Raw genomic sequence first — 288,358 nt, 5'->3', positions numbered from 1 at the left:
TATATGGAACTGTTGTAGAGGGAAGAATGAGTCCTTCCACAATCAGTGGTGTTTGTTTTCATCCCAGATAGAAAATGTGTCCCGGACTCCGTAAGTATATCTCCAACATTCAGTTGTGCTCCTAGTAGTGCTGATTGCTGTCCACATTCATTTGCTTCAAGACTTGTTAATCTATTTATTTATTTATTTATTACATTTTTGTACCTCCCAATAGCCGAAGCTCTCTGGCAGTTTCATTTTGAGGTGTTTTGGTGTACAAATACATCCAATTCTATGATAGCAAATGGAATGTTTTTACTTGACTCTTTTCACTACCAGTAAAAATACATGCACTGCCCAAAATGAATGAATAAGAGGAATATTTCCATGTATTTTAAGAAATATTTTAAGAAATAAGAATCATATTTCTTTACAAAAATCAATGTAATGTCCTTTGTCTGCATCTGCCTAATCTTTCTCATAGAAACCCATTAGGGGAAGAATGTTTTCACGTATGAAGAAGTAAATGTAAGAACCATCTAACCTGATAGGATTTTAAAAAAACAGTGTCATGGCACAGTATATAATATTTTAGAAAGTCCCCCTACCACTCACCTTGTGATTTCCCTATGTTCCAGGGATTCTGCCAAGAGACAGAATGACTCAGACTCTTGACTCATCTCTTCTGATCAGTGCTATCCTCAAAATCACTCACTGTGCTAGATGAGATTAGGAAGAACATTTACTCTACTTCATTATCATTAGAAATGAGGTGGTGCCCAAAGTTTGCCTTGAAATGGATGAATCAACATGGATTGAACAACAATGTCATCAGGTTGCTTTGCCTTTTACTTTGAGGGCTGGGGAAGCAAATGTTTCAGTTTGAAGAAAACACAACTTCATTTGGCTACTGGTCAACCCAAAAGTGTTGGACTGGGAGTTGGGAGATCTGTGTTCTAGTCCCCAATCAGCCATGGAAACTCTTGGGGACTTTGGGCCAGTCAGACTGTCAGCCCAACCTACCTCACAGGGTTGTTGTTGTGAGGATAAAATGTAGAGGAGGACTATGTACGCTGCCTTGGGTTCCTTAGAGGGAAAAAGGCAGGATATAAATGCAATAAACAAATAAAATATAAAGTGGCAAACACAATGGATGGTCACAGCCAACTAAGGGTTGCTGGAACCCTGAACTGGCTGGAGTTTTTAAATACTTTAGGGGTGGGATTTAAATCAAACTATTCAGTGGTTGCTTGCCAAGTCTCCGATCTTGACATTGACTTCCCATGCATTTGCTTTCCTGATTTACATCACCAGTTAAATTGTTGGAGACTCCACAACTTCTGATATCAATTCTACAACTCTTCTTATTTTGATAATGCCTTTGTTTGTAATTTGTAAATCTACTTTTCTCCAGGTTGAAGATGTGGAATACTGACATCAAAATAAGTTCATTTCCCTCATGCTGGTTATGACTCATTCTTAGGTACAGGGTAGCTAAATCACTAGTGTGACTCAGCGTCATCACCAAAATGCTGCTGTGCATAAGATTGCAGCCTCAGTGTGAATTCCTGTTACACATTCTTTTTGGCTGTAATTGCTATGTTCTTTGGGATAACTTCCACAAAGTACAATGACGATACTTTTGTTAAGCCAGGGATGCCTTATAATAATAATTAGCATTTTTTATTAGTTAAATACCTGTGTGTGTGTATGCATGCATCTAAACAGAGATGTCCTTTGTATTGCAGTTTGCATTGCAATGACACCTAGAGGGATGATACATGGCACTGCACTTTCTGTACACAGATACATCATGTGTCTCATCCCTCTCCACCACACACACCATGAAATACATCTCAGTGAGCGTTGGGCTAGTCATTGTGAGGTGAATGACAAGTTTTGCCTTCAAAATAGCAATGTCCCCAAATGCAGTGCTTTATTTTTTCCCATAGGTGGTTACAGCAGACATTCACTTATATGGAACTAAATATAAATACTGGGAGAACCATTTGGGGAGTTGCTAAATCTGACCCTTTACGTTGGTGACACAAAGGCCTACAGTGAGGACCATGTCCCAGATTGTAGCCTGTTTACTTTGTCCCTTGAGAAGCAAAGGGAACTGGTTCAGACACAATCTATATACCTTTGCCTCAGGTTGTATTTGTACAATGGGATGCCTTTCATACATATAACCAGTGATTTTTTTAAAAAAATAATAAAGCAAAATAAGTTCTTATGAACTTATGTTCTTTTGTCAGCCTCTCAGAGGGCTTTGACTATCAGGCAGTACAGAAATGTAATAAATAAATAACAAATTTATTCAGTCTACTGCAGTTTTTGGTTTGGTGTATAGATGGTTTGGTTTGGTGTGTATACAGCAGTACAGAACTTCAAGCTTGGCGTTGGATCAAGTGCTGCCATTCTGCCAGCGGAAAGGAACCCACTGGTGGATTGGATTTTCCCTCTTTATTGCAACCCTTTTGCAATCCCAGATCTGTTCAAGGATTCAGAAAAACTCTGGAGCATATTTGGGGGACTGCAGGAAAAGGAGAGGATGGGGGAGACCTGTTGCATGAGAGGACCTTTGTCCATGCAACATTGGATCCAAGCGGAGGTCTTCAATGTGGCAGAGCTGGGACTAAGCCAAAGTGGCCAACCACACAACCAGCACGGTCTGTATCCCCACCACAGAAGATGACTCTGGGCTCAAAAATTTGAACAGATGAGTGCCCGAAAGTGGGATATCACTGACTACTTTTCCTACTACTATGAAAAAGCCATTGATTGCATGAGAGATTTTAACGAACAGCTTTTCTACATGAGGCTGCTATGTATCACCTTTTGGTATCATCGCAGAATTGAGATTCGAACTCTGCACAAAGACCTTCTCCGTCTCTGCTTTTCCAGTACATGGCCTCTAGGTGACCCAGTGGTATAGTGGAATAAGACGATTACACAAATAGGAAAATACCCTTTCTTCTGCTTTCAGAAATAATTCTCCATTTTCCCTACTCTAAAAAATAAATGGGGAAGTGCGCTGGAAAAACAGAAGCAAAAAAACCCATAAGCAACCATGAGTAAGGAATCAAGAATGAATAATAAATGCCTCATATAGAAAAGCTCTAAGAGATAAGATTCTCCCTTTGTCTGTCTAGGCAGGGATGGTTGGGGTGGAGTTGGCTGGAGGAGAGTGTCAGCAGTGGTTTTGACTGCTCTTGCAAGCAACTCTGTACACAACCAAAATAACCCACTGTGACTGCCACACTGCATGATAATCCATGATGGGTTAAATAACCCACTCTACAGATGGTGGGTTATCAAAGTGAGTTATTTTGACCAAATAAGTCATCGTCAAAAAACCTCCCAACAGATGACATGATAACCCATGATGGGTTAAGTCAACATGACTTATTTAACCCATCATGGATTATGGTGACATCCAAACCCAATCTTAGTCTTCCCATTTGCAGTGACTCTGACCAAAATACATATCAGGATGAAATTATGAAGCATTATGCCCCATTTTGGGATTCTCTTTAGTCAGAAAGGGAAGCTGCAAAATGCATATAGGAACATGAGTGATGAGGGTCCTTGGATGCAAAAAACAGTTAATTGGGTAAGATATGTATGGTTAGATCCTTTGCCCCTGTACCTTAAGGAGGAGCAAATATTTCTTCCCTGGCCCAAAGCCAGTAGCCAACTAATTATGTCACCCTTATTGCTTCATGATGTAAATTAACTTTGTTTACATCTGCATATAAAATTGTGAATATAGCAACTTTGATTTTTGTTATCTTTTTTATAACCTATCATTCAGCCAGAGAGTGGAATGGGAGAAAATCATAGGTAGAGATGCTTTGCATTGGTTGTGCAAATAGTTATGTATGCATTCATGTTTGTTCTATTAATGTGATCCATTATTTTAATGGGTCCAGCTTGCTCAGGGAAAATTGCTGGTACAGTGATGTTATAGCCTGGCTTTTAGCCAAAAGGTTTCTTCTCTCTCATCACAAGAACTGCATTTTTTTTAATGTTGTCATGACAGAGGGCAAGCCTTTTAAAAGCTGAACCTTTATTACAGAACTCCAGGAAGCTGGTACTTCTGAAATTCTGTTTGCAAAATGACAGATATAATAGCAAGTAAAGGTTATTATAACAAGTAAAATCTCCATTAACCTACACTGACCAGTTCTTAAATTTTCCTAAAGATTCCCCATAAAAGCTCATGAAACTATCTTCGTTTCCTCTCATAGAGCTTAGGTAGTTGGAAGTGCTGTTCATTTTCATTTCTGTCCATTCTAGTTCCTTAGCTGTTCTGTTTTACTAGGACCCTCATCCCACTTTGGAGGCTGATTTGGGGCTTCCAAATCAGCCCCAAACTGCCCTGGCCTGCTTCAGCCCCAATCCGACCTGCTTCAGATTCAGATCTGAAGCAAGATAAGTGGGTCAGGTGTTACGGGTTCCCAGGCACCCACCAAGCAGCTGCTTGATGGGCGCCCAGGAAAGCCAGGAGTGATGCCAACCGGGAGTCTGCTGCACTCTATCCCCAAATCTGGTGAATCACTGCTTCTGCCCACCGAGTTGTGCAAGCTGCCAGGACTTACCAGACCTGTCAGCTTCTGGCAGCCACCCATCTTCCATGACAGACACCATTTTAAAGGGAGATGGAAGCTTTGTATTGTTGCAGATGTATTATTATTTATTGCATTTATATACCACCCCATAGCCGAAGCTCTCTGGGGGGTTCGCATAAGATAAAACATTTAAAAATATACAAAAATGAAAAACCACAAAAACATGCAAAATTCACATACATTTAAAACCACTATATCAACTAATGTTGTGCACAATGGTGGCTGTAAAGGGCCATTTCCGGAAATTAGATCTACCCACTTCGGCCAAAACCGGTCCCAATCCGGACTATTTTGGTTCAGGATTTGGATCTGTAACCAAAGCAGTGCACATCCCTATGTTTTACCTTCAGTTGTAATGCAAGATTATGATTGTGAGGGAATGGGGTAAGAACAAACATGCACACAGGGCATAGTGTTTTAACAATGGAAGTTCTTTCCCTACCTCTGTCCTTCAATCACCTCCAGGCATGTTACAAGTGACACACTCTTAAAAAAAGCTATTTGCACTAGCCCGCTGTATGAAATAACTTAAAATTTACTAGACAAAGCAAAAGCTAGCATAGTCAGAAAGCAAGCCTACCTTCAGTATTTTCTTTTTCATTGCCTATTACATTAACACTACAAACATAAATAGCTGCAAAAAATAAGTATGTGGGAGTTGGCAACTGCGGGAGTGGAGACCAATCGTAGTTCTTGAGGAAGCACATTCCATAGTTTTGGAGCAACACAGGTGAAAGCTCTTTCACATGTGCCCCTCAAATGGACCTTAGTGGGTAGTGTGCCCTCAAGAAGTCCTCTCCTGTAGATCCTAGGTTAATGGCAAGGCAGCTGGTTCCTTAGATAGCTAAGTCATTTAAGGCTTTAAGGTTAAAAACAAGACCTTGAATTGGCAACCAGTACAGGTCTTTAGGACAGGTGTAATATAGAGGGCTACATTACCATTACCAGTCACACAGTTCAGGCCTTTAGCCAAAGTGGTTTGGAATAGTGTACAGGTACCCATCTACTGTAAAAGTATGTCTGAGATGCCTGAAGCATTGAGAGGTTTTCTAGCATGTTGGTCCCTGGCCACTGTGTTGGCCACTGCGTGACCAGAGTGCTGGACGAGATGGACCCTTGGTCTGATCCAGCATGGCTCTTCTTATGTTCTTATGTACCTCCAAAGCAATGGAAAAACAGCCTCTCCAAGCTCGCATAGTTTGAATTGACTGAAGGAGGAAACAACCACTTTGATATAGGTTAGGACAGACGGCCTTGACTAAAAGGCAGCAGCAGAAAGAAGACAAATACTAGAGCAGGTTTATTAGCTTGTTGATAGCCGTTTGGAGCTTTTCTAGGAGAATGAGTTTGAGAAGTACAGATAGTTCTTGCCTGGCACAAGAGCCACCCCTATCCCAGTTGCTGGACACCTCTCATGTGTAGTTATCTGTCAGGCCACTCTCTATTCTCTGCTCTCATAAATGAACTCCTTTTCTCTCCTTGTACATGTTGGAACTCCTTCTATGGTATACAGTGTATTTTGGTTCTCCCTTTTTTTTTTTTTTTGGTATCTGGGACAGGATTTATTCCATTTGATTAAGGAAGCAATTGTTATATCTGTCATGTACACGACAATATCTCACCATTTTCCCCATGTTCCTGGCCCCTAGAACCTCACACTTTGAGCTACTGCCACAACATTTGCATTCAGTGTCGTCTTGCTGCACAGATAAGGTATGGATGAGGTTGCAATGTCATGCCTAACTTTGGCTTAAGGTTTGGAGTCACAGTACTAGGAAAATGCAGATGAAATCGTTGAAGTAATGAAGTAAAAAATAAAAACATTTCCATTCTGGCTAGTTGTTCTCCTAAACAGTGTCTTCGTCCTGAAAAGGAGGGGAAATGAAGGAATTGTGTTTAAACAATTCTTTTGTTATTATCAAAGCTTACATGCGACATATCTATAATAAAAGCAGAATAGCTGCACATTTTAAAAATCAAAGCATTGTTTAGTAAGCCATCATTTGATCTATGCTAAACCCAGTATAATTTTCTGTTTAGATTTATGCATTCCATCGAATAATGAAAACACTGTAAAAAGGACATTTTGGAAAACCATGTTTTTTCTGTTTTATTGACAATGTGTTAAAAACAACAGCCCTGAATCCAAGTTTTTGAATGTAACAGATTAGTTGGGGATAATCTTTTCATGTACAAAAGAGAGAAAACTAATGAACTTATCAGGTTATTTGACACCCAAATTGGGCTTTTCCAGAGGAGGGTTTTCTCCTGACAGGAACACTTTGGCCCTGTTAAGAAGACACCTTAAACCATGGCTTTAACCACGGTGAATAAGGCTATTTGCTAAGCCCATGGTTTAAGGCGTCTTCTGAAGACAGCCTGTCTTTCTGGCTTAACTACTGAGGTTAAAGTCATGGTTTAAGTTGTCTTCTGAACGGGGCGGGATAAATCTAAAACTGTGCAAGTGGACATTAGCTAGAGTGACTTTCTTCTCTCCTTCCCCTGGCAGCCCTCCACAGCATTCTAAAATCTGCTCTGGGTTTTTTTCCAGCCCTCTGGAGCAGATTTTGAAGGTGTGTGTGTGGGGATTAACTCCCCCTCCCCAATTCTGGTGATGAATGGTAGCATTGGATCCAAGCCTATGTTTGTGCAGAATCCAGATGTCATTCTCAAAATTAATGCAACTGTGTTTTCCCCTATGAAGAATAGTAAAGTCTTCAAACAAAGCCAGTGGCCAAGATTGTGCAGTTTTTCAAGGGGTAAAAGCAAGTAGCCCTGGGCAAGCAATGAGGACGGAAGTGAGATGCTCTACTGGAGAGAACAGACTAATTTTCTTAATCCACTGTCCCTTTAATTAATCTGTGTGTACTCCATTCCTGGAGAAGCAGAGCACACATACATTGCCTCACTGTTTTCAAGCAGTGAAGATAGTACTTTGATGATAGAATTTTGATTTGATGCATGAGAACAATCAGGAGAGATAAGAAACAGATGAGTAAACACATGGGTTCTGAGAAAAACCCACAAGCCAGAGGCCAATTTTTCTGTCTTAACACATTAGTTTGTGTCATATTACTATGACATGCAGATAAGCAGGTTACTAAATTTAGCACAGAAAGACAGTCTTTCTGTGTATTGAACTGGTGTTTTATTTATGATTAAAAGCTGAAATTATCCACAATTTTAAATGAAATAGTTGTGGAAAAAAGATATTTAGAATATTTGGTTATAATATTACATCATGCTGATCACTATCACAAATTTGTTGCTTCTAGTTTTATAGATAAATATATACTCTTACCTAGGGAAAAAGGAACAAATGCTTCATTCTTGAGAAACTGTCCAGAACTGTCCAAAAACCTCTCGGGACAAAACATTTCCGGGTTACTCCAGTACTTTTCATCAAAATGTACTGAATACAGATTTGTAATTACTGTAGTGCCTTGAGGGATAGAATAGCCTCGCACTACTGTATCCTTGGAAGTTGCATGGAAAATACCTAGAGGAGCTATATTACAGAACCTTAAAATTTCATGCAGCACTGCCTCTGTGTATGGCATTTTACATTTATCTTCTAGGCAGGGTGTTTTGTTTGGCCCAATGACTAAATCAATTTCTTTATGAACTTGCCCTGTCAAGAAAAAAAGGGTTTAGTTTTATTAAGCAATGGTCAATTGTTTGGTCAAAAGATGTAGACATAGCATTTATTCTTAACAAGTACAGAGCTCCTCCCCGATTTGATCTCAACTTTGGGTTCTGCATAGAACAACAAAGTATCTGTTGCTCTCTCTAGCACTTGCAAATCCCCTCCACTATACATAATACACACACACACACACACACACACACACACAGAGAGAGAGAGAGAGAGAGAGAGAGATCACAGTTCATGCATCTGGGGAAATGGGCTCAAATTCACTGAAGCATAAAGATTAATTTATTGAAGCATGGTGCCATGGAACTCTTTGCTACTGACTCACACAACCACCCCTTTGGATTTAGTCTGATCAATCTATGAAGGCATTCAATACCAAGCCACTTAGTGTGGGAGAAATAACTTATGGATAATAAATCTAATTAAGGAGACCTCCTGTTATCTTGTCAGGTTCCTACTTCGTGTCTATATCTGAGTCCATACAGATGTGTTTATTGGTGTGTGTTTTTTGATCCTGAGACTCAGTCATTTTACATTCAACATAATTACTTTATAAATAGATGATCATAGAGTATATTTTAAATGTTTATTAAAAGAAGCAAGGGTATTTAAATAATTATAGAAAGAAATTGATACCACAGTATTTTTGACAAAGGTTACAACAGGGAAAAGAAGAAGACAAAGCACAGTGCATATTTTACCAATACAGATTTCTAAAAGTGGAGAATACTCCTTGCTGGGAGCCTACCTTTACTTTTCTAATTTTTCAATTGAATGTGATATGTAATGTGATTCGCTACTGTGCTCTTTTAATCCTGCTTCTTCATATTTATTCATATTTGATGCTTTGTTTACTATAGAATTTCTATCAAAATGTCCTAACTTGTTCTTTGTGGTTCTGATCTTTCTGGGGCATGAACCTTACTGCGCAAGAAATTTTCTTGTAATGTTCCCTGTTCCCTAGGTCAAGCTTCCTGCAAGTAACAAGTCAAAAGCGAACTTTGGTTCAGGCAGCCATTTTTGCTATGCCTGTTTGATACATCTGATATGACAATTGCCTTAAAAGTGCCTGCACTACAAGTTATTCCTGGATGTATTGTGTATCCAGTCACATACACCGCTCCCTTCCTCTGGTCCAACCCTGATATTAGGTGACCATGGCACCACATCTGCTGTTGAAGCTGTCCCCACAACCGAATTGTGGGGACATTATTCCAAATTTCAGCAGCAAACTGCCACAGAGAGTTAGAAGTGATAAATTTAGCTTGAAAACAAATTTAGTTTTAATCACTTTTAACCTTTGTCACTTGAGGCTCAGGTGGCCTCGGTGGCACGGAGTGCTTTCTACCAACTTCGGTTGGTGGCCCAGCTACGCCCCTATCTGGACAGGGATAACCTAGCTTCAGTTGTCCATACTCTGGTAACTTCCAAATTAGATTACTGCAATGCCCTCTACATGGGGCTGCCTTTGAAGACTGCAGCTTGTGCAAAATGCGGCGGCCAGATTGATAGCTGGAACAGGGAGGTTTGAGCATGTAACACTGATTCTGGCCCGCTTGCATTGGCTGCCTATATGTTTCCGAGCCCAATTCAAGGTGCTGGTCTTAACCTATAAAGCCCTACATGGCTTGGGACCACAATACCTGATGGAACGCCTCTCCCGACATGAACCTACCCGTACACTGCGCTCAACATCTAAGGTCCTCCTCCGAGTGCCTACTCCAAGGGAAGCTCGGAGGATGGCAACAAGGGAGAGGGCCTTTTCAGTGGTGGCCCCCCAACTGTGGAATGATCTCCCCGATGAGGCTCGCCTGGCGCCAACATTGTTATCTTTTCGGCGCCAGGTCAAGACTTTTCTCTTCTCCCAGGCATTTTTAACAGCATTTTAACAGCATTTAACAACGTTAAGTTTGTTTTTAATGGACCCCACAATTGTTGTTTTTAAATGGATACTGTTGTTTTTATACTGTTTTTATGTGTGTGTGTGTGTGTGTGTGTGTGTGTGTGTGTGTGTGTGTTTAAATTGTATACTTTTAATGTTTACTATTTTTAAATGTTGTAAACCGCCCAGAGAGCTTCGGCTGTGGGGCGGTATATAAATGTAATTAAATAAATAAATAAATAAATAAACCCTCCATAGATATTGAAAATTACTTTATCCTCTATGTGACTCCATAGCAGTGGCATGCTATAAACATTATTCACAGACCCGAGCAACGCTGGGCATATCAGCTAGTAAACTATATTCAGATGTTTCAAACAAGTTCAGTCCCACAAAAAAGGCTCATTAGCAAGTAATTATGATGTGAATTGTAATTCCTTCCTTGAGCATATAAGCCCAATGCATCAGCATACTCTCCCTGCCAAATCTACTACTGCTACCTCATCGTATAAGCTGTAGGAGAAAGAAAACACCCCAAATCTTTAAAGAGTAACCAAAATCTGAATATGAGTATAAATTGTACCAAGTGATTCAACAGAAAAATCATATCATCAGTACTGATCAAGTTTAGAATGGACACCACAGAGGCCTGGCTCAGAAAATACATCCTTAGTCATAAAGGCAAAATTCTCATGGCAATGGCATAACACTTACCTTGCATATTAGGATAAAGAGCCATGAACAACACAGCCCATCTTAGAACATTTGTTGTTGTTTCTGTTCCAGCAATTATGAGTTCTCCAACAGAGAAAATTAAGTTTTCCATTGAAAATGTAGATTCTGGTTCATTTTTATTTCTATCCATCTCATCTAAATATGCATCTATGAAATGTCGAGGTGACTGAGGTTTCCTATTCTGGGAGAAACGCTGAATAAGACAGAGTAGAAACTCATAAACTTCAGCTGCATTTTTAAAGAGCTGTTGATGTTTTCCAAAGGGCAAGACACCAATCCATGGAAAAGCATTATACAAAAATGCAGATGCACTAGCAGCCAATTCAATGTTTTCACTAAATATTTCTATCATATGCTGAAATTCGGTATCTTCATAGGTGAATCGGTCTCCAAAAATAATTAAGTTAGAAATATTTGAAACTGCATTTGTTATCAAATATTTCAGATCAAAAGGCTTGCCTTTATAGGTATCAACAGCCTCAAGGAAAATCATTGATTCTTCTGATATTTTACTTTCAAAGGACTTTTGACCAAATCCAAAAATCCGAAAACTGGTTACAGCTAATTTGCGATGCTCTGTCCAACCTTTGCCATATCTTGAGTTCAATAAACCTGAAATAAATAAATATCAACATGTTTAAGCCAGGATTTTACTTTCTTTTTTTAACTTTCTCTTTCATCTGTGTGACTTATCTATGCTTAGCAGGTATATACATAATTATGCATATTGGGGTTGGATCAAGTGCTGGTCAATTACTAGCAGAATGGATTTCCCTATTCCTATGTAGGTCCTCCATGCACTTCCTAAATCTGCTCCAGAAGGTTGGGTAGCAGATTTGAAGGACATGCTACAGGGAGGATGGGGAAGTCCTGCTTGCTGCATGAGCAAAAGTCCACCCACATGATGTTGGATCCAACTCATAGCTCAGAAAAACCACAGTACAATTCTAGAGATAATAACTTCAAAATTATGTCCTAGGTTTTTAAATGCATATGCACTACTCTTGCTTAAAATCCAATTCAGATACTGTGTTTATTTCTCTGAAGTTTCAGGGCAGATTCTCACTGAGTCAGTTTCCTTGTAGAGAGAGAAAATACTTAAAATTTACAGAATTTTTGTAGTTCTTGTATTTATAGAAAGCCAAGTAGAGGGGAAAGACAGGCAAGCTAGGCTATGATACTAAGAAGACCACAACTAGTTCTGTAATCCAAGTGTTTTTTTTACAACTTGTGTTTATTAAACTGCAATCCATCGCACCCCCCAGCTCACCCCCACAAGGCAAGTTGCTTTTAAAACACAGTGGACTTGCAAAAGCAGCTTATGATAGGCATGGGAGTATGCCATTCAGAGAGAGAAAAAGTCAAAGTCCCAATAATCTACTAGGAGGAGGGCTTTCTCCGCTGTGGCACCCAGGTTGTGGAATGAGCTCCCCAGAGAGGTCCGCCTGGTGCCTACACTGTACTCTTTTCATTGCCAGCTGAAGACCTTTTTATTATCTCAGTATTTTAACACTTAATTTTAACTTAAATTGAAATTTTACTGTTCTAACTCTGTATTTTAATCTTTTATCAATTTTGCTGCGTGGTTTTATCCTGGTTGTGCTTTTTATACTGTATTTTGTATTTGTGTTTTTAACCTGTTGGTTGTTTTATTATGGTTTTAATTTTTGTGAACCACCCAGCGAGCTTCGGCTATTGGGCAGTATAAAAAGGTAATAAATAAATAATAAATAGTCATGTCTAAAGTACCTCTTTGGGTCTCTGCCCTTGCTTTTAAAGCAGCATCAATCCCTAAGGAAAACAGCAGACTCTTGCAGCTCCCCCAACCAGCTGGCTTCTTGCCACTTAGCTCCAAAAGCTGTTTCTCTTTGTTGGGCCATATTCAAACTGAGAAGTTGTTTTATTAAGCTCCAACTCAATGACATGGGATGGGACAAATTCTAGTAACTTCAAGTAACCGACAACCTCAAAAGCCATTATCCAGGATCTTATTGTACATTAAGAACGACCATGCTATAAAAATACTTATGGGTACGAGTCTAAGGAGTGTGATGCTTTAATTTGTAAATAAACAAGGCTACTATAAGTCTCAAGTGCTTTTGCCCAAAAGCATGCACAGTTCTAAATGTGTGTACTCAAAAGTAAGTCCTAACTTGTTGTATTTGTATTGTATTTCTTTATTTACAGTCAACAGACCAATATCCTAACTTGTTTAATGGTGTTTATTCCCTAGTAAGTGTTTAGGATTGCAGCCTAAATTGTGAAGTGCAGTCTCAGCACTTTTCACTAACTGTTGAAGTGACAATCACTAAGCAATATGGGCTATTGACCAGGGTACATTTCAGAATCCAAAGATGCTCTTAATTTTTAAAGGGTGTATTTTCAGCTCTTAACATTGTGCTTACATGTTGATAATGTACATTGATGGTGCTATATAAATAAATAATAACAATAATAACTATGTAATGATTTCCAAACAGAACTGCCATAGCTTCACATTACCACCAGAAGGTGCTCCTCTGGCATAAAAGCATTCTTTAGCTGCATTTCTGATCAACCAGCTTAGTCTGCATGGTAAGCTACACATTAGATGCAACTCATAAGCCATCCATAGATTGCATTTTGAGTGATAGAGAACAAATGTTTTCATTATTTCCTTGCCAATTGTTTCTGTTCAACATTCCCTCTATTTCTCACATGAGGTTGCAGATGCCTGTTAACAAGGGTGCCATACAAACTTGGAAACACCAGTTTTGATGTGACTAGCGCCTTGTCAACTACAACAACTACTAAATAAAGCTTTATAAAATAGATTTAGCTTTAAAACTAATGATGGAATTCCTCTTCAACCTGACTAAAGAAATGTATAATAAAATAAACAGCACGAGGTATCAGTGTGCTCCAGATTCTACACTCAGACCTTGAGAAAATAAGGCCTTAATACTTAAGGATTATCCCAGGCAAATGGAGGGGTCATCCCTGCCTGGTCCTGGGATCCCCTGTGTGTCATTTAGATGCACACAGGTATGATCCCTGGACAATCCCGGGATATAGGCCTGGTCTAGCCATGGCCTAGGCTATGTCTGGCAAGTTCAGGCATCCTTAGATTTCTTCTAGTAAAAAGAATGAGAGTGAATGTGTTTACGTTTTGTTTAATCATGGCCCACTGAAGTTTTCAGATATGGTGAGAAAATGACAATGAAACTGCAGCTGAACTACTGAAGTAAGAATTTCTAAGCAATTACAATCTGCGAATTCTTAGATGGTTCTTTTGCAAAAGTTGCTAACAATGTAGGCAGCAAAACTACAATAGTGTGTAAAGCAAGGATTCCCAATGCAATGTCAGTGGGTACTTCCAGTGGGGTGCCTGTGGGCATCCACAATTTTTTTGTATTTTTATTCCATTTTTAAAAAATATATGTACACGGATTTGTATGAAATGCATACAGCTTTCTAGCAATTATACATGGGCTGCAACAAAAACATACTAAATATGCCACCTGTTCAAATAGTGAAAGCATTGTAAGGCCCTCCACCTATTGCATTATAGATGAGTGTTTCTCCTTCCAATGTTGTAATATCAGTCTTTTAGCTGTCAAAAGGGTACAGCCAATCTATTTATGCTGACCATTTGTTAATTTCCATGAAGCAGGCAAATAATTTAAAAGAGTGTGTATAATAGTGAATATTAAAGACCGTTCCATATTAGAATGACTGGTTGTTGAAAACTTGCTCTGTTCCTTCACTTAGGGAGGAGGAGGAAGAGGAGGATGAGAGGATGCATTGAATGTCAAATCCCGAGCCATATTTCCTCCATTGTGAGAAACCATTTGTAGCTGGTGGAAGTACACACACACACACAGTTAATTTTCTTCTTCTTTCCTTTTTTGCCTCCTTTTACATGTTTTCTGCTTGTACATACTTCAGAGTTTCCCTGGAACTACAGATATTTCCCCCTGCTGTGGGTGGTGCTATTTCAGCTACATAAGCAATGGCACCCTACCCTGAAGATCGGAAATAGAGCGGGTGATCAGAAATATAAGCATGAAATGCATAGCAATTTAAAATCCAAGTGGCAGCTGAGGAAGTTCAAATTCAGCATGAAGCTCTTACAGTCATTGGAAGGCTTCAAAAGATGGTGTTTCCAATAGTACATATCAACTGGCAGGTTAAAGTTTGAATTTGCCATCCTGGCCCTTTGTAACAGAGCATGAGAAATTTTGCAGGGCATGTCAGAAAGTATAGAGCATGAATGAAAATTGTTTCAATATTACTTCTTTAAAGAAATAAATTACGCAAGTGAGTTACAGACATATTTAAAGCAAATATAGAATGCAATAAGCTGCTAGACACCTTAAACCATGGCTTTAACCATGGCGGTTAAGCCAGAAAGCCAGGCCATGTTCACGAGACACCTTAAACCATGGCTTTAACCACAGTGAATAAGGCCTTTTGCATTATTCACCATGGTTAAAGCTGTGGTTTAAGGTGTCTTCTGAACACAGCCTGGCTTTCTGGCTTAACCACCATGGTTAAAGCCATGGTTTAAGGTGTCTTCTGAACAGGGCCACTGTAAAAAAAAACAAAGCATCCATAACAACAGCACATACCTCCCATTTTTGTCAGCTTTTTGAACAAAGGAAGAGATGGCCTGTCTGCAAAAACCTCACTTTGCTGAACAAGGCATTCTTTCACTGCATCGTAGCCATTCAGTACAATGCTGGATATGCCTCCAAGATCAAGACTAAATATCTGTTAAAACAAGAAAAAAAGATATTGGATGTCGCTTTCAAAAATAAGTCTAAAATAAAGGAAATATGATTTCATAGAAGGAGCCTATAAGGAAGGGGCCTATAAGGCCATTGTAGGTATACAATAGAATAATATCCATGCTATACATACAAGTTATTCTCCAACTGCTAGGTAAGCAGCACGCATTATAATTAGGCAGAAAGATTTCTATTCTACAACAATTACTGTGCCTTCATTCATAGATATTTCACAAGAATATGTATGAACATTGTAGCACAATCATGGAACAATATATCCACCCCAGTCCTGTGTGTTGGCCAGAATTACTGCCACCACACAGTGAGTTTTCTACTTGTCACTTCCTAGAAGGAACTGTGAATACTTGAACTGTGACAGGAGATGCACAAATGTAATTGGCAATATGGTTGTGGCAGGTGGAAAATTTGTCATGTATTAAGTATTCCTTCCTGAGTAGAAAATGAAAGAAGCCTAGCAGCTGAAGTTATCTTTCTTACTATAAGGTTTCTTATCAACAACCTGTCACCATCTTTGACAGACTGGTCTGAAAAACTCTGCTATGAGACCATGACCAGCTGCACCCTAACACAAAATTATATATTAGATATGACTGGGAAACTAGTAGAATTCACTGTACTCTTAGCAATGGATTTTCTTGCTATTTCCTAAAGAGTTACACTGAGGCTCACTCCTCCCACACAGTAAGCATTGGTATCTAGGAGCATGATTTGACCGGAAAACTACTAGGTGAACTAGAATATCTCACAGGCAAGTAATCAACAATTTGTACTGAATAATTTTGCAAATCAATGCCCACACTTTCTTTGTTGTCTCAGAAGAAATGTCAGCAGTGGACTAAATGCATTTCTGTAAGTGTTCTAGTTTACTGGTTCACTGCATTACTTTCATGTAATGTATTTAGTTAACTTTTTTATTATTCATGCACTCCCATTTTTCATTTCATAGCCTAATTACTCAGCATGGAGTAAGAGAGTGATACCGTGTGGCCAGTTATCAAACAGCTAGATTTACAATGGCTTTCTGAAGAACAGAAATGACAACACATGCTGGAGTTTCCGTTGACCATTATTTTGTTGTCTCTTATGTAGATTTGTAAAGATACAATTATTGTTTTGACTATTTTGATATCTGACTATTTGAGCTGTAAAGCTAACTGTGTGTTCTCACTCACTGTATTCACACAGCATGATATGTCTCTGTGTGTATATGTATATAATCCAGTGGTAATTCTGTAATTATATTTTGATTTAAAATAGCATTATTGAGCCTTACGAAGTGATTATATTAGCCCTGTAACCCACTTTCGTGGACCTTTTTGTTCTGGTTTCAAATCAATTCAGATGTAACAGGGACATAAGTCTCAGGATTATGCGCTGACTTCTTCTCTTTCATGCATCTCAGCAGGACACTGAAAGTTTCTGCTTTCAAGTTGAAGCTAATCACAGTTCCCCATCATGTCTGATTCATTTAAACTGTACTTAGCAAGAACAAGACAGGATATAAAACCACATTTAAACCTGGCTTGTTCTCACTAACCAGAGTTTAAACAGACCACAATTCCCAAGGTTTGGACATTATGGGGAGGTGTGGTTCATTTAACCCTGAAGGCAGAAGCTTTCAGTCTCTTCCTGTGGTGCATAGAAGGAGGAGAGGAAAACATGAACCCTGGACACAAATCTGGCATGCATTTCCCAAAATTTACCCACATTTGCAACAAAGTTATCTATAAATGAAGACACATATTATTACAAGAGTCCTTACATAAAAAAATAGATGGGCTAAAAAAACCAAACTATCTTAATAATGAGAAAGAAAACAGACTTTTATCACACACATACGCTACACCAACCTTCCCTAACTCAGTGCTTTCCAGATGTGTTGGACTACAACTCTCATAATTCCCAGCCAGCATGGGCCAAGCTGCTTGGAGATAGTAGGGGAACTATAGCCTAACACATCTGCAGAGCACCAGGTTGGGGAAGGCTCGTCTATGAAGATTCATGTTCAACTACTTGGGGTCTGTCTTCATGGTTTTTTTCCTGTGGCTTGGCTGCATTGGGAGGTCCTTTGCGACACATGACGTCATGGCCAGTGCGCTTCCAACCAGCTGCTTCCTCCTGGTAAAGCTGCAGTATCAGTCCTTTTACTCCATTCTTTTGAGTTAAAGCAGTTCCCAGGCACTTGATTTGAAATGTGCCCCACATTAAATCCTGAGCATGCCTGCGACCTGGCTGCGACCCCCCTTTTCCTACATTCCAACTGAGAGATGTCAACACACTTCCTGTGTTAATTTCCAGAACTTTGTTAATTTGCTTCTCTGATGTATTGTTAGCTCCAGAGCTGTGCAGCTCCAGTCTTGGAAACTACATTAATTGGGTTCTCTGATGTAGTGTTAGGGCTGGTGCAATACTTTTTGGGGTGGGGCTTATTTGTGCTGTAAGGGTGCTCTCATGGAGAGCAGTATTGTGGGTTAGTTACTATCCATTCCCATTCATTAAACTGTAGTGGCAGGGGAAGCCTGGGCAGGGGCGAATAACAAGCCTCTCTCCTTGAAGACATTGGTTCTACTCCGCACCCCTTCTCAACCTGGAAATATGTCTTGTTAGCACTGAAAAGCCAGGTTTTAGGGACAGCTGGCTCTGCCATGTAACAATAATGGAGCAGAGCCGATTTCAGCATACTGTGGAGAATAACAACAATGCGCATTCCTCCTGTGCTTGGGAAGACAAAGCCTTGGTCAGATCTAGGTCTAGTTCAGATGCAGTTTTCAGGAACCAACAGTTAAACTAATTTCAAAAAATGAAGGGAGAAAGTTGTGTTTTTTTCCTTTTTAAGTTTGTTTATATGATTGAAGTGGTACCTAACAAAGAAGAACAGACAATTTTACTTCAAATGACAGTCCATTTAAGTGTGGCTACTAAATTGGAATGGCCTAGTGAACACATTTTCCTATTCATATGAAGAGTTACTATCTTGGAGATGTACATTATGAATCGTCATAATGCCATAGCAGCCTGACCATACTCCTAGTTATGTGGCTTCCCCTGCATTAGAAAACAGCCAAGGTTTCTAGGAGTGCAAGGTATTACACAGACACACACACATACACACACCTTTTTCTGTAGTGCATGTAGCAGGGGGCCTGTAGGATAATGGACAGTTTACATCCTTACTGATTTATCCATTTGGCATCTCTTGATGCATTTTTATTTGTTGTACTGTTTTTAGTCAAGATTTGTTGGCTGCCTTGGGGGTTATTTTTGAAGACAAAAAGGTGGAATTCTGATGATGGAATAGTAAGTATCTAAGGTGTCAGGTTTGGGGTGGTTAACCTAACACAACTGTACAATAACTTTTTCAAAGTGAACCCCATTCACTTCATTTGGACTTACTCCCAAGTAGGTATGCTCAGGATTACATCTGAGCCCTCCCAGTTGTGGAAAAAAGCTAGAGGAAAGGCAACAAAGATACTTTGTGGTCAGAACATCCCACACTTTTATCACTTACAATGCAAGCCTTATATAACACTTTTATTTGGAAAAAGTATTTTATCATTCCTATTAAGGTTACCCTCACATCAGCTCTGAGGCCTACAGTGCAATCCCGTGACGAAGGAAGTGAGGCAGGTAGCTACTAGGAGGAGGGCTTTCTCTGCTGTGGCACCCCGCTTGTGGAACGAGCTCCCCAGAGAGGTTCGCTTGGCACCTACATTATTTTCTTTCTGTTGCCAGCTGAAGACCTTTTTATTTTCTCAGTATTTTAACACCTAATTTAACTTAAATTTAAACTTTGCTGTTTTAATCTCATATTTTAACCTATATTAATTTTTGCTGTGTGGTTATGCTTTTTACATTGTATTTTGTATGTGTGTGTTAAATTTGTTGGTTGTTTTTATGCTCTTCATGGTTTTAATTTTTGTGAAGCGCCCAGAGAGCTTTGGCTATTGGGTGGTATAAATATGTAATAAATAAATAAATAAAATATACATACCGATTCAGAACTAAGTCCCATTGAGTCAATGGAGCTTACTTTCAGATAAATGAGCAAAGATTTACACCCATTTATGGGACTTATTTCTGAGTATATACATATAGAATCACACCCACAGAGCCTTGGGCAGAAGTAGTAGAACTTGACCCCAGATCCAAGTACAAAATGAAGACAGTAAAAAAAATTAATTTCAAGCCTAAAGTTAACAGCAGCAGTCTTGTGATTTAACGGGGTCTTATGACTCGGAGTCTGCAAAACACTAAGGGAGGGATGGCTAAAGACCAGGAGCAGCCACTTTTGCTTCAGGGTCTGGGGAGTATATCTTGAACAGAGTACATAGACCAGGGAGGGATCTACACAACTGCTTTTAAAGCGCTTTAAAGCACTTTGAAAACGTTTTGAAAACTGTATATGCAGTGTATCCTGGGCCCCAACAGTTGTCAAAACTGTTATAAAGCGCTTTAAAGCAGTAGTGTAGATCCCAGCTTTTTCCGACCTGCTATCCTCCATATGTGTTGGACTACAGCTCCCATCATCATTATCCATCATGTCTGGGCCCAATGGGAGTTGTAGTCCAACGCATATGGAGGGTAGGGCTCTAGATTGGGGAAGGCTGGCGTACGTAGAGCGCCTTTCCCCACCTTGCAGATGTACTGGACTACTACTCCCAGCATTCCCCAGCCAGCATAGCTGGCTGAGGGATGCTGGAAGTTGAAGTCCAACTCATCTGGTGGGCACCAGGTTGGGGAAGGCTGACACGGAGTTTCGCTCCACCTCAGGCTCTTCCTTCCCCTCCCGCCTCAGCGCCTCCCAGGTGCTGAAATACCTGTCCGTAGAGCTGGCTCTGCTTCTTCATGTAGACATGAGGCTGCTCCGAGGCCAGGGAGTGAATGTTGCCGATGAGAGGCAGCCCTGCTGGGCCAGGAGGGAACCCGATCGGCCGCCTCTGCTTCAGCAGCTGCCTCACTACCAGCGACAGCAGCAGGAAAACGGCCGCCGCGCCCGCCGCGCCCACCAACTGACCCTCAGACCACCACATCCCTCACCCTCTGACGGCCAACTCCCAGCGCCCCGGCGAACCGACGCCAGCCCTGTCACAACATCTCCCTATGGGTTGCTGCGGCTCCTAATAGGGCGCCGGAGGCGTTTGTCAAGCGGTGGAGAGCCTGATTGGACGATTCTTCGCGCCGAGCGCCGCTCTTGGCCCGCCTCCTCGTCCTCATACGCCTCTAAGCTATGCTGCTACAAGTCCAGGAGCTGGGCTTAGTCGCCGGGAGTTCCAGGGATACTTCGGAGGGAGGCTTTTTCCAGGCCCAGTTCTTGCCGTCACTCTACCTCAAGTGATACTTACTTCCGGACAAGGTTGCTCAATAAGCAACGAAGCTACTTATATAACAGAGACACCGGTGTTGCAGCAAATTGATTTGAATAGGGATGGAGAAAGCCAAGCCCAGTCACTTGCAGAGGTGCTAGTTTGAAACTCTCGTTAGTTTGTTTGTTTCTTTAAAATTATATTTAGGCCATTAAGCACAAATTCCTCTCAAGGCTGTGTACAGGATTTTTTAAATAACTCATAAAAGTATATAAATAGGCAATAAATAAAATGTTATAAAACAGATTACACCAATAAAATTTGCAGCACACATTATGGGTAGGCCAGCAGGTTATTGAAGTCTTGGGAGTTCCAGTCAAATGTTAATAATTTCATCTCTTTTGACATTTGATGTGCCCCTAATCTCTTTTAAGTATGGAAGAAAAGTGCAAACACATCACTGTCCCATCCTCAAAGTAAGGCTTAAAGTACAATGCACGAAAAACATTTTTAAAATAATGGGGCTACCTCATAGTTTTGTAGTATTTCTTGTTGCTAAAGCTGGTTCTTGCTCTTTGTTTGGCGTGTATTTTATTATGTGTCTTTGTGTGGACATATAAAGAATTGAGGCCACAGGAAGCACTAGTATGCATTATGGCCATCACATGTGGACCATTTTAAATTACACCATGTTGCTGTTGCCAATAGGTGGTAAGTCATTTGCCTGTAATGGATCACCACATGGATCATGGTTGCTACAAGGATCATGGTTGCTACTTCCTTCTGGCTGAGTCCAAACCGATAACACTGATGTGTCCATGGCCTGGGACACTTGGAAATAAGAATCTGCATTCATACAAAGTGTAGAAAATATAGAACAGCCTTCCCCAACCTGATGAACTCCAGATGTTTTTGACATCAGCCCCAGCCAGCATGGTAAATGGTCAGGAATGCTGAGAGTTACAGTCCAAAACATCTGGTAGGCATTAGGTTGGAGAAAGCTGATATAGAGCTTATTTCCACAACATTACAAACATTTGAAATAGGAAACCATGGGCTGGTTCACACATGTATATGCGTATCATCAGATGAGTGTTTTATTGCACGCTCATTACTGGCCACTCAGTTTTTCGTGGGTCCTTCTGACATGCCGTCCACTTCCTGCATGTCTCCTGTTCCTTCTGGTCTTTTTTCTACCACAAAATAAGACCCAGTAAATCTGTGGTATTTGGTGGGGGGTGGTTTGAGGTGAAACTTGCTGCCATTTCCTGCTGTGTGCAGGAAAAGCTGCAAGATAAAAATACCCACTGAATGGGTCATGTGGGCATTGCTGCTTCCTCTTTCTTCCTGTGTAAAGAAAGAGGAAGTTGTTCATTGCTATTGTGGGACAGCAGCAGGAGGCCAGTGACCGTAGGGAAATGCGATTCCCCACCCCGATGATGCTATATGTCTCACTTATTTATGTCTCACTGGTTTACCAGTATATGCTTGATCATTGGCAGCAGAAGGTGTGAATGGACTCTACTGAAAAGCATTGCTTGAATCTTAAGATAAGTGAAGGTGCCTGTGTCTGACTTTGAGCAGTTGTGCCATCACTCAGCAGCTTCCATTATGTTGTTCAGGAGCCCCTACCCACCTTCTGGAGAGGCTTTTCAGGGGGTGCAGGGGGTTGGAGGGAACCGAAAACTTTCCTTCCATTAACTTCCTTTCAAGCCACTGTACTTGAGTCAATGTGAAAGTTCTGCCTATGGAGTTCTATGATGAACCATTCACACATAATGATTATCACTTGATGTTGCAGCCATCAAATGGCAGTGTACATATGTGAGCAATCACACCGCAACTAACATAAGACCTGGACCCTTTTGAGAAGTTACAGTCACATGGAGAAAACCATCCAATTCATATGATAGAACATAAAACAGCTCACCCACTCTTTCATCAAATGTGATATTTAGCTTTACTTTTGTAAGACATTATCTCCGCAGTCTTGAAATATTTGTGCTCAGCAACCTTCCCCAACCCAGTGCCTTCCAGATGTGGGCTTAGATGTCATCAATATGTGAATGACATCTAGCTTTATCTCTCCTTTTCATCAAATCCAGGTGAGGTACAGCAGTGGCTGTTCTGAATCAGTGCCTGGGCACAATAATGGACTGGATGAGAGCCAATAAAGTGAGACAAGATGGAGGTACTGTTAGTAGGTGGTTTGTCTGCCCAGCTAAGTGATGTTCAAACTGTTGTGGAAGGGGTTGCACTTTCCCTAAAGGATCAGGTTCATACTTTGGGGGTGCTGTTGGATCCAGAACTGTCCCTCGATGCACAGGTGGACATGGATCAGCTTTTATCAGCAGAGATAGTCTAGCTATTGTTATCCATGTGCTGATAACCTCTTGTCTGGATTATGGCAATGCCTTATAAGTGGGCCTGCCTTTGAAATGGTCTGGAAACTTCAGCTGGTCTAAAATAGGGCAGCAAGATTGTTAATAGGGGCAGGCCAACACAATCATATTATGCCAGTACTTTTCCATCTCCACTGGCTGCCAGTCCAGGTCGGATTCAAAGTGCTGGTATTAACATTCAAAGCCATAAATGGCTTGGAGTCAGGTTACCTAATCATCGCCACCCATATGTATCAGCCTGGACCCTAAGATCAACTACAGCAGTCCATCTCTGGGAACTCCTGTCAAAGGAAGTCAAGTGGGTAGCTACCAATAAGAGGGCCTTTTCTGCTGTGGTACCCCGATTGTGAATGAGCTTTCCAGAGAGGCTTGCTTGGCACCTACAATAGTGCTTTTTTTGGTGCCAGGTGAAAAACTTTTTATTTTCCCAGGCATTTTAGTCCTTTAGTTCTGTTGTTTTAAATCTATTATTGTATTTTAAATCTCTGCATTGTTGCTAGGTTTTATTTTATTTTGATTTGGTTTTTATTTTTATTTTATACTGTAGTTTCATTTTTATAATGTATTTTATGCTGTATATTTTGTGGGTTTAATTGTTGTGAACCACTCAGAGAGCATTGGTTATTGGGCAGTATAGAAATGTAATAAATAAATGTTTTAGACTTCAACTCCCATTAGCCCCAACTAACATGGCCAGTCATCAGGGATGATAGGAATTGTAGTCCAAATCTTCTGGAGGGCACCAGGTTGGGGAAGGCTGGTGTACAAGTATGGACTACAAGGATATTTTCACAAAATGTGCTTTAGTGCATTAGTTTAGTGCAGTCATACACTTCTTCAGCTACGGGGTGGTATCGAAATGTAATTATAAATAAATAAAATGTTACACAAACCTACAAATGAAATATATATGTTACCTATTCAATGGGTAAAGTGAGAAACATCTTCTCCTTGTCCCGTTCAAGGAAAAACATGTTAAACAAGCATGCTAATTTTCATTCAAGTTATGAGAAACTATTTCATAAGAGTTTACGCAGATGAGGTTCCAAGTAGATTTTATCTGGAAGCTTAAATACATCATGTGGATACTATCAGAAATAACTTAATTAAAAGTTCTTGGTGGCTATTACTGCAAGAACATCTGTAGTTGCCAAAATCTTGGTATTATCTTTCCTTTTGCTCATACTTCCTTTTTATTACATTTTGGCTTCGAGATGTTGTGGAAATGGACTTTGGATGCAGAGTAATAATCTTCACCTCTGCTTTGTAGATGTTCAGGGGTCAACTTCTTAAGATTATCATTAACTCCTTCCATGCAATTGTCTGCTTCTTCCTCTAACATATATTGAGATAAACATTTCCTAGGGCAGTACATGTAGTCTAGACGTGCTTATGAATAAAGCAATAGTTAGGAGTATACTCTGACTCCTTGCAGAAGTGTATCATCAGCATTAGTAGTAGTGGTATTTGTTTACTTGTATGGTACATCAAAAAGCACTACTGGTTCTTTTCCCAAAGAATGAGTAGCCTAAACCTGGGCAAGTTTCTGGAGAGATCCTTTGGTGTTCCAAACATGTCACATTGCTTCCCCCTTGAGCAACATCGAGGGCACTTGGCTCAAAAGTCACATATTTCTACCTCATTCAGTCAGCTCTGACCCTTTTCTCTGTGATAACAGTAGATGTCTTTAAAATTGCATCCCTGTGATGTAGGGATTAACAAATGGACAGCAAAAGTGGATATTGAGAGCCCTTACACTTGTCAATTGACTTTATTTTATTTATTTATTTATTTATTTATTTATTTATTGCATTTTTATACCGCTCAATAGCCGAAGCTCTCTGGGTGGTTCACAAAAATTAAAACCGTAATAAAACAACCAACAGGTTAAAAGCACAAATACAAAATACAGTATAAAAAGCACAACCAGGATAAAAACCACGCAGCAAAATTGATATAAAATTAAAATACAGAGTTAAAACAGTAAATTTAAATTTAAGTTAAAATTAAGTGTTAAAATACTGAGAAAATAAAAAGGTCTTCAGCTGGCGACGAAAGGAGTACAGTGTAGGTGCCAGGCAGACCTCTCTGGGGAGCTCATTCCACAACCGGGACTTTCTGCTTCAAGATTGGAAGGATGAGAAGTAGGGTCCCATGGCAAGTGACCCTAATGAGAAAAGCAGACTAAGATGGGTGGGAATTTTATATATATATATATATATATATATATATATATATGCACATTTACAAACAATTTCAACAAGGAAAAAAGATAGGAGACAACAGAAGAAACCAATGTGGCTCCACAAAAAGCTTAGAGATGATCTGAAAACAAAAAAGGATACATATAGGAAGTGGAAGGAAGGCCAGGCTACAAAAGAAGAGTACAGACAGGTAGCACAGAAGTGCAGGAATGGTGTCAGGAAAGCTAAAGCTGAGAATGAGCTGAGACTAGCAAGGGATGCTAAAGCCAACAAAAAAGCTTTCTTTGGGTACGTGCATAGTAAAAGACAGAGGAAAGAAATGGTGGTTCAACTACTCAATGAGGATGGCAAATTGACAAAAAAATGACAAAGAAAAGGCCAAAGTGCTCAATTCCTACTTTGGCTCAGTCTTCTCCAAAAAGTGGGTCTATGACTACCCCCCCCCCCACACACACACCTGTAAAAAATTAAGTACAAGCTGAAGGGACAGGATTGCAGATTCAGATTGATAAATAAATGGTCAAAGAACACCCATTGTCTTTGAATGAATTCAAATCTCCAGGGCCCAATGAACTGCATCCTAAAGGAGCTGGCAAAAGAACTCTTAGAACCACTGTCTATTATCTTTGCAAAATCATGGAAGAAGGATGAAGTGCTGGATGCCTGGAGGAGGGCTAATGTTGTCCCTATCATCAAAAAGGGCAAAAAAGAGGAACCTGGGAACAGAGCCAGTGCCAGACTATTTTGCGCCCTAGGCAAGGTGAGCTACTTGCACAACGCCCCGCCCCCAAATTGCCAACTTCAATTGAGCTGTTCAAGAAGAGTTTCTGAGCTATTATATTTTCCTTTTATTATGTTTTTTCTTAAAACAGCTAATTTGTATAAAACTGACCCTTAAAGGTCAGTACTGCACCGGCCCTGCCTGGGAACTACAGACCAATTAGTCTGACATCAGTCCCTAGGAAATTTTTGGAGCAGATTATAAAGAAGTCAATTGGTAAGCACCTTAAAAACAATGCAGTGATGATTACTAGAAGCCAGCATGGATTTGTCAAGAACAAATCCTGCCAGACTAATTTGATCTCATTCTTTGATCTGGTAACCTCCCTTGTGGACTGTGGGAATGCTGTGGACATAATATATCTTGACTTCAGCAAAGCTTTTGACAAAGTGCCCCTTGACATTCCGATTATCAGGCCACAGCTAGACCTAAGGTTTATCCTGGGATCATCCAGGGTTCACCCCTGCCTGAGTACTGGATGCCCTGTGTGTCACCTAGATGAACAGGTTTGACCCCTGGATGATCCAGGGATAAATCTTAGGTCTAGCTATGGCCTCAAACTAGCTAAAAGTGGGCTAGATGGAACAACTATTACGTGGATCCCCAGTTGGCTACAGAATCAGATTCAAAGAGTACTTATCAATGGTACCTTCTCAAACTGGGGGGAGGTAACAAGCAGGGTACCGCAAGACTCAGACCTAGGCCTGGTGCTTGTCAACATTTTTATTAATGATTTGGATGAGGAGGTGAAGGGAATGCTTATCAAATTTGCAGTTGACACAAAATTGGGTAGGATAGTTAATACCCTGGAAGACAGAAACAAAGTTCAAAGTGATCTTGATAGGCTGGAGCGCTGGGCTGAAAACAACAATGAAATTTAATAGGGATAAATGCTAAGTTCTACACCTAGGGAAAAAAAACCAAATGCACAGTTACAAGATAGGGGATACTTGGCTCAGCAATACTGCAAGCAAAAAGGACGTTGGAATTGTTGTAGATAACAAGTTGAATATGATCCAACAATGTGATGTGGCTGCAAAAAAAGCAAATTCTATTTTGGGATGCATAAATAGAAGTACAGCTTCCAGATTGCATGAGGTATTGGTTCCCCTTTATTTAGCACTGGTTAGGCCTCATCTTGAGTACTGCGTCCAGTTCTGGGCACCACACTTCAAGAAGGATGCAGACGAGCTGGAGGGGGCTCAGAGGAGGGCAATGAGGATGATCTGGGGTCTGGAAACAAAGCCCTATGAGTAGAGACTGAAAGAACTGGGCATATTTATTTATTTATTTATTTCATTTCATTTCATTTCATTTTTATACCGCCCAGTAGCCTTGAGAAGAGAAGACTGAGGGGAGACATGATAGCATTCTTCAAATACTTGAAAGGTTGTCACACAGAGGAGGGCCAGGATCTCTTCTCAATGATTCCAGAGTGCAGGACATGGAATAATGGGCTCAAGTTATAGGAAGTCCAATTCCAGCTGTGCATTAGGAAAAACTTCCTGACTTTTAGAGCAGTACAGCAATGGAACCAATTACCTTGGGAGGTTGTGGGCTTTCCTACACTAGAGGCATTCAAGAGGCCGCTGGGCAGCCATCCGTCAGGTATGCTTTAAAGTGGCTTCCTGCATTGAGGAGGGGGTTGGATTGATGGCCTTATTGGCCCCTTCCAACTTTACTATTCTATGATTCTATGATGACCCACTACATTTCATTCAGTGGACTGAAGATCTCACTGCTCTTGCTACGATGGAATGTATCTCCTGCAGCCATCAATCTTGCACCGATGCTTATGTCTAAATATAGAGTGCTTATATTATTTGAAATGGAAATGTTAAATCCTCCCCTCTTTTGCTTTTGTTATTTTTATTGTTGTGTTTGTGAAAAGAAAAGAAAAAAGTGCAGTTCTTTTTCTCTTGTAGCCCCTTTTTTGTGGAAAGCTCTGATAGTTCAGATTTCCTCTGTGCAGTCTCTCCTGCAGTTTACGAAGTGTCACCAAAATATGTGTTTCAGCTCCTGGTTGTATTAAGGCATGTCTATACTTTGAGTAGTGGAACCAGCATGGAAACAAGTTTTGTTCCTATGTACATGCTTCATTCCAGGATGTAATTCACGGAAAACCAGTATTTGGGACACGTGCTGCCTGTCCCAGCTGGTCCTACCATTAGGCAGAGTGAGGCAGTGACCTCAGATGGCAGATTCTGGGATGGGGAGGGGCAGCAAGGTGATGGTGGGCAGAGCTGTATACGTAGCACACAGCCTTTTATGTGCTCCCTACGCTGCCCTCAGGTGCAGTAGAAGCAGACAGCATAGAAGTCAATTTCAATTGCCAATATACATGGAAGGGGGTGTTGGGAGGTGCCCTCTTGTCACTTGTGTTAGGCAGCACAACATCTCTGGTCAGCCCTGCATGCGCTGCTTCGCTAGAGTCTTGTGATGTCATGAGCTCCCTCCTCCTCCTGAATTCTAAAGCAGGGGTCAGGCCAAATGGACCATGTACATTGTACCATGGACCATGTACATCAGCACCATGTACATTGATGGTGCTATATAAATAATAATAAATGGAGCCGTGCAGAAGTTTAAGGTGGGCCCCCAAGTTGGGCTGTCCGCAAGCTGGATGACATCATTGGGTGTGGTGATGTTTCCCTCCCACATCCTAAAGCTTCCCAGTGGACAGATCTTGAATACAGGATTGTGCATTTAAAGAGGTGAATAGCGCCTCCCCCATCCCAAAATTGCATGTGGTGAAGTGCAGAACAGGACAACTCTATCAATGTGTAATGCACAGATCAGTACATCTGCCAAGAGTACAGCAAATGAAGAAGTGGTCCTTACTCCACAGGAGAAAAACAGCAAATCCTCTTTAAAAATTACATTTGTATGGGTAGTAACCAGTGGCGTGCTTACACCCCTGCCAATTCTGTTGTGCAAATGGGACCCACTGAATAGTTTAAATTTTATAGAGTGCCTAATTACTTTAGGTGCTTAACAAACAGTAACCGGTTTTGAAGAGAAACATGAAAGATGTGATCTTTTTTGGCATTGTGATGGGCATTTTCTGACATACAGATCTATCACATAGACAGCAGCTTCTCAATCTGTAATTTCACTTTTGTATTCTCACATTTCACTAAAAGCACATTTTGTGGAGCCTGGGGTGAAAGGACAATTAGGGGATGACAGGATGAACTACATGGAGCAGAATGCCAACCTGCGGGGTGTGTGTGTGTGTGTTGGTTGTCTAGATGAGTGCTTCCCCCCACTCCGCGATAGCTTTGGAGTGGCAGCAGGTGATCTACATGATGCAGCCGCCACTCTGAAGCAATCCAGAGGCAAAGCCCCAAAGCTCAGTTCTAAAAAAGTCAGACATTTGCCCTGACTTTTTTTTAGCTTGGAGCAAGGCTCTGCGCCTCTGCGGACCCTTGTTAATGTTTTAAGATAAATAAGTAAAGGGGGCTTGGATATTCTGTGAGGGAGGGAGCACCCCCTTCCCCCCTTGTTTCCCCCATTCAGCTGTAAATGCAATCCTTTGCATTTACAGCTTTAAAGAAAGATAAAAAAGTAAACAATTTTTTAAACAAACAAACAAACCCTAACCGTGGAAGAGGGGGCAAGGATGCTGCCAGGCGCCCTGGAACTGCTGCATCTGTGCTCAGGTGGGCGGGTGTGGCAGTGACAGCACCTACCAGAAAGCCCACAACTGCTCTCTTTCCACTGTAGACCATTGGAAGGTGCACCAATGCGGCAGCGGGCCGCCTCGGGCCGCCCCACACTGCAGACCCTACGTTGTCAAGATGAGGGCCAGGTAAGTAAGGCTGGAGGAATTATGAGACAAAAGTTTAGACCAGGGATTAGAGCAGACAAAGTAGGAAAAGGAACAGAGGGAAAAGTTCTGAAATTTGTATTGAATGCAAAAAGGAACAGGAAGCCAATAGAGAGAATTGAGGAAAAGTTTTGCAAAGTGAGGACCAAAAGTGTGGTGTATGAAAGAATAGGTAGAAAGAATAGGTGCATTATGCAGTTTAAGGGGATTATATGGTGCACATTGTACAAAATGCTGAAGAAGTTATTTCTCTAATCTGGCCGTAATATTTCTCCTAGCTGATTTCAGGATGGTTCATGACAGGCAGAGAGAACATCCTTTTATTAATGTGGCAATATATACTGTGGCTATATGAAAATTGAGGGAGGAAGGGGAAGAGGATTCAATGAATTTTGCTCATCTGAATTGCTCAGCTTAAATTTCATAACTAGGGAAGCCCCTTTTCATCAGAAATAAAAAAGAAGATGGAAAATGATGCTAAGAGCTGACTCAGTTCACCCAAACACATTGCTTAGTTTACTATTATTGTTTCATAACAGCCAATTTCCACATTTTACTTCTTTTTTCCCAGCCTAAAGAAGATTCTGGGGAACCTGAAAGCTTGATCACTACTTGTTACATTTTTGTTGGTTCTAATACAAATTATGGCACTATTGTTACTTTTAGTTTGATTCTAATGGTCCAGTATGGCTATCTTTAAATTTTGTACATTTATAGATAGTTACTATCCAGAGAGAGATAGAGCACTTCTGCTAATGAGAGGTATAGAAATGTAATAAATAATCCATTGCTTAACAGATGCCATAATAGTTAACCTATTTCGCCAGAAAAGCATTTTTGTTTTCTTGTGAGCCACAGGTCCCTAACCTTAGAAGCATTTGACTGAATAAAACCTGATATGGTAGTAAAAAAACAGTAAAAACAGCAATAGCAGCAAACATTCTAAAAAATAACAAACACCAGTATACAAGGAAAGCCTACCACATACAACTGCAGCTACAATCCAATTTAATAAAATACAATCGGGGAAGGCCAGAGTAAATTAATAGGTTTTCAGGGCCTTCCTAAAACTAAAGCCTCCAGTGATGTGACCTGGTAGTCGTGAAATGGCCACTCAATCCAGAGGCATGGGGCCACTGTAGAAAAGGCCCTCTCTTGTGTTGTTACCCCACTCTCAGGTGGGCAAATGAGAAGGGCCTCTCTTGCTGATCTTAAAGTACAGGCAGTCTAATATAAGTGAAGATGGTCTTTCAAGTAATTTGGTCCCAACCCGTTTAAGGCTTTAAAGGTCAAAACCAGCACTTTAAATTGATCTTGGAAACACACCGATAACTAGTGCAGCTGGCACAGTATAAGGGTTATATAATCAGATCACCTCATCCCCACCAACACTCAGGTGACCCAATTCTGCACCAGCTGAAGTTTCTGTACTATCTTCAAAGGCAGGCCCACGCACAGTGCATTACTGTAATCCAGCCTGGTCCATCCTCTCCAGATAGGGCTGCAGCTGGTGTCCCAGCCTAAGCTGGCAAAATGCACTCCTGGAAACTGTAGTCACATGAGATTCCCCAGTTAGTACAAAGCTCAGGACTCCCAGACTACATACTTGGTTTTTTAGGGGAAGTGCACTGCAGCCTCATTTAAAATGTTGTAAACCTTGATCCAGTGTACCTCTGTCCTGTCTGGATTAATTTTCAGCTTGTTCATGCTCAGCCAACCCAAAACAGCCTCCAGACACTGGTTCACAAGTTCAACCACTTCCCTAGGATATGTAGATAGAAATGAGAGGTACAGCTGAGTAACATCCAGATACTTATGACACTTCAGCTCAAACCTCCTGATGACTTCCACCAGTAATTTCATATAGATGTTAAAAAGTGTTAGAGACAGGATGGAACCTTATAGCACCCCATGGAATAATGGTAACAGTTATGGAGTGGAACAAAATTCCCCCAGCATCACTTTCTCAGACTGCACTTCCAAGAAGGAATAGAACCACTTTAAAACCATGCATCCCAATCCCAATCTGGATAAACGATCCAGAAGAATACCATGGTTGATGGTATCCAAAGCCACTGAAAGGTCTAGAAGAGCCAACAGGGCTGCACTCCCCCTAACCATTCCCCAGGGGAAGTCATCAACAAGGCTACTTCTGACCTATAACCAGGACTGAAACTGGAGTGCAATGAATCTAAGTAATCAGAATCATCCAACACTGCTTGGAGTTGTGAGGCCACCATATACTTCAGCACCTTGCTCAAGGATGGCAAATTGACATAGGGCAGTAGTTATCCGAAATCACAGGATCTAGGTTTGGTTTCTTCAACAAGGGTGCCATCACTACTTCTTTCAAAGCTGTGGGAACCTCACTATCCCTCAAGGGTTGACCACCACCGGAGTCCAAGCAGCCAGCTCAACTCTGGCCGATTTCACAAACCAGATGAACAAAGGTCTAGAGCAGTTTATCAATTACTCAAAGGATTTTTCAAGTATAAATAAGAGATGTTTGCAACTCTAGACGCTAAATAAGAAACAGATGTTGATAACTGCATATGGAAGTGGAGTTTTCAGTGAACAAAATGGTGGTTCACAATACTAAGCAACCTGATGAACAAGGAAACATGTTTTCTTTAATAAATAAAACAATCAAAAGTAACCAACATTTTACACTTAGAAACCATCAATCTATATCCATCTTATAATCATTATGGCTGGACAAAGGAAAAAGATGCTACACAAACACACATGAGCTGGGAATGTGTGGCTCTCCAGATGTTGGTAGACTGCAACACCCATCAGCTCTACCCAGCATAGCAATGGTGAAGGGTGATGAGAGTTGCAGTCCAACAACATCTGGAGGGTCAAACATTGCCCATCCTTGATCTACACCTTCAGTGAAGCTTGTCTGACAATATTTCCTTCATCTCCAGTGGTTCATAGAACCAGGACTACTTCACATATTACTTTTGTACTGTTATATATATAAAAACACAATGTATGAATATTTCAAGTACATGTGTATCATACAGGTGGACTCATCAAAATTTTGTGATTGGCTAAAGATCACTAATGAACGTACTCTAATTGACAAATGTAAGATGCCTTGATTTAAGATGGCAAATGGCTCCTGCACAGTCCAATCCTATTAGGTTTATTCAGAAGTAAGCTCCACTTGACGTAAGCTGTTACTCAGAGTGTCCACTGGATTACTCCCAAGTAAGTGCACTTAGGTTGCAATCCTATACACACTTACATTTGAGTAAGTCCCACTGAATTCACTGAAGCTACTTCTGAGTAGACACATGGAGGATTGCACCATTAGATTGAAAGACATCAATGGATTATTTAATTTAGGGTTATTATTAAGGAAATATCCTAAAATAAGATATACCTAAAATCCAAGCTTAATCAATAAAGATGTATCTACAATTTCCTCAGATATCTTCCCAATAATAGTGATGATGCTTCTGATCTTTGTGTAAAAAGAGAGATGAAGAAAGACATCATGTTGCAAACAAAGTGAGGGAAATATTTTATTCTCATACATTCTGACTTTCTGGGAAATAACTTTACAAAATATATCTTTTAGGAAGGGTTTGCTATTCCTTGCTCCCATTAATCTGGTAAGAGGGAGAAGAAACTCCCCAAAGATCCTCACTCTCTTCCCGTTAGAACTGTTAGGCAGTGGACATTTCTAGCAGCTCTGGATTATGCCTCAGTTGCATCTTGGTTTAATGAGTGTTTTGCAGATTCTTTCACAACATTATTTCAACAACAAGTAGACACGTTGTTCTACTGCTTTGCCCATACTTCCCTTAAACTATTAATATAAAAGCACAGCCAACTTTCCCGAAAGGTTGGTTACTGAAAATTCGACACTTTCATCCTCCTGCGATTACTGCAGCTTTCTGACATGATCTCAGTGCTTCTAAGAGATTCAGGAGGAAATCTGACTGAAAGTAAGTCCCATTGGATTCAATGGGGTTTACTTCTGAGTAGGCATGTATAGAAGTGCACTGTCACTGAGGTCTCTGGGTTAATTTCTGATCACTTTGTTATATTGGTGTAGTATACCTGATATTTATTATTTATTTATTTATTGCATTTTTATATTGGGCTGCTAGACATTGCAAATGTCTAGCAGCCCAATAGGGAAACATTGATATATATATATATATATATATATATATATATATATATCTATCTATATATCAGGTACGTTGAGCGACATTATTCACTTTCAATCTACTGTACAGGAAGAACCTGGAAAAAAAAAATATCACTGTGTGTGGAGGAGTTGGTTTATGGGTTGCTCCAATAAAACCAGTGGACGTTTAGCCACGATTCTTAAAAGACTAGGAATTGTATCATGGGGCTTTAAACAGAAGACTTTGTTGATCAAGACCAGACAATGCTGGAGAGGAAAATTTCCTGGGATTTTACTCTGGCTGTATGCTCTCGAACCAGTAGAGGCTGGTGGCTCTGATTTCGGTGGGATGTTCATCCACTCTGGGTTTCAGTCAGAACCAGCCAGAACTCTAAAGGAGCTATCCAAAGTGCTGAAACCGACCCACAAAATAGGTTCAACAACTTGAATAGTTCCTTTAGGTTTCTGGCTAAACCCCAGAATGGATCCACAGCCCCACCGAAATCGGAGCCAACAGCCTCCACTGCCTCGATCTATCACTTCACTCGCCCTAGAAAATGCCAAGCGGTGTAAGGGTTGAGAAGGACATATTTCACTTTACCAGCTCAGTCCAATCCAAGACATCACCACCACGTATTTTCTTTTGCCAGGACCAGCCCGGCAGCTCTGTTTGTTGAGAGTAGGCTGGGCAGCTTTAGTTGTTGTTTTTCCTGCTTGGGTTCCTTTGTCTAACACCTGCTTGAACCGAAGAAATTCCGCAGATGAAATAGTAGAAAATCTCAAACTGGTGAATGCCTGTTTGTCACGCTGGTTTTAAAGGCGCAGCAACCTCTCCAAGAAAGAAAAGAGAGCGAGGTGAAAACTGTAATTATTCAGCTTTTACAATATCATCTGGTTTGTTTTGCAGCTACGAAGTTCCATAGTCTGTTGGTCCTTCCAAGCATGTCACACAAATGGCCAATAGTTTGGGAGGCGGGAAGGCGGGGACAAAAAACAATCGATCTCTAAATGCAAAAATGATTTGGCCTTATAAAGCTTAGGTTCCTGACTGTTCAGATGCAGCCCAATCCTATGCATGTAAACCTCCTTGCTGTCAAGAAAGAAAGTGTGCATAGGATTGTAGCCTTAAGTAGTCATCTAAATGAGGTGCGAGGGGGGGATCCTATGTACACTTACTCAGAAGTAACTGATACAGAGTCCAATAGGATTTAGTCTCAAGTGCATTTACAATTTCAACCCTAGATAACCTCCTGCGGCAATCCATATATGACAGAGAATTCTGGTTGCATCTGATAGGATCACTCCAGAGCAAATACAGGTGGTGAACTGGACCCTCATAGTGCAATTGTACCCATGGCTAGTGAAAAGAAATCCCATTGAGTTCAGCGGGGTTACTCCCAGGAACTTGGGTACAAATTGCAGCCTTATTCTCCAAATTAACCGCAGTACATGACGCTATTCCACTAGAAGCAAGAAACTATTTAGGTCGCAATCCTATGCATGTTTAGACAGAAATAACTCATACACAACTCTCTACATGAACCCCAGGGATCATGGCTGGGTGAGGCATGCTGGGAGTTGTAGGAATTATTTCTGGCAACGAAGCATAGGAGTGAGCCTTTAGCTAACGATTTCGGCTCACTTTAGGCTCCCGTGAAGACCATTGGGCGCCCGCTTCATTGGACACACTGTAATGAAGGAAATATTCAAATTCATCCCAGGGTTGATGTAACGAAAATTTTATTTTTCAGTCTTAGGTCTAAACCAGTCTTCTTCAACTGGGTGCCCTCCAGATGTGTTAGAACGGGAGTTCTTCCAAGGCTGGGAAGAATGGGGTGTTCAGTCCAACAAATCGGAGGGAACCAGGCTGAGGGAGGTTGTTCTAAACCTTAAACCTCTAAACCGTTTAAAATTCTATTTGAATTTCCATCTGCTTTTCAACTGTGAATGAATGAATAAATAAATAAATAAATAAATAAAATTTCCCTAATCCTAGAGTTTCACATATGTATTTATTTATGATGGCATTTTATTACTTAAATAAGTATATATAGGGGCATGTGCTCAGCCCTTCCATTTACCTAGGTAGCATTTCAACGCAGTTCATTGACATTCTGTCTGGAAAGCTGCAGAGCTGGTTGGCTGGGCCACGTTTTTACAGCCGCCGCCGTTCCCTTCCGTCTTCTCCAACCGTTCATTGGCTCGGCTGTATCAACCTCTGGGGAAAAGCGGGGGACGGGGACGGGAGGAGCTCTTTCGTCATTACGCGGCTGGGACTCGTCCACCTGCTCGAGTTTAGGAAGAGGAGGAAAGAAAGAGGGTTAACGTTTCCCCTCTCTAATGGTACCCCGGGACAATCACTGGACCCCACAGTCTTTGCTGCCAGCGTATCTGCCCGTCGGCTTTCTCCCCACAAACAGAAACGTTTCTGAAAGGGTAGAAAGCGCCAGTGGAGGCTGGTGGATCCCTTCAGTGGGGTTATGAATCCGCTCTTGGTTTCAGTCAGAACCAGTCTAAAGGTGCTGAGCCCCAGGACGTGGATAGGGCCCAGACCCTTGGCTAGCTTCTTTAGAATTCTGAGTGAAACCAGACCGGATTCACAGCCCCACTGACATCGGAGCCACCAGCCTCCACGGATCGAGACGTTTATGAAAGGGCAGAGAAAGCTGTTCCAGAGAGCCCAGCAGGAGCTTCTCTGGGGAGTAATAGACACCGGCTCTTTCAGCTTCAGCAAAGGCAATCAACCTGAGGTATATTTATTTTTGGCCGCCGAGAGGACATTTTCTCTAAAGCCACCTGCCTCCCCTCCCAATGCGCCCCCAGCCCCTAGTCCCTGAACATCGCCAGACGCACGTTGAGAGACAGAGGTCAAAACTGGCCACGGGGATAATGGGGAACCCTCTCCCAGACTTCCTTTCCAGCGCTTGTTCGTTCTCTCTCTCTCTCTCTCTCTCTCTCTCTCTCTCTCTCTGAGAGGCGGCGGCGGCGGCGAACTACTGGCCAATTACACGCTGGGCTTGTAACAGCAGCAGCCCCGCTCCGCGTCGTCGCGTCGTCTCCATCACCACCGCGTGTCGCTCGCAAAGTCCATATGAAGCCCAGCCTTCTCTTCCTGCCAAAGGAAAAGGGATAATCTAGGGATCCTCCTCCTTATCGTGCAATGGAAGAGGAAAGCGAGAGAAGGAGGCAGGAGAGGAGGGAGGGGGAACCCACCACTTAATTCAACAGTGAAGATGTCTAATGAAACATGTTGGGCTCGTGGTGCAAATGGAAAAAAAGACGGGGGTGGGGGTGCGTGCGTGTGTAGTGACAGAACCTGTTGACAGTCCGGAATCGAGAGGTTTCCTGACAAAGCCCCCTCGAGAAAAGACGCCCGCCCGCCCCCTCCACGAGGCTTTCCCGGGCCTTCCCCGCCTCGCCAACGCGCGTGTCTCCCGGCCCCCCTCCTTCGAGGCGAAGAGTCTGTGCGTGGCATGTTATGTCTCGTTCGGCCAACAAATCCAAACATCCTGGATGGAGCAGGTGTCCGAGCGCCAGACACGACTCGGCAGCTGCTAGACAATGACTAAGAGTCCCTTGAAGAGTGATTGATTGGCCCCTCGTGTCGCTCTCCTCCTCCTCCTCCACCGGCGGCGGCCGCTTCTCCACCTCCGCTGCGGACGCTGCTCTTTTCGCTCCAAGTACCCGGCCAGCCTGCCAGCCAGCCAGCCAGCCGGGGGCTTAGCGAAGCAGCTGGAGTTCTGCCGGGCGGAACGTGACCACTTCAACCCAGGAACAGAAAGGGGCGGCGGGATCGGGGAGGCGCGGGCGGGCGCAAGCCTGTGCAGAACTCCTGCCGCGGAGGCGGAGACCGAGAGGGATGGTCCCAGCGGGGCCCTGGCCGAGGTCATTCCCCACGAAGGCAATCGACCACGGCCGCTGGGGGGCTTGGCACCCAGGGCCTGGATCAGCCTGGAGAGCGGGCGCGCAACAGCCAGGTGCCCTTCTCCAGTCCTCCTCGGCCTGGCCTGCGCGGCCTGGGGATGCCCCCCTCCATTTCCTGAGGGCGGTGGGGAGGACGGACACATTGCCCTCGTGTGACTTCCCAGGCTGCACCGGCAACGTTATCTCTCCGCACTCATCGCTTCTCTGAGTCGGAGCTGCATTAAGCACATCCGATCGGAAAATGTGGGTGGCGGGGAATGAACGAATGAATGACTGCTTTTATGTCCCGCCTTTTTCCTCTTGCAAGGAAAGGCAAGGCGGCGTACAGGATTAACTTCCTTTCCATTTTATCCTCGCAACAACCCTGTGAAGTAGGTTAATTAGGCTGAGGACCAATGACGCCCCCCCCCCCCACCCCCAGTGAGATTCATGGATGAACTCGAGTCTCCTGAGTCCCAGTCAAACGCTCTGACAGCTACACCACACAGGCCCAAAATGCCATTCAAAAAGGCGGAGGATGATCAACATCTTTCCGCTAGAAACAAATAAGGACAGCAACGCATATTTAAACAACAAAAAGAAACCCCTTGTTGTGGAAGTAGCGGTCCCACAGAATCTTTGCTTTGGGGGCACCATCGGAGTAAACAGATGAAGATGTATCGAAGAATGCAGTGGAGGCTGATGGCTCGTATTTCAGTGGGGCCGTGAATACATTCTGGATTTCAGTCAGAACTGCCCAAGGTGCTGAACCCGTTTTGGGGCTAGGGTTCAGCACCTTGGATAGCGCCTTTAGAGTTCGGACTGCGTCTGATCGAAACCCAGAGCGGATTTACTGCCCCACTGAACTAGAAGCCACCAGTCTCCACTGGAAAAATTACTGCAAGAAAACTTTTCTTGACACATCGGCTCTTGTTAAACAGCCTTCCCCCTTCTGGTGCCCTTCAGGTGTGTGGGACTACAACTGCTACAACCCCCGTCCCCACCCCAGCCAGCAGAGGGGAAGTTGCAATCCCACAGATTTGAAGTGCGCCAGGTTGGGAAAGGCAGGTATCAACCTCGAGTCACTTCCTTTCCGCCCTACCGGGCAGACACCGTTCCTCCAATCCCCCCCCCCCCGCTCGCCTCTGTTATTTCCTCGCTTCCATGTCTCTAGACAAGCAGGCTCACGGGTAGAAAATGAGGTGGACATTCCTCCTTGCTTCCATTGGACACATCGGACCACATCATTCGAGACTTTCCTGGTGTTCTTCTCCCAAGATTTTTCCAGGTGCAACAGGAGCGTCTCTTCCAGATTGAGGCGCATCTCTCTGGGGTGAAGGAGGATCGGGCTTTGAACTGATCTCTCCCCATGGATTGAATTCCCATTGATCGAATTGACCTATGTGGATAACCCCCTCTCTGTGGTTTTCTTGGATTTGTTAAAAAGCCACAGGATGCCAAATAGCGGGGGGTGGGGGGTGGGGGGAGAGGCGTCGCGGTCCTTCCCTGCCTCTGCAAGGGTTAACCGTGACGCGGATTGAAGGCAACACATACAATCCCATGTATTGACCTGGAGTTGGTGTTTGGTTGGATTTCAGTCGATCCCTCCCTTTTGCACGCCTGATTCTCCAATAGCCACCTCGATCTAACTCCAGAGCCCAAACTAAAGTTACCAGACTTTTGCATTGGAAAGGAAAAATAACCCCAAACCAAAAGAGCACATCTTGCAAATGTGGTCGTGTCCCAGGAATATGTACACGGGCAACACGAGCCAATAGATGCTTACTCGGAAGTAAACGCTTGCTGAAGTCTTATCCCCAAGTAAATGTGTATAGCATGGTGGCAACCTTTAAAAAGGATTTGTAGGCTCTTGACGGTGTTATGTGAAGCACATTTAAAGACGGGGCAAATGACATGTACAATGTGAGGCTGTTGTAATCCTTAATGTACATTCCCTAGTGAGTCCCATTGCACCCCATACTTAAAGAGATTGCACATCGAGGCTGCAATCCTATGCACACTAGCGGCACTTACTTCCGAGTAAATGCACCTAGGGTTGGGCTGCGCGTCAAATATAACGTGTTGAATAATAAGGAATGTGGACTGTAATGTGTTTTTCCACCTCAGAGAAACGCCCGGCTGGCTTAGGGGGAAGGAAGGGGACCGTCCTCATCTCACTCACGAAAGCCAACTTTGTAATAAATGTAAAGAGAAGAATTCTCTACACATCCTGTAGCACCGCGTTGGTCATTGTTCTATGCAAAGTTGAAAAAAGATCTCTGCCAACCGACGTCCCTTTTCTGCAATGCAGCATTTTTTGCAGTAGATGTCGCCTCTAATAAGTAAATAAACTGCCCTTTGAGTTTGCTCATTAAAAAATATATGGTGTATCTTAGGGGTGGGTGGGTGAGGGAGTATGGGGTAGCCTAGATATTATTAATGACTCGGGACATTTCCCTTACATTTCATTAATCGTCTGATGTGCCCTCCCCTCGCTTCTGGCTTTCTTCCCCCCCCCGTCCCCCCCCCCCCGGCCAATGACCTCAATGCAAATAAGCTTATCAGATGTGCTTAAATGACTGGCAATTTTTTTGTGAATGGAATACTCAGTGACTGGAGAATGACGTAATTCGGGAGTCGGGGTTTCGTGGTCAATCGTGGATTGGGTTTATAGTGATAAGCGAGGTGCTGATTGGTTGGCGAGTGTTCATCGAACGCCTACACACTTTTATCCTGGCGGTAGATATAAAAGGGGGTCGTTGGGCATTGAAGACCATCACGATTTGGAAACGCACACCGAGGAAACCTCCACTACGTTTTACTCTTCCTTATTGAGCTTTGCATTAGAAGGTAAGAGCTTTCGCTTTTTCTCAATTTATCAGACCGATCTAGTGAGTGTGGTGAGCCTTTCCCAGGGTCGGAAAACGTGCAAGCCTGGTGGTGTTCTCCTATGCAGGTCTACTCTGAACTAACCCCTTCTCTGAATTTAATGGGACTTACTCCCAGGTAAGTGTGTATAGATAAGACCGTAGCCTTAAAGCTATGGGTGTCTTGAATCCTTAGGCTACAAATTTAAGGATGTCAAGTTGATGGTAGTTCTTGTGATATCTTCATCTTGCCTTCCCTGGAGTGTGTGTGTGTGTGTGTGTGTGTGTGTGTGTGTGTGTGTAAGAATGAATATTTCTAGATACTAGGGAAGAATATAGTTTGACAAGGATCTTTCACGTACTTTGGGAAAAGGCATAAATGCCACAAGAATAGCAGATAGTCTGGGAGAATAGTTTAAAGAAAGCTTTTGCACACCTGCATGTTCTATTTCGGATAAGGCACCCTCCCTCCATTCCCATGGACTAGAGGCTGGACCGTCTAATTTCGATACACGCCTGCTTTTCTAATCACATCCATTAAACAAGGATAACACAAAATTTACATACCGGTAGTTGTAATCGGGAAACTTATTTTCGTGTAATTGGAAATGCTCCTTAAAGCCAACAGTGTATTATTATTATTTTCAAAGACTCTAGCTCTGTTGCAGAAAACAGGGAGGGGGGGGGATCCCGTGACATCTTAAATTACTTTTTTGCAGCATGAGCTTCCATAGGAAAGAGGCTACTTAGTCAGGTGCATGAACTGAAGGGGTTGGACACACACAGATGATAGGGGTGGGGACTGTTTTACAAGAGCAAGTCTTAGGAACTCTTCCTGATAGGAGAGAGAGAGAGAGAGAGAGAGAGAGAGAGGTCATGATATATAATAAATTAGTTTTCTTAGATACCACATGCCTTGAATATGGAAGTATGTGAGGGACAACCTTTATTTTCTGGATTTTATTTTCCAGAAATAACATTTTATTTCCATGCCCATAATAGGCTATTCATTTAAATAAATGGGGGATGTTTACATGTTTGCCGGATAACTTTACAAATGATCATTTGTTTCAGCATAATATTCTAAATGACCGACCTTACTTTTCAATTTAAAACGAAATGTATAGATTTCCTAGCCATTGATCTTTTATTCTTTTAAGATAATAAATATCCAGCCTTTTCGTTTTCCTTGGGACTAAACACGCTGAATGTGATAGAGTTTTTCAGTATTACATGAATGTTAGATATGCTTTCATGATTCCATTGGTCACCATCTGTTGACTCAATTGATCTGAATGTCTACAGTCCGATAAGAACTCTGCAAAAGTCCCCGAGGACACTGGGGATCTGCAACGTCTTTCTAAACATCTCCAAAACAAGATCAACGAGCCTAACCAAATGAAAAGCGTCCCCCTTTTACGCCTAGGAAATAATAACATCCTTTGCAGCCTGACCCAATGCATGTTCATTGAGAACCCTATCCCTCTGCGTTCAATGGGGCTTCTACACAAGTAGCTGTCTCTTTGAACTCAGTTTTTCTACACAAAAAACTGTCTCTTTGAACTCAGCGGGGCTTACTCTCGGGTAAGCGTGTCCAGGATCGCAGCGTCCGGATTGGATCAGGAAGAGCCGCAAGGCGTGGGGAAATAGCCACTCTTTTAACGCGAGCCTTTCTTGCAGAGAGTCCGTCATGGCCATGCTGAAGATCTCCTCTTTTCTTGCTGTCTATGCCTTGGTGATATGCCAGATGGAAAGCTACCAGGCAGTCCCCCTAAGGTAAAGAGCCAGCAAACCGCGGAGGAGTCTGCAACCGTTTGGGGACATTGGGATGTGTCATGCCTGACGATCTAACGAGATGGGAAGTGAATTAGGGCGCAATCCGATGCATGTTCAGGCAGAAAAAAAGAGAGCCCTACAACTCCCAGCATTCCCCAGGGAATGCAGGGAGTTGTAGGATTCTTTTTCTCTCTAAACATGCATTGGATTGCGCTCTTACTAACTAATAAATAAATTATTTATTTGAATGTTTTAGCTAGGGAGTGCTTGGTGAGGATGGGACGGTCATGTTTGCCTACTTAGGCAAGGTGACTTAACTAACAATTTTGAGGGTGATTAAAATACAATGGATTTCCTCTCATCTCGCCTCCACGATGTAGAGAAACGGGGATTCTAATCCGAGTTCGTGAGGGTGAATGCCGAAAGAGTGGGGAGACTAATTCTGCTAACAGTGTGTGTATGTGTGAGGGGGAATCATAGGGGAAAATCCCAAGCGTGCAATGCTGTGACGTCCCCTACCACAGCAGATAAACTAGTGTTTGAAATGCCCCCTCCCCTTTTATTGCCCCCTCCTTCCCTATCCTACAGGTGAAGCTGGTGGCTCCGATTTCGGGGGGCTGTGAATCCAGAAGCAGCCAGAACTCTAAAGGAGCTGTCCAATCTAGTTTGGGGCTAGGGTTCAGCACTTTGGATAGCTCCTGTAGCGTCCTGGCTGGTTCTGACTGAAACCCAGAATAGATGAACAGCCCCTCGGAATCAGAGCCACCAACTTCCACTGAGTGACGCTCTTCTTGCACGCCGCTGTCTCCACATAGACCTGGCTTAGAGCCCGCCGGCACAGATCGAGGGACCCTCAGCGACTATGAAGCTCGGAGGTTATTAAAGGCGTTGGTGAACGGGTACGCCCAGATGGCGGCGGAAGAGCTGGAACAGGCGAGCGAAGGAAACAGGTAAGGAGGCCTACAGGTCGATGGCTTGGTTGGAGGGGGAAGAAGAAGAGCAAGGCGCGGAGTTGGGGGGGGGGGCATCTTCTCTGCCTGCGAGCGATTTGCCCAGCAGAGCAGCCGCCCCGCGGTTGGGCAGCCGGGCGTCTCTTTCCTCTCCCGGATGATCTTGGCCAGCTTGGCCGATATAGACACGACGCTACTGTCCTGGCCCCGCGTTCTGACCACTGTACCTGATGGCCATCGAGCGGGTTTTCTGATTGTCTGGGGGGGGGGTTGTTTCTGTTTTTGGTTAATTTACTACTGAGTTACTTTTCTTTAAAAAAAGAAAAGGAAAGGAAAAAAAAGGCTTTGAAGTTGAAAGAGAGGGGGTTAAAGTGGGACTTGCAAGAGGTATGTCCAACTTTTCTTCCCTTCCCGTCCTGTACGTAAACCAACGTGCAGGGCCGTCGTTCAGTTCCTCCTTCTGTGGCGATAGTGCATGGTGATGCGGGGAGAAGGAGGCATGAGAGAAGAGGCCGGGTGCCCCGGCAGGACAGGAGCCAAGCGGGCCTCCGTTCCCAATTGCACGCAGCGCCCCCTTCCCTTTCCAGGCCGAGGCTTGCAATTGCAACTGCACTTGTAATGAACTCCTCTCCCCAAAGCATGAGCACGAATGCCAGGCTCAGCAGTGCTGCATGCCCGGATGACATCGAACTGCCCCTCCCCTCGCCCCGCCTGCTGGGTTGGCCACCGACCCGCATCCCAAAAAACAAACAAACAACAACAACAACAACACCCAATCGGTTTGCTTGAACAGCCCAACTCCCCACTTCCGTCCTCTCCAGCCCGGTTTTCCTTCGGATTGCCTTGCATGGATGGTTTTCTCATTGCGTCGAGATTGTCTTGCTTTCCTGTTTGGATAGACAGGCGGTGATTTGGGTTTCCTCTGTGTCGGGGAAGGGCGGGGGGTCGGAATTGGGGTGGGAGAAGGCATGGGGGCGCATGGTTTGCTGTTACTTTCTCCGGCATGTTTTTTCCCCCCCGCTGCAGCTTGGATAGACCCATTTCCAAACGCTGTGCCAATCTGAGCACTTGTGTGCTGGGAAAACTGTCTCAAGAATTACACAAATTGCAAACTTACCCTCGTACTGACGTCGGGGCTGGAACGCCTGGCAAGAAGAGGAATGTGCTGAATGACCTGGGAAATGAACGCTATGCAAACTACGAGGAAGCCCTCGGAAACAACTAGATTGGCTCAGATTTCCTTTTTCCCTCTCTTAATTCCACCCCTCCTCCTTACCTTCTCTTTTGCATGTGGATCTAACCTTGATTGCTAACTTTGCTATGTTCTGTTGAATCTATTTTTGAGCGAGAAGGCTTAATTGGATCAACTTCAAGTTAGGAAATTAAGGGTGCAATCCTGCAGGTATAGATGGAACAAAGTCCTCACACTTTGGGAGTCTGAGGACTTTCTTCCTTCTATATGTGCATAGGATTATGCCTTAAGGTACGTAACACACATACACATAAGGGGTTGGGGGGGCAGGGACTGGGGAAAAGCATATACCAAATTAAAATTAATAATAAGTAGCATTGCCTTGAAATTTCAATTGATTTTCTTAGATGTTTATTTTACAAATAATAATATTTTGATTTCTGGCTACTCATTGTAAAAACGAATGAATAAATGTTTCTTTCATGCCTGACCATGCAACTGTTCAATAAACCTATTTTTCTACAAGGATCAGGTCTATTTTCTAATTATGAATGACTTTAATCAGTTGTTTTTAATATGGGTTTTGTAAGCTTGGTTTTTCACCACAGAATAGAAGTAATAGCTGCTCAGGGCAGGATGAATAAATAGGGCGACAAGTTTACTCCAACGTAGTTAGTGGGAAAGTTCACATTGACTTTAATAGTATAAACTTTTCACATCTGTTCAGTCACCCATCTTTGTGGAAATACAGTATATAGTTTATAAATATTAGAAATGTTATCCAGTTTCAAAAGCTATATTGTGATTGAATTCATCAGGTAAGAAATTAAATATTTTATTTCTATGTTATTGTTCTTTGAACAAACTTATGTGAAGTGAAGGAATAATTTATATTGATTGAATTAGCTGGAATAGACTAGGATCAACTTGTATGTCTATTGTGACAACATTTTACAGACAATCTGGATATTCAAGGTGTGTCTGTTTTGTAATTTAATTGCCCACCAAACTCCCCCCACCTCATATTGGGTGAAATCCACATGAAGTTAAGCATTGGTATGGGAGTTTTTTGTTATCTGTTGACAGCAATGGGGCTAAAGTACTTGATTTGTGGCAGATAAGAACATAAAGAAAGTCTGACTGGCTCAAATCAACTTGCCCAGCATTCTGTTTCTCATGGTAGCCAACCAGATGCTTGTGGGAAGCCCAGTCATGGGATATTAGGGCAATAGCCCTAGCTACTGATAGCCTACTAGCTGGTATGGCATGCTGGCTCTGAGACTGAAGGTAATATAGAGCCATCATGATTATCCAATGATGAGTCTTTTGCCCACACTGCAGGACTAGTAGCCTTACTTGCTTCATAGGAAATACCATTGAAATAAGGAATGAACAGTTTATCCTACTTTTTAAATGCACTTATCTGCCCATGGGTCTTGTTTTGTAACAGGACCACTGAATTCCAAAGCATTACTTTTCAGTAAGTTGTTTGTTTGTTAGAAATATGGGGGGAAGCCTAGAGCAAATTTCTTCAATTGCATTTTGCCACTTAAACAATAGAACTCCCTTATTTGAAGCCCAAGCAAACAAAATATGCAAATCCTTTAAGTATAGATATAGGCCAAGGGCTCACAGTATTATTATCTTAGACATTTTCCAGGGTTCTATGAATAATGCTGTGAAATCAGAACTCCTTCTCTAAGATCTTAAGTATTTTTTTCTTTTCTTTTTTGGAAAAGCAGTGTATCAGCACAGAAGAGGTCATGTAACACAGCAACCTGTGTGACCCAACGCTTGGCAGATTTCCTGAGTCGGTCAGGAGGAGTGGGCAAGGATGACTTTGTACCCACTGATGTTGGATCAAAAGGTTTTGGCAGACGAAGAAGAAATGTTCAAATGTAATCTGCTGAATGACCCCTGGAATATGGTAAATGAACAATAGGTCTTAATTGGCAATTTCAGTGTTACTAATTCTGGAATTCATTGAATTTGGCAAACTAGATCTCCAATCGACTGAGTAGAATCAGGATTTCACCTTTAAGGAACTACCCTCCCCTATAATTTAGAAATTCAGGTGGATATTATTTAATGTTTAAACCTTAATATTGACTAGTATTTCCATTGTACAATTAGATTCTTGTTCACTTGATGCATATACCCAGGCTAACAGTAGTATCCTATGTATTCTTATTCAGAAGTAAGTCCCACAGCATTCAGTTAGCGTACTCCCTTGTAAAGGTGTCTAGAATTGGAAGAAAAATGGTCCACATACAAGAATTGCAATTCATTGGAAAAGAAATTAATACTGCCACAAACCTGAAGGAACTGTGTTTTGATTTATGAATTTGTAAGTTATTCATCTTAACCTGTAATATAGGCATTCTGTGGTTTCATTGTGCTACTTGAAATAAGTTTGATCTATTCTCATCTTGATTTCTATTGCCTTTTAATAATTTGCAAATAATTTGCAAATGGCCTGTAGAGTTTCATGTGTAGGGTAACAGTTTTTGGAGCATTCAACCCACTGTGCGGCTGCTGTAAAGAAGGCAGACTCCATGTTAGGATTATTAGAAAAAGAATTGAGAATAAAACTGCCAGTATCATACTGCCATTATACAAATCTATGGTGCGACCACACTGAGAATACTGCAGTGACGGCCACCAAGTTAGATGGCTGTAAAAGTGGGTTGGATAAATTCCTGGAGGAGAAGGCTATCAATGGCTACTAGCCCTGATGGCTATATGCTACTTACAATATCAGAGGCAGTAAGACTGTGTGCACCAGTTGCTGGGGAACATAGGTGGGAGGGTACTGTTGCACCATGTCTTGCTTGTGAGTCCCTGGTCAACAGCTGGTTGGCCACTGTGGGAACAGAATGCTGGACTAGATGGACCCTTGGTCTGACCCAGCAAGGCTCTTATGTTCTTAGGCTGGTGGGACTCCATGCTCTTGTTTTATTTCCCTTTCTCTCTGCCCAGGAGGAGGCGCTACAGGCTCACTTCCCATTCACCATATCTCCTGCTGCCTCCTAGAGCCATCCTCACAGTACCTAATGGTTCTACCTGCCTAAACCCCACTGGGAGTGTAGATGGCACTGCTGCATAGAAGGGGATCTTTGTTTCTCCTAGGCTGCTTCAAACTTTTTCAAGATGATACTACTCAAGAGGAGTATTCTTCTAGGCTTGTGTTCTTCTCCTTACCCCCACCCAAAAGCCATTTGATTCCCCTTTGAATCAAATGGTCCTTGATTAGTCCCCCAGGCCTGAAGAAGAGCTCAGACATGACAGAAATGGATCATCTTGCTTTAATAGATATATATCTAGGTTGTCTGAGTTTCTCATTTCCTCCCACTCTGAACATTTAAATTGCAAGATAGAAAAATGCATTTTTTTTACTCATTTTAAAGCTGAAAACAATCTAGCCATGCTTATCATAACTGCCCAATTACATTAATGATGATTGAGTAAAGGCTGCTTAAAACAAATTGTTTGTGTGTAATAAAGTCAGATATCCATTATCTGAAGCATAGGTGAGGTTGTTTTGAGGGGAAGGGAGGGAAACCTTAGTTCAAATACCTTAATATTTTAACCCAAGGGTGGGCAGAAATGTTTTGTACTTCAACGCCCATAAACTCTTGCCACCACCATGGCCAATGGTCAGGAATGCTGAGAGCTGAAGTCCAAAACATCTGTCCACTCCTGTAACCTGACTCATCATTACCCAATGGAAATAGCTATCCCAATTATCCAGTCTCCCGATTTACTCAACAGATTATCTCTAGGCCATATGGTTAACTGGGGGAGCTTATCCTATTGATACTGATTTCAGAGTAATGCCCTGGTAATTACAAATAAAAGTTTTCATTGACTAAGGTTTATAACCTCTGATTTGGTTTCTTTCAGATTGCCATGAACTGAGCAGCAAACACTTTTTAATTTCTCTTGAAAGCAACTTTCTTCCATAAATCAAGATGGCTGAATAAAAGACTCATTTTTGCATCCTTCTAATATTGAAGACTTTTTCTTTTAAAATTAAATTAAAGCACTTCAGTTATATATAATATATATATCAAGATAATTATTCAAATGAAATTATTGTATATTCTTTTTATATGCAGTTCTATTTCAAATAAAATATGAAGCATCTATTTATTTATTTACTTATTTACCTTCTAGCATATCTGTGAAATATGACCCATGCTATTTACCTTGGCAAGACTGCCAAATCTCGGGGATTACACTAAACTGCTGCCTATCAAGGTATATGTGTAAGATATGGTGTGCTGTGCCTTGATGTAAAACATTTAACTGACATGATTGTACAGTATGTGTAAAAGATACTTACAATATTGTATCATTTGTGAATTTATGCAAGATTAAAAAAGTATTTTAGATACACATGGATTGAGAAAATGATCTTTCATTTAAACATTTTTTTAATTGCTAGATTTATTATGCAGCTTTTCTGAAACACCTGGCAGAAGCCACTGTTGGATACCAATTTCAAGAGAGCTTTGATAAATTCCAATGTGGAATTTCATTTGAGGTGATAGATATGCCAAAAACAGAAAGTCAGTGCTCCATCGCTGGGGGATTTATGGGTTTATGGGTTTATTGGATTTATGGGGAGGCTTCCCGGGATGCACTCCTGCCAGTGTTATTGACATGTGCTAGTGGAAACCATCCCATGTACAATGGAAACTTGTCCCACTAACAAGTGCTATTGATGTTAGGAACATACGAAGCTGCCTTATATTGAGTCAGACCATTGTTCCATGTAGCCTGGTATTCTTGACCATTACTGAAAGTGGCTTTCCAGAGCATGTCCTCTACCACTGAGCCACTGTTCTAGCTAATACAGTGTAAATAGTGCTAGGAGCTGGACACAGTTGGATCCTTCCCATAGCCATGGGCTGCACAACATCATTATTGGCACCAGCTCTATCCATGCTAGAAAGTTCCATTAGGTACCATCCTAACCACATTTGCTCTTATGGATTCATAGAAAGAGGCCAGATGGGAGTGTTTCACTGGTCAGAGGCTATAGCCACCTTAGACTGTGATCCTATACACACTAACCTGGGAGTAAGCTTCACTGAAGCCAATGGCATTTACTTTTGAGGCAACATGTTCAGGATTGCAGCATTAAGCAGTTTAGGAAACTAATTAAAGTTGCAGGGCAATTTAGCTAAGATACCTTGGATTTAATTCAAAAGGATATAAAAACGTGGGTTTAGACCAAAGGTCCATCTTATCCAGTGTCCTGCTTTCCACAATGGCCAACCAGATGACTTTGGGTGGCCTACATGGAGGCAAGAACCCTCTCCTGCTGTAGTTTTCTAGCCACTAGTATTTGGAGGCTTACTGCTCTGAAGCTGGAGATTATATTTATTTATTTATTTATTACATTTCTATACCGCCCAATAGTCGGAGCTCTCTGGGCGGTTCACAAAAATTAAAAACATTCAAAGTATAAAACAACAGTTTTATACAATAATATAAAACACAATATAAAAACTCAACCAGATATAGTCATCATGACAAGTAGTAGCCAATGATAGACTTTTCCTTAATGAACCCTCTAATCTCCATCTACACTTGTGGTCATCACTGCATCATGTGGCAAGTTCCATACATTAATTGTGCACTATGGGAAGAAGTTCTTCCCGTTCCTCTTCTGAGTTTACTGACAGTTTCCTCCTAACATCATATTCTTTGCTCTTAGAATCAAAATTCTAAGTAAGAATTAGAATTAGCAGTCCTTCTAGACATTTTATTGCAAGCAAAATGGGATCCTTTCCATTTTTATTTTTTTTTAAGAAAAAGCGATCTGCTGGACCTCTTCACAGGAATACTCACCTCCCCTGCAAAAAGACTTCCTGCCCTGGCTGGTGTGAGCCAGGAGGGTTTTGAAGTGGAATTGTCTACCATTTCACTCTGCCCCAAACCCCAATTTAGGACTGCCCCGTTACTTGATTGACAACTATATGTATATATTGCCTTAGACCAATGAACTCAAAATATTGCGGTGTGTGTTCCAGTCATGTCCTCTTCAAGGATACTCTATTTTATATCTCTGCTTTTCTTTCCCCCACAACCCAACTGTTTCCATTCTCAAATCCCATTGGGCTCTTTTAGGGTAATTTTCTGAGTTAGGTATTCTCTCTGCCCCTTTGTCAAAATGAAACAACTGCTATGTAATCGGGACCTTAATCTTACACTAAGGACTCAGATGGTAAGATGCTACATGTTCAATATTATTTTACAGAGTGGAGGCTTGGGCACTTAAGAAAAACAGTTTGAGCAAAATCAAATCTTTTGAAATGTGGATATAACAACGTATATTGAAGATACCATGGACTGACTGAATAACAAACGAGAATGTACTACATAGAGTAAATAAACCAACAAAATTAATAAATACCATCAAAAGAAAAAAAATGCAATATCTTGGTCATATTATTCTCCAACTTATTATACAGGGGAAAATTAAAGGGAAAAGATTAGTGGGAAGAAGACAAATATGACTAAAGAACTTGTGGAAATGGTATAGCGGTACCTCTATGCAATTATTTAGAACAGTGGCATTAAAAACAAAAATAGCTGTAATGATAGCTAACCTCTGATATGAGACAGCATCCCTAAGAATATATATGCATCTAGCTGTGTTCTTTTCACACTAGCAGGCATGAAAGAGGCCTGTAGCTGCTATAATTCACCTGAGCATGTCAAAACGTTTTTTTAACTCATCATTTTAAAAAATCAGTTATAATTTACACTAAAGCACAATGATGTTAAAATGTAGAAGAAAAGAAACCAAAATCAACATCTTGATCAAATGGCACCAACCAGTATGTCTAGAAAAGTAGTTTGTTGATTTATTTACAAATTGTTGTTTAAATATATAATTAATTTCATTTAAGTGGTATTGTGAAAACATTTTTATATATTTTAAAAATACATAGTGAAAAAGTTGAACTGAAAACAATGGCTTAAAATAGGGTGACCATATGAAAAGGAGGACAGGGCTCCAGTATCTTTAATGGTTGTATAGAAAGGGGAACTTCAGCAGGTGTCATTTGTATACATGCAGCACCTGGTGAAATTCCCTCCGTCATTACAGCACATAAAGGTGCAGCAGCCCTGCCCTGATTTGTATTGGGTCACTCTAGTATAGCTACTGCAGCTTTAACTGTTGTGATGAAGAGGGAATTTCATCAGGTGCTGCACACATACAAATAATGCCTGCTGAAATTCCCTTTTCAATACAACTATAAAAGATACAGGAGCCTTTCACTGAAGCTTAACAAGAATTTAGGTCTAAAATGGCCTTGATTAGAAAGAAAGTTGATGGTGTGGTGAGATATAGGCCATGGCTAGCCCAGGCCTATATTCCGGGATTGTCCCCGTGCATCCAAATGACACACAGGGGATCCTGGGAGCAGGCAGGAATGACCCCTCCATTTGCCTGGGATAATCCTTGGGTCTAGCTAAGGCCATAGATGCATGATCACCTGCTCCATAAACTACTGTGCTTGGCAAAACCATTAAAACACACACACACACACACACACACACACACACACACACACACACACACACACACTTATGTGAACCATCCAGAGAGCTTCAGCTATGGGGCAGTATACAAATGCAATAAATAAATAAATAAATAAGGTCATCCACACCTCCCAGGGACACTACTGTTCTATTCCCCCCCCCCAAGTTCTTATTTCTGACCTGGGGGGGGACACACACACTGAAAATGCAGGAAGATGTTCCTCAATAAATGTCTAGCATGGAAAGACTCTGAAAGAAAGAATATTCTGTTCCTTACTATAGCCCAAGCTACATGAGGAATTTATTGTGGTGCTACTGTGCCTCACACATAAATGTGACAAATTGTTACTCCCAATTTTGTATTAGTTCCAGGTTTTCTTGCTGTAGAAAATACACTTTTGCAAAGTCCTTTTGTGACAGATTTTCACCTAACTGCAACTTCCCTGTGCTTTGGGACTCAGTGTGTCCTAAACCTGAGGAGTAGCTTCAGTGCTGAGGGTGGGCCGGCAGGAATGGGTTAGCTCCTCTCATGGAGGAGAAGAGTTAACCCATTCCTGTAAGCTTCATCTTCCACTGACCAAGATCATGGTTTTGGCTTCTTTAAATAGTGCTTGCTAAGGTGTAATTGCAAAGGAGCTGTGCGTCTGTGAATGACACACACACACACACACACACACACTTCTGCTGGTTTCTCTCTTACGCTCCCCCCCCCCCCCCCTTGCCCAATGTACTGAATAAGGGACGGAGCAATGCTGCTTCACCTCCCACTGCCTTTGGAAAAAAAGATGTTTGGAATGTCTTTTCAAACCTTCCCAACTCTCTCCTTTGTCCTTTTTATTTCTTTGCCTCAAGGAACAACTAGCTAAAAATACGCCAATATACATGTCTGCTCAGAAGTAAATCACATTCTCTTCAATAAGGCTTACTCCTGAGAAAGTCAGCATATTGCTTTTGGGATGGCACGATCACACTTGCACCTAAGCTTAATGGATGTAAAAACGAAAAGAAAAAGGAAGGAAGCTGCTTTTTTAAACTGCTCCTGTGTTGAAAGGCTCCTCCGTAGGCTGACCATATGAAAAGGATGACAGGGCTCCTGTATCGTTAACAATTGCATAGAAAAGGAAATTTCAGCAGGTGTCATTTGTATATATGGAGAACCTGGTGAAATTCCCTCTTCATCACAACAGTTAAAGGTGCAGGAGCTATACTAGAGTGACCAGATTTAAAAGAGGGAAGGGCACCTGCAGCTTTATCTGTTGTGATGAAGAAGAAATTTCACCAGATTCCCCTTATATACAAATGACACCTGCTGAAATTCCCTTTTCTATGCAACTGTTAAAGATACAGGAGCCCTGTCCTCCTTTTCATATGGTCACCCTAGCCATGAAAATGATTTCATCTGTTGAAATTATGACAAGGCCTCACAAGTCCTTCAAAAGAGAAGAAGCTGATTCGTATATTGGAATAAAAAGGCCATTGCCTTGAGGTTTTGTCTTTCGTCTACGTTCCTTCTCCTTTATGTTGGAGCATTGATTGAACTTTCTCCCAGCCTTGTAATTTTAGTCAATAAACAAAAAGATCGAGGTCAGTGAGGAGAAATAAAGAATTATAATAATTAGAAAAGATAAGACTACATAACTCCCCGTTTGTTTGTTTTTCTAGCTAAATGGTATTTCTGAATAGCAGACATAAGATAGGGTGACCATATGAAAAGGAGGACAGGGCTCCTGTATCTTTAACAGTTGCACAGAAAAGGGAATTTCAGCAGGTGTCATTTGTATGCACGTCACACCTGGTGAAATTTCTTCTTCATCACAACAGTTAAAGCTGCAGGAGCTATACTGTGACCAGATTTAAAAGAGGACAGGGCACCTGCAGCTTTAACTGTTGTGATGAAGAGGAAATTTCACCAGATTCTCCAGATATACAAATGACACCTGCTGAAATTCCCTTTTCAATACATCTGTTAAAGATACAGGAGCCCTGTCCTCCTTTTCATATGATCATCCTACATAAGAAGAGCCCTTCTGGATCATTCCAAAGGCCTGTCCAGTGTCCTGATGGATGTTGTAGTCCAACACATCTGGAGGGCACTAGGTTGGGGAAGACAGGTATAGTCAGTACTGCGATAGATGGTCTGACATGGTATAAGGCAACTTCCTGTGTTCCTTTATAGTGAAAGATGGCTGGTACTTCCTCTTGTATGTACTGTGTCCTCCACTCCTTTCTTACTGCCCAATGGTAAATACTGGGGGAAGCTAACATCTTTTATGCAACATGATGCTATTTACATAATCAACTGAAAGGCTCACCTTCATCCATTTGGTCCAATAATTCTCATTATTTCTGTCTCTTTGCTTATCTCTTAGACGAGGAATTGAACTTATCTTTGTGAAAGCTTCTATAGCCTTCCGCATAAGGACTGAGCAGGGCTAATGTTATCGCTTCTGTCACAGAACCTTGCCAAAAGCAGAATTTAGCAGACAGCAGTAAATTTTAGCATTAGTTATTGCATTCACCCCGTCATGTATAATTAGCTGAGGAAATGTCTGCATGAAGTGGATAATTTTGAAAACTAGTTAGATAATGTAAGGCTATGTATACTTTTATTCTTGCCTGGATGAGTATAGATAATTATCGTGGTCATAAAGTGAAAATTGCACCCCACTGAATTGAATGGAAATGCTGCCATTGCTTTAATGGGGTCAGGAATTCATTCATAGTATGGCAGATATTTGTTGAGGATTTTTTTTACTGGCCCAGATTTCAGTAGTATCCGTTCTGAAAACATGTCTTTTTCGACTTGTGCAGACATTACCTGAACATGTGGAGGGAAGAGGGACTGTAATTGTATCGCTGGCTCCACTCTGACTGTCACATGTGGCAGGGGTTGGCAACTTGGGGCCCTCCAGATGTTTTCATCTACAACTTCCATCTTCTTCACCATTGGTTAGGGTGGCTGATAGGAGTTTTAGGCCAAAACATCTGGAGGGCCACAAGTTGCCCACCATGGATGTACAGGATGGAATGTTAAAGCTGCAGGAGCACTACTTCTTGACCAGATACTTCTTAGTAGGGGTGTGCACGGACCCCCCACTCCGCTTCACTTTAAGATCCGCCATTTTCGGATCGGCCCGCTCCGCCCCGCCCCCACTCCGCCTGTGCCCACTCTGCTCCGCTCGGAGGTCCGGATCCAGATCAGAGCTCCGGTCCCCCCCCAAAGGGGGGGTTACCGGGCCCTGCCGCCATTGCTGCCCATGCGGCGACGGCGGCAGAGCCCGGTAAGGGACCAAGGGGGAGGGGGCCTTACCTGCCTCTGTCCGCGGTTCGTCGCCAAGTGCGGCCCAGACTTCCTGCTGGAACCACGGGCTCAATTGGAGACGCTGACGGACCGCGGACGGAGGCAGGTAAGGGAGAGGAGGGCGGGGGGCGTTACCGGGCCCTGCTGCTGTCGCCGCATGGGCGACAGCGACAGCGGCAGGGCCCGGTAAACCCCACTTACCTTTCCGGCGGAGCTCCGGATCGAGGCGAAGGATCCGCCTTCACCTCGATCCTCTTCGCCACGCTCCGCCGGCCCCCCAATCCTCTTCGCCTCCGCCTTAAGGGCAGGCGAAGCCCCCCGCTCCGCTACTGCTTCTCCGGTCCGATTAGAAGCGGAGCACATCCCTACTTCTTAGCAAGGTGCTCCTTGCATAAAAATGACACCTGCTGAAATTCCTTTTTCTATACAACTGTTAAAGATACAGGAGCCCTATCCTCCTTTTCATATGGTCACCCTAGCCCTGAGCCTTCCAGCCAGACCCCTGATGTACATGTGCTTCCTGGCCGGGCCTTGTTCCAAATGCCACATTTAGCATGACTTCTGCAAAGAGGAACCTCCAGAAATACAGTCATGTGTACCAGGTAGGCTCTCCATGCTATCAGGAATCATGCAGGATTCCCAATCATAAGAACATAAGAAGAGTCATGCGGGATCAGACCAGGGTCCATCAAGTCCAGGACTCTGTTCACAGAATGTCCAACCAGCTGCCCATGGGAAACCCACAAGAGGGACATGGGTGCAACAGCATCCTCCTGCTCATGTTCCCAGCAACTGATGTACATGAAACTGGAGGCTCCATTGCGACTGCAGATTGCAGTTCTGTATCGCCCCCCAGGCTCGTCCTCAAAATTTATCTCTGATTGATTCGTGGCTGTCCTTTTTCCTCTCTGATAACTGTCCTACTCTTATTTTGGGTGATTTCAATATTCATGTGGATGACCCTCAAGACGCTGCAGCTCTACGATTTCACTCATTATCTTCCTCTTATGATCTTAAGCTTTGGTCTGATGTACCCACACATTCCCTTGGACACTGTCTGGATCTTGTTCTCACTCGGAATTGCTCTGTTTTGGACTTTTCTACTGCTCACTTTCCGTTGTCAGATCATCACCTAGTTTCTTTCAATATTACTCATAATCCTCCTCCTTCACGTCCCACTTCTTGCTCTTGTCGTGACTTGCAATCTATCAATTATGAGGCTTTTTCTCAGTCTCTAGCCTCCTCTCTTCCTTCTGTCTTTTCGGCTGTCTCCTTGGACTCAGCTGTCTCCTTCTTTAATTCCTCCTTATCTTCAACTCTTGATACTCTTGCCCCATCTACAACTCGGATAGTTCGCCCTTCTCAACCCCAACCGTGGCTCACCTCTTTCCTCCGCTACCTTCGGTCTTGTTCCCGGGCAGCTGAACGTCTTTGGCGTAGGACCAGGGACTGGGCGGACTTTGTCCATTACAAATTTGTACTCTCCTCTTTATCTTCTGCCATTTCATTGGCCAAACAGCAGTATTACTCAACGTTGATCCAGTCAAATGCTACGCATCCTCAGCGGCTCTTTGCGTCCTTCAATTCTCTCCTGAAGCCTAATCCACCATCTCTCCCCGCCTCTCTGTCTGCTAATAACTTTGCCTCTTTTTTCAATGCTAAAATCCAAACTATTCGCTCTGATCTGGCCAGCTCTGCTCCTCTTCCAGTTCCTGTTCCTCATCTGTCAGTTCCTCCTGCAAATTTCTCTGCGTTTCCTTCGGTCTCAGCTGATGAACTGTCTACAATACTGCGCTCTTCGAAGCCCTCCACTTGTTCTCATGATCCAATTCCCTCTCGTGTCTTTATTAACCTTATCCCTGCTATCCTCCCTTCCTTGCTTCATATTATTAATTTTTCTCTGTCCTCTGGTTCATTTCCTTCTGCTTTTAAACATGCTACAGTCTCTCCTATTCTCAAGAAACCTACTCTTGATAGGCTATCTCTGTCTAACTACCGACCTGTCTCTTTGTTGCCGTTTGTTTCAAAGATCCTGGAGCGTGTGGTCTACTCTCGTTGTCTTGATTTTCTTTCTAGTAACTCTGCTCTGGATCCTTTTCAATCTGGATTCTGTCCTTTGCATTCCACTGAAACAGCCCTTACTAAGATTACCAATGATCTTCTTACTGCCAAGTCTAAAGGCCTTTATTCCATTCTTATTCTCCTTGATCTAACTGCAGCCTTTGACACGGTTGATCATGATCTTCTTTTAGATTCCCTTCATGACCTTGGATTTTGTGGCTCTGTCTATAACTGGTTTGCCTCCTACCTAGCGGGTCGCTCTTTCAGCGTGTTGGCTAATGGCAGCTCGTCTTCTTCTTTTTCCCTTTCTGTAGGGGTTCCGCAAGGCTCGGTGCTTGGTCCGCTGTTGTTTTCTTTATACATGTTGCCCTTGGGTAATCTTATTCAATCTCATGGCCTCCAATATCATCTGTATGCCGATGATACACAATTATATCTTTCTTCTCCGGATCTTTCTCCTGATGTTCACGATCGTATCTCGGCATGTCTCTCAGATATCTCAGCTTGGTTGCTTCATCGTCGTTTGAAACTTAATATGGCAAAGACTGAATTGCTTGTTTTTCCTCCTAAACCTTCTCCTCATCTCTCATTCTCTCTTACTGTCAATGATGTTACACTTATTCCAGTCAAGGAAGCTCATAGTCTTGGCTTTATATTTGATTCCTCGCTCTCCTTTATTCCTCATATTGAGGCAGTAGCTAAATCCTGTCATTTTTTCCTGTATAATATTGCCAGGATTCGATCATTTTTGTCTGTCTCTTCTGCCAAGACTCTTGTTCATGCATTGGTTATTTCTCAGTTGGACTACTGCAACCTTCTTCTCACTGGCCTTCCTTCTTCTCACATCAGTCCGTTGGTTTCTGTTCACCACTCTGCTGCTAAGATCATCTTCTTGGCTCGCCGCTCTGACCATGTTACTCCACTGCTGAAATCTCTTCATTGGCTTCCAATTCACTTCAGAATCCAATATAAACTTCTCCTGTTGACCTACAAAGCTTTTCACTGTCTAGCTCCTTCCTATCTCTCCTCTCTCATCTCACACTATTGCCCCGCTCGTGCTCTTCGCTCCTCTGATGCCATGTTTCTCGCCTGCCCAAGGACCTCCACTTCCCTTGCTCGGCTTCGTCCATTTTCTTCTGCTGCCCCTTATGCCTGGAACGCTCTTCCAGAACATTTGAGAACTACAAGTTCAACCGCAGCTTTTAAAGCTCAGCTAAAAACTTTTCTTTTTCCTAAAGCTTTTAAAACTTGATTTTGTTCTGACTTTATACTGTTAGTTTTACCCTACCCAGTGCCTGTTTACCCTACCCTGTGCCTGTTTGCATTCTCTTCCCCTCCTTATTGTTTTATTATGATTTTATTAGAATGTAAGCCTATGCGGCAGGGTCTTGCTATTTACTGTTTTACTCTGTACAGCACCATGTACATTGATGGTGCTATATAAATAAATAATAATAATAATAATAATATAGCCATCAGGACTAGTAGCCATTGATAGCCTTCTCCTCCAGGAATTTGTCTAACCCCCTTTTTAAAGCCATCCAAATTGGTGGATATCAGTATTTCTTGTGGAAACAAATTCCATAGTTTAACTATGCACTGTGTGAAGAAATACTTCATCTTATCTGTTCTGAATCTCCACTCAATCAGCTTCATGGGAAGTCCCAAGTTCTAGTATTATGAGAGAGGGGGAAATGTCTCCTATCCACTTTCTCCACACCATGCATAACTTTGTATAGCTCTATCATTTCTCCCCTTATTTGCCTCCCCCCCTAACAAATAGTCTCAGCGCTTTTCCTCGTAGAGGGTCACTCCTGCTTCTTGATCGTTTTAGTTGCACTTTTCTCATTTTTTCCAACTCCACAATACCTTTGTTTTACGTGTGGTGACCATAACTGTGCACAGTATTCCAAGTGCAGTTGCATCATAATTTTTTATAAGGGCAGTATGATATTGGCAGTTCTATCATCAGTCCTTCAATTAGGTACATACGGCTGTGCACATAGGCTCCCCTAAATGTATGGATACCAGAGTGAAGCCTGGAGGTGTGAGGCTATGAGGCAGGGGGGACACACAATCCCACTTCCCCTACCCAGCAGTGGATTTATACACGGAAAGGGAATCTTCTGGACATTATTACAGATATTCTGAACACTTCTATGTGCTTCTTTCAAATATTTCTTTTAAATGATGGTCCAAGCAGCAATTTTATTCTATCATAGCATATTTGGATTCCTTCTATATGATAAAAGAGAAACTGTTTTTGTCAGTTTGCAACCATTAAGCATTTTGAATCAAGGGCATTCTTACACTCATTTAATCTTTTGTGCTGCTTGATTCATTCTCTGTGCTTATCTTTAACTTTTGTAACCAAATCTACAGGCAAATTGTATTGTTTATATCTCTTTCCAGATTGATTGTAATTGACATTTAATTGTTATCTTGTCCTTTTAATGTCAAAAAGACATTTGCTTCTTATCGGTCTTGAAACTTTTTGGAGTAATTTGGATCCTAATATAATTGGACAAAGTGTTCTGATGTCTCTATAGCTTCCCAGTCATTACAAAATGCAAAACCTTTATAAATATATACAACACTTTAACTTTAAAAGAAGTGGAGCGATAGTACTGTTCTTATTGTGGCTTACTCTTAATAGTGCAGGTATGATTAAAAACCAATACAGATCCAGTGAAGGTTCATTCATTCATTGGAGAGAAAGGGAAAAATGCTGTAGAGAGCCAAATATGTAAAACAAGAAGAAGAAATGAAAAGGATAATAAGTGAAAAGGATAGAGATAGTATTTTAAATAAAATATGTAAGTATGTAAATAACATAAAGGTATAAAAGTGCCACTCTGTTTGGACATAGTATGCATCTGTAAAATGTCTTGAATATATGAGACACTCAAATCATATGTAATCAGAAAGCTAAGACATCATATCTTTAGTTATCATAGTATCGAAAGAGATAATAGCTTGCATACACATCACATACTTCTTTTCCTCCCACGTCACACTTTTTCTTTACTTTGTGGGAAACCAGTCCATATAGCTATGTCAGAATTATGCCTTAATGGAGACAATTCATTTGTCCAAACTAAAGAGAAGCAAGGCTCAATGATGAAATCAAGACATTTTCTCAGTTGAGACAATTGCTTCAAAAAGATTCAAAGGATTACAATCCTATGCACATTTATCTGGGACTAAACCCCACTGAAAACAATGGAGATTGTAGATTGTTCTGTGTATCATTCTTCCTCTGACACGAGAAATATTCGCTCACATTTGAGCTCACATTTTCTGCAAGACATACAGTCAATGGTGTTTCCTGGGAGAACACATTTACACTGCAGTGCATTGGGTGTATGATATGCTATTTGTGTATTTGGTGTATTTTACAGGTATCTTGCTATGTTTTACAGGTACATCTACTATCCCTCAATAGAATTATGCTGGTTGCTTTAGCGGTACTCTGTATTGGTTTTTCAGTTTGCAGTATTCTCTTTTCAGTTTTGTTTATGATTCAGGCCAACATCAAAGCTTCTTAACAGTTGTAAGCTTTAAAAACAATACTGCAAATGTGAGATAAAGCTAATTAATTTTTTTATTAGATGACATGATATAATCTGACATTGCTAACTACCTTGACTCCCCCTCTCTTGTATGTATGTAATGGGTAGGGTATATATACATAAATAAATAAAATATTTTCCCCTAAGAGTGTTTACATACTATAGAGAAAGATGGAACATATCTCATCAGATTATCCTCTGTACACATTGTGAGGAGGTAACAATTTCCTGAGAGGACAGTACCACATCAATTAATGTGTTTGAATTTAGCTCTCATGCATTCATCCTATTTTATTTATTACATTTATAGACTGCCTTCCCTCCAGGGAGCTCAAAGAAGCATACATTGTGCCCCCCTCACAACAACCCTCTGAGGTAGGAAAGGCTGAGTTATAGTGAGTGACCCAAGGTTGTTCAGTGAGCTTTGAAAGCAGATGTCAAAGGGGATTTGCCTTTGCAAAGAATTCTTTAGTGTTGGTAACCCACAGTGGGATTTATCAAGGGCATCATTGGGGGTACACTGTGAGAAGTTGGGGGCCTATATGCAGCTGCTCTAATCACTCCACTCCACTGACTCTCTCCTATATTACATGGAGGGAGAGTGAGGACAGCGCCCTGCTCTGTATCTCTATAGACAATGCAGACTGTATAGACAGTAATTACTTGGGAGTGAAAAATATTTAGCAGCAGACTGGATATGAGTGAGAAATGCAGCTTCTTAAAGCTAGAGGGCATAGGAGACATAGAATGCCTGAGCGCAGCATTTGGTGAAGCAAGAGATGGCTGTTTAGAGTCATTTTCAGATCTTATACAATATGCCATTCATGCTGTAACACAATAGTTCGGAGGTTTTATATCCTTTTCCAGAGAACCATGCACTGAAACATTTTCCTTGGAAGAAAAAAAAAAGTGAGATGTAGATGCAATAAACAAACAAACAAACAAACAAATCAGTATTTTCCAAAATGTTAGTTTGATTTTCACAGGCAATGGACAAAATTTAACAGCAGCAGCAGCAGCAGCAACAATAATAATGCTTTGATGCACTAGAATACAACAGAGATTCTGAAATACAACTGGAAGCGAATAGCGATTCATCATTTGGCCAGTGAATGGGGACAAATAGAGAAAGGGGATACAAATCCCTCCTTGTGCCTCTCTGCAGCCCCAACATTGATCTATTTGAGCTAGAACACATCCCTACAAAGCCCTGCCCCCTTTGTGTGGGTTGTCTCAATGGGAGGAACTTGTATAGGGGACCCAGTGTGGCTGCACTTGTTCTATCTATTCTGTTCAGTCATTAACAGAAGCACAGGGATGAAATGTGGGGGAGGAGGTTTGCAAGCTGGAGGACAGCAGTCAGCAGTCCATCGACTTTTTAATATAAAAGTTAGGAAATGTCAAATTGCAAATCATCTAAAATTTCAAACTAATTGGCCCTGTTCACACAACACACTAAACCATAATTTTTGTGAACCGCCCAGAGAGCTTCGGCTATTGGGCGGTATAAAAATGTAATAAATAAATAAATAAATAAATGATGGTGAAGCATTTTGAGCTAAATAGGCTTAGTGTGTCGTGTGAACCATAACTTAATGATCCTGTTCAGACAACACACTAAACCACGGTGGTTAAGCATTTTGAGCTAAACATTATTGGTTAGTGTGTTATATGAACCATGACTTAACATGTCATGTGAAACATTTCCAGCCATAGTGGTTACATAACCATGGTTTAAACATGCTCACTAACCATTTGCTGCAAAAGGGTTAACGGGCTAACCATGGCTTAGCATGTTGTCTGAACAGGCCCAATGTTAGGGTGACCATATGAAAAGGAGGACAGGGCTCCTGTATCTTTAACAGTGGCATAGAAAAGGGAATTTCAGCAGGTGTGATTTGTATATATGGGGAACCTGGTGAAATTCCCTCTCCATCACAACAGTTAAAGCTGCAGGAGCTATACTAGAGTGACCAGATTTAAAAGAGGGCAGGGCACCTGCAGCTTTAAGTGGTGTGAATTTCATCAGTGGAGGGAATTTCATCAGGTTCGCCATATATACAAATGACTCCTGCTGAAATTCCCTTTTCAATACAACTGTTAAAGATACAAGAGCCCTGTCCTCCTTTTCATATGGTCACCCTACCCAGTGTGTCGTGTGAACCATTCCTAACCATGGGGGCTACATATCCACTTTGATCACACTTACTAACCACTTGCTGCAAAAGGGTTAGTGGCCTAACTATGGCTTAGTGTGTCATTTGAATGGGCCCGTAGTCTATTCAGTGGAGGATGGTGGCTCCAATGTCAGTGGGGCAGTAAATTCGCTCTGGGTTTCAATCAGAAACAGTCAGATCTTTCAACGAGCTTCACACCTTGGATTGCTCCTTTAGAGGTCTGACTGAAATGTGGAGTGGATTCATATTTGTGATTTTGATATGACACACAGACAAGAGCTGTGCGTGAGTGGCCTCTCAAAATTCTCTACCCTATTTGTGGGCAGAGAAATGGGGGGTGGGGATTTCATCGAATTTCTCCAGGTAGGCATCAGTAATCAGCTTCTTTCTACTTTTCCTATCGGTTTTTGGTTTTTCTGCACTGCCACTGCAAGTGGCAACAACATGTGTTGGCAGCCTAGGCCCCATTTTGCATCCTCCACAATACCTCATATACCTAACATTATTCCAGGACATGGCAGGGGGTGGGGGAAGACAATATAGCCACCACATAAAAAAATAACAGTTAAGAAAATTTGGAGAAAATTCTGCAAAATGTCCTTTTATTTTTAGGGCTAAGAAGAGAAAAATCTCCAGACTTTTCTGAGAAATTTTGGCTCATCTCTAGTTGTCATTCTTCAGGGTCCAGCATCTCCCATAGGATCTTCCAAATGTTACATTTCTCAGGTGTGATTGTGGACACATCTTGCCCCCAATGCAGGTGCTGGCAACACTGCCCCTTCCCTAAAAGCCCTGAAGCTGGTGTGAAGTGGTAGTGGTGGGGCGCGTCTTGCATCCAACTCCAGTGTGGAGCTAACGCTGTGCCAAAATCTGTCCTCCAATTTCCTGAAAGTCTTCCCGCCCCCAATGAAAGAGGCTTCCATTTTTCTGCCTCATTCTGAGGGCATTTTATAATTTATTTTGAATGTGTATCAGTGGTGTTTTTGACCGTACATAATCACTATGAAGTGGCTGATGGTACCGACTGTATTTTTCTTTCTATTAGACATCTCACCATTACTCTACAGTCTCCCAGACTGCCTGTACTTCCTGATCTGAAAAGGCTCAGTGGGAGGAATAAATTCATGATGTTTTCCCCTGGGTGGGAAGTGTGAAAAGCCAAGGAGGCTATAGGCTGTCAGAGAGATGATTGTACAATGGGAGACAGGACAACTATGCACACTCCTCAGCCATCTCATAAGTAAGGTAAGCACAAGAACCCTGAACCAAACCCATGAGAATTTCTCTTGAATTTCTTCTCCTTTGAATTTATTTTCAAAAGCAAATTCTTTTCTAAAATTGAAGGAGAATGGTTGAAAAATATGTGGGAGAATTTTTTGGCACAGTACTAACACAAACAATGCATGGATGGCAGAAACTCAACCGGTTAGTGTCTCCCTGGTGTGGAGAATCAATGTGGAGTGGAGGTTCACCTGCTGAATTTCTTTCTAGACCACAGGCAGAACTTTGGTTCTAATCTTGCGAGCGCTTATTCATTGAACATTCCCTAGTTGTAGCAAAGACATGATTTCAAAACACTTGTTTATGTGAGAAAATGAATGAAGGACTAAGGCTATCAGGTGGATTTAATGCGCGATGTTCACAGTAAATAATGGCAGACTAAACAGTCTATCATTTTAGTGAGTAATTCATTTGCTACTAAATTATGCAATAGTGGCTATGAAATAAATTCTAGAAAATGCTCTTGAAGGCTATAGTAATCCAACACAAATATTCTGATTACATTATATAATCTGTACCTTTTCCCAAGCGCACTTACATGAAGCAATTATTAGATTGTATGCTGGCCGGGCTTGTCTTCCATTTTATTTATTGGACAGTGCTTTGCTTGAAAATCACTTCAGAAATAATGTATTATTAATAATACATAAATAGTAGGGCTGTCAGTGATTTAAAGATATCATAGCTGACCAGGTGTATTTGTTTTATTTGATTGGCCAATTAATTAATCTATTTGTTTTATATTCATCCAAAAGGAATGGGGCACAGCTGTATAACAGAAGACATCATCTTTAAAAGGCCTTCCTCATATGTGTGTGAGAAGGATAAGTAGCTCTTCTAAAATGATGTTGGCTATCTACAGTCTTTGCAAATTATTGCATTAAAAATAATAAACTTTTTTTTTTAAATGGCACTTGATTAATTAGGGGCACCTCTTTAGTCAATTACATTTTTCACTGATTAGTCAATGAATTGGTTAAATGACACATCCTGAATAAATAATCATGATTCAGTTTTAAGGGCAATCTAGAAATGTAATAAGGGACAAAACACAATGGCTATACTTGGATACCATGGTTTACTGCAGACAGAACAACTTTACCTGGGCTTGTGTGTTTTCCATTTCTTCTTCCCCTCTAGTAGAGCCTCAAGGAGGTGTTTGGAAGATATTGTTGTGGATTTCAGTTACCCACAGTTTAGAGTTTTGTCTGAACCCTAAATTGTAGTTAACCTTAACTACATAGTTAACCATGGTTTTGCGTTGACTTTTTCCAAACAAATCATAGTTAAGGTTGACCATAGTTTGTCAGCTTTGGATGACATGACATGCTGCCTTTAATAAAAGCTTATGAGTTCCTCCCTGTGGTTGAACTGAAGAAGAGAAGAGAAGGGAGGGGAGGGGTGTGTATTCCTGAAGGGAGGTTCACTCATTCCTGTCATGTTTTATTTTGACAGGATTGAACTGCAGCAAGGTTCTACCTCTGGAGTTTGGAAACTTTGCCTTCGTTTTTTGATACACTGCTGTTTAGTGTAAACTGTGACTGATAATAACAATGGCTTATTAAAACCATTATTTGTAGTTGGCTTATTTTAAACAAGCCGTAGTTAAGATTAGCTACAGTTTTGTTGTGTTTAGATGACACAACAATCTGTGGTTAATCAAAAACCGAAGGGAAAGCTTCTCAACTCTTCCTTGTGGTGCACCAGAAAAGGAGTGGGGAGCTTGGAAGGAGGCCAGGCTCATTCCTGTTATGCTAAACAATGATTTCTCATGATGTCCAATCCATGTAATGGATTTCCAGCTGGCAAAGGGTAGTAGCGGATGATGGACTTTGGTAAGGTTCAGCATCCTCACATGTGTCAAAAGATGTGTCCTGCCACCTTAATTAGGTGAGGATTATTCATTACAATGTGGAGATAGATGTGCATCCAGAAGCAATTTTTCACCCTCATTAGCTGGCTATATGTGTATCTCCCTTGATAGGAATGATCAATGATCTTTGACACTAATAACTGATTTACATCAAACTTGGTATCAGGTTTTTTTAAGTACCTTTGACTTCCCAAAACTGCAACAGTTTAAAATTGCATGGAAGGTTCATTCATAGAATGGAAAGTGTGCTCCTCTCTTAACAACAGTCACACCGCCACCATCTTGGAATTAAAATGTTTTTATTGCACAGCTCAAAAAGTATATCCGAACAATTTCTCCAAGGTAAGAGGAAAACGTGGCTTCTGAAATCTGGCAAAAGCACCCCAGTACTACACAAATAATGGGTTTGCTGACGGAGACAGACCCTTCATAACAAGTTTGTAAGGATTTTCATCTATTTGGTGAAGGGTAGGAGATTGAAACCAGTGATGTAAAAATTGCCTAGGCATTTGAGGCCATTTAAACTTTTCTCATGGGCCAGGATCTTTTTCTTTTTTTTTGTAACAAGTTTTGTGAGTTCATTTGTTTGTGGTATTTTTGCTGTTTCTGATTGATTGTAATTTTCATTTGCAAGATATTGTATATTTTATCTTTGTATGTTGATTTCAGTGTCATTGCCAAATATTAGCATAGAATGAACATTTATATAACTGGTATTCCACACCCCTTGTTTGAATCTAAGCAGCTCATTAAATCCTTGTAATTTGAGTATATAATATGATATATATTGGGGGTCCCCAACTTTTTTTTTAAGTTGGTGGGCCCTTTGGAATTTTGAAAGAATGCCACTGGTGCTCTCACAAAATGGCTGCTTCGGGGCTTGCTTAGGTACAAAATACTTATTTCCCAGGTGGCAAAGTGGCAATGCTTAAAGAAAAGTAACTTGCTCAAGAACAGAAGTAGAAAGCAGAGGTGTTGTCCGAGCTACAAAAACATGCTTTTGAACCTAAATAAAGATGGTGCTTGAGGGAAGCCCTTTACTTTGCGACATGCTAACCTCCCAGTTAAATAAAATAAAATCTAAAGAATTTTTTTAAAAAAAAATCAAAAGGGGCAGGGTGCCTGGTGAGCACTAAGAGAGTATTATTCTAGTCTATTCTTGCACAGACCCTTGGATCTATGAACAATATGAATATGTACCCCAGTAGATGCCCTTAAAATGATCCTATTCACAAATAAGGATCTATTCAAGCCTTTTCTCACCATGAAGTATGACTGATGTCCTCAGAGTTATCCTGAGAATAATTACAGGGTCTAAGAAATGTAGTATGCATTCTTCCTTTGAGCAGGACAGACGGACCCTGAAACCTTAATATTCTGTACAACATTCATACTGAGGCCCATGTCTAGACTTATGAAAAGGCCTTGAAGGCATCATCAGTGTCTCAGACAAGTAAATACGAACATGATCACTACCAACATTGTCTTCCTTTTACAAATTGAAGGGAGAGACTGAAAGGCAGTTCAGTTATGCTATAGCCAGTTCCTCTCCAATTATTGCAGTATAATACTTCAAACTGTACAACAGACATTGTACTAGCTAGGGAAAAAAAACCTGAACAGTAGAATCCCTGTTAGTGGATTCGTCTTTGGGCGTGAAATGTCTCTATAGAGCTCATGAAACAGGGGGGTGTAAAGTGTAGAGGTACAGTAGCACCTTTGGGAAGCAGAAGGATCTTGATAGGGGAAGCATAGGCAAGTGAGATTCTAGTGTACAAATAAGCCATAACTTTAAAGCAGATCAGTTGCTTCTCATGGATGGAAGGAAAGGGTGTGTGAATGCATGCAAATAATTTTTAAAAATATACTGCCTGTGCAATACTGAGAACAAGCTCAGAAAATGCTTGAGTGGCAGTCAAAGTAGGGCCCAATCCTATACATGTTAACTCAGGAGTAAATCCCATTTAGATCAATGGGGTTTACTCCCAAGTAAGTGAATGCAGAACTTCAACCTTTATCTAGTGATGTTCGTGACCTGGATTTACTGCAATTCTCACACAGGGAGAATATATAGTACGACCAGCTGCAAAGGAAGACAGAACTCCTATATGTTTAGTCTACAATCCTACACCATGGATGGAAACCAACTGGTCTGTGGCTTCCCCTCCCACACAGCAGTTGGCCTTTAAACTCCAGCAGAAGCTTTTAAAAAACTAAGTTCAGCATGGAAGGGCACATTTTAGGTCTGTTTGCACATTGAGAAAGACCTGGAGAGATTCTTGAGAGAGAGATACCTTCCTATTCTGTTTTAATGAATCTAAGGACTGGTGAGATTCATTAAAACAGAACCTTCATAAGGACCTTCATGTTCTATCTAGAGTTAGTGTTTCTTTAAATGAAATTCTGGGAAATGTTTTGATCCAGGAAAAGAACAGCCGTTTGCAGGAAAGCCAAGAAAGGGGAGGAGGAAGAGAATAATAATAAATCCAAGTGGTTGCAAAAGGGACTGCAATGGTTTTTTATTCAGCCAGGCTACTTGGAGAAAAGATACCTAGGTGGTTTGTTCTTCAGAACTGTAACGAAGTTAAAATCTGTAAGTAGAGAGATCTTTTCTTAAAAAAAAGATGATGAAATTTTAAGCTGAATAATATTCTCTATTTTTGTTAGGTTCTTGTACTGAATTCTTTTGCGTCTGCAAAATAGAGTGACTTCAGCCAAAACCTGTAATTTACTAGACTAACATCCTGTAGAGAGATAGTTTAGTTTTTAAGGGACGATTACTAAGCTAAGAAAAGAAAATGCTGTTCAATGCATTTATATTGGCACATCTAATTATATATAGCATTCATTCCCTCCCCCCACCCCGAGACTGGGCTTTGTACTTAAAAAAAAATTACCATTGGGTGTGCCTGTCTGCATTTAACGTTGGAAGCAGAGAACTTCCACATGTGGTATCATTTACTTGTTTCAAAAGTAGCAAAAACAAATGTATTTTGGAATGTGCTTGGAAAGAAATCCTGTTTCAGATAAAGAAACTGAGATATACCTTTGCAGTGCTGAGTGCCTCTCTGGTTTCAAAGGGCTTCATTGCATAAATATTTTTTGTGGCCTTTTCTACATGGTTTCCCATTATCTTATTTCCTTGAACATCAGGCAAAATATGGGCAGGGAAATAGGAGGGCAAAAAGAATGTTTGTATGTGTGAGAAACTGTTGATGGAAAAAGCTAGATATGAAATAGGGTTCCTTTAATGTGGATCTGCCCTCCCACCCAGCACCCATCCCTTCCAGGATATTTTTCCCACTGATACCTGTCCTTTGTCATTGCAAACTATGGCAGCATTCCAGCAAAAGTCTGTCTTTTCATGTGGTGCGTAAGGAGCCGGTTGTAATGTGAGCAATGGGGGCTTAGCAATGGGGATATTCCTAGAGGGGGTTAAGGAGCAGCATAAGTACTTCCTGCATATAGCTTGTTGTGACAAGTGCTATGGGTTGGTTGGCACTGCAAGCAAAGCATTTAGTGAATAGGCAAGGATGGTGTTTAGATTTGTATTTAAAGAGCTCTCTCCCCAGCACCTCTGTCTAAAATGACCCTCCTCTGCTCAGAGTGATTCGAGTGTTCCCTGTTTTTCAAGGGACAGCTCTTTGTAACAGCCCCAACCCAACCCCAGGCAAAACAGTGGTGAACATTCTGCATTGCTTTGCTTAGGCAGCTGATTTGAATAATTGCACTCAAGCAAACAGGGTATGGGGTACCAGTGGGGAGCCTATTCTCTCCCTGCATTCCCCTCAGCAATTTTCCTGGTAGCAGCAGTTTAAGCTGGGAATCACCTCTGCCATTGAATCTGAGTTGGGGCAGAATTCAGGGCTTCTAACGCTCACCTCTCATTTGTGGTGAGTATTAGAAAGGCACAGAAGTTCGTTTTGGGGCTTGAGCCCAGCACACTTATACTGACTAACATCTCTGTTGTCTTGGGAAGGAAATTGGCACAGAGGCTAAATATAAACAATTACTAAAGATAATTGTGTTTATTTAGTTTTCAGGAGTTCATTCTCTTACTTGGACACACAGAAGTGATTCCATTAAAACAACTACTGATTTCTTGAACATATATTAGCAAGAAAATGAGACTATGAGGACAATCAGAGAAGAGATGGGCAGACAGGCAAGATGATGGCCACCACATTACATTTTGGTCCCTTCCAGTGATGAGACGTGGGCTGGTTCACACTTAAGCCTCATAATTAGGGAATTAATCTACACAGCCATTTATTTATTTATTTATTTATTACATTTCTATACCGCCCAATAGCCGGAGCTCTTTGGGCAGTTCACAAAAATTAAAAACATTCAAAGTATAAAACAACAGTGTAAAACCATAATATAAAATACAATATAAAAGCTCAACCAGATAAAAACAGCAGCAATGCAAAATTACAAATTTAAAACACCAAGTTAAAATTTATTTATAGACTGTTAAAATCCTGGGAGAATAAAAAGGTTTTCAGCTGGCGACGAAAGGAAAACAATGTAGGCGCCAAGCGAACCTCTCTGGGGAGCTCGTTCCACAGCCGGGGTGCCACAGCAGAGAAGGCCCTCCTCCTGGTAGCCACCTGCCTCACTTCCTTTGGCAGGGGCTCACGGAGAAGGACCCCTGAGGATGACCTTAGGGTCCGGGCAGGTACATATGGGAGGAAGCGTTCCTTCAGATAACCTGGCCCCAAGCTGTTTAGGGCTTTAAATGTTAATACCAGCACTTTGAATCGGGCCCGGACCTGGACTGGCAGCCAATGAAGCTGGAAAAGGACTGGCGTAATGTGGTCTTGTCGGCCAGTCCCTGTTAGTAAACGTGCTGCCCTGTTTTGTTCCAGTTGAAGTTTCCGGACCGTTTTCAAAGGCAGCCCCACGTATAACGCATTGCAGTAATCCAAACGAGAGGTTATCAGAGCATGGATAACTGTAGCTAGGCTATCTCTGTCCAGATAAGGCCCTGCTGGTATATCAGCCTAAGCTGGTAAAAGGTGCTCTTTGCCACTGAGTTCACCTGTGCCTCAAGTGACAGTTCTGGATCCAAGAGCACCCCCAAACTATGGACCCGATCCTTTAGGGGGAGTGCAACCCCGTCCAGGACAGGGTAAACATCACCTCGCCGGACAGATGAACCACCCGCTAACAGTACCTCCGTCTTGTCTGGATTGAGTTTCAGTTTATTAGCCCTCATCCAGTCCATTACCGTGCCCAGGCACTGGTTCAGAACAGCCACTGCCTCATCTGGGTTTGATGAAAAGGAAAGGTAGAGCTGGGTATCGTCCGCATATTGATGACACCTCAGTCCACATCTCCGGATAACCTCCCCCAGTGGCTTCATGTATATGCTAAACAGCATAGGGGATAGGATAGAGCCCTGTGGAACCCCATGGCTTAGGAGCCACGGCACAGACCAATAATCCCCCAGCACCACCTTCTGGAATCGGCCATCCAAGTAGGAGCGGAACCACTGCAACGCAGTACCTCCAACTCCCAGCTCGGACAACCTATCCAGAAGGATACCATGGTTGATGGTATCGAAAGCCGCTGAGAGGTCCAGGAGAACCAACAGGGTCGCACTCCCCCTGTCTCTCTCCCGACAGAGGTCATCCCACAGGGCGACCAAGGCAGTTTCTGTTCCAAAACCAGGCCTGAAAACCGATTGAAATGGATCTAGATAATCCGTTTCATTCAAGAGTGCCTGGAGTTGTCCTGCAACCACCCACTCAAGCACCTTGCCCAGGAAGGGGTATTAGCCACCAGCCTGTAGTTGTTAACATCCTCCGGGTCCAGATTAGCCTTCATCAGGAGTGGTCTAATTACCGCCTCTTTTAAAGAGGCCGGCACCACTCCCTTTCTCAAGGAGGCATTTACAGCCTCCTGGATCCAGCCGGCGATCCCCTCCTTATTTGATGTAATGAGCCAAGAGGGGCAAGGGTCAAGCACACAGGTGGTCGACCGGACTTGGCGAAGCACCTTGTCCACATCCTTTTACCAACAGAAAGGGGCTGGGCAGCCTAGGCTTAAGAGTGCTTAGTACTCTCACCTGTGACCTGCTTGTTATGGCTGTACTTTATGTAAAGAGAGAATTGCTGCTACCACACATGATCAGAAAAGCTTTGGCTGCTGCGCAGGTGTGGTGCTGTTGGGGAAAAGGGAGGGGCACCTGATTCGCACAAGTCTTACATCCTGAAAAAGTAGTTGGGGAGAGATCATGTAAACTGAGTATCCACATGGACTTTCTGCATCACCATCTACATGGATGGAAAGAGGATGAGGAACTCCTCCACCATGTGAAGGCTCTCACTGCCTAGTGTATGATTGAGTAGAGCTATTCATTGACAGTTTACCACAGGACAGAATTGGCCCCAAGCTGAGATGTCAGGGGCCACATGATAGCAGTAGACAGGGCAGTAAACAGGGATGTGACACTGCCCAATGTGGGTGGAGCCACTGCTGCATCCCCTGCCTCACATTTTCACAGATAAACATTCATACACACAGATACATATCCCATCCACACAGAAACATACTCTATTGACACACAGACAAACATACACCATCCACATCCCCCCTCTCTCTAACACACACACACTTCCCAATACCCTTCCATGAAGATCACCTGAGTGGGGGGCATTTTTCCTGCCCAGCACTGAGAGAGGCTCAGCATCGAGCAGGTAAAAGGCTCATGTCTGATCTGCTGCAGGTCAAAGATAAGCATTTTCCCCTGCCCCAGTGTTGAGAGAGGAGCCTTGTGGGGACTGTACATCAGGGGTTAGCAATCCAGTGCCCTCCAAATGTTTTGTACTACAATGCCCATAATTCTTGATGATTGGCTAATACTGACTAGGACTTATGGGAGTTGTCCAAAGTATCTGGAGGGCACCAGGTTGCCTACTTCTGGGGTTCATGCTCCTCCACCTCTTAAAGGTGAAGTGTGAGATGGCCCAAGCAAACATTTCTCAGTGCCAAAAGGATATGACGAGATACCTAAGCACTGCTTACATCTCTAAATTGTATAATATCTTCCACATCTCTCTGTTTTTACATAAAAAAATGAGTAAATAAGAACATCAGCAATGTTCTCCTCATGTTAGAATTCTCTTCAATATTGGGCTTTGAAGTCTATTGAAGGACAGCTGTGTCCCAGTCATACTAAATAACATTTGAGTTTCTTGCCTTGTTACCCTAAAAAGTTTGTACTTGGCAGGTATTGGTTCTTCTCACAATTAGGTTAGGGGGACTATCGGGGGATGAGGGTGCTTTCATTCCAGTGGATCCTAGAGTGCCTCTCCAGCAGAATGCCCTGGATCAGGCCATGCAGCTGGGAGAAACATTTCTGGCAGGTACTACTACTTATACCCTTGATCTCCACGTTTCTCAAGTCCAAAAATGAATTGCAAGAGTTGAATCTCAGATTCTGTGGCCCGTTAGTTCTATTCAAAGTCCCCTTCCTCCAAAAGTACCTTATATGTATAAAGAAAATATACGGTTTAATCTAATGTCATGTCAGTAGAAGTCCATTAGCATGGAGGCATTTTCGCCTTTTCTTCTGCCCCTACAGCTTCTGTTCTGCCCAAATATCTGTCCCAGGCATGTGGGGGTTGGGTGTGGTGGTGGAATTATCCCTTCTTCATTCTGTGGAGAGAAGTGGTTCCATCAGTGGAATGACAACATTGCACACAAGCCACACTTTCTTTATAGAAGGAAAATATACAACTTTTTGATGATGTATAATTTTCGAAAGACAGAGATCATAGGAGATAAAGCAAACAGAGGCATAATTCTGAAGAAAACACACCTGTAGCAGGTGTGTGTGTGAATGTGTGTATATATTTGCTCAAACATCATTTTAAAATAATCAAACCCCAAAGATATACTAGACAATATTTCAACATTTATTAACAAGCTGCATTTACAGATATTTTCTAGTATATGCCATCTGGCATTTTAACTTGGGTGTCAGCTCCTTCAGTTCTGTTTGCATTTGGAAATAAATGCATCCTTCGTTATCTTGCTCTTTAAATGTATTCAGTTCCTTTTCTCTGGGCTTGTTTAACCTTACCAGAGCCTTTAATTACATTTCTCCTCCTCTAACTGACCACCATAAAAATTCAAGCCCATGCCACAAATCTGTTAAAAAAAATGTTTCCACTGCAATGGAAGACAAAAATAGAATAATTCCATGTCTTTTTTGGATGAATGCCTAGCTGAAACTATGCAGTGTTTGACTGACAGGAAGATGTAGTCCTTGCTGAAAGCATTTTTTTTGAAAAAAAAATACACTGCATTTAGCCTTTAAGAATATTCACACAAGTGGGTGAAGAAGGGATTTACACTGGTTAGACTCTGTTTTTGCCTGTTGCTTTCATCTCATGCTCTGTGACTTATCACTCGACCACCGTATTTTGTTGGCTTCCCCATATTCATGGAGCACACCATCGTATAAATGGGTGAGTATTTACTCGTTTGGTTTTGAGTGATGCGGCTCCTTCGGCTCCTTAAAAGTTTTTTTGTTTAATATACAGCTGGATAGCATAGAAAAACTCCATGCGTAGTTTTGGCAGTAAAACCACCATTTTAGAACAAAATAGTTGTCTTAAAACGGTGTCTTTCCTATGTTCTTGGGCTATTTTAGCAATAACACTTCTTTATATCCAGCTCAACAGCAGAAATCAGTTGAAAGCTGTTTTATAAAAAGTTGTGAGCGTTTGTTCCCCAGAGTCTTCCACTTTGCGGTTACTCTGTGTACTCTCAGCATCTGACTAGGCTTTGGTGACAGCAGCAGATGTATCCATAAGAAGCCTAACAAAGCTAACTGGTAAATTAGGAAAACAAAGCAAGCAAGGAAGCAAAAAAATCTCCCACCTGCATTTCCTGGTTAGCTATAGAATGAAAAGCTGAATAAAAGAATATTGCAGGAGAGTCATAATTTTCAAACTCATCTGTGAGATTACATACATATTCTCTAGGATTTAATACCAATCTTTCTGGTTAATTTACTTAATTTTAATCAATACGTTAATACATTTTAACAATCTTGTCAAAATATTGTTGAGCACCATGTTCTCTCTCTCTCTCTCTCTCTCTCTCTCTCTCTCTCTCTCTCTCTCTCTCTCTCTCTTACTATTGGCATAGAATCTACATCATGTAAACTGGAACATGGTATTCAATGTGCTATAAACTGTCAGAAGATTTCTTAAAGCCTTTGTAGTGTGTTTTCTCTACATTGTGTTTCTGATAGCCTAAACGTTTAATATCTGTTTATTTCTACATTTGTTTCAGTGTAACTTTACTGGCAAGGGGTTCAAAAACACACCCTGAAGTTGTATATGTGGAGTATTCTAGATGTTGTCAACTAACATTTTACGTCTTCTAAAGAAAAGATGGGGGGAAATCTTCAAAAGAACCCAAAGTATAGCATTGATTATTGTTATTAAACTAGGAGGGGGAAAGTGACAATAATAAATGCAATCCTAGCCATATTAATTGAGATTGCACCCCCTTCTTGCAGTATGGCTATCACAAAACGTGAGCATTAAGAAAAAAATAAGCTATTGGGCTTTTCTGCACAAGGCTGTTAATCATTGTATCCACTTTTGGTTTTGTCGTAGAATAGAAATCCAAGCTCTACACGTAGAGCTTTTTCTTTCCTGCTTTTCCATTACATAACCTCTAGGTGGTGCTATAGCAGAATAGCGGAAATTAGGGATGTGCTCTGCTCCGATTAGAATCGGAGAATCAGAAGCGAATTGGCCTGCTTCGCCTTGCCCAGAGGCGGAGTAGAAGCGGACCGGGGACCCGTAGAAGCATGGCGAAGAGAAGCGCCCATACATGGAACGCTTCTCTTTTTGCGGCGCGATCCGATCGCCATTTTGAAAAATTTTGCCCATAGGATTGCATTGCGGAAAAGAATAGGGTATAACTGTATTGTTTTTAAAGCTATCTTTCTGAAACTTCTTGTGCTTATAGAGTCGTGGCTGGGGGTCATTTTGAGCCTACTCTCAGCTCTCTGTGTGCTGCAGTTCACTTGCTAGAATTTTTTGAAAAATATATGTTAAAAAACCGGGAAAAGGTACCTTTTCGAAGGGCTGAGGGGCAGAGTCAACTCCCGGTCATGATCACATGATCCCAAAGTTGGAGGAGGGGATAGGCAAAACGGGTAACTTGGGATCCTGAGAAACTTCTCTTTCTTAGTCTGAACGGACTTTTCCCAGTGTTTTTTATAACAGTAGCCCCACCAAATGCACAAACACAACCTGAAATCATATACTAAACAAATAAATAACAGATAGGAAATACAGCACTGCTACCCATCCTAACCTTGGGGAACAACTGAATAGATGTGGTGCAAGGGGATGAGGTCCCCTAGGGCATGTGGACGTGCCCAGTGCACATTCCTGTCCTTGGAGGGCCATCAGAGCCCTCCAAAGGTTAACCCGTGGAGAGAATGCCTATCATGAGTTGAAGTGAAAGTTTGCTTCTTAAAGACTGTTCCCTAGACAGGGACAGTCAAATTGGCAATGATGATTCCCCCTCCCCCTGGGCACGTCCACTCCCCTCTTACTGGTAAAAGACAGGTATAGCCTTTTTAAAAAAATTCTTCTGTTGTTTATTCAGCAACACTGCTGCTTTTAATTCCACCCCTCCTTTGTTTATTTATTTATTTATTCCATTTCATATGCATTACTGGCTTTGAAACTATCCTTGGCTCACTTCCTTATGCCCCCAGAAATGTCTGCTGCCTGCCTGCCTTTCCTCCCTCCTCCCCTGCCTGCCTCGCAGGGATGGTTTGTGTGTGTCTTGCTTTGACTCAGGGGAGAAGTCCTTCCTGCGCTCACTTAGAGTTTTGGAAGTTCCAAATCAATTTTTCAAGTGTGGAAGAAGATTCATATTTAGGTTTATCTCTACTCCCCAATTCATGGCATGTTGGGATTTCCTTTGAAATGGCCCCATTGAGCTGTCTGCAGCTTTAAATCCCTGAGATACTGAGATACTGGGAATTCATAAATTCCCCAAAAATCAGGGGATGATGGGATTGGCTTGAGTCTCGGCATGCATGCATATCCCTGGATAATCTATCATGGTGGAGAGTTTGAGGTTTCTAACATGAAAATTGACGGAGATATTGAAAGGGGTGTGAATTGGGGTGAGTTAAAAGGTTAGAGCCCCGCCAAAAATCAGGGGATGATGGGATTGGCTTGAGTCTTGCCATGAATGTGGCTCTAGATGGCATCTGTGGGGGGTGCCCACTTCAATTTTTTTTATCTGTCAAAACGTTGGAGAACAGCCCATGTCTGCAAATGGGGTGTCCGATTTTCATAAATTCTCCGAAAATCAGGGGATGATGGGATTGGCTTGAGTCTCAGCATGCCTGTGTATCCCTGGATAATCTATCATGGTGGTGAGTTTGAGGTTTCTAACGTGAAAATTGACAGAGATATCGAAAGGGTTGTGAATTGGGGTGAGTTAAAAGGTTAGAGCCCCGTCAATAATCAGGGGATGATGGGATTGGCTTGAGTCTTGCCATGAATGTGGCTCTAGATGGCATCTGTGGGGGTGCCCACTTCAATTTTTTTTATCTGTCAAAATGTCGGAGAACACCCCATGTTTGCAAATGGGGTGTCCGATTTTCATAAATTCCCCAAAAATCAGGGGATGATGGGATTGGCTTGAGTCTCAGCATGCATGTGTATACTTCCATGAGGTGTCATGGTGCCAAACGTGAGGTTTCTAACTTTAACAGAAAAAAAGTTATATACTTTTTTGGCTTTCAATGCAAGCCTATGGGGGGAAAAAGCAGAGCTCCGATCCGGAGCTCCGCAGTGGAGCGGACTATAGGCGGAGCGGGGCGGAGCGAAGCGGCCCGATCCGCAAATTGCGGATCTGGAAGAGAAGTGGATCGGGCGGACCGTGCACACCCCTAGTGCAAATACACAAGTATGAAACTACTTTTCCTTTCACTTTCAGTGATAATACCTCATTTTCTCTGCTTTAAATTCCCTTCCCCCAGAAAGTGGTCTTAAAAAACAGAATCAAAATTGAGAGATTACAACATTGCCTAAAGAACCTATAAACAGCTATGGATAAGGAATAACAAGGTCATAATAAATGCCTTGTGTAGAAAAGCTCAAGATCTACTAATACCCATACCCAAGCCTCTCATAGAGAATGTAGGTGGATCTGAAAGTGACAGTGCTATGCCAGATAACTGTGGCTGTGCAGCCTATTGACATGACTGAATATACCTCCCCCTATGTCCCTGGAGTACAAAGAGGAGGGAACAGAAAAAAGCAAGCACACAGACAATGCGGCAGGGCCTGGGGGTGCATAATATAGCTACTTTGCTGAAGCTATGCAGGTCTGAGTTTGAATGGGAGACCACTAGTGAACTTCATATATGTTGTCTAGAGTTTTATGATAGAAGAAAGGTAGGCAAATGTACCAAATAACTAAATAAAGCCTGCTGAAATTAGTATCACATTCCAAATGCCATGCTATTAGCACAGGGTATCACTTTTAATTTTTTAGAAATAAAAACCCAACAACTGTCCAGGGCTGGTTCTAGAAAATGCCCCTGCCCCCAGCTGATGAGACCTTTGATGATTGCAGTAATTCATCTTTAAAATCATATTTGTTTGTCCATTTCAGAGCTTTGATGTACGATTTGCATGCATGATTTGCCCTGGACATATAAAATGTTAAATTTATACACAGGGATTGGATCATTGTTACTAACACACCTTCCATTGGTTGAGTGGCCATTGATATTGTACCTTCCCCCATAAATAAAGTGTACTAACAACTTTGAATATTAATGAATCACTGGCCGCCCAGGTTTGTGTTGCCAGCTTTAAAAGTGAAGATGAACTGTGTAAACTCTCTGTTTCAGCTGTTACATGGATAACTGAGTTGCTAGCCCATGACAGGTGTCCATGGCAGGCCGGATGTGGCCCCCAGGCCTGAGGTGCTGCAGCCTTAGGCTAGAGGCTGGTGTGGGCAGGAAAATGTACTCCCCCTCCACCAATAGTTGTAATGACTACAGGCCCTTCTCTTCTTCTAAAGACTTAAGGTGCCATCCTATAGCCATTAGCTTCTGAAACTGGGGGCTTATGCCCATCCAATACAGAGCTGGAGGAGTGGCAGAGGTGATCTTTGTCTCCATGCTCCTCCTGCTTTGAATTTTATCTAGATGGGTGTTTTCGCTGATCCAGCTGAGGTGTCCAGGGGCATGAGGCTGGGGGAGGCTGGGGAAAACACATATCCCTTTTAAAACTTGATTTTGTTCTACTGTTAGTTTTACCCTACCCAGTGCCTGTTTACCCTACCCTGTGCCTGTTTGCATTCTCTTCCCCTCCTTATTGTTTTATTATGATTTTATTAGATTGTAAGCCTATGCGGCAGGGTCTTGCTATTTACTGTTTTACTCTGTACAGCACCATGTACATTGATGGTGCTATATAAATAAATAAATAAATAATAATAATAATCCCTATTTCCCCAGTCTCCCCCCCTTTCTGTCCCCTCCGAGGTCACCTTTGCAGCCTTCGAGAGGAGGCTGCCACAATTCCTTCTGTACTGCTTGCAAAGGTTTGGGGAGGGGGCAGCAAGCTTGGACTCCTGGGTCCAACATTGGAGCACTGTCTCCAACCTCAGATCCAGGAATCCAATGTATGCCCACCCCCAAAAAACCCACTATGTGTAGGGCCATAGGATTATCCTCCCCAAGGAGTAAACAGGGCAGGTATTTGGATAGGATGTTTATAGGTGGGAATACAAATATGTGAGAGCACAGAATATGAAAAGCATGTGAATGGGATGGGTGAGCAGTGTCAGTGTGTGTGTGTGTGTGTGTGTGTGTGTGTGTAAGAGAGAGAGAGAAAGAGGGGGGGTGGTTGAATGGGTATGTGTAAAAATGAGGAATGAGCATGGAGAAAAAACATATTCTGCCACATCTGTAGTTTTTTGTGGGGCTCTCTTTGTAATACCTACAGTGGTGCTATATCTTTCCAATTCTTTATCCTTTAGCCAAGTTTAACTGCAAACCAGATGGCCAGAGAAGTCTGCATGTGGGCCACATATAACTACCACACCTCTCAGAATCCCTAGCAGAGAAGAGGTTGGCTGGAGAGTGACCACATCTGGCTGGCTAAATGAGTATCACCCTTTAAAAAGCCTTTATCTTACCCATATCACAATTTGTTGCTGTAATAAATTTGGGGAGATTCTTGGGTGGTGGCAATTAGGTTTAGGGGAAAGTACCATGTAAGACCTGTCAAATCTCTGCAAGAGGGAGAAAGGTGGGATATAATAAATATGTAAATAATTTTAGTAAATGTTTAGTCAGTCACTAACTTAGAGTCTAACAAAATGACTCATTGCAAGGTAGAAACATATTTATTTTTTTAAAAAAAGACTTGCTACTGTTCCTGACTTGCAGCTGTGAAACATATCTCACTTTTTATGCCATTTATTACCTTGGTAAATCAGAATAGCAAAGTGAAATTCGGCTGTAGCTTTTTAGGACTCCTGGCCATAGCTATTGTGGATATAATTTGAGAGCTAAAATCGACAATATCTCTGACAATATATCCTAGAAGCTGTTCTCTTTAATACACTTTGAAAAATACCACATTTTAAAATTATGCTAAAGGAGTGTGTGGCATTAATCTTGCCATTTTGGTTTATTTCTTTATGCTTTTTACCAATTAAGAATGAATGGTACTAACCAACCCGCTTCACTATAAAATTTGAATGCTGGAATATAACGATATTGTCTATGCTTGCTGTGTTTCCTAAACCATCATAGCTCTTGTTTGCATCTATTGTGAGTGCATAATTTGATTTGTTACTAGACAGCTCAAGTTTTAATGAGAAACTATTACTATATTGTTTTGGAGTGTCTAGAAAGTAGGTTGTTAATAGAAATGAATCATGATTTAAAATCTTAATATGACAGTCATTTTTTTTTAAAAAAAATCCACAATAGAGCCTTTTGGTGTTGAATTGTGCAGAAGGTTGGGAAGAGGATGAGTGGGGGTGGTAACAAAAGTGGAATTGACATTTGAGCATATTTGAAATTGTATGAAAACATTCCATTGTATGTTTCCATGACTACATATAGTAACCTGTACAATAACAGGCTATGTGCATGGATACAGTCTGTCCTCTGTTCAGAGAAACCCTTTTTTCTTATAATTACAGGAAGAAACAAAGGGAAACTCATAAATGAGAGAGGTCTTTGAGACCTTGACCCTATTTTCTAGCTTAGCAAAGGATTACTCAGATTACTCAGGGGTAAGGAACATGTGGTCCCCCAGATGTTGTTGGACTCCAATTTTCATCAGCCCACACTAGCAAGTTACATGGTTAGGCATGATGGGAGTTGAGAGTCCATCAATATTCAGCACAATCCATTACATGCCTACTCATGATCAAGTCCTATTGACTTCTAGCTAAGTAGGAATAGGACTGGGATTTGTGTGATGGAAGGCAATAAATCTCCTGTCCAGCACACAAATGATACTATGGATGAGCTGGGGCCTCCACTGAAGCTCACACAGAAGCTCGATGAAAAATTTCTTCCCTACCTCTGAGGGAGAGAAATCATACTAAATGGGCCTCCGCATGACCAAGGCACGTGTATGAGCTGTCATATCTTTTCTTTTCAACTTGTTCAAAAACGATCTGAAATTAGGAGTGAGTGTTGGGTTATTGTGCCAGAACTTTTCTCTCTCTGGAACTCTGTTTGTGCTCAGAAACAAACACACATTACGCAGGTCTTATACAGCAGAGCTGGTTTATTTTTTTCAGGCTTCTGTGCAGTTCAATTCAGATCAGTTCAGATCAGCACACTGAGGCATACACAGAGAGCAGTGATTAGAGAGCAGTGATCAGTAAGCAGTGATCAGTTCCATTTTACACAAGTGAGAAACTATATACAGATCTACACAATTCTTATCTACATTACATACAGCTGTGATGAGGCTAACTTAGAATCTTGGCAAGGTTCCCAGAACAGCCTCTATCTCAAGGTAATTGCCCACAGATAGACTTTCTCTGTTTAACCCTGAGATAGCCATACACACACAATTTTAATGACTAAGCAAGTATTTCTTTTCATATACTTAACAGTCCTCCTCTTGTGCATGTTGTTTAAATTGTGTTACAATCTGAGACTTAGCTTTAAAAGCATCTCTTTGTGTTTTATTATTGATATTGGTTTTGTGAATAAATCAGCTAACATCATTTCAGATGGACAATATTCAAGCTTAATCTAGCTTTTCTGAATTATATTTTTCATATGAGAATAACGAACATCTACATGTTTAGTTCTTGGTTTATACTTTTCAGATGTAGCTATACTAATACATGCTTGATTATTTTCAAATATGGTTACTGGTGTCTCAATTTCTAATTTTAGATCAGCAAATAATTGTTTATATTACTCAATCTCATTACAAGCTAGAGATAAACTGATATATTCTGCTTCTGCACTAGAGGTTGTTATATAATTTTGTTTTTTTGTATATTAATCAATCAAGGATTGATTGTAAAAGAATGCTGCTCTATTGGTAGACTTTTTATCAATTGCGTTAGCCTAGTCAGCATCTGCATAAACACAGAAATTTCTATCTTTGTGTGTAGATATTTCTAATTTGTGATTGATTGTATTTTTTAGATATCTCAATACACGTTTTATAGCTGTCCAATCAGTTACAGAAGGTTTTGTCATTTTTCTGCTTAAAAGATTTACAGCAAATGTAATATCTGGTCTACTTAGGTTTGCTAGATAAAGTAAACTTCTAATCACACTCTGATATTTCTGTATGTCTTCTATTTCAGTATTGTCTGTCTGATTTTGAAAATCAGTGACCATAGGAGTGGCAACAATTTTACAATTCTCTATGCTGTGTTCTTCTAGCAGTTTTTTAATTTTGCCACTTTGTTCAATCAGAAATGACTCTGTGTTAGAATCTTTTGAAATTTGTATTCTTAAATAACTTTTCATTGAACCAAGGTCTTTTAACTCAAAATGTCTTTGCAGCTGGTTTACAAATGTGTTTTTCTGTTCTTCTTCATTAAAAACCAGTAACAAATCATCTACATAAATCAGCAAATACACTACATTTGAACTATCTTGTTTTGTGTACAAACAATGATCAGCTTTGTTTTGTTTAAAACCCATTTTGATCAATACATTGTCTAGTTTCTTATTCTAACACTTTGCTGCTTGCTTCAAACCATATATGGATTTTTTTAATTTACAAACTAACTTTGGATTTTTAACAAAACTTTTTGGTTGAGTCATGTAAATTTTTTCTGTTAAATCTCTATATAAGAAAGCTGTTTTGATGTCAAAATGAAATACATTCAATTGTTTTTCTGCTGCAATTTTTAACAAAAGTTTTATACTTGAGTATTTTGTTGTAGGTGCATAAACTTTTTTAAAATCTATTAGATATTTTTGAGCAAATCTTTTTGCTACCAATCTTGCTCTGTAACGTTCTACCTGTCTTTTTTCATTTTGTTTTATTTTGAATACCCATTTACAGGTAATGGCTTTACGACCTTTAGGTAAAGGTACTAGCTCTCACGTTTTATTTTTTTCTATTGCTCTGATTTCTTCTGACATTGCTCTATGCCAGCCCTGAGCTTCTGTAGGTTCTATTTCTTGAATTTCTTCAAATGAGGTAGGTTCATAGGCTATTAGTAAAGCTCTATGAGAAACCTGTTTGTTTTGGTATTCATCTGAATAACGAATTGGAGCTTTGCATTCTCTTTCTGATCGTCTTGGCATAGTTACAGGCATAGTTTCTTCTTTTATAGTTTCTTCTCCCTCTCTCTCTTGCTGAGATTGTTCAGGAATTTCTTCTGTTTCTATAGCTTTCTGTTCTATAGGCAAACTTACATACTGTTTTGTTTCTTGCATTTGTTCATGAAAAACTACATCTCTGTTCACAATTACACTTTTGTGATATGGAGACTACAAACGATAGCTTTTTGTTTGTGTATCATATCTTAACAGTTTACATTCCAAACCTCTTTGAGCTAGCTTTCCTGGTCTGTTTTCTTTCTGAATATGAGCAAAACATTTACTTCTAAAAACCCTTATATGTGACACTCTAGGTTTTCTTTTGTAAAACATTTCATATGGGGTTTTTTCATGTACAGAGTGGTAAAGCCTGTTTAATAAATAATTTGAGGTGGACAAAGCTTCTGCTCAAAACAGATTAGACAATCCTGACTCTTTCAATAGAACTCTTAACATGTTCTGCAAGGTTCTGTTTTTCTTTTTTGCAACTCCATTTTGAAATGGTGAATATGGAGCAGTAAGGTCATGTTGTATACTTTCATCACTGAGGAATTTTTTAAATTGGTTGCTAAGAAATTCACTTCCCCGGTCCGTTCTTAGATTAGCTATAGGTTCTTTAAATCTATTTTTACTCTACTTAACAAACGCTTTAAACTTTCCAAAAGTTTCACTCTTCTGTTTTAACACATATACAAATCTAAATCTACTGTAATCATCAACAATAGACAAGAAAAATCTGTTTCCTCTTTGACTTGTCTCAAAAGGACCTGCAAGATTTGCATGAATTAATTCAAAAATTTTTGTTGTTGTTCTTTGACTATGTTTTGGAATGTTTGACTTATGACACTTGGTTTCACTGCATACATTACATTCTACATAGTTAGAACATGGTTTGATTTTCACCCCTTCACACAATTCTGGAATCTTAGAAATTGTTTTATAGTTAGCGTGACCAAACCTTTTATGAGTTAAATGGATGCACTCTTGGTGTGGTTTGCAATTGGCTATTGTTTTTGTTGTGACTTTGCTGGCTACAACTTCATTTTCTGTACAAGTATTAATCACATACAAAGATTCTTTCATTATTCTCTGCACACACACTTTGTTTCCTTGTTTTATAGTACAATTTTCTTCAGTAAAACAAACTTCATATCTTATTTCTGTTAACTGAAACACACTTAGAAGGTTTGTTTCTAATTCTGGTACATATAAAACACTTTGTAGTTCAACTCCTAGACAATCAAAATATACATTATTCACACTACAAATCTGGATTTTTGTTCTATTTGCAAGGGTAACACACTTTTGCTCTGAAGTAGAAGTTTCTAAGGTTATAAATGAAAGTTTGTCTTTTGCCATACTTATTGAAGCTCCAGAGTCCAAAAACCAAGGATTCATTGTCTCTTTGACTCTTGCTAGAAGACACTTCTTTGTTGATTCAGCTTCATTCATGTTGTTCTCTTCTCTCTACTTTGTTGTTGACTGCTTTTTCTTCTTGTTGTTGCAATCTCGCCGTAAATGTTCCGTGGAACCACAATTAAAGCATTTTTTTGCCTTTAATGCAGCCACCACATCAGAAGATTTATGGCTTTGTTGAAATTCAGCCACAGGATGTTTAAAACTCTGTTGTTTTGAAGCTTGTCTTCTTTCATAGGTTTCCAGTAGTTTTCTAGCTACATACTCGAGGGTTAAATTTTTCTCTTCTTGACTTTCCATCATGGTGACAACTGCGTCGTACGATGAATCAAGACTTGACAAAATCACATAGACTTGGTGTATAGTTGTAAACTCCATCCTTCGTGCCCTGAGTTGATTGAAGATTTCTCTCATGCTTTTCAAATGGTTTGACATAGACTCCCCTGGTTTCAGCTTCATTCCATACAGCTTCCGGGTTAGAATTATTTTACTGCCCGCTGTTTCTCTTTGATATACAGCTTGTAGCGCATTCTAGCACTCTTTTGATGTAATCAAAAACTGAATGAAGGAAATTTGAGAGTCTTCTACAGCTAATGCAATAACTGCCATTGCTTTTGCATCGTCTTTAAACCATTTAGCATTCTGTGGATCTGCTCTATCTGGTGGATCCTCTGTGACTACATACCACAGTTCAGCCTGAATCAGATACATTTGCATTTTGTAAGACCATAATGCATAGTTAGAGTCATTCAGCTTTTCTAACAATTGATGCAAACCAGACATATTAGCTCCTGCCATTTCCTCTGCTTTAGGAATTGGTATCTCACCGTCCTCCTGCTCAGAGTCCTCCTCAGAGTCAGCCAACTGAGATTTTTCTTCACTTTGCAGCACTGGCTTTAGCTTGATGTCTTCCTCCATCAACAGTCTTCTTTTTTTAGCAGACTCCTGGTTCTGGTTCTGATACTGCACCATTCCCATCAAGTTCTGGTTCTTCTGCCTGGGTTAGGCTGGCGTAGGCTGGTCTAGGCTGGCGTAGGCTGCCTGGACTGGACTGGGCCCATAACCTTTGTTGGGTTATTGTGCCAGAACTTTTCTCTCTCTGGAACTCTGTTTGTGCTCAGAAACAAACACACATCACGCAGGTCTTACACAGCAGAGCTGGTTTATTTTTTTCAGGCTTCTGTGCAGTTCAATTCAGATCAGTTCAGATCAGCACACTGAGGCATACACAGAGAGCAGTGATCAGAGAGCAGTGATCAGTAAGCAGTGATCAGTTCCATTTTACACAAGTGAGAAACTATATACAGATCTACACAATTCTTATCTACATTACATACAGCTGTGATGAGGCTAACTTAGAATCTTGGCAAGGTTCCCAGAACAGCCTCTATCTCAAGGTAATTGCCCACAGATAGACTTTCTCTGTTTAACCCTGAGATAGCCATACACACACAATTTTAATAACTAAACAAGTATTTCTTTTCATATACTTAACAGTGAGCAGTGAAGTGGCTATGTTTGGTGATGACAGCAAGCAAAAGCGGATTGTAATTAGGGGTGTGCACGGACCCCCCGCTCCGCTTCACTTCCAGATCCGTGATTTGCGGATTGGGCCGCTTCGCTCCGCCCCCGCTCCGCCCATGCCCGCTCCGCTCCGCTGCGGAGCTCCAGATCCGGATCGGAGCTCCGTTTTCCCCCCCCATAGGCTTGCATTAAGCTAAAAAAGTATACAACTTTTTTTCTGTGAAAGTTAGAAACCTCATGTTTGGCACCATGACACCTCATGGAGGTATACACATGCACGCCAAGACTCAAGGCAATCCCATCATCCCCTGAATTTTGGGGAATTTATGAAAATCAGGCACCCCGTTCACACCCCTTTCGATAGCTCCGTCAATTTGCACATTAAAAACCTCAAACTCGCCACCATGATAGCTTATCCAGGGACACACACGCACGCCCAGACTCAAGGCAGTCCCATCATCCCCTGATTTTTGGGGAATTTATGAAAATCCAACACCCCATTCACACCCCTTTTGATAGCTCCGTCAATTTGCACGTTAAAAACCTCAAACTCACCACCATGATAGCTTATCCAGGGACACACACGCACACCTAGACTCAAGGCAGTCCCATCATCCCCTGATTTTTGGGGAATTTATGAAAATCCAACACCCCATTCACACCCCTTTCGATAGCTCCGTCAATTTGCATGTTAAAAACCTCAAACTCGCCACCATGATAGCTTATCCAGGGATGCACACGCACGCCAAGACTCAAGGCAGTCCCATCATCCCCTGATTTTTGGCGGGGCTTAAACCTGCAGACATCTCAATGGGGGCATTTCAAAGGAAATCCCAACATGCCATGAATTGGGGAGTAGAGATAAACCTATATGAATCTTCTTCCACACTTGAAAAATGGGTTTGGAACTTCCAAAACTCCAAGTGAGAGCAGGAAGGACTTCTCCCCTGAGTCAAAGCCAGACACACACAACATCCCTGCGAGGCGGGCAGGGGAGGAGAGAGGGAAGGCAGGCAGGCAGCAGACATTTCTGGGGGCATAAGGAAGTGAGCCATGAATAAGCCAGTAATGCATATAAAATGGAATAAATAAATAAATAAACAAAGGAGGGGTGGAATTAAAAGCAGCAGTGTTGCTGAATAAACAACAAGAAGAACTTTTAAAAAAAGGCTATATCTGTCTTTTACCAGCAATAGGGGGACGTGTCCAGGGGAGGGGGAAGCAGCTGCCAGTTCAACTCATGAAAGCCATTGCTTCACCATGAGAGCTGAGGAGCAGAGCTCTCACTTCAACTCATGATAAGCATTGCTGCACCGGGTTACTCTCTTTGGAGGGCTCTAATTGCCCTCCAAGTACAGGAGAGAGTGGGGGCACGTCCACATGGGATGCCTCAGGGGAGCTCATCACCTTGCACCACATCTTTTCAGTTGTTCCCCAAAGTTAGGGTGGGTAGCAGTGCTGTGTTTCTATCTCTTATTATTGGCTTAGTATATGATTTCAGGTTGTGTTTGTGCATTTGGTGGGGCTACTGTTTTAAAAAACACTGGGAAAAGTCCGTTCAGACTAAGAAAGAGAAGATCCCAGAATCCAAAGTTACCCGTTTTGCCTATCCCGTCCTCCAACTTTGGGATCATGTGATCATGACTGGGAGTTGACTCTGCCCCTCAGCCCTTCGGAAAAGGTATTTTCCCGCCGTTTTTTTAAAAAATTCTTGCACACGAACCGCAGCACGCAGAGAGCTGAGAGTAGTCTCAAAATGACCCCCATCCACGACTCTCCAAGCACAAGAATTTTCAGAAAGATAGCTTCAAAAACAACACAGTTATCCCCCTTTCTTTTCCGCAATGCAATCCTATGGGCGAAATGTTTCAAGATGGCGATCGGATCGGACCGCGGAAACCGGAGCGCTCCGAAAATGTGCGCTTCTCTTCGCCTTGCTTCTAGGGGTCCGCGGTCCGCTTCTACTCCGCCTCTGGGCAAGGTGGAGCAGGCCAATTCGCTCCTGCTTCTGCGCTTCTAATCGGAGCGGAGCACATGCCTAATTGTAATGATCTCCAAAAGGATCTCTCCAAGTTGGGAGAGTGGGCATCCAAATGGCAGATGCGGTTCAATGTAAGCAAGTGCAAAGTGATGTACGTTGGGACAAAAACTCCCAACTTCAAGTATAACCTGATGAGATCTGAGCTGGCGGTTACTGACCAAGAATGAGATCTTGGGAAAATGTCAACCCATTGTGTAGCCGCTGTAAAGAAGGCAAACTCCATATTAGGCATAATTAGAAAAAGAATTAAGAATAAAAACTGTCAGTATCATATTGCCTTAATACAAATCCATGGTGCAACCTCATTTAGAATATTGTGTGCATTTTTGGTCACCACACCTAAAAAAAAAAAGATATTGTAGAGCTGGAAAAAGTGCAGAAAAGGGCAACAAAATTGATGAAGGGCCTGGAACCTCTCTCCTATGAAGGAAGGTTACAATAGCTGGGATTATTTAACTTGGAAAAAAGGAGGCTGAGACTGATAGAGGTGTACAAAATAGTGCATGGTGTGGAGTCATTTTTCTCCCTCTTCCATAATACTAGAACCCTGGGTCATGCCTTGATGGTGATTGGTAGGAGATTGAGGACAGATTAAATGAATTACTTCTTCACCCAGCACCTATTTAAATTATGTAATTCATTACCACAGGATGTAGTGATGTCCACCAATTTGGATGGCTTTAAAAGGGGGTTGGATAAATTCCTGGAGGAGAAGGCTATCAATGGCTACTAGTCCTGATGACTAGGTGGTTCCTCCAGTGTCAGAGGCAGAAAGCCTGTATATACTAGTTGTTGGGGAACATGGATGGGAGGGTGCTTGTGCTGTATCCTGCTTGTGGTTCCCTGGTCAACAGCTGATTGGCCACTGTGTGAACAGAGTGCTGGACTACATGAACCATTGGTCTGATCCAGCATGGCTCTTCTTAAGTTTTTATATCATCTGTGTGGTGCATACACTGAGTGGAATGCACTCCTCCTCACCAAGTGAAGGCCTCAGGTAACCTATGAACTGGGACTAAGGTTTCTTTGCAGGTTGGTGCCATTGGATAAATACTTTTGCCTGAACCATTTTTGGAGATGGGTAGGCAGGAGGGTGTCCGGCGAACAAAATCAAAGAGAGGTGACAAATGATAACATTCTAGTGTAACCCTTGGGTCGGTACCCAGGGCCGGGTTCTATGTCTAGGGGTTGTTTGTTTTTCCCTTAAGGTTAGCTCAGGCTCAAGCCCCCACCCAGGAAACCTGGGACACCAATTTAGAGATGTCTGAGTAGCAACCTCACCCACACATCTGAGGTATAAGTACTGGTATTTATTCAGTTTGACAAAAAGCAACAAAAATAGAACATGGGAGACAACCTTTTGATTAACACATTTCCCTCCCAAGGTCTAGATAGGCCGATGGAAGCCTGTGTCCTTTAGCCTTATTCACAAGCCCAGGAGACAGTGAATGAATAGGGATCCTCCAGGCATGCAATAAGGTGGATGGTAGGTGGCAGCAACCGGAACTGGGGTGCGCCCCAAAGAGAACTGATTCAGCAGCATCAGGAACTGGGGTGCGCTGCAAAGAGAACTGATTCAGTAGGCCCAAACCAGGAACTGGGGTGCGCTGCAAAAGAGAGCTGATTCAGCAGGCCCAAACCAGGAACCACCTCCAACACTAACCATGTCAAAGTTCAGCTCCTCCTTCTGCAGCCAGAGACTGTTGCATGCACAACACTATATGCAAATGAGCTCCTTCATGTTAGGGCATGTTTTCCCTGCTCCCCCCCACCGGGTGGCGTGTACTCATTTCTCTACTGCTTTAGACTAGGGTAGACTTCCAGATGGTTTGTCCTACAGTCGTAGGATTCCTGACCATTGGCCACGATAGCTGAGGATGCTGGTGCCCTCCAAAAGACCCAAACATTAGGATGGCACCAGCTTGGGGAAGGTTGTTCTGTCTAAACATGCATAGGATGGTGCCCTAAGGCCATTTCTCTCTAGTATCAGATTCCCCCTCCCCCTGGGTGCTAGTGGGTGGCACTGTGAAGCCTAGCAGAAAGGGAATCGAAGGAGGAGTAGGGCAGGAGGGGGCTGGTGGACAAGCAGTAGATCTGGGCTGCCGCAGATGGAAGTGTGTCTTCCACAGCTCCTACTCATACTGCTCAGGCCACAGCCCCTTACACTTGAGCTTTGGCTATTGGGCAGTATAAAAACGTAATAAATAAAATAAATAAAAATAAATAAACGGTAGGGGAAACAGCAAGGCACGTGGGAAGAATACATTGCAGTGATGTGTGATGTCATGTTGCATATCATGATGCCATATGGCAGTTTCCAAGATGCCCTTTGTTGACATGCATGCACAACTTTTCATATAGACACTACGACATCTCAGAACTGTGATGAACTTACGTTTCTTTTTTGGTACATTCACCCATCACTACTTCTTTAAACATGCTGCTGATAAATCCCATTCAGAAATTAGAGAATGGCAAATCCACAATGTGTGATCTTGCAGAAGCTCTTTCTAGGCTTTCTAATATGGTGTCCATTGGTGACCCAGGTACACCACCTTACCTTTGGGTTCAAGAGAGTGGTTTTGTTTTTCGGAGCTCAATTCCACCTCTGCCTTGTATTTAAGTTCTTGAGGAAGTTACTCTTCTTTTAGTCTCACCATATCTTCCTGGATATGAATGTTTAGTGGCTGGTCATGTTCACTATGGCAACCATTTTATGAATGGACAAGCCACACCTCCACGACAGCCATTTTGTGGAAGTGCCCATGACACTGTCAAAATTTCAAAGGTGCCCACCAACCCAAAAGGGTTGGAGACCACGATACAGTTTGTGATGTATGCATTCTGAAGATGAGCACATAATTAATCTATACAAGTTTTAAACAGCTAATGCACTGGGAAAAGAATCAATATGAAACAGCAATATTTTCTTTGGCAAGGCTAGCAAACAAAAAGACTTTAATAAACACTAGTGTTCTCTCTCTCTCTCTCTTTCCTGTCTGTCTTCATTTAATTCCTTAGTTTCTCTGACCTGCACCTTTTGTGACTTGCTTACCGGAATTCTCCAGGGAGGATCAGTATCAGGTCTAATAAGCTTGCTGTTACTTTACACCAAGCGGAAAGTAAATGTTTCATCTGTTAAATTGGCAAATCCAAAATGTTTTTCTATCCTCCTCGTTATTCTTCTAGAGGAAAACTGTGTTTTTATATTTGCTTTGATGTGACTGAGAGCAGATAAAATGGATTCAAAGCCACGGATGTAAGTGTCTTGAATGAAGACTGTCTTATGTAAGCCTTTTCTCGTTCTTTATTTAGCCATTTGTACTGAAATATGATCAGATGAACACTGCATGGTCCGGTTGCAATGTAGGTTGTAGGCTGTAAAATTCTTAAAGCTATAAGACCTTGGTTATGGCACGAAAGATGCTTCCTGTGAACAGGACTCCAGTGGGGAAAATAGAAAGTTGTGAACTGTGCAAGAAGGTTTAACTCCAGATTGTTTGTTAGGTTGGAGATCAATTCTTCTCTTAATGCTTTGTTTTTAATGGATGTTAGTGCCGGCAGACATGTAACTAATATTTAGTGGTTTCTGTTTTGCTTTCTCTTTGTTTCTTCATTTTTCTTAACGTTCTCTTCCCACTGGAGACATTTGATGAAATGCTCCCACCATTTTCTCTGCCCATAAACAGGGTGGACACAGATCTAACAAAAATGAATTTATGAGTTGTACAAAATTTGAAAAGCACCACTCTGGTAACAAAATATATTAATTTTCCTGGAGGCATAAAAGACACCAGAGAATATACAGAATCAATGCAAAGTATTATGTTTGATGTTCAGTCTTTCCATCAGAGAAATCTCTGATTTTCTTGAATGGTGGGTTATAATCTTTTGCTTCTCTTCAGTTTTTCCACTCTTAAAAATATTTATTAAATAAAAACGGTCTCAAAGTCTTTACAGTATTTTTTGTAGTGGCCAGTCCATCCTGAATTCTTTCATTCTCCAATGTGGTCCAGTTTAAGAATCCTCTATTCCAGGGCTGTGGAATTAAATTATTGAGGAGGCCAGATGACCCCACCCATCCCTTTGTGGGCTGATGTCCTTTGGTTCCTGACTGATATGCCAGATGGATGATCCATCTGATGCATTGGCTGGGGTGGCTTTGCTGGACCCACACTTTTCCCCATTGGATTGACCATGTGGTTCCTTCACAATGGGAGTCCAAGCCTCTGCAAACTGAATGGGGAGCTCCATAGGTGAGATTAGGTCCACATATTAGAGGTCCCCCACTCTTGATCTAGTCCAACTCCCTAAATGTGTCCTAATCAGTATCCAGATCTCTTCTCTAACAATTTTGGCATCCCAATTTATTTGAATTGAATGGATTTATTTATGTATGCCACCCTTTAGCCAGTGTGGTGGAGTGGCTAAAGTGTTGGACTGGGAGTCAGGAGATCCGGGTTATAGTCCCCACTCAGCCATGGAAACCTACTGGATGACTTTGGGCCAGTCACAGACTCTCAGCCCAACCTACCTCACAGGGTGGTTGTTGTGAGGATAAAATGGAGAGGAAGAGGAGGAGGATTATGTACGCCGCCTTGGGTTCCTTGGAGGAAAAAAGGTGGGATATAAATGCAATAAATAAATATGTAAAATAAATAAATAATGATATCAATTTCGATACCAGTTACCATATCAACATATATTTTTAAGTGGTTTAGAGATAATTAACAATGTTCTCTGGTCAGTTAATAAACAATTTAAATATATAAAACAGAATAAAATCAGTCATAATACGAATGAACAAACTAAATAAATAAAGCCAGCAATGGCAAAACATTAACATAGTGATGTTAAAAGACTGAAAATCATAAAATGATTTTAAAATGCCTTGTGTGTGTGTGGGGGGGGGGAAGTATTAATCTGCAACATATTCACATGTGCTGAGAGGCAGTGTTTGCTACCAAACTAGCCAAATAGGCCTGATTTGGGAGACATTGTAGACATAGTAGGAATGCAGTCCAGCCCAGACAGTCTGTCTATCTATGAATGAGTGGGATGATTCTCTGAAGCCAGGAAATAGAAAATTGCCTGGTATCTATCAGGCCAACGGTCCATCTAGGGATGGGGAGATGTTTTTGGCCTGAAGGCCACGCTGTGTGTGTGGCAATTAGGGGTGTTCAAAGTGGTTCTTTTAAGCCACGAAATTTGAGCCATAGCAACGATGAGGCAATTCTCTGCCCTAATTTCAGAGTGGCTCCCCTTGCTCTGCCCCGTTGGATTACCCATCAGAGAACCACCTACTTTCGGATAACCGCTGTAGTCAATGGAAATTAATCAAATGCTTACATCTGTGTAATTTTTACAGATAAAGAGATGAAACTTAGCATGGTGGTAGCTCTTGAGGAGGGCATTAGCCACGCCCATAAATCTGATCCATTCATGCTTTCATTTTTAGGAATTTTAAAATCACCCCCTCAAACCATTATCTCCCTTAAACACACACACACATGTACGTTAATACACCACTGTGCATTTATGGAGGGAGCTTTTATTCTTTATTTTGCTGATGCAGAGCTCCACTGCTGCTGGTGGAAGTTTCTACTCCAGCCTTCTCCAACTTGGTGCCCTCCAGAGCTATTGGACAGACCCCCCCTTTGCTGTACTGGAAACCCAGCCAGCCAATAGGAGTAATAGTTTATCTGAAATAAGATCCTATGAGAATGTGGATGGTTGACATCTATGAGTCAAAGCAGAAGCATGCTCCCTCTCTCCCTGCCCTCCTCACATCCAGAATCAGCAGCCAGTTAGTGTTTCCCACTCCCACAAACACTGTGATTGGTGGAGAACATGGTCAAGGACAGCGGTGTGGCAATTCCTAATTGGTTAGCCACAGATGTACCAATATCAAAGCTACCCCTCACCCCACTTAGCGTCTTCCAAATATGGAGATATTCAATTCACACACACACACACACACACACACACACACACACACACACACACACACAGACAGCATTGACGCCTGAAAAACAGTTGGATAATTTCAGAGATGTTAGAAGCTCTGATTGGGTACATCTCCGCTCTGATATTAATCGATGGGTTTGGAAGTGGCCAATCTCCACTCTGAAAGATCAAATGCTCTGTGGATGTTCATTTTTACCAGATAATTCCACAACAGAGAGCACACCCCTAGTGGCAGTTGTCAGTGGCTGCATGTATTTGTAATGGATGAAGCCATCCATCTCCATCTCTCTCTCTCTCTCTCTCTCTCTCTCTCTCTCTCTCTCTCTCTCACACACACACACACACACACACACACACACACACACACACACACACGATATTAGAGAAATGTGCAGTGCATTTAACTAAGTTTGGATTTTTATGAAACCTCAGCTGTGACTCTTCTCCTTGCTGCACTTAGACTTGAGAAAAAACCTTCCATTGGCTTTACTTGCAAAAAGAATCAGGTTTCCTAAAATCCAGAGTACACTCAGCTTTTGCTTCCTTGGGATGCCCACTAGTTATCCTGGATATATACAACCAGACATTGTGTCTTGAGCAAAAATAATGAAAGCATTCCAGTGTAATGGGTTAAAGTAACGTGGCATGTTTCTGTGCCCTTTTCTTTCAACAATAAAACCTTTTTTGGTTAAAACAATCATAATATAAGGGAGTGCTGTCCTGGATAAGAGCTAAATTTAGTTCTAACCAGAGGAATCCAATTTACTCTTGGCTACTTAGGAAGTCAAGTTATCTGTGGAACACTTTAGTAAATTTGATTCAATTATATTCTGTTGATTTGGCAATTAACTGTATCTAGATGGAAGGCTTCATGCGATGACTTCACTTCATACAAAATGAGTCAGCATAACTCTAGTCCTCATGGCTTCTGCAATAATTGCCAGTTATGAAAGTGGATAATTTCATAACATGCATGTCAGCCTCTGCAAGATAGCATATTCAATACATTCCATACACATCTAGTTTTTCCAGAAAACATTTGCTTTTTGGGCATCTTTTAAGCAGCTACATTTCAGAAAATTCCTCAAAAGGATTCACGTAATGTCTTCCACAATCATGTTTGCCCAATGTGACACTATGGCATCTTGCCAGGAACTGCTTGTTAGCTATTATCTTGCCTCTCTGTTCTAGGAACATAAGAAACTGCCTTATGCAGAGTCAGACCATTGGTCTAGCTAACCAAGTATTGTCAACACTGACTGGCAGTAGCTCTCCGGTGTTTCAGGCAGGATTCTTTCATAGCTCTACCTGAAGATGCCAAGGATTGAACCTAGGATGTCAAGCAGGTGCTCAGCCACTGAGCTACAGCCCCTTCTCATCACCCTGGGACAGTGTTTTCCAACCTGATGCCCCTCATTGGGTTTTGGATTACAATGCTTCATAGGGAGTGCAGCATAACTGGAGGGCGCCAGGCTGGAAAAGGCCGCACTGGGAACTAGTGAAAAGCTAGCAGATGGGATAGTTGAAATGGCCTTAATATTTTTGTGATGGATTCCTCAAAATTCGTTTCCCAGGCTTCCTATAATAATGCAACAAAGTGTGAATTGGTGCTTAGAAACCTGACTTAAGGGTGGCTTTGGGAGTTGCACAGGAGCACCAACAGAAGATGCACCAGGGACAGAGGAAACACACATTTTACATTTCTGCTTCCTATGTTATGACTGAAACTGAAGGGATACGTGCATATTCTCCCCTGTGGGGAGAAAGTCTCAATATTCTTTCATGGGTACTTGTTGCCATGTTAAATCAAGGGTGCCATGTTACATCACACTTTATCCATAAAAGAAATTCCACAGCTACATCTCTGTTTACCATGTGGTGAAGTAGGGGTAAGGATCCAGAGCCATCCATGGAAGACCGGCATGGATTTTGTTACAGGCTGTGAGGTTTCCATATCACCACTCAGGCATTGTTGGTATGCCCCATGAAATAGACTGTAGCACAAGTCCAGGCAGCATACAACCCTTAGAGTTCAGAACAACCAATCAGCAATCCAGTCAAGTGGCAGTGTAGTGTACAATATATTGTGTTACATTTTGACATGGAAGCTTAATGGGATCAAAGGAATGTTTATCTGACCAAGAAACTTGGACAACTGAAGTACACATAATGTGTTGATCTTGAATAAGTATGATTATACCTTATGTCTTTTTATAGTCCGGGGGCAAAATCTCAGAAGTGTATTTGTATTTGGATGATTTCTTTATATTTCATGTGTGTTTTCAACAAAACATGAATGATGACAATGTGGCTTCATTTATCAATTTTTAAGATAAGAAGTAGCATACAGAAAGTCCTGCATTATATTTTACCTTTTTTCTTACCTCCTTATTCAACCCCCCTGTAAATACATGTTGAAAGTGTCTGTGTGTGTGTGTGTGTGTGTGTATTTGTATCTCTAGCTCTTCATCTGCACTACTGTCTGCAGTGATGTAATGACACCTTTTGAAGTGCAGGTGTTCATCCTGACAGTCTCCATAGCCACACCCCAAAGGGAAGTCCAAAAAGTATTGGTCCATGTGAACAAACCAGTTCTGGCAGTTTTCATCTCCACCAGGAGCAGGTCGTTTGTGAAGCTGATGGGTCTTAATTGCCCATTCAAGACCAAACCAACCACAAAATACAGGGAGTATATTGTTACTGGGAAAATTCATCAACCCCCTCAGTTACTGTGAGGTCAGCAGCTCAGCTCAGCCGGAATAGGGAATTCTGAGGGGGTTGGCAGATTACTTTAGTGTCCCCTGCTAATAGAAAGAGTGAGCTGTGGCTCCACTACCCTACTGTATATCACAAATGGGGCAGATTTGGAGAGAACTGGGAGACAGCGAGAGGTCTTAGCCCTCACTATGGCTTCCCTCCAGATTACCCCTTGCTACAAGCTGCTTTTGACTTGGGAATTTCCGCTTGGTGTGTGCAGCATGTTATTAGGCCCTTTAGGACCAAGTCTAAAAATGTTTATAACCTTGCATGGCTTTATGTAATCTATTCCTTGAACATGCTTGGCCCTTCCATAAGGCAGACTGAGGTGACCACCTCAGGGAGCTCATTTTGGGTATCATGAAATTCGTTGTTATTGTATTTTACTACAGGGAGAGGGATATGTACTTGTGCGATTTTCTACCAAAATAACTTAGACCAGCCTTGGATACAATACGCAATGATTTAGGGAGGGAGGCTTTATCTCTGGCAACAAAATGTCTCACTCTGGCTCTGGCCTTGAATGTTGAGAGAAGGTTCAATTGGTAGTAGATTTTCTCTGAAACCCATTTCGCTTGCATGAGGGTATTGTTTCTATAAGAGAGGCCTTCAAGATCTTGTTTCTTCTAATCTGAAATTATTTCCCTTTAAACTTCAATCTCTTGTTAGTGATAGAAGGTAGTGATAATAATTTTGTTATTACCTTTGGGTACAATTTGAACTGGCACTTAAAAGCCACTGTGTAGCAAAATAATTGCATCCAGAGTGAAAACAATGTAACTATTAGCCCGTTAATTGCTGTAATATTCAGCAAAGGTAGACTTCAGCCAAAAGTGTGTTTGAAAATAGAAATGTTGGATTAATTTTAATCTGTTTTTGTGGGAAACAAATGAAGCTATTATTATGGTATGAATGAAATTGTTTCCTTTGGAAATTGTTTTGCATTATAGTAGATCTGAGCACTCATTTATGTAATTGCATAACGGAGAAGGCTCTAGGAGTAGCACCCTAATTTTAAATGCCTTGAAACTGGAGACATGAGTGGGGTTTTGCTAAAATCAATTTTACATTCATCTAGCACTAAAGGGGAACTGAAATAAGTGAGAAGAAGACATCCCACTCCTTTATTAAAGCTAATATGATATTTGAGAAAGCGAATATGTGTTCTGGGCTTTTGCTTTTTTGTTTTGTTTTTAAACCCGATTTTTAACAATGCAAAATATGAATAGCAAAATCTTCTATCTAGGAAATTCTATTAAAAGGTGACTTTACTCTGCCTCAGGCTTTCCTGGTTAGACACCCATCCACCTAGATAATTCAGCATGTTTTTCCTTTCTCACACTTTCCATTTCCAAACATAGGAATTCTCCAGATGGAACTCAGAATCTCATTAATGGACTCCCATTTGGTAAGTGGCATTAGGCGTGATTTAACAACAACAGCAACATATCAGTCAGGAATCAAGAGAAGAACATAAAGCAAAGAAGTGACCCTATGCGTATTTAGGTAGAGAAAGGTCCTCTAGGTATGCTGGGCTGGCTGGGGAATGTTGGGAGTTGTAGGACTTTTTCTCTCCAAACGTACAGAGGATTGCATCCTAGGAAAAGCCATGCTGGATCAGACAAAAAAGATCCATCTAGTCCAGCATTTTGATCACACAAAGGCCTACCAGTTGAACACAGAATAAAATTTGGGCCATGTTCGCATGATTGCTTGCATCATGTTAATTTCAGTGCACCAGGTGGAATTTTGAATGTTGGGGCAGGAGGGGCAAACACTGTTTAGCCATACACCTCTGGTGTTAGACCTGGGTCCCAAATAAGCCCACTTATGAGGTACCCAGAAAGCCACGCCCCTTCCCCAGTTCCACCCACTTTCCACCAACCGTCTGGTGTTTCCCTCATTTCTGTTCATTCCCCCCAACCCATTCTAAAAGACTGAAATGCTTTTCCTGGTGAGAGAACCGCTCCAGGTTTCAGTCAGAACCAGTTAGAATTCAAACTGTGAATTACCTTGAATAGCTCCTTTAGAGTTCTGACTGGTTTCTGACAGAAAAAAAATAAGACGAGCCATGCTGGATAAGCCCAAGGTCCGTCTAGTCCAGCATTCTATTCACACAGTGGCCAACTAGCTTGTGACCAGGAACCCACAAGCAGGACATGAGTGCAACAGCAGCTTCCCACCCATGTTCCCCAGCAACTGTGTACATAGGCTTTCTGCCTCTGTTATTGGAATAACATATACATAATAGCCAAATTCTTCTCAAGGGATTTATCTTACTCCCCTTTAAAGCCATCCAAACTGATGGCCATCACTATGTCTTGTGGTAGTGAATTCCAACTATGTACTGTGTGAAGACTTGCTTCCTTTTATCTATCCTGAATCAGCTTCCTGGGATGACCTGAGTTCTAGTATTATGAGAAAATCCACTTTCTCCACACCATGTGTAATTTTGTACATCTCTATCAGGCCTCCCTTACCATTTTCCCAAGCTTAACAGTCCCAGCTGATGCTCCAGCCCCTTGGTCATTTTAGTTGCCCCTTTCTGCACTTTTCCCAGCTCTACAATATCTTTTTTTTTTAGGTGTGGTGACCAAAAGTGTACACAATATTCCAAGTGCGATCACACCATAGATTTGTATAAGGGCAGAATGATGTTGGCAGTTTTCTTCTCAATTTCTTTTCTAATTATGCCTAACATGGAATTTGCCTTTTTTACAGCAGCCTCACACTGGGTTGATATTTTCATCAAGCTGTCCACCACAACCCCAAGATCTCATTCTTGGTTGGTCACTGCCAGCACAGGTCTCATCAGGTTATACTTGAAGTTGGGATTTTTTGTCCCAACGTGCATCACTTTGCACTTGCTTACATTGAATCGCATCTGCCATTTGGATGCCCACTCTCCCAACTTGGAGAGATCCTTTTGCAGCTCCTCACAATCCCTTTTTGTTTTAACTACCTTAAATTATTTAATGTCATTGGCAAACTTGGCCACTTGACTGCTCACTCCTGATTCCAGATCATTTATGAACAAGCTGAATAGCATTGGTGCCAGTATGGATCCCCGTGGGTTCCCAGTATTTCTATCCCTCCATTGGGAGATTTTACTATTTCTCCCTATTCTCTGCTTTCTGTTCTTTAACTAGTTACTGATCCAGAAGAGGACCTCTCCTCTTATTCTCATCATAGTGTGAAAGACTGAGTGACTTCTGTGGTTGCTCAATCTGCTGTCCAGGTGCTAAATCTTGAGAGGCAACTTCAAGGCCCTCCTCTCCCACCTTAGGGTTATTTATATTTATGCCTTCAAATAGAGTTCTGGCCTCTGTAAAGTAGGACACATGGCCAACCCTGAAATGAAAGCTTATTTTAGGGAGAAAATCCCCATGGAGACTAAATTTATGTTTATTTGTAGCAAGATCATGATGATGATGAGTACAATACTACCTTGATTTAAGATTGTGGTAGCCTTTTATGATTGCCCTTTCAATCTGCAGTGTGACTTCATGACATTTGTGAAGAATAAACTTTCAAACAGATGGCACCTTAAGGCAGAAGGAGACTCATCCCTGCCTTTCCATTAGGTCATGAGTTTGCTCTTTAATTTTGTGAGCTGTAAGAAAATTGCACATGGTGCTTAGAATACCAAACAGGGTATTTCACCATCTTTTGATGTTCAACATGCTATTTTTCCAACTAATTTATTGGTAGGGGACACTTGGAACATTCATGGATGGATTTGGATGTGGGAAACCTGGAACAAAAAAGAAAATGCACAGGGGTTTGCAAATGTCTGTGCTGTGTGCCAACACATTCAGAAAGGGATGTACAAAAGTCACATCTATCTTTCTGAGAAGCTGCCTGGGAAAAAGATGACTCTGTGAACCTATTGTAGATTTATACATTTTCTTTATGTGTAGGGATTTTAAATCAAATAGATTTTATAAGAGATGACAAAAATGTCAGGATGATTTTTCAGGCTGAGCAGTGAGAGGGTATGTGAATGATGTGAGGGGTCTTTAGCATCTAAACATCCTAGGGATTCCCACAAAGCTGGTGGATGAAAAGAGGTACTATGGAGAGGAGAGGTAGCAGGTGTTGTGGAGTTTTGGCAGTCATGGTGAAAAAATCCCACTGCAAACAAACAGGACCAAATGACATGAGACTATATCAGGAATAGACAATCGTTTGGGGTTTCATGGGCACATATGGCAAATTGAGAAATTGTCCTCAGTGGTACCACAAAATGGCTGCCATGGGAGTGTTGGCAAAGGACAACTAACCTGCCCCAAAGACTGAGTACAAGGCAGAGGTGGGATCTTCACCCCAGCACACTAAATAACTTCTTTGAACCCATGGTCTGAAGAGGAACACCTCTTATATCTGTGGAGACGTTCCATGTAACCCAGAATGCTGGAAAATCAGGGTTCTTCATTGCATGAAGTACTTCCTTATATCTGTCTTGAATCTCCCACCAAACAGCTTCATGGGATGACATCTTGCTTTAGTATTATGACAGAGGGAACAATATGTCTCCCTACCCACTTTCACCATACCATGCATAATTTTGTACACCGCTGTCACTCTTTTTCTCAGCTAAATAATCTCAGAAGTTGTATCCTTTCTTCATAGGGTAGTTGTTCCAGCCCCTTGGTCATTTCAGCTGGCCATGTGTCCACGATTTGAAGATGTCCTCTATTTGAAGTTCATTTTAAAGATAAAGAACCATAAGACAGGAGAACAAGAGGGGCCTTGAAATTGCCCATCACAGATTAGCAGGTGGAGATCAGACTGAGCATGCAGCCACACAGGCCATGGTGGGCACAGTCCTCTCCACTATGGCGAAATGTTGTTTTTTAATTAAAATTGTTGCCATTATTTCCAAATTTTAATCTGTATGTATAGGTTAGCATGTGCAAATGTTATTCAAATCTATATCCTCTTCTGTCATCGTTTTGGGTGATGCATTTCCTCTTTTTGGGCAATATGTATGTGGCCACCATAAGCTTTGAATTAGTTTTCTCATCCACTCTTGAATATAATGTAGAACATTGCTGATAGCCTATTATACCCAATCCCTACTAGGTGTCATGTATAGCACTACTGCTCCTGTATTGGGAGTAGGTGAGGCAGTTAATCAATCAGAAACAGATTCAGACTCAGAAGAAACCTTGGCACTGTAAATAAACTTTTGTAAATATTCCATTTTGAAGATTGCCTGGTTCTACCTTTGCCTTCTTTTTACTCCCCAGAAGACACCGAGCCAGACACCAGGCAGTTAGAGCCAGTGGGGGAGGAGGTTCACACAAGAGAAGCTCCAGCTGGTAACCTGCCCCCTCCAGAGTCTATCTCTTCAAGGCCAAATTCTATGCTTTCATGGGACAGGGAGTCAACTTCCCGGGGGGGGGGTGAGCATTTAGAAACCTTACTTGATGCTAGGAATCGCTGGAAACTAAAACGTTCAGCAAGGTTAGCAGCAAAGAGACAGTCGGACAGATTGCATGAGAAATCGTCCACGCATCAACCACCTTGAAGTTATGAACGTTTGAAAAGACTTTTCTTTGAATGGACTATTGTCTTACTTAGTTTGCATAGTTTTTGCTTAAGGGGGAGTTTCACAGAAGGCGCCTAGTTTGTGTTACAGAAGTGTTTATTGCTTGCAATAAAGCTTTGTAAATTGCCTAGCACTTTGCCTCATTCGTCTCCCAGAGAAAGCTGGAGCAGCTACAGTGCATGATACTAGGAGCATCATCAGATGAGTATTTTATTGCACACTCATTACTGCCCACTCATGGTTTTTCGTGGGTCCTTTTGATGATGACGTCTGCCTCCTGCTCCTTTTGGTCTTCTTTCTGCAATGAATAAGACCCCGGTAAATCTGGGTTTTTTGGGGGGAAGCGAAATGTGCCACCATTTTCTGCTGTGTGCAAAAAAAGCAGTGTGATGAAAACATCCATTGAATGGGCCTTTTGGCTATTGTTTACTTCTTCTTTCTTCCCCTGTGTGAAAAAAGAGGGAGTATCATGGGACAGAAGCAGGGGAAAAGTGACGGTAAGGAAATGCGATTCTTAGACAGACTCAGTGGTTGAGATACTAATTGTCTTTCAGCTTTTCTATCTGCATTAACATTCTTGTTAGCTCCAGAGTCACAAAATCATGGTTAAGGGCACAATCCTATGCATGTTTAGACAGAAAGAAGTCCCACAACTACCAGCATTCCCCAGACAGCATGGCTGGTTTGGGGAATGCTGGTAGTTGTAGGATTTTTTTTTCTGTCTAAGCATGCACAGGATTGGGCCTTAAATCCCTTAAAATCAGGAGATACACTTGTCAAACAACTGTGTTCTAATCTCAATAACCAGAAGGCAAAAGCATTTGGTGGTATGTTGAAATATTTTTAGGCAGACTTAGGTTGTTTTAAACTACCAAACATCAGCTTATTCAGTCAGTTTCCTTCATTTTTACCATGACTTTCTAGTAAACATGGCTTGTTTAAAAAGTGTTGATTTTCCAGGCTTGGACTAATTGAGATTTGTATTGATGTAGTGGAACTAGCATTTATTTATTTATTTATTTATTTATTTATTTATTTATTTATTTCATTTTTATACTGCCCAACAGCCGAAGCTCTCTGGGTGGTATTTACAACATAGAAATAAATATTTCACAGGAAGTTGGTGTTTGTGTAATTAAATACGTGGAATTCACCTTTCTTTAGTTTTGTTAGTTGTGTTGCAAAGGAATACATCCCAATTTTTAAATTGACGAATCTATGCTACAATACAAATTCATGTATCCATTCCAAATATACAGTTCTCAGCTGCTCTATGCTATAATTTTTGGAGTCTTAAGCCCTGACGTCTTGCACTCTGATTTAATATTCCAGCCTTTGATCAGAGATTTTCCCCCTGTCTGATCAAGTGTGTACTATCAGTCTGCGTGGCAGAATAATTGCTTAGATTTGTCCGTCTGGCTCCTATGAACTATGGATTTAAACCGGACCTTGGTCTGGGACATAACTGGTTGTTTTCTGACACAAGCATGTTTTGCATTAGCGCTTCAGATTGTTTAAAATGAAAAACTTAAAATGATTTCATGTCAATAGCTCAGCTATTTTTAGATTAGATTCAATTATTACTGACTGCATGCACATCTCTTAATTAACCTTGTGTTCTTGGTATAGTAAGTCATAAAAATTCTACGTATGCTTGCAAATTTATGATAACTTACCTATAATATAATATGGGACCAGATTTTCATTTAATGCATGTCAAAGCAGTGGAGAAATGTTGATGTACACTGGCTGATGATCTTGCCTGTATGTGTTAGTCCTAATAAGGAGGATAAAGCACGTTACTTCCCACAGCTATTTTGCAGAAATGCGTATTCTCTGGGGGGTGGGTGGGGGTGGAATCCAGTTCGCTGGATGGTTGTTTTTTCCCCCCATTTTTAGGCTGGGATGCACTGCTTCAACAGTAGCAGCATGAACTAATCTGTTGTTGCATTGAATTTGATGTGCCACATCTGGATATTGCGCTAGTTTCTGAACCTTTCCTAATGAGACACAGTAAAGAATATTTTTATATTCATGATAAACTGGTTGCTTGGGTTTTTGCATGCATGCACCCATACTTACACTTAGTCACCCATCTATTGATTCTTGTGCTATGACTTTGCTAGTAGAGACTCGTGGCTCCTATTTCAGTGGGGCAGTGAATGCGCCCTGGGTTTCAGTCAGAACTGTAAATGACCTAACTATCTCCCAAAAGAGTTCAGGATGTTGGATAGCTCCTTTAGAGTTCTGGCTGGTTCTGACTAAAACCCAGAACAGATTCACTGCTTCATCAAAATAGGAGCCACCAGCCTCCACTATCCTTTGGAGCCTCGCCACTCATTCACGAGACTGTATGTTGCTCCCAGCCTGCCATTACATCAGCAACTAGCTTTAACCCATTTTAGTATTCTATTATGTATGCTGTCAGATTGCAAGAGGGAAAGTCCTTAAGAGGTAACAGGCAGAAGTGAGATTTGGAGCTATTTCTCTGAGCTTATGGCAGCCTTGCCCAATGTGGTGGACTACTTTGGACTACAACTCCCATCAGCCCCAGCCAACATGGCCCATGGCCAGAGATGGTCAGATCTGTGGTCTAAAAACATTTGTTTGGTGAAGATTGGTTCGAGCCGTTTCATGTCTCAGAATAACTATCCAGCTACAATGTGAGATTTGTCAGTATAATTGTAAATGCCAAGCCAGATGGTGGAAAAACGAAAGTCCTGATGTACAGGATAGACCATAGAGACCTGTCAGCATCCTTGGCACAGGAACACCCATAGGGTTTATGGACCTGGGCAAGGTATGATGTTGGGGGCCCTACCATTACTCCTTCAAGGACCCATGCATGTGTGGAGCTTAGATGAGCAATGGGACAGGACTGGGATCAATGTGCTAATGTGTTTTTTGTTTTGTTTTTTTGAGAGTGGCAAAGATTACAGAAACTATGTATGTAATGTGGTCAAACACCATGTATTTAAAAATAATATTTTTTGTCCTCTACCTTCATGACCTCTACCTTCATGACCAGAGCCAGTGTCAAGGGGCAGCATGGTTGGGCACTTGCTGAGGCCCACACTCCAGAGGGGACCCACTGACAAGACCCCCTGGAGTTGCACCTGCTTGTTCACCTGCCTCTTGCCCTGGCCCAGACAATGGTGCTGGTTAGAAGGATGAGCACCAGATGCTTCTGCCTACTTGCTCATTGGATCTCTCTACCTCTTAAGTAAGCAAGTGGTAGCAATGATGAGAAAGGGGTTGAGTAGCAAAAGCAGCTTGTGACAATGGCAGTGAGAAGGTAGACTGACTAAGGCAGGAGGCTCATTGAGGGTGTCTTGTCCAAGGGCCCTGAAAATCCTGGAGCCAATACTGCATATTGTGGAGTAATCTAGACACCTCTTTGACCTTAGTAGGCTTCTTGATTTCGTTCGGCCCTACACCTTAGTAAACAAGATCAAAATGCTAAGCTATCCTCAGGATCCTACATGGCATTTGGGAAGGACTTGGATGTTCTGTATGGGTTGGACACAGGGCCGGCCCTACAATTAGGCAGAGTGAGGCAACTGCCTGAAGCAAAAGATGCTGGAGGAGAGAGCTGTCCTTCACACATCCTACTCTGGGCCCTCTAAGCTAGGCTGCTATCCTCAGGTACAGTGGAATATGTGGGGCCATTGAAGCAAGATTCAACTGCCACTCTGGTCAGTTTCTGTATATGAAATGGGAACATGCAACAAAGGCTGGATCTACACTACTGCTTTATAACGATTTATAACTGTCTTGACAACTGTTGGGGCCCAGGACACATTCCATATGCTTCCTTTACCTCAGGCAAACAGGCGACAGCCCTTTGTCAGTCCTTCAGATAGGCCACCTGTGATGTGGAAAGAGGGCTTGAATAAATTCACCGGACATTTGAAGTCCTGGCCTGCACCTCCCAAGGACAAGTTTTTCTTTACCAATGAGCATCCATAAAACAAGCACGTAGCATTAAAAAGTCCAACGGGCTTTTCAAACCACAACTGAGAGAGATGTTCTGAACAACGTAAAGGGAAATACACAAACAAAGCAGAGCAAAATGCCTAGTGAATTATTCATTGCTAATTGTTTTTGATCTTCTGTCCCAATGCCACCAATGCCTATTGTTGAAGATGGAAAGAAAGAACTAACATTCACAGCAGGGTGTCATTTTAAAAGGTTTCCTGTCTTGCTCCATGGAGAGAGGAAGCAACAAGCATCTCCCTTAAAATGGATCCTTGTGGTTTCACAATGAGCAAGAGGCTTCGTGGGAGCGGGGCAGTTCTGGGCTTTTCCCCTTGTCCATGTGGCAGCACTGCTCTTGTTCCAGACACGTTCCTGGTTAGATGGCAGCCTTGAAATTGCTCATCAACAGTTGGCACCTAGACTGCAGACTCACAGGTCACCTGGACAGAGTTTTCCCCACTATAGTGAGATATATTGTATTTCAGTGTAAATTATCATAATTATTTTAAAATTTGAATCTAAACATATGAAATAGCATATGCAAAATTTATGCAAATCTATACCCTCCTCTGTCCTCTTTTTGGTGAGGCATTTCCATTTGGGGGATGCATAAGCAGCCTCCTTATCTGACACCCACTCCTAATGGAGCTTATTCCTGAGACATCTATGTGTTTTACAATGTAAGCAATGCATGTCCCTGAAGGGGGTGGGGAGAAGCAGGGCTGGGGCGTATGATGGCGAGCAGGAAACCAGCATGATGGGAAAGGGTGATCCTGGCCTCTTCTGTAAAAAAATTTAACCCTCCCACCTGCCCACACTCATGGTTGCAGTAATGGTAAAAGCACTTGCACAAATACTGCTGTGGGAGGAACACTCCATATGAATTCTCTGTCATGTCTACTTTGGCCTTCATTTGGGCTGCGTGTGTACATGGGGCCTCAGAGAAAGAGTTGTTTTTGCCCATAACTGATATTGCAAAACTACACTGTGCTCAAAAAGTGTTTAGGCTCATTAACTGCTAAGATGGCCACTTATGCGTGAAAGAAAGAAAGAGGGGAAATGTGTTACCAAGAAAGAGGACAAACGAGACCACATATTTGCATGGAATTTACACATGCTAATGTATATGTATAGATGCAAATTTAGAAGGAATTATAATTTAAATAGAAATCCAATACATCTCACCATAGTGGCCAGTTGACCTGTGTACCTGCTCTGCCTGCTATCCAGGTGCTAATTGTTGATGAGCAACTTCCAGGCCCAGCTCTTCCTTTGGATGGTTCTTTATCTTTAAACCAGACTTGGACTTAGCAGCCCTTCACGTAAGCAGGGGTTGGCAACTTGTACACCTCCAGATGTTTTCACCTACAGCACCCATCAACTTCAGATGTTTTGGCCTACAACTCCCAGTAGCCCTATAGTAAGGGATGATGGGGAGTTGTAGGCCAAAACATCTGGAGGACCACAAGTTGCCCACTCAAGCATACAGTGTTGGTAATGAATGGAAGTTCCTTTGCAGATGTACCATTCATGGAATTTTTTATTCTGTCTCTTCCCAAAGTTCAAGACAAAAATGAATTTGTATAATAAAACAAACAAACAAATAAATAAATACAATTATAAATCATATAGTATTATATATTTTTTTGATGCTTAAGTACAGCATACATAACTGTCACTCTGTTTCCCAAACTGTTTGTACACTGCGAGGAACTTTTTCAAAGAGGCATTCAACTCTGTTAAACTGAGCAGGAGTACAAATATTGGAAAGTGTCAGTTGTAGTGTCACTTCCGCTTTTTCATACCATTGTCACACACACACACAAACACACACACACGGGTGTGTGTGTGTGTGTGTTTTCTGCAGACACACTCCTCCACTGTCATCTGTTTTCTGTGAGTGAGGAGTCCAAGGAATCTGTGGTTATCTCTCTGAATCATGAGCAAATGACAGAAGCAGCAAAACAGAGCACACCCAAAGGAGTTCCAATTTCTTGTTCCAGGATTCCACTGTATTTTCTCTTCTCTGTGGGCTGATCCTGCTGAGATGCTGAAAATGTCTTATGAGATGTCAGTTATACTCAAACCCCAATTATTTGAATGCCGTAGGCACTGCTTCTCTCCTTCCACTTGAACGTTGAGTGTTGTCAGAGTTTTGTTCTGGGGTTTGTTTGTTAGTGAGTGTTCGTGTGTTGGCCTTTTTCTTCACAGTATTTCTCTCTCTTTATTTTAGCAATATCATTGCAAATTACCCCAGGCATTGCATCCATGCAGATTATTTGGATTAATTACCTTGTATAGAAAGCGCATATGTTGCACATTCACGTTCTTTTATTTTCATTTTTCAATGCAGCTGTTTTAAGTTTATGGAGAAATTGAATGGAAAAAGCGTCAAATTTTTAACATGGCTGTAAAAGTCATTTTTACTCCAAGGAAAGTGCAATTAGCATAGCTAGGTTGTTTTTGATTCTCTGTTTTTGAAACAATAGGTGCTCAAATAGAGTTTGTAACAAGCAGAAGACATTGATAAATGATGTATAATTGTGCCGGGAAAACTATGTGGCTCTGCTCTACCCTGTCACCGTTTGTCTGTTATATCTGTCTAATCTATTTCTCCACTCCTTATTTCTATTGTAAACTTTTCTCACAGCATACATAATTGAAGAAGGAATCTACAGGTTGGATGCCAGATATCGCATGAAATGAATTTTTCAGAAGGCCTTTGTTATTAGCATAACCTGTGTGGATTAAAGGTTGAAAACAGCTTCTGTGTAACTCTGTAATATCAATGAACATATGTTTGCCTTTGCAATGCTGGGAAGGAAACGATGCCGACGTAAATGAGGATAGCAAATGATGTCTTTTCGTGCGATCTGCTGTTTCCATTATATTCTCCGAATTCAACCCCTGCCCCCATTATGCATCATGCAAAAAGAACTGGAGAAAGTTTTAGCAAAAGTGAGATATGCAGGGCTTCTTCTTTGGACATAACTGTTTCCCACCTCCCTTCACAGTTTGTACTTAAGTGTAAGAAAAAGCAAGCAGACAACATGCATGTAATTCTTTTGTATGGTACTATAGAAGTATTGCATATGTCAGTTGCCAACGTGTCAGTTTGCCCACATGCAACAACAATGGGTATGTATGCAAAGGTCACATGATGAGCTCCACTGAAGTACTAGTTGTGTAGAGAAATCACCATGTTTGAGGCAGCCCACAGTACATCCTTAATGACAGAGAGAAGGTACTGGATGTAAAGTGTTGCCATTGTGTAGATAACAATCTTCAGACCAAAGCTGCATGAACTTTGCAGGATTGCTACATAAGAAATTCCAAATTGCTTTGTGTGATCAAAGTAATGAGTCAGGTGATTTAGGCTTGAAGGAGTTTCCATACAGAGTAGAGTTTTGCTTTGAATGCATTTCAACCAGCAGGTCATTCCAGCTGAATAACATTTGCGTATGCTAATCTAGACTGAAAGCAACTATAATTTAAATTGTGGTGGGGAGGGAACACATTATTGCAGGTATTGTTGGACTACTACTCCCATCAGCTATAGCCAGTAGTAAGGTATGATGAGATTGTAGTCCAAAAACATCTAAAGGGCCACATATCCCCCATCCCTGGTTTAAATGGAAATGCCGTTCAACTTGTCATAGAAGGGAAGACTGTGACCAGGTGACCTATGTGCCTGCTTAGGCTGCTGTCCAGATGATAACGGTTGATAGGTATCTTCGAGACCCCTGCTGCTCTCCCTCCAAATGGTTCTTTATCTTTAAACCAGACTGGACTGTACAGGCCTACACATAAAGGTCATCTTCAAATAGAGGACTGTCTGCTGTAAAGTAGGATTCATGGCCACCCTATAAGACAGCAATTTCTCAGCTGCACCCCTGCATTAATAAACTTCATTTGGGGTTTCCTTACCCCCAACATGAATGTGCCAAACCTGTTGAATCATAACCATGGCCCAGTACTCTTTTGAGATGATCACATCCCATTTAATCATTTCCTGTTTAGTAACTCTTATTTGGAGAATTCCTGTTTTCATGACTGGCTTTCAAATGTTGAGTAAGAATTGCATTTTAAAAATGTGCGCACTTGTGAATATAGTTAGATAGATAGTTTATCTTGATTACTTTTCCCTTTTTTTCAAATATTATGTCACTACAAAGGTTCTCCATTTTACCAGAAAACGTAATTGCTGTCAAAGCCTCCCTGTACACGCAAACTTGCATTCCTCTTTTCTGGAGCGGACAGGATGTTCCTACTTTAATGGTTTCTTAAGGTCTGGAACAGCCTTGCCCAATCCATTATGGCGAGCAAATGCTTCCCATCATGAAAAATTACATTAGTAAGAACTTTACTCATTCTGAATAAATTGATCAGTAGAATTATATCCTTTGGCTGTGAAGACTCTTTTTCAACAGCTGTGCTGGTGTGGTGCTAAGATCTTATGCCAAAAATGCTTACATGCACAGTTCTTTCCAGTAATAGCCTCTTAGCAGCTGACTATATGCTCTTTTACCTACTGGCTTTATTTCTTTCTACATGCCAGCCAGGCATGCAAAAAAGAAAAGAAAAGAAGCTTCTTAATTATAATGTATCATAATACATTATTATTTGCATTAATATTTATTAATACAATATAATATATATCATAATATACATCTCCAGCTGGACAATCCAGTGGTACTGTGAAACCTTTTCCTATGACTCTTAATAGAAACATAAGACATTTAGCAGGTCAGAGTATCTGAAGCAGCAGCAAGAGCGTCACTAGCTAAATTTCTTCATAATGCATGTGTTAAAAATCATAGGAATAAATTGGCAACTCTATTTTTTGGAGTTGATTCTGAAATGGGATATTTACAAATGTAACCCCCCCCCCCAAAAAAAAACCCAAAAAGTGAATAAGAAAGTTTAGCTCCTGATCTGATATAATTTCCTTTAAAGACTCATAACCATTTCCTAAGCTTGATGCGAAATTAGACAAGTACACGGAGCAATTTAATGTAAGGAAGTGGTTTCCTTGGAAACGGTAACCACACGAAGGCTTTCATAACTTCCTTCCCTTCTTTGTAATGATTGTTTGGACAACAACCACTGATACCAAAAAATTGTACTTGAATTCGTGGATGTGGGCACAAGATGGAGAGAGGCGGCTGTACTCTCCAATGAAAGTGGGGAGGGAGCAAGTGGTTTCTAGGGTGTTGCCTAAAATGCCTGAATCGTGAAGATTGTGTCATGAGAGCTAAATCCCTTTGTATGTTTGAAAGGAAGTAACCAACCTTCATGAAACTTGGTACAGGATTAGTTCCTAAAACTCTTGACTTTCTGCATTACTGGCTTTCAAATGTTAAGTAATGAATGGGGATAAAATAGGCTTGGTTCAGACCTAGTGCCAAATTCTGGTTTGCCTCAGCTGAACATGCCATGGCCTGCACATCTACTTCCTACAGAACTGCTTAGCAACTGTGAAAAGGAAGCTGGGAGAAACAGTTTTATGTAACTCTTAATCCCTTTTAAAAAAGCACAGTGATTGGAAAGCTCCTGGTAAGTGTGCCCTCAGATTAGTAGGTGGACCTGTCAGTCACTCAGCCTCACTCCATCCCTCCCACTTCTCCCCCACTCTCTGTGTTGATAGAAAAAAAATGAAACCTAAGGATGGCTTTTTTAGATTTTAGTTTTGCAGACAGACTTTGGGCCTTTCTGACGCCTGGTGGACAAATAAAGGGGAATTCCCCATCTTCAGATGGGGAATTTTCTCCCACAATTTACTTTTTCTTCCTGTTTTGGATTCTTTGGGGGATTTAAATGGGGTCTTTATACAGCTGGTTTTTCTTTTTATTCATAACACTATATGCCATTTACAAGGGTGGGTGGAGCCTGGCAGGATGTTATTGGTTGTCCACCCCTCTGGCATGGCCCCTCCCCTCTCTTGGCATGACATGAAACACTTCCTCACAAGTTTAGATGTCTGCGTCTTTGGAGATCCCCCCTCCGCCATACAAGTCAGTATTGTCCCTGTAAAAGCAACAGTAACACTTTTCTTGTTTATATATTTATATTTATTGCATTTGTATACCACTCCATAGCCAAAGCTCTCTGGGTGGTTCACATAAGATAAAAATACCATACAAAATTAAAAACCACAAAACATACAATATACACATACATTTAAAACATACATTTGTGTATACACTGGGAGGGGATTTAGAGCTTCATCCCATGCACCTGCTTCCCTCGGATTATCCCCGTAGCGCTAAGCTTTCGCGGTCGTTGTTTTTGCTACCGGGCGACAGCGATCCTTTGCATACCAGGAAGTGAGTTTAAGGGGGGAAATTGTAAAAAAATCATTAAAAAATCAATGAATGACCCAATTCAATTCAAATTTGGTATGCTTAAAGCTCTCCCTAATGTCTATTACGGTGCCAATTTTGGTGTCTTTATCGTTAAAGCTTACGCAGATGTAAGCATTTCTTTAAAATCCTGCTCCTGCGCCCCAGCGGTGGCTCGGAAGATACGTTCAAAATGTAGGGGCTAAATATGGTGAATTTTTTTGCTTTATTGCACAATTAAGGCAGGATGTATGGGAGTACTTCACAATCAAAGCAGATTATAAGGTGGAAAACTTCTGAGTCCTTTGCATGCAATTTGCAGTGATTGCACAGTATAATGCTGCTGTGATAAAGCTCTCAGTGGAAGTGGGTGACACTTCTCTCCTGTGTGTGTGCACATGGGGATTGAATAGAAAGCGCTAAAGGTTTTCAAAGCAGCATGTGCAGAGCAGCCCCCATCCCACTGCTAAGCGCTGATTCTTCGCAACTGCAGAAGTCCGCATCTTCAGATGTCCGACTCCCCACAACCTCAGTGCGAATCAGTATTGTCCCTGTAACACTTTTCTCATTTGAGTATACACTGGGAGAGGGGATGAAATGGAAATGGGTCGCACGTGCTCACGTCCCTTGCAACCACCACCTCCCTCACCACTGCCCATCTGCTCGGGCATTCCTGAAATACAGAGCCAAGCAGGAGTGAAATGGTGGAAGAGGGGTGGAGTCACAGGAGGAGACACTCCCAGCCGATCTTGACGTCTACGCTGCACCGCCCAACACCCGGCCACACAAAGTAGGACATAGAGCGATGGAAGGATTGCACAGGGAGACAATGGCGGTTTCATCGCATGACCACAAAAAATACTGCATTTTCCCCATAGCGAAATAACATGCCAAAAGGGGCGGGCAGAGACAACAACTGCATGGTGCCAGGTAAAGCCTGTGGGAAAATCAGTGACCAAACCATGATGTTCACACGAAAACTCGCCTGTCTGAGGATGCTCAAAGCCTTATGCAGAGTCCAGCTTTGGCTCTGGTCACTTTGAATTGAAGCCCACTTCATCTTGGGAAACACCAGAAACAGTTTGAAGGGACCGGATTCAGCTTGGGCATTGGGCTTTAGCCAGATCCACGGTAGAGTAAGCACATCCCTACTCTATAGCACCTTCCTAATTCATTTGATTTACTTGATCAACATCCTTTTGCCAACTGCCCTCAAACCCCACCCTCCTTTAGACTTTTCCTGCGCCTTCTCCCATCAGCTTTGCATGTTTAGCTGAAGGATAGTACAAAGTCTCCTAACCTTCCTCATTCCATAGTTTCACTCATTTATCAGCCTTTCCCTGACTGAAAGGTTTTTGTAACAAAACAAAACAAAACACCCTGGCTAGTAGGGGTGTGCACGGACCCCCCGCTCCGCTTCTCTTCCAGATCTGTGATTTGCGGATTGGGCCGCTCTGCTCCGCCCCCGCTCCGCCCATGTCCGCTCCGCTGCGGAGCTCCGGATCCGGATCGGAGCTCCGTTTCCCCCCCCATAGGCTTGCATTGAAAGCTAAAAAAGTATACAGCTTTTTTTCTGTTAAAGTTAGAAACCTCAAGTTTGGCACCATGACACCTCATGGACGTATACCCACGCACATCAAGTTTCAAGCCAATCCCAACATTCCCTGATTTTTGGGGAATTTTTGAAAATCGGGCACCCCATTCACACCCCTTTCAATAGCTCCGTCAATTTGCATGTTAGAAACCTCAAACTTGGCACCATGATAGCTCATCCAGGGATACACATGTACGCCAAGACTCAAGGCAATCCCATCATCCCCTGATTTTTGGCAGGGCTCTAACCTTTTAACTCACCCCAAATCAAGTCCCATTTTACAACTATGTCAATTTGCACGTCAGAAACCTCACCTTCGGTACCATGACAGCTAATCCATGTTTTACCCGATTTTCCCAAAAATTCTAGCAAGCGAACTGCAGCACGCAGAGAGCTGAGAGTAGGCTCAAAATGACCCCCAGCCACGACTCTCTAAGCATACGAACTTTCAGAAAGATAGCTTTAAAAACAACACAGTTATCTCCTATTCTTTTCCACAATGCAATCCTATGGGCGAAATTTTTCAAAATGGCGATCGGATCGTGCCGCGAAAAGAGAAGCACTCCGCGTATGGGCGCTTCTCTTCGCCGTGCTTCTACGGGTCCCCGGTCCGCTTCTACTCCGCCTCTGGGCAAGGCGGAGCAGGCCAATTCGCTTCTGATTCTCCGCTTCTAATCGGAGCGTGCCCCCTCTGAATATTCTGGTTTTAAAAAAAGTCTTTATAGAACTGATGGCAGCCTCCAGATTGGGTGGTGATGTCTTTGAGCTGCTGACGACTGATGCTTTATGTTTTATGTATCAGGAAGGGTCTTTGATGGACACTCTTCAAGAAAAATAAAATGAGAAACAAAATGTGCCTAGTTGTACTAGGCACATTGCTGCCTATGAAGAAGCCTCTGCTGGCATTTTGTAGGCTGCGCTCCAGTCTCAATATGTAGTTGGGGTAGAGGTGCAGAGGACAGTAAGTCTCTGAAGTACAATTTCTTCAGGAAGGAAGTGTGACTTACATTTTGGTCTCCTCTGCGTTCCATTGATTTGCATTTTATTAGCATTCATGCATAGCAAGAACCAGTCACTCAGCAAATTAGAGTGAGAATCTCAGTAGAGACTCAGTAGAGAATCTCTGTGTAGTCATAGGAAGCTTGCCTCTTTTTTTTATTGACTTCTCTGCTGAGGAACAATTGCTCAACGTCTTCTGAAAACCAAACATTAAATGAATCTTCTGCAAAGATGAAAAAAGTGGTCAATATGGGGTTCCATTATTTTTCTGTTCTGTCTTTTGTTTTAATTGCTAGGAAAAGATGTGTCATTTTTGTCTTCTTTGGGTGTGTGTGAGTGATGCACAGGGAGGTGGTGATTTTCAGCAGGAAGCTGCTGTGGGCCTTTGCTCAGTATCAGGAGCAGGTTCAGGCCCTTGTGGCTCTTTTTTCTTTAAAATCAAAGTGGTCAGCTTAAGGACCCTTTTTCAACATATAATTTGGCCCACACACTTGCTTGTTTGTGTACTTGCAGTTTTACCTTCAACCAACTTGCAGTGTTATTATGATGCAGCAGTTCATGTGCCTTATTGTGCACACCTATTTGCTGACTTGTTGACTCAGAATTGTAGGTTGTTTTACAGATATGGGGGAGTATCTAACGTTAGTCTTATATAGAATAGACCCATTGATTGGGTTCAGATGACACTATGGCCATTTCTACACCAGCCCAAAAATGCAGGGGGAATGAGCAAGGGTTTTCCCAGGGATAAATAATCCGTGGGAAAATCAGATTCTTCCCACGTTCTCGGAAGGTGTGGCTGCCCACCCCAGGTTCTTCCCTCCTCTCCGTGACTAGCGGGGAGCAGTAGAGGGAAGGAAACGGGCCGGGAGGAATCAGGGGTAGGGTGGGGGAATGGGGGCAGGGCGCTTTTTTTTTTTAAAAAAACCTCACTTTTTGTTGGAGTACACGTGCGCCCAGCTCCTTTAAAAGTTTTTTTTTTTTAAAAAAAATGGTGGGCACAACAGCCTCCTTCCTCCTGGGATGTCACACCTGCATGTGGACTAAGGGGAGGATCTCATGATCAGGATATCATGTGATCGTCCCCCTCCCTCCCTCTACACCAAAATGGCCTACAACACTATAGGTTAAATAATCCATGGTAGGTTATTTAACCCACCATGGGTTATCATGTTCTGTGGTGGGATTTTTTTTTAATCCACAGTGATTTATTGTGCAATGTGCAGAGTAGGTTATTTAAACCACTGTTGGTTATTGCGTTGTGTGAAGGGCACTGTTGGTTATTTTTGTTGGCTACAGAGTTGCTAGACAAGAGCGGTCAAAGTGGTGGCTGCCACTTTATTCGAGCTGGCAGAACTCTATTTTAGGCAGTAAGGGATGATGGCATACAAGTGGGAAGACTGAGAAGAGGGAGGGTGGAGGGGGAGTTAGTCTACACACTATAGATTAATAATCCACTCACAGTTGCTTATACCCAACTCACAATTGGTTATTTTGCTGAATGTTTGGGGAGTACCCGCAAAATAGCCAACTGTGTTGACTATTAACCCAATGTTGACTATTGTGGTGTCTGAATGTGACCATTGAAATGAATGAGGGTTAACCTAAGTCTAGACTAGTATAACTCCCATTCATTTCAGTGGGTGTACTCTACGTGGGATTAACATTGGATACTACCCATTAAGTTATGAAGCACTGCATAATTTTAAAGAAAGACAGGGCCATTATTATGCTGTTTCTGGGGGTGGGGTGGGGGAACTGCATTGTAGAAAAGATAACTGACTGGCATAGGGCAACAAACTATGTCAGTGGCAAAGATGGGATAGAGTATAACATACATGGCAACCAGAGGAAGACTGACCAAAACAGCACATGTAAAACATGACCATGCAAAAATGGCAACCACACTAATGGTAACCTTGTGAGGACCTTAAATTAATTCATAAATACGTACATACACAAACACTCATATATACAATGCACTAACTAGAATTCTTAAGGCTGCTTTACACATTACATTTTTATAGATATGTGCAGAGCGTTTTACATGGCCCTGTAAAATTGTACAAGACCAGGAAGATTACACTTTTATTGTTGAAAATATTATCAAACGCAATGGAGGCCTATGCAGACTGCCACAAGCATTCACAACTCTAGTGTCATGGAACTGGCAACTCTTCTGCAATTGGCTTTCCTTCCTTTTCTCAGAATTCCTCTTGATTTCTGTTAAAGGGGCAGTAACAATCAATAAAGGCACTATTTTAAGGCAGACTTAAGACACTGTAAACTTTTCACAGTGGTGCATCTGAGTTACAGTTATCAAACAGGTACATGCTTAAGGGAGTCAGGTTTGTTCGAGGGTCTTTGTCTCAAGGAATATCCTATGGCAAATATCTTTACCAATTTGTGACAGAGAAAGCAGCTCCTAGGATTCTATTTTATTTTTTTTTGACCAATCAAATAAGGCATTTTTTATTTCCCAGTTGTCCTCAATCTCTGTCTTCTTACTAATATAAGCTAAATAAGTTGATAACTGTTAAGGGTTTTAAACTAATGATATGTGTATGTGTGCTGGTCTGAATTTCATTCACCTCCTTCCCGATAGTTTTTCCTATACAGCGCTCCAAACACAGTCATTGATGTGAAAATGCTACTCGACGAAGAGTGATTTTCTAATTTGGTGCAAAGCCAATATCATTTTTTTCTGGCAGGTAGCTTGATGTAAAAATGTACGCTGAAGGGAGTTTTAGAAAATCATCAAATATCAGAAAGCTAACAGTGAGCCACTTCCTACTGAGCTAAAGAAAGGTCAGCAGATATTGGATATGTTTAGTCTGATGATGGTAAAGAGAACAAGGAAGATATTGTATGAAGAAGCTGAGAAGAAGTGGCTGGAGGAAAATCGTCCATTCCACAAAGGTCTAGTAAAGTTGCTCTTGAAACAAAAGCGTTTACTTGTTAAACTTCTTTAAAAAGTGTGTGGTGGTGGTGGTGGGGCAGGTAGCTAGATCCTTAGCAAATGTAAATGATAGATCTGCTTAAATCAGCAATGCGGGAGTGGGCAACCTTGTGCCTTCCAGATGTTTTTGGGCTACAAGCCCCACAAACCCCAGCCCTCATGGCCAAGGATTTTATTTATTTATTTATTTATTTATTTATTTATTTATTTATTTATTTCATTTATATACCACCCCATAGCCAAAGCTCTCTGGGTGGTTTACAGAAGTTAAAAACAGTGAACATTAAAAACAAATATACAAAATTTACAACCATCAAAAGCATAAAAACAACAATATTCTTTTAAAACAACTATTTTGGGGGTCAGTTAAAAACAAACAAATGCAGTACATGTTGTTGTAGTCCAAAGGGGAGTTGTAGTCCAAAATATCTGGAGGTTCACTAGGTGGCTTATCCCTGCAGTAGAGCATCAAAATGACTGCACCATTGAGAATGTGCCCCCAGACTGGAGATTGACTGTGAAGGGAGGAAGTGGGTTGCCTGTGCTCCCAGCTAGAGATGTGAAGGCCCGGAAAAAACCCAGAAAAAACTGGAGGGGGGGGGGGGAAAGGGTCTTTTCCATTTTTTTCTGAAGCCTCTTTTGGTTTTTATCCGAAAAATTTGAAAAATTGGAAAAAAATGAAGAAAAAATGGATTACAGGATGTTTTATTTTAGCATGTTGAATAAAATGTTTAAGACAAGGTGTTCAGATATTTACTTCTCCAAATGATTTCTAAAAACTGTACAGTATCAGATTATTACAATGTCTGTGCACCAAGGACAAGCAAGTCCTAGGTTGCAAACTGAGACTTCACTTCCATGGAAGCAGAGACTGAAACTAATACTGATAGCTATAGGTCAGAAAATGAGTCTGATTAAATTTCATGCATATTCATTGAATCTTGCCCCCCCCCCACATTTTTCTCAGTTCTTTTTATGGGAATGGGGGCTTTATGTCTTGACACTGACACTTGACACTTAAGTTTCAGTCTCTGCTTCCGTGGAAGTGCAGTCTCAGTTTGCAACCTAGGACTTGCTTGTCCTTGGTGCACAGACATTGTAATAATCTGATACTGTACAGTTTTAATAAATCATTTGGAGAAGTAAATATCTGAACACCTTGTCTTAAACATTTTATTCAACATGCTAAAATAAAACATCCTGTATTCCGTTTTTTCTTCATTTTTTTCAATTTTTCGGAAAAAACCCAAAAAAGGCTTTGGAAAAAAGAAAAAAACCGTCCCCCCCCCCAATTTTTTCCAGTTTTTCCCCTGCCTTCACATCTCTATGTGGGAGATAGATTCCACCTCCTCGTTGTTACAGGGGCAGTATCTATCTGATAGTGGAACTTTCCCAAATCTGCCCTCCATTACCCTAGAAGGCATAGCATTAAGCCTTGCTAGGGAGAATGCCCTCCTATATTTGGGTAAAGATAACCAGCTTAAATACAGAGGTACACTGTTTTGGTCATGATCCTGTAGCCCCAAGGCATACGGGGAACATGGGCCCTGTGCAGCTTGCTCTAGCTCCTGAGTATCAATATCCAGGAGTATTTGCTTAATGATCCTTTTGGTGCTGCCCAGGTCCAGGGATAACAGATGGTCATGGGAGAGCCCTATGGTGGTAAGTTTTAGCTGAACTGCTTTCACCCATGGAGATTTGTAAGAGTCCGTCCAGATCATTCAGTCCAACTAAGCCTTGCTATGATCTCCGAACTAGAGATAACAGGTGGTGGTGGTGGTATGTCTATATGCAACTTTAGCCAGGCCGAATGGAGTCTTACAGGCAGTTAGAGCCTAAAAAGAAAATAGGGGTTCTTGACACTGAGTCCTGGCTTCTTCAGAGTCATGTGGATTCCTCAGATGTGTAAACCAGTTTTTGACTTTTTTGGGGGGGGGGGATTTGTGCAAATTTACACTTGTGCTAATGCGCATTAGCACAAAATTCTGGTAAAAATAAAATAAAATCCTATTCCATCAATGAGCAGACTATGGAATGAAAGATGTCTGATAATCCACAAAGCAGAGATGGAACAGATTTAACCAAGTCCGTCCATCCCTAGTTTTCTCTAACAGAATTCTCAGCACCCTCTCCAAATGTACAATTCCCAGGATCCTTTGGGGGGGGACCACAATAGTTAAACTAATATAAAACTACTATATATTGGACTAGGAGTGACAATAGTCACATTGGTATTTAGAATATCATTTTGTACTGTAGATATATGCTGGACTTGGTTGGCTCCAGATTTGTCATATACAGACGATGCCCACTGAAATCAAAGGGACTTTAGTAATGATTAGCTTAAGTCCTATTGATTTCAGCAGATGGTCTCTAAAAATGACTAAGGCTGGAGCCAATCCTATGTGTTGGATTTTGAAGCTTTTATTTAAGCCAGTGGGACATTACCCACCAAGAAGGATTGTAGGGTGCTCCATTGCTTCATCATTTTCTTGATTTGTATTTTATTTATTTATTTATTACATTTCTAGACCCCCCAACAGCGAAAGCTGTTTGGGTGGTTTAGAGATGCCTTGCAGCCCCCTTGAAAGCATATTGTGACCCACTGGTTATCTGCAGGCCACAGTTTAAAGAATTGCTGTCTTTAATGAATTATAACCTCATGCTCAGAGCCTTCCCTACCTTGATCCAATGGCGTTGCAGAACCATCTTTGATCTTTCATTTGTGAGCCAAAGAAAACCGATCATTTCCCCTGGGATCCCTTGATTTTTCATTTGGCGTGCATTACGATGTTTTAAAATGTGCTCATGGTGAAGTAATTGCTTGCGAAAGCCGTGAAAGTCCTTTCTATTTTGCAAGCCATGTTGCGGGCTGCGTGGACGGACACTGTGTGGTTAGAATTAAATTGCAAATGAACGGAACCTCGAACACTTCAGCTTCTTGCACACTATTTCTTATGGTAATTGGATGCTGACAGCCACACGTGGGAGCATATTTATTTACTCTCCAGCTGTAGATTAAACAATTGATTCTGTAAGATTAAAATGCCCCACCTGCATACTGGCACACTTCTATTTTTTGCTATGTCAAACAATATAAAATGAACACAGCACTTCTCTCTCTATCTAATTGAATAATTTACTGTAAATAGCTGTCATTTACTTTCAGAGGAGGAGGGTATCATTAGCCAAATGGATGTGAGTAAGTCATGGCTTTAATGCGTTTGAGTGTCTAAAATGGAATCATCTTAATAGGACCATCAATACAGCAAGCTGAATAAAGCCCATAAGCACTTAAGGCTTCAAGTCCCCTTTCTTGTAAATTACATATTCAGTCTGCAGAAAGGGAAAAAAGAATCAAGAATTTGTATAAAATATTGCATCCCCCCCCCCAGTTTGGTTTTTAATGAATATAATAATACAATTTATAGGTGTAGCTTGTTTCGGATCCCCCTCGTTTAATTATCTACCCCTCCCTGGAGTGCCTGCAAGCAATGCTTGTGCTGACTAATATTGGCTGAATCCTCTGGGGGAAAAGTAGAGATGAGCAGGTAATAAAATAGCCTGGACATCTGGCCTTGCTAATTGACCAATTTCAGCCTGCATTTGTATATGGCAGAGAGAGGCGGCCTTGTATTAGTCAATTTACTTACCTTTCAAAATGGTAAGCTCTGTTAAAGACCAACGAAACTTCTGCTTAAAAGTTTGCTTTCGTGTGTGTGTGTGTGTGTGTGTGTGTGTGTGTGTTGTTGTTGTTGTTTTAAAGAAGCTTCCTATTTATTTTATTTATTTAGAGTATTTTTATCCTGCACCTCAGCAAAAAAGGGTCCCAGAGTGGCTTACAATTGATCAGTAAAGAAGACAGTCCCTGCCTTCAGGCTTTGTAAAAATTCTAAAAAAAGACATGAAACACAAGGAAAAGGAGCTGGGGAGGGAAGAGGGAGAAAAGAAAAAGAAATTAAGGAAACTGTTCAGGCTGGTGGGAAGACCCTGCTCCCCCCACTCATCTCCCAATGGAGGGGCAGACCAACAGCTCCATCTTCTTCCCCACAGGGTCATGATGACCGTTAGCCCTGTTCAGTGTGTGTGTGTGTGTGCAAATGAAGCAGGCTCTGATAGTCTCCGCCTGCTCCTGTCTCCCTCGCTTCTTCTTCCCCACAGAGTCAAGATGACAGTATTTATCACTTCCTTTAGAGGTAGACATGAAGTACTTAAAGGGAAAAGTAATGTGAATTGGTCTCCAGTCGGGCACATAATATCCAAAGGCTTCCTTTTGGTCTTCATAGAGCTGTGGTGCTGCAGGGGAAGCTCTTTATGGAGAATGCTTTTGAGCCTGTTTGAATTCAATGGACATGTCCAAGCAATCACAGATGGCATTAACTAGGTCATTGGAACATCAGAAACTGCCTCACACTGGTTCAGGTCATTAGTATTGTCGACACTGATTGGCAGTCTGCTGAAGAATGCAGAGGTTGGATTCACAGTAATCCGATCTCATTGCAGATTTCCTGACATCCCTACCTCCAGGTGTGTCAGAGTGCAACTCCCATCATCCACATCCAACATGGCCATTTGGAGAAGGGCAAGTTTATACCTTCCACCTCCTACAAGATGAGTTAATGCCCATGTGTCTGTTATAAGAGTAGAACTTTGTATCAGCCCTGCAAAGACAGTTTACATATTACCCTGCCTGCTCCTGTGTACCTGTGCTAGTCATTTGTGGCCACCTCCGCATCCTCACAGAAGAAACACACACTCTTCTTTCAGTTTACAAAAGTTTCCCTTTCCAGTCACCCAGAGATGATCAGATGAATAGCTGTTTAGAATCCTGTTTAGAAACCATTTTTGATTCATCCCATTTTTTTAAAAAAACTGTTTTTATCAAATTCATTATCATTGTTCTTTTACTTGAGGGGTAGAAGTGTATTCTAAATATTTGAGTCATTGGACAAATAGTAGCTGAGCAACAGATTGCTAGATATATACCTATTTTTTAAAAATGAGATCTTAATGAGTAAATGGATCATATTTGAAGAACTCAATCTAAATCTAAGGTGAATCTTAAAATCAGCCAATGGATATTTGGAGCAAGATTGTGAGCACTGGTTAACATTTACCCACAGCATGACTTTAAGGCCATCTCCTATCACCCAAGTTGCCAGGGCTGGATCAAGTTATTTTGCTGCCTGAGGCAGATGTCCCCCCCCCCCCCCACACAACTTCCACTCCAAATACAGAAACCAGCTGGGCTAGCACTTGAACCTTACTTCAATGCTGGCAACAGGATATGTTCCTACGTCACACCAATGGGAAACAGGTTGGTTTAGAGGGTGCAGGACAGGCTGTTAGGCACACCCAGCTTTGTCCTCAAAGAGAGTAGAATGGCTGGGTGACTACTACTGCTGCCCCCAGCATCTGCCGCCTGAGGCAGTTGCCTCACACTGCCTAATGAGGTAGCCAGCCCTGTAAGTTGCCATTGGACCAATGCTTTATAGATTTATTTAAACCTTTCTCAAATTCTCTTTTCTGCACCTTGTCCTGAACAGTGCTGGGATTTACTGGCTGGTGGGATAGCAAATATGGTCTGTCTGTATTTTGACATTTTGTTTTTAGAATGTATAAAACTGATTTGCTCTTGCATTAGCAGAGGATTGTTCTCCAGTATGCTCCAATTCAGTGGGGCTTGCCCAGGAGAGCTTCCTGGCAGTTTGCCCAGGAGAGCTTCCTGGCAGTTAGCATCTCTATGGCAGAATAGTTTAAAAGAGATTGGTGTTGTGGGTTAAATATGGCCACATTGATAATAAAAATGCTACACAAGTGTTGGTTTATGATTTGGAATGGTGGTTAGAGAACTGTGTCTACTAAATCTTTGGTACTGGATAGTTTTGAAGGAAAGAAGGCAGTGCATACTAAGGTGTGAAGCTTGGGTAGTGGGGCAGAATAGAGGAACATAATGGGTTCCTTCTGGACACCCTTCCTGGCTTAGAGCTAGGTGGCAACTGTTTGGTGGCTGTCCTTCTTTGCAAGTGATCAGAAATTGGGGCTGAGAATTCTCAGCTTGATCACTTGGTCTGTGGAAAAAATTCTGGTGCCAAAATCTTGACTGGGTTCACAGGGCTGAGATCACGTGCATTTCCCCCCTGTTGCTGCTGTTTTTAAGTGCTATTTTTATATTTTATTAGTTGCTTTGAGCGACTCCTTTTTTGGAGGGAAAAAGCAGGAGATGCATTTCCATATAAATAAATAATAAATGGTGGGACATCATGGTAAACCAAGTGATAATGATGGGAATGAGGTGCAGCAAGGCTTGGACTCGCACACTTGGATCAGCACAGCTATGAGGAGGAGACTGGAAGCTTTTGCTCCCATTTGTGATTAACTGTAGCTTGTTGTTTGGTTTGAACCCAACATACTGTGGCTAGACTTAATAATGGCTGGTTTGAAACCTGCCAGCCTCAAATCATGGGTTATAAAAGTAGCTTGTTTCAATAAATCATAGTTAAGGTTAAGAACAGTTTAGGATTCATATGTAACACTAAACTGTAGTTAATAAAAAATGGAAGCAAACGCTTCCAAGCTCCTTGCATTGTTATGAGTGAAATTAGTTTCTCTAAAAGGATTTCTTGCATACAGGAATCTTTGGCATGGCATTGTCTTGGCTTCTGTTTTTGTGAAGGTGAGCCCGTACATCTCTGCATGTGCTCTAGGATCCATGTGCTCTAGGATCTCTCTCAATGTTGCAGAGGATGCTTGGGCAAATAACCTAGATCTCACATGTGATCTGAGACTTACCTTCCAATCTGTACACCACTGCTAGAAGTTCTGGAGTGCACCTCCCAGCTTCAGTGGCTCTCTTAAAAGCATGGTTGCCCTAGCTGACTGCCTGTGGTGCTTGTGCAGTCAGGCTGGACCCAGATGTGGTTTAGCCTGCTGCTGCTGCTGCTGTTGATATTGTTATTCATTTCATTTCTGTACTGTGTCCAGTACCACCAAAGCTGTCTGGGCAGTTCACAACAATTCACAACAACTACAAACCACAACATTATAATAAAATGTATCTACATTTTTATGTACAAAATTTAAAACAATTTAAACAGCTAAAATCAAGTTCAATGAACAATTTCAATAATACAACTGTACAAGAAAGCTGATATAAATGCCCCATCACATGCCATTAAATGCCTGGAAATAGAAGGCAGCTGGTCAAGAGTGGGGGATATTCGCTGTGTGCCAGAGACCCAGGGGGTGCTCTGCTGCCAAACCCCACGGTATCGCTGGTGCAGTAATCTTCATGAAGGGAGGCAATGCAGGCTTGCCAGCAGCCATTAAGCTTGCCGGGCTTGCCCCCTGCCTTCTGCCTGGGTGGACAACAACCAATCAGGGCTTGCCCCCTGCCTTCTGCCTGGGTGGACAGCAATCAATCAGGGGTGGCCATCAGCCTGGCCACACCTACGACACAACTCCGGAGAGAGGATGAATGGCAGGTGCACTGTGCTCGCCTCGCTCCAGAGAAAAAATTTGGGAAAAATCTAAATGCATGGAAGGACCCAGGGTGGCAGTGAGGTGGCTGCTGTGTCACATAATTGATGCAGTGCCATCCTGGGGCTTTCCATGCATTTAGACAGCCCCCAAGCTGTGATCTTTAGGCCTTCCCCTGTTCAATCACTGAATGTCACAAAGTATCCAGGTCCTCTTTGTTTACTGGCTTTTGCCAATTTATGTGTTACCATCACATCAGGAACATATAAAAGAGCCAATTGTTCAGTTGTTTGGATAATGCTGTTATTTCCTGCACCAGTGAGGCATTCTGTTGGAGCTCTTAAAGCATCTATGAGACAAACTAAATGTTACTTTAATTGTACAGCATGTTGCTGAGGATTTGCTTTTACTTACCCTTGTTTAAGCACATGCAAACCCCTCTTGGAATCAGGACAAGTATGCACCAGGAAGGAAGGATTGAACCTTCCCCCATTTGCTTTCTGAAATTCCACCTCCTTGCAAAGGTGTGTTGAAAGAAAGAAAGAAAGAAAGCTCTATTGACACCAATGAATACTTTCTTTTGTATTTTGTTTTCTTTTGTTGTTTTCTTTTGGGGGAGATTGGAGGAAGCAAATTGGGGGTGGGCATAATACTCCCAGTCCAGATTGGGGCCATACATGTTTACACCAGAGCAAAGAAAAGGTCAACCCTTAGCTACGTACTATGCAATTAGTGTAATATAAAGTTGGCTTAGTCATCCAGATCAACCTTACAATACGATTGTTTTAGATGTTACCTATACTACCTAGGACCCCAACCCTAAGGAAGTTTTACTGGCAGTTACCACTCCACAGAAGTAACATGTAAATCTGAAAGAGCATTTTAAAACTTCCAGTCTTCCACTGTGTCATGTGAGGAAATATTGAATGGCTGTATCATACATGGATGATATCCATGGTCCTGATGCCAATGTGCAGAAATAGCTGCACGTGAGGATTTCCTCCCAGAAATACCATGTACCTAAATGCAAGTTTCCACTCCCACACAGTATGTATTTGCACACATAGATCCGGAAGGGAAATATGCATGAATACTACTCTGAAGAAGGCTAAACAGAGGCCTTCACTCCCAGGATTCACTCTAAGAACTGGGCAATGTTCCCTGTAGTTTATTGTCACTTGTTGCTTAAAGCGTTGTCTTTTAAATTCAAATCTCCAGATGAATTTAATTTGTCCTTTAAAACTCTTGAGATTCTGCTTACAAACTCTTCTTGCGTTGATTGGATGAGTCATGAAACAAAACCTCCTCTCTTGAAGTTCTACCATGAGTAATGCTTACTATTTTCTTATGTTCTCCGGACATTTTAATTAAAGGAAGAATCCTGTTCTTTTCTGCTGTCTTAATGGACAGTTAGGTGGCTGAGTATTCCAACTGATTTATATTTATCATTGCAGTACAGATGCAATCTACTTTCCTAGCAAGCCATCATCCCCCACCCCTTGGAATCAATAAAATACTATGCAATTTCATTGCACAAAGAACACCAACAATTTGGGGTCCATTGATCTAATCCTAATATTAAAACACACAAAAAAATTAAATGCTAGATCTTAGTCATCCTTCTTCAGAGGAAGTCTGGTGATTGCTTTGATGTGACTAGAAGTCAAACTGGAGTAGTTATTTCAGCTACTTGGAACAAAATGATGTTTGCCTTTGGATGGGTAGCATGGCATGAAGTGACTGTAGGTTGGAATTGTTCTTGTGTAACTAGATGGCCCAAGTTCCTAAAGCTGCAATCTTGTCCACACAGAAAGGAAATCCCTCAGCTTTACTGCGCCTTTTTCTTCTGGAATCTTTGTGCTTTAATGATGGGCAAAATACATGCACTCCTGACCTGTCCCCCTGTTTTGGCCAGTTCCCTCCTGTATGTTTCATTGATACCACCAGCAGATGGCACTGTTTTAGTGTGCGATTTAGGTTTATTACCTAAATAATTTCAAGGCTTGACTTCTGCAATGCGCTCTACATAGGGCTACCTTGGTGCCTAGTCCGGAAACTTCAACTAGTTCAAAATATGGCATCCAGACTGGTTACCGGTACACCTAGGGGTGACCACATTACACCAGTTTTAAAATCTCTTCACTGGTTGCCAATTAGTTCCTGGGCAAAGTATAAAGTGTTGGTTATCACCATAGGATAAAATAATAATAATAACAACAACAACAACAACAACAACAACAACAACATAGTTTGGGTCCAGGCTACCTGCGGGATCATCTTCTCCATCTGTTGTACAATCTACCCCGCACACTCAGGTCCTATTGGAAGAATTTACTCCAGTCAACAAAAACAAGGCTGACAACTATTACTCAGAGGGCCTTTTCCTCTGCCGCTCCCAGATTACGGAATGACCTGCCGGGAGAAATTCGTCAACTTAACAGTCTTCCGGATTTTAAGAAAGCTATAAAGACTGATCTCTTCTGGCAGGCCTACCCAGTTGAATTTTAAGATGCCTTTTAATAATGTGCTGCCTTTTAATAATGTATTAGTTTTAAATGTTTTAAATATATGTATTTTATGGCATTTGCATTTATGTTGTACCCACCTCGACCCGGAGGGAGAGGCGGGAAATAAATAAATATATAAATTATTATTATTATTATTATTATTATTATTATTATTTTCAGTGAATTTTAAAATGGCAGATTACCCCTTGAAAACAAGGGGAGAGGCAGCATTGTGAAAAAGCCCATGAACTTCTGTGAGTGAACAATCATGAGTGCATGAGAATTCCTTGTGCAGAGACGTTCTTACTTTGGATTAAGCCCCGTTGAATGCAATAAAACTTGCTTCAGAGTGAAAATGCACAGGATTGGGCTGTTAAGGAATAATCTTCAGCAGGCTGAACTGAAAACAAGTTTCACTGAGATTGAAGGGAATTTCAGATGAACAAATAGAATTAGGAACTGGGTGTGATCTGGAGAAGGGACTTGGCTATAGTGGACTGTAGCTGCTCCAGCAACTGTTCAGTATCCTTTGAAAAGGAAATGGGGACAAATAACCCTGTGATCTGGTATCCAAAGGATTCTTGTTTGGTGCACTTCTTCCTTTGCCCATTTTTTGCCTATTCTCCTTTGTGGCCCACAAAAAGGAGGAATTGATGGACTGAAGTTTGACTAGGCTGTGCCATATGCTGTTATGTGTTGCAGGATCATTTGTAAAAAGCCTGTGTTCTGTGAGTGCTGTTTTGCCAGTTAATATGATTTGCCAAGTTAGGGGGTTGCAGTATTGCCCTAGTCTAGTGCGTATGGTGCCTAGTCCTGTCAATCTGAGTAGGATCACAGATTTATCCTCTGTAGACAACAATTTGATGTACAATTAAAGCATATGCGGTAGGATGAGAGAATTGCACACACCCCGCTAGCCAAGTGAGCAGTATATAGTGGGGAGAGACGCTATGTATCTACAACTTGTACACATTTAGGTTCTCTGTAGTAACACTATTCAACGTGTGGAAGTCAATCAAAGGGGGCCATCATGAACAGGATCATGCTCTCCAGGGCCCGGTGAAGTGATTAGCGTAGGCGATAGGGATACATGAAGGCTGGAATTGGTGTTTGAATGGTGTAGTAATATTTTTTACAACATTGGCCCTAGTGGGACAGTGTTCATTTGGGCTTTGCTTCAGACAGCAAAGTATTTTGGACTGGAACTGATGCTCCATCCTCCCTATGGGTTGACTGCTTGTGGAATTGCCATCTGCACAGGGCATTTGTGTTGCCTCTTTCCCACATGGCCTTCCTCATGCTTCCTATGCAAAGGCAGGCATGGAACAGCTGCTGCTGTACAGCCAGTGAGGAGTTGCCTCACTGGTAGAACATCCTGGGAGTTTTGCATGCCCTGGAGCAAGATTCGTATTTGTAATATTTTCTGCTGCCACCATCTTTCCACCCAACTCATCTTCCTGCCTCACACAAAATATGATGGGATCAGGTACGTAGAAAATGCAGGGGCACACCAGCACTTGTTTCCCCTTCGAAATAACATCTATTCTAGTTATTTTTGCTTGCTTCCGTTCCATTACTTTGTCTAGGAGCTGCTTCATTCCTTATTACAGCTCCCTGTCAGCCCTCTGGTAGCTAACTGCATGAAGTATTTATTTATTTATTTAAAACATTTGTATCCCACCCTATATCATTAAGATCTCAGGGTGGCATACAGATAAAAGCATACAGTATAAAACAATAAATATGCACAGTTAAAAACAAATTGAACCATGAACCAAGTTAAAACAATATATAATTTAAAAGCAGTAAAAGCAGTTAAAACAGTTAAGTGGTGCTGTCATGGAGTGACTCCTGGAGAGGCTTTCTCTATCACCAGAGTGAACAAGTCCTAAAATGTCCAAGGATCACCTGTGCAAATGAAATTCTGAAGTCTTTAGGCCAGATGTTTTTCACTTTAGTTGTGCCATGTTAAGACATGCCAAAGAGAGTGCGTAGCATGTTCTACCTCTATTTCTTGATTTCACTTTAGGGATATGAAAAACAGGAAACCTTTCTAAGCCACTAAACAGTTATACAGAAAATGGTCAAGATGTAAACCTATAATGCTTTATGGTTAATCCCAATTCAGTACTTCTGCTTTTTGTGTTCTGCCTGCTGCTGCTGAATGACAAATGTGGTTTCTTTCCTAGATATTTTGCAGCCCCCCCAAAAGATGGGCTAGTGCAGGGGTGCAGAACCTCTGGCTTGAGGCCAAATTTGGTTCTCCAGTGGTCTCAGTCCAGCTCCTGGGGTTCCTGAGATGGCCACACTTCCTTCCCTGGCCCCGCCCCTTTCACCCAACACTGATTATTCAGTCGATTCCCAGCTTTTGTGAAGTTTCCCCCCTCCCCTATTCTAAATGGTTTAAACTCCTCTTCTAAGGCTTAGTTTTTGGCAGTAAGAGCTTTAAGCTACAACATGTTGGTGTTTTTCATTTTTTTGTTTAAAAAAAGATTTAGCCTCTTCCCTTTGCCTTTGGTCCCACCCATCACTGGAATGCACCCCCTGAAAGCTTCTCTGAAATGGAATTCAGCCCTCGAGCTGAAAGAGGTTCTGTACCCCTAGACTCATATGGTGTCACAGAGCTTTCCCCAAACTGGTGCCCTCCAGATGTGTTAGATCACAACTCCCAGCATCCTGCAGCCGGTATGGACCTTGGCCATGCAGGCTGAGGATGATGGGAGTAAGTCCAATATATCTGGAAGGTGCCAGGTTGAGGAAAGCTGGTGCAATGGATACAGCATCAGGCTGGGTGGAAAAAGAGTCATGATGAAATTGCTCTCCAGCCATGAAACTCTGCTCATCAGCCAATCCCTCAGCCTAGGCAAAGGGTAACTAAGGCTGCAGTCCTATATCTACATACCTGGGAGCCAGCCCCATTGAATTCAATGGGTCTTATTTTTGAGTAGATACATATAGTCTCTGCTGTAAAGCACTATGCACACTAAAAGCAAAACAAACCTAACAACAACAGAATGAGAGGGCATTGAATTTTATATTCTTTTTTTCCAAGTGGGGACTAGTGATAAATATCAGTTTCAGGAGACTTTGCAATTCAGGCCAAAATATGGTATGTAGAGATGTCTGTAAAAAACAAACAAAAAACAGTTGATATTGAGAGGACTGATTCTTTTCTCACATTGGTGCTGTTTTGTTTTTATTTTTCCTCCTATACCCATTCCTTTTAATGTTCTGGTACCTTTTTACTGGAATTTCATTCTGCCAATATCTTCACTGTTTCACCCCAAGGATCTTCAGAACAGACTTAAAACTTACTTTTTCTCTCATGCTTTTTCTCAGCCATTTCTTTCCCTGCACCAACATACCCTTTGTCTCTGTGCTTAAACATAAGGCCTCAAACTTTAATTGGGAGGCTGATTAGCTAAAGCAGCCATATCGAATGTGGTGTCCTCCCAAATGTTTTGGACTACAATCCCCATCATCCCTCACCATTGGCCATGCTGGATAGGGATGGTGGGAGTTGGTCCTAAACATCTGGGGGATACCACATTGGGGAAGGCTGGGCTAAAACTTTATAACTCTGTATGGAACTCAGGGCCTTGCTAGACGATGCCGGATAAGCCGGCAGGGAGGCGGGGCGACGGCGGCTAACTTTAGCGCGCGCTGCCCCGCCTCCTACACGCATGACGCGCAGGGACGATGGAAGCCCTGCAGCGTCAGCCATTTTTTTTTAACTGTTATAGGGGCCACGTGCGGCCCGAAGACTCCGGACAAGGTAAGGTTTTTTTTTACAAAAATAAAGCCCCCCCCGCTCTCCCTGCCCCTGATTCCCCCGTCTGCTCGCTTGTCCTCCCCCTCTTGCAATTCCCGATCCCGTCCCCGATCTTTTCCCCCCCTTGCCATTTCCGATCTTCTCCCCACCCCTCTTGCCATCCCTGATGCCGTGACTGGCTTTTCCCCCACCCCTCTTGCCATCCCCGATGCCGTGACTGGCTTTCTCCCCCTCTTGCCATCCCCGATGCCATGCCCGGCTTTCTCCCCGCCCCCTCCTGGCAGGTCCGGCCTTCTCCCTGCCGCTCTCTCCCCCCCGAGATCCCCCCCTGCCCGATGGGCACAGCGCTTGTATAAGCGCTGTGCCCAGTCCGTGGCTTTTCCCAGCTACTCGCGAGTAAGCGAGTAGCTGCAAAAAGCCACAGACCCTGCTAGACGTTCCACAGCCCCGGCCTCAGGCCGGGGCTGCGGAAAAGGTGCGCCATAAGCAACTTCGCTAGGGGAAGCTTCAGTGCAGCCTGACCCCGGATTCCCCTGTGCGTCATCTGGACGCACAGCAGGGAAACCGGGCCTCACACGCGCTAAGGCCTCGTCTAGCAAGGCCCTCAGTCTGGGTTCACTTATATCTCTGACAATTATGAGGTAGATATAAAAAAATGGCCACATGTCTTTAAATTGTAAACAAGTAAAAGGAAAGCCCAGAGCATTTAATCTTGAATATAGCTTTCTTTGATTCTTGTGCTCTCTTACCTTTCCCACTTCCTTTTGAAACCTGAAATGGCATTCTTGCTTATGTATGTGGGGTGGCATCTTATTTGCTTGATAGTTAATTTGGGAGGGTATTTTAGTTCAGATGGCTACTGCAATAGGGAATGAAAAAAGAAAACGTCTTTCCTTCTAACGATTAATGGCATCTTTTGTAATCTTTGGTATCTCAAGATGACATTTACACTGAGGCTTTTGGTAATGTGCAAATTTTAAAATTTAATCAGTTAAAAGGTGGATGGTTAATCAACTAAACATTTTTCAATCTGTTTGACAGCCTCCCTTGAAAGTGACGGAAGTACAGGCAGCTCCTAGGAGTGTATCTGGAAGAATTGGTGGGGAATCATTATCAAGAGATTAAAAGGGGGCAGCTGCGTTGGTCTGTAATATGAAACCGAAAAGCAGTGGCACTTTAAAGCCTAATGGTCTTTTATTATTAAGGCTTCAGTGCTCCCACTTTGTCACATGCAGGAATGGATAGAAACAACGTGGAAAAGTCAGTTACGACCAGATAGAAAGCAAATATCCCATTTCAATTTAAAGAAACATCTACAATTTTAAAGAAGAGGGTTTTCAAGTTATATAGCAGTGACTACTTCCCCATAAGAACTGACCTAATGTTTCTAATCCAAAATATGTTTAGGAGATACAAAACGAGAATGGTGGTTGCATATGATTAAGAAATCTCCTAAAGAATGCAGAAAAGAGATTTCTTTTAATTATGTAACCACAATTCTCTTTTTGTATCTCCTAAATTCATTTTGGATAAGAAATATGAGGTAGGTTCTTATAAAGAACACACACACACACACACACACACACACACACACACACACACACCTGTTGGTGAAGAGAGATGTCATTTTCCCTTTCTAGTGGAAGTGGAAGAAGGTTTTAATCTCTCACTGCTCTAACCTCAGTTCCTTGTTGAAACTGCCCTGAAGTTGTCATTACATCTGGTTCCCCGCATGTAGCTCCTTTGTATTCATCTCAGACGCTTCAGCAGCTAGTGAACGTCTGTGACATTTCTCACCTAATGTATTTGTCTTTTCCTTATTAATGTACAATGACTACCATTTGGTTGTCTTTTATTTTGTTCACACTGAGCGGAAAGAGCATGGGAAAATAAAAACAAAGGTCCCTGGACGATTATTTCAGAATAAAAACTTCCTGTTGACTCTCTTGTGAGATATATTTTTACAGAGACTTTTCCATGTGTCTGTCTTGCTGTATTATGTTTTTCGAGGGCATGGATGCCTTCCTATTAGTCCAAAGCTGGCTCTGAAATGTTCAGGTTAATGTCAAAACAGTAATCCAGTTTAATCAATTGTGAGATGAGAAATATTGGTGGCAGCTTGCAAATAAGGTGAAATACCACCATTGTTTACCAAGCTGTACTTTGAGACGCTTCCAATACATGCAAGCTGTGCACTGAATTAAAGTAATATTTCTCACCTCTTTAGAAAAAGAGAAAGACCTCAACGGATGACCAATGAAACTCTTGAAATGGTCATAAATCAAAAACAAGCAAAAGCAAAAGGAGACAGAAACACGGTCCAAATCCTAAATGCAACAATACAACAACTAGTATGTAGGGTCAAAGAGAAATACTATAATGAATATTGTAGAGAAATAATAATAATAATAATAATAATAATAATAATAATAATAATAATAATTGTTACCTGCCTCTCCCTCCGGATCGAGGCGGGGTACAACATAAATGCAAATGCCATGAAATACATATAATTAAAACATTTAAAACTAATACATCATTAAAAGCAGCACATTGCATCTTAAAATTTAACTGGGCATGCCTGCCAGAAGAGATCAGTCTTTATAGCTTTCTTAAAATCCAGAAGACTGTTAAATTGACAAATTTCTCCCTGCAGGTCATTCCATAATCTGGGAGCGGCAGAGGAAAAAGTCCTCTGGGTAATAGTTGTCAGCCTTGTTTTTGTTGGCTGGAGTAAATTCTTCCCAGAGGACCTGAGTGTGCGGGGTGCATTGTATGGGAGAAAGCGATCCCGCAGGTAGCCTGGACCCAAACCATGTAGGGCTTTAAAGGTGAAAAACAACACTTTATACTTTGCCTGGAAATAGAGGAGGAAAACAAAAAAGGGAGAACAAAATTCTTATTCCAAAGGATTTGAGAAATCCAAAGGAAATTTAAACCAAGAGTGGGGATGTTGAAAGATCAACAGGGGAACATACTGACTCATAGAGATGTCAATAGCCAAGAAATCAGAAGAAGGTTAGGTTTGGGAAGGGCTATGAGAAATATGTGAAAAATCCATAAAAGTAAAGATATAACATTGGAAACCAAAGTCAGGATTATTCAGACCATGGTATTTCCGATCTTCATGTATGGAAGATCAACTCATTTGGTGATGGAGGAGGGTTTTGTGGATACCATGTACCATGAAAAATAAAAATAAATAGGTTCTAGAACAAATTAAGCCAGAACTCTCACTAGAAGCAAAAAGTGAGATTATCCTACGTTGGACATATAATGAGAAGGAATGACTCATTAGAAAAATCTACAATGCTAGGGAAAACAGAAGGTAGAAGGAAAATGATGAAAATGGAATAATTAAAATTTTCAGCACAGCACTAATATGAACTGCCCTTACTTTCATTTTCTTTAACAAGACCATGGCAGGGGAAACCCTGATGTGGCTATGAGGTGGTGGCTGTGTCATTTAAACAATGGGGTGCAACGATAGGCATGCGTAGCGTGGGCACCAAGGGATTTTTGTTTTTTAAAGACAGATATTCATTGAATATTAAACACACTGATGCCCTACCCTGCATATAATAATAATAATAATAATAATAATAATAATAATAATAATAAAAAAAATATAATAATAAATTTATTTCTTACCCACCTCTCCATTCTGATCAAGGCGGGGAACAAAAATAAACAATAAAATACATAAAACTGAATTAAAACATAATATACATTGTTAAAAACATCCTAAAACCATCCTAAAAATATTCTAAAAAATCTTAAAATTCCACTGGATAGGCCTGCTGGAAGGGATCAGTCTTTATAGCTTTCTTGAATGCTAGTAGACTGTTAAGTTGATGAGTCTCCTCCGGCAGGCCATTCCAGAGTCTGGGAGCAGCAGAAGTGAAGGTCCTCTGGGTAACAGTTGTTGATCTAGTTTTTGACAGCTGAAGTACATTTTTCCCAGAGGGCCTGAGTGTGTGGGGTGGATTGTATGGGAGAAGGCGATCCCGCAGGTAGCCTGGACCCAAACCATGCAGGGCTTTAAAGGTAATAACCAACACTTTATACTTTACTCGGAAACTAATTGGCAGCCAGTGAAGTGATTTTAAAACTGGTGTGATATGGCTACACCTAGGTGTACTGGTGACTAACCTGGCTGCCATATTTGGCTTACTTGACCATAGGAGGGCCATTGCCAGTGTGTGGGGGAATTAGGAGATGCTCCTCGAGCCCCAGCATTGGTGGAGCTTTGTGGTAACACTGGCCAGAGGAGGGGCTTACGAGGCAATATTAGCCTTCTGGGGCCCTCCTCCTGGCCTCTTTGAAGTGTGGCTCCTGGCAGAGAGGCTCCCAGCAGACTAATCCTTTTTGCTCCTGCTGCCAGTAGCAATGACGCTCTCAGAGGCATCAGTTCTTTGGTGTGGCAGCAGAGCAGCTGGAGGGCAGCCGGAGGACCATTCCTGCTGTGTCTGGATCCCTGCGTAATGGCCCTCTCAATTCAGCACTTGTAGCTTGAGACATTAGGATGTGCCTGGGCACACCCGGCACACCTATATGCATGCCTATTGGTGCAACTGTGTGGCCACAATGGGGCATATAGACAAGCCCTTGGCAAAAGCTCTCCTAGTTGCTGCAGCCACTTGGGCTTCCAGGGACAGTGGTTATTCTATAAGCAGCACCCCCAAACTACATACCTGCTCCTTCAGAGGGAGTGCCTAATTCCCAGACCTGAGTACACTTACCCAAAGACAGTACCTTTGTTATGCCAATTTAAAGGTCACAAAAATGTGCAATCTTTCAAGATCTCCTAGGCAAGGTGTTACCAAAAAGTGTGTGTGTGTGTGTGTGTGTGTGTGTGTGAGAGAGAGAGAGAGAGAGAGACTTGATGTTGAAGTCATGAACTCTGCTTGTTCAGAATCTTCAGAGGAAATGTAGGAGGAGATTATAGACCTTCAGATTAGGCTCTCTGCTGTGGGATGTCAATCATTATGGTTAGCAATTCTAAGACTAAATTAAAAAAAGGTTTTCTTGACAACTTGAGCTGCAATAGATGAAGATGCCATTAAAATGGTAAGTAGACTGTTTGCAAATGTCAGAAGCAAAGATAAACATGCACTTATTGCAGAACAGAAACATCTTTAAAGATAAGAAATTGTTATTTGGAAAAAAGCTGCCCATAATCTGAAGCATCGTATTGTTGAGTGAGTACATGTGAAACTTGAAAAGTCATTAGGTGGTTGAGGAATGAAGGTCTAGGCAGAAAAAAGTGTCATACTTCAGCATTTCCTTATGACTGATTATGTTAGCAGTCTATAGTAATTACTGAACATTCAATAAAAGGATGAAATGCACCTTTAAAATGCAAGAGGGTGTTTTTTTCTGGGTTCCTGTATTTTAAAAGCAAGCTGTGTGTTATGCACACAATTTGCCACTTAGTGGATAATTACTAGAAAAACACCCAGTGATCAGTGTCCACTTCTGTCAGTAATTTAATGTCATTTCTCTAGTGATTAAGATTTCTTGAACAGGATGTCAAGAGAAGATGGAGTCTCTGAAGCATTTAATTCAGAGTATGCAGGAGTTCATGGAAAGTTTATTTTATGTACAAGTCTGTTCTTCTGAACGACTGTGTAATCAAACTCTTGCAGTAGCTGAGAAAATCTAAAAACATAGAAAAGACAAATCAATTAAATCACAACAAAACACAATAGATACCAGCAACTGGGGCTAAGAGACTGAGGGATCCAGAAGTCCTTGGTTCGAATCTCACCACTGCTGTGAACACACTAGATTACCTCAGGTAAACTACTTTTTTTTGCCCTCAGTCTCTCCATCTGCAGTATGGGAGATAATGAAGCTGACTTATCTTACAGTAGGAATGGGGAACGTGTGGCCCTCCATACATTTGTTGGACTACAACTCCCATCAGCCCTAGCCAGTATAGCCAGTGGTCACGGGTGATGGGACTTGCAGTCCAACAACACCTGGAGGGTTACACATTTCTCATTCCTGCCTTACAGCCTTGTTGAAAGGATATTACAACTAAATACTGCCTGCTTAGTGCTTCGAATGCTTGAAAGCACTATTACAAGTGTTAAATATTATTGCTATTAAGAGTCGGCTCCAGCTTTTTTTTTACAGGTTTGTCTTGACCTGCCTTTTTAAAGAAAGCAGGGAGTGAATTATCCTGGCCAGAATAGGTAAGAGACCCTTTTTCTCAAGAGGCACCAGAATGAGGAGAGCCCTGGCCCTTATAGACACTTAGCTAATATCTGATGGTGACAGAACATGGAGCCAGGGCTACAGAGAGGTAATCCAGGACAAATCACAATACTGGAGCCCCCCTCTTGCATCCTCCCAAATGATGTCACCAGAAAACGCATTATCATAGAATGATAGAATAATAGAGTTGCAAGGGGCCTATAAAACTATCGAGTCCAACCCCCTGCTCAGTGCAAGAAGCCACCTCCTTAAAGCATACCTGACAGATGGCTGTCCAGCTGCATTTTGAATGCCTCTAGTGTGGGAAAAGCCTCTACCTCCCTAGGTAATTGGTTCCATTGTCATGCTGCTCTAACAGTCAGGAAGTTTTTCCTGATGACCAGCTGGAATCTGGCTTCCTGTAACTTGAGCCCGTTATTGAGCTTCCTGCACTCTTGTGTGGCAACCTTCCAAGTATATGAAGAGTACTATCATGTCTCTCCGCAGTCTTCTCTTCTCAAGATTAAACATATCCAGTTCTTTCAGTCTCTTCTCATAGGACTTTGTTTCCAGAGCCATGATCATCCTCGTTGCCCTCCTCTGAACCCCCTCCCGCTTGTCTGCATCCTTCTTGAAGTGTGGTGCCCAGAACTTGATACAGTACTCAAGATGAGGCCTAACCAGTGCTGAATAGAGGGGAAAAGAGCAATTTGGAAGCTATACCTCTATTAATGCAGCCTGAAATAGCATTTGCTTTTCTTGCAGCCACAAATCACAATACTGGAGCCCCCCTCTTGCATCCTCCCAAATGATGTCACCAGAAAACGCATTATCATAGAATGATAGAATAATAGAGTTGGAAGGGGCCTATAAAACCATTGAGTCCAACCCCCTGCTTAGTGCAGGAAGCCACATCACACTGCTGGCTCATATTCAGCTTGTGATCTACAACAATTCCAAAATCATTCTCGCTTGTAGTATTGCTGAGCCAAGTATCCTTCACTTTGTAACTGTGCATTTGGCTTCTTTTTCCCAGGTGTAGAACTTGCCATTTATCTCTTATGAAATTTCATTCTGTCGTTTTCAGCCCAGCACTCCAGCCTATCAAGATCACTTTGAAGTTTGTTTCTGTCTTCCAGGGTATTAGCTATCCCACCCAATTTCGTGTCACCTGCAAATTTGATAAGCATTCCCTGCACCCCCTCATCCAAGTCATTAATAAAAGTATTGAAGGACACTGGGCCCAGGACTGAGCCTTGCGGTACCCCGCTTATTACCTTCCCACAGTTGAGAAGGTGCCATTGATAAGTACTCTTTGAGTCTGATTCTGTAGCCAACTGTGGATCCATCTAATAGTTATTCCATCTAGCCCACTTTTAGCTAGTTTGCTAATCAGATTGTCATGGGGCACTTTGTCAAAAGTATGGCTATCATAGCATATTTAGGTACATGGAATGTTGAATGTTCACACAATAAATGTGTTATCATTGAGTACGTAGTACTGCTGTGGGTGTTTAGGCCTAGTCCTCCTCCCTCCCGGACAGGGCAACTGCCTGACCCAGCTTACAGTCCTCTGCCAAAGAAGCACTGCAACACTTCAGCTGACTTGCATGGAATTCTGAGGAAAGGATTCCTATTTGACACTGTTAGACACTGCCCAGAAGGCCAAAGGCGTGAAAGTTCAGATGGGTGCAAGGCCAGTGTCAAAGTGAAGCATGGTTAGGCAGCTGCTGAGGGCCCCTCACCCTAGAAGGGACCCACTGACAAAAGCCCCTGAAGTTGCTACTCTTCACCATTCTAAGCTGCTTGTTTACTTTGTTCTCAAAGGCATTCTCAGTTCATGCAAACCCACATTCTTCTGACTCTTCCCTCGTTAATTTCTAGTTTTATTCTTTGGAAGCCCCCTAAACTTGGAGATACTAACAAGGCCCTAGGCTGGATCTACAGTACTGCTTTGAAGCACTTTATAACAGTTTTGACAACTGTATATGGAGTGTGTCCTGGGCCCCAACCAGTTGTCAAAACTGTTAAAAAGCGCTTTAAAGCGCTTTAAAGATATAGTGTAGATCCCGCCCTAGCTGGAGGTGCATGTGGATCTTTTATACACTTGGGCAATTATTTCAAAGAAGGACTGGATCTGCAAGAACAGTGTGTATGTGTGTATGAGAGAGAGAGAGAGAGAGAGAGAGAGAGAGAGAGAGAGAGATCTTTGAAAAGTCTTCTCTGCATGTGAGACATATGATCACTTGTTTTTTAAACAACAAAATCAAAGCATTAAGGATTTTTCCTTTTTTTTGTAATGGAGGGGTGGGGAAGCAAAGTTATAAATGAGAAATATATCCAATATTTCTGTTTTCAAATTCAAAATAGAACTTCAGAGAAATTATTTCAGAGAAAAGTAGCTGGAAGGGTCATGAACACGCTTGACAACATCTCAAGCTGTGTTATGAAATGGGGCACTTTCTCTGACTGGCAAAGCATTCACTGTCGTTAATTCAAACCACAAGAGCTGTTCCGATTGCACCATTACATTCAATTTTCAGTTTTATTTCTTTGTTAGAAATGCATCTTTTATAAGTAAGCACACTGCTTCCAGGAAAAAGAGAAAATTTCCAAACAAACCATGTTATTATATGAATTATTGGCTAAATGACTAAGTATATTGGACACCATTTAGTATATTTTAGACAACATTTGTGGGTTCTCATATGTAGATCTTGGAGTAAAGCAAGGAAAATATTAGTAACAAGAACACTTTGTGATCCCACACTTGCGGTAATTTCACATATCAACTTTATCTAATATAAAACAGGCTAAAATAGTAACCAGTAACATGTTGTCCAGATAGTTTATATTTCACAGTGCCAGCTTCAGAACAGGCCCCCTCAATGACCCCTCCCTCAATGAATCTGGCTTCTTATACCATTCTCACCAGCTGCTATTGCTCCTCCACTTTCTCATTATTATTATTATTATTATTATTATTATTATTATTATTATTATTATTTACATTTATGTACCCCCCCAGCCAAAGCTCTCTAGGAGGTTTACAAAAGTTAAAAACAATGAACAATAAAAAGAAATATACAAAATTTAAAAGCATGAAAAGCATAAAATACAAACAAAAACAGACAATATCCATTTAAAAACAACTATTCTGGGGTCAGTTAAAAAACTCAGCATATGCAGTTAAATGCTGTTAAATGCCTGGGAGAAGAGAAAAGTCTTGACCTGGTGCCGAAAAGATAACAAGGTTGGTGCCAAGTGAACCTCATCAGGGAGATCATTCCATAATTGAGGGGCCACCACTGAAAAGGCCCTCTCCCTGGTTGCCATTCTCCGAGCTTCCATTGCTCCTATTTGCTTCCTTGATGAGCAAGTAGGCATCATCATCTGCTGTTCCTGCTTCTCACCACTACCGTTGATGGGACCAGAATGAGATGCAGGTTGCAATGGTAAAGAGGGGAAGCAGGTCCGGCGAGCTCTTGTCAGTGGACCCCACTTAAGGTGTGGGCCCTCGGCAGGTACCCAACCATGCCTACCCTTGATGTTGTTGTTGTTTCAGATAGAAGTTCATGAGACATTGCTCTGGTAAAATAACCAATTTCTCTGCTTGAGATCCCTCATTTCTACTCTCTCAACATTTCAAAATATATCACCCTGCCATTGGACCAATTTGGACATCACAGCAGACCATCAAGGCTTAATTTACTCTCGAGGAGCCCCCACATGTGCCAGTCTCCATTTTGAATATTCAGCCACAGGAGGGGAGGGGGGTTGTCCAGACATCTGAACACAGCCAGGGGTGGTTGTTTGAGTTTTCAACAACTCCCACATAATCCAATAACAAACCATGGATTATCCAATCTGATCTAGCAACTGTCACTTTTCACTTTTTTTTACTCTAGAGTAGATGCTTGCCCCCCAGTCTGGATTGGGACTATAGCACTGCACTACTTTGGAGTAAAAATGAGAGGGGCGGGATGATGTAGCTGCTAGATGCAGATTTAAAGTAATGTCTGTTTTGGCCCTTAGAATGCAACTTGATGTGATGGTGGTTTGACTCAATTTGGGATGTGCTAATTTAATTTAAGAGGGATGCATTTGTGTGGTAGGAGGTTTAAAATATAGGACTGGCAGGTAGAATAGGAAGCCGAACCCTCCCTCCACCTTCACTTTTACCACTGAAACAATTATTTACTTTCTGCTAAGAGGAACATCTGAGCTCTGAGTCTGACTGGGAGAAAAACAGGGTGAAAAGATCAGGTGGTGGAAGGTTCAATTCCCCCTCCAACCTGCTTCTCCTGTACTTTAAATCTCCATCCACCAAACTCCTGCAGCATATTAAATCAGCATCAACCCAGCTTGTGGTGGGATCTACAGACTCATTTTCCTGTAGCACTGTAACTCTTTGGGGGATTGTATCCTGTCTTTTGTGTAGTTTCTGAAATGCCCTTGAGAACATCTTCCATGCTTGTAGCATTACACTGTATGTCAAGATGTGTGGAAAATCTCCACAGTTTTAATTTGTTTTATTGTCGTCATAACTTTTTGTAAGCTGCCTTGAAAACCTGTTGATGGGATGAACTATAAATCCCTAAAATAATAAATAAAATAAAAGGAAGTAGTTTGTTGTGGAGAAAAGCAGCCTGCTTCTCAAGCTTCTGAAAGTGTAATTTTAATTGTTTTCCCTCTCTTTTAGATTTTGGTCTGTGGAAAAGCAAGCAAATGAGCTGAGATAGGCATGGCTTTCCTTGCTTTACCAGTTCAGCGGTAAGTGCTACAATTTTTTTTAAAAAAACAATTATATAAAAATATGCACTGGCTGTTTGTATCAATAAGATTGCTAGGATTCCTCGCAAATCGAAGATGCTGAGGAGAAATCAACTGCTCCATAAAGTTCCTCTGCAGATCAGGGTTTCATGGTTCAGCTCAATCTAGTTCTTCTACATGCATCCAAGTTCAACTGAATATATGGTTGGGAACTGATGACATCTTCCACATTTGCAGGAGTTCATGTGTGCATCAAGAGTGTTTGCAGATGTCCTTATAGGAGTATCAGTCCATAATTATATGTACATATTATATATGATGATAAAACAATTTTCAGGATCATTGCCCCAGAGATGAAAGGAGGGCTCTTAGTACTACCCATCAAAAGACTATTCCATCTTTCCTTCCTGAACATATTTTCTTGGTAAGAAACAAGATGGAGGAAGCAGTGGGAAAACAATGGAAGACATTATGATCTAGAATTATATTTTCAGATAACTGCCCTATTATAGCCTATGGGAAACCAAAATGCTTACAGCTGTGTCATTTTTAAAGGTAAAGAAATGAAACTTGGCACCGTGAGAGCTCTTAAGTAGGGATTTAGCTATGCCATGTTTGAAGCTGGTCCCTTCAGCTCTTGATTTTTAGGATTTTTTTTAAAAAAAACCCTCAAACTATTCCCCCCCCCATACACACACACATCAGAAACTGCACAGGACCTTTACTTTGCTGATGCACAATTGTGCATTTTCAGTTTAGAAAAATAGAGATCTGCTGAGTTCCCTGACCATTTGCTCTAATGGGGTGAAATGGAGGGGTGGGGATGCTCTTTTTATGAAAGGTCAGACAAGAACAAACATAAATATAACACCTTTATTTTTATATATATATTTTCCAAAGCATATAAACTTGAGTCCTGTCTCCAAAACAGGAGATATACTAGTACTAGCAAATTTTCTCTCACCGCCCCTTCTTCTTTTGACTTTATGCCCATCAGAGTTGTGTCCATTCTTGAAGTACACAGATCAGCCTTTGGCATTAGTTTCTTTTCTGTATCCTAAAATCGGCTTCTGAGACTGTATGGATCTACACTACCTGCAGGCATCATCACTTCTTGGGACAACTCATTTACATGAAACAGATTTCATTATTTTCACAGTGTAATCCATTTTTTCCTGAATCTTCCTTTCAGCCAACATCAATTTTTCAAGAAGTGAAGAAAATTGGTTGTAGCTTCATTCTAGCTCAGACACAGCTCCCATAATGTAAACATATGGTACCAAGTCGACACACATGGGGGACTTCGATTTTTGTAGGAGGTTAGTTTCTGAAAGGTCTGCAAGCTCTCTTGAGAGAAGATGAAGTGCATATGGGGAGTGGACCTTGGAGTCTCTCACTCCACGAGCTAGCAAACAAATGAGTTCCAATCCCTTCCCCTAAGCACTGTGATTGGAGGGGGGAGAGGGAGGAGACTGTGGCTATTGGTTAGCCACAGATGTTAATCTCAAAACTACCCCTCCATCACCCTTCAGCGACAGCATCTTCTTAATATGGAAGTGTTCAGTTAGCTGTCCATCAACGTGAAACAAGCCCTCACATCGCCTAAAAAACCTTTGGATACCTACGGATCCATTCAGGGCTCCAAACAATCTTCTTACTGCACTGCTGGTTTCTGACGGTTTGAAAACTGCCCCCTAACCGCACTGTGATTTCGGAGGTTTGTCAGAGGTCCGTTGAACCCCCAGATTTTCAGTGCGGAGTGCACACCCCTACTATTTAGTATGAGAGAGTCACTTCAGAGTACTTGCTGTGAAGAGAAACAGAAGTATGTTCTCAGCTTTTGCTTTTAGATAGCTGGGTGACTCAGAGAGCACCAGTCTGTCAACTTGGCTTCAACAAAATGGCCACCTTCCCTTCTTGGTAATTTGAAGATCACACAATCAGCATGTTTGTTCGTTCGTAGAGAGAGATATCAGAGAGCATATGTCTGGTCACCATTATGTCTCCAATTCAGTAAACCAGTGAAGTAAGGCATGATTATGGCATTTAGCTCCTCCTCCAAGCATCTCAATTGACACCTTGCTTAAAAGGAATGTCCAGATTGCTCTAGAAGCAAGACAGCGCCATCTCCAGGTTTGTGAGGACCTTTGGGCAAGACACTTTCCTGGGGCGCCTTCCTACCTTCTTACCCCCATTGTCGCCAGCTGCTGCTCTTGCTCCTCAACCTCTCTCTCATCATTGCTGCCATTTGCTTGTTTGACAGTTCAGAGGGCCAGTGGGCAAGTAGGCCGAGGCATCAGCTTCTCCTCCTCCTCACCACCACCACTGTCCTGGCCAGAGCGAGAGGCAGGTGAGGAAGCAGGTTGCAATGGTGAAGAGGAGCAGCAGCAACTCCAGGGGGCTCTTGTCAGTGGGCTTGTGCTGGGTTGTGGGTCTTTGGCAGGTGCCTTTTCCAGACTTTCTAGGAGATGCCAGCTATTGAAGCTGGGACCTTTTAAAACAAATTCTCTATCACCAAAATGGCCCTTCCCCAACATATGATGGACCTTTGCTGCAACATAGCTGTAGTTTAAAGATGTTTTTATTATAGTGTCTCCTGCTACTGTTTCCCTCCTCTCTTTTATGCTTTATTGCAGAGACTGTAGATTTCAAAGTCTCTTGGGTATTACTGTGTCTAGTGGCTTTGTACAGTACTGCTAGACCTATGAACTGTAATTGACATCTGGCTGAAAGAACAAATAGAAAGGAGAAAACAAACTCATTGTGGTAAAACCTCACTTAGCATTTTTGGCCTGTAACAATGTAATAGTGATAAATTTGACAGGGCAATAAAGCCTTTGTAAATGAAAGTGTACATGAATCCCTCCTTCCTTTGCTTCTTTCTTTCTTTCTTTCTTTCTTTCTTTCTTTCTTTCTTTCTTTCAATAGTGATTAATTTGCAATATGCCTTCTGTTGAGTATGGAGAATCTATGAAATTTCCAGAAGGGGAAAAAATGCTGCGAGGGTGTGTGGAGCAGCTGATGTTGATCGGTATACAAGAGACTCAACTTCTTTGTAACAGCAAAATTAGAAAACCCATATATGGACATTACTTAAATTTTACTATATGGAGAACATAAGGATTTTTGAAATTTAGGGATTGTTAGATATGGATTTTTGAATAATAGGAATTCCCTTACGTATGATGTTCACCTTACCATGTTTGTAACCCTATAATTTCATTATGTTTGCAGTGTCTTTCTGTACAACTGATTTTAAAGAGATCACAGAGCTGTCTTTTAAATTGTGATGTAATCTTGAAATACTTTTATGTGAACAAAGAAAAATGGATAAATGCTATTTCTGGTCTGATTATGTCAGGACTATGGGACAGAAATGTTAACGCGTAGTATAGGCAAATGGTTTTTGGTTTACTTTGGTTAATGCTGACTTTGAACACTAAGATGGCGTTCTCACAACATGACAAGCCATCGTGGGTTGTTGTCTGAAACAACCCGTAATAGGTTAGCGTGCCATCTGAACCTGGACAGTTTCCTGTAGGGTGGGTTAATTTTTTGGGACAAACCACAGGAATAACCCATAGCTTTTTCTTGGAGTTGTTTTACCCACAATGGGTTGGTCTGTTGTCTGAACCTGGGACACTCAATTTATTATGGGTTGAGGGTAGTAGCCGGCAAGTTGCTGGGCAACAGCAGCATCCCCCCACCTGCCACTTTTCCTGATCGCAATTCGTTTGTCCCTCATTACTTCCTCTTTTGAAAGAGGAAGTAAACAACCTGCATGTGGCTCATTCAGTGGGCTGTTTTGATTGAGCTGCTTCTCCTGCACACAGCAGGAGCAGTTCAACCAGAGGATGCTTTCAGATAGAAGACTGACCTCCGCAAAGTAGAATACATGGCCATCCTGGGCTGAGGGGAAAGTGGCTTTCTTAAAGGCCATCTAGTGAGTAGGACTGGGCAGTGGGGGGGGGGGCAGTGGGGCCAGTTGGCATGGGCCTATGATTTTTAGGGGGTCTACTCTGAGTCACCCTAGGCAAAGTTGCTTGATTTTTCTGTTGATGAATTCGCCCAAAGAAAAGCATGTAAAGCATTTCTGAATGTGAAGAAGTGATGTCTTATATACCTCTTGGAAAAAAGTGCTTGCCATTACCTTTTATATAAATCGTTCTAGTTCATATGTAATTAGAACTGATTAAAAAACACTTAATGAGCAGTTTGATATGAGCCCTACATTTCCTATCTGGCCTGGGCCTATTACCAGCTTTGCGTGGCCCTGCTACGTTCCCTGAGGAATGCACTATACTACACCAACTCAGCCACTGCTTTTCACCAGCTCAGTCTTTAGTCATACTTTCTAATGAAACAAGTGGGGAGAAATAAACCTTTGACTATTCCTGAAAAGCCATCATGTTGCCATTGATTTAAATATAATTGATGTGTTTTGTGCTTGTAGGACAAATGCATCACCAGGGGCTCCGGTGGGTGGGGACACACACTGTTTGGAACAATACCTCACTACAATGGCATAATTCACCGGTATCATAATTCATTTTAAATTAATGATTTTTGCTACAGAGGATCGGGCCTGGATTTATATCGTTTTCATATATTTTATTGTATTTGATATGAAAGACCTGTGAACTGCTGACTTGAGTCTGGTCTAAAGCCAGAAGTTTCGAATCTTGTTTGCTGGAAGACTTGCAAAATGCTGGTTTTGCAAGAGATCCATTCAGTTGGCCATTGGCTATGCTGGCTAGGAATGATGGGTGTTGTGCAGAGGTATGTGCCCATGGCAAGTGTAACAAGAGGTAGGGTGAAAACTACTTTGAAAAGACCTTCTGAGGCCGCCTCTCTGGGTAATCTAATTTCGGCCAGTGGCGTTGCTGCTTTGGAGTATGCGGTCTGCCTCTACTCTGCTTCATGTGTATATTTGTAAATAAACCCCAGTATTACAACATGCCTGATGTCTTCAGTGGCCTCTCATTCAAAGGAAACCCAACCTGGGAATCTGCTGCCCCTGAAATTTCTCACCACCTGGAAAATGTGATATCTACGCAGAAAGCTGACTTGTGTAGATATAAGTTCATGCAGAAAAATAGAGGAAAATTTGTGTTGCATTTCTTTGCAGTGTGACCTCTGAATAAGGGGTCCAAGTATTTATACCCTCCAAAGGGTCTGTATTTATATATAGATATATAGATATCTGCCTGCCTTCCATAAGGTGTGCTATGAGTTGAGTAGCCTTAGGAACAAGGGATTGTACACCTATTGCTTTCAGACTAAGGTATATGGGTAATTTGTACAATAGTAGCTATCATGAGATCTGTCCTTCCCCCTTCCTCTTTGGAAATTTGCAAAGCTCCTGTATAACCTGTGACAATATTTATAAACCATTAAGTGAACCTTCCCCAATGCGATGCTCTTCAGGCCTGTTAGACTATAACACCCATCACCCACAGCCAATGGGTATGGTGGCTGGGGATAATGGGAATGGTACTCTGATGGATCCGGAAAGCACTAGGTTGGGGAAGCCAGTGTTATGCTATGGGCACTGAATGAGATTGCACATCGAATCAGAGTTCTTTACCCACCATACAAAAGTATGTACCACTGGTGTTTTTTTTAACCATCTGTATGAAACTAGTGGGATAGCCAATGTAGAAAAAGAGTAAGGCAGGTTGTTTTCCTGTAGCCAGAACTCTTCAAAACAAACTCTTTCGATTTTCCACTCCTTGTATTCCTTCCTTTCATTCTTCAGAGGTCCCAGTATAATTGGACCTTTTGAAAGAGAAAGGAACCATGGCCATTGAATAGCTTTTCCCCACCTCCGTATCGCTCCCCTGCTGATGCAATGGCAATGCGGTTTTCTGTAATGAAATACTGCTACAAAGAAGGTTATCAAAGCCTGGGCCACAGCTGTGTTCAGCCTCATTAGTAAATGGACAGAGCTCCTCATAAAAAGGAAAAAAACACACATTTCTTGCAGGTAAGAAACCTTCTCTTGCAATTCTGTGCCTCCTCGTCATGTTGGCGTTTGCACATTTTTAGCGTTCAGTGGGGGAGGATGGATGATTTTTTAACAGCATCTGTGCAGCTTCATGAACTAATAATTTCACATAATGCTCATTATTTAAAGGATGCTCTCTGTTTTGTAGCTGGGGCTGCCTCTACCTCAAGAGTAACGTGTTGTGCACATGCCGGGTACTGGAGACGATCTATACTCCTTCCGAGACTTATGAAGTTGATAGCATTGCAGGCTCACTCACTCTTATCTACCTAAATGTGCAGGAGTCCTCATGTGAAAGTTGGGCTTAGTGAAATGTGGTGTCCCTTCATGAGTGGATGCAGCGCTTGGGTGGACAAATGGACAAAAAGAACAGACAGACCCAGAGTAGGGACACACTCAGACCCAAACAACAGGTTCTTCTGAAGACGTAGTGGTGTCTTTCTTTTTTACTCTAAAGCAGCCTTCCCCAACTGGGTGCCCTTCAGATGTTTTGGACTCCTAAGGTTCCTGACCATTGGCCATGTTGGCAGGGGCTTATGGGAGTTAAAGTTCAAAACATCCAGAGGGCACCAGGTTGCAGAAGCATGCTCTGAAGTAAATGTAGGGGATCTGATCCAAATTGGGACCCTGGCATGGTGGCGGTAGGGGAGCTTTAACTTTTTGCTCCTCACTGTGCTCCTGATCCGAATAGCCCCCTCCCATATCTTTCTAAAAATAAATGATCCATTTAAACAAATGGAAGTTGGCCAACAGACACAGAGTAAGAAGACTGACACATGACAAGCAGATCCAATGGACATGCACAGATCCAATGGACAGACACAGATCCAATGGACAGACAGCCACAATGAGTTGACAGAGAGATTAACACATGCAGTAAGCAGGACAGACATGGGAGAGAGGGGCAGAAAGATGGGCAGAGATATAGGCTAGATATAGGTCAGAAAGATGCAGAGCAGGCAAGCTCAGGAAAAGCCAACAATCTAGATCAGGAGTTTAGCATGAGTGGCGGCGGCAGGGGGACTTTTTAAGGTTTGGAGTGCCCCACACCTACTCTAGAGTAAAATGGGTGGGAGGGGGAGAGATGTAGTTCTAGACACAGATTTAAAGTAATGTGTGTTTTGGCCCGTAGTTAGCAGATTGGCCGACAGTATAGGTACAGCGAACGAACAGGCATGTAGGAAGGTGGATCCAATCAGCCAGCAGGCAGCCACACTAGGCATTCTGACATGCAGTGGACAGAGCTAATAGAGGCAGCAAGGACAGACACAAAGGAGACACAAAGGAGACACATGCAAGACTTGCACGGGGCAGACAGACATGCACAAAGCAAGTGAAGGCATGTAGCAGGAAAGAGGCAGGCACTCTGCTGGGGTCTCCAACTTTTTGGAACCCATGAATGCATTTGGGAATTTGAGATAATGCTGTAGGCACCACCACCAAATGACTAATCAGTGGATCATCAGTTTGCATCTACCTCTCATGTCTATGGATTTTATTCAGCAAAAATATTTGCTTCATGTGTACTGGACACCATAAGATCTCTTTAATAAAGGATTGTCTAATTCAGCTAATTGCTGTCAGTGCAATCTAGCTAATGCTTCTTTTAAACTTAGATTTTGGCAGAGTCTAGTAGTTGCTTCTTTGGGGGAGGAAGTTATTACACAGATAAATTTTGTATTGGAACAGTCTTTAATATTCACTGATGTACATGCTCTTTTAAATTATTTACCTGCTCCATGGAAAAATTAACAAATGGTCACTGTAAATGGATTCTCTACACCCTTTTGACAGCTAAAAGACTGATATTACGACATTAGAAGGATAAATATTCACCTCCTATAATGTAATGGATTGAGGATCTTACTAGGCTTTCAATATTTGGAAGGGTGGCATATATAGATACTTATTTGGATATATGGTGCACTTTTGTTTCATTCATAGGTGCCATTGGAGCTGGTGCCGCATTGGGAATCTCTGGAATAGGATGCTAGGAAGGCAAATCCAGTGAACAGGCACATTTAGCCATGGCAGCAAACAATAGTTTCTCAGGTGTGTGTGTGTGTGTGTGTGTGTGTGTGTGTGTGTGTGTGTGTGTGTGTGAATAGTTATAATGCAAATTGCATTGGGAGAAGGTTGAAACCCCATGCCATGGTACAACTCTGGATCTCCCCCTTATCTGCTTGCTTTTATCCAAGAAAAAGACATTGGGAATACCAATCCAAGAACTCAGATCCCATGTCTAGTTTAACTCTCAGACACTATGAGGGACAGACAGAAAGAGTGAGCGACCTGAAAAGCATATGCTGAACAGACAAACACACTGCACAGACAGATGTATTGGTGCAGGTAGAAAGTGTCGGTAGACAGACAAAAGGGAGCCAATGAGCAGGTGTTTAGACAGACAGAATGAGGGGGTGGACAGGCAAACAGGATGCATGGATGGGTGGAAAGGAGGCAGACAAGCTGGCACAGGACACAATGAGTGGACGGGGTTCTGTGTCTGCCAGTTCTTTGCAAAGAGGTGCAAGAGAGAGACCCACATGCAGGGTGAGCAAGCAGGTGAACATGAAGGGCAAATAGGCAAAAGATCTGACGGAAGGTCATAAGCAAGCTTATAGAACAGCCCATGGCCAGAGGGAGCAAACCGACAGGCAGATGGACACAATGAGAGGATCGCTAGGCATACATGCTAAGCAGACAGACAGGATGGCACCTAAACTTTAGAATTTGGGTTAGTAGACCCATTGAAATCAATAGGATGTGAGGTAGTCATACTTTACTGCAGGGGTAGGCAACTAGGGTCCCTCTGGATATTTTAGTCTACAACCCTCATCAGCCCTAGCCAGCATCCTCATTAGACATGAATAGGCTCACATGGTTTGTCTGGTTCCAATCCATGCCCGGAAAGAGGCATACCTGACCTCATTCATCCTTGCCTTCCAGTGAGCAATGAAGAACTCTCTGTTTTAACGGGCATTTTGAGTGTAATCTTAGGATTGATCATTTTATTGTGTGCCATTAGATCAAAGGGCAGGATAGAAATGTTTTGAAAATGACAACTATCTGAAGGAATGGGGCTTAACTACCAACCTGCTTTTTTATTATTATTTCTGAAATGTTTTTGAACTTAGTATTTTGTTCTGTTTTAAAGGCTGTTCGGGAATATTCTGCAAATGACTGGAAAAGCAATAGGGAGGAAAAGTTAGGGGAGGAGGCTCTGTCTGTTGTAAATTAGGGTGACCATATGAAAAGGAGGACAGGGCTCCTGTATCTTTAACAGTTTCATAGAAAAGAGAATTTCAGCAGGTGTCATTTGTATATATGGAGAACCTGGTGAAATTCCCTCTTCATCACAGCAGTTAAAGGTGCAGGAGCTATACTAGATTGGCGAGATTTAACAGAGGGCAGGGCACCTGCAGCTTTAACTGGTGTGATGAAGAGGAAATTTCACCAGGTTCCCCATCTATACAAATGATACCTGCTGAAATTTCCTTTTCAATGCAAATGTTAAAGATACAGGAGCCCTGTCCTCCTTTTCATATGGTCACCCTATGTAAATTGCTCTTTGGTGGTCAACTTTGTGGTGGAGTGTCAGAGGCCTTAGCTAGACCTAAGGTTTATCCCAGGATTGTCCCGGGGTCGTCCCTGCCTGCTCCCGGGATATCCTGTGTGTCATTTACATGAACAGGGATGACCCAGGGACAATCCTGGGATAAACCTTAGGTCTAGCTAAGGCCACAGTAGGACCAGGGAGACTCAGTCATTGGTTCATTGGCTGACCTTGGGCCACTCACCATCTTTCAGCCTGACCTCCCTCACAAGGTTGTTGTGAGGATAAAATGAAAGGGGGGGAGAGAAACCCAATGTACACTACCTTGGGTGCCTTGCAGAAAATGGGGGAATATAAATATAGTTTTTTATATATGAAATTGTTCTGCATCCCCAACCTGGTGCTCTTCTGATGTATTGGACAGTTAGACTGCAATTCCATTTAGCTGGGAGATACTGGGATTTATTGCCCTCCAGATGTGTCCAACACATCTGGAGGGCAATAAGTTGGGGAAGGCTGCTCTACTTCTTCTTTTCTTTCTTTCTTTTTTTTACTGTTGGCTGATATTACTGAGAGACACGTCATTGCCTTTTTATGGTCTTTGTGCCCTCCTGATTCCTTCATGGACCTTAAAGCACTCAATCCTTCTCTTGTCTTATTTATTCTAATCTCTATGTCTTTCAGTCTGTGATGAAAGTGAACATCTGTCTATCTTTCCCTGGTATTCATCTTGCCTGTAAAGCCTTCACGGTTAGTTCATTTTCTCTCTAATCACCATTTAATTATTTATTTTTACCAAGCCTTTCCCAGAAGCCCACACAAGTTTTTAAATTCAATAACAAATAAAATAAAATAAATCATTCCGCTGCAAACAATCAAGAATCCACTACTCTGAGACAGCATTCACCTAAACAAATCTCACAATAAGTTTCAAATTGACCTTGGTCACTATTGTTTATAATATTTTATGTTGCATATTATTTTTCTGTGCTTTAGGTTTCTTTTGGATTTGCTTTTGGCTGGCAGCATCTTTCCGGAAGCCTTTTGTTTGGTTCTCTAAACCTTATTGGTTTTTCTCCTCTGTATGCTATTTTAAGGGCATTGTTTTTAAGCATCAAGTTATTAACCCGTGCAAATGGGGTTGTACCATGAGTGGGATTTCTCATTATTTGTTTTGTGGCTAATTTTGACAATGACGCACTATCTGACACTGTTTCTGGTTTTGTTGTCTGTTAAATTCTTTCTTTTTCTTTCTTTTTTGTCTTTCTTTGTTTTAGTATTTGGTTATGAGTAAAAAATCTGGTCAAAACACTAGCAGTGAGCAAAGAGTGATCAGGATCAGGATTGCTGGGATGTGTGCATGTGTGCATGCCCCTCAACTCCATCACATGTGGCCTGGGGGCCGAAAAAGTCATGCATCGCTTTGCTAGAGGTAGCCTGCAGGTAATTTGTGCTCACCTACAATTGCTGAGTACAGAAAAGGTTAGGGAGTTTTGGCAGAGCAAAGCTTGGATGCAAAAGAGCCACTCCTTGGCTGCACCCTGCTGGTCGTATGCAGACTTGTGCGTGGATGACGCCATAGACGGAGGATTTTCATTTGGGACTCGAAATAATAGTGGTTTTGTGCTTGCTCATGTTACTTGATGGTTTTAGACAAGCCATCTTCCCTTGCCACAGCATTGTCTATATGTCACTTTGAACAAGCTTCTAGATGTGATGCATTTTCTATGTGCTACATTATATTGACTTATTGTTAATACCCTAGAAATACAGAGTTGGGAATGATGAATCCAACCACAACTTGAGATGACTAAGTATGAAAATGTAATGTGCAGATCCTTTTTATCCATGATCCATGCCTGATTATTGGCGACGTTTTTCTCTCTCCTATCATCTAGCAAGTTCTCTGAGCTTCTTTTCAGCAGTGAATCTTACAAACTAGTGAACAGCTGTTGACATCATAATTTTTCAATAAGTCCTCTTTATCGTTCTTGGTAAAAAGAGCTTGATCCCAGAAGATCATTCATTTTAAAGCTGCTTGCCATCCCCTCCATCTCTCTCTCCCACACAATTTTTTTTCTTATTTGTTGCCCCTAATTCCTGTTTAGCACTTGGAGCCCAATCCCATGCATGTTTAAACATTTATTTATTTATTAAATTTATATACCACCCCACAGCCGAAGCTCTCTGGGCAGTTTACAAAAGTTAAAAACAGTGGACATTAAAAAAAAAGTATACAAAATTTAAAACCATCAAAAATATAAAAACAACAGTATAAAACAATATCCATTTTAAGCAACAACAGTTCTGGGGTCCATTAAAAAACAAACAAACTTAGCTTATGTTGTTAAATACTGTTAAATGCCTGGGAGAAGAGAAAGGTCTTAACCTGGTGCCAAAAAGATAACAATGTTGGTGCCAGGTGAGCTTCATTGGGGAGATAATTCCATAATTGGGGGGCCACCACTGAAAAGGCCCTCTCCCTTGTTGCCATCCTCCGAGCTTTCCTCGGAGTAGGCACTCAGAGAAGGACCTTAGATGTTGAGCGCAGTGTATGGGTAGGTTCATGTTGGGAGAGGTGTTCCGTCAGGTATTGTGATCTCTAGCCATGTAAGGCTTTATAGGTTAAAACCAGCACCTTGAATTGGGCTCAGAAACGTATAGGCAGCCAATGAAAGCAGGCCAGAATCGGTGTTATATGTTTGAACCTTCTGGTTCCAGTTATCAATCTGGCTGCTGCAAGCTGCAGCTTCCAAACTGTCTTCAAAGGCTGCCCCATGTAGAGGGCATTGCAGTAATCTAATTTGGAGGTTACCAGAGCATGGACGACTGAAGCTAGGTTATCCCTGTTCAGATAGGGGAGTAGCTGGGCCACCAAATGGAGTTGGTAGAAGGCACTCCATGCCACTGAGGCCACCTGGCCCTCAAGTGACAGAGATGCTTCTAGGAGAACCCCCAAGCTATGAACCTGCTCCTTCAGGGGGAGTGCAACCCCATCCAGAACAGGTTGAACACCCACCATCCGGCCAGAAGAACCACCGACTAACAGCATCTCAGTCTTGTCTGGATTGAGTTTAAGTTTATTATTTATTTATTTATTACATTTCTATACTGCCCAATAGCCGGAGCTCTCTGAGCGGTTCACAAAAATTAAAAACATTCAAAGTATAAAACAACAGTATAAAACCATAATATAAAATACAATATAAAAGCTCAACCAGATAAAAACAGCAGCAATGCAAAATTATGAATTTAAAACACCAAGTTAAAATTTATTTATAAACTGTTAAAATTAGCCCTCATCCAGTCCACTGTCACAGCCAGCCACCGGTTCAGCACATCCACAGCCTCACCTGATTAAGATGAAAAGGAGAAGTAGAGCTGCATGTCATCAGCATATTGATGACAAAGAAACTCCAAAACTCCGGATGACCGCACCCAACTGTTTCATGTACATGTTAAACAGCATGAGGGACAAGACTGACCCCTGCGGAACTCCATATTGGAGAATCCACAGGGCCGAGCAATGTTCCCCAAGCACCACCTTCTGGAGCCAACCAGCCAAGTAGGAGGGGAACCACTGCAATGTAGTACCTCCCACTCCCAACTCAGCCAGACGCTCCAGAAGGATACCATGGTCGATGGTATTGAAAGCCGCTGAGAGATCAAGGAGAATCAACATAGTCACACTACCCCATCTTTCTCCTGACATAGGTCATCATACAGGGCAACCAAGGCTGTTTCCGTGCCAAAACCAGGCCTGAAACCTGACTGAAATGGATCCAGATAATCAGTCTCATCCAAAGAGTGTCTGGAGCTGGCTTGCAACCACCCGCTCAAGGACCTTGCCCAGGAATGGAACATGCTGGCTTGGGATGCTAGGAGTTGTAGGACTTTGCTCTGTCTAAATATACACAGGATTGTACCCTAAGTTGCCTTACAGTGCAATCAAATACATGTCTACAGAGAAATCAACCTCCCACTGAGTTAATTTGGCCTTGTTTCATGTAAAATAGTATAAAATTGCAGCCTTAATTTGGTTCTCTGCTGTCTAGGGATGGAAGGGAAGGTTTTAAAACCAGTTGTTCAGTCACATCTAACAAGCAAGATAAAAAGACAACTGGCAGAACACCTTCACAGCTTTGGTCAATGGTTTTGCTTTCAGCTTTTGATAAATAGGCTGGTGGCCTTGTGTTTTTTCTGACCCAGTTTCTCCTCTTATTAATGCATTTGTCATTTAGTAGGTATTTTGTTTTCCTTCTTCATATTAGCCTATAGGAAAAAGAGTGATGCAGCGAGAAATATGTAGGAGTTTGTGATGTCAAAGTAATGTGATAAAATCCTGCCATTGACATTGCTCTCATTGTATTATTTGTATAGCCTTGGAATGTAACACATCTGTAATTATTTATTTTATTTATTTTTATTATTGCATTTATATCCTGCCTTTTTTCCTCCAAGAAACCCAAGGCAGTGTACATAATCCTTCTCCTCCATTTTATCCTCACAATAACAACCCTGTGAGGTAGGTTGTGACTGGCCCAAAGTCACCCAGTAGGTTTCCATGGCCGTGTGGGGACTAGAACCCGGATCTCCTGACTCCCAGTCCAACACTTTAGCCACTACATCACACTGGCTCTGAGATGTCCACTGGTGTACTTTTATTTACAAAATATTTAATGAAAGTCCTGTTCTCCTTATGTGCAACTGATCGTTTCACACACTTGCTAGGGATTAGGATGCTAGTTGAGCATGTATGGGACTCCACATTCTCAAAATGCACCTTCTGAATTGGCTTTTCAATGTTTTAAAAAACACCTCACAAAATTGTTGGGGCCTTGTTGCATTTATCTGAACATAATATTTAGTATGCCCTTAAAAGTAAAGTCCTGAAGAGATGTAGGAGCCGAAGGTTTCAATCTTATACATAATTACCTAGGAGTAAGCATCATGTAAAACAATGTACAGGCAGTCTCCAGGGCTACTTCATCCACAATCCCTTGCTCAAAGTGTGGCATTCAGGCTTGGGCAGCACTGCAGATAGGGTGCCCACCTAATCTTTTGCTCGGGAGGGAGGTGAACAATGATGGTGCTGACGAGGTGTGTGAACATTGGTTGTGGGAACAGCAGCAGACTCAGACGGTGGGACATCTTGCACCACTACTGATGCAATGAATTGTATCCAATATTATTCTCATTTAAGTACCATTTATTTCAGTGGGTCAACTCTAAGTAGGACCAACTCTGGATACAACCCATAATTAGTAATACAAAATCCACAGGAGAGCCCAATCACAGATCTCCTGTCTAGCTTGGCTCTAAGAGGCCCATTACAATAGCCAACTTCCAAAGTTTTCCTGTTGGCCAGCAGTTTCATTGTTGCTGTCAGTAAAACTGCTTTGTGAATTGAGGATGCCAGAAAGTGACAGTCACTTGAAGTCTTGGATTCGTTAGGATTCTAGGTATTGTCTCCCTCCAAAGGCTGTTTACATTTCAACAGGAGCTTCCTGCGCTTGTTAAAAACAACAATAAATATCCTCTTGCATGTCAGAAGTCTGTCAGGGGCACTGAAATCCAAGCAAAACTCAGTTATGTGTATGCGGATAGCCTGTGCATTATATCCTGATATCAGGATGTGGTGACTGAATGGATATATACTTCTGTTTCCTGCCCACCTCCTTTTTTTTAGTCTTAACAACTGACCACACAATCATTTTCAACTAACGTGTAAGACAAATAGGAAACAAATTTTGTCCCATGTGTCACTCAGTCAAGGGACGCTGGTTCACTTAACAGGCTAGAGAACAGACAAAATGACAGTTCAGGGATTTTCTTATCCAGAAGCTGGCTGACTTAGTTCATTTTTCGTGTTTTCATTTCAGATTGCTACATTTGAAAACCAACTCTTCCAAGTTATTTAATCGGCTAAATTCCTTTTTAAAAGTGTCAATTTGACTTATAGATCTCAGCACAGGAGGTGATATTTTAAAACTAAGCCACGTGGGGCTGGATGATTGTATTGATTTTGATTTCTTTCAGTTGTTAATTTCTCTAATCTTAAATCGGGTTAACCTTAAATGTTGAGGTTGTTGTTGTTAAAAAGTTTGCATGCAAATTTGTGAGTATTTTTGTGCACGTTTCTTCTAATACATGCATTTTGTATGCATTTTTGCCAGATTCAGCCTATTTTTGCCAGCAAGTTTCTAATACAATGCATTTTTGTGTCATTTCCCCTAAGATATCCATTCTGTATATCTTAGGGCAAATGATACACAAAACGTCATTGGAAAATTTGGAGAAGTGCAAATTTTGAAGGATAACCAAGTTTCACTTTTCATAGTGGTTTGAAAGCATGAAATTGGGTAAATTCATATTAATGAATTTCTCCCTCACTTATTAAGCCAGGTATAAAATTTCACAGAATTATAGAATATACGGAATTAAAAACCATGGGCTTGGCTCTGGACCCAGGAGGTCCTTCCCAACCGTTCCAAAAGTTTTGGGTCCCCAGAAGTGTGGAAGCCCATAATTGTGAGGTAGTCCCTGAGAAGATGTCCCTGAGAAGATGATCATTTACTGCAAGGCAGCCTTGGGAATTAGAATCTCCTTTCATCCTTACTCCCAAGGATGACTTGCAACAGAGATGGTGCTATGAAGTTATTATATGTGGCTTTAGCAGAGCCAGCCCTACCATTAGGCAGAGGAAGTGTCTGCCTAAAGCAGCTGGTTTAGGGTGTCATGAAAGGGAAGCAAATTGTTGGTCATTTAATTTATTATTATTGGCCTTTGTGTTGTTGTTTATTTATATTTATTTATTTATTTATTTATTTATTAATTACATTTTTATACCGCCCAATAGCCGAAGCTCTCTGGGCGGTTCACAAAAATTAAAACCACAGTAAAACACCCAACAGGTTAAAACACAATTACGAAATACAATATAAAAAGCGCAACCAGGATAAAACCACAAAGCAAAGTTGATATAAGATTAAAATACAGAGTTAAAACAGTAAAATTTAAATTTAAGTTAAAAATTAAGTGTTAAAATACTGAGTGAATAAAAAGGTCTTCAGCTGGCGACGAAAGGAGTACAGTGTAGGCGCCAGGCGGACCTCTCTGGGGAGCTCATTCCACAACCGGGGTGCCACAGCGGAGAAAGCCCTCCTCCTAGTAGCCACCTGCCTCACTTCCTTTGGCAGGGGCTCACGGAGAAGGGCCCCTGTAGATGATCTTAAGGTCCGGGTAGGTACATATGGGAGGAAGCGTTCCTTCAGATAACCTGGCCCCAAACCGTTTAGGGCTTTAAATGTCAATACCAGCACTTTGAATTGGGCCCTTTGAATTGTTGTTTACTGCCAGTGAAAAGGAGGGAGGTACTTGTGGGATTTTCTTTCTCAGGTGCCAAAATAACTCCATCGGCCAGTCCTGGGCTTCAGTGTGGTGGGTGGTTTGCATTTAAAGGAAGGGGAGCTCAGATGTTGAGGACACAGACTTGGGAGATTGATACAAGAAGAGGTGAATGAGAGAGGGAGTTCTGGAAAAACTTTACAGGGACTGGAGTAAAACAATGCAGGGTGGTGGGGTGGAAATATTCCAGGGGAGCCAAGGAGGAAGTAGGACTGGGGCAAAACTTTACACTATTAGCAGGAAGAAAGTGTTAAAGCAAGGGAGGAAGTGGATGTGTGTAGAGCCTAGACCAGGGGGCTGGTCTCTGGTTGAGGAGCTGAGTCCAGCCTTCCTCAGGTTTCCCAGAAAGCCGCATCCCCTTTCACCTGACCACTGATTGGTTGAAGGCTTCCTGAATTTGTGGTGTTTATCCCCATTCCAAATGGTTGAAATGCCTTTCCTAAGGCTTAAGGCCAGATGTACACTTTGAGTCAGATTGTTACAAATGTGGAATAAAAAGCAGGATAAAACCCTATGAAAGCGGTATATGGAATAGCGGATGGTGCCCCAACAGTTATCAGTGCACTTCCATGCCGCTATAAAGCAGTAGGGTAGATCTAGCCTTAGTTACTGGCAGAAAAAGCTTTAAGTTAAAATATGCTGGTACGGTATTTTTTTGAAATGTTCAGACCTCCCCCCTCCACTTGCCTTTCACCCCACCTCTTTTGCCTTTGGCCCCACCAACCCCTGGAAAAGGCCCCCAAGAGCTTCTCCAAGATGTAATTTGGCCCTTGGGCGGAAAGAGGTTCAACACCCCTGGTTATAATGTGGTATGCTTACTGGATGGGTTATATTTTAATCTTTTCATTTATGTAATGTATATTCTGGGCTGCTTTTCAAGACTGTGGTAAAATTCCATATCAAATGATAAAAGCACCTTAAATTTAAACCACTTAAAAATAAGTCGGTTGAAACAAAGCACAATTTCAGATATTCAACAAAGTAAATACCATAAAACGGTTTATCAATTGAATGCCAGATAGCGGCTTTAAGGAACCATAGAAGCTAGTGGAGTGACCATCGCTATTTGTTCACGTCCAGTCTTACAACACCAATGCTAATTGGGTTAGGATGAACTATTCTTAGCAGTGTGAGTTAAGTGGTTGCATGGATAGATTTGGAACATGAATAGAGTAGGAGAGAGGATACAGGCCACAGCTAGACCTAAGATTTATCCTGGGATCATCCAGGGTTCGCCCCTGCCTGAGCACTGGATCCCCTGTGTGTCACCTAGATGAACAGATTTGACCCCTGGATGATCCAGGGATAAACCTTAGGTCTAGCTATGGCCTGAGACAAGGATGCAAATGGTTTTCCGCTCTTGAATCTTCTCACTGGTAGTGCTGCAGGAGCTTTAAGGCCTAATCAACACCAAGCAGGATATTGCACTATGAAAACAGTATGAAAGCGGTATATAAAAGGCAGGAGCCACACTATTTCTTTATAGTGGTATTGAAGTGCAGTGACAACTGTGTGGCCCATTGACATGTACCATACACTGCTTTCATACCACAATATCCTGCTTGGTGTGCCTTTTATATACTGCTTTCATACTGCTTTCATAGAGGTGTGTGTGTCTGTTCTGTCAGTTGTGGTTGTCTCCGTCACTGCACCAGTCACTTGTCAACCTTAAGAGGGCAAGGAGTGTGTGTGTGTGTGTGTGTGTGTATGTGTGTGTGTGTGTGTGTTCAAATAAAATCATATGTTGATTTTAAATAGCCAGCCAATTCTTGGATTTACTACTTTACTGTTATGAAGAAGTCTCTTTCTTCATTTGTTTGTTTATATCAAAACCAAATGTCTAAGGACAAGAAAAAAAAAAAAAGAGAGAGAGAGAGAGAGAGAGAGAGAGAGAGAGAGAGAGAGAGAGAGAGAGAGATTTGTAATGTACATATTTGCTGAGGGTAAAAGAGTTAGAAATTGGAACAATGGTTTATTTCTAATAGTTCTGTTCTACTGAAAAGTGGCTCCCTCAGAGAAAATACCTATCTATTAATATTTAGTGTCAGAGGTTACATCCTTCAGCCTGAGAGTATATTGTGGTAAAGACAATGGTGTCCATTGCTACTTCTGTTCTCTGATTCCAAATGTTCTTTTCATATGCAATAATACAGACTTTTATTTTAGCTCAAAGCAGTAATTATTGCAGGATAATTGGCTTATTTTTGTGTGGTCTGTTTCCCCCCTGGAAAACATTGTTTTCTTTTCATAATGCTGCGCAGTATTGAGTGTGCATATACTTATGAATAATAGAAATTTAAAGTTCACTGTTTAAAGTTCACAGAAATTTAAAGTTATTTGCATTTAAAGTTCACTGGGAAGTGAATGAACTCTGGTCTCATTCAGTGAAGAGGAATGGATAATCCTACCAATATTATTATTATTATTAATAATAATGACGACTTTGGTGCCATTTTGAAATAACTTGTAATATATCATTGAATCAATGCTTGCTTAGGCACTTCCTTTCTTTTTCTATTGGCATGACTTTTCTTCTGCCATATATCCTAGGGTGGCTGGATACTGATGACAGTAACCTGTTGTAAACTCAACACACGGTGGGCAATCCAATTATCCGTAGTTTCCAGCCAATTTGGTGAAGTAAAGCTTGTCCCTAGATCTCATATTTTTTGTAAGATGATTCATAGAATGATTTATTTATTTATTTATTTTATTATTTAGTAGATTACTTTCCCCCAAGGTTCAAGGTGTTTAACAAAAATCAAACCAATGGTACAAAACCAAACCAAAACAAACAACAAACAATCATTAAAATAAAATTTTAAAACATCAGTGAAAGCGAATAACTGAACAAAAGAAATCAATTAAATACTGAAATAATAAAGTTCTGCAGCCTTTGTGAAAACTTAGCAGAGATATCTCCCCAGGAAGGACATGCAAAAACTAAATGTCTTGCTCCTAACTGCTACCGTCTGTTACTAAGGAGCTCATATGTGATAACTCTCTGGACACATGCATTGTGCGCTATGTATTTAATTGGCACTACTGTGACATTAAAGATCTATTTTGTTTCTGGAAGGAGCAGCATGGAAAGCGGCCAGGATCATTGTTAAGGCTCTGGAAGGCCTCAGAGAGACAGGAGTTGCAGTGTATATGTGCTTCCTCCATTGATTGGATTAAAGGGAGTTGTTCTGAGTAACCGTGGAAACATGCAAATGCATGCCTGATTGCTGTGCCCCCACCCAGCTGACAAACCCACAAGAACACTTTTGAATTGGCCAGTCTACAGTATTGGCAGGAAATATGGCCTTGTCCCAAAGCATTTCCTCACCTAGATAGCCAACAGGTTCAGGTACCACCTGGAAAACCTTAATTATATCTTTTGTTTTGAATATTGGTGGCTAACATCTTCTTTTGTACTGCAATGGCCCTGTAGAGCTAGCCAGAGATCAATAAGCAAGGAGCAAGGAGCCTCCCTGAGTTTCCTTTTCACTCTCCAGGGTTAAACTATTCTTCACATTGTTCGGACCCATCCTGGATGTATTGAACTGGGGTTCTGATCCTGTTAGGTCCCAGTCAAATGAGATTATTTTGATTACCAAGATGAAACAAAGCCACTTGTGCAAAAAGCTGACAGTTGATTGATAGAAAATGGATGCAGAATATATATGCATCCAGAGGAAAAGTCCAGGGTTCTCTTGGCAGAACCATATAGACAAATTGACCTACAGCACCAGTATCTCAGATATATTAGGAAAAAGAAGCTTGTCAGGGAATCAGAAGAGTAATTGGGCCACCACACTATGGGCCTGTTCAGACAACACTTCAGTCTCGGTGGTTAGCGAAACTGTGATTCTCTGGCGTTAGCACTAACCACAAGCTGTGCTGTCACACACAACACTTTAAGCCACGATTAGAGCCACTAACACTGCTGCAGATGGTCCAACTGTGGTTAGTGAGTGAGCAGGGTTTAGCAAAACGCATCACACAAGACACCTAAAACACTGCTGCTTAACCGAAAGCCTTAATGAGCAGGGTTTAAGGTATCTTCTGAATAGGCCCATTATTATTATTATTATTATTATTATTATTATTATTATTATTATTTATATAGCACCATCAATGTACATGGTGCTGTACAGAGTAAACAGTAAATAGCAAGACCCTGCCGCATAGGCTTACAATCTAATAAAATCATAGTAGAACAAAAAGGAGGGGAAGAGAATGCAAACAGGCACAGGGTAGTGGCAAACTCTCAGATCATGTAATAGTGTAGGAAAGGTTACTGAGTTCTCCACATCTCCTCTTCGCAGAGAATACTGGAGGAACACCCAACCTGGAATTATTCTTTTGTGGTAATATATCAGAAAAAAATGTCACACATTAACATTTCCATCGAAGAAAATTTTCAAAGTAGCTAATAGATTAAACAGCAATAAGTCACCAGGACTGCATGGCATTCACCCAAGAGTGCTGAAAGGATTCAAATATGAACCTGCTGAACTGCTGACTCTGACTTGTAGCTTCTCTTTGACATAAGCTTCTTTCCAACAGGTCTGTAATATTGTCAATTAGCTGGCATTCATTCAGAGAGAGGCAGTGGGCAGCCGGGGTGTGTGTATTATTCCTGCAAACAATGCTTCAGGTCTGAGCAGACTGGTCGAAGTTATAGTTTAAAGAACAGACTAGCTACGTGCAAACAAACAGTTGTGTTGTATTTTGGTGAGAGCTGTAAATAAATAAAGAAGGACATTGATATATTCCAGCAATGGAAAAGTGATTTCTGGGGGTGGGGGCAAACTGCTCCTCACCAGACCAGAACATCCATGGACTGGAAGATGTTAGTGGACATGGCAACCCCATTGTTGTTAGTGGACATTGGGCACACCCATTGATATCATCCGTCCCCCACCCATTTTGCCTTTTCCCATGCTGATATAGGCACAGAGCTCCATGCCTCATCCAGCATGGAGAAAGGGATCTGGCTGGAATGGGGAGGAGCTCTTCTCAGTGCCAGCCAAGTCCCCATCTTCACATGACACTGGTTAGCCCCTTACTGTTCTTCCTCACAGCAGCCATGAATGCTCCTAGGGGTGCCTGGAGCTGCAGCAAGGTAGATGGAAACAGCAAAGCCCTGATGGCAAATACACTATCTTTCCCTCCAGTCAGCAGAATATGCACTAGTAACTAGAGCCCTATTCAGGAGGATATGTCAATCTGAGTAGGCAAATCATGAGAGCAGGGGAAGTACACTAGCCCCACCCCACCCCTTATCAGTTTCCGTCACCTTGCACTTGTGATAGAGGGCAACATTGTGAAGAGGAGAACCTCCTGTATGCATGGAAGCTGTCCATGGGATTCAGAATGCTGGAAAATCAGAGTTCTGGATCATGTGGAGACCTTCCATAGATTCAAGAGGCTCTCCTCTTCAAAATGTCACCCTCTATGTGTACAGGATGATGGAAATGTGTAAGGAGTGGGTGGGGGCTAGAGCACTCGCTGTCCTCCCATATTGAGCCTACTCAGACTGATAATGCTAACGTGATCTTGTAAATCATTAGGTACTAACAAGATTTGTTGCAACGTTTGATTAACCCTGTAGAGATTTGAACTTTATAATGCTAAGTGGACATTCAATACCCTTACACATCTATCACCACTGGCTGCAATGAAGTTGATGTATTTAAGAAAAAAATACTCTGTACAGCTGCAGCAAATTTGCATCCATACAAATGTAACAATCAATGGGATAATGTCCATGGAGTGAAGTAAACCATCGCTTTTATGAAAAATAATTGCTCTGTCACTTGCTATGTCAGATAAAGGACATTGTGTGGAGAGAGATCATAGCATTTGGAAACGTAACAACAATGTGGTCTGGGTATGAATAAAGCTATGCTTTCCAGTTCCTTAGAAAGCGCTGTGTCATCATGGTAGGAAGCATGCTAGAAAAACCTGGATCTGAAGAATAATGGGATATTTGCGTAGGTTTCTTAAAAAAGTTCATGACAGCATATCAAGGACAACAGCATTACTCTCTAATAGAAATTCCTGAAATAATTCATTGAGTTATTTAACCTTCTGAAGAAAATCTTCAGTCATACATACTAGCAGAATATTTGGAAATAGAGGTGAGTCGCTGATCAAATATCACATTTTTACCCCAACCCCTAAAACGAAGGCAAGAACCAGCAGATAAATTAAATCTTGAGCTGCATGTCTGTTAATTCAGATTTCTGATCTGCAACATTTTGAAGTAGTTAAAACCAGTCTCCCCAAACTCATGGCAAGTATGCTTGCTAGAAAGGTAAAAACTGTGAGATACCATCTCCTGCCATTCACCTTGTATGGGTGAGCCCAGCTTGGCTCCAAGTCTGGCTGCTAATTTGCCTTGGCTGGCATGGTTGCGTATGGTGTGGCTGCCTTAAACAGGCATGGCCACATCTGCCTAATTGGTCAAGGTGCCAAATTGCTCTTCACTGGCCACACACAAGGAAGGTGTGCCAAGGAAGCTCTGTCAATTTTCAAGGTGCTGTACAGAACAAAATAAAACAAAATACAAAACACCCTGCCATATGGCTTACATTCTAAAATGACAGTAACAAACACACAGGGAGGGGAAAGGCCAGTTGTCAGGTAGAGTTGTTTTTATTGCCTAGGTTGGAATAAAATTATGCGTTAGGGAGGGATGTACATGCATTTCCTTTAAGATTTCATTTTCTGCTGAATTATTTTTTACTGCTGCTTTTATATGTAGTTCTACCCCCCCTCCCTTGTTAAGTCTGGATAAATTGGGCTTTTATCAGTCTGACAGGCTGTTGTATATTTTGAAATTCTTAGAGTAGTAACTTCAATACATTATGCTTTCAACTGAATTAAGCACAAACGGATGTAGCTCTGAGGTTATAAGAGCTATCACTTATTCTCCCCATCAGTTAGACCACATGACTCCCTTCCTTAAATTCCTACATCGGCTTCCTGTTGGATGCCAAACCAAGCACATGCCCCTTGTCCTTACCTTTCATGACTGCAGTGGCCTTGTCCTCCCTCAGCTCTTTGTTCCCAGAAATCCCTGCCTATGATGTTCGGTCCTGCAACTCAGCCACCCCACTGCAGCCATCTGAAGGACTCCAGCTCCATTAACAGAGCAATCCAATGGGACCATTGGTGGTGGAGAGAGTGCATGGCAGATGAACGGCCACTTCTTAAGCCCTGCCAGACTAGTGCCAGCAGGGCAAAAGGGTGGAGGATAGTGGTTTTCCTCCCCGCTTTTGCTTTAAACACACACAGACACACACACACACTTCCCTCCCATTGTTTTTAGTGGGAGGGAAAATAAGTATGCTAGCTCCATGACTGTCCTCATTCTAGGGGAATGTCAGGGGAAAGGGAGAGCTTTCGATCTGGTAGCCACTCCCTAGGACTTCCACTCCTTGGAATGCCACCATTTTGCCCTCTCTACCTTCAAACCTTTGATTCTTTGAAACCTCCTTTCCTGTGAAGCATTTGGTTCAATCCCTTAGCTCTCATCTACTAAATTGATGCTTGTGTGTATGTGTAACTGAGTTGAATAAATATACTCCTTCTGTTTTTACTTGCATCTTTCTTCTTCCCCAATCACACATACATCCATACATACGATTTCGTAATGTGTCCTGCCCACTGATAGACACAAAGGGAGAAAACAGTGTCAGGATGCAGTAAACAATTCTATTGATGTAAAGCCTGACTTGTTTCTTTAACGAGCATTTACAACACAAGACAATTGGTCGTAAAAGAAATATCTCTGCAGACCTTATTACGGCCCTTTGAAGAAGGCCTAACAATAAAAGTCCAAAATGCATCTAGCTTTTCATCAGTAAAATTATTTATTTTACTGGATGCTCATCTGCCTTGCACGTTGGTAGTCCTATGTTAGGGGTGGGGAACCTCAGCTCGGCCCTCCGGAGGTCCCAATCTGGCTCTCCAGGGTTTACGAGATGACCATGCCTCCCTCTGCTGGCTCCACCCCTTTTCCCCAACTATTGATTGTTTGGTAGTTTCCTAGCCCTTGCAGAGGTGGGTTTTTTTTTAACCATTCTAAAAATTTGAAATGCCTCTCAAAAGCTTCATTACCGGCAGTAAGAGCTTGAAGCTAAAATATGCTGATATAGTGATAACGACAGTAAACTAGATGTGTTTGGAACCTTCTGCATTTGAAATAATATGGACACTTGATACCCTCTGCCAGACCCTGAATATTAAATTCAGGGCTGTAAGAATAAAATGATCTCTAATATCGACAAGCTGATATTGGGGATTTCAAAAAATAGTTAGAAAAGTATTATTTAGGGTGGTTCAAACAAAACAGGATTGTGTAGCGCTCCAAAGGGCTCTCTTCAAACTGGGAGAAGGAGCATCCACCTGGCAACTGCAGTTCAGTATAGGCAAGGGTAAAGTGATGCACATTGGGGCAGAAAATCCCAACTTCAAATATAACCTGATGGGATATGAACTAGAGGTGACTGACCAAGAAAAAGTTATTGGGGTTGTGGTGGACAGCTCGATGAAAATGTTGACCTGGGTTTGTGGCTGCTGTGAAAAAGGCAAATTCCATGATAGGCATAATTAGGAAAGGACTTGAAAATAAAACTGCCAAGATCATACTCCCCTTATACAAATTCATGGTGTGTTCACACTTAGAATACTGTGTACAATTCTAGTCACTGCACTGAAAATAGGACAATGTAGAGTTTGAAAAAGTGCAGATACGGGCAACTAAAATGATCAAGGGGCTGGAGCATCTCCCCTATGAGGAAAAGTTAAGGAGTATCTCTTTACTTAACACAAGTTACAAATAAAAAGCTTCTGCCATTATAACCCTCAAAGTTCTACTAGCTGTAGAAATGACGCATGTTGATATAATAACTCAAAGCGTGTTGTCCATAATCTACCTGACAAGTTCTACAGTTGCGCACAATTTTAGACTGATCCAATACAAATGGCCACCAATACAGGAAGTTAAAAAATGCTGAAAATTGTCACATTTGTATTTTACATGCATTGGTGTTTTTCTTTTTCTTTTTGGGGGTGTGGGGGAGGTGGTCCAGAAGCAAATGATTGGCACCTGCTACATTCTGACGGTTGCTCATGCCCCAAGTCACCAGCAAAAGATTGCATGGGTAAATATGGATGTTTAGGGATTATGTAAGGCAAACAACCAATTTATGTATGGAATAAAATGGTCCTCAGCTGAAATGGAGATATGATTGCATGTACCAGAAAGGATTGTTTTTTTATTTGATTTGTTTTGATTCCACACACACACACCCCAGCTGTCCCTCTTCTATAACTTCTATTTCTTAAATTGCTTTGCTAAGTTGCCTGGTCTCCAAATAATTCTGGATGTGGGTATATAATTAAAACACATATGTAAAACTGGAATTTTTTTTTAGCATCAATCTGAAATTAATGTAGGTTTGAGCTGTTCATTATTTGCCCCAGATTTGGAAGACTTTTCCATTGGCTTTGTTGTACTCTGTAAGCATTTTGAGGATGTTGACAAAGCATGTAATTTTGGTCAGAGCGTGTGGTCAATTGTTATTAAAACATGTAGATATTTGTGGGTTTTAAAAACGTCAGAAATATAATCTGAATGAAGAAAGTAGTACAATTTTTTTTAGGTTTCAACTATGTATGTTTCTCAAGTGGTCTATATTTATTGAAGGTCAAAGTATATAAATATTGCTCTAACTTTTTCTTTTTTCTTTTTGAAAAATTAAGTTTTCATTCTCCCCCTATCCCTGTGAACTGGACTGCAATGCTATAGTTTCCCCAGCCTCAGAATTTTATGGTTGGAGAAAAATGAATATTCCTGCTAAAACACTGTGTTTCCTTTTAACCGTTCAAAGTATGTGGCCAAGTCTGTAACAGAACCATTACAAATAATGAGTTAACCGAAGACAAAGATGTCAATACTGTGTTATGCAATGTGGTGCTCTTGGACACCTCCAATGGCACCAATGAACAGGTCCCCAACATGCTGCCCTTGCAAACAACTTCTTCTTCTTCTTCTTCTTCTTCTTCTTCTTCTTCTTCTTCTTCTTCTTCTTCTTCTTCTTCTTCTTCCTCCTCCTCCTCCCCCTCCTCCCTCCTCCTCATTTTTTTAAAAAAATGTTCATGGATTCGTATATAACCATAGCAATGAACACATATGGAATGCATATAAACTTTCTAACAATAATACATAGGGTTTAATAAAAGTGGACCGAAAGGGAGTATAGCTCAGAGTGATAGAGCACATGCTTAGCATGCAGAAGGTCCCAGGTTCAATATCCAGCTTCTCTAGATAGGGCAAGGAAGAACCCTACCTGAAACTCTGGGTAGCTGCTGCCAGTCAGTGTTGACAATACTGGGCTAGATGGACCAAGGGTCTGACTCAGTAGAAGGCAGCTTTCTATGTTCTTATGTTCCTATTAAAATGTATCCATTTGAAGGTGGTGTCTATATGCCATCCATTCAAATATTGAAGGCATTCCATTGCATTATAGGAGGTGAATATTTATCCTCCCAGTGTTGTGATATCAGTCTTGTAGCTGTCAAAAGAGAATCCATCTCTGCTGACCATTTTTTAATTTGCATGGAGCAGATAAATAAAAGAGGGTGTACAGCTGTGAATATTAAAGAGTGTTCCAGTACAAATTTTATCCATATAATTACCTCCTCCCAAAAAGAAGGAACTACTGGACACTGTCAATTTAAAAGAAGCTTTAAAAGAAGTTTAAAAGAAGCATTAAGGACACCTTGTGGTGTCCAGTAGACACAAAACAAACATCTCTGCTGAATAAGATGTGACAGGTAGTCCCTGAAGTGGTGATCCACTGACTAGGCATTTTGTGGTGGTGCCCACAACAATTTCTCACATTCCCAATGTGCCTACAGGTCTAAACAAAATTGGTGACCCCTGGTGTTATGCACCACATGCATATATCCTGACAGTGCAATCCTATACTTGTCTACTAGGTATGTACCAGGAGTCTGGTTGGGGCTCGAGCTCAGCAATTTCTCACTGGCTTGCCACCCCCCCCCCCCCCATATTCCAGTCCCATGCATGCCTGACTCTGTGTGCACTGCATCGGGCAAACGTGGGGATCTCTGCTTGTCCACAAGCTGCCATTTTGCATAAAAATTGCAGTTTGGCTATTTATGTAAATCATCATTAGTGTAAAATGGGAATTTATGTAAATAGCTGAGCTGCCATTTTTACACAAAATGACCGCTTGGTGGATGGGAAATCCTATGGGTCACTTGCCATCCTCCCAGCAGCTGAATTGGGGTGGCAGGCATCTGGCGAGTGGTGCGTGGGTGGGGGGCAGTTCAACCATCCCTATTGTCTACTCTGAAATTGGTCACATTGAGTTCAATGGGGCTTACTCCCAGTAAGACTGCAGCCTTACATCCTCCTCCTATATGTGTTTACTCAGAAACACTGTTCAATGGAGTTTTCTCCAATGTAAGAGAGAATAGGATTGCAGCCTAAGTGATTTATGGCACAAGCTCCACACCAATTAAACCTGAGCTATTATCGATTAGCCAGTTTAGACCTGCTGGCTTTAATGGAAGGGTACTGCCTTAATTACAAGCAGGATGGTTTATCAATCATGTCTTCAGGAGTCCAAGACCACAGTTATGTATCTAACTTGCCTAGGCTCACTGACTTTGATGTGCCTGGGTGCCTAACTGGATTCATGGTTGAAACCTCAGACTGGATTGTAAGGGGATCTTTCTCTTCTGTCTGGCTTTTGATCAAGAAGTTCGCTTTCTGTGCTTGCTTTAATTCTGTAGCAGTACTAACAATGCTGTGATTCTGTTGTTTTTTTTTAATATTTTTTCTTAACTTGAGGTAAATTATTTGGAACTGCTGGGAAAGTGGTAGAGAAGTATTTTAATAAAACAGTGAAGTTGTCATTGGGTTAGTCCCATGAACTTCATTTGGACTGATATATACAGAGAATTCCTGAAGTCCACGAGGATGTGAATTTAGAGTTGCAGCTTAAATTATTCTAAGAAATGACAATTCTTAGGCGCTCATCACACTGAAAAGGTGGCTGTTTTTCTTTAAGTCGGGTTTTTGTTGTTGTTGTTGTTGTTTACTTTATTATCTGAAGTGTTTTGACCAGATTGCTTGGCAAACACTGGAAATTCTCACTTGTTGGGCTATTTTTTGAGACAATCCATCTGGATCCAGTGAGGATGAAGCATGCATGGCTGGACTAGGAACTGCACACGCTAAAAATTGTATCTTTGCATCTGTCAGTAGAGGCTGAGTGCATTATTTCTGACACTGGGTTGGAAACCACATGCTGAACAGATGGTCAGCACTGAAGTAGCAGCTTTGATATGCTGGAGGTGAAGGTGAAAGGCTGACTTAAGGCTTCCCATCCCTCTAAACAGGTGGTGGATGTTGTCAAAGCTGACTTTGCCAACCATCTGTTAGGTAACTAGATCTGTGTAGAATTGGATACAAATGTACAGCTGACTGCATGTCTCTAAATTGTGACAAAAATGCACACAATAATACTTTTTAAAAATGGTTGTTACGCATGCACACACACACACACACACACACACACACTTATCATTCTCTGTTGATGGCACACTAGCTTTTTATTATGATGCAGATTTTGTTAGAACGTTGCTCTTTTTATTTTATAGAGATACTTTGAACAGCACGTTGGAAAACAGATAGTACTAAATGTATATGAATTTAGGGAGCTGCCTCATCCCAAATCAGATTATGGGTCCATCTAGCCCAGTGGTCTCTATACAGACTGGTAAAGGCTCCCTAGGGCTTCGGGCAGAGGTCTTTCCCAGCCTACCTCGAGATGCCAGGGACTGAATCTGGGACCTTCTGTATACAAAGCTTGTCCAGCAACTGAACTAAAGCCCACCTTTGTTTGCATTTTTTATGAATACACCTTTGCATTTCATAAACTGGATACTATTCATGCATCTTGTAATTGCAATACAAACATCCACATTCAAATTTTCTTGTCCCTTGACTTGCAAGTCAGTTCTTGATTTTCTATCAAACACAAACATTGTTTCTATCAAACACAAACATTATAGAATCCAGTAGCATTTTTGTTTCTATCAAACACAAACATTATAGAATCCAGTAGCATTTTTGTACAAACTTTTAATGATCTGTTTGAATCACAAGGATGACATTTGCTGAAAGATATCTGCCCAACAAATCTTCAAGCTAAAGACATTGTTCTGCCGCTCTAGGTTTTGTTCAAGTCATAGCGCTATGAAAATGTACCAAATGTATTCAGCATGAATATTCATGGTTCAGATTTTATTCCATTTTTTCAAGAGTCTTATCCCCCTACCTCCCCAGTCCTTCCAAGATTGATTAATGAAATCTTATTAGGGTCTGAACCAAGAGCACCACTAAGGGGAAAGAATAAAGGCAGTGCTGGTTTTGGAGTTGTTAGCTTGGACTCGGAATGATTGCCATTCTAATACCTCTAAAAATCTCAGGAAAATCAACCGAGCCATTCTGTCTCTGCAAAGGTTTCTGTCTGCTGTCTCAGGTATTGATTTTAATTTTAACTGGAATTAAGGGAGAAATATAGAATATAATAATGCTTAGAGCTATGCACTGGCAAATTTGGGGGGAGATTTTGTGTGCTCTGAATGGCAAAAATAGAAACTGGGCTTAAAATTTACTTTTTATGTATTTAGTTAAAAGATTTATAAGGGCATGATCCTATGTATGTTTTAGATAGAAAACTGCCCAACAACTCTCAGCATTCTCCAGTCAGCCAGAATGCTGGAAGTTGTAGGAATCTTTTTCTGTCTAAACATATTTAGGATTGTGCCCTTAGCCACCTTTTAAGGTATTCCTTCTCAAACTTTATTGTGATTCACAATAAAACAATGGTAAGAACAATAATAAAGACAATGATAAAATCAAAATGAACAATAAACAAAATATCATCATATACAGTATCCAAAAAAATTCCTGCCAATTACAGACTAAGGTAAACAGGTAAGTTTCTCAGGCACACGGTGGCTTGTAATAACAGGGCTTGGTGGATATCAATAGGGACAGAGCTTCACAAGTGTGTTTGTGTGGGGCACTAATGAGAAAACCCCATCCCTCATGCCAACCAGGTGGGCATGCAAACAGGGCCTCTGACATTTGACCTCAGGTTGGTGTGGGTAAAAGTCTGGACTTCGCAAGCTATGCAATGATTGTATGTTTTATGTTCTTGCAATATGTGGCATAAATTCAGGAATGTTGTGGATGTTTTGTACCATATTAGCTCATTTGATTTAGTGAAATGTCCAAAATTGCACCAATGGAAATTACTGCATAGTTTACCTATGCAAGCAAATTATATGCCATGTGTAGCTGTGGTTTTAAATGGATATTTTTTTCTTCAAATGGAAAAAAACACGTGTTCCCTTTAAACTAAAGTTTTCAGCTTTTTCATATATCTTTGTGTCTGTTAATTGGCACTTTAATTTAAGTAAACTCCTTTCTCTAGCTGGTTCTTCTAGCAGCTGAGGAAACTGTCTTGCAGTATGAACCCCAAATATCTTGAATGAGTCATGTTATAAATAAACAATGACTTTTAAAAACATGGAATATAATAAAAATAAAAATGCAGGCTTAGGCTTCCGTGCTCATGTCTCCGAGTCCTAAAATCACAGTGAACAAACAACTAAACATTAAATACACAAATTATTAACTGCTAGGAAAAAAAACAGTTACAAGAACTTTATAACTAAGAATAAATTCCTGCATTTGGATTTTTCCTCCTCCCTCCCAAACCCTTTTCCTTTTGTGTCATGTCTTTTAGATTGTATGCCTGAGGGCAGGGACTGTCTTATTACTGATCTTTGTAAGCTGCTGTGGGAGCTTTTGGAAGCCTTATTTGGCATAAGAGCTTCTCTACACAGGAATAATCCCTCAGTCTTGCTGGGGCTTTCTTCCTTGCAGTCTTCCCACCATCACAATGTGCTCCTTTTCACACAACCATGTGATTTTGAATTGAAAACTTCCCTTCTTGGAAAAGTTCCATTGTGTTTAATGAGACAGTGCCATCTAGTGGTGAAGAGATCCTGGGATATCCCAGATAATACTATATTATCTCCATTAAAAGAAAAAAGAAAAAAGAGATTCCCTGGGGATAGCACAGGAGATGTCCTGGATGTTGATGGTGTCATGTAAAGGACCCGCAAACTTAAATGAGTGGCCAATCAGGAGCTTATAATAAATCACTCATTTAGAGAAGCTCTGAAGAGTAGGGTAAAAAGGCTTTGGTTGATAGATAAATACATACATATATACAACTCTGAGTACATCAAGAGAAGAGTGGGATAGAAATTAGGGCGTACATGGGCCCCCGATCTGCCTCGGATCCCGATCCACAACTTCTGGATCGGGTCCGCTCCAAGCTGATTCGCCAGTGGTCTGCTTCGCTGCGGAGCTCCAGATCCGAATTGGAGCTCCGCAGCAGCGGCAGCAGCGGCAGCGGCAGCGCTGCCACCAGGTAAGGCCCCCCTCTCCCCTTACCTGCGTCCATCCACAGTCCGGCAGCAGCTTCAACTGAGCCCGAGGACTCAACCAGGAAGACCAGGTTTGAGTCCTCGGGCTCAGTTGAAGCCGCTGCTGGAACGCGGACGGACTCAGGTAAGACCCTTCCCCGCTGCCCCCTTACCTGGCTTTGCCACCGTCGCCACACAAGTGGCAGCGGCGGCAGGGCCAGGTAACCCCCCCTCACGCACACCACTTACCTGGTCCGTCGCGGCCCTTCGCCGGCTTCACTAGAGCCCGCGGCTCAACTCGGAACCGTAGGCCCTGCTTGGGGCCTACACTTCTGGGATCAGCCACGGGCTCTAGTGAAGCCAGTGATGGGCCGCAATGAACCAGGTAAGACCCCCCTCCCCCTGCCTCCTTACCTGGCTCTGCCGCCATCGCCACACGGGCAGTGGCAGCACCAGGTAAGGCCCCCTTACCTTTTTTTCAGAGCTCCGGATTGAGGCAAAGGATCCGCCTTCATCTCGATCCGCTCCGCGACTCTCCACTGCCCCCCGACCTCTTCGCCTCCGCCTTAAGGGGAGGCAAAGCACCCTGATCCGCTTCTGCTTCTCTGACCCGAAGAGAAGCGGAGCACAACCCTAATAGAAATAATGGATAACTATTATTAGTTTATTTCAAACTTTCCTATGCAAGTATACAAAATGGAATTTTTCTCTTAATATAGATTCACACTTCCTGTCAAGCTGGGGTAGGGAGAAGTGAGGCGAAGGAAGGCAGAAATAAAGCTGAAGGTGGCTTGTCACAAGGAACACATCAGCAGTGTTTGCATATTGACGATGGGGAAGCTTTTATTGGTGGTGTGACATACTGTATGACCTGCTCTGCTGCATTTCTGATCAGTGGCTTCTTTGTTGGTTGAGCTGCACTCTCTGTTGTTGGCCAGAGCTTGCTGAGGCAGCCCTGGCTGAATCCTCCCCTGGCTGAATCCTCCCTTGCATTGCCTCCAGTTTCAGATTCATGATGCACTGCAAACTCAAGCACGTAAGGATTGCTCCAAAGTGTGTGAATAGAGTGAATGTGTGAATGAGCACCTCTGTGGCAGATAAGGTGTACTGTAAGTAAGTGCAAAGTACTGATGACTGGGACAAAAAAAAGCAGTAATTTCACATAAATGCTGATGGGGTCTAACCTCCAGATCTAGTTTTCTGGGGACAGGGGAAGCTTGCCTACTCCTTCAGGTGGGTGAGAACATGTACTGCCACTTCATTCTCCTTCCTGCTGCATTGTGTCCCCTTTCCCTTCCCCCACTGCACACCCTCTTCCACTTGCTGCCTCTGGGTCAGCTCTGTGGAGAACTGCACAGCCAGAAGAAGCTGCTACAGCCAATTCTTCTAGCTGTGTGGTTCTTCCTATAACCTGATGGCTTCTCTCTCACTGCAGTAATTGCCATGTCAGGAGAGTGGTTGGTGGAGCTCTTCACAACACCCACTGGAGGTGGTAGGACAACGGTGGGCCCTCCTGGTGGGGACAGGGGGTGGAGCAGTGCAAGTTGCTGAAGCAGGAACCTCGTCCTGCTTCATGGGAGGGCAGACCCTTGGGACTGGGATTAGGCAGAGGTGTCCCTCCATTGGCTTCTGCCAGTGGAAAGGAACTCTGCCAACGGAGGCGGGCGGGGAGATCAGTCAATGTAGCTGTACTGCTGGTAGTGACAATAGCCAACAGGAGGCCTAGAAATGGGGCAGGCAGGATCTGGCAGAGGTAGCCTTGTGTCTGCCAGATCCAAAGCCTCTCTGTTCCCTTATGGGGAGAGATGAGGATCAGGCCAGTGTAGGTAGTAGTGATGGCTACCAATGGCTTTGAGCTTTCAGTGGATGATCAGTTGCTATTAGCCATGATAATGAAAACTAAAACCTCAGCACAGAGACAGTATATTAAATTTGTGGGACAAACCACAGGGAAGGGCTGTCTCCATCACATCCTGTTTGCGAACTGCGCAAGATGTCTGGCTACCTACTGTTGAGAGAAGCTGTACAATTAGGTGGATATTTGGTGTGATCTAGAAAGTCAGTGCTTATGAAATCACCCTCAGGATGTCTTGTGTTAAGCTGATTTAGGGTTAATTTTCCTATTCTTGGATCCAAAGCTCTGTGGAACATCAATGTTCATGTAAGCAAGTGCTTTCCTATCCTCTTCATGGGGAAATCTATGAACATCCATTCACTGTTGCCCATGTATCCTAACTTCGAAGGGAATGGAGACGATCCTATATAGGGCCTTATATCTGAAACTGAGCCACTGTGCAGCAGAGCCACTGGATAAGAGACAGTATGTGTGACAATGTATTTACATGTATTTACAAAGAGGTTCGCTTGGCACCTACATGATATTCTTTTAGATGCCAGGTGAAGACCTTTTTATTCTATATTTTAGAATATAGAATAAAAAGACCTTTTTATTCTATATTTTATTCTATATTTCAGTATTTTAACAGTCTATAAATTAATTTTAATTTTGCTGTTTTAAATTTGTATTTTTGCATTGCTGCTGTTTTTAGCTTGATTGTGCTTTTATATTGTATTTTATATTATGTTTTTATACTTTTGTTTTATACTTTGAATTGTCTTAATTTTGTAAACCACCCAAAGAGCTTCGGCTATTGGGTGGTATAGAAATGCAATAAAAAAATTAAATAAATAAAAAAATTATGTGGTTCTTTTTTTCCTCTTTTACTTTTTAGTATGCATTTAATCCAGATGGACTCTGTCCAACGTTGGATGGAAGACTTGAAACTCATGACTGACTGCGAATGCATGTGCATTCTTCAGTCTAAACCAATCAGCTTAGAAGAAGATGCACAGAGTGAATTTTCCCTTCCGAACGAACACAGTGCATGTGACAACTTGCAGTTGCTGCTGAAAAGAGCTTGGATTATAAGTACGGAGCTGACAAGGATTGTTCAAAAACTGGAGAAGAACAGATGGCAGAGGGTTCACAGCATGACCGTAAGAGTCAACTGCCATGTCCGTTCAATGATCAGTGAATACAATACATTCGCCAGGAATTCTTGGGAAGAAATGCATCAGGTAGGAGTATGGTGGAAGTTAGAATCGTGGTGAAATGATGGTTTCCATCCAGGATGCATAAAAAATTCTCAGTTCTCTGCATGTTTAGACAGAAAAAAAAGTCTACAATTTCCAGCATTTCCCAGCTAGCATTTCTGGCTGGGAGTTGTAGGCCTGCTTCCTTCCTTCCTTCCTTCCTTCCTTCCTTCCTTCCTTCCTTCTTTTTGTCTAAACATGGAGAAATCTAGGAATCAAGGAGAAAATATTCCAGTGGTTTGGACCTACGACTTCCATCAGGCCTAGCCAGCATTAGCCCATGGGGAATTGGCCAAAGTTGTAGGCCAAAACAACTGGAGGATATTATTAACACTCACCTTGGGGGTGGATTCTGAACGGTTGTGTGAAAATGACATTGGTATAGATTTCACAGTCAAAAGCTTCTTCTTTCTCCTCCCCACCCTCACCTTCTCATCTGGAGGACACGTTGCCCAGCCCTGCTTTACATCATAATTTGGGGCTTCAGGTCATAACAAGAGTAAACGTATGACGCAACCTTACTTGTTTCAGATTATTTAGCCCACTACTGTCTAACCTGATAGGCAGCCACTGACTCACCTGAATCTCAGCAGAGGCCTTTCCCTTCCCTTCTCAACTGAACCCTTGTAAACTGGAGAGACCAAGGCCTGAATCTGGGACCTTCTGAATGAAAAGCAGATGCTCCCCTGTTGAGCTGTGGCTCCTCATCTTTATGCTGCTACCCCTTTTTGCTTTTTCTTCTAGTACTGACTCACAAACATTACATGTGAAATAAATCTCTCTCTGAATTTTCCTCAAGTTCAGAGCTTTAAAGGCCAGGCTAACAGGTGTAATACATTAAAAAAATCCTTTATTTTAAAGGAAAGCCTGGAGAGGGGACACTGAGGCTGCAGACCTGTGGTCCCAGGCAGAGCATCCCAGGGGCCATTGGGGTTTGTTTTTGGATCGTCTCCTCCAGGGCAGAGAGAGAGAGGTCTACTTTGGAGAGGGGGATCTGACCTTGGAAGCCTCTTCTGTGAGGCTATGGAAAGACTGCAACTGGTACTACTCTGACATACATCTAAAAATCGAGGACCCATTTAGGACTCCACAGCCCTTCAGCGGCCCTGACATATCCCCAGAACAGGGATGTGGGAGAACTAGACATTAACTTGGCACCAATGGGAGGGAAACAGTTTAAGAAAGGGTGGCAAAGGGAAAAGGGAAAAAATTTCTCCCTCCCTCCCTTCCACCCTGCTGGCATGATCATGGCAGGGCTGTGGATTTTGCATAGCCTCCAACTTCAGAGCTCCCCCTTCCCAATGGTGGGATTGTTGTATCTGAGCAGAGAAGGCAGGGCCCCGTGCTGCAGTGGTACATTTTGAAGAGCAGGTGCTCGTCCTGACAGTCACCCTAGCCCCCGCCTCAAAGGGGAACCCATGCGTGCAGACTGCTCTGTTAATCCATATCAACAAACCAGTTCTAGGGATTTTCATCTCTGCCAGAAGGACTGCAGCCTAACAATACCTCCTATGAAGGTGTCTTAAGTGTCTATTCAAGATCCAGCCCCCCCACAAAATACTTTGCATTAAAAGCATTACTTTTGTAAACCGCCCAGAGAGCTTCGGCTATGGGGTGGTATATAAATGCAATAAATAAATAAATAAACAGGGGACAAAATCATTGTGGTGGCTGGAAAGATCCATCCCCCACCCAGCTATTGTGAGGATTGCAGTTAAGCACCGAGGGAACAGGGAAGCCTGAGGGGGGTGGGGGGTGGCACATGATGTAATGATCCCTGCCCTGAATACACTTTGAATAGCTCCGTTAGAGTCCTGACTGAAGGCCAGAGTGGATTTACAGACCCACAGACATTAGAGCCACCAGCCTCCACTGGTCACTGCTAATCGAAAACTCCTGGCGCTTCAACCCTGCAAGCTTCGGGGGTTAGGAATACTCCCATTGATTTCATGCTCTAAATTGCCCCCCTAAAGACATGTTTCCCCATGTAGGGTTCCAAACACTCACTTACCTTGTGCTTATCCATGTCGGCCTAGTCAGCTGGGAAGGAGATAGTATTAGCTATATGTTGTTGCTGTAGCCACAAGATCTATTAAAATGATTTTAAAGATTTTAAAATAAAACTCATCCTTTCATTCTTCTTACACTATAGCAATTTCATTACTACTCATATTGCAGAAAGAAAACATATTAAAAACAAAACAAAACCCCAACAAATTTCTATTTCTTTCCTCTGCAGTATGAAAAAATACTTGTGGAAAAATGTTCGGAACTTACAACGGTTACTGAAAGGTAATATTAAATGCTGTCAGTTATTATATATTTTTTACCTTAGACTTCAATCCGATACGCACGTATCTGAGAGTAAGTGCCATTGAAGTCAGTGAGATTTACTTTAGATTTACTACAAGCATAGCACTGTGCTGCCAGCAAACCTATCTTAAACACTGCAGAACTGTTTAATTATATCTTGAAGAACCATGGCATTGTAATGAATTTGAAACTAATGGATCTCTTTCCACTCTCAAATAGGGCTTGAGATTTAATAACTCTGATGAACACAGTAATTCCTTTGCTGATGGCAGGAGAATGCTGGGCATGCACAGTGGAACATCTCCATGCACTTTGTGGGACCTTTCCCTTCATAGGAGAGAACAGGAAGCCCCTGTGCATGTGGAGCTGTGGATCAACATACACAATTTGTGCATGTTAGGGCACGATCCTATGGGATCCACCCTGGGTACTTATAAATCTCTGAATCCAGAGGCTTATGAGTATCCAGTGCACCTCCCAGTCTCCAGTGTAGTTAGATGGGCATTTTCACAGAAGCTTTGGGGACGGGGAGGGAAGGAAGCTGGGGCGGCCATAGGATATGTCATATGACTGCCACCCCAGTCTCTTCTCCTGGGAATGCCCCCCTTTTCCATCTCCGCAATCTGTTTTCTGAGTGTGAAGAGGTATCCAGTGTGGTTCTCTCCTTGCCAGCTATGAGGGGAAGGGGGAGTATACTTTCCTGTCTCTGAGGTCATAGCCAGGAAACCAAACAATCCTATTGCCCCTGAGATGCTGTCTAGGGGGCCATAGGATTGCTCTCCCCACTATTTTTTATATCTGTACTTGAGAGGAACAATTTGGTCCCACATCTTGATTTAAAGCTGCATCAAACCGGGGGTTAACATGCTCCCTACCTTCGCTTCTCTGCCTGTGTTTTCGTTCCTCAGTTACTTCCTCTTTCAAAAAAGAGGAAGTACACAATGAACACGAGGCCCATTGAGTCCGCTGTTCTAATGGCGCTGCTTCTCCTGCACACAGCAGGAGAGAGCAGCAATTCCGAGTTTAAAAAAAACATTGGACTTAATTAGATTTTTTTGTCATGAAGGAAGGCCAGAAGGGGCGGAAAGGGCACGGGAGGCAGACGACGTCATGTGAGGGACCTGAGCAAACTCCGTGAGTGCCCAGTAACGAGTGTGCAATAAAATGCTCGTGGGATGGAGCTTATAGTCGCATCTCTGTAGAAGCTCTGGGCCAAGCCAGTTATCAAAGAGACTGCCTGCAAGACAAATATATGCTATAAAACGCTCGTTAGATGGAGCTTTAAGTCTCAGTTCATATGTTAAAGCATCACAGGGTTGAATGTAGTGTTTTTCTTATATTTCCTTTCAGGTGCATACAGATTGAAGATGAACAGATATTGAAGTCTATGAAAACTTGTATTAATGATGCCCTAACCACGGTTGCACAGTATTTTGGCCAATTGATCGAACTAGCTTTAACCTATGAAATAAAGGTTAGTGCTGTGTGTTTTTTTAATGGTAAGGAAAATATTTTGGAAATGTTTAAATTTATATCTAGGTGTTAACACCCTTAAGATATCCTGAAGCATTTGTCATAAACTTCTGGGACTCATATTTTCGGGGAAACGAATCAGTTTCTATTTAATCAGCTTTAAAACTAATTAAATAGAAGCAAAACTAATTAAATAGAAGCATCACTCTGTTCATGTGGAGGTAAATGACATTTATTTTGGTCTATGTCGCACAGAACCTGGTGAGGGAAATAGATTCATCGGATAATCTGTATTCTGCGGAATCAGCTACAAGCAACTTATTCAGTCTTACCCAAGAAGGCTCACACTTGTGTCGCATCATTGCTAAGGTAAAGCCATACTTGAACTTGGTCAAACTGAAAAACTTTTAGGAGTTTTGTGGAATATATTCATGCTTTTACAGATGGTAGCTTTCAAAGAAATTCCAGGAGGAGTTTTGGATCATGAAGTGTCCAGGAAAGCTATTCTGCATTATGAGAGGAAAGCCAATATTATGAAGATTGGTCTGTCTGTCTGTCTGTCTGTCTGTCTGTCTGTCTGTCTGTCATTCTACTCCATTTACAGACTTGATTTACAGTGCACCCTATGCACATCTACTGGGAAGTAAATCCCATGGAATTGAATGGGACTTACTTCCAGGTAGTGTGTCTAGGATTGCAGCATCAATTAAATAAAAAGTTGAAATTTAATTCAAATTCCCAAACTCCAAGTTAAATTACTGCACTGTGCTCTACATGGGTCTGACATTAAACATTGCAGCTTGAACAAAATTTGGCGGCCAGATCGATAGTGGCGACCAGAAGCTCTGAAAATATAATGCCAATTCTGGTCCACTTGCACTGGATGCCTGTACATTTCTGAACCCAGTTTGAGGTGCTGGCATATATAGAATCATAGAATAGTAGAGTTGGAAGGGGCCTATAAGGCCATCGAGTCCAACCCCCTGCTCAATGAAGGAATCCACCCTAAAGCATACCTGACAGATAGTTGTCCAGCTGCCTCTTGAATGCCTCTCCCAGTATGAACCTACCTGTACACTATGATCAACATCTGAGGCCCTCCTCCAAGTTTCTTCTCCAAGAGATGTTCAGAGGGTAGCAACAAAGGAAAAGACCATTTCAGTGGTGCCCCCACCCCCCCAGTTATGGCAGCACTGTCCCCAATGAGATCCACCTGGTGCCAATACTGTCATCTTTTTGGTACCAAGTTAAGACTTTTGTCTACATCCAGGCATTTGCCAACATATGATAGTCTGACGGGTCCTGAGTTTTTTATTGTTGTTCATGCAAAATTGTTTGATATTTTTGTATGTAAATGTTTTTTATTATGTTATAATATTGTCTTTTTAGGCTTTTAATATTTGTAAATTTCCTGGAGAGCTTTGGTTATTGAGCAGTATAGAAATGTAGGAAATAAAATGATTTTTTTAAAAAAAATGAAACTCTACATATATAACTTAAAAAATGCTCAATTATTTGTCACAAAAAGACCAATATCTTAATTCCAAATGGGCACTGTTTTTTAAAAAAACCTTTTTTTAAATAAGTATTTGAATTCAAGAAACTTTATATTAGTTTAATCGATTGCCTCTTCATATCTTTTTCATTTCAAAAGGTCAGTTGTTTCAGAAGTCATTTTGGCTGTCAGTCATCTTGATTGAATGATCTCAATGGAAAAAAAATCACACTTAGATATTGTGTTGGCATCCTTCAAAATTATGCAAGAGTCCAACGAGTGGTAATAAAGAGAAGAAAAGAGCAGCTTTAATACACACACACACATATGGTATAGTCATTCTATGATGTCTCAGAGGAGGCTGAGACTGAAATCTCTTGGAATCTCTTGGACACTTTCTTGGAAATAAGCCACACTGAGCACAGTGAGACCTGCTTCTGAGTAAACTTGCATGGGGTTGTAGTTTGAGTTACTTGAATGACTGGCTGTATAATAACTTTGCCATCCAGGATTGTGTTCCAAGCATACATACAAGAATGGATCACGCCAATATTCTATTTAGTCCAGCAATGTGTCAGTCTCTAGAAGCTTACAACCATAATGTTGATGACCATTATTTCTAGTTTGATTTCAACAACACCTAATATGTTGAAATATATTGTTCTGAACATGGAGGTTTAATTTTGCTATGAAGAGGCACTGGCAGATCCTCCATGAATGTATCTAATCCTTTTTTGAAGCCATCTATGGCCCAGATTTAAGAATGCATTGGGAATATGACTGCTGTCATGTTCCCTAACAATGGGTTTTTCTCCATGTTGTTAACTACTTGTATGAACATAGGCCATATGCTTCAAGTGAATTATAATGACAAACCATGTGGGCTCCAGTACATACAAGCAGCTAATACATCAAGAAGCACCCATGTGGATAAACTAGGGCTGTAGCACAGTGGTAGAGCACATGCGTCACATGTAGAAAGTACTACATTCAGTCCCTGGCATCCTGCTTGAATCCTCCCTGAAACTTTGGAGAGTCACTGCCGGTGTTAATAATACAGGGCTAGATGGACCAATGGTCTGACTCACTCTATGGCAGCTTCTTATGTTCTTATTATATCTTATGATGATTAAGTGAATGATGTGTTATATGAAGAAGTACTTCCTTTTCACTGTCACTCAATACCCCAGAGTTCTAGTTTTCCGTCATGCTGTAGATAGAGATGCTTAGGAAATTCATTATTTGTCTAATGCTGGTAAGAAATGGCCTGATCCACACTCCCAGAAGGCATTTATCCTTCAGGTCTTACAATTCTCTGATTCTTGTGATGCGATTCACAGCTCAAAAATGCTACAAAAATATGTATAAAATGCATACTGTAGGAAAAATATATTTATAAATGCACATTTTTGTGATTTTTATTGTTGTTGTTTTTACAAAATTACATATTTGGTAATTATTTAAAGATGAATGTTTGTGTGGATTAAAAAGAATTCAATGTCTAATGTGGAAATGGGATAGAACAGGTTTATGAATGAACACATGATAAAGTGACATGGCCTCCTCTGGCCCATTTACATTTTATATTTCTTTTGAAATATAAAAGCTTTGAGTTCAAAAAGAAAACAGGACATACATATAGAGTATAGTCTTACTCTAGAATGTATCTCCTGGTGAATATGTACAGATTAATTTATGTAGGTATTATATGTGTCCATTAGATTCTGCCTCTTGGACTGTCAGTTTCCAGACTCATAAATCTTACTCTGTTTCAGGCTTTGAGTTCACAACTGGACCTCAGTAAAGTGGGGTTATAAATCTTAAGGATGATTTCTTGTACTTGTAGAAAATGGGCTTTATTAAACCAAATTATACCTAAATTTGTTTTGCTTTTGTCACAGTTAAGCACAAAGTGAGTCCTTAACTGCAACAAATATATTATTCTTATCAGAAACAGATGTCTCCAAAGGGACCTACTGAGCAACAAAGTGGAGTGACAGGGTTCATAGCCTGATCAACAAACCAGTGAAATTGTAATTAAGCTACATAAATAAATGGATACCTATAGGGTTGGGATTTTTTTTTAAAAAAAACAGCATTACTTTACACATGTCTGGCATGATGAAGAAGGGGGAATATCTCTCCCCGCCTCTCTATCTACATTTATATCTATATCATATAAGAGAGAGAGAGAGAGAGAGAAACGTAGATTTATCTTTCTATTATTACAGGCAACACTTTGTGAAAATCAATGCTATTTTAATAAAGGAAGTTGAGTTCATTACCATTACAGTCCTTTTTAGCCCAGTGCCTCTATATTAGAAAGCCTTTATATCACTCCACCTTTTTCATCCTCTGCCATTGAGGGCTGTGCTCAGCAAGACCATTTCATACTGAAGGACAAGGATGCTTAAATGCTTAAAAACTTCAAGCGGCCTACTTCCACTAATACTTTTCCTTGTGTTTCCTTTGCTGCATAGTTCTGGCCTTGAGTGCAGAGTGTTTCACCATTGGCAAATGACTAGAATTGGGTGGATGGGTGGGTGGCTCAATCCAGATTGGGACTCTAGTGTGCAGGATAGGAGGCTTTATACTTTGACCTCTGCTGCAGTCCCAATTCAGATACGGGGCTCACCCCTGCAATTTGCATTGCCTCAGAAAGTATCCATTGAAATGAATGGTTATCATTTTTTGAGAACACATATTGCAAGAACTGGGGACTCTGTCTGGATTAAAACCCCACCCCACCACATCCACACATTAATCTGGATTCAGATCAGAGCCCATGTGCTGGTAATTAGTAAGAACAGCCTTGTATTCAAATCCAGAATTGTGCTGCTAAGGTAATGTAACATGTAGTATGTCCTTGAATTTCTCAGTGAATCAACTCACAGCTTTTCCTCAATGCATTCACTGAATCCAGTATAGCCTGGCGGACAGCATGTTGAATTTGAGAAAACAGAAATCTTTGGTTTGTCTTGAGCTCTCTTGGGTGACCTTGACCACTCTCAACCTAACCTACATAAGAGGGTTATTGTGAGCATCAAAAAGGAAATTCACATGCATGCGACCTTGATTTTTTTTTAATTAATAAAACTGTGTGCTTTTGTCTTGAGCTGCTTTTAGAATGAAGCAGTCTTCCTCCTGAAAAGGGGCAGATCTGTTTTCTTTGCAGACTAAGGGATGACAGAAGACCATTTGGCACTGAATATGAAATCTCCACTCCTAGTAGATTTGCTAAGTTGCAAATGTCTCTTTGCATTTAATACACTGTGTGCTGACAGCATGTTGATAGTTCAGTTTTTATCAGTGGTCAACAAGAACACAGACCCATTTGGTAACACAGTTGTTTGCAGCTAACACACTAATATCATTGGGGATTTCATGGTGTCATCCATTTAAAGCTCCCACTTATTAAAGCTGTAGTAAAGAATGGATGGTCTTGGTGTCATTCTGTAATAATAATAATAATAATAATAATAATAATAATATAATTTATATCCTGCCTTTCCACCAAGAACATGTCACTCAAGAATGCTAACAATCATAAAAAACTTTAAAAAATAGTAATTAAAAGCATTAATAAAACAAATATATTAAAAACGCAGGAAAAAACACTGAAAATTATACAGGTTTTGGCAATTGAAAAATAATGAATAATTATTTATAATGAATAATTATTACAGAAAAATAATGAATAAATAAATACACAGTGACTAACTCTGCACAGTACATAGTGACCTGGTTTGCACGACATGGCAACCCATGGTGGGTTGCCAGGCTTGTTTGTTTTGGAGTGGCTTGTCATGAAGCTGAACCTGGCACAGTGGGTTCAGCAGGGTTTGTTAACCATGCACAAATGACCTCCAAGAACCCATGGCTTGTTGTTGGTTTGTTTGGGATGGCTTGTTTTCGAAGTTGTTTGTTGTGATGTGCGAACCTGGCATGTTGGCTTGCGTGTGGCTTGTGCCAAAAGGCTACAGAGTCACTTGGAAGCTCCGCTTGCAGCCCCACAATTTCGCTAGCTGTATATGAGGCTGGCAACACCTGCATGGTCAATGCCTCTGTACTATCACTGCTCGCTTGATACGGATGATTATGCAGCGATTGACTGCGACATTTGCACAAGCTTCCCCAGAGCATGGTCTGAAGTCACATGAGGCAGCCACCTTGCTGATACTAAGCAGGTTTGGGTCTGGTCATTGCTTGGAGGGGAGACTGGCTGGGAATCACATGTAGTCACCTTGACTTCCACAGTGAAAGAAAGGTGGGATATACATGCAACAAATAAATAAAATTTGCACAAATTTCCTAATTTGTTGGCCATACTTTTTATTCTCCAGAACTGTATGCAAATTTAGTCCGGGGGTGGGGGAACGGACACAAAGACTACAAAGACACATTTTCATCCCATAGACCAAACCATGAAAATACAGATCTGGGAGGATTTTCATTTTTTCTTCCCACTTTGGGGGAGATTTGCACACATTTCCTTTAACTAATGTGTATTAATTAATGCACACTTGTGCAAATACTCATTACTTGATGTGAAATTTTGCAAATCTCCCCAAAAGTGGGGGGGAAGGGTTAAAAAGTGCAAATTTTCCCTAAACCACCATTTTCATGCTTAATCTTATGGGGGAGGGGATGCATATTTTTGGTCTCTGGTCCTGTCCCCCCCCCCCCCCGGCTAAATTTGTGTACAATTCTTGAAAGATTTGGTTTTTTTTTAAAAAAGATGCCTGACAAATCCACTAACTGAGATGGAATGGATTATTTATTTATTTATTTATTTATTTATTTATTTATTTATTGCATTTATGTACCACCCCATAGCTGAAGTTGTACCAGACAAAAATACTGGAATACATGCTGGGAGTAGGGTGGGAGGACCAAGGGAGAAACCAACTATGGGAAAACAACGTTTTTCATTTTCATTAGAAAGCAAAGCACATAATCCTTGTATCACTATTCTGCATTAGCCCCCCAACCAGATTCATAGGTCTATTGAAGAATAAGTTGTGTAAGGATGGCAGCTTTTGCATTTAGTTTTCATTCCAGAAATCAATCAAATTTCATTTACTTTTCCTTTGGCTGTTCCCATGCCAGTAAAGCTTTCTGAGCAGCGTTATTGCTGTGTGATGCAAATGAAAGAGGGAAAAGGACTGATTTCATGGAACTGCAAAACCACTAAAGTTGAGATTCCAAACCCACTTATCTGCAGATAATCAGCACCAGAATGACTAACCAGCAAGGCTAAGAATTTGGTTAATTTTATTTTCTTATTTAAAACAATGTTATGCCACTCTTGGGCTGAAAAATGCTCCCACAGTGACTTACAACAATGAATAAAAAGGCAGCCCCACAGGCTGGCAGTCTAAAAGCCACAATACAAAAGGGGAAAAGGATGGGGAGGGGGAGGAAAAAAACCAAACACAGACATTAACTCTGTGTTCCTAAGTTCTTACAAGTATTTTCTGTCAGGGAAAGGGGAAGCAAGCTCCCTGCAGCTGCTCCTTCTCTGCCCTAGAGATGAGGCCAGGTTGGTCTTCCCCTTGCTTTGCTATTCTTCCTGAGAGGCAAGGGGGTGCAGCCTCTGAGGAACCCTTGGTCCTCTGGCCAATGGATGAGGCCACAGTCTGCAGTCCTGGGCAATAAGTCCCACATTGTCTGCACTGCCAGCTATTTCTGCACTGCCTAGAAACTTGTATTGCTCCCTTTGCCATTATTGCCACTAGTGGCTGCTAGTGCCAGTCTGTGCCCAGGTGCAACTATGGATCAACTAGTGGCTGGTTCCAGGCAAGAATCTCCCCAGTAGCCCTACATCGAAAGTGACCCTACAGACCAAGCTGCAGGATTATTTGGCAGCAGTGCCTAGGTCTGAGAAGCTGCCGGACATTGGAAAGTCCTACTAGGTTCCAGGAGATGCTATGTTGGTCAGGCTGAATGGGGGGATTGGACAGCCACCACTAAACTATTCTTTCATTGTCACTTTGTAAATGTTAATCAGCTTACCTGCATGTTTAGCTCTTAATGTGCCTTTGTGGTGGTTGGTACTTCGAAGAAATTACTTAAAGAACAATAATCAATCCTGAAATAAGATGTAATGCACAATACTGGAGTGAAAGTTAATTTCCTTAAACTTGTTTACTGAAACTTCCCAACAGGAAGGAGGTATTGTTGCCCTCTTTAAGATCTGCCGTCAGGATTGCTTCAGATGCCTTTATCCGCAGACACTCAGGACTCTGGCGTCCATCTGCTGTGTGGAAGAAGGAATCCAACAGCTGGAAAAGGTATGGCTGCACCCCAAACTCTGTCTCATTTACCTCACTGCCCTTACAGCCGTGGCAATAAAAGACAAGCCCGGTCCGTCACATCGCACTGAAGAAGCACTTCTTTTGCTCTCTTTCTTGGGATAGATTTCTGATTTCCTTTCCTCTTCCAATTCTATTTCCTTTCTTCCCTGATGGAACTCTCAAGCAAGCTGCCTGCCCCTGGTATTCCCAATGGCCTCCCCTCAGGTCTGCCAGTCATCTGTCACTTCCTATTTCCTCCTGGATCACTTGTACACTCTCCTGTCTCTTTGCGTTCTAGTCCGCCCCTCTGCTTACTTAACATTTAATCAGATAATTGCTGGCCCATATTGAAAGCTGCCTATGTATGTATATACTTTTGCTATTTCTGTAGTATTCAATTACTCTAACTACTGGCTTCTTGTCTAGATGCTAATTCCCCCTACTAAGAAGCCCAGTTTCCCTATGACTTGAGTTAAAGACTCAAGCACGTGTTCCTTCTGTATACGTGTGTAACGCAATGAACACTCTAATGCAGTTGTTGTAATTTTATTGGCTTGGCAGGCATTCAAAAACCTCCCAATCCACACCTACTCGCTCACCCACTCCACTCACACTGCCACAAAATTGCCTAATTGCTATGCAATGGTATATGAGCAATTATCGACAGCTTCCCTACATATGGAGGCATCCCAAAGCTCCTTCTATCCAGTGATGTAACTGGGTGTTGATGTATCAGCCCACCAGAGGTCTATCAACTCTCTGAGTTGCCATCAGGCGCTAAATAATAAATTACCAGCATTTGCTTCCCCCGCCCCACACCTCCATTTTTTGTTTTCAGTGATTATAGTCAATTCCATTTTCTGACACCAAGCACACGTTCATTCTTTAGACTGTCCCATTAGAATGATAACCAGTTCAATTGTCTTGAATAATAATAATAATAATATCTCTAAGCAGTTACCATTTACATGGGAGGAAGTAAATATAGAGTTGTCAGACAAGAAGTATATGAAGTGATTATCTCTGAATTTGTTAGATGACTTTGTGCAGAAATTGGTGCACTCCAAAAAAATAAAATCCACTGAAATGTGGAGAGTTTTAAATAGACTAAGACCTTTGCCTGGATTCTCTGCAAAATGTCATATTTGGAGGTGATGGAGTGACACATAAGGGATAGAAGTGCACTGGTTCTGAGACAAATATAGCAGCTAAACATCAGGAAGAGGTTTTCACAGTAATATATGACAAAAGCTAATTTTAACTCTCAGAGGTAGATATTTGAAAACTCTTTGACTAAACATGGAAATGCTGCCACTTATGATTTGGATAGCTCACAGAGCCCCCTTTCCCCCCTCAGAAGTACATCTTTAAACTTAGGAAAATGAGCACTATTACCAGTCACTAAATCATGACCTCATCCTTCGTATTTCATAGAACACATCTTGTATATTTGAACAATGTGCCTCTTCAACTTAATGATAAATGATTTCATTTCTACTCTACAATGACGTCTTGTAATTTAGGGCCTAGAACAGATGCAAAGAATGATAAAACATCCGCAGCAAAAAGTGAAAACTATAAGCCAATTGTCAAGGCAGATTCCCCCCCCCACACACCATGTTTTAGTTGATTTAGGTGTTAATTTCAAAAGAGTTCTCCAGTTTTTTCTTTGTCCAATATATTTGTAGTAAACTTGCAATGTTTTAGAATATGTTTATTTATAAGATTTTGTTAGGGATGGGAGAATCAGAGGTATTTGAACTCACTGAAACCCTCCAAACTTCACTTTGAAGCTCAGTTTGGATTGCTTTTCTTTTCGTTTGCAACCTGTTTTTTGTTTTGTTCAAACTGGGGAAGTTTTTCCATTTTGATTGGAAAAAGTGCACATTTCAGGGCACTTTTTTTGTTAAAAGTCCACACTCCCCCCCCATTGACTAAAGCATGAAAATGTGTATATTTTGAAAATATATTTGAAAATTTTGATATGAGCATTTTTAAAATAATAATAATAATAATAATAATAATAATAATAATAATAACAATTTTTTCAAATGAGATTTCAAGCTTCCAATGTATGGATTTTTTATTTTAAAAAATGCTGTCTTGTTCGCTTTCAGAGTTGTGAATGGGGAAAGTTCAGATGGTTTGTGAACTGAAAGCAGCTTCCCTAGATTTTCTTGATAAGTGTTTTTTTTAAAAAAAGCAAAATATGAAGACCAGAATTGCTGTAGGAGTGTTTGTGCTATCAGTGCTAAAGAAATCCTCAGGTGATGACTACCTCAGCTCTTGCAATTCCTCGGCTGCCATTTGTGCACTCCTGCAAAGGGATGGGTGAACCCCATGACCTCTGGTCCAGGGTTCCACCATAGTCTGCGACCATAGATATAGTAAAAATAGAAAGATGCTGTGATCTTAGCTTTAAATTGTGGCTTCCCTCTCTGGGAGGAAGATGCAATTTACAGGTAAGTTCTGGTGGCGATGGTACTGGGTTGGGGAGGGAGGGGGAAGAGGTCTGCAAGTGGGGAATGGGAAGTTGGGAGTCCCATGTGACCAGTACCCAGGAACCTGCAAGGCCAAGTCACTGGGGTGTGAATCCTGATTTGGCTTCAGTGCTGAGGCAATCAGAGCTGTTTTGGAGGCTCCAAAATGGCCTCTGAGATGAGTCAGGAGGGCTGTGCACAGCCCTAGTAATATAATTGTCGCTGGAAAAAATGCATCTCCTCTCTATCCCAGCTACTGTGAAAATTCCAGCAAAATTCAGAGGGAATATGGAATTCTGAGGGGGGTGGGGGGGTGGCAGGTGACATCAGCATCCCTGCTAATCAAAAAGTGTTGGTGCTGCATCCCTATGAGCCTTGGCTCCACCCATTAACCTTACAAAAGTCCTGCTCTTGATGGAGATGAAAACTGCTAGAAGTGGTTTGTTGCTATGGTTCGACAGAGCAGCCTGCATTTTTGTATTCTGTTTGTGGGTGTGGCTACAGGGATGGTCCTGCTGAGAGGCTGCACTTTAAAATTTACCACTGCCTTATTGGGCATTCAGCCTGCTCATGTGTAGGCTCAAAGTCTGGTGGGGCAAGTTCATGCATGGAAGCTCCACCTGCAGTGTCTCCATACAACCAACTCCTCTTTAGTAAACAATGCTACTGTCAGAAGGGGGGTTGTAATGATGTCTGCCTGAACATGATTACAAACCTCCATGTGATTAGGAAACTGGGATTCCCCCCTTCAGATCTTTGTGCTCTATTATTATTATTATTATTATTATTATTATTATTATTATTATTATATCCCGTCTTTTGTCCAATGCTGGGCCCCAAGGCAGCATTACAAAATTTAAAAACATATACATTTAAAACCTATAAATAGAGATATACAAAAGTTAAAACTATATTAAACATATTCCAATATTTAAATGTGAAAAGATCTAAAGAGGAACTTGGCATATATGGACATTGGGGATGGGACTTGTCTGCCTGCCCCCACCCCAACCCCACCACACTTTTAGCTTTGGCGTGAGCAGGCTGAACACCTGCATATGGCTATTGTCATGAGTAATGAAGAATCTAGGCATTGAGAGAAATACTTATTTATTTAATGGATTCATATGCCACTCCTCATCAGGTATATGCTACTCTTCATCAGATTCCGATTTGGCATGTAGTTCGTTTCTATAAGAAGCCATTAAAACTTTCTAGTTTCCAATCACCAAGGATGCCTGGAGATTTCTGCCTTGAGAACTGAAAGACTAATGAGCCCTGGAATTCTATATGACAGGCTTTCCCAAGCACATGTCCCCAGATGTTATTTGACTACAGCAACAAGCAACCCCGACAATTGGCCATGCTGTCTGGGGATGATGGGAAGATCTGGGCACCCACGTTTGGAAAAGGGTGCTATACACATTTACTTGGGAGTAAATCCCATTGAATTAATGGGACTTATCTTGGAATAGATGTGTAGGATTGCACTGTAAATTGCAAAAGCTCCTGTGTGCCAATTCCATTCTAAAATGAATATTATTTTGCAAAATCATTGTGATACAAAATTGCATTCATTTTTTTTCCTAACATGCAAAGACAACAAGGAAGCTTAGAATACTGAAAATGTAGAATATCCTTGTGAAATTCTCAAAAACATAAATTGGAGACAGATAATCTGTTTTCAGGAAGAGATTTGCAGCCACCTCCTTTTACTTTAAAAAAAATGTCACCCCACTGCATCTTCCCAATGTCTAATTATGTGGTGGTCATGTTAATTTATTCCACAGTACACTGTGATCACACCACACGGTAAACTAATAGTGCATTAGACTGCAGAACAGCTCTGTAAGTGGCAAACAGATGTAGGAAACTGGAAGTTGCTTGGGGACAAAGCAATGAAATTTAGACAACAGGTCAAAATGACTTTCATTTCAATTAGTTTTCTAAGCCACTAATGCTTATACAAGACCATTTAAAATTATAAAACAGGCTGTATCACCTAATGGGATATTTAGTGCTGTGTTGTGGTGACTGGGAGTGGCATACTCACTGAAGAGATTGTAATGGTTTTTACGGGAGGTGATAGAAACATTCTGAGCCTCATCAGACAGGGCGCGGGGGGGGGGATCACATTTCCCTACCTTTGCTTTGCCTCCTGCCTTCTGTCCCACAATAGGGATGAACAGCTTCCTCTTTTGTCACATGGGGAAGAAAGAGGAGGCAAGCAGGAAATGGCGGTAGGTGCCATTAAAGTAAAGTAACTGTTGAGCAAGCGGTGGGTCCTGCTTCTGCAACAGAATCCACAGGCTGCAGGAGGATTGGCGGAGGCATAAGCGCCCCATTGGATTCTGCCCCATGTGGTTTTGAGCCAACAGAAGTGCCACCATAATGGAAAATCTTGTGTTGTTTTTAACTGTAAGTACAGTGGTTTTCAACTTCATGTATATCGGAAGAGATTGAAAGACAATTGGCACGTAACGCACACTCTCTTGAGAAATTTCACTGACCTTATCATAACACACACACACACCACTTCCCTTGATATTTCTCTGACGTTCTGCCTGAAGAGGACCGTTCTTCAAATATTTGCTAACGATATGCACAAAAGTAATGGAAACAGGTTTTAGTCTGTGGACAATAACTCCAGATGGCAGCTTCCTACCATGCAGATTGGGCACTCTAGAATGCCAATGGGAGAGTGGGGAATGTGTCCTGAAAAGATCATTTCTGTGGATAGCCCTGACCTGAGCACTGAAAGCTGGCTGTGCAGACTCAAGCTGTTTCTGGATTAGTTACGGCATATAGTAGCCCAGGGTCCCCAACCGCTCTGGGGACACATTTGGAATTCTGAGAGAGAGAGTTGTTTGAGAGACAGTGGGCATGTCTAGACAGGGGTGGGAGGGGGGAGGATCTCACAATATTCTGCTCACAAGATCCTCCCCATCGTCCACATGAGAGCACGACATCCCAGGAGGAAAGAGGGATGTCGTGCCCGCCGCTTTCTTTTTTCCAGTTTTTTAAAGAAGATGAGTGCACGTGTGCTCCAACAAAAAAATAGTTTTTTTAAAAAAGAAAAAAAGCCCACTCCTGCTGCCCCCCACCTCAATGGGCATGGAGCGCCCATGCCCCTGAAGAGCTCCATGCCCCATTCACGTCTCCTCGCGTTTACTCGTGAGGAGGCAGGATGAAGCTGGGATGGGCGCTGACACACCTCCTGCAGTCTCGGGATGATCCCGAGACCATGGGGAAAATCAGGCTACAAGTGGTCCCAGTTATCTTGAGGAAATAGAGGGATCATCACTCCCTGCTCCCGGGATCCCCTGTGTATCATGTTGATGCACAAGGATGATCCCAGGATGATCCCCTGGATAAACATTGGTCTAGGCATGCCCAGTAGTCTAGACATGGTATGCTTCCCATGGCAGCCATTTTGTGGTGGTATCCAGGACAGTTTCTCAAATTGCTACATTTGCCCAAGGCCCCAAAGGTTTGCCTACTCCTGTTATAGACCTACGATTAACAAACAGAATCCTGTTCTGTGCCTTTTTTCATATTCTGAGGTTAGTGAAAGAGGAGTAAAGAATGTGGCATTCTGAGTAGAAAACTTTCTGACAGGTGGGATGCAGATAAGCAATAGCTTTATTACTAAAATTAGGGCATCTGTCCAGCACATTATAGACCCACAGCAGAGCTTGGATGATGCCAATAGGGCTTAACTGTCAATTTCTTACTCAGGGATAATGTCTAATTAGAATAAGAGGAATGTGGTACCATGCCAGTAATGAATACCAGTTACTGCAATATAAATTAGCACCTATGTGTTGTGGGGTAGCAGACAATGCATTCAATAACCCAGTCTCCTCTGACATCTATAATCAAGGAAGCTCTCGTGCAAGTGTTAATTGAAACAGGATATAGGTTATTTAATAAAGGCAGTGACTAGAGAAGGGGAACAGCAAATGATTTGATGCTGTGGACTTTGATAAGTTATTCAGCTGTATTTGATAGTTATGGTAGGGCATTGGTTGTTAGACCACGATATGGCCAAAGGATGGTTTAAATGGGTTAAGAGCAGGAATTGTTCCAGAAGAGATTATGCAATATGAGTTGTGGCTGGTGAGTGGGTGGGAGGACATTTTGGATGGAAAGCCCAGAGTAAGATACAAAACCAGGCATGGTTAGCAAAAAGTTGAAAGAGCTGTGGATGGACTGACCTTGTGGAGACAGGGGTGAATAAATTGTAAGATGAATGAAGTGGTCTTGTGATAGATCTAAAGAAGTGTTGTTGTTGTTTTGGTAATTTGTAGTGTGTATATATATGCCTATTCAGAAGTAAGTCCCATTGAGTTCAATTGGGTGTATATGATTGCAGCCTAAAAGTCTACTGTACACTGAAGGCTTTCATGTTGGGTTGGAGCCAGGATCTGCCTTCCAGATGGGACCTTCCGTGAGAGAAAATATTCTGCTCATGGAAGGTCTCTCTACCCAATTTTGGGGGATCCTCCCCCCACACAACAGCTTGCCCCACTCAGCAGGGTCTCCTAGCTCTGTTCTTGCATTTTTAGGGGGCTGGAGGGGCTGCCTTGGGAAGAAGGTGGCTGAGAAGTCCAGTTCTGCCAGCAGAGTTTATTCAGCTTAAATCTGAATACAACCCGTTGTGTAGCTCTGTAATTCTTCCTTAAATATTTAAGGTCAGCAAAACACACACTTAATTACATACAATAGCTTAAATGGTGAAATACTCTTCATTTTTGTTTTAAATGCCACAAACTGGAGACTAAAACAGAAGCTTTTAATAGATGCTCCTTCAGCCCAACAAAATGTCACCTGTTAGGTCGAACTAAAAAATGTTGCATGGAGCTGTGTATCTGCCCCATCCAGACGCCACCATTAACCATGCTGGTTAAGCATTTTTGGTTTAGCATCAGGGTTAACAGTGTCAGCTGATGCGTGTTTTTCTTAACCAGGTGCCTCCGCTAACTACATTGTGGTCAGCTTCACTAACCATATTATGCATCATGGTTAGCAGCACCAACTTTGGTTTAAGGTGTCATCTGACATGCACCTGTGTTTAATGGGCAGAAATCATAGAGCTTCTAGTATATAGTGGCCAAAATTGCCTTGGCCGCTCTAGCCTGTGAGCTCGATTGCTGCTCCTGACTGCTATTTTGCTTAAATGCTCACTGCAGCTGTCATTTTGCTTAATTGACCACATTTTTTGTGGGGTAAATGTTCTTTAAGGGGCACATTCAGAAGCTACTCTATTTTTACTCTCCCTTCCCCCCTGGCACTTCCATGGTGTATGAGTGGAAGCACTCATACGCCAGAATACTTGGCAACAGGGCTAAAGGGAAGCAGCCGACCCTCTCAAAATGGCTGCGGGAGCTGCAGTCTTCCAGGGACTCCTCAAGATGGCTGACGGCATAAGATGGAGTAGCTGACCCTCTCAAGATGGCTGTGGGAGCTGGATGGCGCTGCCGAGCCTTCGGACAGGATATAATAAATAGGCATAAGGCCTGGCTACTGAAAGCACAAGGGATCATTAATACAGCATGGTTATCAGATTTTAAGGCACAGAGTAGAGGATTTGCTAGCTTCACGAGTCCAGTTATGCAGGTAATGGCTGCTTACACTAGATACTTAAGTAGGGTGACCATATGAAAAGGAGGACAGGGCTCCTGTATCTTTAACAGTTGCATAGAAAAGGGAATTTCAGCAGGTGTCATTTGTATATATGGAGAACCTGGTGAAATTCCCTCTTCATCACAACAGTTAAAGCTGCAGGAGCTATACTAGAGTGACCATTTTAAAAGAGGGCAGGGTACTTGCAACTTTAACTGTTGTGATAAAGATGAAATTTCACCAGGTTCTCCATATATACAAATGACACCTGCTGAAATTCCCTTTTCAATACAACAAAGATACAGGAACCCTGTCCTCCTTTACATATGGTGACCCTATACTTAAGTAAAATGTCTGGTGCAACTGCCGGGTCTCTCAGTGCACAGACTGCTGGGATAAAGGGCTGAGCATTCAGAGGACCCAGGTGCTCATCTAACTGCTTTGTGGTTAGTGTGTGGTTAAGGGAAATGGGACCACAAAAAGGTTAATGGTGTCATGTGTGAATGTTCTGCATGTGGTTAGTGCTAACCAAAGAGACACATGGTTAATCTAACCACAAAGCCCTCAATGTCCTCTGAATGGGCCCTTAGTTTTTATTTTATGCTGAAGGTGCTCAGGGATCCAATCCAGATCAGGAACACCATGCGTGGGAAATGGAGTTTTAATCCTTTCCTCCTCACCTGCTTCCCTTCCCAAATCTACCCCCTCCAATCACATGGGCCATTAAAGGAAGAAAGAAAGCCTTCATTTCTGCACAGCAGGATGTTTCCGGCGGAACATAGTGTGCAATTTGGCTCTTATTGTCAATTTACAGGTTCATTGTATAGTGCTGGATTGCTTTTAAAGCCCTTGAAGGTTTGGGGCTAGTGATGGCCAAATCTGTCAATTTCACTTTCTCCTGCATTCAGAATGTGGCATTATCAAATTCTGTCTCTCTCAGATATGAAGAACTTTAAGAAATTTGGTAAATTCTTATAATAAATGAACTGAAACAAAATTCTCACGCACCCCTATTTGGGGCCAGTTGACCTGAAAGAGTGCCTTTTTCCATACATACCCACTGTTACCTGAAGATGTTCTTCAGAGACCCTGCTCCGTGTTCCCCCACCAAGTGAAGTGAGGCGCGTGGCAGCTTGATAGAGGGCCTTCTCAGCAGGCTCACCCAAGCTATGGAATAACCTCCCCAGGGAGGCCTTGACGCCTTGATCATCTTGCTAGTGTCCAGTGAAGACGTAAAAATTCACTCCGGCCTTTTAAACAACCTGCATTGTGCATATAATGCTTTTATGATCTGACCTGCTAATTGGACATAATTTTCTACTGATAAAAAATTAATAGGAAAGCCTTTTAGACTGCCTTTCACTTGTTGTTGTTGTAGTAGTAGTATTTTAAATATTGCATTGTATTTGATTCTATTCTCAGTTCTTTAAGATGTCGAGAGAATGTATGTGGATGAGCAGCCACATAAATGTGACATATAAATAAATGAATGTCATTTTTAGGGTGTTTTTAATAATGTATATTATGTTTTAATTGAGTACTATGTATTTTATCATTTATTGTTGTTCCCTGCCTCAATCAAAATGGAGAGGCAGGCAAGAAATAATTTTTTTAAAATTATTATTATTATTATTATTATTATTATTATTATTATTATTATTATTGCCTTAGCTTGACAAGTTGGGGACTGCTGGTCTTGAGTCATTACATATGTATGATTGGAGAACATCACTACCAATTTTCCAAGCTAAGAATATTACCAGCTATGGGAAGAGGTGACATAATAGTCATTTGTATTAGCCCACAAGAAAGGCTTTATGCTCTTCTTCCATGATGCTATTCACCAAGCCTGGAGGATCATCATACAGTGATAATCACCTACAGCTAGTGAATGAGTCTCACTGCTTCTTTTGTTCCATGTTCCATAGGTCATAACTGCAACTGAAGACTCAGACTGACAGATCCAAAATGACAAAAACATATGAGACATTTAATGTGGGAGGATGATTTCTAAAGTTCTTGTACCTTCTGAAGCAAGCCTATTTAAGGTGCAAATCTATGCATGTTTAATCAAAAAGAAAAGAAAAACAACAACCCAACAATTCTCAGCATGTCCTAGCCAGCATGGCTGACTGAAGCATGCTGGGTGTGGTAGGACTCCACACACCCCGTCTAAACATGCATAGGATTGCGCCGTTAAGAACTGACTCTGTGTGACACAATCAGTTAATGTTAAAGACCCAGCCTCATGGCTATCATTTACTGGATGGTGCCTCCCTAAAGGCTTCTTCAATTAATTAGCAGTGAAAAATGTGCTGTATTTGGCAGATAGCTGTGTGATTTATTTTAGTTTATGGCCTGGATGTTCATATATGCATTTTCACTCCAGGTTGCCCTTTGTCACGGGTGTTGTAGCTTTCAAATTTCTGTTCCCCTGACTTGGAATGGAGCCAAAGTAAATTGAGGAATTAATGTTCAAAATTTTAAACAGGTTTTTCTATTGCAAAAAGGTGATCTTGTGGAATTGAATGAATTTAATGGAGGTGGTTTGGTGCAAGGGGGTTTAAATATCACCAAAGTCATTGCTGAATATTGAAAAGACAAAGACTCTGAAAAATTCTAGGATGAACATGCAGCAGAATTGATAAAAGCATTGCAGGTTTTTAAAGTTACATAAATGTTTGGAATAATATCCAAGCTGAGAGAACTAAAGTCTGTGATTCACATGTTGTTACTGATAGATTTGGGTTAAAATGCTACTAATAAAAACCAATTTACTGGTCCGTGAGGGGGAAAAAATCCAAAATCTACAGTTGATCAAGAGGTTAACTGTTAAGTATAGTGGTCTGTTGGATTCCTAATACAGTGGGCATGTGTTGTTTTCTCCTTAGAAGAGCTGTGAGAGGACTGTCCTCTGTTTAAATATATCCTCTATTCTAAGGGTTGTCCTGTCCAATTCTGCGTTAAAGCTAAAGAATCATAAAAACGGTTGCCCATCCTGCTGTCCACAGTTAGCAGGCTGAACAGGCAGGCACACACACAGATAAACTGGCCACTGTCTGACATGTACTTTATTTCTATTTAAATTATAATGCTTATTTCTAAATGTGCAACTATACTTATACTTTAGCATATGCACATTTTAGGCAGATGGGTGTCCCTCCCCCCTTTTTTTGGGGGGGGGGAAGTGTTTCCTCTTTTTTGCCAAAAACAAAAAATCAAGAAAATGTCTTGTGGCAACTTGTGACTAACGGATTTGTTCTGGAATAAGACATCTATAATGTCTTTATAAAAGTGGATTGCAGCCCACTTCATCAGATGCATTGAGTAGCATGGAGGGTTTCAGTACATATGGTGATGGTCAAGGTCAGGTGGGGTGGGGGGAAGAGGCGATAATTGTAAATGGTGAGGTCACAAGGAAACTACTGGTGGTTACAATGGCATTATTAACAGTGACCATTTACAATGAAGCTGTTGATTATTATTTTTTTGGATTTTTATTTATTTTTGGTGATTCATAAGTGGCTACCCTAATTCCAAATCTATTTTAGACTTCCAGCAATGAGAACATTCACACTCCATTTCAGATATCCCGTGCTTGGGGTTGCAATCCTACGTATTCCTGGCAGTAAGCCCCATTGAAACCAGTGGGGTTTACTTTTCAGTATATGTGTAGACAATTGTGTTGTAATTAACGTATGCAACGTAGGTTTACTATCTATTATCCCTTCCACTCCTGCTGTCCAGCTGCTTGGGAAAGTTCCTCCAACTGTTTCCCCAAACCTCCTAGCCCTATACTATAGCATGGCCATGGGCATTCCCCCTTTCTTCTGCTCCTGAAACCATCCACAATGCTACTATAGTAAATAATTAAAATAATTAAAAGACCCTTCCACAACTACCATTCCCAAAGCCATTTATACTTGTGAGAGAGACACCCTAAATAACAAATATTATGACTTTGAGGGTCTCCTCACAGTGAGTGATCTTACTCTTTTCTGCTGCATTCTCTCTATCATAATCGTTGACTACTCTCTCTCAATCAGTATTTGAGGTTTTCTAATTTAACATTGTTTTTAAACCAAACATTTTGTTAATAGTCCCCAAATTGTGGCACTTTGGGACAACATCTATAGGTTAATAGCTAAGACAGGACAAAGGTCTGCTGTAGCTTGAAAAATGGCTTCTCATCTGAATTGGAAATTTGCTGGGAGGGAAGTTAATAAATTAAGTTGGTAATATGGTTGGACAGCAGAATGTTAATTAATTAATTACACTTTCCTGGCCTGGATTCTCCTGTTCTTGGTCACTTCCTGGCCAAAAGGAAGTTCTTGTAATTCTAGGAAGGAGGGGGAGGAACCACAAGCATGTAGGAAGTACTCTTGTGAAAATATATTATCCCTAAATTCTGTTTTGGGAAACTCTGTCTTAGGCATGTGTGCAAAACCCCCAGTACTGTATAGCAATTTTTTGGTGTTTTATGTCATGGATTAATTTTTTGTGCTGTGCTTAATACTTTATTTTGAAGAATTGTAACTAGCACTAGATTCATGGCTGGAAACTCCATCATTATGGGAGGATATTAACAGATTGCTGTGAATGAGAAATAGCCCACAGTCACCTGACAACATTTTGGATTTTATTTAGGGATTTATAACAATGGATAAAGTGGAGGCAATGATCAGGTTTGACAAATGGCTTACAATCAGCATCTGAGAAATCAACTCCAATGTGACTAATGATAACTTTGTTTTATTATAGCTCAGGGAAACCCACCTGGCAAGCAAGCTGACTTTTCTGAAGCAAAATGAAATGCTTGCTCAGCTTTTAAACTCAGGGCAGTGGTTAATGAAAATCAATGAAGAGATTTACAGCAGCAAGGCCTAAATGTTTCCCTTCCCCCTTCAGCAGGCAATGGTGGAAGAAGCTGAGGGAGACCTTTAGGAGAATAAGCAGAATGCATCAGCTTTTAGAAAGCCTTCCTATTAGTTCTTTACCCATAGATTGGCAAAAATTACAACAGGTCACCTCTCAATTTGGGTCATTTATTTATATGTATTTATTAAAATATTTATAATCCTAATTCAGAAAAAAGAAAAACCAAAATGAAAATATAAAAAGACAACAATTAAATACAGCAACAGGATTAAACATCACAACAGCAAGCATCAGTACAACAATTTAACTATGGATGGACAAATCTGTTAATTTTGGTTTCTCTCAGTTTCTTATTTTTCCAGTCTTTGGTTTGGTTCATCTCAGACTATAAGAATTTCTCCAGTCTAACATTCATAAACATGTTTGTGCATATTTCTCCTTAAATGTGTATTTTTGTATGCATTTTTGCCCAATATACAAAGTTTTTGCAAGTAATTTTCCTAATATAATGCATTTTTGAATGTCATTTCTCGTAATACAGGCATTTTTGCATGCATTGTTTGTTTGGAGAACTCCACTGCAAAATTTGGAGAAGTGCAAATTTTAAAGGATAGTGGTTCTAAAATGCAAAATTCAGTAAGTTCACATTCAAAGGTGAACTGAACAAATCCACACCCCCGCTCCCTTCCCTAACCATAATCATTGACATAACTATGCATGCACCTTTGAAAACTGTCTGAAAGTCATTGGGAGTATGAATACTGGGCTCCTCCCTCCCCTCCAAAAAAAGTTTTACTTCAGTTATCATCCAATTTAAAACAACTACAACAACATATACACCATATCTATGTCTTAAATGTAACATCTCTCCCAAAAAGAAGTAAATATTTTGTTTGTATATTCCAAACAAAACAGACACCACCCATGAACTCTGACTGAAGCCCTCTTCATGGGTAGTATCCCATGGTGTTGTATCACTGCAAATTATGTTGCACTAACATTTTTTAAAATCAATTTTACTATAAGTTTTAACCAAATAAAACCAAAACCAAAAAATGCAAGTGAAAAGGGAACAAGGAGTATATTACACATAAACTTCAGTAAAGGCAGACCAAATATCCAAATATAAGACGATTCATAAATGGCACCTATGCATCACTCTTTCAAATATTGCTAGTGTTGTTAGGACTTCAGTCCATTGCATTACAGGCAGTGAGCTTTTATCTTTCCAATGTTTTAGTATCCGTCTTTTAGCAGTCAAGAAGGTGCGAAAAATCCATTTACGCTGACCATGTGTAACATTCCAAGAAGCAGGTACATAATTTAAGATAACAGAAAATATTAAAGAGCTTTCCAACACAAAGTTTATCCGTCTGATGATTCCCTCACAAAAGGTGGCAGCTATTGAGGATTTCCAAAACATATGAACAAAAGAAGCATTTACTGTATGACACCTCCAGCAATTAGCTGACTTAGACAAACCGTTGATAAAGAGAGATTGTGGCAGTTTTGCATTAGGATAAGGGATGTCTAGCATAACACCAATAGTATTAGCTTGAGTGTTGTGATTCCTGGGAAAACGTATTGCACCAGCTAATACAATCTGTATTTATCTAGTGTATTATGCTATTACGCTAGTGTAACATAATTTGCATTAGCGAAATGACTTCATAGGATACTGTCCATTATGTTTGGGCACTCATCTGCATTGTGGCCTGTGTGTGTGTGTGCCTATAACAAGCTCTACCCCTTACTGTACACGCCTTCCATTGTGTGTCTGCAGCATGCCTATTTGTACAGCACACCTCTCCATTCATAGGGGGACTCTGCAAAAGTAGGGTTCCTTAATGTGTGAAGAGGGGCCTACACATGTACAAGTGTATTCATGTTATAGACGTGAGACAGCATGCATGTGTGGTGGCGGTGGAGAGACTACTGCCCCCACCAGGTGTGCATTCCTTTAATGTAATGTGTGGAAAGGGTGCACATCCAAAGCAAGCCTATTCAAGCAGCAATGTAACGCGCATGCACAGAGGGTTAACATTACAGGATGAAATGCAGAGCTGCTGCTGACCTGTGAATCTGGGTCCTGCACATTAGGGGCATTAGCCGATAGCAGTCAGCGTGTTTCAGGACTGATTGAAATAGTTCATAAAGAAAAAAGCCAGATCAGTTGGCACAAAATCTCCTTGCCAAAACATATTCTGTACTGGAGCCAAACACACTACTATAATGAAGTAGACTTGCTGACATGCTGGCTTTGTCTCTCACTACAAACCAAACTGCTGACTTCGTGATTTATCTGAAAAATCTTGAGACACAGAGGGACAGCCCAGGCCTGAAAGTCAACTCAAATATAATCCCTTTCCTTGATTTTGGCCATGTAAAAAAAGCCCTTGCTTATGCTGTTCGGTGCACATTCTACATGCTTTCATGTGAACGTACACAGTCACTGGTGCATCTGAACAAGGGGCAGCAGAGCTCTTTCTGGTAGCTCATGGCCTCTGGTTGGCATTCCTCCCCCACCCACCCACCCACTCGAGTGTCCCTGGAGTGAGGCTATATTGTGACTTAGGCCTTAGCTAGACCTAAGGTTTATCCCAGGATTGTCCCGGGGTCATCCCTGTTCATGTAAATGACACACAGGATATCCCGGGAACAGGCAAGGACGATCCCGGGATAAACCTTAGGTCTAGCTATGGCTTAGTGTCATTTTGAAGGGCCCTCTGGGGGGGGGGGGGGAATGGCATGAGGAGGGGGGTGTTTACCAGGAAAAAAAGCAGCTGCCCCAGCCATCAGGAAAGGTCTGAAACCTTTTAAGGAATTTTAGCCTCCCCCCATCCATTTCTTTTCTAAGTACTGACCCCACTTTCAAAGTGTAAATTTTCTCCAAAGGAACTTTTGGCTCAGCCCAATCCTAGACAGTGCCGAGAACCACATGAATTGAACACCCATTAAATGTCTTTTCCAATGCTGATAGACAATTTGTTTGGATCTTAGCTCACAAGAAAACCCATTTTATAAAACCAGGCAACTTTACCTCAGTAGAATGCTGCTTTTAGATAGAGTTTAGTCAGCCTCCCTGTTTCCAGTAGTCCAGTGCAATAATTGAAAAGACAGGAATAGGCTCCCGTCACTATAGGAAGCATAATTATCTTCAATTATCCAGTGACATCCAGGCTAGACTAGTGTAATGCAATATATGCAGGGCTGCCCAAAAAATGCTTTGGAAATCTCAGCTGGGGCAGAATGTGACCGCATGAGTGGGGCCTATTTGGTTTGTGTGATACCTATATTTCACCAGCTGCACTGGTTGCCAGTGGTTTTCTAATCTGAATTTAAAGTGCTGTTTTTGGTTCTTTAAAGCTGGAGTTCCCTGCTTTTTGGTCAGTGGGCATGTTTGGAATTTTGAGGAAGTGTTGTGGGCACTCTTACAAAATGGCTACCACAAGGGGATGTGTTCACGCATAACATAGTTGTCATGGTGGGCATGGCTAGTCACAAAACATTCAGCTCCCTGATGAGACTAAAAGTAAAGTAACTTGCCAAGAACCTAAATTAAACGACAGAGGTGAGATCTCAGCTCCAAAACACTAAACCAAGGTTAAAGCCTTAAATGGTTTGGGTCCAAGTTACTTGAATTACTGCCTTCATGCATATCAGCTTGCCTACACCAAGATCAGCAATGGACACTTGACTCACTTGCTACCTTTGGAAGTAGTTAGTCTGGTGGCTACATTGCTTTTTTTTTTTGTGCAATGGATGCACCTTTGGAATGCATCACAATCTGAGACCCATCAGGAGCCATCTGCACAGGCCTTTAGCAAAACCTTAAAGCCCAATTTGTTTTCTTTCGCTTTTTCTTGAGTTGTCTTTTATCTGGACTGTAGTGTTAATAGCTCTCACTGCTATTATGTACTGGATTTTAACATTTTCTGGACTGGATATTTGTTCTTTTATTATTATCACTGGCTTTTATTGATGTTAGATGTTTATTACTGTATTGGATGTTATTGTGTAAGCCACCTTGAGAGGGTTTTTGTCTTACAGGCTGGCTAAAAATACTTCTAAATAAATGAATAAATAGCTGTTTCAAATCAAAAGGAGGAACCAAAGTGGTATTTCCTTAAGGACATCCAAAATGACTCTAAGGGTTCTGTGCAGAAACTTTCCCAGTTTACTGAGGTCAGAGCCTTTGCAATAAATTTATTTGCTTTGTGGCCCAATCCAGCAGGTTTTACTCTACTACACAACAGAAGAGAGAGAAAGAGAAAAACACTCTTAGGAGGACAGTATCTGGGATAACAGCTAACAGGAGGGGAACTCTTTGCAGAACTCTGAATCATTAGCCTTCCTCAACCTGATGCCCTCCAGATGTTTTGGACTTCAACTCCCATTAGCTCCAGATACCAAGATGAATGGTCAGGAATTCTGGGAATTGTAGTCCAAAATATCTGGTGGGCACCAATTTGCTGAAAGCTATTCTGTATTGATTACTTTGTCACCTTTGTTCATTCATCTAATGAATTCTTTGTCACCTCTAACTAAAATAAAAATGAACAGGGGAGGCTAAATCTCCATAATACATTTCAGGATGCCATTCTAGTTCTTTGGTGGAATAGTTTCCATTCAAAGAATTCTTGATAATAGATGAGGATAAGAGTGGAGGCTCTCAGAACAGTGATTGAGCCTCCAGCAGGGAGAAAAGCCCCTCAGCATAACATCCAGCCTGTTGTCTCTGTCAATTATTTTTTGTAGCATTCAGAAGTATAGGACTGTGTAACAGTGACATCCAGTGGATATGTGGACTGCAACAGTTCTTAATATCTAGAATGGTGCTACTCAACATAGAGTTGTGCTACCAGTATGAGCTCAGTCAGGGTGCTGTGGAGGTGGTAGAGCAGAGTGTGTCAAACACTTCCTGTGTCGATGAGTGTGTCAAACACTTCTGATGTGGGATGTCCACTTGTGGTGATTGAGAATTCCAAAGGATAGGGATCATAGACAGTAGCCTTACATCAACTCAGGTTATTTGTACACCTAGCCAAGTTTGCCTTTTCTGTCAGCAGCAATCCAGGATCATGGGTAGAGAAGGGTCTTTCTCAGCACCTGATACTTGATCTTTAAAAAAAAAAATGCAGATGAAAGGAAGTGGACTTGGGGTCTTTTGCATGCATTTTAGCACTGAGCTAGGGTCACTCCCATCACTCACTACTTTTGTAAAAAAAATATGGAGGAGTCATTGGTTGTGGGACTGCAGCGTTTTTTTCTTTCACAGGAGCAATAATGATGGCAATGGAGCTTCTAACAGCAAGCAGTGGTCTCCATTTTCTTCAGAATGCTCCTGATATAGGGTCATTCTAGTACATTCTTGGGGGGGAAATGGCAACTATCACAAAAAGGGTATCCTCTGCTGGTGGCCACCAATTCCCCTCAGAATGTTTGCCTCTGTCTGGGGCATTCTGAGGGTGAGATGGTGGCTTCCAGCTGGTGGCTACCAAGAGGAACTTCTTCATTATATTGCAGTGGCAATGAAAATTGAAGTTTAATAAAGAGAGAAAGCAGCCAGTGAGCCTCTTGTGTTATGAAGCCTTAGAACATTTCCACCCCCATTCCCTGAAAACACCTCTATTTGGTGGGAGGGGGCTTTGGCTGTTACCCAAAATTTTATTAAAAACTGTTGCAGGAGGAAGCAAATATGTGTCTTTGCCCTTTTTTCTCTCCCAGTGAAACATATAACACTATAACGTTATTTTAGAGGTTGAAATGATTTCAACGAATTAAAGCATGCTGCTGAGGTGTCCTTTTCATGGGTTTGGTGAAAATCTATTGTGTAGTTTTAAAGTTAGAAGAATAACACGTTTTAATTTTACTCAATTGTGAATAATGTGTGGACACAAATATAAAGAGAGGATGCCTAGCAAATTCCCAGTACTGCACACCAACTTCAGGACAAATCAGTATCATATCAATAAATTGAATGCTGGCTGAAGCCTATGAGTCTGCCTTTCCTTGCTTGGTCCTGCACTCACCTCTTCCTGGGAAAAGGTAGCAAAGTGCCCCACAGTTGGGAGGCCGAGATAGGACTGCTGGGAGTTTTGTTAACTTTCCTTAAGCCATTTCTACACCAGCCAAAAATCCAGGCTGCTCATGACTGAGTCCATGTGCATCCAAATGACGGACAGGGACTCCTGGGGGCAAGTGGGGAAGAGCACGCTTTTCCCCAGGGATAAATAATCCCTGGGAAATCCCGATTCTTCTCACGGTCTCGGGATCATCCCGAGACCATGGGAGGCATGTGGCCACCTGCCCCTGCTTTGTCCCGCCTCCTCACGAGTAAACACAATGAGGTGGGAAACGGGCACAGAGCTCTTCAGGTGCTCTGTGCCCATTGGGGGTGGGGGGAGTGGGATTGATGTTTGTTTGCTTTTACTTACATTTTTGTTGGAGCACAAGTGCGTTCATCTCTGTTAAAAAAGAAAGAAACAAAGAAAATGGTGGGCGCGACATCCCTCCTTCCTCCCAGGATGTCACGCACATGTGTAGACCTAGGGGAGGATCTCATGAGCAGAATATCGCGAGATCCTCCCCCGTCCCTCCCGGAACGCCAGGAGGTGTAGAAAGGCCCTCAGCACAAGGCAAGGAGGAGAACGCAGGAGTGTTTCTACAGGAAGTGGGAAGGCTGGCAGGTTTCAACAGCCTTCCGTTGGTAGTATGCCTGTCAGTTTAGATGTGAAAGCGTGATTGCAGTGCAAATGAAGCACACACGATGCAATATCCTTTTGTATTTCATAACTGGGGTTCCCACCAAGTGGTTTGGTGTTTTCATCCCGTTCAGGATTCCCACCAGCCATTCTCTTTTCCACTCCATTCCACCTATACAAAGTAGGCATCCCATGGCTAATGAGCATGCTCAGTCCTCATTGAGCTGCTTTTGGCTTTTTTCCCCTTAGCGGTCCCCCCACCTAAATGTTTTTGGTACTTCTGCAAGCCTTGGGATTCCCCAAGGCTGCAGAGACCTTCCTCTTGTTTGTGGATGGTGCCATTTTGGCTGCATAAGGAACCACAATTGGAGAATGAATTTGCTATTAGTATATAGTATCTATCTCTAGCCTCAAAGATTTCACTTTCCCTAAGTGACATCTTAATGCATCTAATGTGGATTCACATTGTGATGTCATCCAGTTTACTATATGATCTCTGGCATGGAGGAGCATTGCTAGTTCAGTCCAGAGGTTCTTTCAGTCTAGCATCCTGCTTCCCACAGTAGCTAAACAGATGTGTCTGGAAGCCCAAAAGCCGGGGTTGGAGGTAGACTTCTCCAATTAGTTATTTAGTGGTACCCTGCCGCTGAGCATGGAGGTTCAGTATTACCATCATGACTAACAGCCATTAATCTATACACCAAGAATTTGTCTCATCTCCACTTAAAGCCATTTAAACTAGTGGTCATCAGTACTTCTTGTGGTGACTTATCCAAAAAGGAGAAATAAGCACTGAACAGGAACCCCCCCCCCAAGGTCAATATCTATTAAAAAGATTTTAGGAGAGGTAGTTCTCTCCCACCAACTCTGTAATGTTTGACCTAAATATCAAAACGGCAGGATGTAAAGCACAGCTTTAGCTACATCAGTGCAAGTCACTGTGTTCATTGTTCACCCAATCTATTTTCCTAAGATGGAGTGTGAAGAACTTTGTGCTGCAGTGAAAAAAACAAATTAAATCCTAAGCATATTGACTCAGAAGTAAGTCCTTCTGAGTTCAATGCAATTTACTCTTTAATAGATGTGTTTAGGATTACAGCCTTACAGCTCAATTCTACACATGTTTAGCCAGAAGTAAGTCTCACTGTGTGTAAACCCACTGAGGAGGTAATTGCATTTATGATTGCAGCCTAGTCTTCCTGACTTTACTGGAACGAAAGTGATGCAAGTAGGCAAGCACAACTGGTAGCAGACCGATGGTTTCCTCTGCTGTCTCTGTTTTAGCCCCATCTGCTGGTTGATTAAGTGGCAAGGCAAGAAGGCTTCATAAATACTTGCAGTGCTGCAAAATTGTACTGCATTCAGACATTTACCATTAAAATGCTTCAGTGCAAAGGGGGCCCCCTCCTGTAATTTCTGTATTTTTGTCAACTAAGACAATCATTAACTAAAGGTTGTTTGGGAGTTTGTTTTCTGTTTTTTGGCATGTTTATCTTCTGTAGTTTTTCTCCGTTTTGTCGGACAAACATCTCTTCTATGTAACCATAATATGATCTTTGTAGATCCTCCTTTTCTTGAACATAGTAGAGTTAAAATGGGAACTTTAGAGTTTACACTAGAGTCCTGTACAGAATTAGCTAAGCATGTTTCTTCCGAGGTCAGCCCCACTGAATTCAATGGGATTTACTCATTGAATTCAATGGGATTTACTTGCAGCCTGAGCCTTTTAAAAATGTTGCAGGAATACATTCTAGTACATCAGCCTTTCCCAAACTGGTGCCCTCAAGATGTTTTGTACTTCAACTCCCATCAGCCCCAACAAGCAACGTTGGAGAAAGAGGTAGCATACTGTTTTGGAACTGTTTATCTAAGTTGGTTCAGCTAAGTTTTCTTTTGCAATTGATTTGAACTAACAAAGTACATTGCAGAATTGATGTGTGGATACTGGATTTCTTTAACTACACTGAGAGTTGTTGAGGTCAGGCATTGGGATACCTACGCAGAGATGCTGGATTAATTAGCAATAAAATAATAAGGAGATGCAGCCAATAACTGCAAAATGGAATGGATGAGAGGAAAATAAACAACAGCTGATTTATCTTTGACAATTATAAGATGTGGTAAACAGGTGAATGTGAGAATGGTATGTGACGTTGGAGGTCATCTAATCCAACCCCTGCTCAGTGCAGGCTCTGCACTGCAGAGTGCAGCTGTAATATCCCTGGTACACAGCCATCCAGTCTCTGCTTAAATACCTCCAGCAAAAGAGAACCTACCATTCTCTGATGGTGGAACCTAACTTCCACAATCAGTGGAACAGAGGCACTCTGTTCCACTGATGAATAACTCTCACGGTTAGGACATTTCTCCTAATGTTAAGCTGAAATCTGTTTCTCTGCATTTTCCACCCATTATTTCTAATCCTACTCTCTGGAGAAGTACAGGACAAGTCTCCTCTACCTTCTGCATGACAGCCTTTCAAATATTTGAAGACTGCTTCCATGTTTTCTTTTGTTCTCCAAGCTAAACATTCCAAGCTCCTTCAACTGTTCCTCATAGGACTTGGGCCACAGCTAGACCTAAGGTTTATCCTGGGATCATCCAGGGTTTGCCCCTGCCTGAGCACTGGATCCCCTGTGTGTCACCTAGATGAACAGGTTTTACCCCTGGATGATCCAGGGATAAACCTTAGGTCTAGCTATGGCCTTGGTTTCCAGACCCCTCACAACCCTAGTTGTCCTCCTCTGGACATACTCCAGTTTCCCTGCATCCTTCTTACAATGTGGCATGCAGAACTGAACACAATATTCCAGGGTGTGATCTGAAGTATTGTATAGAATAGTGTGGAATAAGTGGCTGGGGCAGGCATGTGATTGATTCATTCTTCTAAGTGTACAGAACAGTACATTGGGAAGGATAAGATGTGTATATTTCATTTAAGATGGCTACCATAAACAGTGAATGAAGATGAAGTATGCCCTTTCGCTTCCATGCGGCTAGCCATACTAGGTGGTGGTGCCTAGGTGGTGCCAATGACCTGACTGACTTCAGCTTGGTGAAGGAAATACAGTGGTGAGAAGATTCCACAATATGTCCCTCACCCAAGCAAAGCAGACACACCGAGTGGCTGTCTGCAGAGGAAAGTTTACCTTCACAGTAGTTGCACTTCCTAAAGTTGTCTCCTGAAGGTGAAAAGGTGATTAAGGATCACAGTAAACCAAAATAAAACAAGACACTAAACAAAAGTTAGAATAAAACAGGAGAAAAAAAGAAAAGGCCTCAGCAGCTGACAGCCTGTTGGCCAGCTAAATTATGTTTATGCTCCTGATCCTACAGGTGAGTGTGTGGACAAGAATTGTAAAGGGCCCTGGAAAAGGGAGGGAGAAAATAAAATACATTTCACCATCGTACAGAAGACAGTGACCAGGTGAGCTGTGCACCTGCCTGTTTGGTCTGCTGCTGAGGTGCTAATTATGGATGGGCCATGGTTCTTATGATTCTTTGCCTTTTAACTGGGATTGGACAGGGCAGCCCTTCAAACAGAGGACACCTTCAAAGAGAGGACGATCCTCTGGCAGCTGTTCAAATAGAGGACTCTCTTCTGTTAAAGAGGACAGAGTAAAGAAAACAACTCACACAGGTCTAATTAATATTAGAGATTGAAAAATAATTTTGAAAACCTGTAGCATCCAAGTCTGGAATTTGGGTATATTTGGGTTTCTAAAGTTAAAGAGCCATTGGATCATACTTATTGTTCAGGTGCCAAATGGAACAGTTTATTTTTCCTTTTTGATTATGATCATGTTTCCTTCTTCAGTCATGCCCACACCATAGCTTTCTGCTGCTGCTGCTGCTGCTTCTCCTTCTCCTCCACCTCCTCCATGAAATGTGTTGCATCACTCAAAATGTTTTAAAATAAAAATCTCATCAAACAATCAGCTTTTGTAGTAATGTTCTTTTTTCTAAGTGCCAGATGTTGGATAATATATCCTCATGAAATTGAATGTTGGTAGCATTATTTATTTAAAACTATATGATCATAATATGTTTTTCAGTGAGCACATCTCATTCTTAAGGGTGCCCTGCTATGCATACAACAACATCTTTCTGTATATATGCCTGTTCTTTGCTGCCAACTGTCATCCCTCAGGGTAAATAAAAATGAGGGCTATGTGGGAAGTGCTAATGCTTGGCCTTTGTTCAGCCTCAGGTTTCAGGTCCATCATTATTATGGGTTACCTGACAGTTTCTCCCATTGTGCCTTCTACTGTAGATATTGATATGTATGCTTGTGAATTCAGGCAAAGAATATAAAGTAAAGCCTTATTTATTATTTAAAAAGCATCACCCCTTCTAACCTGTATAATCTTGAATATGGTACTACTCACATATCTTGTCATATTAAGAATATAGGACATTCAGCATACATGATCTAGTACTCTTGAGGATTGTCTGGAGACAGACCATAGTTTTTATTAATGTTGGAGTGGCATGAGAGAAGCATGGCTTTCCATGATGTACATACATACTTCTTTAGTCCATCTGTTGCCTTTGGTTAAACAGGTTTTGTAGGATTTCAAAAATAAAATAAAATAGAAAACCTTGCAAAACCTGGTTACCAGAGGCAGATGTTTTTCCAAACTGCATTCAACTCTCTGCAAAAAACCCCTATGAGAACCTAAGAAGTTCAAAGGTTCAGCCAGATGCTTCCGGAAAGCCCATCAGCAATGCATGAAAACAAAAACCCATCCCAGCAACTGCTGTTGAATGTGACATATGCCTCTGAACCTGAACATTTTATTAGCTATCATGGCTACAAGCCTTTAATAGACATGTCCTCCAATAATGTGTCTACGCCCCTAGGCTACAACGACCCTACTGCTTTATAGCGGTATGGAAGTGCACTGATAATTGTTGGAGCACAATCCACATTCCATATACCGCTTTCGTGGTGTAATTTCCTGCTTTTTCTTTCACTTTTGTAATGATTTGACACAAGGTGTAGATCTCTCACTAGACACCATATAATAAGCTATGACATGTATTGAATGGGAAACTGTTGGGTAATTTGTAGCCTTCTGTGCTTCAGCATAGGGGAAGGGGCATTATACATAAATGATGTAGTAGTAGTAGTAGTAGTAGTAGTAGTAGTAGTAGTAGTAGTAAGGTGTGTGTTAATCTGTACAGCACCATGTACATTGATGGTGCTATATAAATAAATAAATTAATAATAATAATAATAATAATAATAATAATAATAATAATAATAATAATAATAGGGAGTTTGGCAGAGGGTCAGAGAAAGCAAGTCCCCCAGCCTCTGAGGGGATTGCACTGAAGTAATGTGTGGTGGATTGTGTTTCAAACCTTGTAACTGATGTGATGCCTATGTTTTTCGGGGGGGAAAGGCCCTTTTACCTGGAAATCCGTGGTACTTCTTTGTCCCCAACATGACTAATGTCACAATCAAGCTTTCCACACACAATATTCCTCAAATGCAGAGTCTCTGTAGCATCCTGTTGCATTAATAGAATTCTTTTGTTTGTATTATCCGGCTGACCCATTCTCTTGTATTGCCAAGACGTTGAGCGCGTTTGACATTTTAGCTGATTACTTCCCCAGAATTAAGCAGAAAGCAGGGCATCGGTCCAACGTTCCTTTCAGTGTGAAAGCTAATTATATAAATGCTTTGAACAGCAATTTCTTTTTAGATGTTAAAGTGCTTTTATTAGATTGTTCTCCTGTCCTCTTTAAATTTATTATTGGACACTTATAAATGGTGTGTGGCTTGGTGGCTATTTCCCCGCCCCACTTCAGGATCAGGCCAAAATAGTATAAAGTACACCTTATTGCATGTAATAAGGAGGGGGCAAAGCATCCTAACGGGAGTTGATGTGGACCTAAAACATTGTTTTCTTGTTGGTGAAGCTGTATAGGACCATTCTCATAGATCCATTCTCAGGATTAAATCAAGCCCTCATTTCTAAATGCAGCACATCAGCAAATCTGTCCCCACAAAGGAGATGTCCCTGAATGATTGAAAGGGACCATTTTGTTCTTTTACTTCTGATCTCTTTCTGATATGTAAACAGCAATTGCTGAACAAGAGATCCAATCTCATAATAAACAAGATTCCTGACTCCCTTTGTGAAACAGCATGACTCTTAAGTAGCATAAACTGAAATTCTGGCACAGCCCACTGGAGGGGTCACGGTCTTTCCTTGTAAGAGCTTTTTTGATCCAGAGGCACAGAACTGTTTGTGGTAAACAAATCCATGTCATTTCACCTCGAATTACAAAGTGTGCTAAATTCAAGGCAATTAGCATTCCCTGGTCTCTGGGACCAACAACCCAAATCTCTGGGCTACAAAGGGGCTGCCACCATTGCTCTACACCATCCTCCTTCCGTTCTGAAATTGAGCTGCTGCCACACTGTTCTGCCTCCTCATTGCATTCTTCTCATCCAGTAGCTCAATTGACACCCTCTCTTCTTCTAAGGAAGCCATGTGTCCTACAGACTCAGTTTGAAGGGCTGTCAGAGGACTATTTGAAAGGCTGTCCAGTCTGCCCAAGTCCAGTTTGAAGATTAAGAACCATAAGAAGGAATTGCACAAGCCTTGAAGTTGCTCATCTATAGTTAGCACCTGGACAGCAGGCTGAGCAGCCTTTTGGCATGGCAATTTGACATGTAACACAGTTTATCTGTCTAGATTTGAGAGATCTGAGTATGAAAGCTGTTCTGAAAACCCAGGCCTAACTTTGGGTGTCTCCTCTTCTGGCTAGCACAATTCTGTGGGGCTGGACTGTAATGTTTCTGGGTCTAATATAACCTTATTTTATGGAGCATCTAAGAATCTCTTGTACAACATCCTATGGAACTGCTCGGGTCATGTGCCTTCATCCTCCTGGGACTGTCATTGGTGTAAGATTGTAAATAAATAATCAGTTATATGCAAATTAGCTCTAATGTACCTCCCAAGTGGAGCAGGAGAGCAACAATTGTCCAATGGAGTGCTCCTGTGATTCAACAAAGACTTGTACAAATCACCACCACTCTCAAAGGCTTTCTTCATCAGATTCACCAGTTGGACAAAGCTTCTACAAGTCCATTTGACCAAGGAAAGTGAGGGCTAGATGTAATGTGCTGAGAATCCCAGTCTTCGGCAAACTTCCTGAATTCAGCAAATGAGAACTGTGGGACATTATCACTAAAGACATCATCTGGAACACCATGCCTGGCAAAGATTCCTTTCAGACTGGGAGTCAATGATACTGCTGGTACTTTACAATGTGCATATTTCTGGCTAGAGAGAGTAATAATCTGTGACTATTAAGTAATCCTTGGAATGCCACATAAGCAAGTCAGTTCCTACCTTCTGATGGTCACTCTGGAGAAGAAGGTATGGATTCAATGGCTCCGGTTGAAACAGCTCCAGGTGAATGGCTCCAGGTGAAACAGCCTCCTACAAGAGCTCCTATATCCTGATTAATTATAGGCCAATACATCACCTCCCACACTCATTCTTTTCTCCACTTTTTTTTTACATTTCTCAATGCCTAGATGTGTTTTTCTACTGTTACCAATGAACTTACCCAGTCAGTTGGTTCATTTATTTTACATTACTTGTGAGTCTACCATCTTGTCTAGCTCAGTTTGTAGTTTATCCCGAAGAGCAAATGGCACTTCCCTGCATGGGTGAATAAATGGAGGCACTCCCTTACTAATCTGGATGGAGTGTTCACCTGGCAAACAGCCCAGCCCTACAAACAAATCCTTGTATTCTTCTATGAGCGATGCATACCCTTGGTCAGCATGGTCCTGAATTGGAAATATGCTTTTTACCAGATTTAATTTTTCACAGGCTGCTAGACCCAGGATGGGTGTCACATTCCTGGGTACAATAAGGAACAGAAGCTTGCATGTGGCATTTTGTACCTGACACTAGCAAGACATCTCCCCAATATCTGGATATTTGGTTCATTGTAACCAGTAACTTTGATATTCTTTAGTCCCAGTTTAGCCCTGTAAGCAGACTTTTATAATCATTTTCAAATAAAATATTAACATGAGCACCAGTATCCAATTTAAATGGAATAAACATCTCATTCACCTGCACTGAGACAATTCAGTTCTTTTCACCCCTGTTTCTTGCTTCTTCTACATCAACATAAAACTTCTGATCTAAAATATGTACTTGACTTTTTTGTGCTTTGACTTATGCTTCCTGCAATTAAAACAGCATTTTCAAAATGTATCACACTGTTTAGAACCAGTCAGAAATGGGCAATTTCTGGAGCCTTCAGAAATCGTGTTCCCCCCTTGTAGCAAGGGGGTCCTTAAAGGTCATATTAACAAAAGGGTAGTGTTAACAGGGCCTTTAAGGCCCCTATTGGTGTGTGTGTATGTGTGTGTGTGTGTGTGTGTGTGTGTGTGTGTGTGTGTGTGTAAACACATGATTTCCGGAGGCTCTGGAAAGTGCTCAATTCCCCCTTCCATGCTAATGGTGGCTGCCACTAATGCAGCGAGGGAAAGGGAAGCCAGGGCAGGCAGTTGCTGAGCACTCGTGAGCCTCGTGAGTGCTTGGTGGAGGCTCGTGCAGCCTGACTCGTGTGGGGCAGGTGGGAGCAGCAGCAGGGCAAGCACCCGAGGTGCAAGTGCATGTCCATTTTGCCCATCCCTAAGCATGAGTGGTGAAGGTGTGACCTATGCAATATTGGGCAATACTGCACAGCTGGATATGATATGTGATAAGAAACAGACCCGGTCAAATTGTAACCCAGTTTGCTGGAGGGACGTGTCTTCTGAAAGTGTCAGTAGAGAGCTATACTTCATTGCCTGTTTGGAATGGGGGCTAGGTTGGTTTCTGTAGTTGGAATTTTCTTTTAGTGGTCCAACGGTTCTCAAGAGTCCTCCCATCTATCCCAAATCTCAGAAAATAACCTATCTGCTGATAGAGTGTTGTAGGTTGTTTTGGTATCTGGGAAATAGAATCTACATAGGTGGAAAATGTTGAGTTGAGGTGTGCGCTGCATCATTGTAGTCATGCTGATGTTTTCAGGGAGGGAGTCTGAGGAACTGAGGCAAATAGTGGTGACTAAAGATGAAGTTCTCAACCTTATTGATGAATTGAAAGCAAATAAATCACCAGGCGCAGATGGCATCCATCCTAGGGTTGTCAAAGAACTCAAATATGAAATTGCGAACCTCCTCACAAAAATAGGCAACATGTCCCTAAGCTCAGCCTCTGTACCAGAGGACTGGAAGATGGCCATTGTAACATCAATTTTAAAAAAGGGATCCAGGGGGGATCCAGGAAATTACAGGCCAGTTAGCTTGACATCTGTTCCAGTTAAATTGGTTCACAGCATTATTAAAGACAAAATTAGTAAGCATATAAAAGGGCAGGTCCTGCTGAAGAAGGGTCAACATGGCTTCCACTAAGGCAAGTCCTGTCTCACTAATCTACTAGAATTCTTTGAGAGTGTAAACAAACATGTAGACAGGGCTGATCCGGTGGACATTGTTTACTTAGACTTGCATGTGGTTAGATAAAGGTAGGACTTGGTGTCAACAAGACTTTTTCAAGTGTTGGCCCTAGCCAAATGCCTTTGGATTGCACCACTCATTGTTCCTCTCCTTCATACCTCTCCACTCCCTTTTGGGTCACATCTAGCATTTCATGACAATATACAGTCTGCAATTGGGGCTGCCTCCCATCCCCTGCAGGAGCAACCTGTGCATGGCTACCCCAGGTGAAAGGAGACTACCTAAAAGCTGCCAATTCCCTCAGCCAGCATTTGGTAGAAAAAGGGTATAGCTATGGAGATTTCACTGTAGCTCTGGAGGCTTGACACAACATGTTGAATGGAGCTGCCTTGCCTGTCACTGGGCTTGCTGAAGGAATTCAGTCTTTGCAAATTCTGAAATCAACTGACTTGATCCACACCTTCTAGACTAAATGGGAAGACAGGAACTTATACACCAGCTTTTGTACTTCCCAGTTGTTCCAAGGTAGTTAGACGTATGAACATAATAGTTTAGTGAGAGCCATGTCATCCGAACCTGGCGAGGTGCATGGTGGAGGTGGCTTCCAAACCATCCAATAATCCATGGCTTGATGTAGGGGTTGTGGGGTCATTTGGAAGCCACCCTCACCATGCACCTCGCTGGGTTCAGAGAATATGGCAACCTATGGCATAGGCAGGTATGCAAGTGGCATGTACAGGGCTGGGAAAAGAAGCCGCAGTGGCTTCTTTTCCTCCATTGATTTTCTGAACCTGGCTAAATTGTACAAGTCTGATCTAGTTCTATTACTCTATTCCCAGCTACACTACTGTCCTCTACTTTTTACACCTGCTTTCCCCAATCTGACATCCTGTTTTGGACTACAACCTGTAGCATTCCTGATCTATTGCCCATGCTGATTGGAGTTGAAGTCCAATAATCTGTAGGCACCCGTAGGCACCAGATTGTGGAAGGCTGTTTTATACTGTCTCCAGCCATCCATATCTGCGCATTTATTGGATTTATTGTCTCAGGAATAATATAAATGATACGTGATATCTGAAGACAAGGAAAACAAATTAACAAAGGAGTTTGGTTCACCCCAGAGTTTAGTCACAGCACCCTGCACCCACACACTATACACACTTGATACCTCCCACATTGTAGTTAGTGTTAACAGTGTTCACAGCAGTCTGTTATAGATAATATTGGCTTACCCTTGGGCAAATGTTTCAGGTCCAGACTCAATTTTCTTGCAACTTGACTCCAAGGTGACAAAACTGGGGCCCTTTCCTCTTATTGTGGCTAGTGCACATGTTTGACGTCCAAAAAATCAGCCTGTGAGGACACCGTATTTTGTAACCTTCTCATATACCTTGGGGCAAAGTGAGTTATGCCAATGGTTGGCTTTGACTAGAGGAACATCACTCGCAGTAAGTAGATGGATGCTGAAATCCTGTCAAGAAATGTGAACATTGGACACATAATTTCTTTTGAGTTTCTGAATATCAGATGCTGGACATTATTTGTATTCTGGAAAATAAATATCCTGGTGATATATTTCTCCTTGTTGTAATCATTACAAACCCTAAGATAACAGTGATCCTTTCCATATGCCCGATAGCATTTCTCATAAAATGCTCTTATTGACAGCAGAAACCAAATGCTTTAATTTATGTCCAGCTAGGGACATTTAATTATGTTAACTTGGCATTGCCTATTAATAAATAACTGAAATGAGAGCAACGAAAGCTTTAAACAAACAATTTAAGGGATGAATGGCAGAACATTAAATATTGACAAGTACTGAAGACACTTAGAACATACGCACTGACTATTGTGTGAGGAACAGCTCCTTGCATACTGAAATGCCATGGCAAAGGAATATGGGGGCGGGAGGGTGGGAAGGTACTAAGAATTGAAATGCCGTTGAAGTTCCCCTGACCCCAGCTCAGAAATGCACTTTTGGGGCTTCATTAAAGTCCACTTCAAAGGAAAGGCAAGATTTAGAGCCCCCCCAAATTCTTCAGATTAAAATCCAAACTGGAGAATTACCAGCTTCTCCAATGCAAGGTTCCTCTTACCCTCATACATACTAATGGAATGGCTTCCTTCTATTAGCTTGCATTGGGAGGAGGCACTCTACAGGGGTGGAAAATGAGAGTGGAATATGGGGTCCAACCTCCTGCTGAGCATCGTTCAGGGTTCCCCTCCCCCATAAGTCAACTCTGTTAGCTTATGTAATGGGATGGGGGGGGACCCTACAGGTGTAAAATCCAAGAGAAGGGGAGAGTGCACACATCTTTCTGAAGACCAGTGGGAAGGGGACGCCTGCCCCATACCCTCATGTTTCACTCTACAGGTTTTCCTCCTTATCCAGCCAATAGGATGTGGGTTTAAACCCTACAAGAGTGAACTGCAAGGATCCCTCAATCTCATCCCTCAGATTGACTCAGATATTACCTGGGAGTCTCCACACACACACACCCCACACACATACTATGAGGCGATCTCAGGTAATTTTCCAGTTAATCTGAGATGTGCTTTGTAGACATTGCCATTTCTACTTAAGCATATAACAGGAAACATTCTTGATCACTCCTGATTCCTCCTGTTCTACTTCTATATGGGATTTCTAAATTCAGCATGCTGCCTTGAGAGAGTTTTATCCTTAAAGTTTGCCTTAAAATAATTTTAAATAAATAAAAGCGACTTAAAATATCTAAAATACACATTGAAAAGGCATTGTTGACATTCTTTGTATTCTGGCATCTGTTCCCAAAGGAATTTTATACTTATTGCCTTACCCAAATGTGCCCTTGAGAGCTTTGTTTCCCTTTTCCTCCTAGGTCGATGGGATATTATGCTTAGCAGACATCCTTACAGATAACACCCACTCCCAAGCTACCCATGCAGAAGCAGCGGCGGTAATAGCACAGATCACATCCCCTCAGCTCACCTTCACGCAACACCTCAGCAGCTTCCTTGAGAACATGGAGGAAATTGTCACAGCCCTTCTCAGTATGTATATTTGAATGCTCCCTGCAATAATTTCAGTCGTAGTTTGAGTGTCAGAGCTCCTGGGATACAAATATTGAACCTGATGACCAGAATTTCATTCAGAGAGTTGGGAAGCTAGGGGTGAAAACAGTAGAAATGCATCTAAATGAATACATTTAATCTTTTTGTTACCCCCAGACCTCAATGTTCCTTCCTTCCTGAGTGTGCAACAGTATGTGTTGACCTTTGTTGCATCCTGCCTAATATCATGTGTTGTTGTTGTTATTATTTACATTTCAATTCCACCCAATAGCCAAAGCTCTCTGGGTGGTTTACAAAAGATTAAAACCCTAAAAATAAAATATAAAATATAACATAAACCCCTATGTATACAAAACAATTTAAAGGACTCAACAATAAATACCCCAGGATATTTATAAAAGGCCTGGAACCAAAAAGATGATCATGTTGGTGCCAGGGAGACCTCACTAGGGAAAGCGCTCCATAATCAGGCCCTCTCCCTTGTTGCCACCTCCTGAATATCACTCGGAAAAGGCACCTGCAAGAGGGCCTTAGATGACGAATATAGTGAAGTGGGATATTCAAGCAGGCCTTTGGCATGTAAGCTGGTCTGTTGGGTTGGGTGCTTTTAAAAAATTATTTTATAGTTGTGTGTTTTTAATTGTGTTTTTAATGTATTTGTTTCATGATTGTTCTAACTACATTCTTATTTAAAATTTTGGCTCTTATTATTGTAGACTGCCTTTAGTGCTATTTCAATAATGGAAAGGCAGGGTATATGTCATATAATACATACATACATACATACGTAAATAAATAAATAAATAAATAAGGCTTGCTATTGGATCAGTTCCTCGGGCAGGTTCCTACCTTCCTCAATGTGGTCCCCTCCCTTCTATCATCCCTAGCCAGCATGACTATCATATACATTGGCCATCTATATTCTATCTAATAGAATCATAGAATCATAGAATAGTAGTGTTGGAAGGGGCCTAGAAGGCCACTGAGTCCAACCCCATGCTCAATGCAGGAATCCACCCTACAGCATCCCTGACAGATGGTTATCCAGCTGCCTCTTGAATGCCTCTAGTGTGGGAGAGCCCACAACCTCCCTAGGGAACTGGTTCCACTGTCGTACTGCTCTAACAGTCAGGAAGTTTTTCCTGATGTCCAGCCGGAATCTGGCTTCCTGTAACTTCAGCCCATTATTCCGTGTCCTGCACTCTGGGATGATCGAGAAGAGATCCTGGCCCTCCTTTGTGTGACAACCTTTTAAATATTTGAAGAGTGCTATCATTAATACATATTTAATCTAATATATTCTGTTGTCTGTTACGGTACTTTATGTTGTTGTTGATTATATCTTGTGTGTGCTTATACCTTATTTGACATATGCATGACAATCTAGCTCAGTTCAGCCCTTAGGCTGCAATCCTGTCCCCATGTATCTGGGAGAAAATCCTACTTAACTCAATAGGACTTACTTCTGAGTAGACAAGTGTAGGATTGCACTATTCATCTCAAGGATTTCAATAGCCTTTAAAAATGGATATTGGTGATGGTGATCCTGTAGAAATAAAACCAAATCGGACAAATTCACTCATGGAAATCAATGCTACTTCACCTGCACATAGTTTAAAATCTTACAGTAAAATTTTATGCATGTCTACTCTAAAATAAGTTTCATTGATCCAAGAAAGTGTTGATAAATCTCATTAATTACATTTTCTGTTGATAATGGCCAGGCGGTTGCACTTATTAAAATATTTTTAGGGTATTGTGAACTTTTCATATTGGTCCTTAGTGTCTAGTTCAAAATTCTATAATTATTTCTAGGCCATTACAGATCCTTGAATGCATGTAGTTCTGTGTCTTATTATTTCTTGATACAATAGTACAATATGGATATAATGGAACAGCATTTTATTTGGTTTTTAATTGGCTCACAGTAGAGGACGAAGGCCATTTTTGCTGATTTTCCCTTCTTGCTGCAACTCACTGTGTCTTCTGAAATCTGTTTGAGAGCGTTGGGGAACTCCCCAGAACAGTGATGCTGGGGAAGAGGGAAATTGATGCCTTCTTCCATTAGTGGATCAAAAGCTCTTCCACACTTTTGGATTCCACACCCATGATGCCATTTGGCTTTGTATTTCAAACCAAGAATGCAGCTGGCTATCAGTCAGACATAGTTTAAACATGTCCCTTATGGCTATGCTGGAGCATGAGGCACTGTATTCAGACGCATGATCAAGACATGGCTGTGTGCATATCTCGGAAAAGGTTTAGATATGTTTCTGTTGTTACCACCAAAACATTATCTTGTCTAAATGTGCTTAGGCAGGTCTAGCTCTGCCTAAGCATATTTAGAAAGAAAAGACTGCAACTTTGAGCACAGGGTAATCTTTCCACTAATCAATCACCAATTTCTCTATAATATTTATAGCTGAGTAATTGAATTACTTTTCTCATATATTTAATCTTTAAGCCACAGTGAAATCAAATTGCTGGCTGAGTCAGACCTTAGTTAAAATAAATGTGTACAGGAATTAAAAGGCACTTAGAAGGTTATGATAATAATAGCTGTGTCTGCAGCATTCTAAAGAGGGTTTCAACAACAACAACAAAAATACAGGATATTCTCTTAGGACCCAAAGACATAGTTGTAGTGATAGCAAGATAAATGGCAGAATTATACTCTCACAGAATAATTAGTTTTAACCATCTGCTTATACTATCTCATTTTATATAGTAAAATAACATCATCTTGAACAACAGCCAGCGTAGACTGCTAAGTGTACAAGCCCAGGCCACTAATGAAGTTAATACTCATTGAGAGTTTTGTTCTTGATTTATCTTCTTATTGATACAATCAGTGGCAATACCTGATCTCTATAATAAATACTAATAAGCAATTCAGGAAATGAAAATACAATATATTTGCTAAGTGGTAGATTGTTTTCTAGATGGATGTTGTAATTTTTAGTGATAAGTGCATGCTAAACTAAGTAAATTTGCAAGGGACTTTTAGAGTGCAAAGCTTTCAATGCTGAACAAGGAAGCGATTTATTTTAATCAAAATCCAAAAGAGAAGCCATGTTAATATCCATGGTCCTTTCTACACCTTTGATTTCCCCCTGGAATCCCTGGATCATCTCTGTGCATCCAAATGATGACCAGGGGATCCCGGGAGCAGGCATGGACGATCCCTCCATTTTCCTGGGAAAGCTGGGACCTTGGTTATCCCATTTTTACCCGTGATCCCGGGATGATCCCGAGGACTGCAGGTGGTGTGGGAGCCCATCCTGGCTTCTTCCCTCCTCCCTGCAAGTAGCAGGGGTCAACAGAGGGAAGGAGCTGGGGTGGGGTGGGTGGAGCCCAGGGACATTGGGGATGGGGGAGTGAGATCGGAGCTTTTTTTTTTTTAAAAAAAAATCTTACTTTGCACTGCAGTACAAGTGCACTCCCGGGCCCTATGTTTTATTTTTAAAAAAAGGTGGACACAATGGGCGCAATGTGCCTCTTCACTTCCGTGACATTGCACGGCCGTCTGGATGCAGGGCGATGATTCCAGAAGCCGGAAACCCCGGGATTGTCTCCCCTTCGATGTGTAGAAAGGGCCTATGTGGTGGAAGAGACACATTATACTGTGCCATCACTGTGAGTTCGATGTATGCTCTAATAACAAGCATGGAGCTCCAGGGTACTCAGGATTCCCCATTTGTTTTAAATGGGTGACTCCATGAGCTTCTAAATGTTTTAAGCATGGATTTGGTTTCTCTATTGAAAAAGGGTTTTGCAGTATGGCAACTCTGTGTCTGCATTGCAGCACTCATGATCATAAATAATCACTGGATTGGGTAGAAGGGTGCAACCCAGGGATACAGGCAAAGCCCCTAGGAATTGGTGCTACAAGGCATATTTAGGCTGCTATCCTATGGTCCTTGGACAAGTGTCCCAGGGGCCATAGGATTTGGCATATTTCCCTTCTGAGAGCAGAGAGAGGGGTTTTCTCTCTAAGTGGGAGAGCTAATGGTGGATTCCTTCCCCAAGCCCCTGCAGAAATGCCTGTGGCAGTTCTTCTCCAATGTCAGTACTCCAATGTCAGTACAGGGGTAAAAGCGATATGCCAGGGCTGGGCCGAGGGGCAGGCTGGGAGCTTTCCTGTCCCCAAACTGGATGCTGATCTATGCTTGGCATGTAGCTAGCATAGATCAGTTCCCTCCCATTGGTTTCAATGGGAGATAATTCAGCTAGAAAAAGAGAGAGAAAAAACCTGACACTGGGGAGGGAGAGAAGAGTGGAAATCCTGGTGCCTGAAGGGCTTTGGATTTGTTGGTGGCTGTGATGTCGGAGCTCTCATGAATGGCAGGTAGATTTGCCATGTTAAACATTTAAATATAGCTTGACTTCCTGGGTTCTTCTTGCTGTTATATTTTTACATGAACTTTCAGCAGCAGCATGAGCCTGGGTGTCATGGATCACTGAATGCATGAAGCAGATTGAAAGAAGGGATTTTCCATATACATATACATAGTTTGGGCTTCTTTAAAGGCAAAGTTATATCAACAAAGTGAAACATTAATAGAATACGTAACTTTCTTTGTAAAGAAGAACTGGTGCTGGCATTTGCTTTCCCCCCACTTCCCTTTTTCCTTTTTGTATCATGTCTGATTGTAAGCTGGAGTGCAGGGATTGCCTTATTTGTTTTATTGATCTGTAAGCCATTCTTGGAGGTGGGGTGGGTTTTTTTCCTTTTGGTAAAATGTTTTACATGAAATACATAGATTAATATTCTCAGTTTGTGTATGGATGCTCCAGTGGTTTTAATTTATGGGTTTTATTATATTGTGTTGTTGTTGTTTTTAACATATCTAGAACTGTGCCAAGAGGCCATCTCTGGAGAGGTTTTCCTGCTAGCTTCAGCTGCACTTGCCAACATTACATTTTTTGATACAATGGCATGTGAGATGTTGCTCCAGCTGGACGCGACAAACATCCTTATAGCAGCTTGTTGTGACAAACAGAGAGTGGATAGCCCCTATTCCCGAGATCAGGTAAGTGAAGACACATAGATACATTGCTATATGGTCATTGCTATATGGTCATGGCTGTCATAGTTCAAAGTCTTGGGGCTGGCTCATATATGCACCATCAGCGGTTGACTTGCTTTTGAGAATGAAATACAAAAGGCAGACATTCCACATCTACTCTTCCTTCTCCAGAGAGTGTCATCAGACAAGCATTTTACGGCAGTCTCATGACTGGCCACTCACGGTTCTTCGGAGGACGTTTTGATGACATAGTGTTCCTCCCGCACATCTCCCACTCCTCCTGCTCTTTTTTCCATCACAAAATAAGACCTAGAAAATATGGATTTTTTAAAATAATAATAATAATAATAATAATAATAATAATAATAATAATAATAATAATAGTATTTCTTACCTGCCTCTTCATTTGGATCAAGATGGGGAACAACAATAAGTATAAAATACATAAAACTGAATTAAAAACATACTATACATGATTAAAACATCCTAAAAACATCCTTTAACGATCCCTGCTGCCATTTTCTGCTGTGTGCAGGAGAAGCTGCGTGATAAAAACGCCCACTGACTGGGCCACGTGGGCACTGCTTGCTTCGTCTTTCTTGCCCATGTGCAGAAAGAAGAAGCTGCTCATCCCTTCTGTGGGACAGAAGCAAGGTTTCCCCTCCCATCAGATGAGGCTCAGAGTAAAAATAAATAAATTTGAAATACTCATTTAAAGACAAATGATATATACCCACCCTGCAGATTCAGCAATGAGTTATAGGAGCAATGTATAAATGGAAAAGTGGATGCATGTAATATTTGACTAGGGGTGGGTGGGGCGTTGAACCATGAAAACATAAATACAGCAGCAATTTGCACAAGTAACCAAACAGCTAGCAGTAAATCACATGTATTACTAAGCCCTATCCACTAGTCCAAATTAGTTAACAGTGACAATATTCCCAACTAAGTAGAGGTTCTACCTAAAGATTAAGGAAAGAGGATTTATAGCTACCTCTCGCAAGCAGAGGGACGGGCTCATGTGAGCTCAGGTGAAAGTTGAAGAAGATTGCTCCAGGACGTGTTGTACAGAATTCAGGAAAATCCTGATGGCAAAATTAGTTCAGATGTTTTAAAAATGGGCAGACTCCAATGGGGGTGTTTATTCCTCCATCGATTCTCTTGTGCCCTGCTGATTCCGTCATGCTAGCAGGACCCACGGCTTGCGCAACAGCAATTTAGTGCTCCCCCGAGGAAGCCCTGAAATGAGGGGATTGAGGCAGGGTGGTGGGGCCCTCTTATGCAAGCTCTGCTGACCTGCCCCATTTCAGAAATGTTTCCTCCAGAAAGCTGAGAGAGGCGTTTTGGTTTTGCTTTGTTGTTTTTAAAAGTCGTTTTAACAACAACAGCAGCAGCAACAACAACAAGAATAACAACAACTCCTCTCTCAGCATTCGGACACTGAGCAGATAGCAGGACTGGAAAGCCCCAAGGGAAGAAGTCCTGGCTAAGGCCTTGTCGTGGTGAGGGGAAAGCCCGGAGGTGGCTCTGCAGTGGCACTAGGTTCTTTATATGACGCAGCAGCCATTGGGGAGCCATCCCAGGGCTTTCTGCTGAAGATCTGAAATAAAATATTTGGGGACTTAAGTTTTTTCTCTTGCAGCAAGATGACGATGGCATCTGCTTTCTGTCGCCTTGCTCTGGAGTTGCGTTGGAGTGTGTCTGGGCAGATGGCGGCCCCTGATTGGTTGCCATCTGCCTGGACAGGGAGGAGGGGTGGGCCAGTGAGCCAAATGGCCACTGGAACTCCTCCGCACTTCTCCAGTGTGAGGAGAAGGATGCTTGGCTTCCCCCACAAAAAGGTTTAAAACAAATTAACAACAACCAAAACTTGGAGGGACACGAGGAGGCATGGGCACTCCGGGGCATGGGTGGCAGTGCATGGACCAGCAAGCTGAATGGCTACCTCCGTGCCACCTCTGGTGTGGGGGCTGAGGGATTTTCCCCTGAGAAAAAAGTTAATAAAACCTGGAGGGATGCGAGGATGCGTGGGCGACCTGGTGCATGAGCAGCAGTGCTCACATGCAAACCCTGCGCTCGCTCCTTAGGTGGAAGCAACACGAAGGAACACAAGCGCGGGGTTTGGGGGGCTCGAGGCACCAATGTGCCCTCGTCAAGGCAGCTCCTAAGTCTCTAGGGGGCTTTCCAAGAAGCTCAGTGTGCTGGGGAGGCTGCAAGGACAGAATGGGGAAAACATGGTAAAAGAAAGCACGTTAGCCACCTCCTTCCGGTAAGGGAAGCCCTGAAGCCCTGCACCCAGGCAAAATTTTATCTGAAAAAACACTGCCTGTTCTGCAGGGAAATGAAGAGGTTATGGTTTCAGCACAGCACTAACAAAAATTGCAGGAAGATTTGTGGAGTACTTGTAACACAAGGCCAGAGGGTCTATTGCCTACATAAAAAATGCAATGGTTGGGTAGTCCCCTGGAGTTGCCACGAAATGACCCAGTTGATGGACCTCACCTCACAGCTGACATGTGACACAATGGTGTCCCTCTAAGGTGATTTCAGACATCATGTAAAAATAGCCTTTAAAAGAAACAGCCTTTGTGAGATAATAAAAAGCCATGGGTTTTCCACAGTTTTAAGCTTCCATTACAACTTCCACATTTAAGCTCTATAACATTCTTTTTCTTTGAGCTGTTAAACGTTCTCTGCAAGGCCTTGCACTCATATGGAAGTTTCAGTGTAAATTGCTCCGGCAATTCATCTGTTTGTCTGTGTTTGGGCATATAAATATGGGTTTGCAGGATATTAAAATAGACATCTGTGAGTTTCAAGGAAGTCCCATAAGTCTGAGTAAAACCTGGTTCAAACCCTCACTGAAGCTTAATGAATGACTATCATTGACGTCAATGGGCTCCGTCTCAAGAAGCCGGCAGTCGGCAGACTCTGCTGGCAACCGTCAAGCAAGTAGCTTTTAATTTATACTCTTCTTTATAGCCCTCCCTTAAAAAAATGAAACACTGCAAATGAAATGAGAAAAAAGATAATACGTCATTATGGTTGAAAAAGCTGTATCAACAGAATAATAATTTAAAAATCTTTCATGTTCCTTTTGAGCAGTGGGTTTACTCTATACTGCAATTGTTGCTCTAAAGCACCATAAAACTGTGGGATAGGTTACGCCCCATAATGTGAACTATCATCTAGAGAAGCCTTCCTCAGCCTCCAGATGGGTTTGACTACAATCCCCATCTTGCCTAGCTAGTAAGACCATTGGCCCTGTTGGCACAGGTGATGGGAGTTGTAGTCCAGGTTGGTGAAAGCTGATCTAAAGATACTGTGTTAGGATATGTGATTCACTGGGATAACACTTGGCTGAATTTCCACCTCCCTATTTTGCAACCTCATTCACAGGTCACCAAAAGGAGGTGTTTCTGTAATGGGGTGGGGGTCCAATTCCCTGGTATGCACCATGATGTAGCCTCATCCCAAGGCATTATGAAGGTAAAAAATGGTAGCCACCAGCTTCAAGGAGCCAAGAGAAATGTAGGTGAGTGTCAGGACCGGCCCTAACATGAGAGTGTGCCCAGTGGTAGGGATCAGAACTGTATATGTCTCACAGCCTTCCCAGCACCCCCTGAGCTAGTCTGCTACTCTCTGGTACAGTGGATGGTGCTGTCCTGTATCCATTGTTTAAAAAAGATTTTATTGCTGGTTTGGTTGGCTTTTGTACATGGAGTTGAGGAGCGGGCCATCTTGTCCTTCACCTCCAGTCCCTCCCTGACAATGCAAAATAAGCAAGTCCCCTCCCCTGCCCACTTTTTCACTTCGACATTCAGCTTTTTGGAGAATGTTTGACCCACTCCCATGGTTGACGTTTGTCTGCATTAACCCAGCTATACAGCCAAGCAAAATAATAAACTGCCCAGAGAGCTTCAGCTTTGGGGCGGTATATAAATATAATAAATAAATAAATGAAACTAAATAACTTTCAGAGGGATAATCGTGTTAGTCTGTTGTAGCAAAACCAACCAAGTACCTTGCAGCACGTTGAAATTTATCATGGAACAAGCTTTCTTTGGACACATGAAGTAACATATTCAGTTGGTAGATTTATATACAAATGAGTACAGAGGGGAAAAAGTTTTAAAACAATTTGAACAACCTTATTTGGGTGTTCAATTCCACTGCATGATTAAAATTGCCTGAGGGGAGAGCGGCATTGCACTTGCTGGCCCTGCTGTTATCCACACGTTGGTCTGAAGTGTGTGTGGGGGCTGCAGTGGTAGGTATCTCGGCTTCCCACACAATTTAGAACTCAGCAGGCTCCCCACCTCAGACCTTTCCTCTTCAACACATGAGTAACAGAAGCCCAAGACACAATGGATGCAATGGAGAGGGTAGGACCAGTGAATTTGGCGCCTGCCTGACCTCCAGAGGCAGGGAATTCCATAGGAGGGAGGCCACCACGCTGAAGGCTCTTCCCCTGGTAGACTCCAATTGAAGGGTAGGTCTATGTGGAACCACAAGGAGCATGCCCTCGGATGACCTTAGTGACTGGGCAGGTTGATAGGGGAGAAGGTCTTCTCTCAGGTATTCCAGTCCCAAGTTGTTTAGGGCTTTGTACACTAGTACAAATTAAACTGAAGTCGGTGGGCAGGTTCATCATGAAACGCAGTCCCTCGCCAGCACATACACACTTCAGATGAAGCTGTTACCAGCTAAATACATCAGAAGAACCTTTATATGTTTTAAGTCTTAGTTGCCACCAACAGTTTAGTACCTAAAACAGTGAATCATGATACTTCATATATCTTAGACTTTAAATACTACCTAGCCCATATGGACTCAATCCTGAGTAAGGTATTGGATACTCTGGGATCCTCATAATGATGATTCTACTTTATTGGCTTTTACACAAAGGTTATAGCTATCTGAACCTAGGGATGTATGAGAAATTCATTTCAGTTGTTGTTTTTTTAAATCAGAACTGGCCTAGTTCTCACTTCCCAGAACTGAAGGTGGACTCGAACACAAACTGGTTGAAGTCAGTACATTTCTGAACTTACAATGCAATTCATGGAACCTAAATATGTTCACAAATGTGTTCATTTAAAAAAATGTGTATGAAAAGAATGCACTGTTGTGAAAAATGTGGACTAGCAGACCTTAATCAGTGGGAGAAAATTGTACATTTTAAAAATTTGCACAATTGATGCTCACATTTGGAAAATGTGCACAAAATTATACACAACATTTCATGAAAAATCTCCTATGAACAAAGTTAGAACAAGCGTCCAGGTGGGATTTGGAGAACCATGCACACCTTGAGTTTTGCTGGTTTACACAACCCTGCCTAACCCCCATTTCAAAGTTATCCTCCATGCTAGCGTTGCCCCAAATTCCCTGCCCCCACATGCTCCACCAGTCTGAAGGGGGAAACCTATGTGTGTTTGGCTGAATGTGTGTAGGCTGCTCCAGGCAAATGGGAAACCCAGTCACATGGAGTGGCTTATGTGCATTGAGCTGAGCACCGATCATTCCCCCCATCCTTTAGTCCTCCTGCAGAATGCGTAAAGGTCTGGGAGTGGAGCCAACACAGGGACCGGGACCGGGCTTGCCACCCCACTCCCCAGTGGCCATGTTGTCGGAATACATGGGTGACAGCTTCTGAAAGGAGCACCTGTCATTTGTCTTGACAAAATTACTGTGTCCTGGAATCCCTGATGTTTTGTAATCAAACCAAATATATAAATAGCATAGATGAGCACTTTTAAAGATACAAATTACTTATGGTTTCCTGTGTAAAACTGTTTAGGATAGCAACTAAATTTCTGGAGTTCCTAAAAGCCAGGCTCCCAAACAGTGCCCTGCTCTTATTTTTATCTCCATTACTGGCATTTGTAGCACTTGTTTAATTTCCTAAGTATTTTGAAAAAAATAATTATGTAATTCATCATCTTCAGCTTTGTTAACATAGACAAAGTGATTACCTCACCCGCTTACTATGGAAGCAATGCTTTTGAAGTCGTTTCCTAAATGTGAGCCCAGTCACTTCGTAAATGACTGTGTCACACATGCCAGGTTGTATTATGCAAAATGTTCAAGCTACACAAAGCAAGCTATAGCCAATAGACATGCTGTCATGTTTGCAGAAAACTACTGCTTCTGGGCACTCTTCTAGCTGTTGGTGTATTGTCACAGAAAGCCATAAATTGATTGAGCCCTAAATAAATATGAGTATGTTCACACAGATGCTGATTCCCATATCAATGGAAAGTGTGACTTTCTATACACTTCCGACATGGAGGCCAGCTCTCACAATCTTATCTCACAGTGGGTACAACCAAAGTGACCCAATACACTCTAGTGAACTGACACAAAGTGATTGGATATAGGAGATAGGAGAGATCAATCTCTATGATAAAAGGAACACTACACTTCTAACCCTGCAAGGTAGGATTAAACTGCAAGAGAATCTTTATTGTTTCTTTCAGAGGTAGAGCATCCACCACTCATATGATTAATATTATTAACTCTTAACATGAACATATGACAATCCAGGCTTATGGCTTGTACCTATGAAGAGGTACAGAGCCCTTTCCCAAAGCTTCCTTCACTTCCCTTGAAACCATGATAGAATGTACCAAGTGGTCTATAACCTGAGTAAGACCAACTTCAAGCTATGCAAAAGAATGAAATCAACTTCAGTCTCCAACTAAGCATATTTTTTCTAAAACGGCCAGTTGCTTTTAAAATGAAATGAAACATAGAATTAACTAAGGCTGTAGATAGACCCAAGGTTTATCCCAGGATTGTCCTGTCAAACCTGTTCATCTAAGTGCCACACAGGGCATCCAGCGCTCAGGCAGAGACGAACCCGGGATGATCCTGGGATAAACCTTTGGTCTAGCTACAGCCTAAGACTTTACTTATAATACTTCATTAAATACTAACATGGCCAAACAAGTTAAACTGCAATCCTATACCTATTTACCTAGGAGAAAGGCCAAATCTATACTAAGCAGGATATAATACTTTGAAATCGTGACAAGCCTCTTGCTTATTTGTTCTCCCCCACCTGCACAGGACCACCTCTCACAGGCCCTTCTGCATTTCTAGCCAATACAAGTCATTACCAAGATCAGACAGTTGTACCCTGTCATTCCAGTCAGGCTCCTTCAGTGCTTCTACAGTCTCAGGCTGTTGGATACTCCAATCACAATGTTTAAATAATTCATTATAAATTCCCAACTCTCTGCCACTGCCCAAATGGGTACCTGCCATTCTCCCAGCTTGCTCTGGGACTCCAGCAAGATCAAGTACTCACTTCCTTACAAGTACACACACCAGTGGACTATACCAATGGTTGTCAATATTGTTACAAACCATTTTAAAGCAGTAGTGTAGATCCTGCCTAAGTCTCATGAACTCATTGGGACTTTCATTGATTCCTGCAATGTGCCTGGGGTTGGACTCGATGACCTTGTAGGCCCCTTCCAACTCTACTATTCTATGATTCTATTGTGCTGTTATTCACTTATGGCACCTGTGACTCCAAAGCATGAAAGAGTCCAGTCTTTTCTTCACTAGCCACTTGAAGGCAAAGCAAAATTTGACAATCAAAGGTATTTCTATTTTGGCAAGGCAAGTTGGAAAGTGCCCATAGAGAGGTTGGAAAGTCAAACCGACCAATCAATCTTGACCATACATCCTTCAGGTAATTCCTGCATGTACAAATTTAATATAAGGTGCATTCATGGGGAGGGGAGACATACATTTGTCTACCATGCCTGGGCATGTCCTTTGTGTGGAGATTTGTTCTATAGCAGAGAGGGGAAAGGATGGATTTCTCAGTCTCCAAAATGAGATTTCTTTCTATATTATACTATCAATGTATATATAACTTGCACATGCACATGCACACACACACACATTCTAGCACCCCTTGGCATGGCCACTGCATGGTGTACCCCTACAGAGGGAGGGATCTTCCCATTCTATTCCCCTAAGGGGGCTGCTCCATGGCAAGGGAGGAACAGGCATATAACCATGTCCCTTGGCTACTAATCTCCCTTGGTTCCAAACTGTATTGATTGCAAAACCAAACAATAGTTAAAGTACTCTATTCCCAGTGACTGAAAATATTGGAGGGGCCTGTCCACTCCATCTCCCTCAGGAAACAGTGGGGAGAGGGGAGAGGGGAGCATAGAATTCTGTCCCTTGGCCTGCTAATTTCCCCTGGTTTCAAACTGTATGGGCTAAAGACAGACAGTCTCACCTCCATCCATGCTGCATGCCACTCACCAACCCTCCACCAGCTGGCCAGCCTGTTTGACTCTCTGGACAAGCCACGGTGTGATCCATGGGAACCCAGTGAGCAGCTACCCTTCTCCTCAGCAAGCTGCCATTTTGCAAGAAAAATGGCAGCTCAGGTTTTTGTTTTTGTTTTTAAAAAGGACTTTTATTTAAATGGCAGCCATAAAGAGGCCATTTACGCAATATTACAGGCCTGAATGGACCATTCATGCCTACAGTCTTGTGTAAATGGCTGCTTTATAGCTGGCAAACATGATAGTCTGTGGACTGGAATCTGGGAGGCTGAAGTGGGGACGATGACTCAACCCCACTTTTGGACTCTCACAACATGGATTGCAAAGCTATGTGCTAGTTAGGAAAGTCTACCCCTAGTGGCTGAAGATGTTATTGCAGGCGTCAACCACATGGACACATTAAAATCTATGTGTTTTAAATGCAAAATAACCCCAAGAGCCCCTTAGCATGCATGCCAAGTTAAAGGTGTCTACGTTTCACAGTCTTCACACTATGGTAGTGATAGACAGGCAGGCAGCAATTGATCTTCTTTTTTTATTACAGAGGGAGAGAGAAGTGTGGGGTATCTCCTAAAACATGCAAAAAGTGGAACATTTTTAGAAGCATGGCAATACCTTCCATTTTGGCTGGCCTTTAGGGCTCGTGTGGTGCAGAGTGGTAAGCGGCAGTTACTGCAGCCAAAACTCTCCCAACACCCTGAGTTTGATCCCAGCAGAAGCAGGTTCTCAGGCAGCCGGCTCAGGTCAACTCAGCCTTCCATCCTTCTGAGGTCGGTGAAATGAGTACTCAGCTAGCTGGGGGAAAGGTAACTGCGACTGGGGAAGGCAATGGCAAACCGCCCCGCTACAAAGTCTGCTAAGAAAATGTCAGCGAAAGCAGGCTAGGAGTCAGCAATGACTCAAGTGCTTGCACGAGAGGTTCCTTTCCTACCTTTCCTTAGGGCTTTCACAAACTTCACAAGACAGCCACTGAAAACTGCCTCCCCATAGGAAGTGATGCCATGGTTTGATACTTAGAAGTGCACAATAAAGAGATGCATGAAGAAGAAAGGGAATTGTAGAGAAAAGAGAAGGTGGAGGAATAAAATATAGAAATGGACAAATCCAAGTACTGTTTGTGATTCAGGCTGTAAAGTTCTAGACCACCTACCTAGTATGACATCATCGGCATGCTGTTGGAAACTAACAACATGAATTTGTTAGAGAAAATTATTTTCCAAAAGCCAGTGATGATGCCACAAAAAGAAACAAAACACAAATTGTGTTACGTTTTTCTATTAAGAAAATTGCCTTATTTAAATTTATCATCTTTGTAGAAGCTATCATTGCTGTGTTTGAGGAAATAGTGGATAACATTTGATCTCAATTAAATTATCTCTCTTCCATTTTTGGCAAGATGACTCACTGGATAAAAACGTCATTTCTGTCCACTGGCTCTTTTAATCATTTCTAACTTACAATATATTTGGAGCCTGGCATAGCGAATCCATCCATTTTACTGAATGTAGCAGTTTGGTCTATCAAAGAGAACAGAAATCCATTTAAAAATATTGGTAGATATAAATAATCATATCCAAACCAAATAGGGGTCAATATAGATTATATATACCACAGTTTTCATGTAACCACTTGGTTTGCCTGTTACCTGCAACATCCTGTCAAACAGGTAATTTTAACACCTGATCAGAAATCTGGGAAAATATGGAAATGATAAAGTTGGAGGGCTTTATAGAGAACCCAAAGAGATGACCAAATTACTTTGGGACGAATTCACTCCACTGGGTACCTTGGTTGTCCAAAGGCCAAACAAGATGAGGGACCATTCATGTAGTTAGCAATTATGTGAACGGGATTTTTTTAAGTAAATAAGGGAAGGGCTCTAACTCATGACCCCCACTCAGGTTCTACTTCAGATCATCCCTTCCCTTCCCTGTGCCTGCTATTGGCATTGGAAGAATACCCCCTGTTTATGCCAATGTAAACTTTTTGACAATGCAAATGGCAATTGCAGGAACTCTAATCCAGAACAGATTGCACCAGGGGTAAGAGTGAAAGCAACCCCTATCCTTTGGGTCCTAAGATGGATTGAGATCCCACCCCTGGCTCATTACTTTTTAAAAGCCATTCATACAATTGCTAATTGTAAGAATGGCACCCTGTCTAGATTGCCCTGTATCAGCAAAGAGCATTTATTTTGCTTCATTTTAATTACTTTTAACACACTTTTTAGAGCTACAACCTTCCAAAATGTCGTATGAAAAGAAATGAGATACAGGGCACTCTTTGAAAGTGACTGTGTCAGGACAGATGCCCAAAATTACTTTGTGTAGCTGCTCTGCTGACATAGGCTATGGTAACACTCAGAGGCAATCTTGAAGAGGAATGTCTTCAAGTCTCCCACCTAAGTGCAAGAGTAGAAGGGGTGAGGCACAGGTCTATTGGAAGAGACTACCAAAAATGTGAGGCTACCACTGAGAAGGCCCTGATTCTAGGTCATGGCAATCTCACTGATCTCAACAGCAGACATTTGAAGACTCCCAAATATATCTCAGCATATAGGCAGAGTTGTATGGCTGAATGAGGTCCTTCAATTAACCTGGTCCCAAGGCATTAAGAGCTTTAAAGGTTAAGACCACTACTTTGAATTAGGCCTGAAAACATACTGGTAGTCAGTGCAAGTAACACAAGATTTGAGTTATGTACTCAGATTTTCTTATCCCTACAAACATTTGGGCAGTCATATTTTTACTAGCTCTATTACCTTCTGGACTATGTTCAGAGGCAGACCTACATAAACAACAACAACAACATTGGAATAGTCTAGTTTGGAGATTTATCATGGCATAAATCACTGTGACCAGGTTTGACTGCTGCAGATAGGACCAGTTGTACACCACTATCTAGAATCTTTGTCTTTCCAGCATTAAGTTTCTCCCTCATCTATCCCTAAAATGATATTTGTCCCCTAGTTTCACAACTTCCTTGAGATCCTTAGGTGGAAAAGAGAGGCATAGAATCATAGAATAGTAGTGTTGGAAGGGGCCTATAAGGCCATTGATTCCAACCCCCTGCTCAATGCAGGAATCCAACTTAAAGCATCCCTGACAGTTGGCTGTCCGTTTGCCTCTTGAATGCCTCTAGTGTGGGAGAGCCCACTACCTCCCTAGGTAACTGGTTCCATTGACGTACTGCTCTAACAGCCAGGAAGTTTTTCCTGGTGTCCAGCCAGAATCTGGCTTTCTGTAACTTGAGCCCATTATTCTGTGTCCTGCACTCTGGGATGATCGAGAAGAGATCCTGGCCCTCCTCTGTGTGACAACCTTTCAAGTATTTGAAGAGTGCTATCACGTCTCCCCTCAATCTTCTCTTCTCCAGGCTAAACATGCCCAGTTCTTTCAGTCTCTCTTCATAGGGCTTCATTTCCAGAGCCCTGTTCCTCCTTGTTGCCCTCCTCTGAACACGCTCCAGCTTGTCTGCATCCTTCTTGAAGTGTGTTGCCCAGAACTGTACGCAACACTCAAGATGAGGCCTAACCAGTGCCGAATAGAGGGGAACCAGTACCTTGCACGATTTGGAAGCTATACTTCTATTAATGCAGCCCAAAATAGCATTTGCTTTTTTTTGCAGCCACATCACCCTGTTGGCTCATGTTGTCAGCATATGATCACAGTGAAGTCCAAAGTTTTACTTGGACATTTGGACTTTCACTGACTACATAACTCCAATTTAACTACATGACTCCAATCTTGTGTTAGTTTCACTGACTACCAGTATGTTTTCAAGCCAAATTCAAAGTAGTGGTCTTAACCTTTAAAGCATCATCATATAGATGTTAAACAGCATCAGGGATAAGATGGAACCCTGGTAACCCATATGGTAAAGCCTACACAATGGAATCTCCTCCCTTCTTGTTTCCATGCTCTTGTATCCCTAATTTTCTTTCTCCTCTTTTCCTTCTGTTTCTGTTTCCCCAAGGGAAATTCAAACATCAGAGTAGCAAGGATAGAATGACTGTAGCTAGTTCCTCCCCTCTTTGTAAACACTGACAAAGATAAACTAGAGGAGTCCTGAATGTGCACAGTGCCACCTACAAGCAAAGCTGATCTCTGCAGACTGGCCATTTGATTTGTGCTGTTCCTTCTTGCTGTAGCATGGCAGGGAGGATGTGGTGTGCTTTTCTGTAGGCTGGGCACCAGACCTAATAATATGGTTGTCCCGGAGATCAGGCTATTGGAATTGTGTACTTTTTGTTTATCACAATGCTCAAGTATTGTTGTGCAACTATTGTATTGTGTGCAGTTACTAGTCATTCATTTCTCAAAAGACTCCAACTTGAAATTCAGAGGTACATCAGAGTGCATAATGAAGGTTAATCAAAGTTCTCTGCACGCACTGTGTCTGTTTGTCCCTGACAAAAGCACTAACGGTTGTTAAGCACAATAAGTGCAATTCAAATGCTCTGACTAGATAAGCAATACTAAGGAACTAATAGAGTGTAATGAAGGATGAAGGTTAGTGATTTCTAGACATTTGAATATCAGGCAAGCCTAGGATTGCCTGAGTCCAATAACTCATTACTCCAGTGTTTAGGCACAGGATTCTGGCTGTTATGGGCCATTGGTCAGACCAGATACACAAAGTCTTATGTTTGTAGTTTTAATTAAATGAAGTTTTGAACTGAACATTTTTTGCACACATTTGTCCAATCCTGTACATTGTTCTTTTATTTGGGTGGGTGGGTTGGGTCTCTTTTAAAGATTCATATGAAATGTGCTATTGAATAAACTCCTGGGCTAAAGGATTAACTAGTACCATCTATGATCATTGAACAAATGCCTCACAAAAGGAGAGTTTTAGATAATTAGGGAAAGGAACTGGGCTGATTGAACCAATATAAACCCATCACTCAAATAATTTTGCAGCACCGAAAGACACACAATTTAAATATATGTCTTAATTTTTCAGAATGTTTATTAGATAAAATAACTTGAAGGAGTGGAAATAATTGGCATGTATTCAAATTGTCCTTAATTGAATTCTTCAACTTTTGCTTAGAAAGACACGTGGAGTGTAGGCTCTGCACAGAGTAAGTAATTTTCATTAACAGGATATAATTTAAAATGAAGGAGTACATACACACACTGTGCCTGAAACTCTGTTAATAATTAACATTGAATAAATACATAGATGTGTCTTGAGTTCCCATTTTTCAACCTGTCACTGTTGACATCTCCTCAAGTCATTTGCAACCCAAGTGGGTCTGTTTATTCAGAGTGATGACACCATGACACTTTTTGAGGTTAGTAGATGACCTTCATGCCACATAACCAAAAGCAAATCCCCTTTGTTACTATAATAACCTAACAAGAACCAAATTGGTGGGAAGTTGGCGTACTTATATCTATCAGTGAGGTTTGTTTGTTTGAATACACAGGCTACAGCCTAAAGCTATGTTATCCAAATGTTTGTTTCCCTTGTGCATTTTCTCTACAATAGCATGTCATGAGTTCCAACAAACATTAGCTGTGTTTATGTGCATTTAATTATTTACAAATTCTCACACTTGCTAATTTGAAAGGCACGTCCTAATTAACACTATTTACCATTTATTTAGTACAACATTATGCTCGGTGTGGAACAGCATTCTCTGCTTACTGGGTTTTGGGTTGTATCCATTCAATGTATCCATTCTTCCATTGACTGAGGCTCTTTGAACCAGTGGTGGCTTCTGTGAATGGAAAGGGGAGAGAGGGAAATTCATCCTTTCTTTTGCAGCTCCCATGCTGTTCTGGAGGGTCCCCCAAACCTGTGGAGCAGGTTTTGGGAGAGTGCAGTTGGTGCCAGAGAGAAGGGTTAACAGGAAGTAGGGACAGCTCCAGGTTTTGGGGACTGGATAGGATGCCCTCATTAACAGAAACATTTTTATTGTATATGCTGCTTTGGTGATTAGTTAAGTTTTGGATTTGGCTTATTTTAAATTATATTTTATTGCAACTGGGCCATTTTTAAATTTTTTTAAAATATAGTTATGATTTTATGAACTTGCTTTATTGATATTGAATTGTGTGTTTCATACTGTAAGTTGCCTTGGGAAGACTGCAATCTCGGAAGGTGGCCAAGAAATGCATCAAAGAAACAAATAAATTGTTCCCATCTCTCAGTGGGCCAACCCAGTCGACACTGCCCATTTTGCACTCTCACTCCATCCCCACCACCGTCAAGAGAGAGAATGGGCAAAGGGAGTGGAACAGGGGCGGATCCGCACGTCGGCCCCAGAGCGCATTTATGCGACCCCAGGGCACCCCGAAAACGATAGTCTGTACTTGCCTGTAAAACGAAACGAGGAAGAGATGCCGACGATGACGTCGCTGACGGCGACGCCACCCAGCTTCCTGCTCCCTGGCAGCTCGGAGAGCTCTTTTTGAAGAAGGCGGGGTAGAGAGCTTCTTCCGCTCTCCACCCAGCTCTCCGTCCCGGCCGGGGAGCAGGGACAGAGAGCTGGGTGGAGAGCGGAAAAAGCTCTCTACTCCGCCTTCTTCAAAAAGAGCTCTCCGAGCCAGCCGGGGAACAGGAAGCCGGGTGGCATCGGCGGCGTCGGCGTCATCGTCGGCGTCTCTTCCTCGTTTCTTTTTACAGACAAGTACAGATAATCATTTTCGGGGTGCCCTGGGGTCGCATAAATGCGCTCTGGGGCCGACGTGCGGATCCGCCCCTGCTCTGTCTCCTTGTTGTCACTGCTTACATCAGGAGTGGATTACTTGTGACTCTCTAGATATTTTGGCCTCAGCTGTCATCAGCTCTAGCCAATGTACACAATGGTGAGGGATGATGGGAGTTGTAGGGCAAACATCTGAAAGACCACAAGATGCCCAACCCTGTGTTACATGCTTGGACAGGGCCGGTGAACAGCTGGTGGCACTAGGAAGAAGGAGGAACAGCAAAGCCAGAGAACTCTGGGGGAGTGGGCCTTGAGGAGTGACCGTGTGTCCTCTTTTACAAAGACCACCATCTATTTGAAAAGCTGTCCTGTCCAATGCCAGTTTGAAGATAAAAAAACCACCAGAACTGTTGCCTATCAACACTTAGTACCTAGACAGTAGGCTAAACAAGCAGTCACACAGGTCATCTCATGAGATATACTATGTTTCTATTTAAATTATAAAAAAATCTCTAAATTTGCTTCAATACATATACATGAGCAAATTGCACATTTTATGCAAATTGCTGTCCCCTATTGTCCTCTTTTTTGGTGAATCAAAAGTGGCTACCATGCTAACAATGCTGAGCCCATATACTCTCCATAGAAGGCAACATGAAGTCTCATTCCCATATAGTAGTTGGGGTAGATTTCTTGATGCAAGGGCAGACCAGGTAGCCATGCTGTTGCTGGATGGCCAGATTTGCATTTGCAAATTAAGATATCTTTTCCTTTAAAGAAAAAATTAACAGCATTGGAAATAGAAGGCCAATGGCATTGAAACACCATTGCCATAGTTTTTGTTTTGTTTTTAAAGGTAGGCAATTTCTTCAGGATGGTAGATTTACTGGTGCTTGTGAATTGCTTATACTCACTTGACTATGACAAAGAAACCCTTAGGCCTTAGCTAGACCTAAAGTTTATCCCAGGATCATCCTGGGGTCATCCCTGTGCATCTAAATAACACACAGGGGATCCCGGGAGCAGGCAGGGACGATCCCAGGACAACCCCAGGATAAACCTTCGGTCTAGCTAAGGCCTCAGTCTCTCCTGCATTAAAATGAAATATTACAGTACTTCACAAAATTGTTAGGGCTTTGGAGGCAGTTGTTCCACTTGTCATCAGTGGTTTCATGGGTATTGTGTAATGAGGGCCAATACTGCACAGCCACAGTTCATGCAGTGATAGCAATATCTAGTAAGAAAGGGGAGAGGTAAGACATACCCCAGAAAGTGGAGGAAGCTGATACATAATTGGAAGTATGGGTTTTACACAACCTGTCATGGTAAGAGTTGTGAAAACTAATGTTTTACGCTGCTGACTGTTTTTTAATTTTAGGTTGTGACAATCTTAGCAAACATGTCCGTCCTGGACCAGTGTGCTTCAGAAATAATCCAAGGAAATGGTATGTATTTCAATAATTAAATGGTAGATTTATAGGTGTGGAATACAGAGCAAGGCAGGACATACACTACTGCTTTAAAACGGCTTATAACAGTAGTGACAACTGTTGGGGCCCAGAACACATTACATATTCCGTTTCAAACTGTTTTCAAAGTGTTATATCCTGCTTGGTGTAGATCTAGCCCAGGGCAGGATCTACACTACTGCTTTAAAATGGTTTATAATAGTAGTAACAACTGTTGGGGCCCAGGACACAATCCATATACAGTTTTCAAACCATTTTCAAAGTGTCATATCCTACTTGGTGTAGATCTGGCCCAAGTTCACACCTTACGGTTGGCTTCCTTTAACTGCAAGGCACTTTTTTTTATGTAACAGTGTACATCCAAACAAATTAATCATGTCTAATAGCCTTTATTCTTGGGTAGCTTGTCTTCACTTGACCATACAGAGGTTATTTTCTGAGCACATTAACTGTACCTAAATCATGAACTCAGGCTGGGGCTACAACAGCACCCAAATGAACATAGAGGTGGTGGAATGGACTGACCACTTCAAGCTGCAGGTGTGTGTGTGTGTGTGTGTGTGTAATATCACTTATAAATGCTCCTCCATGTAAAAGTGCCCTACAAATAGAAAAGTAGCACACCAGGGAGAAAAGTTCTGGCAGACTCCTTTCCTGCTCTGCTGATGCTGTATTTGGAAAGGATTATTTTTTAATTTAGGGTGACTGGAGGACTTAAAAAATCCCCATTCACAGCCTGATGTGCTGCATTCCAATCTACCACAGCAACGTTCTACCACCTCATATTGCTGCATGTGGGCTAGTGGTCAAACCAGACATGACCACCAACCCACATGCACGTGACCACTAGCTCACTTGACTTGCTGTTGCATCCTTCCCCCACCCCCAACTTAAAAGTATGGGGTTTCTGTGATTTTTAATGTGCCTGTGTTCTGCAGGGGTGGGGTGTTCCTCCCCCATTGTAACCCTGACAAAATTTTCCCATCCTCCTGCAGGTACTATTAGGAGGGAGAAAGTTTCATCCTAATGGGAGCAAAGTTATGGGAGGAAAGCTCTCTTCAGTGCCAATGGAAGCCTCCCTGTCAGGGCAAATAGTAGCTACAGCAAGGAGGGATAGTTTTGTTGGGAGCATGGCAGGGAACAAAAGGGCTAACTCCTTCCTACACATCTTCCCTACAAGTTTCTTTTTCTTTTCTTTTAAAGAGACAGCAGCATGTGACACGTCTTTGTCAGGCAGGACCCAACTGCAGAAATTATGCAAGGAGAAGTGACAGAATGTTACCATTTCTCCTTGTTCTCATCAGAATTAGCTTCTGCATTGTTAACTACATGGAAATTTTACCTAAATTCAGCATTTGGGAGTACAATGCAGAAGACATTTTTGGGGCCACAATATTACCACTGGTGGGTTGTTGTTGTTTTTTATAATGTTGCCTACGCTGCTTCATTTTTAAATACACCTTTTGGGCCGAAGCGTTTTCCCACTGTCTGGGACACTTATCAACAGTATTTCACTCTTTTGCAGGTGTCCAGGTTTTAATGGAAATGCTTTTTGAGAAGTCACCATCTGGGAAATCACCCGAAGTAGCTGCTTGCGAACGTGTTCAGCAAAAAGCTGCGGTGACGCTCGCCCGGCTGAGCCGTGATCCTGAAGTGGCACACGCAGCCATAAAGCTCAGCTGTAAGAATTTTAATGCTTAACACACTGGCCCAGGATAAAATATGCAAACCGCTGCATCCTACTAAGCAAGGAAGCAGCAGCTTAAATTGTCTTGATCGAAGGAGATTTGCTGGCCTTGAAAACAGAACTAGAGCTGTAATTGGTTGTCAAAAATGCATCATGTTTCACAGGTCTTCCTAATGTATGTAAAGGAAGTTTCTTTCTTTCCTGTTTTCTAGCATCACATTTTGTTGCCTTAATTGGCATTTTCATTGAAAGGGATGTATCTAGAACAATCCATCACACTGAATCAGTGCAGATGATTGTAGTGGTTTGAAAATATTCTTTTTTTAATGTTGTTTTTTTTAAAAAAACTTTTATAGGTATTCCACGCCTCATAGAGCTTTGCAGGTCTCCTACTGAAAGAAATAACAGTGATTCTGTTCTGGTGGCATGTCTGGTAAGTGCATATAATGATTCCATCTTTGCCATACTTTTCCTATGGGCTTGGATCCAGAGTTTATTCCACTGGCAGGAATGTCCCTGAAAGGCACTGACTGGTGGAAAGGAGGGAGGAGGGATGGAGGAAAGGAGGCAGTGGGGAGGGAGAAATTCTCACCGATTCCTCCCTCCCCTTGAGGCCCCATGGTTCTGGAGGATCGCCTACTCACCTGGAGCAGATTTTGGTGGAACATATGGGAGTACAAGGTGAGGTGGGAATTGGCAACATTCGTCTCCCGCCTTGCTCAGCCAGCAGAAAAACTCTGCTGGATCCAAAGCCTTCTGCTAACAGAAGAAGCCATTCCGTCCACAGGAGCCTTTTGCTGAATCCAACCCCTTGGAATTATATTCAGCGCAGTAGAGTCAGTTTCACAGCATATTGAATCCTTCTTTTGTTGGAACATCTCTCTCTCTCTCTCTCTCTCTCTCTCAATCTCAATCTCAATCTCAATCTCTCTCTTTCTCTCTTTGGAGAGTAAACACTACTAGACTAGATGGATAAATAGCCTGCTGTGGTTATTGATGTTCGTTCAAGATTTCTAGAGAAATACTGCTTCTCAAAAATCAGTACAAACTTCCCATTCCAAGCCAGAACCCAAAAGGCATTGAAGCGGCACCCCCAAACACACTTTCCTTTTCACGGATTACTACTAAAGACAATGGAGAAGCTTCTGTTGGTGGGAGGGCTCAGTTCATGCCTCAGAGCACCTCTCCCCTCAAGGGTAATAGTGCCTGGATATTTTTAAAGGGCGCTCCACTGAATAATGTTCCATAACTACTGCAGTGGATGCAAGTATTAAGATGTGGTGCACTTACTAGAGAGTAAAATAATTTTAAATAAAAATTAAAATAAAATAAAAAATGGAGTGGGAAGTACTTCCCATCAACTATGACTAGGATTGCACTGCACAAAGAATATTTGCCTTTGAAAAGTATGTGCTTAAATGGTGAGCCTAACTATTGCTACTTTTATAAGTGGGCTGCACATGCTTTCAGGAGAACAGCAAGTCAATACAACACAGATTTATTTAGCTAGGCTATCAAGATGCCTCTCTATTTAAAAGCAAGCCCCAATATTCTATCAAACGCTTGGGTCATATCCGAAAATGGAGCCCCAGGTAGGCATATGCAGATGAAGAGGTGCAGTTAGGAATTGGCTAAATTCTCAGTAGGGGTGTGCATGGACCCCCCGCTCTGCTTCACTTTCAGATCCGCGATTTTCGGATCGGGCCACTTTGCCCCGCCCCCGCTCCGCCCATTTCCGCTCCGCTCCGCTCGGAGCTCCGGATCCGGATCGGAGCTCCGTTTTCCCCCCCCATAGGGTTGCATTGAAAGCTAAAAAATTAAACAACTTTTTTTTGGTTCAAGTTAGAAACCTCATGTTTGGCACCATGACACCTCATGGGCGTATACACACGCACGCCAAGTTTCAAGGCAATCCCATCATCCCCTGATTTTTGGGGAATTTATGAAAATCGGGCACCCCATTCAGACCCCTTGGGATAGCTCCGTCAATTTGCACGTTAGAAACCTCAAACTCGCCAGCTTATCCATGTGTCCACATGGACACCCAGCTTATCCATGTGTCCACATGGACACCCTCTTGAGGGTTATATTATTTATAAACCCTTTTGTTCACTATGCCAGTGAATTAGCAGAATAGCAGCGGTTCTTAACTATGAAAGTCAGCAAAGACCAAATTAACTTCAAGACAGAGTCTATTTTGTTTGGTACAAAAATAAAGTATTTTACTGATAGAAAATAACACAGTTTATGGCAATACAAATTTACACCAACATACTCACACACTTGGTCATACACGTTACAGCAGGGCTCACATCAGCAGAGAGGGAATATTTTAATCTGATTACAAAGCTCCAAAACTCTCTTTATATACACTTCCCTGAACAAATGATGAAACCACTAATTGGCAATGGCAAGACAATTAGACTTTTGCATCATCCCAATAATTCAATAAAGTCCAGCTGCAAACTTGACCTTTAAGCTGATTGACTGATGCTGAGTCTTCAGTTTCTTCCAGGTTTTACAGGCTTGTACAAAGATATGGAAATCACAAAAAACCAGTCCTAATTCAGGACTCCCAACACCCCTTCTTTTTTGGGTTTTCCACTATTTCACCACGTTACAACATTTGTACAGTTAATCACATTTTTAGCCCTCCCTGAAACCTAACGTTTCACAAATCTCCCAATGTTTGATGGCTCCTAACGGTTTTGTAAAGACGTCTGCCAAATTATTCTGGGACTCACAGTAGGCTAACTTCAACGTTCCACTAGCTATGTGTTCTTTGACATTATGAAACTTGATAGCTATGTGTTTTAAACTTTAACAGTCACTGGCTTCACCACTGGGACCTTAAAGTCCTTTATTGCTGGATCAGTCAAGTAACTTTACCACTCACCAGCACCATACTTAGCCTTTTTGTAAATCGCCACACAACTCTTGCTTCTTGGAACTTCCATGATTCTGGTTTACTTCCAAACATCAACATTCCAACGTTGCTTTTCTATCATTTGCACAGCCAATGCCAATTTGAATCATAATAGCACAAAAATTCTCATCTGACCTCTGCAGAAAAATTTCTCCAGTGCTCCAAGGTTCGAGATACCTTAAGATTCCCTTAGACACTCCAGGCTGAATTTGTTTTACTACATAGAATAAGCACAAAGAGTAAAGCATATGATTTCACAGTAGAGAAAATGACGTTAAAGTCCCTCCCTATCCTGACTAAATTCCTTGGCAACTAGTTTCTAAGAAACTCTGTTTACAAGCGGCTTGCTGTTAAAAAACTTCTCCTCAGTGGCAAGTTAAAGACTTCTGTCCCGGAGGCAAAAAACTTCTTCTCCAAAAACCTTGTTGACTCGAAGACTAAGAATTAGGCTCACAGCTCATATTTCAAGCATGTATTCCAAGCCTATGGGGAGGCACGCCTTTGTTTTGTCTTTGAGACCTACGGGGGATCTGCACCTCCTCCTTCTCCTCCTCTTGCTCTTGTTGCTCTCTGTCTTCTGGCTCGGTCTGAGTTGCTACAGGCGTTTGCCTGCTAGAAGAATCTAAATCTAGTAAAACTGACGGATTATCTCTTGAAGAAATATCTTCCTCTCCACCTTGGCTCCTGTCCAGGAAAAACAAACCGTTTTTTAAACTGGCAGTCCCCTTCAGTTCTCCATGCCTGGAAATAAAACATTTCCCCTCCTCAAAGGAGACAGAGAACTTTTTCTCCATTAGGTTTGACACACCTAAAAGAGAATGACTTAAGTTGGGAACAAAAATAGCATTAGCAAAGCTTTCGTTAAGGACAGGAATATGGCAAATTCCTTCTCCCTTCACTTCCTGCTTTGAGCCGTCAGCAAGGAAAATAAATCTGTTAGACGTGACTCTGAAGTCCAGGAAGCTTTCCATTCTAGTAGAAATAACGGAATTACAAGCTGAGTCTATCAGCCAGATAGCTGAGCTTCCGTTTCCTTCCTCCTTCGACATCTTGCTCACTCCGGCTGTAACGAGCTGTGCTGACTTCTTTGAACAAGAAGCATTTTTCCAGCGATGCTCAGAAACTTTCTCAGGTTGTAATCTCACTTTACAGTCAATCTTCTTATGTCCAATTTTGCTACATCGCCAGCAAACAATTGTTTTTTGTGGCTTGTGCTTTTTAGAAACTGAATAAGCAGATTCAGTCTCCTCCTTTTTCACAGTCCCGGTCTTAACCCCTTCAGAACCAGACCATTGTTGAAATGAGTCTGCCTTGCCGTTTGAGCTCACGGCTTCTCTCTTGGAATGTCTTTTCTGTTGTTCTTCTAATAATTTTCCACACACATAATTCAGGGTTAAATCACGGACAGTCACTCCCTCTAGGGTAGTCACCAACACGTCCCAAGACGTTGGTAAGCTAGACAAAATAATATAAGACTTCATTTCCTCTGAAAGAGTCAAGCCAGCCGATGCTAAACTTTGGAATATTTCTCTCAGCTCCTGCAAATGTTTGCCAATATCTCCAGATTCTTTTAGCATCGTCCTATACATTCTGCGTGTTAAATTTATTCGATAACCTGCTGTATCTCTTACATATACTTCACGCAATTTTGTCCAGATCACATGAACAGCATCCTCTCTATTAACATAGAATAGCTGATCATTCCTCATACAGAGGATTATGTGGGTTTTTGCTTTCTCTGCCTTTTGATTCCACTCTCTCAAATCAGCTGCACTTAAATCTTCACCGGGTGGGTCTGTAACAACTTCCCACAGCCCTTGGTTCCTTAAACTCATTTCAATCTTAAATGACCAAGTAATATAATTTGTGTCTGTGAGTTGTTCCATTTGTGTATTCATTCCTATTTGAAGTGCCATAACTGCTAATTGGTTGTTTTTTCAACCCTTTTGTTATTTGAATTTCCTTTTTGGGAACTGACCGGCTTAACAACCTCAGAATCCCTTTTCAAATTCAAAAATAGCCTTCTATCAGACAGCGTGTGACTTTGCAAGACAAAAAGCTTTACAAAAAAGCCTCTTCCTTTGTCTAAATCCCAACGTTCTTTAGAAAAAGCAACGCTCCAGGGCAATTAGTCAACGCACGGCTTCTCTGTCTTATCAGGTCCTACTGTTCCTCTGTTAAGAACTAGAATTATGTCCAGACTGTAACTGGGCCCATAACCTCTTGAGGGTTATATTATTTATAAACCCTTTTGTTCACTATGCCAGTGAATTAGCAGAATAGCAGCGGTTCTTAACTATGAAAGTCAGCAAAGACCAAATTAACTTCAAGACAGAGTCTATTTTGTTTGGTACAAAAATAAAGTATTTTACTGATAGAAAATAACACAGTTTATGGCAATACAAATTTACACCAACATACTCACACACTTGGTCATACACGTTACAGCAGGGCTCACATCAGCAGAGAGGGAATATTTTAATCTGATTACAAAGCTCCAAAACTCTCTTTATATACACTTCCCTGAACAAATGATGAAACCACTAATTGGCAATGGCAAGACAATTAGACTTTTGCATCATCCCAATAATTCAATAAAGTCCAGCTGCAAACTTGACCTTTAAGCTGATTGACTGATGCTGAGTCTTCAGTTTCTTCCAGGTTTTACAGGCTTGTACAAAGATATGGAAATCACAAAAAACCAGTCCTAATTCAGGACTCCCAACACACCCAGACTCAAGGCAGTCCCATCATCCCCTGATTTTTGGCGGGGCTCTAACCTCTAATGTACCACCCATAACCCTAAGTCACACCTCTTTCGATAGCTCTGTCAATTTGCATGTTAGAAACCTCAAACTCGGCACCATGATAGCTTATCCATGTGTCCACATGGACGCCAAGTTTCAAGGCAATCCCATCATCCCCTGATTTTTGGAGAATTTTTGAAAATCAGGCACCCCATTCACACCCCTTTCCATAGCTCCGTCAATTTGCACGTTAGGAACCTCAAACTCGCCACCATGAAAGCTTATTCAGGGATACATACGCACGCCAAGACTCAAGGCAGTCCCATCATCCCCTGATTTTTGGGGAATTTATGAAAATCCAACACCCATTCACACCCCTTTCCAATAGCTCCGTCAATTTGCACGTTAAAAAACCCCCTCAAACTCACCACCATGACAGCTTATCCAGGGATACATACGCCGCATGCCGAGACTCAAGGCAGTCCCATCATCCCCTGTTTTTTGGGGGGGCTTAAACCTGCAGACCTCTCAATGGGGCCATTTCAAAGGAAATCCCAACATGCCATGAATTGGGGAGTAGAGATCAACCTATATGAATCTTCTTCCACACTTGAAAAATGGATTTGGAACTTCCAAAACTCCAAGTGAGCGCAGGAAGGACTTCTCCTCTGAGTCAAAGCCAGACACACACAACACCCCTGCAAGGCGGGCAGGGGAGGAGAGAGGGAAGGCAGGCAGGCAGGCAGCAGACATTTCTGGGGTCATAAGGAAGTGAGCCAAGGATAAGCCAGTAATGCATATAAAATGGAATAAATAAATAAATAAATAAATGAAGGAGGGGTGGAATTAAAAGCAGCAGTGTTGCTGAATAAACAGCAAGAAGAACTTTTTTAAAAAGGCTATATCTGTCTTTTACCAGCAATAGGGGGACGTGCCCGGGGGAGGGGGAAGCAGCAGCTGCCAATTTGACTGGTGGTCAACCAGTCTTTTAAGAAGCAAGGCTGTCAGTTCAACTCATGAAAGCCATTGCTCCACCGCTAAGAAGTGGAACTGTCACTTCAACTCATGATAGGCATCGCTCCACCACTAAGAGAAGTCGACCGCTCACTTCAACTCATGATAGGCATTGCTCCACCGGGTTACTCTCTTTGGAAGGCTCTGATGGCCTTCCAAGTACAGGAGAGAGTGGGGGCACGTCCACAATGAGATGCCCTAGGGGAGCTCATCCCCTTGCACCACATCTTTTCAGTTGTTCCCCAAAGTTAGGGTGGGTAGCAGTGCTGTGTTTCTATCTCTTATTATTGGCTTAGTATATGATTTCACAGGTTGTGTTTGTGCATTTGGTGGGGCTACTGTTTTAAAAAACACTGGGAAAAGTCCGTTCAGACTAAGAAAGAGAAGTTTCCCAGAATCCCAAGTTACCCATTTTGCCTATCCCCTCCTCCAACTTTGGGATCATGTGATCATGACCGGGAGTTGACTCTGCCCCTCAGCAATTGAAAAGGTAATCTTTTTCCCGCCTTACCCTACTTTTTAAAAAATTCTAGCACGCGACCCGCACCACGCATAGAGGTGAGAGTAGTCTCAAAATGACCCCCATCCACGACTGTCTAAGCACAAGAATTTTCAGAACGATAGCTTAAAAATCAACCCAGTTATCCCCGATTCTTTTCCGCAATGCAATCCTATGGGCGAAAACCACCGTTTGACCCGCGCTGTCCCTGTTTGTTGACCCGATTTTTAAAAAAATATAGCACGCGACCCACACGACGCAGAGAGGTGAGAGTAGTCTCAAAATGACCCCCATCCACGACTGTCTAAGCACAAGAATTTTCAGAACGATAGCTTCAAAAACAACCCAGTTATATATGGGCGAAATGTTTCAAGATGGCGATCGGAGCGCTCCGCGGAAAGAGAAGCGCTCCGAAAATGGTTGCTTCTCTTCACCTTACTTCTAGGGGTCCGCGGTCCGCTTCTACTCCGCCTCTGGGCAAGGCGGAGCAGGCCAATTCGCTCCTGCTTCTGCGCTTCTAATAGGAGCGGAGCACATGCCTAATTCTCAGTGGCTGCCACTGAGTTATTTGGAACAAAATAAGCTTCAACCTAGAACAAAGTGGAGAGGGAGCAATATTTATTCCTCAATGATTTCAAAAGATCATAGGCAGATACTTTTACAACAGCAGGCTATTTATCCATCTAGTCTAGTAATGTTTACTCTGCAAAGAGAGAAAGAGAGGGATTGAGATTGAGACTGAGATTGAGACTGAGGCAGGATCTACACTACTGCTTTAAAGTGCTTTATAACAGTTATAAAGCGCTTTAACTGCTTTAAAGCGCTATAAAACTGTTATAAAGCGCTTTAAAGCAGTAGTGTAGATCCGGCCTGAGAGAGAGAGAGAGAGAGATGTCTTTCATATCACCTGCTGCCTGGAACACCTCAGCTGGAGATGTTAGGAACTGAATGTTTCTGTAATCAACACATATACTCTGTTATAAACTATGCTCCTTCGCTTGGGAGAGAAAGTACATTTTTCTTTCACCTCAGTGTTGCCTGCAAATGAATTGTTTTCCTGTCAGGAATATTCAGGCCCTGCCTCCACAAGATACCCCATGTATCACAATGCCAGGTACTGTGCTAGCTTATCTGTAACAGGCACATTTGATATCCTGCTTCTCAACAAACGATGTCTCCAAACTTTATCGTGACCTGGCACTCTTCTGTTTCCAACACCATGGAATAATTATGCCCCCCAGGATGTTACCAGAAGTGGAGATATCAAAGATAGAAGGTATAGAGTCTTTCCAGTCAGGAATATATATTTTTCTTGGAAAAGGCTGTTAGCCTTTTTAAATTTAAAATTTATTACCAGATCACCATAAGCAATACCCAATACTTTGTGACTTCCCTCTCATGGCATGATAAAATAATTTCCATGATAGTTACATTATTTTTAATGAAGACAAGTGGCCAATATAGTTTTGGTGCAGTGGAGTTTAGTATTCTACTTTTGTGACCAAATGGCTGGAAATCATGTGATTTATTATTTGTAATATGGTAATGCTTACAGACACCATTCAAGTTGGAAGCAGTTGTATGATAAATATTGTGCAAAGAGAATTCCGATGTCAATTTTCAGGCATAACGGTTTTAAGTAGAGAGATGAATTGGGTTGCCTGAGGTCACATTATAAATCTGTGCAGGACTCATGAGCAGAAGGAAGACTGACCCTCAAAGTGCTTCATTGGCACAAGCTCCATAGAAACAAATGTGCTTTATGCCAGCAAAGGGAATTTAGGGTCTGAGACAAGGAATACTTTCAGATGGCATACTTTTAAATAGTCCTTTTGAAGTGGGGGCAAGGCGGGGTTCTTCCTTGTATGAATTCAATTTAGTTTGTTCAATTGGAACATGCGGCTTTCCATTCCAGAATTAAGCCAAGGCCAGATCTACACTAAGCAAGATAAAATGCTTTGAAAACATTTTGAAAACTGTATCCTGGGCCCCAGCAAAACTGTTATAAACCATTTCAACCCAGTAGTGTAGATCCTGCCCAAGACAGTTGAAGCATAAAACTGCTGTTTTTAGACAACGCTGGTGCATAAAAATGTGATAGTTATATTTTGACACCTAGCGGGAAGTAGTCCAGGAGACAGGCAGATTGAGACAGCTCTAAAAATGCTCCTACACTGGAACTGAGGAGAGGATGGAGAGTTTGGGGGGAAGGAAATGAGAGTTTGGGGATTGGGAAAAGAATAGGAGAGTTTAACTTCAGAAAGAAAAGGGGGAGGCTTCTAGGTGTTTGGTGTACTTAGCCTGGCCTGTTTGGTGAAACTGAAACATACCCTTTATGAGTTGCCTTATGAGACATTCCACAAAAAGGAAAGCGGTTGTACTGCGATGTAGAAGCCTATCAGGGAGCCGACTGGCTGGTTCTCCGGATGATAGGCTATCTATCTGTAGACATGTCAAAAATTCTTAATACAAGAGGATTTTAACAAAGGCATACCATTAGTCAAACTGTTGGAAACAAAAGACAAGGAATTCTTGGCCTGTAAAAGTGGGATGGTTTGGATGGTTCTCTTCAGAGAAAAAGGAACAAATTTATGGCTTTAGCAATCTTTTTCCTAAAAATGTCACCCACTGAATTTTAGTGTCAAAACAGACATTACTTTAAATATGTGTCTAGCAGCTATGTTTTTTCTTTCCTTTTTACTGAAGAGTAGGCACAGGACTCCCAGAACATCATCACATGAGGGGAAATCACTTTTCCTTACTGTCGCTTCTCTGCTCCCAGTTCTGTCCCTCATTCCCAGAGAGGAAAGAAGAAGTAAACAAAGACTACTTGGCCCATTCAGGAGTCATTTTTATTGTGCCGCTTTTCCTGCACACAGCAGGAGATCCATTATTTTTTAAAAAAAGTTTGATTAGAAGAGGTATATTTTGCAAAGGAAAAATGAGCGGAAAGAACAGGAGGCGCGTGGGAAGCGCACAAGAGGCAGACGATGTTGTCCAAAGGACATGCGCACATCTGTAAGTGAGCAGTAGCGAGCATGTGATAAAACACTTGTCTGTGATGCTGCCAATCCAGAACTTAAAAGCCCCTCCCCCTTACAATGGAGTCCCAGTTTGGATTGGAAGCTCTACACCTACGAAAATGAAAAATAGAAGAAGAAATAACTGTAAAACACACATTTAAAGTAATGTTTATTTTGGTCATCAGAATGCTCATCATTATAAATATCACAAGCTTATTAGGCTATGTGTCAGTCCAACAATCATGGGCAGTTCTTCCATATTGGCTGATGCATAGAAACTGAGCAACAAGTTTCTGATAGAGTAAACATGTATGCATATTAAAATTTAAATACCATGTACACACTTGATGCTCATTGAAGGCATCACTCACCCCTTATTTCCATGGCAGTTCCTTACTCTCTTTTCAACAACTGATTAATTTTTCCAAACTTAGTCTACTGCCATTCTGTGCAGCACCAAAAGTAATTTGTTAGTGAGGTTAGCTAAAAGGGGGGACATGGCAGAGATGAAGGGATACCTTCAGGGTGATAGTATCCAGAAGGAATCAACGTAAGTCAGCACATACAAGCTAACATGGCAATATAGATTATAAAACCTTATGGGCATGGATGATGTCATTCAATAATGGACAACTGCTGTTACCTACCCTAACCCCTCTAAGTCTAAAGATGTATATCCATTAGGGAATGATGATTTATTGTTTGTGGGTTTTTTTATACAACATGTGAGTCCAAACTGATCTTTAAGTAGACAAAGAAGTAACTATTTTATACTGAAATCAATTATACATCACTATGAGAATGTTAATGATCAGTGAAGCAAGGCCAAACCACATGTTATGCTTAAATGCATAGTGTGCAGCAGCAGCAGCTATGTCTTTTGTTTTACTTTAATTACAGCTGCCGGAGGGCTTGATTGTTGTTGGGATTATAGCATATAGGGAAGGGAAGGTCATTCTTCCCCTCCCCAGGTATGGCCATACATAAAGCACCAGTAGGAACTCTTTTTTTAAATTTAGCCCCATCATTGGGGGATGCCATTTTCGGGCTGGGTTGGTCGCCATTGAGAAGGGAACAGATAACCCCTCCCTCCCTCCTCCACATGCTGCACATCCAATGACAGCCCCCTTCCATCTGGGTGTAATTAATGAAAGTAAAACAACAGAGGTTGTTACTTGCTCTGCGTTAAACCTAATGTGTCATTTGGATATAAATGGTCCCAGGGATGTCTGCTGAACTTCAGCCTATGAGTCATTCTGAACAAGTTGTGTTTATTTGGCTTTGCACAGAGCTGGGTTTTTATCCTAAAATGTTGTTGTCACATTTTCTTACAGGCTGCATTACGGCGACTAGCTGTGATGAGCCCTGATGGCCTTCAGGAGTCAGATTTCCAGCAGTTGGTAAAACCCAGGCTTGTGGATTCCTTTTTGCTTTGTACCAATATGGAAGAGAGTTTTGTATAAACAAATAGAAATATGTCAATTGAAGCCATCAGCACTATGCAGGATTGTGTGGCTGAAATGTTATTTAAGGTTAATTTATTTTAAGACCATAAAAATTAGCATGGGGGGGGGGGAATGGCACTAGTTCTGATCCCTGTGGGTAGAGCATTGGAATCCATAGAACCCTCTTCTTCCCCTCCTCAGGGTTCATACAGCAATGCAGTGGCTGTTATACAAAATGGGAAGCCTGTGGACATCTCCCATATAAAGCTGTCTCCTCCTCCCCAGGATCCTTGCTAGTTTTTAAGGATCTGTACTTTGGGGAGAAGAGGATAGCTGGGTGTGGGAGTCATGCCCATAGGAAGTCTAGATAGTGCTCAGAATTGCTAAAGTGCAGTATGGTTTATAAACTGCTATATTCCTCTAAGGGTCAAAATACGCATTACATGCCAAAATGTAAGGAATCCTGGACAGGCTTCCCCGCTTCTAAAATCAAAAGCAGCTTTGAGAGGGAAAGCTTATGAATATAAGGAAAGCCCTGCTGGATCAGGTCAAAGTCTTATGTAGTGGTTGGCCTCTGTTTTCAACAGAGGAGGAAGTGATGACTAGGGCTGTGCATGGACCCCCACCCCCAACTGCTTCGTGGCCCAATCTGCAACTTTTGGATTGGGCTGATCTGCTTTGGGCCAATCCGACCCTCCCCCACTCCGCTCCGTGGAGCGAGATCTGGAGGGGCGGATCGACATTTTGCCCCCTTCCCTACTTACTTGCCTCCGTGGCAGGTGGTGGAGGCAGGTAAGTGGGGAAGGGGGCCAAAATGGGGGCAGAATAAGCCCCTTTCCCCCTTGCCCCCTTACCTGGCTCTGCCACCATTGCTGCACGGACTGCTGCGCCAGCGGTGCCAGGTGAGCCCCCTCCCCACTTATCTGTGTTTGGAGCTCCCCCGACCCGATCCAGATCTGCCTTTGGCGGAGGCGGATCGGGTCGGTCTGCTCCGGATTTGCTATCCGAATCGGAGCAGAGCACAGCCCTAGTGATGGCCATTTTCACCATTATCACCCAGGTGCTTCCCCCCCCCACACACACGGGGTTCAAGATATGCGTTTATTCTTTCAATGTGCATCTGGAACCCAGTGAAGGGGAAAGCAGTGTGTTTGGGGCGGGAGGGGGGCAGGATTTGGAGTGGAAAAAAAACATTAGGAGAAAGGGTTATCCCTCACACACTTCTCCCACTCAAATTGAGACCCCTCCTAAAGTTGATCATCTTCTTTTCTTTTTTTAAAGGCACTTGAGGTTTCTGTATAAGAGTAACACATAGCTTTATAGTTTCACTGGAGAGAATGACATAGCAACAGGCTAGATATTCGTCATGATGTTTTAATATTCAGACTGGAACAAATTTTTCTCTGATGAATATGTCTGGGAGGAATATCTGCAGTTTCAGGGTAAAATGTTTACCACGTTTTTTTTATATACCAACTTTATATAAGCACAGAGATAGTTGATTTATCAAAATAGATTAATGTTAACCATTAAAGTAGTCAGAATCAAAGAACAATATACGGCATACTAAATCTAGCTCTTCTTTAAGTCAGTGGCAGCATTTAAGAGTGAAAATGTAATGACTTTGTATCCAAAGCTGGATTTTATGTTAACAAATACAACCCTTGATATAAATGTTCTTGAAGAGGAAAGTCTAAATGCTGGTGAAAGTTATCATTGTTAGGAACTAGCTCCTTCTGATGTCTCCTATAGCCACATTGACTTCAAAGGAATTGTGGGTCTACTTCAATTAAGAGAGCAATCCTAAGGAGAAGGAGGCCATTTTATTTATATTTATTTCATTAGTGATACTTCTATACTGCTTAGTATAATAAAATCTCCAAGCAGTTCACATATGAATGTCTAGTAAGGCCTCCTCTGAAGACCTTAAAGGTCAGCTGGCATATATAAGGGAAGGCGGTCTGCTAGATAACCTGGTCCCAAGTTGTTTAGGACTTTGTATGATAATAACATAACCTTGAACATGGCTTGGTAGCTAATATCTAATAAAACTTCTTTGCTACCTTGACCACCACACATGATCACCTTCATGATGAGTCTTATGCCACTTATGCTCCAGAGCTGTCTTCTGACCTGTTTCATGGTCCAGAACTCCCCAGTAAACCTGGAAGCCTTCCAAGCTCCACAGTGCCAATGAGGGCACTCAGGAGTGATCTGGCCCATCACACCTCGCCATTCCGTGTTGCGACAAAGGCCTTGACAGAATCACTGGCTCTGATTACTGAAAAATCACCCAGAGTGTTCAGGAAATCCTTCAGATTCCATTAATCTCTGAGGGCAGCTCATCTAAATAGGTCCCTCAGCCCTGCAGGGAGGACTGGCACTGTGAGATGAAATTTCACAAGAAAGTGGTCCAATTGTCATCTCGGAAGCTCCACTCTGTCCAAAGCTCTGCTGAGCTCCTCTTTCCCTCCTCCATAGGGCTCCATCCACCCTAAAAACAAAAGTCAGGTAAGCAAACCTTAGAGCTGGTCTAACTTCTCCTGTGTGTGAGGGCCATAGTTGTGGTCTGAGAGGACTGTGGATTCTTTGGATTCAAACCTACTTCCTCCCTGCCCTCTGTCACAACTCCAACATGCCCATTTCTCTTTCCCCCATGAGGTCAGAATTTCAAACTTGTAGAAGGAGCCACTGTAGAAGCCTCCTTTGTGGCTGGGAGGAGCCAGAAAATGCGGCGGCGGTGTGTGGGGGGGTGTCAACACTTTAAAAAACCTTCCAGATTCGGAGCTTTGACTAACACCTTAGACAGATTTTTCCTGAAGAATTGTAATGTCCTTTGGACACTGTCTAGAAACCATTGGGTTGCTCTCTAAGATGGCTATCCTGCATCCAGTAAATTCTTTTAAGATTGGTGGGATTTAAGCATACATATATGATAGCACTATGGCAAGCTAAGTATTTAGAAGGATTGTTGGCAAAGTGCCAGGCACTTAGTTAAGCTCTTGTTTTCTGAGTGGCATTCTTGCCAGAAACATTCTCATATCAGTGATTTTCTGTCAGGTTATTGGAAATGTTTTAAATATATATTTAATCTTGGGACAAACCTGGCCCAAACTGCAAACATTACAGAGAGTCTTTTTTTTTTTGCACAGCACATGATATTGACATATGTACTGAAAATGTGAATTCTAAAAATCACATTTAATTTGAACTGTTCAAAACTGATCAATTTCTTTTTGTGTCTCAGCAGTTATTTGTATCACAAGCATTGCTATTTATATTTGTTTTTGTCTCCAGTATTATTAAAGATTATTTGCATTGAAAATTCCTGGTCTTATATTTATTTGATGTAAATATTTTAACTTTTAAAATTGAAACAAGATCTTTGTCAGTCTGTGGTCCAGCTCTGACTATCTTCTGACAAGTGAAATCACTGCAAAATACACCTTGGATTGAGGAGCTCTATGTGGGTACAAGTAGATGATGGGATGTTTGCTTAAAGTGAATAATCCCATTCTTCTATTCTATGAAATGGATGACTTGTACTGTGTTGGTTTTGAAACAAGCAACCACAAGAGTAGCAACTATCTCTTTTGCATTTGTGAATAACAAATAAACTTTTTGACTGTCCCAACTGTGAACATTTTCTTATGTACTTATGCAGCAACTAGATACATTTTGTTATTTATTAGTCATAGCAATGTACATTTCACTTAGCATATCCTTACCCTCCAGACTGTCTTACGCAAAGAAATAAATTTCTCTCTTAACCTGTACAATTTTTTAAAAACTCAGATGAGGATAAACCAGCCCATAATAATATTATTCTCAGTTCCAACTTAAACCATGCCATTTTTCTGATACACAATTATGCAAAGTATATTAGAATCAGCTGATGGCAGAAGAATTCATCATACCACCAAGTTATTGGGAAATCACCATGCAGGGCTTTATTTGTTGGTGACCCACAAATTGGCCTTATAACTTCACATATTCCTCATTGAATGCTCAAACAACTGTTAAGTGAAGCAGAACAGGAACAATTGGAGAACTGTAGTCATCAAAATGATGGTTAACCAAGCAGTGCATTAGAAATAGGTGCAGCTGGCCCTGGGCAAATAAAGAATTCAGTAGCTTGATTCCTGGAGTGAATCGAAAACTTCTTCAGTCTCCTGGTTCTAGGACTACATTTGAGCTGGCCAAGTAGGCATAACACAGCCATGTTTCTGATGGACAATTAGGCAGTGCTTTAACCGAATGATCTACAGTATCTAAGGGCGAGGATGTTTCAGGATTGGGAGATACTCATTACATTTCCTTTATTACATTTTTCTATATTGCTGAATAGCTGAAACTCTCTGGGCGCTTTACAAAGATATTTCCCTCTCCCCCACTTTTGAATGGCGAATTCAAAAGTTTGAGTGGGGTCACTATTGCAGATAGGAAAGGAATTTGCATATATCTGAAGTCCCCATGCTTTGCAAACTTGCATAAGGGCAACTCCTGCTAATCCAAGAATAGTAAAGGACAGAGCTTTATTATTATCAAGCTTGATTATTAGATGGTCATATTATTAGATTAGCCTAGCTACAGTTATCCATGCTCTGATAACCTCTCGTTTGGATTACTGCAATACGTTATACGTGGGGCTGCCTTTGAAAACGGTCTGGAAGCTTCAGCTGGTACAAAACAGGGCAGCCCATTTACTAACAGGGACTGGCCGGCGAGATCACATTACGCCAGTCCTTTTACAACTTCATTGGCTGCCAGTCCAGGTCCAGGCCCGATTTAAAGTGCTGGTACTGACATTTAAAACCCTAAACGGTTTGGGGCCAGGTTATTTGAAGGAACACCTCCTCCCATATGTACCTGCCCGAACCTTAAGATCATCTACAGGGGTCATTCTCCGTGAGCCCCTGCCAAAGGAAGTGAGGCAGGTGGCTACTAAGAGGAGGGCTTTCTCCGTTGTGGCACCCCGGTTGTGGAATGATCTCCCCAGAGAGGTCCGCCTGGCGCCTACACTGTACTCTTTTCATCGCCAACTGAAGACCTTTTTATTCTCTCAGTATTTTAACACTTAATTTTAACTTAAATTTAAATTTTACTGTTTTAACTCTGTATTTTAATCTTATATCAACTTTGCTGTGTGGTTTTATCCTGGTTGCACTTTTTATATTGTATTTCATAATTGTGTTTTAACCTGTTGGGTGTTTTACTGTGGTTTTAATTTTTGTGAACCGCCCAGAGAGTTCACATGACGCTTGCCTTGTAATGTTGTATCACTTACCCTTTCTGTCGTTCTATTTTCTGATCTTATCCGTATAAGTCATTGTATTTTCTCCTTTGTGGCCAATTGCATAGTAAGAAACCTTCCTTTTTAATTCATATGCTTTTCCTTAGCCAATCACCTTCAGGGTGTGTTTCATGTGTTTCCAAGCGCCCAAAGTAGCAGCTGTTTTTCCTCTTTCTTGCCTTGTGTTCCTCTTTTCAGCCACAACCTCCCTCCCCCCTTCCATGATCTGCATGTGTATGGGCATTGTTCTATATGTGTTTACTCAGAAGTAAGACTCTCTCTGTTCAATGGACTTTCCTCAAAGGTAAGCCAGCATGTGATGTTAGCAGTTGAAATCAATGGGATTTACTTTTGAGTAAGGGAAGCAGCACACCTGTAGTTCATGAACTTGAAGATGCAAGCAAGCAGGGAGGGAGACTCCAGGCAGGGTTAGTGGATTTACTTTACGTATGTTTTTAATCACTTTTTAATGTGTATTTTATATCATGTGTTTATACTGTTTGTTTTATACTTTGAATGGTTTTAGTTTTTGTGAACCGCCCAGGGAGCTTCAGCTATTGGGTGGTATAAAAATGCAATAAATCATCATCATCATCATAAAAATAAATCCCACTGATTTCAACTGCTAACATGACCTGCTGCCCCTTGGTCTGTGCTTAGGAAAAGGGCGCAGAAAGAGGGGAAATCTTTCCAGCCCCCTTCTCTCCATGTCTCTCCCCTCCAAGCACAGACCAAGGGGCAGCAGGTCACGTTAGCAGTTGAAACCAATGGGATTTATTTTTGAGTAAAGTAAATCCCCTCACCCTGCCTGGAGGCTCCCTCCCTCCATGGCTCCTGCTTAGGAAAAGCTCCCAGGTGTGGAAAGCCGGGAAATCTTTCCACCACCACCCTTCACCGTTTCTCTCGGAGGAGGGACAATGGAAAAAAGAGGAAGTGGGAGGAACAATAAGCAGACGGGGAATTGAAAAACACACACGTTACAACATACATTGTGTGGCCCAGAGTGCTGCATTCCTAACGGAGAGGAAAGTGGAAAGAAACGTGCCCAGCAACGTTTCAAATAGGTATAACATATTACGTTTACTGACTGACAAAACAATGTTATATATACCAGTGTAGATCTCCCCCTGGAAAAAGAAAGTGGAAGTGCATGAAAAGGGGCAATCTTAATCCTGCAAGTGATATGGAAGCAGAAGGCCTGAAGCTGTGGGATAAAAAAACTTGGTGTGGAGAAGCCCTTAGCAAGCCTGCGAAAGCTGCTTGCTGAGCAAAAGTCCCCTTATGCTTATTCAGTCAATATGTAAGGTCACCTCCAGGTGGAAAAAGACATCAAAAAGCTAGATAAAAGTGATCAAAAGGAGCAAATAGAGGAATTTGTCGGTTTCTCCAGAACTGAGTAATAAATAAATTGTGACAGTAGACACATAGGCAAAAGGGTGGCCCCTTTTTGAGGAAGGCTGTCTAAGGAAGATAGACCACCCCGTCATGTCCAGTCAGCAAACTTAAAGCATTTGAATGTCCATTTGTGGTGATGTGCTAGGGTATGAAAGAAAGCACCACCTGAGACACTGGGGCTAGATCACTATTGCTTTAAAGCGGTATTGAAGTGCACTGATAACTGTTGGGGCAGAATCCACATTCCATATACTGCTTTCATAGTATCATATCCTGCTTTTTATCCCACGATTTGACACAAGGTCTACATCTGGCCTGGGTTCTACTTTTACATGGGGTGCCATATTGGAAGATTCCCAGTGGGAAGCAGAGCTTTGCAAGCAAATATTGTACATTTAACTTTATTTTTCCTCTATTTCTGTATTTATGTTGAGAAGTGTGTGTGTAAATTTGTCTTTCTGATCAATAAAAGCAATTTTCTCTCTTTTCAATAATTTGGATATGACACTTCGAAAATGGTTTGAGAACTATATATGGAGTGTGTCCTGGGCCCCAACATTTTTCACTACTGTTATAAACTGTTTTAAAGCAGTTGTGTAGATCCTGCCTGAGTATGTACTAGGATCAAGACAAACCACATCTCTAAGTCCAAGCCAAAAATTAATAAGCAGTAAGGATTTCTTGCCAGGAGGCCAGATGGGCAAACTAACTGGACAAACAATTTCCCCTTCTTACACTATTTCCAATACATTATTAAAAAGGAATCGTATGTGCAGCATTCTTCTGTATCTTAAGGGGATTCTGTGCAATCTAAGGAACATCTAAGGATGACTTAGAATAGCGCTGCCACCTCATTTTGTGTATCTAAGTATGGAAGTAGAAGTATTTTATGGCGGCATAAAATTTTGTGTGTGTGTGCATGTGTGGGAATGCAGTTCATTCATGTGCTTGCGCATTACAATGATATTATTGAGAAATATATTTGGTGCTATCTGTTGATTTCACTGATACCTACCCTGGTGCTTGGTGCCTGTCAGTCTCAATGACGAAAGTAGGCACATGGGAAATAATGCATTATAGAACAAGGACATACAACAAAGGATCCCATACTGTGCATTTTGCTGATGTACAGAGTTCCCCCCTGCACACACATGCACAAATTCAACCCTGAGCAGGGTAGGCAGCTGCAGACTTTATGTGGAGCATGGCACAGATTGTGGGGCCAGGTTTGCCCTGGAACACCACTATTGTGGATCCAGCTTTCAGATTTGCATCAGTGCAAGCATGTCCTTTAGCTGCCTCATTTAACAAGAACTCGTTCAGGACACTTCTTGTGAGAATGCTATTAAGGTACACCCATTAAGTTTACTTATTAACACAAGCAGAGCCACTTTGGCTGCAAGGTCACAGCTCAACAGAATGCATCTGAGATGTGCAATACATTTTTAACTAGGTTTATGGGAGGATGAGAGAGCATGGGCTTCACCATGGAGACACCACAAAGACAGTAATAAGTCAATGAAGTGTATAAAAGAGAACTGAGCAAGCAAAGCTTCTATTGGGGAAATACAATTTTGTATATTGCTTTGAAATTTCTTTTAATGTAAGTAATTCATAAATATCATTAAATAAATAACTACAAGTGAAAACAAATGTAAAAAGTCAATGTGGTGCAGTGAGCCTTGGACTAGTCCTACTTTCTGATCCCCATTTAACAATAAAGCTCACTGGGTGATCTAGCCCAGCCACCGTCTCTCACCTTAACCTATTCCCTGTTTCAGCGCCAGCCCTATTGTTAAGCAGAGTGAGGCAATCACCTCAGGTAGTATCTGCTGGAGGGCAGTAGTGGCAGCCTTCAAGCTGTTCAATTCTGTTGGAGAGACAGAACTGTGTATGCCACCCAGCTGTCCTGTTCCTCCTAAACTAGCCTGTTCCCTCAGATGTAGCAGAGGACACAATTCCATCGCCAGTGTGGAAGTAAGATTCAACTTTCAGCTGTCTTCTGTACACAGAATGGGGAGGGGCTGCTATCTTGTCCTTTGCCTCAGGCAGCAAAATGTCTTAGGGCAGCTTGGCCCTGTTTTATCCCCTCTTGAGGGGAGAAAATAGGATGGAGAAAATCCCATGCATGCTTGTTACAGACATTTGGCAATTTGAAAACTGTCATGGGCACCACCACAAAATGGTTGCCATGGCAAAGGACAATTAACATGCCCAAAAGACTGAGTACAATGCAGAGGTGGAGTTTGACTCTCAACATGCTGAACGACTCCTTTGAACCCACAGTTTTCACCTCCACCAATAGCAACCTATTCTACAGCAATTCCAGATGCTGGTAAGAAAAGTGTGTGTGTGTGTGTGTGTTTGTGTGTTTCTTTAAGTAGAAAGGGTAGAGCATGTTGGTGGATGCCAAGAAAGGTGTCTGGGGGGTGCACCATGTTGTCTACCCCAATAAAGGAGATTGCTCTGGATGCCCCTTATTTGTCATGAAATCATTTCCTTAGGTCACATTTTCTTATTAAAAGAAACACCCAGAATTGAAAAGCAAAGAAAGAAATGTAGAACTTAAGAAACTGATTCATAAATAGATCAGTAATGAGTGATATTAGAAGGCAGAAAATAATCATATTTTACTTGATAGGAAAGCAGTTTTTCTCACCATTGACTTCAGCTAAATATGGTTTTCCAAATGTACCTCATAGAAGTTGAAGGCTAATAAATGAAATTCTGAAAGCAAAAGAAATAATCTTTCATGCAGTGCTCAAATAAGTGGAAATTGCTTTATATGAAAAAGAAAGAGTGCCTCACTGAGATGAGAACATTTTATTAAAGTTATATTGACTTTTATTGTTTCTAACACAAAAAAGCAAATTAAAAAGAAAAAGATTTAATCATTAAACAATAACAACAACTTGCCACCTGTGGCATCCAAGGTGATACTAAAATTCTTGGTGCTGCATTTTGTGTTGTCTAAAGTTATGTGGAAAGGTAATGTGAGAATTACAATATGTATTTCCCTTAGGACAAATAGCCAGAAACTCCTCAGGATCTTATGGGAGCTGAAAATAAGAAATGAACAAATCTTAAATGCTGTAAGTCATTATGGCATTATCATTAACTTGTAAATTGATTTTGATTACCTTTTGCCACAATAGTGGAGGATTGCTGAGGGGTTTCTTGTTTATGTGCCTCCCTGCTCCTTCTTATGGGAAAGTGCTTCAGAGCCCCATGTGTACTCCAACATGCATATGCAGCTCGTGGTCTGTAGATTGGCCCACCTAAACTGAGTGGACGTTACTACTTTTTGACTCACATGCAAAGGGAGCGGTCATTTCCACAAGTGAACTGGGCATTGGGGAGCAGGGAAAGGCATGTGTTCATCACAGCCCTATGCCTGCAACAGACCAATGGCTTTTTTTTAACTGAATCACAGCAACTATTGTAGTACCCAAAGTATTGGAAGTGGTGCCAAGGCAAAGCTATTCTTTAATTTTTGTGAACCGCCCAGAGAGCTCCGGCTATTGGGCAGTATAGAAATGAAATGAAATGAAATAAATAAATAAATAAATAAATCCTGCTCTCTCCGCACTTACCAGTGACCTGCAACAACTACAGAAGTTTGGAGTCATTCTAAACTAGTGCTGTGCTGAATCCTGCCCCTATTTTGGGGGACCTTTTCACGCCCTGCATTGTTTTTTCTGCCTCTTTCACAAGGAGAGGAAGAATTTCCAAGAATTTCCTCTTTGGGGAGGGGGACAGCGATTCCACATACCTTTTAAAACTGTAGTCAGCTGTTTAGGGGACTTCTTTCTATTTTATTATTCTTTGAAAAATCACCCCTGGCACATGGAGGAGCCCAGCAGTTCTTCATGAATGTCTATGGGAGACGATGTGACCTCACTGTCACCAATAGACATTCAGGAAGAACTCCTGGAGGCATTTTTTAATAATAATAATAATAATAACATTAATAATAATAATAATAATAATAATAATAGAAAGAAGACCCCCCTTCAAAAATCCTTACACTTAGTAATGTATGAAGAATCCCTGTTCCCCTCCCAAAGGAGAAAACCCTGTGAAATTTTCACTTCTCCCAGCCTCTTTTGCCAGAGTTTTTGTTCCCCCCTCCACTTTCCACAAAATGCCAAAAATGAAATAATTGAATTTTTCAGCAAAACACTATTCTAAACTCTGTTGCTGTTAGTTTTTCTTCCCCAAGCCCTGTTTACTTGCAGACAACTTCTACTGTATGTGCAGTAGGGGGACAGGTGGATCTGTCTGCTTCACTTTCTCCCACAGTTGAGTTTTTAAAATATTAAGTACTTTTGAATCTTGATAAATTCTTATTTAAAAAAACAACCCAAAAATGCACCCAACAATGAAATAAAATCCTCACAGGTCTGTGCCAGCCAAGTTCAATAAGTTCAGCTTTTCTCACAATGGAGAGGACCACAATATACCTGCCTGCCATATACTCTTACAGGTGAAAAACCTATTAGAAAAATAAGGTGAAAACCCTAATTCAGCACTAACATGGTGGGTGTCTTCACAGCACTGCTTTGACCCAGCATTCCCTTAAAACCCTGTGGCATTGCGGCTGTGGGGTAGGAACAGTTGATCTCCCTGGCAAGAGAGAGCGTGGGCTTTCCGGCCGCCATTCAGCTCACCAAGACTATCATCCCCTGCCCTCTGTCCAAAACTTCCTATGCTTCCAGCAACCTATCAGTGGTTGCAATCTGCCTCCGGAATGCCCCCAGCCTGAAACTGAAGTGAGGTCACCACCAACAGATGAGAAAATACTGTGGTGATCTTGCAGGAAAGCAAAAGTTTGTGGTAAGTTCCCGACTTTTTAAATGTGCAGCTTTGGGAAAAGCCTTGTGGTGGCTGTGAGTTGGCAGCTGTATTGTATAACTGATGCAGCCCCAACTACGCAGCCACCACAGGGTAAATAGGACATATAGACAGCCCCATGACAAAGAGATTCAATGCCAGACTTTTAAGAGGAAATCCCTCAAAGTCCTCAGCTGGGTTGATGAATCCATCAGTTTCAGTTTCTCCTACATTCCATTTTTTAAAATCTCAAGTTCTTTTTGTCCTCACTATGCAGAACTTTGCGAATTTTGGTAAATTCAAACCCAAACCGAAACAAAACTCTTACTCTTTCCTTATGTATAGTTCTGTTGGCTTTCCCCTTTTCCTGGTTGGGGGAATCCACAAGCATTTTAGGTAAAGACTGTATGGGTCACCTCTACATCCTTAGTGGGTTAACCTAACATCCTCAGTCTAGTTGATATACCACTTCTATTTGCTTGTAGAAGTTCTGGAAACAAGTCAGTTATCTATAACACTGGGTCATTAGTCCCATTCTCCCCACAACCCTTTTCATTACATATATTACTTATTTATTCATTCATTCATTTAAACTATTAATATATGCTACCCTTTAGTGATGTAGAAGTACATGTTAAAATACACAAATAAAATATAAAAATTAAAATAAATTAAAATAAATTAAAAGCCTTTACAGAATACAAATGCCTTTGCCTGGCACTGAAAGAATTTGGCACCAGGTGGGCCTCTTTGGGGAAGGAATACCACAGATGGGGCCACCGCAGAGAAGGATCTCTCTCTGGTCACCACTTGCCTTATCTCAGATATTTAGACATTTAGATTTTATTGTGGTGTGTGTGTGTGTGTGTGTGTGGTGATAAGATTGGAGATTTAAAAAATTGTTTCGGCAGAGTTAGACATGAAATTGTACTTCCCTTGTCATCTAGTTATCTGATCTCTATGATATAATGTCTCCTGCTAGCAAAGACATTTGTGTTTTGGCTCACAGTATTAAAATGCCTCTTCAGTAATTACTATAAATTTTACTATATCTCTTTGTGACACTTAAAGTATTTGGCATTAAAAGCTTATGTTTTACTGATGGAAAACTCTATTAAACTAACCAGGAGAACAAGAAACTTATTATATACAGAACTGAAATAATAAAACTAATGACCAGTGGTGGAAGCATGGTCTGAAATTAAAGAGATTTATAAGGAATTGATACAGATAAACATCATAATCAGATATACCAGTAATCTTTGAAATGGTCATCAGAATTACATTGAACAATTAACTAAAATGTCCTTTTCCCAATCAAATATCATCAAAACTTAATAGAACTACACATGTGGTAATACTGACACCCCCTATATTTACATGCATCTTGCATTTTGATGAAATTTGCCCATGTTCTGCAATCCAAGTGAATAAGGTATGGTGACTGGGCAAAATTTCTGACCTATACTCATCATAATTGCCCCTTAACAAAAATGCCAAAAGTCTATTTCTGCAAGTTTGTGTTTTCAATTTTCATTTTCAATAAAGTCCAAAATTGCTTTTGAACATTGAGAAATATCAACAATATTAATCTCATCTTGTTGTTCAGCTTTTCGTCAAATGCAGTATTCCCTCCCCCCCCCCAATCTTGGCTTTTCCCCAAACCAAATCATACATGACACTGTGAATACTGGGTGTAGGGAACTGATAAGGAGAATATAAATCAGAAATGCAGAGCACAACCCTAACCCCATGGTTTTGGTGATTTCACAGGATTAGGATGGTGTGTTGGTGCTTTTCCACCAGTGTGTGTGTGTGTGTGTGTGTGTGTGTGAGAGAGAGAGAGAGAGAGAGCGCTCTGGCACAGCTGAGGCACCCACTACACCCAGGCAGGTGGAAAACGCCATTGCACGTTCTTCCACAGGCAGTAGCTGGTGGAAACCCACTGAATGAGGCATTCCATGGGTGGTGGGGAGCTGATTTTGCATCTACTGGATCCAAAGGCACTGTGTTTCCTCCAGATGGACCTGATCCATTGTAAATACATGGATTTGTCAGGTTGAAGAGCCTGGCAAAAATGCTCCCACTTTTTGCCTCGGCCAGGGTGGGCCAGCAGGACTAGGGATGAACTAGTAGATTCACTTGGTTGTTTCCCCATGGGCAGCACTCAGGATTGCTCTGTTAGTTTTTAATTCCTCATATAGCTATCTCTTTTGTTGTAGCTTCCCAATGCACTGCTCTGAACTGGTTGACTGAGTGAGTCTATGCATGTCTACTCAGAAACCTAGTAATAGTTCCTTGTAAAGGACCAAAGGATTGGAGTGGGAGAAAGTGGCAAGCCAGACACTGAGAGACGTCTGCTGCTTTTCTGCATTCTACTTCTTCCTGGCATTCATCCACAGGTCCAGAGTTCTGATAACACTTCCGCTGAATTTTAGAGACGGCTATGCGGGCAATTTTCTTGCTTTCAGTACCAGTTGCCTTGTTTGGAGGTTCATCTAGAGGGGAAAGAATAACAATACTGTTGTCACTTTTGCTATTCTTTCTTCATTCCCTTGACATATTGGGATTTGAATTGAACTGAGTCCCAAAAGCTTTTAGTGATAGACACAAGAAGTTGGGATAATCAACCAATTCTGTAGAGATGACACATTTCAGACAAATCTTTAAAATTCTCTTAATTATTAGCCATGTTGTCCAGGGTGCTCCATGGTTATTCAAATTAAATTACTCTGATTGGAGTTAATTTCCAAGGCAAAACTCACCATCATAATGAGACTGTGTACAGAAGTCCATATTCTGCATGCCAAACATCTGGTTTAAACCTTTCCAGGTGCCCAAGAAGTTGTATGGTGTTTATTAATTTCAGCTGAAGCAATGTTACCCACAGGTAATATTATTTGAACGGAAAGGTTATTTTGTGTGTGGGTGCTCTTGAAAGGGCATTTGATAGAGGAATGTCTTTACTTAGCTGCCCTGTAGACCTCTGAACTTTCTCCAGAAACTTGAGAAGTCCTGCCTTTTCTCGGTCCACTTTGTAGCAGCTGAGTGTTGCTGCTTTTTGGAGGATTTTGACCTTTTCAGCACACCTCTTCTCCTCCCCACGATTTACTGTCCTTGCCCATTTCAGAGCCGTTGTGTCTTCAACCTTCGTAAGAGTCATCTTCTTCACTTTTTGTTTATTCATGCTAGAGTCTTCTTTTAATCACAACACAACAGCCAAGGTCGACAAAGAATCGATGGTCTCACCTCTTCCATATAGAGGGAGTTATTAGCTCCTTTCTCTTTTCTTTCTTTTATTAAAACAAAAACAAAACAAAACATCACCCTGTATTGCATGCATGTTTCTGGAAGCCTTACGGTTAATAATTAACCAATTTTCTCAGGGCTGGCTGCTCGCATTGTTTCCCTACTGTGCCATCCTTTTAGTTGATTTAATAAACTGCCTGCAGAGTTCAAGGGAGAAACAACCTTTAATTTTGTACCTGCCTTTGAAAATAATTTTTAATTTAAAGGCAGTGGGATGGGAGCTCACTTCTTGAAGAGGTTCTTTGGGTGTGGGTGTGGAGTGGAACCTGTTAGCAAGGTGATTAGGATAAAAATTGTTCTTATTTTCCTCTATTTTATTTTATTTTATTTTATTGATCACTACTTTTTTTTATCATACACTTCATCAAAGGAACAGACATGGTGATACCCCCCCCCCCCAATTTTATCCTCATATAACTCTAAGATAGGTTAGGCTTTTGTGTGGGGGGGTCATCTTAATGGGCAATTAAGACTCATTAGCTTGACAACAGACCTGCTCCTGTTAGGGATGAAAACTGGTAGAATTGCTTTATTGATACTGATCAGCACACCTGACTACATTTTTGCCCTCTCATCAGATGCTTGACTGTAGGAACTATCATTATAAGTGCCTACACCACAAAATGTACTTCTACACCACTGGGTTTATAGGTGGTTATTCTCTCAATGGGGGTGAGGTACTAGGTTGGTAGTAGTAATCACACTGCCAAGTCCAATTTAGAATTAAGCAGCAATCCTATATCAAATTTCCTGGGAGTTAGAGCCATTGAACTCAATGACATACATAGGATTGCACTGTAAGGCAGTTTAGCTCCCTCCACCCTGACATCTTTCAACCACTATTTTACACATAACGAAAGGACAAAAACATGGTAGGCTTATGAATATGTGCATTCATTCAGTGGATATTCCTGGTATATGCTAAAAGTAATTAATAAAATGGCAGCACCGTAGTGCTTATAGGCATCAGCTGTTTATGCTCCCAGTAGTGAAAGACTAAAGGGGAAAGAATAAAAATACCTGAAAATGTATTAAACTGAAAAATATTTTAAAGAAGCAATTCTGCAGCAGGGGGCGGGGGAGTGCATTAATTAATTATTTTTTGATGGATTGGTTACTATTCTTTTACCTACCCATCTACTTACGTAACACAAGAGTGTGAACACCAAATCACTTGTGGCCTTCTTTCTTCAGCATCTTATTTTTGAATGATGGTTGAGAAGTTACACTAACAGGGCAATCCTAAGCCCTTATCTCAGAGAGATCTGATGACAGACCCTACAAGATATCCAAAGCCTACCAAGCCTACGAAGCAAGGGACAAGGGAATTAGTTTACCCCAGCTCCGAGGCTGGCATCGATTACTGGTTGGGTTGGAAACATGACCAGGGGATGGGAGCGCTGTGGATCCTTTTAATTGACAGCCTCTCCCATGCAATGCACCACTGGCATGCCTTCTTCTCCCCATCCCTGATGCCAGAGTTCCAATCAATGGAGGCTAGTAGCTCCGAGTTCGGTGGGGCTGTGAATCCATTTCAGGTATCAGTCAGAACCAACCAGAACTCTTAAAGGAGCTATTCAAGGTGCTGAACCTATTTTGGGGATAAGGCTCAGCACCTTGGAGAGTGCCTTTGGAGTCCTGGCTGGTTCTGACCGAAAGCCAGAATGAATTTACAGCCCCACTGAAAGCACAGCCACCAGCTGCCACTGGTTCCAACGTTGGAGAGGTGAGGGGCACTGAAGTTACCAAAAGTGCTGTAGATTGGATAACCTTTCACAGGCAGACCTTTCTCTCCATCCTTCAAGGGAAAGATCTGACGTATCCTATGGTCTGAGACCAGAGTATTGCACCATAACAGTGTAATCCCATGCATGTCCATTCAGAAGAAAGAATTCAATGGGGCTTACTCCCAGGAAAGTGGGCATAGGATTGCAGCCTGAACCTAAGGTGAGTTTCTGCAGGCTAGCCTAGTTTCTCTTTTGGGGGCCTTCAATGAGGTCAGGTAAGAAGAGCAAAAACACTCACCTCACTTGTTACTCTGCATCAGCAATCAGCTCATTGAAGTCTGCTCTGCATCACTAACCAAGACAATTTCCACGATAGCTATAAATGACTTCATTTTCATAAAGAAAAAAGCTTTGGTTCACAACATTTCACTCTTTCGTTGTTGTTTATTCTTTTAATGCTGCTAAAATTAAAATCCTCATAAACAAACTGGGAAATGTCTCCTTCCCTCCCAGCTTCTAAAGTTTCTTTAGTTTTTTTCTCAGCTGCTTACTGAGAGAGAGAGAGAGAGAGAGAGAGAGAGAGAGAGAGAGAGAGAGAGAGAGAGAGAGAGAGAGGTGCTGACATCTACTGGAAATTTAAAACATTTCACTCTGCATTTACGAGCCAGCTCACTAAACGTCTTTGGGCTGACATCTAGAGTTTGATGACAAATGAACACACTTTTGAGAAATCTTTATTATTTAAAATAGATTTCCTCCTGTTCCTTTGTATCACAGTCTTGCTACATTTTTATTTGGGTGGCCACTTAACCTACCCAAAAGAGGAAATGAATCACCAAAACGAGTGGAGAAAGGAAGGTGTAGGTTTTCATAAAACTAGCATATTCTTCTAATTATATGTATACATAATTTGGAAATAATGACTATAATTTAAATAGAAATACAATATATCCCACCATAACCAAGAAGACTGCAACCAAATGCCTGGTCAGTCTGCTGTCCAGGTGCCAAAAAATTATGGACAACTTCTTGGTCCGTGTTGCTCTCCCTTCTTGTGGTTCTTGTCAGGTCTTCAAATTGAGTACACATTCAAACAGAGTACTGACCTCTGCAAATTATACTTGGCTACTATAGTTTTTATATGCATAAAATGGTGGCCATAATGGTAGTGGACAACCAAAATGGAGAGATGAAGAGGTGTAGGAAGAAGACATCATGATAATTTGTAGAAAATATATTTATACAGTGGAATTGTTAATATTGGACTGTAATACTAATAGCAGACTCTAACATTCAGCCGGGAGCAGTTTTTCTCCATCCCCTTGGAGGCCCAGTTGGACAGTGTGGCATTCCACACTCCTTCCCTGTGCAACAAGGGAATAGCTAGCAAGCCTGTGGAAGGCTGAATAGGATTTTTTTTTAGCACCCTTGATTGGCTATTGGGGCACTCCCTCACCTGACTACTTCTGTATATTTAGCACAGGTTGTGGTTTTGATCTAATTTGACTGTTTGGCTTTACACTAGTTTTGGACTCAGTTAATATGCAGTGTGGGCACCCAAAGAGCTGAGGTAAGATACTCTGAGGCACCTGGAGAGTGGTTACTTACTAACCTACATCTTATTTCTAGCCAGCCTGAGGGATGGGGGAGGTGAGTAGCCCTTGGCCCCTGGATGCTTTAGCTTGGGGATGGCCCTCCAGATATTGTTGGATTGCAACTCCCATCAACCCTAGTTAGCATAGCCAATGGTGATGGCTGATGAGAATTGCAGAACAACAAGATCTGGTATTGAGATGAAACCTTCCAAGCTATTGATCCTGCTGTTGAAGTGTAATGGAATGTTTATGAACATTCAAACACCCCAGATGTTCAAAAGCTGTCATTGCTAGGGATGGATGAACAGCCAGCCTGAGTTTCTCCTACATTTCAGTGTTTGTTTTAAAAATTGCAAGTTCTTTTAATCCTGTTTGTGAAGACATATGTGAATTTTTGGAACACAAACCAAATAAAATTCTGACCCATCTATGCTGACAAAATTCAGAAGGTACATTTATTCCAAGCATGGAGATCGAGACAGTCTTCCTACCTGCCATGTAGCTGTTAAAGATGGGAAGTCTGTCAGAAAAAAAAGAGGTGGCAACCCTATTTCAGCACCATAAACATGGTTGAATGCACAGGAATTCAAACCCAGATTTAAACAGCAAAGCACTCAAAGCCCTGGGCCTGGATGGATGAATCCGTCAGGTTTGCTTTCTTCTACATTCTATTTTTTTTTTTAAAAAAAATCTCAAGTCCTGTCCATCCCATTTATGAAGAAATTTGTGAATTTGGATAAGGTTGTATAAAAAAGAACCCCTCAAAATTCAACTCATTCCAAGGCTAGATCACTATTGCTTTATAGCAGTGTTGAAGTGCACTGGTAACTGTTGGAGCACATCACACTGCTTCCATTGTGTCATTTCCTGCTTTTTATTCCACATTATCCAAAATACTGCAACAAATGTCAGTGTGTGCCCTACAGGTATAAATGTGCAAGAGGGGTGTAGATCTGGCCTAGTTGCTGTGCCAGGCCTAGAGAGTTGATGGGGCTCTGTGATTTTGGGAGAGAAGGGATTCAGCAGAGAAGGGAAGTCTTGAAAGGAACTCAAGGTGGCTTACATGTAGGGATGGGCGAACTTACCCATGCCTGCCTCATGCCCACTTACTGATCCCTGCTGGCCAGCCAGCCCTGTTCATTTCACGGCGCGAGCCACAGCACAGTCTGCAGGCACTCATGGGCACCCAACAAGTGGCAACTTGCCACCCATCCCCCCAGCAAGCAGCCATTTCTCTGCAAAATGGCAGTGCATGTTTTTCTGGAAATTTAATGTTGCATAAATTGTGGTTGTAAAGAAGCCATCTACACAACATTACAGGCATAAATGGACCATTTTTAAAATTATTATTATTATTATTATTATTATTATTATTATTATTATTATTAATTGTATTTTTATACCGCCCAATAGCTGAAGCTCCCATTTCCCTTTATGCAACATTGAATTTACAGAAAAACATGAGCTGCCATTTCTGTGCAAAATGGCAGCCTGGTGAGGGAATGGGAAGCCACTGAACGTTTGTGGCCTACGCTCTTTTCAGCCAGCGGGGGTCCAGTAAGCATGGCAGCTCAGTGAGCAAAGTCCAGGAGGCTGTGCAGAGAAGAGTCCACCAAACAACTCCAACTTGACACATCCCTACTTTCATGGTCCATGTCATCTCCATTTTCTCTTCACAAACCCTGTGAGGTAAGTTTGGCTGAGAGTCACCCAGTGAGCTTTATGGCCGAGTGGGGACCAGAACCCAGATCTCCAGAGCACCAATTCAACACTGTAACCACTACACCACAGTGGCTCACTTCTATTCCTTTGCATGCTTGAACCACTGTAATAGCCATTTCAACTCCTAGCCATAGGATACTGATTGGAACCTCTTAGAAAGTATTCCTACAATATGTGTTTAATAACTTTTGCTAGCCTTATCCTCCTCTGCCCTATACTTAAAAGCAAGCATATTCAAAGCTAGTGGCACATATTCTAAAGGGAGGACTCTAGCATGACATAACGTGATGTGAAACAGATTGCAAGCACGATGTGCTACATTATGCTCGGAACTGGAACTGTTTGGCTGTCGTTCAGCATTAGAGTGAGAAGCTCTGACATGACAGTTTTCTGAGTTGTATTAATATGTTTTAATCTTGCAAACTAATTTCACTCCTCCAGCCAGGCATTCTACCATTGTGTTTCAAATTTGCAAGGCTAACTGGTTTCTATCCACCCATCAATCTTGTTTAACTTCTTTCGGCTGTCACTGCTTGTTCCCAGCCCAGAAAAAAAGTTCACCCAGACCCAAACCTTCCCAGAGCAACCAATGTCAATATTTCTTGCTGACCATGCTCCGATCTTTTGCCAACATAGATCCTACCTTGGAATGAATTCAGCTCGAATCTCAGGAACTTATTATATAATAAATAAATAATAAATAAATAAAAATAACTTGCTTCTCCCTATAAGATTATAAAGCACACAGCATACAAGTTACTTGTAAGATGAGTAGTAGGTGCTGTTGGAGAGGGTGCTGTTGTCCTGCTTGGGGATTCCTGGCTGGCCCCTGTGTGAACAGAGTGTTGGATTAGATGGACCCTTGGCTCTTCTGATGTTCTTACGTTCTTATGACTATCAGGTGATGGGAATGGGTGTGGAAAGAGAGCCATCTGTTCCCAGATAGTTTTGCTTTACCTCATTATCCTATGGCTTGAATAGGGACAAAGGTTGTTTTTTCCCCACTTCATTGCACTGCATGTGTTAATTAGGTCACCAATACAAGGAGGTCTGTGTGATATCACCCAACAACTGCCTTGTGAATGGGTACTGTTAATAAGGTAATTGGTGATCTCGGTCTGTACTTTCTGCATTTCGTTTCCCTCTGATTACACTGTTTGCAATCCCCCCTCCAAACTCTCTCTCTCTCTCTCTCTCTCTCTCCACCCACCCCTGTAGCTCAGGTTTAACGCATTATGCATTTGATGAAGTGGACTCCAGTCCACGAAAGTGTATGTCAAAATAAATTGTTAGTCTATAAGGTGCTACAAGACTCTTCGTTGATTTCATTGCAACAGGCTAACATGGCTGTCCCTCTGGCGCCTACACTGTACTCTTTTCATCACCAGCTGAAGACCTTTTTATTCTCTCAGTATTTAACACTTAATTTTAACTTAAATTTAAATTTTACTGTTCTAACTTTGTATTTTAATCTTATATCAATTTTGCTGCGTGGTTTTATCCTGGTTGTGCTTTTTATACTGTATTTTGAATTTGTGTTTTTAACATGTTGGTTGTTTTATTACGGTTTTAATTTTTGTGACCCACCCAGAGAGATTTGGCTATCGGGTGGTATAAAAATGTAATAAATAAATAAATAAATAAATATAATTACATTATACTATTATCACGACTTTCCCTTTTAGAACCCACTCCCTTAATCCCCTTGCTAGGACCAGCATCAGCACCCGGCATGGAGAGGCTTCATTTTTTGCTTTAATGTTGTTTAAGGGTCTTAGCCTTAAAGATGGCCTAAATATAATTCTAAATAAATCACTCTTTACAAAACGTTTCTTAGGGCCCAGCACTCTTAAGGGAAGTGGCTGCAGCCACTCCACCGCCATCTTAATTTCCTCATTGGCTGCTGCAGCAGCTTCCTCTTCCTGTCCTCACCCCATAATTGACCCTTCCCTTCCCTTGGGATAATGCTTAGCTCCTTTCTCTGATTCAGGATAAGAGCACTCTGACAGTTTGCAATATTGATTTATTTAAAATATTTATATCTCACTCTTCTTCATGAAATTAGGGCAGCTCTCAGAACTATAGCACTGAGCACAAAACAGTCAAAGTTAAGCACTTTAAAATCCCATTGATTTGAATAGTAGACTAAGCACAATCCTATACATTTCTATTCAGAAGCAAGTCCCATTAACTTCAGTGGAACCTACTTGTGAGTAAGTCTGATTGAACTCAGTGAGGTGTAATGCCAAGTAACCATGCATAGAATTAGACTGGACCAAACACTTAGCTTTTGTTGGATTGTGCCCATAATCCGCAGACCTTCAAGCAACATTATATTTAAGAGATAAACATAAATATAAGAGATGGAGAGAAAGAGAGAGGTAGGCCAACATAACAGATGTTTTATGATGCTAGTAAATGGGGTATATGATTCTAAAAGCTTTTCAGATATTAGTTCAGGGCATCCTATCAACATCTTGTCCTATCAGAAGTTAGTGTAAAGACATTTCACACTTTCATAGCCAAATGGGTAAGAGTTTTAAAAAGCAGCCTTCGTCTCCATGCTTCTCCATGCTCAGAGAAGAAGTAGTGAAGTGGTGAAGACACAGGTTGGAAACATAATGCACAGAGTATCAACCAATGTGGATGCTATTATGAGTTGCATTGTATCCAGATGCATCAAAGCTTCAGCATTATGAACCACGGAGGGGACACAGGGACGTGTACTGCCCTGGCCCTGTCCACCTGCTACCTCCCTGTGTTGACAGGAAAGGTCTGAAGAGATCTGTAACTATATTCAGTGTATGGTTACAGCCCTTAGTGCAACTGCAATTCAACCTTACACAATCAATTAGGGATGGACGGACTTGTAAACTATGTTCTGGTGCATTTTGCCATTGTCAGGTGCCTTCTGTTCTGTCGTGTGCTCATTGATGGAATCAGATTTTCCCCCATTTCCCCCCATTTCTGCAAATTTACACTTGTGAAAACATGCAAATTCTCCTAAATGCACATTTTTATGCTTTAGCATGATCATATTGACCGCTCTGTGGACAGCATGCCTGTGAATGGCCAGCTTCACCAATTCTGTTGCAGAGGCGGCACCCACCGCTTGTGCAAGGGAGCAATTGGCAGGGCTGGCCACTCATGGAACAGAAGTGGTGGTGGTCCTTGCTCATTTATTTTATTTTATTTTATTTTATTTAGAGTATTTTTTTATCCTGCACTTCAGCCAAAAGGCTCTCGGAGCGGCTTACAATGTATCAATAAAGAAGACAGTCCCTACCCTCAGGCTTACATAAAAAGACATGACACACAAGGAAAAGTGTATGGGGAGGGAAGAGGGAGAAAATAAAAAGAAATTAAGGGGACTGCTTAGGCTAGTGGGAAGGCCCTGCTCCGTCCTCTCATCTCCCAATGGAGGGGCAAACCAACAGCTCCTTTTTACCCACAAGATGAAGATGTTAGCCCTATGTGGGAGGGGTCCAACTGAAGCAGGCCCCGATGGTGCCTGCCTGCTCCAGTCTCCCTCGCATCTTCTTCCCCACAGGGTGAAGATGGCAGTTCATGGACAGGTATTTATTTATTTATTTATTGCACTTATATACCGCTCCCATAGCCAGGGCAATCTGGGTGGTTTACAGAAATTCTAAAATTAACATAAAAACGAGTATACAAAATTTAAAATTCTAAAACACAGAACATACACACATAAAGCATTAAAAACTGTTTTAAAAAAAACCCCTAAATATGTGGGTGATTAAGAATAAGGTAGCATTGGATACTTTCCCATGGTCATCTTCAAGCTGCTATTAGGACCAATACACCATTCCTCTTGCAGTTTCGGGGGTGGATGAATTTTTTTTTGGGGGGGCAGTGTGGGGGGAAAGTGTTAACACCATCTCCTAGGACTCCATGGTCCCAATCTAGATCAGCCCTTTCCTGTGGCCATTATTTTTCTTAAAAAAACAAACCATAGCTCAGTGGTAGAGCACATGCGGTCTGAGCTGCCAGCCCCTAGTTCAGAGTCCAGCAACTATTTGTCCTCTACCTGGAGCTGTGAATGTGGGTTTCCCCTCCATCCCAGATGCTCATTTTGGCCAAATCGGGACTGTGAATGGTTTTGTAGTGGTAAATTTTGAAGTGCAGGCACTCATCATAGCAGTCCCCATTGTACTTTAATAAATACTTTCATTCTGCAACATTCTTATATTTACTTTCCTTTTCCAGTGCTAATGAGGAGACCCTTCAGGAGTTTGCCACCCCTCTTTTTCTGAGTGTAAATCCTCTCTCAGCTCCTCTTGTCATTTCTTCTGTTGTTTATTATTTATTTATTTATTTACCATACTTATACCCCGCTCCTCAGCCAAAAAAGGCTCTCGGAGCGGCTTACACTTAGGAAAAAAGACAGTCCCTGCCCTCAGGCTTACAATCTAATAAAGACATGACACATAAGGAAAAGGAGTCAAGGAGGGAGGGAGGGAGGAGAGAGAAAGAAAGAGAGAGAGTCCAGCAGGAGCAGGCCCCGATGTTACTTCTGCCTGCTCCTGTCCCCTCGGTCCTTCTTCTTCCCCACAGGGCCAAGATGGCAGTTTGCCCTGTGGGGGGGGGGAAGAGTCCAGCAGGAGCAGGCCCCGATGTTACTTCTGCCTGCTCCTGTCCCCTCGGTCCTTCTTCTTCCCCACAGGGCCAAGATGGCAGTTTGCCCTGTGGGGGGGGGGAAGAGTCCAGCAGGAGCAGGCCCCGATGTTACTTCTGCCTGCTCCTGTCCCCTCGGTCCTTCTTCTTCCCCACAGGGCCAAGATGGCAGTTTGCCCTGTGGGGGGGGGGGGAAGAGTCCAGCAGGAGCAGGCCCCGATGTTACTTCTGCCTGCTCCTGTCCCCTCGGTCCTTCTTCTTCCCTACAGGGCCAAGATGGCAGTTTGCCCTGTGGGGGGGGGGAAGAGTCCAGCAGGAGCAGGCCCCGATGTTACTTCTGCCTGCTCCTGTCCCCTCGGTCCTTCTTCTTCCCTACAGGGCCAAGATGGCAGTTTGCCCTGTGGGGGGGGGGGAAGAGTCCAGCAGGAGCAGGCCCCGATGTTACTTCTGCCTGCTCCTGTCCCCTCGGTCCTTCTTCTTCCCCACAGGGCCAAGATGGCAGTTTGCCCTGTGGGGGTGGGGGAAGAGTCCAAGAGGAGCAGGCCCCGACGTCACCTCTGCCCGCTCCTGTCCCCTCGGTTGCACTCCTCTTTCTCCTTCTTCGGTCTCTCAAGACAGAAGCAACATTCAACATTATCTTCATAATTAGAAAAACTGGGCAGAAAATGACAGAATGTAATTTAACATAAGCAAGTGCAAAGTTCTTCCTTTAGGAAAAAAAGCTCAAATGCACAGGCATACAATGGGGGATACCTGGGGCAGTATCCAATGGTGCCATTCTGCAAACTCAGTTCGCACTACCGGAGCCCTGCTGAATCTTTCCATTGTGCAAGTGGTTGCCTTTACATAATACAAAGCTGCTTGCACAAACGTAACGTGAGTTCGATTCTTCTCTTGCACATAGTTAGGAACAGTTTCCACTAGTGCAACATCATTTGCGCTAACAGAAAGTCACAGTTGGATAGCGCCCCTGGCTTGGCAATTATACGTGTGAAAACGAACTTGGAATGGCCGTCGATCACAAGCTGAACATGAATCAACAGGGTGAATTTGTCACTGTAAAGGAGAAACATGGGTGCCATGGCATCCACAAATGAATAGAAGGGGAGAGAGGCAAGTCTGGATCCAGCCCATTGGCAGGGGGAAGTGCCATAGCTCAATGGCAGAGCACCTGCTTTACATTTAGAAGGTCCCAGATTTGATCCCTGGCATCTCAACGTAGGGCTACGAATAAATCCTGCCTGAAACTCTGGAGAGTCACTGCCACTCAGTGTTGACAATATTGAACTAGACGGATCAATAGTCTGACTCTGAATAAGGCTGCTTCCTATGTTTGTAGCCCTCCTCTGCATCCTGCCAGTGCGAGACATATGTTATGGTGGGACATGGCAGAGGGCCTTCTCTGTTGTGGCACCCCAGTTGTGGAATGCCCTCCCCTCGGAGGCCTGACTGGCAAAGATGCTGGCTTTGTTTTGCCATCAAGTTAAATTGCAGCTTTTTATCAAAGACTTTGAGGGATAAATGTGCCAAAAGTTGCACATAGTTTTAATTGTTTTTACTGTTTTAATTGCATTAGCTTGTTAATAGTTTAATACATTTTAGCTGTGCAAATTATTTATTGTTTTATATTGCTTGAATTGATTTTATCTGTATGCCGCCTTGAGATCCCAAAGATATGGGGTGGGACACAAAAGTTTTAATAAAGACATAAAATAATAAATAAGTGTTCCTATGCATCTATGTTTAGATGTAGGCTTACAACAACATGTAAGGCCCTATGTCTAGATTTTCCTTTGTTTCTATGTAGGCCTAAAACACATACGTTGCAAAGTAGTCCTAACTTGGTCTCTTTTAAAAAAGCATATTATTATTATTATTATTTTATTATTATATGACGTTTTAATTTTTTCTGCCTTTAGAAACATAAAGCATTCCTCTTTCTTTTTCTTACTTCAGTTATGCTTCATTGACTTGATCCTGTACACATTCTAAAAATAAGAGAAGCCCCCTCCCCCGCAGGTGTGTGATATTGGCTGCAGCCCTGGCATCTGGCTTCTTGGCCTGGCAAAGGAAGGGGAGGGGTGTAATCCACAGACAATGAGCTCATTTTTGCAGGTGGAATGTTCAGCTGCGTTGCTGTGACAGCCCCGAGCCTATTATGGTATTTGTAGAAATATTGGCTCTGATCTGCAAGGAAATTGTTCTGCTTTTCTAGTAGTTCACCTTGCAAACTTTAATAACATTAACAAAATGAAATGTTAAATCAGGAGGCAACAAACTCTATTAGGTGCACTGTAATTTCCTAGAAATGGCAAATACAATCAGCAAAAATACTGAACCGTTTTATTATGTAATTGTGTTTTCACGGAGTCAGCCAGTCTCGCTGGCTAAGCTGATGTCAGTTCTAAAATATGTGCATAATGGACTTTATGCATCTGTTCAACATAAATTTCATGGGCAATGTTGGTGCCAAAGTAAACTCATTGGCGAACACGTTGTGTGTCTGTATTGATATTGCATGGAGGCAAATAAGCTCAATGTGATTATTTAAGAGCAAGTAGTTGGAGGGCGGCAAAGTATGTGACTCTTTGCAACTTAATGTGTGCCCCTTTCAATCATGCACCATCGTCTGCCCTTGGTTCAAGTCTATTAAACATTTATGTCAGTGATTTAGGGATGGGGATTCCCCTGAACATTATAATGTACCTATTCTCAGTACAACTGCCCCAAATCTCTTAAAGTAGCAATACTCCATGGGAACCTTACTGCTGCTGCTGCTGCTGCTGATGTGAGCAGTGTTTTCCTGACAGGAAAAACTGCTTGCACGAGAGGGAGCATGTCAAAAGTGGCAGGAGCAGCCGCCAAGGAGTCAAGACATCTTAGGGAGCACTGAAATGTTCCTTGTAGCGCCTACACCTTTGGTTCCGCTATCTTGTATGCCTGTATATCTTGTTTGGTGTATATCCTCCTTCCCACCATGCATAGTTAACTATGGCCGTTCACTATTGCAAGACGTGGTAAATCCACCAACTTGGATGGCTTTAAAAAAGGATATTAGAAAAGTTTGTTCAGTTGGATCCAGGTTTATGCTGATGGAAATGGACTTCCCTGTCCCCATGGCAGCCTCTTGAATCCCCTGAAAGCAATAGAGAAAGAGAATTGGGTGGCCCTACTGAATAGCATGAGCTGTGATGTGGGGAAGAAAGAGGGATTTCCCATGAGCAGAGCCCTTCCTCCTGCGGAAGATCCCTCCCTCTTGCTGAAGACAGATCCTGGATCCAACCTATGGGAGATAATGCTATCAATAGCTACTGGTCATCATGGCTGTATATATAGAGGCAGTACGCCTCTCAATGCCAGATGATAGGGAAATGATCAGGAAGGTGGAATTGTGCTTATGTCCTGTTAGTGGGCTTCCCATTGGAGCATTTGTCTGGCCATTGTGAGAACAGAATGCTGGACTAGATAGGCCTTTGGTCTGATTCAACATGTTTTTTCTTATGTTCTTTGCCATTGTATGAACTTTCTGGAGAACAACTTGCAAGCTCTATAGAGACAGTGCTGTTCTCAACAAGGCCTGAGAGGAGTGCCAAAAATTTCTCTGTAGCGGGGGGCATTTTTCAATCTCTGCAAAAAGGTAATCAGAATAAGATTGGATAATTATAGTTCAGCCCATAATAGTATCTATTCTCTCCCTTAAATGCAGAGAATCCCATTTGACAATAAATGAGAGGCATAGGCAGGACCAGACCCACTATTAGGCAGAGTAAGGCAGCTGCCTCAGGCAGAGGATATTGGGGAGTGGCAGTGAGGTGTTGGATTTGTGTGGGCCATGTGGCCTATCACACGTATGATACGCAGTAATAGCACCGGCAGAGTGTTAGGTCAGGAGGCTTTCTATAAGCAAGGAACCAAGTTGTCCAGATATCTCTCTGTAAGCAAGCTAGCTGGGGCCAGATCTGAATCCTATGAAGGGGGGAATAAGTATTCAGACATAATTTCTCTGGCCGGGGATGTTGCAAATAGTAGTTACAACTGTTGAGATCCAGGACACATTCCATATACAGTTTTCAAACTGTTTTCAAAGTGTCATATCCTGCTTGGCCCTTGTCTGTTTTGAAAAATTGGTGGATTGGCTTGTATCGTTTACCTTCTTTATGTCTGGTGTTTTTTGTTTGTTTTGCTTCTTGCATTTCTGGCTACCTGCTTTGTATTTATGGCCAGACAAGGCAGTTGGGCATGTGTGCGCATATTCATTATACACAAGTTACAAAAACTCTTTAGATATGTCTTACTGTCCCGGGCATCAATTTTATGTATTTATTTATTTAAACATTTGTATCCCACCGTATATCATAGGGATCTTGTGTCCAAGGCCTAATTCATTTGCTTACATAGATCCTGGGATTGTAGATCCTAATACCAAGTATTAGGTGGTGTAGGAATTGGAAAGAAGAAAGGGTGAATAATGATTTTAAGTGTGCTTATGTTTCCATAGAACCACTGGAGGCTGTTGGATCCAATGTCAGTGGGGCGATGCATCTGCTCTGGGTTTCAGACAGAACCAGTCAGGACTCTAGAGGAGCTATCCAAGGTGTTTTGCAGCTGCTTAGCTTCTTTGAAGTTCACCTTGGATAGTTCCTTTGGAGCTTTGATTGGTTCTGACTGAAACCTGGAGCAGATGCACTGCCCCACTGACATGGGAGCCACTATCCTCCACTGCCTAGATCAGAGATGTGGAACATCTGGCTGTGAGCCTAATCTGCATCCAGCCTGTGGAACCTCCTTGGGTATCTTCATGGCATGGGATTGGCCTGCAAGCCGTGCCCCTGGAGGAATCCCTTCTGTTATCTTTGATCTCAGATTGGAGATAACAGTGGGATGGGGGTGGGAGACCTGGCCAACACTGGGAGGAATGGCTGCTTTTCCTAGCACTGGCTAAATCTTTTCACATGGCACAGGCTTCCCCTATGTGGACAACACATACTGCCTGAAGGTGGGACTCTGCCAGGGCTAGGAAACGTCGGTGCCCTTCTTAGCACCAACCAAATGTCTTCT

At 41.8% G+C, this 288,358-nt stretch overlaps 3 protein-coding genes across 3 annotated transcripts; 2 read left to right on the top strand and 1 right to left on the bottom strand.

Annotated features, from left to right (window-relative positions):
• Positions 1-5,579: 5,579 nt before the first annotated feature.
• Positions 5,580-20,705, bottom strand: LOC134393388 (vitamin D 25-hydroxylase). Its single transcript, XM_063118416.1, has 5 exons — positions 20,493-20,705; positions 15,496-15,637; positions 10,865-11,497; positions 7,915-8,244; positions 5,580-6,478 (listed from the first exon to the last, which is right to left on the bottom strand). The coding sequence occupies exons 1-5, from the start codon at positions 20,703-20,705 to the stop codon at positions 6,300-6,302; spliced, it is 1,497 nt and encodes a 498-aa protein (XP_062974486.1). The 3' UTR covers positions 5,580-6,299.
• A 20,312-nt stretch (positions 20,706-41,017) lies between these two features.
• On the top strand, positions 41,018-45,808 carry CALCA (calcitonin related polypeptide alpha). Its single transcript, XM_063117247.1, has 4 exons — positions 41,018-41,094; positions 42,792-42,887; positions 43,703-43,837; positions 44,864-45,808. Exons 2-4 carry the CDS (start codon positions 42,802-42,804, stop codon positions 45,060-45,062), a joined length of 420 nt encoding a protein of 139 aa, XP_062973317.1. The 5' UTR covers positions 41,018-41,094; positions 42,792-42,801; the 3' UTR covers positions 45,063-45,808.
• Positions 45,809-75,159: 29,351 nt separating this feature from the next.
• INSC (INSC spindle orientation adaptor protein) lies at positions 75,160-258,899 on the top strand. Its single transcript, XM_063117243.1, has 13 exons — positions 75,160-75,334; positions 144,488-144,558; positions 179,798-180,143; positions 182,398-182,450; positions 183,822-183,945; positions 184,200-184,313; positions 191,607-191,732; positions 223,777-223,948; positions 228,824-229,002; positions 245,357-245,423; positions 246,973-247,128; positions 247,491-247,567; positions 258,678-258,899. Exons 2-13 carry the CDS (start codon positions 144,530-144,532, stop codon positions 258,804-258,806), a joined length of 1,572 nt encoding a protein of 523 aa, XP_062973313.1. The 5' UTR covers positions 75,160-75,334; positions 144,488-144,529; the 3' UTR covers positions 258,807-258,899.
• Positions 258,900-288,358: the final 29,459 nt, after the last annotated feature.

Source organism: Elgaria multicarinata, chromosome 2 (assembly GCF_023053635.1).
Source record: "Elgaria multicarinata webbii isolate HBS135686 ecotype San Diego chromosome 2, rElgMul1.1.pri, whole genome shotgun sequence".
Lineage (NCBI taxonomy): Eukaryota > Metazoa > Chordata > Lepidosauria > Squamata > Anguidae > Elgaria > Elgaria multicarinata.
Note: the sequence above shows the minus strand (reverse complement) of the source record. Positions and strands in the feature narration are given on the sequence as shown.

Bases quoted from the DNA above. Each gene is read 5' to 3' on its own strand.
- LOC134393388 (XM_063118416.1), bottom strand. From the start codon at position 20,705: ATGTGGTGGTCTGAGGGTCAGTTGGTGGGCGCGGCGGGCGCGGCGGCC. The intron at 11,498-15,495 runs GTATGTGCTGTT...TATTTATTTCAG, and splicing joins AAAGCTGACAAAAATGGGAG to GTTTATTGAACTCAAGATAT. The intron at 8,245-10,864 runs GTAAGTGTTATG...TTTTCTTGACAG, and splicing joins TCTTTATCCTAATATGCAAG to GGCAAGTTCATAAAGAAATT.
- CALCA (XM_063117247.1), top strand. From the start codon at position 42,802: ATGGCCATGCTGAAGATCTCCTCTTTTCTTGCTGTCTATGCCTTGGTG. The intron at 42,888-43,702 runs GTAAAGAGCCAG...GTCTCCACATAG, and splicing joins TACCAGGCAGTCCCCCTAAG to ACCTGGCTTAGAGCCCGCCG. The intron at 43,838-44,863 runs GTAAGGAGGCCT...CCCCCGCTGCAG, and splicing joins CAGGCGAGCGAAGGAAACAG to CTTGGATAGACCCATTTCCA.
- INSC (XM_063117243.1), top strand. From the start codon at position 144,530: ATGGCTTTCCTTGCTTTACCAGTTCAGCG. The intron at 245,424-246,972 runs GTATGTATTTCA...ACTCTTTTGCAG, and splicing joins AGAAATAATCCAAGGAAATG to GTGTCCAGGTTTTAATGGAA. The intron at 247,568-258,677 runs GTAAGTGCATAT...ATTTTCTTACAG, and splicing joins CTGTTCTGGTGGCATGTCTG to GCTGCATTACGGCGACTAGC.